This window comes from Ochotona princeps, chromosome 5 (genome assembly GCF_030435755.1).
Source record: "Ochotona princeps isolate mOchPri1 chromosome 5, mOchPri1.hap1, whole genome shotgun sequence".
NCBI lineage: Eukaryota > Metazoa > Chordata > Mammalia > Lagomorpha > Ochotonidae > Ochotona > Ochotona princeps.
In genome coordinates, this window is record NC_080836.1 from 65,604,217 (window position 1) to 65,892,574 (window position 288,358).

Genomic DNA, 288,358 nt, shown 5'->3' on the forward strand with positions numbered 1-288,358 from the left:
TGGTGCCAGATAGACCTTGGCGGGCAAAACCATCTCAGTAGAGAATTACGATTTAGTAGCATTTCTGAACTCACATTTTTTTTCTGAAATATTTTGTCAGGAATAATTAGTTATGCTTGAACATTCCAAAAAGTGTTTTGCAGAATAATTGAAATTGATACAAATGTAACATTATGAAGTTTTCACTCATATATGTAATTGAGTTGTATAGAACAAAAACAAGAAAATACTTAATGATGAAAAAGTCTTTTCCAAATTAGAAGGCATAAGCATCAGTAATCTGAAATCAATTTTTCTTGTGTCTTGACAAAAGTTGTTCAACGGATTTTTTTTTTCTTGGAATTAAAAAAAAAAATACTTTGGGACCAATGCAGTGCAATTCAACATGTAAGCCTGTTTTCTGAGAAATGTATGTATTTTGCTGAAAACACAAAACTCCCAGAGCAAATACTGCATTAGAAAGTCTAATGATGTCCTGTTTCCAGACAACATGCATCAACATGCATGTTTTCATGTGTATGTGAGTAAATTTTAAGCTAAATGGAAATAACAAACTAAAATTGTAGCAATTTGGCCAAAATGTTTTAATAATAAAAAATTGTATCCTCTGTACTATCTAGGAAATGTTTTCACACATATTTGTGTTTGAGATTTAAACTTTTTTTTGCTATCCTCTTAAAGAAAGTACCACGAACTATTAAAAGCTGTCACAATGAAACTTACAATGCTGCTGTATTTTTAGACTTAATAATCTAATTTTTGCCTTTGGTATGTATTCATTTTTAATGGATTTCCTGTTGACTTAAAAAGACATTTCTATTATAAGCTATTTAAAAAGAATTATCTACTTCATGCATTCACCAACATGTAGTTAAATCACTTCCTTCCCCATAGCAGCATAAAATTTTAGGAAGTAAAAATTTGAATGTGAAATTCAAGCACTATATTTTAATGTCTCAACTTATTTTATGCTTCTAAAATTACTAATCTTTTAATCTTTGATTTTTGACTATGCCCTTAAAATTTGTTTTTAACTACACAAGGATATTTGGAAAGATTGTATAATGATAAGTCTAAGAAGTGGAGTGTTTGCTTTCATATTAATGTAAGGCACAATCTAGATATCAGTATTCTCTAATGTTAACATTGGTTCTAATCACGGATGTAGATCTGATTCTGCATTGGCTGGAGATCAAGCAAAAATCCATACAAACTAATATTCTGATAAAAAAATCTATGTCACTAAACTAAGTGAATGTTAAAACTGCGCAGTGTTCTACTAAAATTCTTTTTCATACTGAAGTCTTCATTGCGTGACTAGTAACATCTCACTTTTACAGATTTTAGAATTGTTGAGAAAGTTATACTTATTTGGTTTCATTTGTTTCAAAAAATAGATATAGAAGTGCAGACAGAGGGTATTGTTTCATCCTCTGTGTCACTCCCCAAATGCCTGCAGAAGCATGGCCGGGGACAACTCAGTCCAGGTCTCCCACCCTGGAAATTGGCCCGAGTGCTGGAGCCAGGATTTCAACTAGCGGGAATCTAGCTGCGTTGGAAGTGGAGGAGCTGGGATTCCATCAGGCACTCTGCTCTGGGATGTGAACATCCTAAGCAGCACCCTCACTGCTGCACCAGATAAATCTTAGTATTCTTTATTCAAGTCAACATTTTAAAAGCTTAGCTCAATTTAAAGGAATATCCTAGTTTTCTGGGTGATTTTCACTACTCATTGAAATTTGTTGCAAAAAAAAGCATTTTATACTTAAAAAGATAAGTTTCACGGGCCCCGCGGCGTGGCCTAGCTGCTAAAGTCCTCACCTTGAAAGCCCCGGGATCCCATATGGGCGCCGGTTCTAATCCCGGCAGCTCCACTTCCCATCCAGCTCCCTGCTTGTGGCCTGGGAAAGCAGTCGAGGACGGCCCAAAGCCTTGGGACCCTGCACCCGCGTGGGAGGCCTGGAAGAGGTTCCTGGTTCCAGGCATCGGATTGGCGTGCACCGGCCCGTTGCGGCTCACTTGGGGAGTGAAACATCGGATGGAAGATCTTCCTCTCTGTCTCTCCTCCTCTCTGTATATCCGGCTTTCCAATAATAATAAATAAATCTTAAAAAAAAAAAGAAAGGTAAGTTTCACTTCAAAGCTGCTTATGATGTATCCCCTACCCTTGAGTTAAGGGAGAAATTTGTGCATTGTAGGACATGCTCCTGTGATTTGCAGAAGCTTTAGGTATTGGTGGAATCATCCACACGTGATCAATGATTCTCCATTGCTTTGAGATTTCATATAGTGTGATCTCTAGGTAATAGTACTAATTCTAGGCTATCTGTCTTGTATATCTCTATATCCTAGCAGTAATTCTAGAATATATATCAATAAAGTATGCTTAGAACTTACAAACTCATTTTGACATTCTGGATGGAAGTAGACATTTCCTATTGGGATTGTACAAGGACTGACAGTGTAACTTCATTTTGTTACTTTCTGCCTGCATACACTGTAGGAATGTCTTCAAGAGGAGAGTGAAGCTGATATCAGATTGTTTAATTCTATACCTCAGAAATTACATAAAATTTTTATAAGCTCTGACTAGATTTAATATTACTAATGGCCTATTATAATCTGAACTTGAAGCTATTTTGCCAGTTATTTCCATAGCTGTGTCTGAGTATTTCACAAAACTGAAAGTCTTCATTACCTTTATTAATTCAGTTGTTTTATGGAGGTTATTCTGGAATTTTACATTGACTAAATGCTCTTATGATACCTTTACTTAGTTCCCTGTAGTAAAGGTCACATTTATTGAAAACTGTAAGCTTTCTGGCTGAGAGGTACATTAGACCCAGCCAATTTCCATTCCCACTACTTCTTCCTTGACTCTATTTCTTGGCTTTTAGCGCTTCTTGTCTGATTGCTTGCAATTCTCTCAGCTCTTCTCTTAGCCTTTGGTATTTTCTCACACTTGTCCATTGCCGCTCTGGTCATGTTTCATCATGGCCAAAAGCCTCCTTAATCCTGTCTTTTGTCAAAGGCCTTTTTGTCTCTGTTCTCTATTGCGTGCACCATCTTCCCTGTCTTTACATGTTCTCATTACTTTCATACTGGATTCAAGTTGCCAATCATTGCACCCTTAGGAGATTCTGCCTTTGCTGTGCTTTCTTCTAAATTATCCTGAGACCAATATAGATTCATTTATGTGTAAATATGGACAATCCTTTCCAAACTCTCCTCACATTTCAAGTGTCGCCTTCAACTTCTCAGATTATCTTTTAATCTTTCGCAACAGGGTGTAATAGTTCTCTTTTCCCTGAATTGCAGCTGTATTGCTTGTGATTTTATTTTATTTCATGGCATTTTACCTTTTATGATTAGATTGAAATCTCAGCCAGGAGGAAAGGCCTGGAGTTTAGAGTCAGAGATACTTGATAATTCCCTTTTCCCTGTAAACTCCCTGAGCAGGGCAAGTGCTCTGCTGTGGATTCTTTCTCCTTCTAGGGACTTCATTCCTTTCCCAGAGTTGCAGGTGGCGTAAGTTATGTGTTTGGAGGATGACTCATTAGTTATTTTTGAAGGAATGTGATTTTAATATTTTTCATACTGTATCCTGAAGAATCTCAATGTTTTTGCCACCCACAGAGAAATCACTTTATTCTCCCCTCCAATCCAGAAAGTATGTGGTTTGTGTGTGGGAACTTAATAAATATATAGCAGGGAGATACCTGAAGGGGTGTGTGAGTGTGTATGTGTGTGTATGCTTGTGTGTGTAAAGATGAGGAGAGAGAAGACTATTATTATTATCTATTATCTATTACTATTATTATCTATTACTATTATTATCACTGCTTTCCCATTTCCTTCAACTTTGTATATGCTCACTAACCATGGCCGTTAAACTCAGCTCTGGTCACTCGTGAGTCTTAATGCTGCTCCCCAGGTTTTAGCTGGTAGATTGCTCTGGCATGGCATGAGGAGATGTAGTATAGAAGTCTCTTACTCTTCCATGATCTATTTTCTGGGCAGAAAATTGCCAGACAAAATATCCCCAACATGGGCAGCTTGAATATGCGAACATTTCAATTATTAATTCAAATAATTGAATCATGGATGTAGGCTCCTGAACTAAATGGCTTGCTTTTTAGCTTTTTTTTGAAGTTTCAGCGGAACATTGCAATATGCATGGGATAGCAAAATACTGTCCCAGGTATACTTGTCTTCAGCTTAGTCTAGAGGACTAGTGATAACAACAGGAAAACAAGGATTTCATTGTAAAGCATGCTGATGCTCAAGAAGCCTTTCCATGTGGACCTTTGCACTGTTCAGGCATAGAGAAGTCTGTGTTTACTTGGAGTCTGTTTCTATAAACATACTCAGGACTAAATGACTAAGTGATAGTACCATGGATTAAATTTGTTTGAGGAGGCTTTGATGCTCTAGAATTGTTTTCCTAGGAACAATTCTAACTAAGCCTTTAGCTACCATTGCTCAGTGAACATGTAAAACACGAATAAACTTGTGATTTCTCTTAAAGAAGAGTGATATTCGGAGGAGTCTCCTTTTAAATGACATATAAGGACTTTTCCCTCCATCATTAGGTGCCTGTTTAAGTGGAACTTTGAAAATATTGAAGCGACTTAGGAACCTTTAACTTTGTACCTCAGCTTAATTATCTAAGCACTTTAAACAACTTTAATTGATTAATTGAACAGATTAAATTCATTCCAGCAATTTAAGTAAGTTAATTGATTAAATAAGTTTAATTCATTTTCAAGTATTAGGTCATTTCTAATATGTGAAATCAATAGCAAGTGCATTGATGCCAAACTAAGCTATCATGTGCTCAAACTCGTATTAAAGTGTATTATAACTGGGTTTGGCACAGTGGCATGGTAGGTGAAGCTTCTGACTGTGGTGTTGGCCACCTATATGGGCACCAGTTCTAGTCCTAGCTGTTCCGCTTACAGACCAACTCTCTGCTTATGGCATGGGAAGGATGGCTTACGGCCTTGGATCCTTGGACCCATATGGGAGACCCAGAGGAGGCTTCGGCTCTTGCTTTGGATCAGCTCAGCCCTAGCCATTGTACCCATTTGGGGAATGAACCAGCAGATGGAAGATCTCTTTCTCTTTTTTCTCTCTGTCTTCCAAATAAAAATAAAATAAATCTTTAAGAAATGTTATACAAAGATCAGTGCAGCTATCTGAATATCCTTCAAGTGTATTATACCAAATCATTTGAATGATCTCTAGCATGGGAGAATGGAGAACATCTAAATATGCCAGAAATGCATGAAATAGTGTGTGATAGTGGAGTCTAGAGAGAATGCACTGTAATTACTGATCACATTTCAGACCAGTGATATTGAATGTAACAGAGTTACTAAAAGGAAGGCAAATACAATTTGGCTGTTGTTGCTTCATATCCTGTTCAGTCTTATGTCTCTCCAACTACAATTATTTTGAGGTTCTTTGTTGTTTCTGTCAGTGATTCATTGTTATACAAGAAGGATCACGTTTGGAAACCTCAGTTATCTGATATATGATAGTAATTCCTGATGATTTTCTCAAATCATATGAGGAAGAAATATTTGAAATTTCCTTTGCAGTTTGCTTTATTTTATGTTTAAATATTTTTGGCAGATTTCCTTTTAAAACTATTTGGAAATAGCTTCAAACCTAATGTGAATTTGTAAAAATAGTAGAAAGCATACCAGTTGCCTATATTAAATATTGTTAATATTTGATCTCATTTTTTGTCATTTGTTTTAAGTCAGTTTGTATTTGAATTTATATGTACATGCATTTTATGTATATATTATTGAGAATAAGATTTTTCTTCTTGGGTCAACTTTCTTCTTTGTCCCTGGATACTATGTTCATTATTTAAGCCAGACATATTATTCTGTTAGGTAGTAATAATAATATAGTATAGAACTGAATTTCATTTTTTTAATACTAATTATGTGCAGGTATAGTTTTTCAAAGAGGTTTATTTATTTGAAACGAAGAGAGAGGGAGAGAGAGAGAGAGAATGAATCAACCTGCTATTCAGTTACTCAAATTCCTGACTTGGGACTGAATCTGAACCAAGAATCTAGACTTGCATCTGGTACCTGGTTTGGGAGGCAGGGACTCAGATGCCTGATCTGTCTTCTGTCATGCACTGCTTCCCAGGCACGTTAACAGGGAGCTGAGTCAGGAGTGATGTAGCTGAGTCTCCATCAAGGACTGCATCAGCAGCAAAGCAGCAGCTTCGCCTATTGTATCACAATACCCACCCACGAGCTATATTTTTTATGTTTAGTTTGTAGGGTCATTATGGAAATTTGTAGCGTGGTGAAGCCAGCATCTTCTAATGTCTCTCTTGTCTCTCTGTCTTGTCTGCCTTTGAGTTATTTTGACAAGCAAGGTAGAGGGTAAAGGGAAGGGGGTGGGAAGGATAGGGTAGATTGGGATAGGATTAGTAGGTTACCTTGTTTTCTGGCACATAGATATCGTGTTTATGTGAGAATAAATTTCAGTCTTATAGCTTCATATTGGCCATATGTGTTTCTCCACATCTACTCTGCAGATCTTTGATTACTGAGTGTCTGAATAATGCTGCTCATTTCGCAAGTTACACTGGTGTGCGTTGTTCCAAATGAAAAAAAAATCATGTAATAACTGAATCTGTTCTATATCCTGAAAATACACACTTTAGTACTTTGGATTTTCCTGTGTTATGGGAGTGGGTTCTTAACACATACTGATAGATTGAAATGATGATATACTCCACTCAGCTGTTCTGGTTGCTTCATTTTTTAGCTTCTTCCTTAACTTTGAGGAATCTGCATGGTGTTTTTCTGACTCACCAGAAGGGATGTTTCAGGTTGTCTGTAAGTCAGTTTGTACTTTTTGAGAGTAGATCTCATATATTATTAAGTATACAGTCTGTATTCATTTTGAAAATTTAATGTTTTAGTACATGGTATTATACTACACAGCTGCCATCTATAAAATCTATATTTTTACTTCAACCTTGCAAAAAAAGTGATATTATCTTTGTATGGATCTGAAACTAATGGGGTTTATGAGGTTAAAAATATTGGCCTTTTTGATCATAGTACTTCCCTTAGGCGTTAATGTGAGGCTTAATCTGGAAGACTGCTGAGGCTCTTAGTGAGCGAGGAGTGTAGTAGCCCTTCAATAAATGACAGTTTTATTACTGTTGTTGTTGTTACTCTTATAGGTGCTAGTGTTCTCAGCGAGTGGAACAGCTGAGGTTTTATTTGCATCTAAAATCCATGTTAGCTATATTTGATATCTTTCAAAATTTAAGTAGGGTGGACAATTGATAGTTTTACTTATTTACCTCTTATGGCAAATTTTTCAATTTTTGTAAAGAATTCCAGTGCTAATGACTTTCTGGAATAAGTTTCCATTATTGACTTTCGTTTCAAAAGTCTCCCTGTAATTATTAAGGCTGACACCAAGCGTGATGCCGATGACACAGTCCTAGAAGCTGTGCAACAGATGGTGGCCATTGTGTGGACTCAGCACAGTTCCCCTGGACTGTACAGCCGAGTCAGCAGTATTCAGCAGATTAACTGTTGGCCTACATAAGGCATCAGTCTGTGGGGGAGAGACTTATCTGGAAAGCAGAAGAAAAAGATTCTTATTAAAATGGGGTGAGAGCTCTAGCTGAAGGCTGTTCACTGTGTGATGTGTGGGGTTAGATTTAAAATCGTATGGCTTAGAAAACTATTTCACTGCTGGGGCTAGTTAGCAAACAGCCTGGTGTCAGATTCTAGATAGAGTGCGAGTTTACGTTTTACATTGAGAGCATTTGTGTCAGCGGGTGCCGTGTTTTACAGTACCCACGTGTGTACAAGATGCCTTGTGTGCAGAACGGGTAACTGGTCAGTGCCCCAGAGAATAATGAAAGGGAGACGAGATTCCTGTATCCACAAAGGACTCTTTGTTTCACAGAAATCTTCATCGTTTCGGACAGGATTGTTTGAATTTGGCAACAAACGGGCAAGGCTATGTTCTGATTGTGCTGCTAAGTTGGAACATATATCTTTGTACCATGTGGGCCCTATTGATGGTAGGGAAGAGAAGTGTGTTTGCTTTTTGTGATGCTTCTTATGTATTTCCTCAAATCTGTTCAAATGACAAAACTTTCAGTGGTGGGAGTGGCACTGAACAGGCCATTTTAACATTCAGGGCCTGTTGTTTTCCCAGGCTGTGTGTGACACTCTGAGCCTTATTCACACGATTATATGTAAAATTTACAGTAATCTATCTTTCCAATTTTAGTATATGTACTGCTTACATGAGCACAGTAGAGTATCTTAAACTTAATCAGGTTAACAATGTGGTCTTCTGTCACTGTCTCGTGTTTCGACTAGTATCACATGATGGTAAAGAGCAGCTTGGGGGGTTGGAATCCAGCTAAGGAGTGCTGGGGAGCAAGTATTTTGAACTTAGTGGGGTGTGTTAGTATGAGCCGTATGAAACAGTCACTTTTGGATGTCAGAAATGATTGAGCATTAGTCATCTTAAGAAGTTTAAGTAAATGCATATAAAATCAATTTTATTTCTTTTGCCTTTACAAAGGACTTTCTTCCAGGAATCTTTTTACTGTTCCTCTTGCTTTCTAGTGATCCTGTGAACCAAGTGTGATGTGTAAATGACCATTGGTCGTTTTGTGATTTGTTTGTATTTGAGAATACTGGACATGAGAAAACCGTCAACAGCAAAACCTTGATGAATTGTGATAAAACAAGTTTGAATTATCCTTCTAATCTCTCCATAGAAAATCATGTAATCCTTGTAATATGAAAGGAGAACCAACATATATGAACCAAACAAATCACCAAAAAGAGAATATATATGGAAACTTATGTAGTATTTACTTGACAATGTTTGTAATTTTATTGGATTTTGTGATTTTTGTGATGTCTGTCAAATTATTTTAGTTTATAATATTTTGAAATTCATTTGCTCAAAGGGTTTCTTCATTCATAGTACCTGGACCTGCCCCTGAATGAGAGCATGTGGAATGAGGTCCCAAGGGTAGTTTTCCATCTGCAGTCCAAACAATTTTGGGGGGACTATTTTTTTAACTTTTGAAAGTTGAGGGCAATCATAGTAACGTGTTTGATTTCCTTCCGAAGGAACACGTTTGAAATAGGATTAAAATGTAAGACTGCTATTATAGATTATGAAAGTTACAGTGCCATGTTTGATTAGAGTGCATTTGGAAACTCAGTCTATTTCCATTTTTTCCTATCTTCTCTGCCTTGCTTTTCCCATCTTCCATTTCATGAAGTCAGAACATGAGGGATATCAGTGAACAGACACTTTTTTTTAAGATTTATTTATTATTATTGGAAAGCCGGATATACAGAGAGAAGGAGAGACAGAGAGGAAGATCTTCCATCCGATGATTCACTCCCCAAGTGAGCCGCAACGACCGGTGCTGTGCCGATCTGAAGCCGGGAACCAGGAACCTCTTCCAGGTCTCCCACACAGGTACAGGGTCCCAAAGCTTTGGGCCGTCCTCGACTGCTTTCCTAGGCCACAAGCAGGGAGCTGGATGGGAAGTGGAGCTGCTGGGATTAGAACCGGCGCCCATATGGGATCCCGGGGCATTCAAGGCGAGGACTTTAGCCGCTAGGCCACGCCACCGGGCCCAGTGAACAGACACTTTTAATGAAAGAGAGTGTGAGAGATATTTTCTATAGTTTTTGTTTACTATTTTCCACTTCTGTTTCTGCTGACGCTGTTACCCGGGCTGCTAGTGTGCCTTTCCTACTGGGGTGGCCTGGGAGCTGTTCCTGGAATCAGAAGATAGTGTTACTTGCAGAAGATGCAAGATGGTATTGCTTGCTAAGAAATTCTCCACCAACATAAATTTTTCAGCCTGCAAAAGTAAAACAGATGTTTATTCTTCTGCCCCATTGCTTAATCTTTTCCTTTAATTGTACCAACTTTTGGGAGTCTGGAATGTCATAAGAAAAAAAGTAATACTTTTCTGATTGCTGCACACAGTCTCCAAATGTCTCAGATCATTTAGAAAGCTGAGGAATCAGATGTTCTCTTGATTTCTGTTCCTCAAAGAGCTGTTTTTGTTTTGTTTTTCAGTGAACTCTCGCCAAGGGGGATCAAGCATTTTATGAGAAGCTTTACTTGATTTATTCCTGGTGAATGTGGGTGTATGGAATGTATATATACGCATGGAATACTTCATATTTTGGAGCAGGATAAAGTGTATTTTGCAATTAAAATTTGAAATTTGTGATATACAACAAATATCATGAATCAACTTATAGATCACCTTCAAAGAAGCAGATCAGGGATTTGGAATCCTTAGGACCCTGCTGCAACTCCTGCTGTGCTGTTACCTTTTTCCATAATAATGGAATTTTTGTTTGTACATTTGAGTTCCTGATAGGTGCCAGGTATTGTGTGAGTTACTAGGAAGATCACAGTACATAAGCAGATGAAATTCCATGTTCTCAGCATGCTGATATTCTAGTGAAGGAGGCAAACAAACACACGAAGGATCATGTGACATAATGATAGGTGTTACTGAACAGAAATAAATCAAGTGAGGGGGGACTAGAGAAATGGAGGGAGGGTGGTGGGTTGAGTGTCTCCGTCACCTCCAAATCCATTCTCTACACTTCTTCCTTATGCTGTCTGCAAACTAACTTGTGTTACATTAATGGACACCTTGGGATGAGATCAGAGGGATGAAAAATATTGATTCAAGGTGTTCGTTCTGTAGGCTGCCATTCCAATATGTGCCTCTGGATGTCTTTGATTATCTGTCAGGGTGTTTTAGATATTTTCCGGTATCCTGCCTCCCTGGTACTAAAAGTGAGAGTGGCAATGACCTTAACACTGGTCTCCTGGATGATATTTATTTTTCTTTTGGTTGTGCTGCATTCTTCTTAATCATCGTTTTATGAAACCCTTCACCAGTAATCTCAGTTTTAGCTTGGCAACCATTGCCTAGGGTTCTGAACATTAAGATGCTTGTGTAAGGGTCCCTCTGTGATCATTTGATATTATTAGTGAAATGTGAAGTAGGTATGGATGGACATATAATGTGAGAATGTGGGCGAAGTACTTCTTTCGTAGGATATAAGAAACTCTTTTTAAAGAATCTTTTGGGGGACACCAAGGTAGATGGTTTGCTGGAAGGATGAAAGTAGCAGGAGGGTTGGAAAAAAGTTCTGCCCCAGAGGCAGATAGAATCAGAATGTAATAGAGTTTATACTAACTGTGGGATTATGAGTCACTGAAGTTGATGACAGTTCTGCCTACAGTTGGGAAAAGTGCATATCCATTAAAATATTGTCATATGTATATACACCCATACTTGCACACACAAAGTGTATGTAACACAAGGTTTAAAATACAATTTTTCAATTTTTGAAAGCCTTTATATTTAAATTTCAGGAAATAAGAATTATCGCTGATTTTCTAATATAATCAAAAATTAGATTATAACACTCAGAAAAGAACACAAGGAGCATGAATGTAATGTTATTGCAGTTGTCCTTGAAATGTCAATCTAATTGTAAAATCCAACTATTATTCTGCCACTGACTTTCAATATGACATCTTTATATGTATAAAATTTCAAATGATTGCATTGTGATTCATTTCTGACTGTTTAGTATTTTGAATAGAAATCAATGTATAATAGCAATGAAGTCTGTTACTGAGAACACTAGGAGTCAAAAATATGAGTTTTTAGGATAGATATTTTGTCACTGTCTACCCATATGAATTTATAACACTTAATTTCTTTTTGCCTGAAAAAGGTTCTTTATTTGAAAAAGGTTTGTTAGAATACTGCTGTTTCCACAGTTCCATTATAGTTGGTCACAGTGGGCCACATACACCAAAGATGTCATTCTGTTTCTGCCAAGATGTCAGGTGCTACTTGCTTTTCTTTTATGTAACAGAAATGGGATTACTATTGAAAATTCCTACAAAGTTCTTTTGAAAAAACACTGGTGCTGCTTCGATCTGAAGCTAGGAACCAGGAACTTCCTCCAGGTCTCCCACGCAGGTACAGGGTCCCAAAGCTTTGGGCTCTCCTCAACTGCTTTTCCAGACTGCAAGCAGGGAGCTGGAAGTGGAGCTGCCTGGATTAGAGCCTGCGCCCATGTGGGATCCCAGCGCATTCAAGGCAAGGACTTCAACCACTAGGCCACCGTGCTGGGCCCGGGTCCAAGTTTTTGTTTCCAACACAAGAAAGACTTTGAGGATAAATTCTAGGTAAAGATTAGCAGAGGAACAATATGTATTTGCATACAAAACCAAAGTGCACACTCAAGGAGTACAGGCTTGAGGTTGCCTCCGTGAGGTTTGGACCCATCCTTATATTTGATCTGAAAGCATAAGGGGAGAAGTTTGCAGTGGGAATTAACTGGATATTCACAAGGAGTGGAATTTGGTGTGGGACTTGAGTATAACTCTCTTTTTCCTTTAATTTTTATTTTTAAAAATGTATTTGATCTAAATACATGCTTACACACACACACACACACACACACACACACAGAGTGAAATTTTCCATGTACTTGTTCACTCTCCAGATGGCTGTAACAGCCAGGACTGGGTCAAGATGAAGCTAAGAATCTCATCCGTTCTCCCACGTGGATGCAGGATCCCAAATGCTTGATCATTTTTCACTGCTTTCCCCAGGTCATTAGCAGGGGGCTGAATCAGAAGTGGAGTAGCTGGGACTTGATTTGGTGCTCATAGGATATGCTAACATTCAGGCTGTGGCTTTACCTGCTACACAGCTCCAGCCAGACTCCTTTACCCTTTTATGGAATCTCAGAAGTATCAGGGTGTTACAGGTGTAAGTGTCGCTCATGATAACTGAATTGTAATGACTTTGTAATATGTGGAATGTTATCATGAGAATGTAGCTGGTGGCCATATTTGTTATTTTTGACTGGTCCCAGATCTATGAAGCAGTTTTGCAGCAACTATTTTTTGTTTGTATGTTGTTTTGTTTCACTATGTGGAAGGGTAGGTTGATTGAGCAGTGCCAGTGGGGCTGCACAGAGAGGCTGGTGATCCCAGCTTTTCCTTGCAACCTGTCTCCTTACATCACATTGAGAACTGTTTTATCATTGGACAACTGTCTCCAAGATATATCCAGAGAATTCCATAACTGACTGTCCAGGTAGCTTTTTTTTGTCTCTGAAATACCATTTAGCCATAAGATTCTTTAATTGTAGAGTTTTTGACTCTTACAGTTGAGACCAACCTTAGAAATTGTCTCTTTCAAACTCTTCCCTGATAGAGTGATTACTATATTGCAGAGACTAGTTATTCAAAATCTATTTGCAGAATGCCAGAGTTTCATCAACTGGTTCAGAAGTCTAACCCACTTTTGTAGTAGCTTTGCTTTCTCTAGTGAAGCCAAAATAAATATTTCTCAAACCACCATTTTTCAATTTTTTTTAACCAACTTGAAAACCCTGTGATTAGTGGCTCTCAAAGTTTGCTACAGAAAAGAATCACTTAGAAGGTTAAGATGTGCATCCCAGTACTCTCTATGCAAGAGTTGCTTCAATAGAGTAGATAGAGTCCATCACTTTTACATTTTTGCCTAACATTTCATGTGATTGTAAATATAGATTGTTCTTGCAACTCACCACAAAACATTGTAAAATGGAAAGTTCAGTTACAACATAGTTTACATAATATGATTTGATCTTGGCATGTTCCAATTTTGGATGATTTTATACACTACTGTAAGGAATTTGCACATTGAAATATGCAGCTTGTTCATCATCTTGTGAGGAGTTTTCAGAGTACACAGTGTTGGGGTGGAGGTGGGTGTTTGGTGCAATATTTAAATCATTACATGGGATGCCCACAGCCTGTATCTGAGTCCTTGGGTTTGAGTCCCAGTTCCACTTCTGGTCCAGCATCTTGATAAAACACATGATGGGAGTCAGTAGGTGCTGGTTCAAGTAATTTGAGTCTCTGCCTTCACTATTAATGTTAGGTGTGTGGCTTCTGCCTGGCCTGTACCTGAATGTAATGGGCATTTGGGGGGTGAAGCAGTGGATGGAGTATTCTTTCTCTGTCTGTAGTTTTTATTTAAAAAGTGCAGGGGAAGTACAAATTATGAAAAAACGATATTTTGTAGCAAAATAAACTTTTTTTTCAAGAAATTTCTGAATATCCTAGTTTTTTTGTTTTTGTTTTTTTTTTTGGCATTGTGACTTACAGATTGGAGGAGGTACCTGAAGGTGGAGGCACCAGTTATCAAGTTGGTTTGATATTAAGAAATGGCAGAGGACCTGCCATTCTGATGCAGTGGGCTAAGGCCCCATGTGTGACCTCAGAATGTTGTATCGGAGTGCAAGCTTGACTTCTGGCTGTATTGTTTGTGATTCAGTGATTCAGCTTCATGCCAGTACATCTGGAGAAGCTGAGGAAGTTGGTCCAAATATTGCACCCCTGCTACCCATGGAAAATGCTCCTAGTTCCTGTATTGGGCTTGACCTAGACATGGCTGTTGTGGCCGTTAAGGAAGTAAACACACAAAAGATCTGCACCCCTGCTTTTTTGTTTTTCTGTTTCTCTGTCCCTCTCCCTTTTTTTTTTTTCTGCTTTCCTTTCAAACACATCTTTTTCTTTAAAAAAAAATGTTGGGCAAGAATTGTTAAAGGATCAGAAATAGTAGTATAGTTGTTGAAGTAGGCAGCAATATTTTGGACAAATACACTTAGTTGTTACTAAATAATTAGTGATTGATTTGTAATAATCCAAGGCTAGTTCTCTTTGTATATTCTGTTTCCTAACTCAAATGTTATAATAATTATGTTATATTTTTGTTTAAAATTGTTTATTATTTTTGTCTATTTGAAAGACAGAAAGGAGCTACCTTCCATTTGCTAGTTTACGTCCCTAAATATCTGCATCAGCTAGTGTTGTGTAGGCTGAAGCCTAGAAATAAGAACTCCATTCAGTTCCTGAATGGCATGAACCCAAGCACTTAAGCCATCCTCTACTGCCTCACAAGCTGCATTAGCAAAAAGCTGGATTAGAAGCTGAATAGCTAGACATTGAACTTGCATTCTGATATAGTAAGTGAATGTCCCAAGTGGCAGCTTAAGCTGCATTCCAATACTCACCCCCAAATATATAATTTTTTTTAACAGGCTAACTCTACCTTCTTTGTCCTAATCAAGGACCTGCTAACTTTGGTTAAGGGAAAAGAGATAGGTTTTAGCTTTCAGTCTTACTAAAATGAGTAGCTTATACTTAAAAGGGTTGGAGAAGGGGTTCTATGTTGGAAGAATCGAATTTAGAACACATGGTGCTTTGTAATTGCTGTCCCCTCCTGCTTGAATTTTAGTCACAATACTACCACTCTTCAGATTTTGTTAGGAGCTGTGCCCTCAAGTCTATGAAGAGCAGTTTAAACCAGATGATTTGCAGAGATAGCTTCTTAAGACCAGCTGCTGTTCAGATGTGGTCACTCATTGTTCCATAATAAGCAGCTCAGACTTAACTAGCCACGCTTTAGACTGTCCCCAAACAAAGCAGTTTCTGTCCCACACAAGCTGGGACTCCCTGTTCTCCAGGCTCAGCAGCACAAGGCCTGTTGAATAAATCAAAGCATGCTTAGACCATGTTCCCCTTAAGAGTAGGGAATTTCTATAGTGACTCCATCCTAATGCTCAACTCCTTGCCCTTTTCAAATATTCTTTTGACAGCTGGGGTTCTGGGAATAGTTTAACCCTGGAAAGAGTGTAGGAAGAATGCCCCCAAAGATTTTATTGGTGAGAAATTTGGGTTTGTATACCCTGTTGAACTTCCTAATAGTCTAGAATGGCATGCTAAATGTAGTGCTTCATTTTACTATGCCAGTTCATCCCAGTAAGATCTTCTCGGATAGCTGAAGTTATCTTTGTTGTGTAAAGAAACAAATGGAGAGCTGCGCTGGTGTAAGTGATTGTCAACCCCTGCCTCACATTTGAATCACTTGGACAAACGTTTTGGAAAACATGCCTGAAGCTTTAGGACTGTGCTGAGAAATTATATTAGAATCTCAAGGGTTGGATCTCAGGCATCAGGGTTTAGAAACAAAACAAATGAGTCCTTCTTAGATGATTGCGCTCCTTTGCTCCAGTGCACCTAACCAAGTGCCTCATCAAAACTGTCTTAGAACCATGCTGTCTGGGCAGCTGGCACTGGTGTCCTGTAGAAGCCGCTCAGGAAGCTGACCTATTGTGATACAATCAAATTTTAAAAAGATCCCCAGGGTACTGTTTGAACTGCCTTTGCAGCTTTTCTGTAATCCGAAAGCTATTCTAAAATTAAGAATGTTTATTGGGGAAACTAGATCATGTTTGCTATACAGAGATCAAAACCTTCCCCCCAGAAGCTCAGTCTAGCAAGAAAGAAACTTATTAAAAGGCAGTTTGCTAAGAGCTATTATAAAAGTGACATAGGATTTGCTGTCACTGCATAGGCAGAAATGAATAATGCTGCTTGGAGAAGAGAAAATTGCCAAAGGAAGGTGACTGGAAGGCATTCCAGGTGCAGAGAAAGTCATACGGGATACTTTCTTTAAGAAGTGCTGCTAATGTTAGAACTTAACAAGGAACAGGATTCCGAGCAGTGATATCTAACAACAAAAATATGATGCTTATAATACATGTGTGTTTTAAAAATATCATAAATCATAACCCAAAACGGAACATTACTGCCAGACTAGAAATGTAATTTAATAATGGATGAACCTCTTTGTCCTGTCTAGGGTAAATAGACTGATTAAGGAAAATTAATCATTTATAACATTAGCACTAATGGGAGGGTTAGTGACTGGGTCTTTTTTGAATATCTCTCTTCTTGGGGCTGCTGTGACTCTCATTCTTATCCTTCTGGTAAGATTTCGTTCATCATCATTTCTTTTAAAAAGCTCTTTTGAAAAATTAGTTTTAGTTGAAAGGCAGATTTTACAGAGAGAAGGAGAGGCACGGAAAGAGGTCTTCCATTCACTGGTTCACTTTTCAAATAGTTGTGACAGCCAGAATTGGGGTGGCTGAGCTGAGCTTCTCCAGGTCTCTTGCACGGTTACAGGACCCCGAGGTCTTGAGCATACTCCAGTGCTTTCCTTTGCCAGGACATTAGCAGGGACCTGCGCTGGGAGCAGAGCCGCTGGGACTTGAACCAGCACACCCACGAGATGCCAGCGCCACAGGTGTGTGATCAGTGTGTTATTGTCATTGCGTCTGTCCCCTAAAAAGCTCTTTTTAAATTATGCAATCTAGTTTAGGTTAGGTATCATTTTTTTTTTCAGAGTCTCCATAGCTCTAATGTATGTGAATGTGACAGTGCTGCTAATTCTCTCTCTCTCTCTCTCTCTCTCTCTCTCTCTCTCTCTCTTTTTTGTCAGTTTTCACTTCAGTGTCCTGAAGCAGGTGTTATTTTCAGTGCCTTCTGTGTCTCCAGTACTTTGCACCATGTGTGACTTTATCACTGCTTTGAAATAATTGAAAGAAGTGACCCTTTGACTGTAGTTTACAGTGATAAGGTAATCTTTGGAAATGGCAACAAGAGATTGACATGCTCTAGTGTTAATAACCAGGAAGACATCTTGAGACTTCTACCTGTATATAACATGTGCCAGGCATAGAGGAGAATCACAGTCTACTTTAGCTTTGTAAGTCAAAACACTTCCATTTTATACATAAGAACTCTCCGATTTAGATTTTATGAAAGCTGTGTCTCCGTTAGCAAATTGTAAAGATTGTGAACCTAGACATGGGTATCATTGTTAATAGATAAATGATAATTTTTATAGCTTCCAATTATGAATCACCTGTATTTGTTATATTTCACGAAGCTCCTTATATGTATAGTAATGTTTAATTTTCTTATGAATTATTTGAGACCTAACACGTTAGAGGCACAAATTTGAACACAAAAAATATAGAGTTTATGCTGTAATTCCTAGGTGATGTCCTCTCTGTGCTGCTGCTGCTTTTTTTAAAAAGTAGCTGGAGTTTCTCATATCATTCTTTTCCTGGAAAATGAGTGTTTGCTGTTTGAGTACCCCTCTTCTGTATTGATCATGTACAAATCACTAAGCCTCTCTTCTTCAATCTGTACAATTATAAAATGGAGTTATTCATTCATTAAGAAACATATACTAGAAATCCAGTGTTAGACACAGTTCTCGGTGCTGAAGACACAGTGTAAAAAAGAAAGGTGGAATGCATATTTCCATGTAGCTTACATTCTAATAGGTTAGGACAAACACAAACCAAAGTTGACTGTTGTCAGCACTGCGAAGCAAACACAACAATGCAACCGGGGTATGGCGGTGACCACCAAGGATGGAGTCGTTTTGCGTATGAGACCTGAGACAAGTGAAATTCAGCCAAGAATAAATTTGGGAGTGTAAAGTTCATAGCAGAGGGAATCTCAAGAGCAGAACCTCGTAGCTGCAAAAACCTATTATACCTGGCAAGAGCTTTGCAGATGATCAAAGAGGGTGATGGGAGACGAGGTGAGTTCTGATTCAGGTATGCACTTAGAATCAGTAGCAGAAACTGTGAAACACCAGCGTGCCAATGCTGCAGGGAAATCCCTGACACTGTTCTTACAACCTTGATACTTTTGACACCATACTTACTCTCAACATCTATGATACCTTTCATGTGTTTGAGAGGATCTATCTTTATGAGCACTTTCCCAGAATAAAAGGAGGAATTTTCTTCCCCAGGTTGTTCTGCACATAAATTGGGTGTCAATCAAATATACATTGGGAAAAGTTTGAATTGGAAATCAGTGATAAGAATTAGGTCTCATGGAATGAATTCTTACATGTACGGTGGCAGATGCATTTTGCTGACAGAACAGCCACAGTAGTTTCTGCTAAAATACCCGATGTCCAATATTGCCAAGGCAACTTTGGGGAATGTGTGTAGTTAGGGTAGTGGTGTTGATCCCAAAGTCAGTGCTATGGTGTTATTTCAGTACTGTTCCTAATTTGATAGCCTGGATCTCTGACCACCTGGGGACTCTATGAGTTTCAGATATCCTCCTATAAATTTCATTTTACTCAAATTAACAAACACCCTTATGTTATTTACAGAGGAGAAGTCAGTGTCAATGCCGTGAAAATATTATGTGTGTCTAAATAGCTTCAAACACCTGAGATTGATTTCAGCCGCTAATATGTGGCCTAATTAGAGACCAAAATGACCTGGCGATACAAACATTGCTTCTTTCAAAACCTTGTTTTCTCTAATAATCACATTTAATATTTGCACATTTCTCTTGTGGCCTAGGCTTGTTTCATCCACTGCATTCTTCTGAAAGCAGACTAGATGCTTATTTGTATTTTTTCTGGAAGCATATTTGGTTCTGCTTTACTTAAAGAGCAGGATGTTGTACAATAGTGCTACCTTCCTATATTGAAGATGTGTGTAGACTCCCTGGACAACTCCTTTCTCATTAAGATCCTCATCATTAGTAAAGCTGAAAGCTTCATTTATTTATTTTAATTTCTTTAAAAATTATTTTAAAGATTTATTTATATATTGGAAAGTCAAGTATAGAAATAGAAGGAAAGACAGAGGGGGAGATCTTCCATCCACTGATTCAATCCCCAAGTGGTCACAATGGCCGAAGCTGAACCGCTGTGAAGCAAGGAGCCAGGATCTTCTAGGTCTTCCATGAAGGTGCAGGGCCCAAAAATTTGGGCCATTCTCTACTGCCTTCCCAAGCCACAAACAGGGAGCTGGATGAGAAGTGGGGCCGCTGGAACACGAAATGGCACCCATATGGTATTGTAGCACGTGCAAGATGAGGACTTTAGCAGCTAGGCTACCACTCTGGGCTGTGAAGTCTTCATTTATTAATTAAAACCCAAAGCATATATTCATTTTGATAGGTGTTTATGATGCATAGTTAATACTTTTAATAAAACATGTAGCCATATTTTACGAGTCTAATGTAGTGCATCCGAAAAGTCTTCTGAAATGTAATTGCTTCATAATAGCTGTACAAAGTAAGTTGAAAATATGTTTGTAATTATCGCTATCCCTAATTGTCTAGTGTAGGATGGCTTCAGAAGAGTTATTTAAAAATGTAGCTTTTCTCTGAAGTGTTTTCCATGATTCCCATCTTTTCATTTTAAATTGAAATTCTAAATTTTCTTAATTCCTGCTAACTTTACTCTCTAAAGATTATTCTTACATTTTAGCTGATTTGTTTTCTTTTTTCACTGATGTACCTAGTGAGCGTGATCTTAATTGTGACCTTCTAGTGAAGAAAACTTCTCTTTTTACTTGTGTGGGTATAAATGGAGGTTGATTGTTGGTAATATTTAGCTTATTATTTATCTTAATGAACACTACAGTTCGTTACTAATAGGAGAAAAGCAGCACGTTCCATTTTCCTACTTCAAGGCCTTATCTGTTGTGATTTTGCTGTACACTTTCTTTTAAAGATTTATTTTATCTTCATTTAGAGAGCAGATTTGAAGAGAGAGGAGAGAAAGAGAGAGGGATCTTCATCTGCTGGTTTACTCCCCAAATGGCCACAACGGCCAGATCTAAACCAGTCTGAAGCCAGCAGCCAGGAGTTTCCTCCATGTCTTCCACAAAGGTGCAGGGACCAAAGGACCTGGGTCATCCTCAGCTGCTTTTCCAGGCCTTAAGCAGGGCAATGGATGGAAAGTGTGACAGCCAGGACATGATCTGGTGCCACAGGCGAAATCTTGCCCTAGTGTGCACTGGTTCTGCCAATACAGTCTTTTAAGAGCAATTTACTTTGTCAGTTTAAGAGCAGATACTTAAAGTGTCTTTAAATGAAATGTAGTCTTTCAAATTATGCAAATTTAGGCTTACCTTTTCCAGTGGATTTTCAGGCACTTGCTGTTTAGATTATGCCTTATCAGTAAGTATTTGGTGACATATTTATTCATTCGTTCTCATTGTGTTTATGGGTTTAGAGACAGAATGAATTGAATGTAAAACACTGTTCTACTCATTTCCTGGCTTTCCCCTTTCACCTTTTTGTTGTAAGAGATTATGCATATTTTAAATTCTACTTTACTCTAAATTAAGGCTGGAAATGTGCATTTGTTGTCTCATTTTGAAATCTGTGGAAATTAAAATTAAATCACAATATCTACTCTGGGCATATTATTATTTATTATGTGTTTTTGTTCTCTGTACATATGTGCGATTTTGTGCATGATAAAGACTTAAGAAATTTTATGTAGGTGAATTAATATCAACCTGAAACAGGCATTTATTTGACTTGGGTTTCCCTAAGCTTTAGTTTCCATATTATAAAATAGCAGTGAGCATTTTGTTTATAGGATAGGGTTTTTATTAGGAGAAGGATGTTCTAGTGTTCCAGTGTGGACTCTAAAATACTGTTCTCATGATAAATATTAGTGTAAATGGAACTTTATGCAGGTGCATAAGAAGATCTGCATGGAGATTTGCATATTTTTCTTAGTATATCAGAATGATGGAGTCATGGGGGTCAAGAGAGGTAATGGGTGGCTTTTATATGATAGCTTTTTAAAAATTTTAGATGATGTTACATAGTCAATCAGGGAAGGAAGGATCTAGGGTTAGGGAGAAGTGGGTGTAATCATTGTTTCCAAGCTTTCTATTTCTTCTTCCTATTTTGGGGGGTAGGAGGGAGGTAAGGGGATATGCCATACCCAGCCTCACAACCATCCCAGTACCTGAGGGTGGGAGAAGGCCACTCGATATCAACCTAGGGTCACAATGCTGCGCATCCTCTGAAGGTTCTGCCCAGGTGGATACGATAGTTCCAAAAATGCTGTCTATCTCGCTGATCTATGGATGAGGAATCCAATGTCCATTGGCTGACACAGTTGACCTTACAGTCTCCTTCACCCAAATATTTGCTGTCATCATTTGGCTGGGGTAGTTGTTCATATGTTCTGTTATCCGTTCTCTGCCATGGTACCAGGTGTCTCCTGCAGGGCCCAGTGAGCTACCATGTCCTCCAAGTGTACCATGGTCTACCATCCGGCACTCCATTCTCTACACTGAGGAGGACCAGTTCTCCTAGATGGGCTCATGGACCTGAGCCTGGCAACCATGGCGAAGCCGGACCCCCCACCCCTGGGGCTCAGGGACCCAGGCCCTACCATGCAGGTGGGCTCAGTGACCTGGGCCAGGAAACCCAGGCCTCTCCAGACCCCCACACCTGGACTTACAGATTCAGCACGTACTGTGCAGGCAGGCTCAAGGACCTGGGCCAGGAGGCACCTGGGCCAGGGGCTAACAGACCTGACACTCACTATTAGAAATCACACACACACACAAAGTCACTTGGAAAATGGTAGAATAAAATGAAACAGCTTAGAACAAGAAGCCTTTCATATTCTATATTAGTCGAGTGAGTATTGCATTTAATTAATATAGAAGATAACTATCTCCTACTTGAGGAATATTCTTCGCAATATCTTACTCATTTTCTCTTCTGTGAGTGAGATTCTTTAAAATTAGATCAACTTTCCTTGGGGAAAAGAGATTAGGCTAGCTTCTCAGAAAGTTTTGTGAGCATTTATGTCTGATATAAAGGGTCAGTTTTTAGATAATCAATTCTGAAAACTTAAATCTAACAGTTTTGTTTGTTATATGCTAGTAAATGCATATCATTTTTAAGATAGCAAAAATGCTAGGCTGGAAACAGATTGTGTATTAAATTAAAATTTTTTTCTCACACTCATAATTAAGGAACACTGTTGTAAAATGATGTGAATGGGATACTGAATTGCAGCTCACAGAGTTTAATTATACCTTTTCCAAGTTCAAGTAACTAAAAAAAGCAAGAGGAATAAGAATAGAAATTGCCAAGTCTGACTTTTGCACATGCGGTTTTTACTGTACTGGTCTTACAACAATTATTTTGGTCTAGACTCTTTTTTGAGTGCGATAGTCTTCATCTCTTGCTACATGCTCCTTTGTTCTGCTGTACAAGCAGCGATAAAGATACTTCACAAAACTCATGGAAGAATGCTATTCAGTTGTAATTTTATTTTGATGCAAAGAAATTTTGGAGTCATGAAGAGTTTTTTTTCATGAATTCTTTCGTGCATGGAGCATACACCAAAGTAAATGTATGTTTGACTTACATTGCCATAAACCTTTTGAATTACTCTCATTCATGAAATTTTTATTATAGTCACCAAATAAGTTCAATTTTGGTCTTTATGGGATATAAATGAAAATGTACAATTACATTGAAGCAATATTGTGCTACCTTCTTAGAACAGTAATGACAAGTAACAAAAAATGGTGACTCATAGCAATAGAATTTATTCTATCACAGTTTTGGAGTCAAGAAGTCCAGTGTTTGATAGTGTTAGTTTTCTCTGTAAATTCAGAGAAAAAAAATATTACTTGTCCCCCTCCTGGATTCTAAAGGGGGTGAGCTATCGTAAGCTTCTGAGCTTACAACTGCATTATTTCAACTTTTGCCCACATATTCACATAGCTTCCCCTTCATGTCTCCAATCTCCCTCACCTTGCGTTAATGAGAATGCAGTGTGATTTAAGGTACACACTAAATTCAGTATAATATCATCTTACGTCTTTAACAAAAACCCTATTTCCAACAAAAGTCATATTCACAAGTATCTTTCTGTGTCCACAATTCAAACCACTATGTAGTTTGAACATTTGTGCTAATGAAACCAGTGACGTATTGCAATACAAACTGTGGTTTTAGATCATTTCAATGCACTGATTATTTGCTTTTAAGTGTGTCATATAAGAATATTAATTCATGTATTCTAATACTGGAGTTATTACCCAAAGATTTTGTAACTAAATATCATTTTGTTTTTGCTATTTCTCAAGAAAAATATATGCTAATCACTATCTTTCTGTTATTCCCAGGATATACTATTATGTATGCACATTTAGTTCCTCATAACTTTGCAACTTTGATATTTAAATTACTTTTAAGAGAGTATAAGTGATAAAAAGGTAATCCATATTTCAATGAGGTCTCCTGAGTCTCATCCCAAGCACGCACTTAGCCATTGGTTAGCCGTTGGTTTTGTGAAAAGATAATGGATTCAAAAGCTGGAAACTGTGAAGAGGATGTAATAATATCTGCTGATTGATTAGAATTGAGGTCACTGAAGAAAGGAAAGCCAACGATGCACAAGCTGGACATCAACAAACCTGGTTTTCCTTCTTAGCAGGTTATAGGTTTTGGTCCTCTGCAGACCAGAACGTAGGAAAAAATAGGGAGAATCAAATATTTCATGGGGCTACCACAGCACATATCGTGAAGAACATGAACATCAAATTTTAAACACACTTTTAGAAATAACGAAGGTGATGGGTGATCTGTATACACTTAAACAAAGTATGTTTTTTTTTCTGCCTAAAAATGATTTTAAGCAGTTTAGAGACATATTAGTAATGAGATACAAAATGAATAAGTTAGTAAAAGTTAAAGTCAGAGTCCTCCTATCTTAGTGAAATAGACATATACTTGATAAGGAAATGGAAAAAAATGAGTGTGAGGGATGCATAACTATCCTATGTTAATGAAAATTGAGCTTATTTATTTGTTTGCCAAACTTGTTATGTAAATTAAGGCCTTTCTTTGAGTTTGTTGATTGGAATTCTGTAAAGACTTTCATTACCAACCATTGCAATGTTTACTTCTTTCAATGGGAAAAAGAATTTAGTGACACCTATGTGTTGTCTGGATGCAAATTTATTCTAAATTTTCATGATTTCCTCTAAGCTCTTTATAGGTCTCTTGCTAGTACGTAAGTTCACGTCACAGTGAGAAATGTATGTTTGACCAAATAGTGACTTGATTTAGAAAAGAGGAATAAGAAATGTATGCTTGTTTTAGGCAGCTAGCAGTTTTCTTTACAGCAAACATGCAGAAGTAATGATGGGGCAGAACTTCTTAAATATATACCAGGAGAAGTCTGATAGCTAAGGGAGTTCAGACAGTATCCACTGGTAATCAGCAGGAATGGTTGATCCTTTAATCGACAGAGTCAATCTGCTGCGCAATGGTCCGGAAAAATGTGTTTCTGTTTTGAGGACATGGCTCCTCTGTGCTTTTAAAGTGCTACAAAAACCTTGAAGGGTTAATAAAAAATATTAGATTGGAGTCAAATTTAAGAATAGAATAGTAGAGGGATTCATGCATCATAAAAAGGTGAATGCTGTAAGCTTTTTTTTTTTTTTTAAGATATAATTGATTCCTGGCATTTGTATCATGTCAGAGACATTTCCAGAATTGACTGCAGATTGTGAGAGAGCATTTCCATGACTACTGGGTCATCCAGTTATGTAGCTCTTCTTGGGTGGTCTATTCCTGTGTGGTCATCCGCATCTCACTTGAGCATAGTAGGTCAGAGAATGAATACAGCGATTACATTATTGGACTCTTTGAAGCCGTGCTTACTGTAAATGCATATATGTATATAAGATACATATAAATACATCTATATACACATTTAGTTAAAGATCACTTTCTTTAAACAAATTACATCTTACAAAGTAAAATACACATTCTGGAACATTGCTTTTAAAATAGCCCTCTCATATATGCTGTAGAAACAAATAGGATTTTACTTTTATGAATAATAAACTTTATGCCAAACTCTGAATACATCTTACAAATATTTGTCTTCTTTAAAATTGCAGAGTATGTATGTTAGGTCCTGCCAAAGATGCACTTTTTGCTTACTAAGTATGGTTTTGAAACATTGTCTCTTACTGGTTTCTTAACCAGTTTGTTGAGCTGGCTGTGAAGCCAACTGAACTGCTCCTCTCCAAGCAGCCACAAAAGTCCGTTTTCCTAAATCATTAGCATCACACCATTCTCTTAAGCATTTTGCACCATTTTGCTGTGCTCCTACTGTCTGTCACAGCAGAACACTTGAAAATGATATTCAAGAGCCTTTTTACTTCACTGAATTTTTCGAATCTTGGATAAACAGTTTTAATAGGGGAGAAATAATTATCATGGTCAAAATCTGAACGATATTACATAAAGCAGTGATCAGATATGATCATTAGAGTTTAGAGCTTTGGGATTATTGTTGTCCATTGAAAATGATTTTAGCCAGGCGGTAAATATAAATTGCTATGTGTTCAACATTATGTGAGCAGAGGACATGCAGACCTGTCTTCCAAGAATGCCAGCCATAAATGATCAGTAAAAAGTAAAAGCTACAAATGAGAAAAAAGAAATGAATGCAGTTTGTATTCTTTCTTCTTGATAACTGATTCTCAATTTTTCAAACTCTTGTTTAAATAAAAGATTTATTTATTTTTATTAAAAAAAACATATTTGCAGAAATCAGAGAGAGAAAGAGAGAGAAATATTTTCCATTTTTCCATTTACTGTTTCATTCCCCCGATGATTGTAATGGCTGAAGTTGAGCCGATTTGGAGCCAGGAGCTTCTTCTAGATCTCTCTTCTGTGTGCAGGGGTTTGGACTGTCCTCCATTGCTTTCCCAGGCCACAAGCAGGGAGCTGGATGGGAAGTGGAGCTGCTGGGACATGAATTGGCACCCATATGGGATGTTGCTGCTGGCAGATGAAACATTAGCCATTGGATCCATTGTGCTGGCTCCAGTTCTTACTAGCCTGTGTTGGCTTTTAAATTAGTTGGAAAGTGAGCTAAAGGATGGAAGAAATGTCTTATTCTCTCTGCCTTTTAGGAAAATAAATGCATCTTCAAAACCTAAACTTGTATCTTATAGGCTGTAATTCTAGCAGTGTTTATCAGGCTTCTGCATTTAAGATAAACATGAATTTCTTTTGGGACTATAACTTAAAGTAGGATTACTGGGTGATATGATACTGTATCTATATTTACTATTTTGAAGATTTGTCAGGCTGTTTCCCAAATGGCTACACTATTTATATTTCCATCATCAGTGCATTAATGTTCCAATGTTTCTTTTCATGCTTGCCAACACCTATTAATGTTTGTCTTGTTCATAACTTTAGCCATACTAGTGAATACGTAATGGTATGGTTTTGATTTTCATTTCTCTGATGACTAATAATATTCAGCATCTTTTAAATTTAGATCCTTTGTTTAACTTTTAATTGGATTGCCTTTTTATTATTTAATTTTGATGAACGTTTTTTGGTAATTATATGTTTTTGCCTTATTACTTTTCCTTTTGGTGTCATATCTGAAAAAATTATGCAAGGCAAAATCATGAAAATGATTACTGTGTTTTCTTCTAAGAATTTTTTTGTTTTATCTGTATTCTTAAAAATCTATAAACTGCTGTGATTAAAATCTGTATATAGTATGACATGGGATCTACCTTCATTCTTTTGCGTATAGGTATCCAGTTATGCCAGCACCATTTGTTGAAAGGACTACTATTTTCTGTTTGATTTGTCTTGGCATTTCTGTGGAAAATCAATTGGCTAGCAACGTGAGGCTTTAGTTCTGAACTCTCAGTTCTACCTCATCCATCTATGTGTCTAGCTTTATGACAGTGCCACACTGGCTTAATTAGTGTACATATTTTAAAAATAGGAATTGTCAGTTTTCCAATGTGTTTCTTATTTTTGAGATTGTTTCACCCATTATGGGTTCTTTCACATTTTTGTTTCTTTTGAAAATTCATTTATTTATTTGAAAGATAGAGTTGCAGACAGAGGGAGAGATAGAGAGACAGGTCTTTTGTCTGCTGGCTCACTCTCCAAATGACCACATTGGCTGGAGCTGGACCAGTCCAAAGCCAAGAGATTGGAGCTTCTTCTAGGTCTTCCACAATGGTACAGGTGCCCAAGGATTTGGGCCATCTTCTGCTACTTTCCCAGACACATTACCAGGGAGCTGGATCCCATGTGAAGCTGCCAGAACTCAAACTGGTGCTCATATGGGATATGGGTGCCACTAGCGGCAGCTTTATGTACTAAACACAATGCTGGCCCCTCTTTTCCCGTTTTCATATCAGTCTTTTGGTTAGCTTTTCAGTTCTTAATGATAGGGAACTGAGGTGCTGGTGCAGTGGCATTTGCATGCTCATATTCTGCTGCGTAGGCATCCCATGTGGGTTCCAGTTGTGTCCCTGGCTGCTCCACTTCCAATCCAGCTCCCCACTAAAGTGCCTGAGAAATCAGCAGAGGATGGCTCAGGTCCTTGGGCCTCTGCATACATGTGGGAGGCCTGGAAGAAGCCACTGACTCCCACTTTCAGACTGGTCCATCTCTGGCAGTTGCAGTCATTTGAGGAATGAGCCAGCAAATAGAAGATCTCTCTTTCTCTTTGTCTTTCTCCCCTGTCCTCTTTACTCTGTCTTTGAAACACAAATAAACATATATTTTTTTAAGATAGGTAACTGAAATTTTACAGAGATTAAGTTATGTCTGTGGATGAATTTGGAGGATTTTGCCATTTTAACAAAAATAAATATTGAGTATGTTGGTATTGGGAATAATTCCATTAGTTAGAACTTTAATTTCTTTTGATGATATAGTTTTATTTTTCAGCTTACATATCCTTTACTTTTAAAAATTAAATTTACTGTTTTATTCTTTTGATGTCATTATAAATGGAATTGTTTCTCTACTTTTGTTTTCAAATTACAAATGTATAGACGGAGAATTAGTTTTTGTATATTCATCTTACTCAACTCGTTTATTAGTTCTCATGTTTTTCATTTTTACTGGATTTTGTATGTATGTATGATCTTGTCATCTGTGAATAGAGATAATTACAGTATTCCCCTTGCACTGTGATTACTTTTTCTTGAGAAATTGATCAAAATTTGAGTTTTATAGTATGAGAAATTTAATACTATTTATTCAGAACAGGTTTTCTAAAATCATGGTAATATTAGTTTGGACAACTGTTTCAGTATAGCAATAAAACTGGAAAGCATACCATGCTAATTTTGTAATAAATTGTTTAGTAAATATTTATTAGATGAATCATTACTTTCAGGAATGTTCTGGGCATTGTGAAAAAGTGAGCTTTGTCTACAAGCTTAATGTCAAAGGGAAGCCAAGTTGCAGCATGTTTAAAATAACTCCTCCAAGGAAAATTAGATCTGAATGAAAAGTCACTGCATACTGGGACAACTAAACCATATTGCCTACTGAAGTAAACAGTAAGAATATGAGAAAGGAGGAACATTCCTCATTTTTTAAAAGGAAGATGGAATTTGAATAAACTTTTGAGAAATTTTGTGCAAATTGGAATTTGCTTCAGTAAGGAAGAACTTGAAAGTGGAGGTAAGGCTGATATAAAACCTAGAGGTGCGTTTTAATTAGAGTACAAAGGAAGAATGGCTAGAAGATAATTTCAGACAGAGGAAAAGAAGTGAGATGTTTTTGAAAATTTTTTTTTTTTTTTTTAAAGATTTATTTTATTTTCATTACAAAGTCAGATATACTGAGAGGAGGAGAGATAGAGAGGAAGTGGAGCTGCCGGGATTAGAACCAGCGGCCATATGGGAGCAAGGCAAGGACCTTAGCCACTAGGCCACACTGCCAAGCCCGAAATTTTTTTTATGGTCAGAATGAAGGGGAGTGAAGGATAAAAATGGTAGATACTTGCCAAGCTAAAAGCGTGAAAAGAGGTGCTCTGACACGCTCAGGGTCCTAAAGCTGTGTGTAAGAGGAGCTCATGCTTAAAACACAACATTCTGGGCCCAGCACAGCAGCCTAGCTGCTAAAGTCCTTGCCTTGAACCTGCCGGGACACCATATGGATGCCGATTCTAATCCCAGTGGCCCTGCTTCCCATCCAGCTCCTTGCTTGAAGCCTGGGAAAGCAGAAAAGCAACCGAGGATGCCCCAAAGCCTTGAGACCCTGCACTCGTGTGGGAGACCCGGAAGAGGCTCCAGGCTCCTGGCTTCATGTCGGAGCAGCACTGGCTGTTGTGGCTGCTTGGGGAGTGAATCAGTGGACAGAAGTTCTTCCTCCTTGTCTCTCCTCCTCTTTATATATATCTGACTTTTCAATAAAAATAAAACAAATCTTTAAAGAAAAAACACAACATTCTGACTTTAGAACCCATGTTCTTCAGTATCGTGTTGCATTTCAGGAGGAGAATGGAGCAGTTTAAAATATTATGCAGATCAGAATTATCATTTATTTTACCTGTGTTCCTATCCATGAAAATATATCTCCATTGCCTCTCTTGTGTCCAAGACTTTTTGAAACTGTATTATGAGCTCTACTGGGAATTCAGCTTGTTGTTTCGAGATCAGGAATGGGGAAACTTACTTTTTTTGCCAAGGGCCATTTGGATATTTTTAATATCATTTATGATCCATAGAAATGATCTGCTTAAAATTTAGTCTGTTACATATTTATGGAATCTTGACTGCAACCTGTGTATGCCTTGGCAATGCCAGACCAAATGATCTTAGGACTTTACTTTTGTTTACAAAACTCCATATATTTTAAAGGGAGAGTAAGTGTGTGCGTGTGTGTGTGTGTGCGTGTGTGTGTGCGTGTGAGAGAGAGAGAGAGAGAGAGAGAGAGAGAGAGAGAGAGAGAGATTGACATATCTTCTACCTTCTGGCTTACTTTCCAAGTCCCACAAAGATCCAGATGGGTCATGGCCAAAGTCAGAAGCCTGAAACTCAACCTGTTTCTCCTACATAGAGGACAGGATCCAGTTACTTGAGCCATCCCTGTGGCCTCCCACAGTGCACATTAGCAGAAAGGTGGACACTGGAAGCAAGTGCTGAACACAAACACTTTGATATGAGACTTAGATATCTTGAGTGAGACTCCAAACAAGATCTAGGGACTTTATCCACTCATGTGTACATGAACACATTTCATATAATTATTAATTAGTCAACTCACTTTCCTTGTCTGCACACACACACACATTTAAAATGTGTAATTATTTTGGGCCAAAATTTGTGCAACTGTGCATTTGGAAAGTAGTGGAGCAAAGATTGGCTCAAACTCAGTTCTTTGTAGCCTCTGAGTAGAAATTGTCATCATCTTGGATCTTAGTAAGGCTCCTTTTTGGTGACATAAAAATGGAAAACAAGATGTTCATTTGTTTTCCTTTTATATATTTAGACATTTTACCTACTAAGGTGACTCATTAATCTTTTGTGCTGATACAATAAACATTTCAAATTAGAACGATTGCTTATTTCAATTTCTGTTCTGTGAAATGGTAGTAATACTTACTCAGGTATCTGTTGTCAGAAATAGAGTAATGAATACATTTGTAAAGGACACAAAGCGATGTTTATACTGCATTTTTATCTAATGGTATTTGTTATTTTTTGGCGCAGGTAAGTCCTTATGCACAGCTAACTTCCTGCATCCAAGTCCTCTTTTTGTGATAAGTTTACTGTTTGCCAAAATACCGGAGTAGGAACAGGACAGGGGTGGGCAGAGAGAGAGAGAATATGCAGGGAAGTGTCTCTTGTTATGGTGACAGGATGGGGACTGCCAGGACAGGGGAAGGGGCAAGTCACAGAACTGCAGGAAGGGCCAGGAAAAAAAAATAGGGGGTTGAGAGCCAGGCGAAGGGAAAGGAGGCACGCTGGCAGGGGCAGCCTCAGTTCATACAAGCAGGTGGGCCTGGAAGGTGTGCGGAGCACTGGGAATTGGTAGGGAGGAGTTACGGGGTTAAGGGTGGGTCCCAGGAACTGGTGAGTGAGATTATCACAGGTGATTGGTCGGTGAGTGAGATTGGGGGGGGGCTGTGAGAGACTGGTGGGTGAGGTTTTCCCATAAGACGCCGTGAGGTTACATCTCATTGGTGGGTAACCAGAAATGGCACTGATTTTGCCAGCAATGGGATGGGCAAGCAGGATGCGGCGCTGGGTCCAAAACGGGATGTTTGAATCACTCCTCAGAGTATTAATAGGTTCTGGGCTTTAAAAATGTGGATTTACCTACCACTAGTACCCAGTAGCCATAATATACAGAAAATAAGGCATTTTTTTTTGGTCATATTTATGAATGCATGCTGTCACTAGCCAACAAATATTTATTTTTTTAATTTATTTTTTTTATTTAGCCAACAAATATTTTGACTTGGCTTTTATGCATACAACACTTTGAAGAACAAGTAAAATCAATGTTAAATTACACTGTGATGAATTTTATACTACCAGAATTTTTCATTTTACTGTTTTGAATAACAATGTGTTACTAACTACTGATAAGAGAGTAGGATGGATTGTATATAAATTTTAGTATTTAATATTAACCTTAACTTTTCTGAAGAGAACATAAGTGATAATCACAAAATAGTTCATTCCTCCTTTTCATAATTTTAGAAGGAAAAGTGTTTGGTTTTCGCAGTACCATAAGCAACACTATTGGGTCTGGAAAACTGAACTCAGTTTGAGATGTTGTTATGCATCTCCAGAATTGTACAAGAGATATAGCAGTTACCATCCCAGAAAGGCAGGAATTGCATGGAAATTGATTTTTAAAAAGTCTTGAGAGTAGCTAAAAGTAAAGACCTTTCGCGTTTGTTCTATGATTGTTCTGTATTGTACAGCTACAGCTGCAGTGAAGTAATTTTGCTTCCCAAGACTCATTGACATTTTGTTACAGGATGTGCACTTCCTTGTGTCAGAGAATTTTCTTTCCCCATTGGCGATGTACTCTGCTGCCTCTTGATCTCCAATTCTCTTTGATTGACATCCTGGAGTTAGTCCTTTAGTGATATACTTTGATGATTCTTCCTAGCTCAATATCAGATTCTCTGGTTATGTTTTTCTTTTTAAAATGATTTGTTTATTTTTATTGGAAAGTCAGATATATGGAGAGGAGGAAAGTCAGAGAGGAAGATACGCCATCTACTGATTCAATCCCTACGTGGCTTCAATGGCTGGAGTTGCGCAGACCCAAAACCGGGAGTCAGAAGCTTGTTCCGGGTCTCCCATGAAGGTGTAGCGTCCCGAGGCTTTGGGCCATCCTTGACTGCTTTCCTAGGCCGCAAACAGGGAGCTGGATGGAACTGAAGCAGCTGGGACACAAATCGGTGCCTATATGGGATCCTGTGTCAGTGAGAACTGTCACCCTGTGAAAATTTTATTCCTATTTCTTAAATGGCACACTAATTTAATTATTTGTGTGAACTAAGTTGTGGTGAACATTTGGGGGTTATATCAGAGTGTGTACAATGTTCAGTTCTGTGTGTTTGACAGCGTTTGTGTTTGGTGAGATGCTGGGAGAGGAGATTATACAGAAGCAATTTGATGTTTATGGAAAGATAGGAAGGTATTGCATACTTACATGAATATGGAGTCGTGAAATTTAATTTTATTATCTGATCTAAAAAAATTGAAAGCTAAGTAGACCAAATAAGGATTTTTATTTTAATACATCATGACTACTTTAGTTACTCTGTACAATTATAGGTTATGATTATTTAACACAGCCAGGGACTACAATTCCTTTTTTATCCTAGCATAATCCTGAAAACTTAATTATTTTCCTTAGTAGTTGAGCAATTTTAAGTTCTTTGCCTTCCTAAAATGTCACTGCACTGATAATATTGAGTGAATGAGAATTGCAGATATTTTGACCGTCATATAAATAATGCTAAATATTAGCTACAACATTTAAAATACATTCTGCCTGCTAAGTGTCTTTAATAAGAAGTGTCTTCCTGTATGACGATAGTTTATTCAGTTGTTCTAAGCTAGAATCTTTGACTTGTTTTAAAGAAACTATTGATGTCTGCTTCTGACCTCAGAGTATTTAAATTAAAATCTTTTGGCTTGGCTTGTGTTGGGTAAAAATCTTGGAAAAAGCCTCATGCAACGACCCTGGTTTGTTTGAAGCCCATAAGAAAATGTCCATGGCTGGAAGAAGAGGAGGCTCATGGCCCAAATAGGGCTTGAAAGTTTGTGTGTGTTAATCCACAGTGGATTTTCTGCATGTAAAGAACATGATTTTGTTTTCATAAAAAGATCATTTGACTTTAGCGTCATTGCAGAAAAACATCGGAACTGTTCTTAGACACTACATATTTGGTATTTGTTATGACTTATCAGATATTCACACCTAAAGCCAACCAAAGTAATTTTTTTCACAGATTAATAATGTAAAAAGAAATGTATTGGGAGGAAAACTGTCACTTATTTATCGAACCTTTAATCACCTGGTTTGCAAAACAACTTAGAGCTCACCATGCCTTTGATGTCTATGGTGATAATTATCTTGATCTAATGGGGGAGGAAATAATTTGCTTTTAGGAAATATGCATGTCATTTATGTTCAGTACATTTTTTTTTTAAACTCAAAGGGGACTTTGAACAAAATTCAGATTGTTTATCTTTCTAAATTTAATTCTGTTTCCTTTCTAATGACAAAATACCTTTTGAAAGTACTGGTATGTATTGCCTCCTCACCTATGAACATTTTGTTTCATGACATCCATGTGAATCTAATTTCATATGGTCATGTCATGCTCTTCTTGCTTTTCAGAAGTGAGTCCATTGTGGTAATTAGCTCATTTTATGGAAATAAAATTGCTAATGGTGAAGCCACTTATTGCTCATCATTTCTGTGAGCTCATGAACAAAGCTTTAGAGACATCTCCATGAAAATAAAATAAGGAATCATGCTAATATTATACTTTTAGAACTTCACCATCCACATGAACATATTGGAATATGAAATGTACTAACATAATCAGGCTCAAATGCACTTATTCCAATGTTTTCTGTACATATTTGTCTATAGTGCTATTTTGAATTTACGTGTGTGTGTAAAATGTTTCCTATATTTTATAGAACTAAAGTTGTTTCAGTAGTGTTGGTGGATGTATCTGACCATTATTTCTCCAGGTGACATTATTGGTATTATCTGACTTACCTGCACATGTTTATAAACAAAGGAAAATGTGCATTGCTTATAAGTCATCTTGACACTAAGCAAGTGTGTAGTTTATTACTTTTTAGTGCTGTAGGACTTGTGGACCTGGTAGTACTTTGTACCTTCTTCTTCTAAAGTCTTAAATTTAAATTTGTGGGTGACTCAAGGCCTTTCACAAAAAAAGAGTAAAAGCAACTTTTGTGGCACTGTGTTAGATGATCTTCTCTATTTCAAAGGGCTATGGGCACTAAGATTTCCTTTCTTTTGTCTGTCTTTGTTATCTGAAGAAGGCTGGTAGTACTGACCAAGACAGCAGAAAATCCTTTGAACTTTTTTAGAGTACATAGTGTGTTTTCCCCTTTGAATATGTAACAAGACATTTGGAAAATTATCACCTCTTACTTTCCATTATGAAGGATAACAGAATACTGAAAAAGAGACATGCTTGATAGGAAGTGGGCTCTGTCTAATTTCAAAATATAAAACAACAAGCAAACAAACAAAAAGGGACCTATAAAGACAGGAGCATGAAATATCTCCCAGACTGACTTGAAAGTCCTTTCTAGTTTTAATGAGAAATACTGACTTTGGGAAAACTATCCGGTTTTCAATTTTCAATATATGTTCTGTGAACATCATTGCCTACTTTTTTCTTCTAGAAAGCATTGTGTTTATCAGTTATCTTTCTAAGGGTGTGGAATTATTATTGAATTGTTCTTTATGTCTTTAAGGGCTCATTTTTGTGCCTGTGAACAATTATACTATATGTGTCACACTTGTAGTTTACGGATGATCACTCAGCGTGTGTGTGGATTTGCCGATGCTTTGTGCCCCTGGAGTCCAGTGGATGGGAATGGTTGAATCAAATGGATAGGCGCAGAGTAGTAGTTGTCTGGGGTTGTGTTGAATGTACATGCAGGGATGCAATTAAGGGGGGTGTACAATTTATCCTGAAAAAAAAAACACAAAGAAGGATGGCTAATGGGTGGGTGGCAGAAACAAGATTTGGTTTTATGATTTATCATTGCTAGAGAAAGAACAAGTACTGGGGGAGAACATAAATACGGAGAGCTAGTCCAGTTTTCAAGGCAGATGGTTGCGAGTGTCTGCAAGTGGGAATTCAGAAAGAATGTATTCTAGGACTGTTTTGGAAGCAAAATACTCACATTGTGATGACAGGATGTAGGGAGCTGAGTGAAAGGATGAATGTAGTATAACTTGAACAGTTAACGACATTTACAAGGTGAGGAATTTGAAAGAGGAGCAGCATTGGCTGCCAAGAAGACAAGGGCTCATTTGAATTGGTGCAACTTGTGACAGCCTTGAGAGCTGCTCAGAGGCAGGATCTTCTACTAACCAGGCTTCATGTGTTTGTGCTATATTGGATTTTAGAGATTGTATTCTAATATTGCAGTTTTTAAGGGATATATTTAAAATCTTCTATAATTATGCTGTGAGCCCTATGAATGGTATTGGTACTTTCACTGTATGTATATATACTTATAACCAGCCCTGTATACTCCTCAATAAAATAATTTCATGTAGTTGATGATACTTAACCAGTACATCAACAGTACTGGAGAAACGGCCAATTTGCAAATCTGCCTGCAAATCCTAGGGCAATCACATTGGTTTTCCAGTTTGGACTATTTATTTATTTATTTATTGGAAAGTCGGACTTATAGAGAAGAGGGACAGAGATAAAGATCTTCTTCTGCTGGTTCATTCCCCAAGTGGCTGCAAGGGCCGGAGCTGAGCTGATCTGTAGAATCCGTGGAATCTTCTATTATCAGGACAAATATATAGAGAGGATATAAGGTGCACTGTGATGCTGAAGAAGACCTTTGGTGGAGCATTGTCACCTTGTCACTTCACTTCCTTCTCTTTTCCTTTCTCTCGTGAGGTCAAAACTGGATATGTATCCCATGAAGTGTGTGGTTTTTTATAAGGAGGAATCATTCTGAATACAGTCTATAATTTATGTATTACTGTACTGGAGTACAGGCCACTAGTTTTATCCTCCTCTATTGAGATGGATAATGTTTGAATGGCTACAGTCAGTGATTTAAGTTACAGAGGTAACTGATGCAAGTTTTAAATATTGTTCTTTACATTGGTACCGGTGGGAAAGTTAGCATAAATATCCTTTTCCTGTGTTGAAACAAATGTGTTCATTGAGTGCATCTGGCTAGAAATAACACCTAGGAACCTCCGCCATGTCAGTTGTGTGCTAGTCTGAAAAGCCAGGTGGTCATACACTTTTCTTTTGCTTTTCTTTGTTGCTATTTTTAGATTCATTTGAAAGGGAGAGATGAAAAGTGAACTAGTTCCTTTGTCAGGTCTTCTGCCCAATTGTACGCCTTGCAATAGCAGAAGCTAGTTGGTTCTAACAAAAACCGGAAACCACAAACTAAATCCAAGTCTCTAATGTGGGTGGTGACTACCCAAATCCTTGAGCCATCACCTGGTCTCACCCAGGTTTGCATTGACAGGGAGCATGGAATCCAATCCAGATACTCTGATATGGAGCCTGAGAATCCAATCCATTATCTTAACTGCTTGGCCAGAAGATGGTCCCTTTCTTTTCCTAATTCGTGATTTATTCTAGAATCTTTTACCAGATCCATTGGGAAGGTTAGTTAGTTTTCATGTATTTTTTAGGTATTCCTCCTCTCAAGGAGCTTTTGTAGTGTGTGAGAACACAGACAGATCAGGGATTTCACAGGCTTTCTTGGAACACTACATACCTACATACATACATAAATACACAAATACATCCATAGGACATTTTTGTGCTTGGTAACTAATTAACATTTTCTCATGTGATAGAATTTTACTTTTGCATGTTTTGTGGTAAAATATACCAGAAAGTTAGATTACTTGTGAGGAGTAAAACATTATTGGTAGCTACCAATATTTACTGAAAGGAACCTGATAGTGTTTGAATGAACATTGATTTAGGTGTTGCCACAATTTCTTGGGAAGAAATATCTATAGAATTTTCCAGTGGTTCCTTGACATAAGCAGGAGTGAGTTAGGAGAAGGTATGGCGTCTTATATGGCATGGTATAGATGCATTAGCTTCATCAGGCCTCAAAATGAAGTGGAGCAGGAAGCTACTTCACCTACCACTGTATCTGCATGTTGACTTACAAGACCTGTACAGGGTATCTGCTAAAGGTGGGGCAAACAAAGCAACACCACTCCTAGAGTCTCTGATGTCAGAAGAACATGAGAGAGTGACGTGTAGACATGTGGTGACCACTAGTGGGCTGCAGAGAAGAGCCAAGATGCTGATTCTTGGACATTAGCAGATGAGCTGCCCTAATGCCAGCGCCTGAACAAATGATGGTGGCAATAGTAAACTCCAGAGTGAAGAAACTGATCATGGTCCACTACTCATTATCCATGTTCAACTGAGGAATGGGCACCAGGTTAGCTGAGTTTCTCCTTTGTTTCCAGCAGCCAGAGCAGATTAAATTAGAAAAAAGAGGTGAGAGATGGTGGAGGAGGAGGGTGGCGCAGAGGAGAGTTTGGAATGGAGTAAGGAAACTAAGGCAGAAATTTTACATGGAACAGTAACTTCAATTCAAAAGCAAGAAAAAAATAAAACCAATAATGACCTACAAGAGCATGTGTGCACACGTGCGCACACACACACATCCAAGAAAAATATACACAGTGATATCACCGAACCAGGAATACTAAAACTGTAGAATGTTTTTCCCTAGAAATGTTGAGATTAGAAGTTCATTATACCAAGTGCAAATTCAAGGGAGAAACAAACTACATGTTTACAAATACTTGAATATTAACTGTATGTTTTTCTGAGGTATTTGCCCTAGTATTCATAGTGCATGTGAACAAATTCTCTTTCCTTTTTCTACTACCTTTTGATCCACTGGCTTCTTTGAGTACCTCCATTTCCAATTTAATGGACTATTGTTAGTCTTTTTTTTTTTTTAAAGATTTATTCATGTTATTACAGCCAGATATACACAGAGGAGGAGAGACAGAGAGGAAGATCCTCCGTCTGATGATTCGCTCCCCTAGTGAGCTGCAACGGGCCGATGCTACGCCAATCCAAAGCCGGGAACCTGGAACCTCTTCCGGGTCTCCCACGCGGGTGCAGGGTCCCAATGCATTGGGCCGTCCTCGACTGCTTTCCCAAGCCACAAGCAGGGAGCTGGATGGGAAGTGGAGCTGCCGGGATTAGAACTGGCGACCATATGGGAACCTGGGGCCTTCAAGGTGAGGACTTTAGCCGCTAGGCCACGGCGCCGGGCCCTCTGTTAGTCTTTTAGCTTCATCTTCTTAATAAGGCAGGGGTCTTAAAGCCCTTACTGCTTCCATGCAAGAAAATGTGCTATATGTTCCTTAGGTTTTAATTGGACATAATAATCTAGCCACTTCCTCTGCATTAGCTAATAGACACCAGGCCATGTATTTTGATTTCTTGTAGTTATACCTGGAAAATGTTGTCTGTATGTGAAGTCAATTTTTCCAATTTAATTTTTTACTTACATAAGGTGAACAAGTTTCATGTACTTCATATATATGTGTTTAAGAGCATGATGATGCTTCCCACTCCAGCCTCCCTTCTGTCCCTGCTCCCACACTCCATTCTCTGTCCTTTCTTAATTTTTCTTTTAAGTTTTACAGTGACATACTTTCACTTTATTTTACAGTCACATACTTAACCAGTTAAATTTCTAGTTTATGTATGCAGATCTTACAGGTAGAGAAATACTACTCAAAAATGAACACTAGTGTTCAACCTTGTGTTACTACTGATATAATAAATAAGATAGACTTATCTCTGAAACTTATATATATTGGTTAACCCAATTCATTTTAGTTACTGGAATGATACTCTACTGTTTCCATTTCTAGTTTTTCTTTTATCTTTGTCTAGTTATATGTGGGTTGTCCAGCATGGACAGAATAGGAGGTCAGGTGCTTGGGTTGTTGTATTAACTTCAGGGCAAGCAGTTGAGTTCCTGGGGCTGGGTAGAACTTCATGTTCAGGTTACCTTAGACTACCTACCTTTAGGCACTTCAGAGGAAATTGATGAGCTCTAGGAGTTCAGTCTGAAGTAACAGGGAACTGAAGCCCAGGATTATGACACAAGCAGTGGAGAGTGAGGTGGCGTTTAACACACTGACACCCAGGATCAGAACAGGTGTTCTTTTTACAATCTGTGCTTGCCTATGCCAGTTCAATTTCTGGTTTAAGGCTGTGCAAAAAAGTGTGAAGTCATATCAGGAAATGAGAAACAGAAGATAGTAAGTTAAATATTGAAGCCAAGGAGGGATACACAGTGAGGAGCATGGATGCCTATAATACCTTAACAGAATGGGAAAATTCAGCAGGGCAGCAGGACCCAGGCTTAGGACCCAGGCTTCAGTACTTCCAATCAGCCAGTGAGAGGAATGTCTAGTGCAATGAATGAGGACTGGAAAAGCTTAGATTCTGTTTCTTGCTAGAGCATGTTGACTATAATGTCGGCCGTTGGAGAGGAAGTTTTGAATGTGTGTAACAAGTATGTACGTGGTGATCGGCACACTGTATCTCTTTCGTTTTCTTTTCCTCATTTAAAACCTTTTTATCTTCTGTTATTTCTTCTTTCCAACATTTCCCCCCCCCCCTTTTTATCCTCCTTTCCTTTTAGCAAGGGAATATGACTGTACAGTAAATGTTAGTAGCATTATAAAACACAGAAAAATGATATCTAAAATGATCCAGAAAAATGTTTGGGGTATCTTTACATTAAAGGATTCATAAAATTGATAAATAAAATGCTTAATCTAGCCTTTGAGTTAAATAAAACAACCACACAGGACTGGTGCGATAGCTCAACTGGTTAATCCTCCTTGCGACCCTGGTATCTCATAGGGCACTGATTCGTGTCCCACCTGTTCCACTTCTGATCCAGCTTTTTGCTTATGGCCTGAGAAAACAGTGGAGAGTGGCTCAGAACTTTGGGACTCTGCGTCTATATCAAAGACTTGGAGGAAGCCCCTGGCTCCTGACTCACCTGGCTTCAGAGTGGCTCAGCTCAGACCATTACAGACATTTGGGGGGTGAACTAGCAGATGGAAGATCTTTGTGTCTCCTCCAGCAAAAACAAATAAATTTTTTAAAAATCCAAAAAAAATCTGCACATATGCTACTTTCAGTAGAGAAAAAGCAGCAGTGATATGCTTGGTTTATTGGTCTTATAAGAAGGAAAATCAAAGCACAGTTTTTTTCTTTTAAATTTTGAATTAGCTACAAAGGGAAATGAAGGACATTTTCATGTAGAATATATCTTTTCAATGATCTGAGGTATATAATGATTTGAGTATCTTTTTCCCTTTTAAATATTTTTTATCTGAAAGGCAGATTTACAGCAGGAAGGAGAGACAGACAGAGATCTTGCTTTGACTGGTTCACTCCCCATATGGCCACAGCGGCCAGAGTTGAGCTGATCCCAAGTCAGGAAAGAGGAGTTCATTTGGAGTCTCTCATGTGAGTGTGGGGATTCAAGGGCTTTAGCCACCCTCCACTGCTTTCTCAGGTCATAAGCAGGGAGCTGGATTGGAAATGGAGCAGCTGGGACACAAACCTGCACCCCTATGGGATGTCAGCGCTTCAATGAGAGGATTAGTTTGCTGTGCCACTGTACTGATCCTTGAGTGTCCTTCCTCTACCCTTCTTTGGATTATAATGATTCCTTGAGAGCATATTGATTTTGATGGAAGAAGAAAATGACTCATGCAGGTAATCTCATTCAGGAAGCTTAGATATGAAGACTGCAGGTACCTGAACCATACGTCCAGGAGAGTGGACCGAGGCTGAAAAGTCTGTGGTAACCTCAGCTGCTCTCCTTAGTAGCTTTGTTCTCTGCCCCCTAGTGGCAAGGTTGATTTTCTACCTTTGGAAGCTTGTGGCTTCCACTTTCAGCCTGTAACCTGATGGCGTTTCATTTCTTTCTTCTGACTCAGTTTCAGTTAAGTTACTATTCCTTGTGACTTCTACTGCCTCGCAGTATATGAGTATCATCGTCCTGTGCTTTGGCTATAGGCTTTGATTTTCTTATCCCATCACTACTATTTAGTATCTACAGCATATTAGCCTTTTTTTTTTTTTTTTTTAGATAGTTTGTTGGTTTGCTCAGGAGGAGCTTTTGCAGCTAGTCCCCACGTGAGGCCGAGATGATTCGGTGTTGACTCAGGTGCCGACCTTGGCCTTTTCAGAGAGGAAGGTCTGTCTTTCCAGCAGATGAGTGAGGGCAGGACACTCCTGTCTGAGGTTTATAGGCATAGCAGACATTTATAAGAGCACACAGTTTGTCTATAGTGTGAAATAACTTTGGAACAAGAAATACAGTGAATACAGAACTTACAGTGCTTACTTAGTGGAGGGGCCTTCTCAGCCTTGCTTTAGTGGTGTTGGTTTTTTAGGTAAAGCAATCAGCAAGTGAGAAATAGCTACTACTCAGGTTTTGAGAATTTCTTTTGCTCTTGCTGCATATTTTACTTATCACGCTTCTCTTAATTTATTAAAATTTACTTCCCTTTTAATTTTCATTCACTACTCTGAAGGTTATTTCCACTAGGAGGTGGAACATAAAATTCTATAAATGACTTCTACTGGGAGTTAAAGTTACCTGAAATGTTGAAATCTGTAAGTATGCATGCTGTTTCCGTTTAGGAACTGTGATCATGATTTCATCACAGAGTGTTGTGTCTTTGTTGAACAAGAGGCTTTTCTGTAATATCCCTGAGCAAGTATTCAGAGATTACACAGACTGGCTTAATGCGGTTAGAGCTGTGTGCTTGGCATAGTGATTAAGATGCTAATGAGAATACCCACATCCCATTTTGGAGTGCCTGGACTGGAGTCCATGCCCTACTTCTGACCCAGCTGTCTGCTGGTGCGCAAGTTGGAAGGGCGGGGGTTTCTGGCTCAAGTATTTGGGTGTCCTGGCTTTGGCTTGGCCCATTCATGTTTGTTGCAAGCGTTTGGGGAGTGCATCTCTATGTGGGAGATCACTCTCTTTGTCTTTCTTTCTTTCCTCTTCTCCTCTGCCTTTTAACTAAAGAAAAATAAGTAAAAATTAAAAAGATTATTTTTAATAGGAAAGCTTTCCTTTATTTGTGTTACTTCTCTCTGTGTGTGTATGTGCATGAGTCTCATTGTTACTTGATACTTGAGAGTGGAGGCTGGTGATCTGTTCATAAGTCTTCCTACTTGTAATATTCTTCTTAATCAAAAACATCCTCAATGTATATTATGCACATGCCATCTACCAGACACAAAGCAAATGACCCAGTTTTTAAAATCTGTTTCATCTATACAGTAAAGCCTGTGATTGCTGTACTTATAATTCAGCTGGCAAGATGTAAGTAGCTTGAATACTACAGTTTCCATGATTAGGCTGTGATTTCCATTCATTTGTGTGAGCATCTGTTACAGTCTTTCAGATTTCATGCTTTGCCTGTTTTCTTCTGTAAGTGGATTTTCTTGGTAGATATTAATAGAAAGAAATAAACTTCATGATTAATTCATCTGGTTATATTAAATTCATAGCTTAGAATAATTTTTCTCATAGAGAAAAATTCAACAAAAGGGATCAATTTTTTTCTTTTTCAGTACTATTGCTGAAAACCTATAGCCTCTCCCAGCTTATGCCCCACGAAATAAAACAACAAAAAGTATGATACTTTTTTTAAGTTTTATTTATGTTTATGGGAAAGTTAGATTCGCAGAGAGAAGGAGAGACAGAAATATCTTTCGTCTGCTGATTCACTGTACAAGTGGCTGTTAAGGCCAGAACTGAGCGAGTCTGAAGCCAGCAGCCTGGAGCTTTTTCCTGTATCCCACACGGGTGCAGGGTCTCAAGATTTTGGGCCATCATCTACTGCTTTTGCAGGCCACAAGCGGAGAGCCAATGGGAAGCATCTGGTATTCAAGCCAGTGCCTATATGGAATGCCAGCACATGCAAGGTGAGGATTTAGCCACTAGGCTGTGGACTGGTCTCACAGTACACTAAATTTTAACATACTTGCTAGACCGTTATTTTCCAGTTATGAGAAGGAAATAAAATATTTGGGATTCCTGAGTTGTGATCTAGGGCCTGATGATTCTAAGTCATCTCTCATTGTTGATTTTCTATTTGGCAAGAGGAAAACACAACTCTTCTTATGGGACAGGATTATTTTTAAAATAAGGTGGCATTACATCAGTGGAAGTAGTTTTACAATTTGGAAGAAGAAACAATCAAATATATTATCAGGGGGACCTAAATTGTATAGATGATTATTTAGAAACTAAGAATTAAGTTATATGCAAATTATTAATACTCTAAGATCTATACTTATTGTATAAGAACAGGTCATTATACTCTATTTACATCTCTTTCTCCTCTGCTAGTTTAGGAGTGTTTTTTTTCTTTTACATGTTACCAATTTTGAGCAGCTGTTTAACACACGTTCATGGGCTGAATAAAATTTGGGAGGAAATGAGGAAGGATCAGTCTTTATAATAATCTGATTATCACAAGTGATTGACCTCTTTCTGTCATATTTCAGAGAGACAGAAGAAGAGAGCGAGCGAGAGAGCGAGCCATCAAAGGGGCAGCTAGTTCATTGATTCTCTTGTGCCTCAAATTATGAGATCATAATATTTTTCTTTCATTATACATTTTGATTTAGCTGCAACTAGTTACTAGAAAACAGAGAGAAAGGCAACTCCTAGCAGTGTTACCTTCCTTAGCTGTATTAGGTGATGTCTTTATTATCTGGAAGGTTTGATTTTCAGTATTTTAATGCGTTGCAAAGAGATGAAGTCTGATTTGTACTGTTTTATCCAGGGAATTTACTTCCAATGGCTTAACACTAGTACTTGCTCCTTAATTAGAGATTGAAGGCATTTGGAAGAATGCTCTTTGATCAGTTACTTCTTTCAGCTGCTAGTAGATTGAAAGTTAGATAGTCATGATATTATATGTTAATCCATTTCATTTGGCTCTGTAATGAAAAAATCTTTGTGAAAGTTTGCAAGTGCTGTCTCTGTACTCTCAGAGGAAGAGGAAATTTCGCTTGAAAATTTAACTTTTTAGCGCAACTCACAATTCCTCTTGGAAGCGTCTTTTCGGTTGGTAACATAATCTCATGTTTGTACAGTACTCACACTTTGGAAAGTGCTTTCAGGGGCTGGCACGGTGGCTCACAGGCTGGTTCTCCACCTGCAGTGACATCATTCCATTTGGGCAGTGGTTTGTGTCCCAGAAGTTCCACTTCTGACCCAACTCTCTGATTATGGACTGGGAAAGTAGTGGAGGATTACTCACGTCCTTGGGTTGCTGGAACGGTGTGAGAGACCCGGAAGAAATTTTTGGCCTCAGATTGGCTAAAAACTCTAGCCATTGCAGCCATTTGGGGAGTGAAGCAGCAGATGGAATATCTTTTTCTGTGTGTCTCTCCTTCTCTTTGGTTATTTACCTTTTAAATAAAATAAATATTCAAGAAGAAAAGGAAAATGCTTTCATGCATGAATTCTCTTTGGAAATATCCTCAGTAAAGAAAATATGTGTTGCTAATATTATGCTACAAGTTCTATGCAAGTTATTCTGATTCTAATTCCATGTAATGGACTTAATTGTTCAATGAAATTAGACTTGATCCAAGTATGTCGATATTTTCATCAGCAATCTGCAATCTCTATTCACAGGTAGGGTCTTCATGCCTCACAGAATAACTTGAGAAAGAGATATTTTTAGCATTTGCTATGTGTGGCAGGAGATTGAAAAGACATGTTCATAGCTTGTGTAAACATAGGAGTTGTTTGTTACAGCTGTTTGAAGTATTCATTTCATAGCATCGATTTTTTCTTACAAGGCTCAAGGGAAGGAATGACTTAAATATTTATTTATAATTTATGCATTACATAAGAGCCTATTTCTGCAACAGTTATAGTTTACTGCTGTTGTGTTTTGGGGGATGCAGCAGATGACAGTTCCAGTGTTTGGGTCTCTGCTTCTTACATGGGAGACTTAAATGGAGTTCCTGGATTCTGGCTCCAGCCTGGGCCAGCCTTGGCTATTGCGTGCATTTGGGGAGTGGCCCAATGAATGAATGGATGGAAAATATTTCTCTGACTCTTGTATCTTTTTTGTCTCTCTGCCTTTCAAATACAATGAAATTATAAATATTTAAAAAATTACAGGATTTATTAAACTAGGTTTATATATACTTTAACTTATACTCTATTATGGTAAAATCATAATTTCTGATAAAGATGAGTTAGTGAAGCTCTTGACTTTTCCCTAGTGTAGGATGTGAGAGGCTGAATGGCAACTAAGTGAAGATTGCCTCTAAATATGTTAGCTACTTTATGCATATTAAATGAGTAGTATTAAAATACATCACACTGTAAAAAGCAATGACTTTCCATGTAATCCAAGCTAATGAATAGATTCTATCTCCATAATCTATTGAAGAACTTAACCAGTTTCTTGATTCCCTTCATTTGATTAGATTCCATCATATGACAATCTACAACATTGCTTAGTAAGTCTTTATTGATTAGATACTTCATTTTTATAGATACTTAAATAGGTTTACATAGATTTAAAAATATTTACCTGTTGCAATGCAGAGTGATATCAGGAAGATGGAGGTAGAGAAACAGGGAGAAAAATTGATCTGCCTGCTGGCTCACTCGTCAAATGCTCACAGAACCTGGTGTTGGCCATTCTGAAACCAGGAGGCAGCAAATCCATTCTGTGTGGGTGGCAGTGTGCCAAGAACGTGAGCCGTCATCTGCTCCTCCCAGGCACGTTGGCCTGAAGTTGGAACAGCACCCTAGTATGAAATGCAAGTGTCCAGGTAGCCGCTTAACCTGCTACAACACAACTCCTGCTGATATATATTTGCGATTTCATAGCTGTGTATTTGCATATTTATAAAAATTAGAGGTAGTTTTTTTGTGCATATATTTATTGCATAGATATTTTTCCTTGACTCCTTGAATATTTTTAATATTTTAAAATACGCTGAATTTTTATCTTCTGAATAAAGCGAGGAAAGAAGAGGAAGAAAGGAAGGCAGAGGAGATGGGAAGGAAGGACTTAGTTGCCATAATGTTTTTGTACCAATCCATTGATTAGATCTTAAATTGAAGTTTAAGTCAGGAAAAAAGTGATCAAAACATGTGAGCTCTAATGTTTTTACCAAAATCTCATCAGGATAGAAAAGTAAAAACTACAAAAGGAGGAGACTAATAAGACATGAAATCTGTTTTAAATAAAATAAACATAAAATTATATAACATTTGTTGAGTTATGTATTTTAGAAGTGAAAACTTTGTCAAAAGATGACAAAAATTAATGTTAGGTGGTTTAATTTAGCATTGCTATTAGTCTTTGTTGTACAATGCTTTGTAGAAAATAACTTAGTGATATGCATCAGCATTCTTCAATCACACTTTTTGACAATGATTTCAATCCTAGGATGCCGTAATAAAATAATAATTTCAGATCAACCGAAAATGTATGAACTAGGGTATTTTTTATAGTTTTACTTAAAATAAAATGAATACATTGAAAAACAATCCAGCAAAAATTATAATAATTATTATATACTGCTATGTCCTTTAGCTGTCGGACACTAGGATTAGTGGTATATATACATTATCTTAATTTTAAAGTGACATGATGTATATAGTGTTTTTTCACTGCAAAGTTTTCCTTGGGAATACTCATCTTTCTTGTGTAGTAGCTATGTGATTTAGGAAAATTGCCCATATCTGTGTTTTCAGGAATGTATCCTGATTTATTAGCGATGTTCCAGTTAATTTATTGGCCCAGACAGGAATAACTTGAAGGGTTTTTGATCACTGATCCACAGAGAAATTCTTTTTCCTGTATTCTTTCTTGCTCTTTCTCACTCTCTTGACTTCCTTGCTCTTTCCTTTTAGTCTCTCCTTGTTTCACTCTGACCCTTCCCTGAACATTTGCCAAAGAAAGCATGCATTTTTGGGAGCCAGTTTACAATTTAGATGAGAGCCAACCACTAAATGAACTATCACCTTAGGACAGAAGACAGAGCAGGGCTAGAAAGAAACAGATTATTGGCTTCTAACTGAAATTTAAAGTCTGCCAGTGAATTCATAATACTTACTTTGCTGTATTCCTTCTCGTTTAAGTCAGTTTACATTGCCCTCTATGTTACATGAGTAGTAAACAGTTCTAACAAATATGAAAGGGTGTTTCTTAATTATTATCCCCTTCATATAGTTGATAAAACAAGCTCGGATAATTTAACTAACTTGTACAACGTTACCTTCTGCTGTGGGATCAGGATTGAAATCTCTGTTAACTTCAAAAGCTGAGATTTCAAATAATGAGTTGTTTTTTTTTTTTAACCATTAGGTTTTGCTGTTAATTGTAATTATGTAAGAATATACCACGAAAGATTTCATGATTACTAAAAATAACGATTTAAAAATACATTTAATGTGTGTAGTAATTCATATTCTCTCTACAGTAAACAGTCACCAGATTTTGTATGAATGAAATGATCTTGTGTGAGTATGTAAATTGAAATAAAACACGATTAATAGTTTTCTCTTGTAGGATCACTGAATGTTTCCTTTTAAGTTTTTATTTGTAGATACTGAATGTTAAACACTATAGTATAGGTGTAGAAATACAACTTTTAGAAAAACTGTTAACAATGTTTACTAATTTGCTTATTTTTTTTTAAATTCATATTCTGGGAAATGATGTTTTAGCCCTAAGGAATAAGACAAAAACATCGAAAAAGGAGATGAACAACAACAACAACAAAATTTACTCTAACTCTACATGTTTTACTAGGTGAAAAACACAATAAAAAATTGAGGAAGACCTTCATAATAAACTGGGTTAAAAAGCTGCTATTATGAAAATGAAGTAAATGCAAATGAAAAGCAATATTGTGAGTTGGTATCTTATTCTTCAGCTATCCCATTGAATCAATACAAATTTACAAATTTTTAAAAATTGGTAGACTCCAAACTAGGAACATATGAGTGAAATTTGCACACTTTTCTACTCCGAGAGTTTATTTTACCCAATTTCCAAGGAAAAACCATCTTAATAATGTATAGACTTTGATACAGTAACTTTTATCCTGTTTTGTGTAATAACCAGGAGAGATTTTTTTAAAAAGATTTATTTTTATTACAAAGTCAGATCTACAGAGAGGAGGAGAGACAGAGAGGAAGATCCTCCATCTGACTATTCACTCCCCAAGTGAGCCGCAACGGGCTGATGCGCGCCGGTCCAGTGCCGGGAACCAGGAACCTCCTCCGGGTCTCCCACACAGGTGCAGTGTCCCAATGCATTGGGCCGTCCTCGACTGCTTTCCCAGGCCACAAGCAGGGAGCTGGATGGGAAGTGGAGCTGCCGGGATTAGAACCGGCGTGCATATGGGATCCCGGGGCATTCAAAGTGAGGACTTTAGCCGCTAGGCCACGGCGCTGGGCCTACCAGAAGGGATTTTTAGCCCTTTCTCTGTTTGCATTTGTTTTCATTTTTGAATTACATTACATTAAATAGATTCTTCTACTCTGCTGATAATTTCACTCTGCTATATACCGTTCATAAACTCAAGTAAATGTTTTAAGCTGAAGACTAATGTCATACATTTTGGTTCATCTCAGTGCTTACACTGTGTTTTCTGTATAAGACTCAATAAATGATTGGTTGGCACTGTAAAAAGTTAAACAAGAATAAAATTTTGTCATAACTTATGTAGGCAAAGAATATAGTAACCTAAATTTTCATAGTTAGTGGTTTAAATTTTCCACTGATCTCAAACAAAGCAAAACAAAACAAAGAGTGAATGAATTGGGGCCAAAACTGGGCTGCTCCTTGCTTGCAGACTGGGAAAGCAGAAGATGACCCAAGTACTTGGGACCTTGTACTCACGTAAGAGGCCTAGAAGAAGCTCCTGGCTCCTGACTTCAAGTCAGCTCAACTTCAGCACTTGCAGCTGTTTGGGGAGTAAAGTAGTGGATGGAAGATCTTTCTCCCACTATCTCTCCTTCTGTGTAAATCTGCCTTTCAATACAAATAAATAAATCTTTTTTCTTGAAGAGTAAGTGAATCGATAATTGATCTACTTCTCATGAAAAAATATCGTGCCATTAACAGCTTCAACAAACACAGCTAAAATTTTTATGCTGTCTCTAGAGGAAGCTAGATAGAATTTGTTTTTGAATTGGTAAACTTAAAATTTATCTTCTGTTTTTATTTTTGATTTTATGGTACAATTCCATATGGCCTGGGATCCACCCCGAAACGTCCACCCCCTGACTGATTTTACCTATATTATTATGATAGTATAGTCCTTCATGAGCAATCATAAGTCCATTAGTTTTATTTAAGTGTGCTCTGACATTGCTGGTATAGACAGTGTCAGACAATATAGCCTTCCATTGTCTAGATATGTTTCACTGGGAGTCCATCTTTGATTTGGAAGTAGGGATGCATATTGCATTGTATCTTCACATCTGAATATGGTAATCTCTATTATATCATCACTGTATCTTCCCTTAAATGAGAAGCCACAAAACAAAGTCAGCAACAGGTATGAAGTTAAAACAAAAAAATTTACAGCACCATGGAGTTGATAAAACACACCACTGAGTAGCCAACACATGGGTGAAGGAAAGAAAACATAGAAGCCTCTTGGATAAAATAATGCCTCTGCGATCCATGACAAAGCGATGAATTTGACAAGAGAAAATAAAATATTTGGAAGAAATGAAAATGAAAGTAAAAACATCAAAACACATGGGATGCAGCAAAAATAATATGGAAAGGATTGTTGATCTTTAAATTTGCATGATAACTTCCTTTTATCAGAAAGAACATATGGTATTTGCCTTTGGGGATTGACCTAATTCACTGAGCATAGAAACATGGAAACAATTCAAATGCCCATCCAAAGAGGAGTGGTTAAAGAAACTGGTACATCTACTCCATGGAATATTACTCATCCATTAAAAAGAATGAAATTATACCATTTGCAACTAGATGGTCCCAACTAGAGACCATTATGCTCAGTGAAATCAAATTTATCTTCTAATAGAATTTGTCATGTCTTAGTCACTGCCACTTTTTTTTTTGTCACACTGAAAGCATAGGGATAAATAACACAGGCTGCATATGGAACCAAAACAGGCTGTGTGAATTCTTGCATGACTGACATCTGTGGGAGTAGAAAACCTAGGATCAGCATTGCCTTTTGTGTTCTAGCCCTATACATAATTAACTTCCAGGGAGCCGTCCAGCTTTATATCTCACAAATAAGAATGCCACAAGTCTATTTTGTATGAGTGTCTAATAAATCCATACAAGTTTCTAAATCTGTTCTTCCCATCCTGTTCCTTGTGTGTGTCCTCAGAGCCATGTTAGTGACATGAACATGTATCATGTCACATGCTCTTCCTATTTGTTACATTTATATCACCTTTGGTGCAAAACAAATGTTACAGCATGGTATCTTTCGGAGGCAGCCTCACTTTATCACTAAAGTTTATAAGAAAATAGGGTCCTTTAAGTATTCTGTTTTCAAATTACATGTATTATTTTTCTGTGCGTGATGTTGCCAGGCTCTTTCTTACAGCTTTACAATGCTGATAATGTTGTCTCTGTGAACTGAGGTGTCTTCCAATTCCTCACTGCAGTGTTTGAACAGAAGGTTCATTGTCCCATCTCTTGAAGGAAGTTTCTCCTGAACCTTTCTGTCTTTCTGCCTTACCTGACCTTGCTGTTAACATAACCCTTGTTACATTGACAAATGCAAAAGAGGTTATGGAATTATTTTGTTACACAAATAAATCATTGAGTCTTCATTAGATGTGTAGTGAGTTTGCTTTCTGTATGAAGGTATTGGTATAACCCAATGTAGAAGACTTCCTTAGTGAGAGAATGAGAATGCCCAGATTATTGCTCCAAGTCTCTTAAGGCAATGATAAGTTACCATGTTTGAACGATTTGTAAAGAATATTAGAATGAAAACTCCTGAGAATACATCCTAAAGCTATGCAAGGGATTTATACTTTGTCCAGAGAATGATAAAGCAAGGATACTTGTTAGAGAAAAAGGTGGCTTGCTAGGATTTTGGGGATGTAAGCCAACAGCAAATCAAATGGATGCTGATATATTAATTGCTATTGAATTTATTCTGATTTAAATGCGTGCGGGTGGCAAGGGAAATAACAGGAAGTAAAATGTCAGGTTTCTGACCTGAGCAATTAAAGATTGTGCTGTTGCTTAATTAAAGTAATCACACAAATCACTACCACTACCAACAAAAAGGAGCAAGAAAGAAAATTAGAGCCAAAACTCTGATTCTTGTATTTGAATTTAGAAGCCTGTAGAAGATAAGAAATGAATATCCAAGCAACAAATTTCTGCAACATTTTGCAAATCAGATTGTGATATTGTGAAATTCTGGGATAAAAACCCGTAAATTAAAACATTTTTTAAGGTCATTATAATAGTGGTTGTAGTTCATTTGATGACAAACATTATCCTTTTGGCTTTCTTTGTTCATTTAATTTTGTTTTGTGTGAAATATTTAAAGATATAAGTGTATTTTTATATAAACAGAAACTCTGTATTTTCACTCCTCTATTTTTATTTGGTTTGAAAGACAGAGAGCTCCATGCTCATTAGCATGGAATTGTATCCCAAGGAGAGAAGGCACTCTGACAGGGGAGGTGGGCATTCCAGGTAATGTCCAGACCTCCTACCAAGTTTGGCTCTGTCAGTGTTTAGTTTCATTAACAAATTAGGTCGGTAATGTTGTTGTAATGTTAATAATGTTTTTCTTAAAATGGTACCACTGGGAGAAGATAAGGTTTTGGGTAAAAAAAGGTTTTGAGCTTCATTTAATTATATATATCTTTGATTTGAATGAAAATGTGTAATACGTGGTGGCTAATGAGTATCAGATTGTGTGTTTAATGTTTATACATTAAAAAACACTTGAATTGGAGTTGAGAATTTTACATCCTAAAATAAAAATATGTCTAAAATAACAGTTTATAAGCCAATCTCATTTTTTTGGAAGTTATTGAAAATGCTGTATGAATAAATCTAATCATATCAGACATGAAATAATAGATCCAATTCAAGGAATTTGTCATTTTCTGCAAGCAGAAAGACAGAAGTAGGCACAAGTTCATTCTTGTTTTTGATGTGGGTATTTTTGAGCTCTTCTTTCTTCTGTCACATTGCATAAAATGTTCTAGTTGGAAAAGTATTTCCTGCAGTAAGATTGGATTTCAGTCAATCTGAGAGAGAAATAAAAGCTGTGGAATATTAACTCGACTTGATCATTTTAAGAAAAGTTTTTTTTTTTTAATTCATTGGGATGGGATTTATTGAATAGACTAACCAATAGTTACTTATGTTATTACGGACCATTTCTTTTAAATTATTTTTTCTAACATTGACTTATAGGACAAGAAGTTATCCTTAAGAAAGAATAATTTTGTGTCCTCATTTCTTTCCTCTCAGCTTGAACTAATAAAGTGAAAATACAAACTGACAAATGATTACAAAATTTAGGATACAAAATTTAGGATACAATTTTGGCTGTGTAGGGTGTTTGAAATTTACTCTTCAGAGTGAATAGACTGAGGGTATAATAAAGTTGCCTTTATTCTTTAAAAATATTTATTTAACTTGAAAATGTTGCAGAGAGAAACCGGGGGGGTGGGTAGAGAGAGAGAGAGAAAGAGAGATATTTTTCCATCTACTGGCTCACCCTCGAAATGGCTGTAACAGCCAGAGCTGACCTTATCTGAAGGCAGGAATCAGGAGCCTCCCACGGGATTGAGGGTCCCAAGAACTTGAGCGATCCTCTGCTGCTTTCCCAAGCCATAAGCAGGTGGCTGTATCAGGAAGTGCAAGAGCTAAGAATCAGTACTGTATGTGATGGCAGTTACACCACGATGCTGTCCCCTGCCTTTATATTTTGCAGAAAGATGAAGTGATTTGATAATTCATAAATGCTAAGACTCAAATGCAAATTTCAAGAAAATAACATGAGTAAAGAAATCCATCCAGATGTCCTATGTGAGTTTCAGGAGACCAGGAACTTGGGTTATCATTTGCTGCCGTTCAAGATGCATTAGCAGGAAGCAAGATCAGAAGAAGAGCAGCAAGGTCTCAAACTGGCACTCTGGCATGGAATGTTGATGTCACACGAAATAGCTTGAGCATTGCACCACAACACTGGTCCCTGGAATTGGTTTTTACAACAAAATAGAATTATCATTTAATTCCATTTTTCATGAATTCTTGCACATACCCTCTTATACTGAGGTACATATTTGTTGGATATTGGATTTTCTTAAACCAGAGAAGTTCAAAGAAAAATCAGTGTAGGGGAAATGTTAGTATCAGTCCAACTGCTTTGTCAGTGTAGTATAATCAGTAAAAAAAAAAAATGCATTTGAAGCTGGAGAAAAAACGAAATCAGGTATATAGGTGATCTAAAGTTGTAGCTAATGCCATTTTTGTTATTTTTGATCTATTTTTTATCACAAGTCTTAAAAAAAAAAGCAGAAAATTGGTAAGCTCTGAATGGACATAACAAATATGTAGTGACATTGAAAGTTAAGAGTCAAAGAAAAATACCTTCAATGTTTCAAAAGATGCCTAGATAACTTGGATGGAGCCCAACTGTTTTTTTAAAATTTTTTAATCATTATTTTTAGTTCATTAATTACATTGTATTATGTGACACAGTTTCATAGGTACTTGGATTCTCCCCTCCCCTCCCTAAACCCTCCCACCATGGTGGATTCCTCCACCTTGTTGCATAACCACAGTTCAAGTTCAGTTGAGGTTCCCCCATTGCAAGCATATACCAAACATAGAGTCCAGCATCTTATTGTCCAGTCAAGTTCAACGGTTTCTTAGGTATACCCTTTCTGGTCTGAAGACAGAGCCAGCAGAGTATCATCCCAGTCAATTGGAAGCTCCGACATACCATCAGCAAAAATTTACATCATTATGGAATTAATTGACATAGTAATGAGTAACCAATATGTTAAAAGTAAATGCGAGTTCCTAGCCACCTTCTGTGACCACCTCACTTACATTTCAATTTTAGTTTATACACAACATGTTAGCGGTACTGTTGAGATGAATGACTTAAGGGAGTATTTAAATTATGCAGTTGTCTCTCAGCAGACTTTTCTATCTTGTCATTAGGCTAAAAATGTAAATTTTAAAGCAAGTGATATGTATTTTTAGTTAAAGCATAACCAGTAACGAAAGAATAAACAATCCCAATGCCTTTCCATACCAGTTGGAGTGAATTGAAAATGAAAATGGAGTGTTTCTGAAATTCTGTTTCGTCTTAATCATCATGAACAGGAAATGCAACTGGTTAGTCTAATTAGCATTCTGTGGAAGAAGTAACTGAGGTTAGTTGTACAGCTCGAGAGAGAAAGATATTGTCACCAACCATCATTGTGTTGTTTTAAGCTTTATTTATTTGAAACCCTGAACACACAAAGGGGGAGACAAGCGATCTTCCACCTACTGCTTCACTCTGCTGATGCTCACAAGAGCTGGAATTGGGTCAGGCAAAAGCCAGGATCCTGAAATTCTGTACAGGTTTCCCCCCTGGTTGGCAGGGGCCTAATTACTTGAGCCAGTATTTTGTATCTCCCAAATGCATAGCAGGAAGTTGGTTAAGAAGTGGTGGTGAAATTTGATTCCGGGCACTGTGAGATGGAATATGGCCATGTCTAGTAGCACTGTGCCGCAATACCCATACCAGCATTTTGTTTTAATGATACTACACATGTATATATGAGGTGAAACATTTAGCTTATGCTTTATTTTTTTTTATTTGCCACCATTAGCAATGTATAACATGATCTTCTCAAGAAATAGTTTGTATTTTGTCCATAACCTCTGGCATTTCTCTTGTGCTTTTACACCCTATATAACATTAAAAGATGTTTGTCTTGTGGTATTTTTACTTGTTGAATATTATGATTATTACCAAATTAAGTCTGTGAATACAGAGTGGATCAAAATTTTGTCTGTGCAGTACAGTTGAAGAGATAGAAGGTAGGGGCTTTTAGGGGGCAGGGGAGCAAGAAAAACGGGATTTTCTGTTTGAAACTTTACTTATGGAGTGCATAATTTGTTTTCATATTCATATTTTTACAAAGATGAAAAATAGATTTTAATTTAAACATATGAAAATATAATTATGGATTTTAAATCTGATTTAATTTTTATTTTTAGTTATATGTGATAGCATCTGATAAACAGAGGAAAGTGATAGAAAAGTTCTGATGGCAACTGCATGACTAAAGCTATACAGAGCCAAGTATTCTTTCAACTGCATTTAAACAAACAGGTAAGAAAGAATGTTTATCTACTTTTCAGCATCATCAGCAACATTTGAAACTATAAAAAGCCTTTTGTGTAGAATATTTAAACCATAGTTTTATTGTAGAAAATGGTAAAATACACAAAAGTAAAAGTAAAATCACCAAGCAATATGTTTTAAATACCTTTTATCGTTTTGTTCTTTATTGTATTTCCTTTGTTTTTTTCCTTTAAATAAAGTTGTGATGTTGTTAATATATTTTTGTTGAATTATGATTATTTTCATAACACATCTGTTATATCCTACTTTTTGGCAATATGAATTAAGTGTTCATATTTTTCATTTCACCTATAAATGATATTATAACATCTTTTAAAGCATTTTAGATTATATATTTTTATTCAGCGAGTGACCATTGCTCTATGTCTCACACACTTTCTACTTATAGGATTACTTAGATAAGTGTTACTGTTTCGGTGAACCTGTTTTAGAGACTTTATTTTTATTGCTGAGTTTTCCTTCACTGGTGGTAATGAACAACATTTTCATTTGGCAGTTGCAGTAATATCCTCTTATCCAAAGATTTGCTGTAATATAAACTGATTTGGGCTGCAGGAAAAAATTCAAATAAAGATCTAAATTTTGATTATAAACAATAATTTTCTTTTTTGATGTATATTCAGCTATTTTATTCCTTTATGTAACTAAGCCTGTAAGAAAAGTGAATGTTGTATAGAAAATTGTTTAAAAATGTATCATTTATGAGTGATAGCAAATATATATTTATCCAGCTAATATTTATTAAAGACCTGCTGCTGCTTTGAGCCTAGTCATTGTAAAAATTAGTTCCTTGTCTTCTCAAACTTCCAAAAAATGCAATAAGGTAAGAAACACATTTCAGGGTTAGACATTTGGCGTCATGGTTAAGAGCACTATTTAGGGTGCTCATATTACGTATCAAATTGCCTGTGGTTGAGTCCTAGCTCTACTAGCAACCCTTCTACTAAAGTGTACGCTGAGAGACATCAAGTGAGGGCTTAACAATTTGGGTTTCTCCTACCCATGTGGGAGATATGAGTTTCTAATCCTAGCTTTGGTTTGATCCAGGCATGACTGTTGCAGCCATGTGTGGGTGGGACCCAGCATTTAGTAGCTCTCTTTGTTTTGTCTTATTTTGGTCTGGTCTTACTGTCTATATCTTTTCGTTTCACTGTCTTTCCGTCTTCCAAATGAATAAAAGTAAAAACACATAAATAAAATTTTTAAAAAGAAACACATTTCAACTCCTTACATGTAGGCCAGAGCTGAATCAATTGAAAGAAGAAGCCTGGGGCCCGGCGGCGTGGCATAGCGGCTAAAGTCCTCGCCTTGAAAGCCCCGGGATCCCATATGGGCGCCGGTTCTAATCCCGGCAGCTCCACTTCCCATCCAGCTCCCTGCTTGTGGCCTGGGAAAGCAGTCGAGGACTGCCCAATGCATTGGGACCCTGCACCCGCGTGGGAGACCCGGAAGAGGTTCCAGGTTCCCGGCATTGGATCGGCGTAGCACCGGCCCGTTGCGGCTCACTTGGGGAGTGAATCATCGGACGGAAGATCTTCCTCTCTGTCTCTCCTCCTCTGTGTATATCTGGCTGTAATAAAATGAATAAATCTTTAAAAAAAAAAAAAAAAAAAAGAAAGAAAGAAGAAGCCTGGAGCTTCAAATAGCTCTGTCGCGTGGCTGCAGGGGCCCAAAGACGTGAGGCATGTGGCTTTCCCAGGCCACAAGCAGGGAGCTGGATGGGTAGTGGAGCAGCTAGGAAACAAATAGCCTACAGGTGGAGGATTAGTCTGTTGAGTCATTGAACTGGCCCCCGTAGATGAATATTTGAATGTAGGCTCACCTTGGAGCAAAGCAGTGGGGGTGAGAAAGCAAAGGAGATGTTTAAGGCATTGGATCCAGCAGAGTACTGGGATATATATTCTGTGACTTGAATTCCTGTGTTTGGAAATTTATATTTATGGGGGAGGCAAATAGCCCCATGGCTGGGTCCTCGCCTTGTGTGTGCCCAGATCCCATGTTTGTGCTGGTTCGTATTCCAGCTGCTATACTTCTTTTTATGTTGAATAAAACGTGAAAGAGAGCAGTGGAGGAGATCCAGTGCCTTGGGACCCTGCACCCAAATGGGAGACCCAGAGGAAGCTCCTGGCTCCTGGCTTTGGATCGGCTCAGCTTCGGCCCTGTGGTCCCTTTGTGATGAGCCAGTGAAAGGAGGATTTTTCTCTCTTCTCTCTCTCTGTAAATTTGCCTTTCCAATAAAAACTAAATAAATCTTGAGAAAAGCAAATGCACATTTATCATTATTTAGAATTTTAAAAACTTATGGGGGAATATAATGATCCATGCTGTGCTTCAAGCAGTTTAATGAAGAATTAACAGGTGTTTTAGGTGAATGAAATGCAGCCCCAAAGAAGGCAGAAAAATTTATAGACTCTTCATTTAATTGTAATTATATTTCACGGAAATTTTGCTATTTGTCATGCACTTAGCTAGGAATGGTAAGGAGGAAAAAAGATGAAAAGACACAATTCCCACTACTGAAAATTTACAGTATAGTGATGGAAATATGTATGATAAATGTATATAGTATTCCAGAGCAAGTGCAACAATCATATTCAATTAAAGGATAGTGGATTGTTCCCTTATGTTAGGTTTTAGTTGTTCAACTATCAATCAGGAATTTCCCAGAGATGTCAGATCTGATAAAGGTTACCAAACAGGCTTTTATTCTTGGTAGGTATTAAAAACAAACACACAACTGGAGCTTTATCTGGAGTAAGAGAAGTGTAAATAAAAATGCAAGATGTAGGTAAATGAGATTCGGCTATCATAGAGACAGGGGGAGGTTAAGAGTCTTTTTGCTTAAGCAAGCAGGGTGTGTTAATACCACTAGTAGAAATGGTGAAAATACAACAAAAATAGGGTTTTTGTGCTAGTGAAATTTTGTGCTAGTAAAATCTTAAAAATAGTACCTGTGAATTGTAATATTATTTCTACCTCAAACAGCCTGTAACACATGCAATAAGATATTGTGATGTAATCAGTGAACGAACAATCAATGAGTCAGACTACTCATGATGTACATCAAAGAACTGTAAAACCTAATGCACTTTTACTATGCTTCTCGGTAATAGGGCGGGAGAACAGAGAAATCTTCCATCTCCCTAGAATGTGTGAGGAAGATGTGAAGTATAACTTATCAAGAACATATAACAGGTAACTTATACACAACAGACTCGAATCAGCATTAGACAATAGTAAAACTACAATGATATACAGGGGGAATCAAGATCAATCTTGACAACCTCTTAACAGGAGGATATGTGCACAGAGCAGGGGGATATCCCAGAGTGGAGCAAGTGGACAGGAGGAGGCTTGTATCCCAACCCTGGAGACTCCCAGATCCTCACCAAGGACTATCAGTACGGGCACCAAGGACTACATCCCAACTGCCAAGGAGACAACAGGAAATTGGAGTACCTTCAGAGGCCGAGAACTCTGAGGTCATCCTCTCCCATTTGAATCTCCCACATGGAATGTAAGAAGTCCAAATCCTTCCTCACAGGGCCCAGTGTCATCGGAACAACAACCAGGAGCCCTGAGCGGTCTGCAGAAACGGAACAGTAAACTCTTCGGGACTAGGGAGAGGAGCTTTCTCTGGTCCTTGCTTAGTTCCAACTTTGGATCCCCATCCTCTTCTGCAATGACCATCAAGGTCTCCCTGGAGCCCCCCCAAAACAAAACAAAACAAAATAAAACAAACAAACAACAAACAAAATTAGAATAGATAGACAGAGAACAACAAGGGAAGCTTAGAACCAGGCAGGAAATGGTCAGCAGGGTTTCACATATACCTTACTAGGTAGGACACCAAAGTAAGTTATTCCTCACTGGAGTACTGAAGATTTCTCAGAACACCCCTCCTAAAACTGTTCTACACCTCAGTTGTTGACATATGCCTTGTTAAAGTTATAAGCCAGTTTGGACTATCCTAAAATCTGCCAAGTTCAGTAAAAATTATGCTTCAATACAATAGACAGCTAAATACTAAAATGAGGATAAACAAGAGACAGCTGAATAGTACCCTATAGCTATTTGAAGGTGGATAGAAGCCGGTTGTATATAATCTAAAATTGAAATGTCAATGAGGAAGTCACAGGATGTGGTTAAGAACTTGCATATCAGGGCCCAGCAACGTGGCCTAGCAGCTAAAGTCCTCACCTTGAACGCCCCGGATCCCATGTGGGCGCCGGTTCTGGTCCCGGCAGCTCCACTTCCCATCCAGCTCCCTGCTTGTGGCTTGGGAAGGCAGTCGAGGATGGCCCAAAGCTTTGGGACCCTGCACCTGCGTGGGAGACCTGGAAGAGGTTCCTGGTTCCCGGCTTCGGATCGGCGTAGCACCGGCCGTTGCGGCTCACTTGGGGAGTGAAACATCGGATGGAAGATCTTCCTCTCTGTCTCTCCTCCTCTCTGTATATCCGGCTTTCCAATAATAATAAATCTTTAAAAAAATGGTTTAAGTTGCTTTTATAACATGATATATATTGAAAAATATTACAGTAGAAAATAAAATATTTGAAAATGCTTGTTTATAAATGTACGTAATAATATAAAAAAGTAGGCTTGATTTTAATATGTGCAGTGCAAGACAAAGTGAAAGTGGCAGTCTTAAAGAATGAAAATGGCAAACCATGAATTTTAAATTGCATTATTTACCAGTTAGATGGTCTGAGAATCTAAAATAGAAACTTCTGATCAGATGACCATCTGGGAAACACACCTATTTATATAAGCAATCTGTGCTATGTGCAAATCAAATCTACATTTGAACAGTATAATTACTGTTCCTCCATTGCAAGTAGCAGAAATTAGCTCTGGGTATTTAAACAAAAAAGGATTTTGGTTGAAAAGATGTGGGTTAGCTCATAGCATGAGAGGGTAATCAAATGAAACAGTCCTCTTAAGATTCGGGAGCCAGACTGTTCCAGGGATGTGGAGTGGGAAGTGCAAAGATAGAGGAGAATTTGGCCATGGACCTAAATCTAGACCAATAGTGTTTAAATGTTATTCCTGCCACATTCACTTCTTGAGGATCTGAATGACTGTGGCTTGAGGTGTTAATTCTCTTTCAGAAATCATAGCACTTGATTAACTCTTCCCCTTGTATAAAGTATAAAAGTGTAAAGTATACATGTATAAAGTAGGTTCCCAGAAGGAACTTCAGAGTTCTGGGACCAGAATAAGGAGTCACTGTGGAGAAGGTGCAGATAGATGGTATATGCTGAAATCCTTCCTCAGAAGTCACTCAGAAGCAGTAAAACTGTGATAGAAGTAAATGCTTGAAATAATACAAGTTTGGCAACAAAATGAACGTGGATCCAAAAATAACATTGCTCATATCACAAGTTGTTTTACTACCATGGGAAATTTATCTTTTCCTTTTTATATCTATATTCATTAATTGCCTATGATAGGCAAGTTGGCATAGTTAAACAATAGAATCTTTCTTTGGAGCTTATAATCTAGTGAGAATTGAAAAATATTCATGCAGTATAATATATCTAGTTTGGGAAATGTATTAACTTCTAAGGACTGCTATTACAAAGAAGTATAGACTGTGTAAAACAATACAAACTCATTTTCTAACAATTAAAGAGGTTCTAAAGTTAAAGTGTCATCAGGGTCACAGCGTTGCAAGGTTGTAGGGGATGATTTTTATTTCAATTTCTAATGGCTCCTGGCATTCTTGACTTCAGGCAGCATAATTCTATAAATCTAATCTTGGACTCTTACCTTTACATATCCTCACTGTTTTTCTGCATATCTCTGTATTGTCTCCTCTTCTACTAAATATAACAATCAGTGTACCTTAGGCTCATCCTAAAGTGCTCAGTGGTTTTACGTGATAATACCGATACACTCACAGTTGCAAAGAGGAAGACTTTGCTTCCAAATCAGGGAACATTTTGAGATTCTGATCGGGGATGAAGTTTGAGACTGCACTGTTAACTCATTGTAGTGTGATATTCAATGCTTTTGGCATTCATGGAGTGTCGGGGAATCTCCAAACCCGTGGAAGAAAACCCGACCCTGAGTGAATGTGTAGGAACTCTTTATTCCACCAGGCAGCATGCGAACAGGAAAGCCGTCTACTCCTTCTTTCTCTCCCGCTTTTCTCCTCCCCCTCTCCAGGACCCAATCTGTTTAAATAAAACACCTAGCCAATCTGTTAAAAGGTCACCCCTGCACGTGGGAAGCGACCAATCAGCTAAAAGGTCACTCCTGCAGGCAGGACACGCAGCCGCGCCCCAAGGGGAAGACACTTCCTGAACTTGTTTACCACTGCCCTCCTCAGGGCGTTCGTCTGCAAGCTGTCCTAGACAGCCCCATAGATCCTTAGGCGCTCTCAACAATGGAGTTGCCTGGGGCAGAGGTGGAGAGCAAAGGGTTAATGGGACAGATGATAAGAAATTATATAAGCAGGTTGACATTTATTGAATATAAAGGAATGAATCAAGAGAATGATGTAAGTCAATTTGTTCTTATAAAAAGTGATCCTGGATGCAATGTGGAAATAAGGAGAATTTTTGCAGGACTGAAAAAAGGAAATACTATGGGAGTTTGTCATATACAAGCTTGAAATGATGGAGACTTGTAGACTGTAATACTGAACATGATCATGAAGGAAATTCTGGTGTGTGAATTGGAAACAAAGGGTGATAATAGGAATAGAAGAATTTTGTGGCTTCAGAGACTGACAGTTGTGGGCTCTAAGAACAGAGGATGTGTGTATCTGGGTGTGTGTATGTTCTTGGTTTTGGGTGTTGTTAGAATTATAGGTTAGTAAATTTAAAGGGCAGTTGTCTTGTTGTCTATGAAAGGGTGATGTTGAATATTGTGCTATTAGTTCCTATAAAGGAATATTAGGAAGGATTAGATCATGACATTTGAAACAGTTTTTAGTGCCCTAGGAAATAATCATTGAGAAATGGTATGTGAAAAAGCACTTGCGTCGTGGATGAATATATCATAAAGTCTATCCGTTTACTTTTAGCTGTAAATACTGTAAATAAAGGATTAGCTGTAGTTTTTTGAGTGATTTGAGTTTTTAAACGAAAAATTTTCTTTTTACCTCATTTTTTTTTTTAGATTTTTTTTAATTTTTATTACAAAGTCAGATATACAGAGAGGAGGAGAGACAGAGAGGAAGATCTTCCGTCCGATGATTCACTCCCCAAGTGAGCCGCAACGGGCCGGTGCTACGCCAATCCGATGCCGGGAACCAGGAACCTCTTCCGGGCCTCCCACGCGGGTGCAGTGTCCCAGTGCATTGGGCCATCCTCCACTGCTTTCCCAGGCCACAAGCAGGGAGCTGGATGGGAAGTGGAGCTGCCGGGATTAGAACCGGTGCCCATATGGGATCCCGGGGCACTCAAGGTGAGGACTTTAGCCGCTAGGCCACAGTGCCAGGCCCTTACCTCATTCTTATAATGCAGTGCTTTTAATGAACATATACCAGTTTTATAGTGAATAAAAATGCTTTTGAGGGATGGATTTTAGTAAAGAAAATGTCTGAATTAATATTTTCATAATTTAAAAAATGTCATTGATTTAAAAAACTGATTATTTTGTTGTGGGAGAAAAGAGTCATGGAACAAAATATTTTCTACCCTCTGAATCAGAAACTTATATCTTGTAAGTGCATGGGAAACAGATTGTATATCCTTAGTTAAGTTTAAGTTGCTATTTGGTAAATCAGAGGATTTACTTAATAAATTGAATGCAAATGCTATTTTTAAACAAAAAATAGAAAACAAAATTAGATTAAAGCATTTTTCTCTTGATTGTGAAAACCGTATCAATCACTGGATTGAATAAAACATTGAGAAATAGATTATTTTTTGTAAATTGCCATCAGTGATGCCAGATTACCTTATGCAAGGTGATTACACTTAACATTCCTATGTAGATTTTAATAATTTCTGTAAAACTTAAATCGTGCTTGAGTTTCTGGAATGCAAAGTTACAGCTTTAATATTTAATCTGTTTTGCATATGCATTAGTTGTTTTATGAGAACATAACATATTTGCTGGTTCTATCATTCTCCTGATACCAACCTCACCTTATCTCCAGTCTCAGAATATTAAGAAACTACAAATCGTGATGGAAGATGAGCAATTCAAAGTTTGAAATCATCTTTAGACATTTTTAAAAAAATTTTGAAGTTACCCAGAGAAAGCATGGGGTATTTAGTGCCTTACAATAGCTTTAATAAATGGCCCAATATAGCCTACTGTTCTCAGGAAAATTGTTTTACTAATATGAGAGAGTCTTTACTTTTTTTGGTAATTTTTAAAAGAACATCTCTTACTTTGACATGAATAAAATTATTTTCTAATATTCACCTGCAGGTAGGAAATGTTTCTGTTTAAATAAATGACAAACCCAAATATAATGATATATGAAATATAATGAAATATAAAATAAGCCTATCTACTTTTTTTAAAGTATAATGTTGAATAGATTCTAGCAACAAAAGTAGAACATAAGCTTAGATTATTGTGGGAATAAATTTTCAAAGTCAATTTACATCCCTTACATACATTAGTTAAAATATGTGAAAATATTTAATTATTCTGTTAACATTAACCTTGCAGTTCTATCTAAAAGTCTATCTGCTTGGAGTTTTCTCCACTACAATTCTTCATTAAAAATTTTCTAGGGCCTGGCGGCGTGGCCTAGCGGCTAACGTCCTCACCTTGAACGCCCCGGGATCTCATATGGGCACCGGTTCTAATCCTGGCAGCTCCAATTCCCATCCAGCTCCCTGCTTGTGGCCTGAGAAGGCAGTGGAGGACGGCCCAAAGTTTGGGACCCTGCACCCGCGTGGGAGACCTGGAAGAGGTTCCTGGTTCCCGGCTTCGGATCGGCGTAGCACCGGCCGTTGCGGCTCACTTGGGGAGTGAAACATCGGATGGAAGATCTTCCTCTCTGTCTCTCCTCCTCTCTGTATATCCGGCTTTCCAATAATAATAAATAAATCTTAAAAAAAAATTTCTAAGGTGAATTTCCAAATATTTGCCCGTAGAATCCTTAGTGATATTGTGATGTTATTGATGAGGATGTTAGAAATGTCCCAATGTTTGTGTATTGTATAGGATGCGCCATACATTGTTTTACGATATCCATATGATGAACACACATGTGAGCTAACTGAATTATAGGTGAGAGAGCTTAGGCATGGCAAGTTAAAGTGATTTGCCTAAGGTCAATTAGCAGAGATTGGATCAGAACTCAAGTGTAGCTTTTCTTCTGTTTTACTCTATTTTGTGAAGAAGGCTTATATCACACAGAAAAAGTATTTTCGTCAAACTGGGGTTTAATTTATGGGCTCTAATAACTATGCAAACATAAGTATTAATAGTAGAAGATCCTGGATTTAGGTATGTTGGAATTCTTTGTACTGCTTTATATTTTGTATTTTGTAAATTTAAAACTCATTAAGGTAAGGGCCCAGTGCAATAAACTAGCAGCTAAAGTCCTTGCCTTGAAAGTCCTTGGATCCCATATGGGTGCTGATTCTAATCCCAGTGGCCCTACTTCCCATCTAGCTGCCTGCTTGTGGCCTGGGAAAGGAGTGGAGGACGGCCCAAAGCCTTGGGACCCTGCACCCATGAGGGAGACCCAGAAGAGGCTCCTGACTTCTGTCTTCGGATTGGCTCAGCTCCAGACATTGTGGCTACTAGGGGAGTGAACCATAGGACGGAAGCTCTTCCTCTCTTTCTCTCCTCTCCTCTGTATATCTGACTTCCCAATAAATAAATAAATAAATGCATCTTTCAAACAAGCAAACAAAAACTCATTAAGGTACATTTTTACAAAGCCACATGCCTATCGGCTTTCTCTTGTCTCTCCCTATAAGAAGCTCTGATCTTCAGCTCTATGTTACACTTTATACATCTCATGTCTCCCACACACTAATATTTCCCCTCCCAATATTTTATTCATTTAAGATAAGTGCTTTCCACTTTCATCTAATCTTCAGTTTCTTAATTACACATACACATTTCCTCTTACATATTGTCATAAAGAGTTTCCAGCATAAATTCATGTTTAGCCTGAAAATAGCACTCTGAAAAACATGTATGCATCAGTTCTGTGACCTAGTTAACCTTCCACAGAAAGTTTTCAGAAAAATGAATTTGTTAAAAGAAGGTTAACATTCCCTTTTATAAGCCAGATTCATACTTGATAGTAAATATTTTTTTTTGAGAATAAGGTTATAAGCTTTTGCTCCTTGCGATAATTCAAACATGCATGGTGATCTTGTACCACACCTCAGTCACCGGATAGAAAGTAAATATATATTACTCAGTTCAGAAATGTGTTAGAAAATAAACCTAAGCCAAAAAATATGAGAAATCTAGAAGGGAAAAAATTTTTAAAATGCCACAACTCAGTATTTGTTCTCCAGGAGACTTTTATTTGACCTTTTATGTGGCATCAAATCCAATACTGCTCCCTACTCAGGAATGGTAGGCTCCAGGCTCCTGGGAAAGCTGGGAAACTCGGGATTAGTGTTTCTTTGGAAAGTAGCAAAAGAACAGACAAGGATGAAACCCGCAGGTTCACACAGATCTTCACACTCCAGATGGTGAGGATATTAATTTGGAATAGACAAAAAAGCAGAGGCATGAGGCCCAGCCCAGTGGCTCCGTGGCCAATCCTCACCATGCATGCACCAGGATTCCATATGGGTGCCAGTTCCTGTCCTGGCTGCTCCACTTCTCATACAGCTTGTGGCCTGGGAAAGCAGTAGAGGATGACCCAAAACCTTGGGACTCTGAACCCAGGCGGGAGACCTGGAAGAAGCTCCTGGCTCCTGGCTTCATACCGGCTCAGCTTCAGCTGTTGTGACCACTTGTGGAGTCAATCAGTGGATGGAGAATCTTTCTCTCTGAATCTGCTTTGCTCTATAGATCTGCCTTTCCAATAAAAATCAATAAATATAAAAACAAATAAAACCCCAAACAGAGGCATGATCAGGAACTAACAATCAGAGAACTGTATAAGTGGGTTTGTTTCTTTTTGATGCTTCACGAGCCTATATCTATTGAAGCCTAAAGGTGCTACCAAAGATGTTTGGAACTTAATAGATGAATTCAGTAAGATTAGAGTGTGCAGCATGGCTGTATACTAGTCACCCTCTGTCCAAGAAAGGATCACAACAGCAATCCAATTAGAACTGGCTATAAAAAAATAATATTTAGGATTAAATTAAACTAAAGAGGTAAAAGGATCTATATCCTGAAAACTATAAAATATTGATTTAACAAAAAGGAAAAATTGAATATCCAGAAGTTGGAAAAATTTATTATTAAGATGGATATACTACTTAAAGTAATCAATACTTTCAAGATGGTGCTTTTCAAAATTCCTGTATAATTTTTCACAGAAATAAAAGAAATGGAATTCTGGAATATAAATAGAACAACAAAAGGCCTTCAAATGCTGAAGACTTTGTAGTCCAAAAGAGCCAAAGTGAAGATAGGACTCTATCTGATTGAAAAATTTGCTGCAAAGTGGTAGTAGCAAAACAGTAGAGATGTGGTAGCAGACACACTTAACTGGTGGTACGAAAAAGATACCTCTGAAGGAATCTCCACATTTATGGAAAATTGATTCAACAATTCAACAAAGATGCCAAGAATACATGCTAATGAATTAGCAACAGCTTCTTTATGGTGCTGGGAAAATGAATGCTCACATAAAGACTGAATTTTATTTTAATTATTTTTTACTAAGAGAAAATAGAAAGGAAAGCTCCATGACATTGGTCTGTGTGACAGTTTTTGCATAAATCAACGAAGATAACAGAAGTTCTTTAAAATTAGAACACTCCTTTTCAGGTTTTGCTCTATTTAAAATGCAAGTTTAAAATGCAATGAAATAATTACACGGTCACTGATGAAAAGAGAAATTATAAGAAATTGTTGATTTTTCAGAGTATCATTTTGTAGATTTAAAATCATCCATTCATGTACCTAACAATATATTCAGAAGAGAAAAGAACAAGAGAGATGTTTATGGATAATGCAAAGTAGTTAGGTTAATCGTGTCAATAAATTCCAGCTGTGACTTTAGTTGTACTTTTCATTATACAGCATGCCTACTCTTAGAAAAAAGGTGGGTTGTTTCCTCCACAGGTTACTGTTCAGTTCCATCCCTTCTTGAAGTGACAGGTTACTTCCCTACATGCCCGAAAGTTCATTCATGTCTATTCCTATTCGTGTTAAATCGACCTCTACATTTTGTTAGAACACTTATGTTAAGGAAATGGTTGGGGAGCTCTCTGAATGTTCACCTTGGCATCAGTGTCATAATAGTCCAGTATCCCAAGAAGCTCAGTTGGTTACACTTTTAGAATTGTATCTGTTATTTTTACATGTGATTAGTTTTACCAAATATGGGAAGCAACAAATATGGCGTTACTTTGCTAGTTTTAGTGCTGGATGATGCTTTTGATCAGTGGGTCTGCAGCTATGTATAAGAATATTTTCTTATGAATTCTCTGCAGTAAAACAAGTTGACTTTTTAGAATTTTGGAGTTTAAAACAAAACTCACTTTATGCACAGGTGTCAACCTGCATGACTCAAATTATCCTCTTCTGAGAAGAGTCTTGTTTCTATTTTTGCCTCATAATAACATGCACTCTTCTCAGTCGCTTATCAGAGACGACCTAGAGTTCACAGCCACTTGCTGCTCACTGTTTCTTTTGGTGACAAGTCTTGCAGCAAAAGTTCCAGTCATCTTCCAAATGAATCGTGCCTGTTTTCTCTTTTTAGTCCCTCCTGGAATTCACCTTGTTAATCATTTATCTTCCCTTTTGATGTGATTCCGTATTGTTAAAACGAATTATTTAATCTGGTCTTTATAGAAGTGTGATAACAAATTGGCAAAATGCAGTTCAATAGTACAATGCTCTTTTTCTGCTTTCAACTCTGTTCTACATTGAAGAACCAAATAGGGGGTAAAGAAGATGAGGGAAGGAAAAACCCGGTACCTACAAAAATGTATCAGGGTAAATAAATGTAAAAAAATGTCACAACATTGCAGCTTTTACTCTTCACTTTGAATTCTTTAGTGCACTGCCAATCATCTTTCAGTTCTTACACTAGACTTCAGCTATAACAGTAAATTTGATTACAATTAATTAAAAGTAAAAATGAAGAACCTTTTTCATTGACTGGAAGACCTGTGTCCTAGAATTCCTTCCATTCTGCCAGATCAACTTGTCTTCACATGGGCACTGACGCTGTATTTCTGGAATTGCTTTGGCTTCCAGACCCATTGCTTGCAGACATGAAAATCTATCCCAATAAACGTTCTAAATATGATACATTGACTTATTTAGCTCATGTTTATTATCATCTGTTTCCTGAGCTGCAATAATAGTTTTTGAAGTATTCTCCTTCTATCCACTTGCCAGCCAATGTCAGTTAGTTCTCATTGCAAGGCTTCATGTGCCAAGAGGTGTCATCTCATTTCTTCTTTGACTGTATGTGCTATTCCTCATTTTTCCTTTTCTCCGCTCTTCAAGATCATTGGTTTACTACCAGATCTTGGAACTGCTAGAGTTCCCCACCTTTCAATCATTGCATATCATACTGCTTCTGCATGGTAAATTTCTTTGTTTAGAAAAACTCTGGAGCAAAGCTTCCTTTGGTTTCTACAGCAGTTAAGGCTTTTTTACGATGTGTTCCCACATCACCCTGCAGTAGTTTGAAACACAGCATTATGAAGAAACCAGAAACAGGAGTTGCATCCTGTTTTCCTGTGCGAGTGTGAAGTACTCAAGTAGCTGGGCTGTTATCAAAAACTTCAAGCACAGTGGCAGGACCGAAAGTGGATTTGCTGGGACTTGAACAGATCCACACAGGGAATACAAGCATCACAAGCAGTCACTTAGCCTGCTGCTTCCATAGCAGCCTGATTGCTACCTTTAAAGTTGGGTTATTTGGGTCTGGCAAAGTAGCCTAGCGGCTAACGTAAAGTGGCCTTACACATGCTGGAAATCCAAGTGGGTGACAATTCTAATCCCAGCGGCCGCACTTCCCATCCAGCTCCCTGTTTATGTCCTGGGAAAGCAGTCGAGAACGGCCCAAAGCTTTGGGACCCTGCACGTGGGAGATCAGGAAGAGGCTGCTGGCTTCAGATGGCACATCTCTTGCCACTGCGGCCTCTCTGTATATCTGACTTTCCAATCAAAATAAAATAAACCTATAAAAATTAAGTTTCATTATTTATGGGTGAATTTAAGCTTACAAATTTCATATTTATTTCAGATTTTAATGTCTGACACTATTTCTAACTAAATTAAATGTAAAATTAAGAAAATACCTTTACCCATGTACTAATTGTTATTAAATGTTAAAATGACTGATGTTCAGGACAACTGATAATGACATCTGAATACATTCTGTATCCAGAAATGAATCTATTTTAATGTTTGGCAACAATTAAAATTTTAAAGGTTTGAAATAAATTGGTGTTGTATTACAGGGAAAGGGTGTTTAGAATGATTAATTTGCTGATCTTTGTGTATATATATATATATACATATATATACTTTTACTATGTTATTAGCTTGTTATGTAGCTACTGAAATATTTGTTATATTCACAAAGAAGCTGAGTAAGTATATTTTTAATTTGAGTATTGACTGCAGCTGTGTAACCATTTGATAAATCATTTTTGTGACTTATTAGTGTGATTCAAGTCAGCAGGCACTTATCCTACATGATAGCACTTCAATAATCTACAGTGAAAAAAATAATTTGTGTGATTTTTAGAGCTTAATTTAGCAAAAACTAAGCAAAGAAGCAAAGGATTTGAGAGTTCATTTTCCTTCCAGAGCATTCAATACCACACTGAAGCAGGAAAGACCAGTGTGGCTGTGGCTTGACACTTCCCCTGAGAACTTTGTACTGTTTATTATTAAGAAAATGTTCTGTATGATGTCAGGAGATTTAGATTTTGCCCTATTTTTAAAAGAACTGTGACAGAAAGCTTTCAATTTCTGTATTATATGCATTTTTAAAGTTAATATTGTAGCTAACAGTTAATGAGCAAGTATGATAGTGTATTATTCTACATCATCTTAATCATATGAACTAATTAAGCTGAAAGTGCTTTGAAATAATGGATGCACAGTGATACCAACAAAGAAAATGGAATATAAATAATTGATAATATAAAGCTGTCAGAGGATATTTAATTGTAAGTATTTTCCTATTGTCTCTAAGAAGATAAGCTAAACCAACATTGGAAAAGCAAAATTCTTAGTTACTAGTATATAATCATGCATTGCTTTTCTACATTTCTACTTTGTTGTTCTTATCTTTAACATTGTATACTGTATTTTTAACAATCTATACCTGCCAAGAAATTGACAAAAGTATAAAGTTTTTGTCTTCTGATCACTTATAACCAATACCTACATTAAGAATGAAGCATTCCTGTTACACAAAAGCTAGAACTATTCCCCCTTCTCCATTTTTTTTGTACATATGAGAAGAGGCTATTGCCATTTATTTGGTATGATTTAGTGATGTGAAATCAATAACCATATACCAAATTATCTGACATCCTCGTAATTTTCATCTTCTCTGTTAATTGCCACTAATAAATGAGCATGTGGTGGGAATGTGAACTTTTTTCTTTTTTTTGAAATTGTTTATTTCATTTAACATAATAATCTCGAATTATTTACATCCCTTTTGTTGCAGATGCCAGGATGAATAATATTCCTTTGTTTTTAAATGCTCCATTTTCTTTATTCAGTTATCAGTTAAAGATTATTTATCTTGATTTCTTTCTTCTTTTTTAAAGATTTATTTCTTTTTATTGGAAAGGCAGATATACAGAAAGGAGGAGAGACAGAGAGATAGGTCTTCCATCTAATGATTCACTCCCCAAGAGGTTGCAATGGCTGGAGCTGAGCCAATCTGAAGCCAGTAGCCAGGAGCTTCTTGTGGGTCTCCCAAGCGGGTGCAGGGTCCCAAGGCTTTGGGCCGTCCTCGACTGCTTTCCCAGGCCACAGACAGGGAACTGGATGGGAAGCAGGGCTGCCGGGATTAAAACCGGTGCCCATATAGGATCCTCGCGGCACGTGCAAGGCGAGGACTTTAACCACTACACTATCATGCCGGGCCCAATTATGTTGATTTCTTAACTACTATAAATTGAGTTGCTGTGGACAATGGAGTTCAGGTTAACTTATATGCTGATTTCATTTCTTTTGTGTCTATTCACAACAATGGGATAGCTCGGTATGTGGTAGGTCCATTTTTAGATCTATTTGTGGAGACTTGTTTTCTAGATTGCCTATTTTTTCTTCCTTACTAAGTCCCCAGTTAAAGCTTTATATTATATCTTTTATTTGGCATATTGAATAATTTATTTACAATATTTCTTGTTTGGTTTTTGTCCAGTCTGCAGAATTTCTCATTCTTGTCATGTACAGATTTCCTTATATCATTTAACTTTTTCTCTTATACTTGAATAACCTTAAAACCATTTTTGGAAATCTTTTTCAGGCAGTTTGGCAGTTGTCCTTACTTTAGTCTTAAGATTAGTGTATCTTTGTGTTTCTTTTCGAGGAGTCTTATCACCTTTCTTGCTCATGTCTCCTGCATGCCTTCACTGGTAATTCTGCCTCTGGGGGGTCATTTATAAGTATTTTTTCATATAGCTAATTTCTGGATTATTAAAGGCTTAATTTTTGGGAATATATCTTTGTGGTTTCATGGAGTGGCTGAGCCTCACACTAGAGTTGCAATGGTGTGTACTTGGTGGGAATAGGAACTCTGATCTCTGCTGGTGGATAAGCAAGAATGCAGAAGGACACACCCAAGAAAGGGAGGGTAGAGCACCTCTGATTAGTCAGTAGGGGAGGCTGTTGGAACTGGCTACTGTGTTGATACTCTCAGCTCTTCCTTGTGCCAAGGTGAACGAGCTGAATCACAGTCTAGATTGTGTCTGTACCCACCCCAACCCAGATAGGCAAGTGTGTGGTAGAAAGTAGCAACCCAGGCTATATTGTGTCATCCTAGCCTCTGACATATCTGTCCGCAAAGCATAAGGGGGCTCTGAGTTTCTGCACTCAGACTGTGTGCATGGAATTCCAGCTGCCACCCACATCCCTCTCTGCTCCATAGCCTGGGTGCAGAACTCAGTCACAGGATACAAGACACCTACTCTGCTCTGTATGAGCAACCTATATAGTGGGAGCTAGTTCCCTGAGTCAGGACAGATTTGGCTGCAGCTTTAACTCAGTAAACTGCATCTGGCATTTTAATGCAGGTGAGAGGGAGGAGGGGCAGACAAGGAAAGGAAACAGTACAGCCTGAGCACAACAGTACAGTCACTGAGCACAATAGTGACACAGCCCCACTGCCAGGTTGTCTGGCTAGACTCAAAGCCAGGAGGGACTCGGCCAAAGCCACCAGTGACAGAAGCCATGCAGGAGCAATCTCCTTTCATCTTATCCCAAGAAAATGACACTTGCCAGCCAGAGGAGCTGGCTAGGCATGTGCAAGAACAGCACGTCCATGTTGAAACTGTGTAATAGCAGAAATGCTTCTACTCTCTTTAGAAAACAAACTTTTAGTCAAATCAGCTCTAATTTATTAAATGGAGTTAGTCTGCACCGCTATTTCATAATCATGAAATGGGATTGTAACAGTGAATAGTTGATGTCTGAGGACCACTTGGAACTGTTGTTATTAAGCTTAATTTACGTTGTGTAGAATAAAGATATATCAAGATGCTACCATGTGGGCTAAGTGTTAGGTTGTTAGAATCCAGTGTTCTAAAAATGATTTATAGAATTTTTAAAGAATTTAGTTTGTTCTACTTGTTTATGAATAATAAAAGTTGCTAAATATACTGGTATGGTCTTGATAATTTTTTTTTTCCATGGAGTCTCTTGGAGTCTGATTAGAGTAAGGAGTAAGTATAATGAAATTTCACTGGTAAGAATAAAGGGAGCATCTCGGGGACTGTTAAAAGAGACTTTAGAATGAAGGTTAGAATAGTTTCCATCTCTCAGGGCTGGGTAGAATGATCTCTGATTAAATCCTCTTTCATCTGGGCAATAAAGCAACCTTATCTCAGAAGACGTCAAGGTTGTGTATGTCTGTCTCTGATACAGCCCAAGATATTGAAAAGTTCAGTGGTAATTCCTGAGGGGGTAAGTTTTTGATTTAGAGAATGTGACACTTTGCTGGCCTAGAGAAGTTCAAAGAAAAATCAGTGTAGGGGAAATGTTAGTATCAGTCCAACTGCTTTGTCAGTGTAGTATAATCAGTAAAAAAAAAAAAATGCATTTGAAGCTGGAGAAAAAACGAAATCAGGTATATAGGTGATCTAAAGTTGTAGCTAATGCCATTTTTGTTATTTTTGATCTATTTTTTATCACAAGTCTTAAAAAAAAAGGCAGAAAATTGGTAAGCTCTGAATGGACATAACAAATATGTACTGACATTGAAAGTTAAGAGTCAAAAAGAAAGACAAATACCTTCAATGTTTCAAAAGATGCCTAGATAACTTGGATGGAGCCCAACTGTTTTTTTTTTAAATTTTTTTAATCATTATTTTTAATTCATTAATTACATTGTATTATGTGACACAGTTTCATAGCTACTTGGATTCTCCCCTCCCCTCCCTAAACCCTCCCACCATGGTGGATTCCTCCACCTTGTTGCATAACCACAGTTCAAGTTCAGCTGAGATTCCCCCATTGCAAGCATATACCAAACATAGAGTCCAGCATCTTATTGTCCAGTCAAGTTCAACGGCTTCTTAGGTATACCCTCTCTGGTCTGAAGACAGAGCCAGCAGAGTATAGTGAATTCCATGATTTGCAGAGTGCTAAGAGAAACAAAGATGCCCCAGTTATCTATTAGGGCAGAATTGTTGATTTACAAAGCCCTTTGCTGGAATATTTTTGCCTGTTATATAACTAATTAGTAAAAGGATTTTTTTTAGCAGGTGCAGAAGAAGTCAAGAATACAACAGAATTTGGACAAATACTTTCAAATTTCTTCTGTCCACCTTTGATAACTTTAGCTGTAATTGTCACTAATCAAATTGAAATTCTTCCTTTTTCCCTTTCTTTTCCTCATTATTCCTCACTCTCACCCTCTCTTTCATGTTCTTTTCCTCTCTTGTTCTGTTCCTTTCTTCAGGTTTTCCTTTGGATTGAGTAATGCCATCCTCTTGGGGTAATAAAAGTGTTCTGCAATTAAATATGATGATGACCAAATTTTGTAAATATTTTAAAAATCATTATATTATGTGTTTTAAAAGAATGAAATCTATGGTATTTAATTTATATATTAAACAAACCTTTTTTTTTTTTTAAGAGAAGTGCCTGCCAGAGGTTACTGAACTGACAGGAATAACTAAAGCACATGATGGCAGGGTGTTGTCTCAGGTTGATTAGAACAGAGCACAAGGCTAGACAGTTTCAAAATCCCATTGCCTGCCTTTTCAGATCCACCAGCACTGCACTTTCCAGTATTGTGATTCTGCTATCTTGAACTGACAATCAGAAAGTTGGCACCAGTCACACGTTAATTCATCTGTATCAGTTCGTGTCCTACATGCTGGAGAGGAAAACTGATAATTCAGACAGTATTTCCCCTTTATTAAGGAAAGCAACAGGACAGTAAGCTCTTGAATGTGTGTGTAGTATACACTTGAAAGTGGAGCACAAGGCCCAAAAGCATTCATTGCTTTTTGTTTTTATTCAGTTTTAATTAGCTAAGCATCGTGTGAACATTTGTTTCTGAAGTCCAGTAGGCATTCTTCATTCTGTGGTAAATGCCAATGATGAAGATTGAGTTTTTGGAAAAAATGTTCTGTTTTTGAAAATGTTTTGGATGCCTAGAAGATACTTTTTCAATATCAGATATACAATATTTAATATTGAATGTGTAATATGCAATCTTTCAGAATGTATACAAGTTAAAGGACATTGCAAAACTGGAAATCCATGCAACCAAAATGCAAAGTTGTTTTGTTTTTATATGCTGTCAGAATAGTGCCAACTGAGTTGCTTTTGTTGCTACACCTCAGTATGACAAGGAATTTCATTTTTCATGATCTCTTATCATATGATGTGGTGGAATTCTAACTTAGTTTGAGGTTTTTGGTGGACTCTCTGGAGTGTCTGAAGTGTAGCTCACAGCATTAGGAAGGATTGAGTTGCTTCATGTTTGTTCAAGTTGGTGCTGTTTACTTGCATTACCCATCAGGTAGTCCCTAATTCTTGTGCCAGGATTTTTCTACCTTCCTAGATTTGCTAACGTAAGCTTCATCAGCAGTAAGGAAAATGCTTTTAACATTTTTTTCCAGGCTAAATTAAGCTAGGTGCCGTAATATATTCAAATTAATTGAAGCCAGAATATCACTTATCACTGTAGAATGTCTGGAGAATTAATTCATATTTATTCAACTATGCTATCATTTTTCAAAAATTTTTGTTTTATTTAAAAACTCTATTCACATGTAAAAGACGAGCGTTTCCAGTCCTAATGAAAATTGTGCTTAATGAGAGTGAAATTTAACAAAAAGAACCATTTAAAATGAGACTCAGTGACGGGTTTGGTTTGGTGGCTAGGATAACAGCTTGGGTTACCATCATTTTATATCACAGTGCCCGAGTTGAGTTCCAGTTCTGCTTCTGACTCTGGCTGTTTTGCAGTGTGAACGCTAGGAAAGGCAGTTTTATCTTTGCCTCTTCCATGGGACTGTTGGCTTTGACCTAGCCGTACAATAACTGTTTCAGGCATTTGGGAAGTGAGGTAGTATACAAGAGAGCTCCGTCTTTCTCTGTGTTTCTTTCTGTCTGTGTTTCTTTCCATTCAAATACAATGAAAATGATTTTTAAAAAATGGAATTCAAATACTTATTGATGAATATTTAGCCTTCCACTCTGATGAAGAGTTGATTTTTTTAAGGGAGGAATTTTTATTTCTCCAGTTAAAAATCATTTATTTAATTTATTTGAAAGGCAGAGTTATAGAGAATGGACAGGGAATGGCGAAAGAAAGGAAGGGGAGGAAGGAGGGAAAAAGATCTTTTTTACTAGCAAAATGCTCATAGTGGTTATGGCTCACCTAGGCTGGCCAGGCTGGAGTCAGGAGCCTGGGCCTTCATCGAGGTCTCCCACGTGGGTGACAGGGCTCATCTTTTCAGACACACGAGCAGGGAACTGGAGCACAAGTGTAGCAGCTGGAACTCACACTCATGCTCATTTGGGATGCAAGTATTATAGGTGACAGCCTAACCCAGTGTGCCACATGACCAGCCCCACTTAATATTGATTCTTAAGTTATTTTAAGTGGAGGAATATAAGTTTTATTCAGGAATAAAAGCTAATTTTAAGATTATATATATATATATATATATATATATATATATATATATATATATATATATATGAAGGAGTTTACAAACATGTTTAGAGTATTTCTCTCTGGCTGGTTAGAGTATTGCTTAACTTTATTATTTTATGCATTTTCTTCTGTACCCCGGATGTTTCACAATGAACACATTATTTCCACAGCACTAAAATATTAACTTTTAAGTTCATACTAGTTATATAAATTTCTGAACAATCATACCAAGATTTCTCATATACCCCACACCCAGCTTCCCCTGTTGTTAAATATCTTATGTTAATATATTTGTCACAATGAATTAATTGATAAACCCAGATTGGCTTATTATTAATATCCAACACTAATATAGCTTAGTTGTCACCATTAAACAGCCGTACTCATCTTTTTCTACTTTTCAAAATCTAAATTCCTTCTGTTCTTTCCAAATCCCACAGCTTTAACAGTCAACAATATATGCTCAAATGTTTTACATTGTGTATTTCTTCAAGGGTACATATAAAGTAGATTTTTAGCTTTAATAGTGTTTTGTGATTCTCTGATTCTAGAGAGCTTTTTTTAAAATTTAGAACAACTTTTAACATGATACTTACTCTCTAAACAAATGTTTACGTGAACAAAATATTAATGCTGAGAATAGGCACAGTATTAAATACATTATTGCTTGAGCTTGTTCGTCGTATTTGCCTGCAACTTTACTCCTGTCGATTAAGTCTGCAGTTCCTTCTGCCAGCTCCTGGGAATCATTAGTCTACTCTTCGAGTCTATGAATTTGATTATTTTAGATACCTTACATTAGTAGAATCATGCAGTATTTTTGGTTCTGTGACGTGCTTACTTCCCTTCCACATGGTTGCAAGACCCACACACTTGAGCCATGTGCTGCTGCTTTCCCAGGCCACAGGCAGGGAGCTGCATCAGAAGTGCAACAGCCGGGACGTGAACGAGGACCTGTATAGGATGCATGAGCTGCAGGAAGCTTAGCATACTATGCCACAGCACCCGCGTCAGGAGTTCTTTTATCTTTTATGGATTGTCTCTAATTGGGCAGGGAGTTTGTAAATATTTTCTCTTGTTCCTTAGGTTGTTCTTTCTGCTCAATGTCAAATATATCCTTTGTTGTTTAAAAGCGTTTTAGTTTTCTGAATGTAATTCTATTTATTTTGTTTTCACTATCTATGCTTTTGCAATTGTTTCCGTGAAACTGTTTTGAAAGCAAGGATGATGATGTTTTCACTTTCTTTTCTTCCAGAAGTTTTATATTTTGAAATATTAAATTTAAGTCTTTAATCCTATCCTTTCCTCATTCTGCATACTTAGCATCTTTTTAAGCACAGCTGACCTCACAGGACATGAATTTATTTCTGAGTTCTTTATTATAATTATCTATATGCTTATCTCCAAGCCATTACCGTAATATTTTAAAAAATTTATTTATTTTTATTGGAAAAGCAGATTTACAGAGAGGAGGAAAGATGAAAAGATCTGTCTATGGGTTCACTCTCCAAATGACCACAAGGTCTGGAACTGAGTCAATCCGAAGCCAGGAGCCAAGAGCTTCTTCTGGGACTCGTACATGGGTACAAAGTCCCAAGGCTTTGGACCATCCTCTTCTGCTTTCCCAGGCCATAAGCAGGGGTCTGGGTGGAAGCTGGAGCAGCTGGGATGTGAGTCGATGCCCACAGGGATGCTGGTGCTTCCAGGCAAAGGATTAGCCAGAGAGTTCATGCTGACTCCTGCTGTATTATTTTTATTAGTCTAGTTTTGTAATATATTTTGATAGAAACCCATATTGCTTCCAACTCGGTTGTTTCTCAAAGTTGTTTGGCCATTTTGTGATTCAGTATAAGTCACACCTAGACATAAACTGTTTTCTAATTCTGAAAAAGAAGCCTTTTATTGAAATTTCAATAGAAATTGCATCACACCTATGTTCTTTGGAGATATGGAATATTTCCAATGAACATAGGGAATTTTGCCATTTGTTTGTGAAAAAGACTAAAAGCAGTAGAAGAGGCCAATCATATCCGTATAGTAGAAATATACTAACCTCTTCCAGCTTCCAGGAGGAAACCACACACACACTCACACACACACACACACACACACATGCACACATGCACGCACACACACAAAACAACACTTCAGCAGAGCTGTTCTTAAATCAAAAACAAACCCTCATTCTTTTTTTCATATATTTTTTATTGCATTTCATTTTATAACAACGTTTCATAGGCTCTGATGTTCCCCCATCCCCTCCCCCTACCCTCCCCCCATGGTGGATTGCTCCACCTTATTGCAGTATTACAGTTCAAATCTAGTCTTGTTTGTTTCAGTGGAAGCATGTGCCATGCGTGGAGTCCAGCATCTTATTGTCCAGATCAATTCAACAGTTTCTTGGGGAGACCAACTCTGGTCTGAAGACATAGCTTGCAGAATATCATTCCGACCAATTAAATGCCATAACATAACATCAACAACAGTTTCCAACATTATGGGGTTAATTGACATGGTATTGAATGACTGATATGTTAGACAATGCGAGTTATTAACCACATCCTGAGACTACTTCCTTAACATTTCAATTATTGTTTGTATGCAACTGGCTTCTATCTACCTTAAATTGCCTATAGGATAACATTCAGCTATCTCATGTCTATTTTCATTTTAGTATTTAGCAGTTTATTGTGTTGAGTCATAATTTTTACTGAACTTGGCAGATTTTAGGATAGTCTAAACTGGCTTATACCTTTCGCAAGGCATGTGACACCAGTTGAGGCATAGAACACTGTTGGGAGGGGTGTGCAGAGAAATCCTCCATACCCTAGTTAGGAGTAGTTTATTTTCGTGTCCTACCTGGTAAGGTATGTGTGAGTCCCCACTGATCGTTTCCTGTCTAGTTCTAAGCTTTCCTAATTGTTCTCTGTCTATTCTAATTTTTTTGTTGTTTGTTTTGTTTTTTTTGTGTGGGGGCGGGCTCCAAGGCGAGCCCTGATGCTCATTGCAAGAGAGGATGGGGATCCAGTACTGGAACTAAGCAAGGACCAGAGAAAACTCCTCTCCCTGGTCTTGGAGGGAATTTATTTTTCTTCTGTTTCTGTAGACCGCTCAGGGCTCCTGGCTGTTGTTCCGGTGACATTGGGCTCTGCGAGGAGGGATTTGGACTTCTTCTATCCCATGTGGAAGATTCAAGTGGGAGCGGATGGCGTCAGAGTACTTAGCCTCCGAAGGCACTCCAATTCCCCGTGGTCTCTTTGGCCAAACCCTTATTCTTTATATTCTCTTGTATTTCTTTGTTTCATGGTTGTTATAATTGTAAAAATGTTTGAGAAAAAATTCACAATATAGGTTATAATTTGGTCCTGTATCCAATCTTTCTTGGTCTAATACAATATTGTTAATACTTTTTTTTGGTAAATTGTGTTCTACATCCTATAAATATTCTGTTTCTCTGTGTCCAGACTTTCCTATTCTTTTAATATTTTAGTCCAGAACCTCTCAGTTTTCTTTTCAAGCTTTAGTTTATCTGTTGAGCCAATCAGTATCATTATGAAACTTAAAAAATTTAGATGATCTGTTAATCTTAATGAACAAATTCGGTTACTATCAAACTTTTCGTGTGTGTGTGTGTGTATGAGTATCCATAAACATGAATATTTTTCAAACAGTTCATAGAAGGGCTTGTGTTGTGGGATTCAGGTAAAACCGCTCTCTGAAATGAAAAACCCGTGCAGGACTGGGTTAAGTTCCAGCTACTGCACTTCTTATCCTTTTTCTAATGGCCTGGGAAAAACAAAGTTGAGTGGCACGACTGCTTGGGCACTGACCCCATCTGTGGGAGACTAGGAAAAAGCTTTTGGTCCCTGGCTCCAGCTTGCTCCATTGCTGTTTTTCTGGGGAAAATAGCGGTTTTCTGGGGAATGAACCAGCAGATGGAAACTCTTTCTGTCTCTCTCATTTTGTAGCTCTAACTTTAAAAATAAGCAAACTTTTTTTTTTAAGTTCATGGAAGATAGTCTTAAAATATGACTCTATTTTTCTGTAAACTTCTTCATGTATCTTCATATGTGCACACGCACATATTACAAACGTCTACCTCTCTTTCTGCTCATCCATCTATTTGCATAAATAAGTGCACCTCTGAAAAAAAATGATAGGCTTTTCCCTGAAATCTTTCACATTTAAATGGCCTTAAACGATATAATATTTGATTTGCTGTCTGGTAACTAATAATATTGATTAATTTCAGACATGTGTTTCATTTTAAATTATGAAATTCTGATAATTTCATTTGCTTGAGATATTTTATTTAAAACAAATAAAGTGAAATATTCCAATTTAATTGAAAATTTTAAGAAAATGTTTTAATCAAATGGAGGTTTTAACTTTTCAAATTCTCTGCTATATCTTAAAAAGACATTTCCTAATGATTATTGAAAGTATCATTAGCTTTTCAAAGGCTTCTACAGATCGCACAGTTACAGATATAATCAAATTCTGTTTGTTACTTGTTCTCACACAGAAGGACCAGGGAGATCCATGTGCCGGTGCCAATCAGCTTTTCTTGATTTTCAAGTTTCTGGACTTGTGAACTTCTCAGATAGCTTTTGACCACAATTGTGAGACCTGCTTCCTAAAAAATGGACTTTTCAAAGTGTAGTCTCTTTTTCAAAATTTGCTAAGTGTGGCTTCTTGTCCTTTTTCAGTTCATTCAGTGTTTCTAAGGGTAAGAGGGAGATGAGATTCACCAGATGAGAGTGAAACTTGGAGAAATTCTTAAATACTTGCACCCTGCTTTTCCTAATCTCTAGTTTAAATAACCCAGTAACGTGTTAATATTGTTATAATCATCCCTTTTAAAAGATAATGAAGATTTGTTTGCTTAAAATGGTTGAATGGGTCCATTAAAAACATTTATTCTCACTTTACAGTGCTAATGAAAGAAATTACGTTTGTGATAATACATCATTTCTTCTGGATTATATAGGTTATGATACTGATGTTATATCCTGTTTTTTCTCTATTACTGTGATAGTATATTTTGTGATATACAATATTGCTTCACATAAATGCCTCCATGATTATTTTGAAAAACGTAATTGAACGTATAGTTATAATTAAACTCTTATTCCAAAGAGAATATCTTTATGACATAATTGCTTTGAAAATTATTTTAGAATTCGTTACAAAAAATATTATTTTAAATAAAAAATGTAGCATAAAAAGAACATTTCAGGTCCAGTACAATGGCTTAGTGGTTAAATTGCATGCCTCAAATTGTGTCCTAGCTGCTCCACTTCCCATCTAGCTCCCTACTTGTGTCCTGACCTCGAGCCTTGGTACCCTGAACCCATGTGGGAGACCTGGAAGAAGTTCCCTGCACCTGGATTTGGATGATTGGCTTAGCTCTGGCCTTTGCAACCACTTGGGGAGTGGACTACCAGCCAAAGATCTTTTTGTCTGCCTCCCCTTCTCTCTGTAAATCTGTCTGTCCAATCAAAATTTAAAAAATCTAAAAAGTAAAAGAAAATTTCAATGCTAACCTTAAATGTGTTTGTTGCTCTTTACAATTTTAGTTACCCAAAAGGTTTAAAGCATTTGTTATGTGATATCTACCATGCTGATATTATTTTTATACGCATTAGTAGGAATGTAATAGTAATCATTATTTAACAGTTTCATATGGTTAGTTGAAAGTGGCACTTCAAAATTTTTTTACATTCTTTTCAAATTTTCATGTATTTGTTTTCTTTTGTTTTAAGCACAAAGATATTAACTAATATTTAAGTTTCCTATTAAGTAAATGTTTATTAAAACTAAGTCACTTGTATCATTTTAAGCAAATACTCTGGTATTTAATTTACTAAAAATAATTGATCTTAACATGTTTTTTTTTTTTGTAAGAGATCATTCTTTGGGCTGGTGATGCCAATATTTCAGTTAAATTATAATGTTAAATTTATAATAGAGTATCTGAAAATGTTATCAAATTGATGTTAAGTGGTAGCAAATGTACTGTGTCTACTAAAAATCGCAACTCTCAAAGTTTTAGGTCTGTACATTTTATGATATAAAATCTTATCAAAATTACTAATGAGTTGAATTTAATTCTTTGTAATATTTGCAAATTGCTTTTATTTTTGGTTATGAAGAATGCCAAAGAGGTGCAAAGGTTTTCACAGTAGTGTAATCACCATAATCCATCCAACATTCAGTGTATGGCCATTCTGTTCTTCCATCTGCTCATTCTTTATTATCTGTTTTCTTGCTGATTATGATTTTATTAACTTAAAATCTGTTAGAGCATTTGGTTTGAAACCTTTAGCATGTTAGTATTATTTTTGGGTAAGTTAGCAGAAATAAAATATTCATACAATATGATATGTTATTACATTGATATACAAATTCTAAATATCATTCCACGTATAAATATTTCTATGTGAATATGTGGAAAAGAAAATAGTTTGTGATTGCTATGCCATTAAAATGCCAAAGTAATGAAGAATTCTTTTATGGGAAAAGTTGCTAGCCAGTGATTTTGTTATGTTTAAATGTAACTCATATTCTCTAACATACATATAACTTGCAACTTTCATGTTTTTTACTATTAAACAGTATGCTTTTTCTTTTATTATTATTCTCGTTCTTTCCTTGTGTATCAAATGTTGAAGAAGCCAGATCGTCTGTGCCATAACATTCTCAATAGTCCAGGTTCTCATGGTGGCAGCCCTCAGGAGTACTTTAACATGTCTATACTTCTGAGAGTTTCCTGTCAAAGGTTAGCTGTGTGTACAAATTGGAGTGGAATCAGATCTGATTTGCTTTTGGAAGTCTGTTTCAGACGTTTGTATACTTTCTTGGAAGTTTTGCAACATTCTTGTTTTTCTTGTATAGTCTAAATAACAATTGATGCTCAATGATTCCACTAATTTATTGAGACTTGAATGTGAATTTTCTAATTCTGTTGTATTTATATGCAGGATTTTAAAAAGTATTTATTTATTTTTATTGGAAAGGCAGATTTGCAGACAGAAAGAGAGATAGAAAGATATTCCATCTGATGGTTCACTCCCCAAGTGGCAGCAAAGGCCAGAGCTAAGCCAATCTGAAGCTGGGAGTCAAGAACTCCCTCCAGGTTTCCCACTATATGCAGAATATTTTTATTACTGAAATAGTTTATATGGAGAAGGCAAATATAAGAATTGTTTTTTCTGCATGTGCTTGTCTGCAACAAATCCATGTTAGTGAAGCTTTCACTGGTGCATGATGAGTTGTAGTTACCATAAACCAGTGAACATGTACACATAGTCACACGCTTAAGTCATTGCAGCTAATTATTCTAATCCATGTGAATTTTCAGATTTTAATCATTGATGACTCGTTCATGTAACCATTCATAGAGATTGTATAATTCCTGCCTTGAATCTGTAGATAGACACTTGTCCTGGGAATTGGATTTCTCTAGTGCAATAGTGTTTTCCCCTTTTCTTTTAATTTTTGCGTTTATATAAGGTGACCAAATTTTATATAATTCATGTATACAGATTTACAAGGACAAAGAAACTTCTCATTGTATCCTCCTTCTGACCCCTGCTCTAACCATCCCTCTACCTTTTTTCTTATTCTTTCTTTTAGCTTTCACATTGACATATTTTCCATTTATTTTATAATCATAAGCTTAACGACCCACTAAGTAAAGAGTTCAGTTAGTTGGTAGGTAGGAAAAACACTGTTCATTGTTCATCAAGAATGTATACAAGGGCTGTTAAAAATTAGAAATAGAATATTAAAGACGCAAAACCTGGTGCTATTGCCATTGGCGTTTGTAGTTTTTAGCATTTTTTAAAGTTTTATTTATTTTTATTGGAAAACCAGATATACAGAGAAAGGAAATAGAGTAAAATCTTCCATCTGCTGGCCCACTCCCCAGGTGGCCGCAACAACAGAGCTGAGCTGATCCGACTCTACAAGTGAAGACCCTCCTTGTGGTCTCCCACATGGGTACAGGGTCCCAAGTCATCGAGCCATTGTCTACTGCCTTCCCAGGAAACTGGAAGTGTAGCATCCAGAATATGAACTGGTGCCCACCTTGGATTCTGGCACATACAAGGTGAGGATTTAGCCATTAGGCCACTGTGCCTGGTCCTGTTGCTTCTAGCTTTTAAAAATCAACACATTTTAGATAAAAAAGTGTCTTGAATATGCAATGACAATCTCAATAAAAAATCACGACTGTGGGTTTTTTACTAAAAAAAAAGAAAGAAAAGAAAAGGAATTATGCTGTATATATCTTTACACGTGGGTTAGGAGACCAAGAACGTGGGCCTTTTCCACTGCTTTGGTAGGCACCTGAATTGGAAGTGGAACAGCTGGGACATGAACTGTTAGGAACGCTGATGTCGCAGGCACTGGCTTTATGGGCTAGGCCACAGCACTGTCCCCAGTAACATTTAATTTTCATATTCTGTTTATTTTCTAGTGAGGATTCATTATAAATGCGCTATTTTATTTTTCTGTCTTCCGCATTTACTTTGCAAATTATTTTGTCTCTTCTTTCTTTTTACCTAAAATATTTCTTGTTTTTATCTTATAGTCTATTGTATTATCATTGTGATTCATTTTTCTGACTTATTTTTAAAGTTTTATTTACTTATTGTTTTTAAAGAGGGAGGGAGATACAGAAAGATCAATCTTCGATCCACAGATTCATTTCCCAAATTCCTACAAAACTAGGGTAGAGGCAGGTCTAAATCGGAACTCAACTCAGTTTGGGTCTCTCATAGGTGGCAGTGGCTGAATTTCTAGAGCCAAGGATCTGCCTTAGCAGAACACTGGAGTAAGAAGAGTCTGACATTTAATACTATCACTCCAAGATGGGATGGAAATGTCCTGAGCCATGTTCAACTGCTATGCCGCACACTCTCCCCTCTGACTTTTTTTTCCCAAATAAATTGCGTTCTTCATTTCTGAATTTTCTGATTTTTTTTTCATGTAACTTATACGTTTTAGGATGGTTTTTTGGTAACATTTCTTCACATCTATTAGTTTTCAAATTTTGTTTTGCTCGTTTTGAGAAATTATATTACAGTTTAAATCTGATTTATTGACTTTTGGCACTTTCAGGTTTATAGGGTGTTATTGTGACTTCATTTCCTTTTATATTCTTATTACAATTTTATATAAGTTGGACACAGTCCTATTTTCTATTTTTAAATTTTGGCATTACATAACACTTCTCTGAAATTCTGAATGAGGATAATGCATGAAAGCGTTTCTTCTTCGTAACTAAACTCTGTTATCTGATTTTCCTAAAGGAATAAAACTTCAGCTTTGTCCTGGCAGGTTCATCCTGGCCCTGTCTACCTCTCTACTCCCCTAGTTTCTCTGGAGATTTTTTTTCCCCTCAGTGTCCTAGTTCATTTTACTTTTTACACCAAGCATTTATCTTCAGTATGAGATTTATTCCTGGAAAGTTCCTTTTGGAAAGTCATGATGCCAAGACTGCCCCCATCCTTTTGGATTAGAATGCAAAAGCTTTGCCTTCACCAGTGGGTTGGCATAGAAATGCTGTCTGAATTGTTGTGGATCCTTAGAGTGACTGCTTGCTTCATTGCTGTGTGTTAAATGACTTTTTAGTTTCCTTTTGTATTTTGTTTGCCAGTGGTTTTCTGTCACTCAGTTTATTGCAATGTAAGAAACTTGGAGATATGTTGTATATTAGCTTTGTATTCCCTGTGATCAATTCTGTACCATGAAGTACATGCAGCTGTTTCAAACTACAGCCATTTAAGATCACTCAATGTATGTGTGTGTCAGACATTCTACAGATATATCTTCCTGGTGTGCTCTGCTTTCTCTCTACTTATGCTGACTCATGGCTGATGGAAGTAAAAGAAAGAGAGAAAGAGAGAGACATAGGGAGAGAGAGAGAGAGAGAGAGAGAGTGAGCCAGAGAGAGAGTGATGTTTCTTCCACTGCTTCACTGTTCAAATGTCACAGTGGCCAGGGCTGCGGCCAAGGTGAGGCCAGGAATGAGAAGATTCTTGCAGGTATCACACGTGAGTGCAGGGCCCCAAGCCCACGGGCCGGCTTCTGCTTTTCCCAGACACGCTAGCTGAGAAATGCATTGCAAGTGGAGCAGCTCGGACCCCAAGCATTGTCCCCATGAGTTGCAGTGTTAAAGGTAACAGCTTAACCTGCTTTACTAAGATGTCAGACCCAATCTTGGGGATCAGTGTAAAATTCTGCTTATCACATTCTTTCACCGTGAGTTGCTGCAGATATTGTTAGTTGATTGTTTCATTTTGCTGTCCTGATTGTATAGTTTCCTTCAGTGGAGGATTTTATGAATTATGTCATCATCATTACATTTTCTTAGAATCACATCATTTGAAGTTTTTACATAGAGATTCCACAGGAAAGTAATATAATAATAAGAAAAGGCACTATAGCATTATAAAGGTGATTTTCCTCTTCTGTCAAAGTTTAGGCCCTCTTCACTGTGTTTTGAAGTTATTTTCTTCATTAAATGCTCCTGAAGTTTTTATAATGGAAGTGTGTTCCTACTTCTGCCTCAACCACTAGTTCATTTCGTTGCACTTTTTCTTTGACCATCAGTTTCCAAAAGGGACACATTAATCTTTATGAGAATCCATAGGGAAAAGGAGCATTAGAATTCCCTTAAAATTAACTTTCATATTACAAGTTTTGATTTATAGTTTAGGTATACTTCGTATTATGTGCACTAATAGTAAAAAAGTGATATGTGCATATAATTTTAAATTTATATAGTGCATGCGTAAATTTGTAAACATTTTGCAACACATGTCCAAACTTTTTGATATGAAGTTATGAAGAAATAATTTCAAAACCACGTTTTAGATAGTGGATTACGCTGAGAGTGATTTTGCACTCCATCTCTGTGCATGCCCTCTCTCTGTGTATATCCTCAGCATCTGCACATATGTAACAGTGTTGTAATTTGGATCTTCTTTAGAAAACTAGAATGTTCTGTTTCCTAGCTGACCCACAACATTATTCATCTTCATTTTATTCTTTATCAACTTTATTCTATCAATTCTGTTATGGTCCTTTTAAAATGTGATTTAAGTGTGTGAAATTACCAAATTTTATTTTGATATTGTTCATAAATATCTATTAATTAATAAGATGAATGTTATGGTGAAATGTTGTTCCTGAGCCTTTTTTACTGAGTTGTGGCACTTATGCTATCCAGGTCACATTTTGTTCCCAGAAATTAGAAATAAATTTACTGATCCTTCACAAATGCTCCTTAGGGCCCTTGAAGTTCAGAGTTGGCACGATTTCATTAGCAGTTGGACATTCCAATCTTAAGTTGGAATTAATGATATATTAGTGTCATCTCTTGCTGCATTTAGAGGAGGAGAGGCATTTCTTTGTCTTAATTGGCCTATGTGTTTGGCAATCAAAATACTTGGATTTCTAGATTATAGCAAACCTAAACAAATAAAAAATAAAAAACAAAGACTTTAAGAACAAAATTCATCTTCAAAATATTCTAGCAGTTCTGAGCTCAAAAAGGTCAGTTGCTAGTATGCTGCATCTTTTAATAAAAAAGCAGACTTGATTTGCCCATCTTGTGCTTCACTTGCTAGATGATTGTAACAACTGGAGTTAGACAGGGCTAAGGTGGAGACTCTGAAGCTTCCTCCATGTCTCCCATGTGTGTGGCTGGGGTCCGTGGACTTGGCTATCTGTGCTACTTTTCCATGCTCTTTATCAGTGAGCTGTATCCAAAATTGAGCATTCAGCCCCAGGAAGTTAAGTATTTACATGTTGTCTATTTGTATTATCAACTTATGCATGCAAACAAAAAGTAAGCCCAAAAAATTGAAAACTACTAAAATGTAGAAAGCTTGTTTTAGATCACCAATAAGTTAGATCTTTTCAGTGCAAATACGGGTGACTATGTAGATGATGTGTCTCGAATGTATGCTAACCTATCTATATTCAGTGATACAATTTTTAAGCATTAATATTTGTGTGTGTGTGGAGAGTGAAAATAGCACTAAAATAGAACATGTCACGAATGGATTAAACAGTAAGCAAAACTGTCCTGTAGCTGCCAAAAAGTGCGGTCTGAGCTGGATTGCCACCAAAGTTCTTACTTGGTCCTACCCAGACCCAGCTCTCAAATGTGAAGGAAAGGGCAGGTGTATGAGTTTTTGATTTTTTAAAAAGATTCATTTTTTTTATTGGAAAAGCAGATTTATAGAGAGAAAGCTTCTGTTCACTGGTTCATTTGCCAAATGACCACAATGATCAGAGCTGAGGCAGTCCGAAGCCAGGAACCAGGAGCTTCTTCCTAGTCTCTCATGTGGGTGCAGGGTGCTAAGGCTCTGGGCTGCCCTCTACTGCTTTCCCAGGCCACAAGCAGGGAGCTGGAAAGGAAGTGGAGCAGCCGGGATATGAACCAGAGCACATATGGGATCCTGGCTTTTACAAAGCAAGATTTAGCCAGTAGGCTACCACGCTGGGCCCATGTGAGTTTTTGCTTTAAGATTTTCTTTTAAAACAAAAATTTTTCTTTGAATGAAGAGTAGTATTTTAGTACAAATCTATCCAATATAATTGCTTTAAAAGTTTCAAAAGGGGGACGCCAGTGCAGTAGACTAGTTGCTAAAGACATTGCCTTGCATATGCCGGGATCCCTTATGGGCAATGGTTCTAATCGTGGCTGCCCTGCTTCCCATCCAGCTCCCTGATTGTGGCCTGGGAAAGCAGTCGAGGATGATACAGAGCCTTGGCATGCTGCACCAGCGTGGGAGACTAGGAACAGCCTCCTAGCTTCAATTAGGCTCAGTTCCGACCGTTGCGGCCGCTTGGGGAGTTAACCAGCAGATGGAGGATCTCCCTCTCTGTCTCTCCCCTCTCTGTATATCTGACTTTCCAATTAAAAATAATGTTTTAAAAGATTCAAAAGGGACACATTAATTTGCAGGATACACTTGCTTCTTATTCGTTATCCCTTTAATGCTCAGGGCCCATTACCAGTTTCTCACTCTCTCTCACATCACCTCTCCCCTGAAATCCATCTCTTATTGAGACTTACTGGTTCTATCTTCAAAATATACAAAAATTAGCCAATGCTTTTACAGTCAATACTCTATAGTAAACCTCTTATGATTCTCTTTTTTTCTCCAGGCCTGCTAGTGGGCCTACCTGCTTCTGCCCTTACTGCGCATCTATCTCCTCTCTGATGATCTACTTTCTAGATAGTTGCCATAAGGATGCTTTCACATAAACTATTGAACTGTATAGCCGTAGTGTTCGAATCTCTCTCATGTTGCCCTATTTGGCAAATAATTAGACTAATCTAATGTGCAGTCACCCATCCTTCTATTTCAGATATTAATACCTGTTAGATACTTGAAAAAAAGTTAAAGTTCATGGGCAAATCAAAAGAAAATCTTAAACTGATGTGGAAAATAAAGCCTTGGGCTAGATTCAAGCAGAGTAATTGACAATCCATCTGCATGCATAAAACCCAAGTGCTGCTATGAAATGAAGAGGGCATTAAAAAAAAACCCTCCCACTGTGAAAGCACATCTAATGACCCAAGCAAACATCTGGGTAATAAAATTTTGCATCTGTCCAAGATTTTAAAAACTAAATCATATCTACTGACCCAAGAAAGTAGTTTGGAAACTTCGGGCTGTCTTGGATTCAAAAAAATCCCCAAACTAAAATATGTCTATTGAACCAGCGAAATAGTTTAGAAGCTTGTGTCTGCTCAGGATTTTAACAAAATGAAAACATGTTTCTCAACTAAGGAAAAGGGTTTGGAAATTTGGGCCAGCCCAGGATCTTAGATGGGAGAAAATTCAGGAAATTCTAATTCCAAGGGTTGTAATATATCCCACTTCTATACTTCTGGAAACTCTTTGTTAATGTAATATCCTGCTCACAAACCAGTAAAACAAGTGTGACAATCTTTTCAAGTCTTTATTTGGTGTTTACCTATTTCATCTTTAACATCTCATTGGCCAGCGCGAGTCATGTGCTCAAGTTCAAAGCCTTCTACTGTGAGATAATAAAAGGAAGGAGAGAGATAGGAAGTAGTGTGTGTGCGTCTGTGTGTGTGCGTGCGCACATGCACTTGCATGCAGTACTGCGGCAGCAGAGTGAAAAAATTGGGACTAGCTCCATCAAATGCAGTGATAGTATAGCAAGTTAGAAAGAACAGAATGAGGGAAAATATTGTTAAAGAGCTCACAAAATAAGGTGATATGAATGAATCTACATCCATCATTAGTCAAAATAAATGTAAATAGATTAAACTGCCTTTTACAAAGAAGTCTTTGTAAATTATTTCTTCAAATCAGGAATTTGATGAGATGGTCATTTTAAAATCACTACATGCTTTCATTAACAAACATCCATTTGCATATTTCCAAGAGAGCATATTTCTCACCAGCTTCTGTTTTTTAACAGCTTGGAATTGATGGTGAGCAGAGAATCTCCATTCCAGAGAAGTAAATTCACAAAATATGCTAGCTTTTAGGATTGGGAAGTATTGGATTTCTGGAAGATTAAAATTGAAAATACATGGATTTTACTATTGAAGAATCCTTCAGCTCATCAAATCACATTTTTTTCATTTTATAAAATATTCTAAGAATTTTGATTCTTTAAATTCCTATTTGGTATTAAATTAGAACCATTAAATAAATAAATTAAATAATCTGTCCTTCAGAAATGCATAAGCAAAAAAACACATATCCAGAAATTCCCTTTACAGCATTTATTCTATAGCTTTAGAGCAGAAAATATCTATGTTTGTTTAAATAAGCTGTAATATGTTCAATACAATAAAATGGTCATTGGTCCTTAGAGATGTTGCAAATAAAAGGGAAGGCTGACAAGCACACATGATATACACATTTATATACATACCCAACCTAAATGTGTGCTTGTCTTCTCTGATGATACACACTAGATTGCTGTAAGTCGGTAGTGTGCTTTGCAGGTGGTGGTTCTAGAGTTGAGGCAACAGGGAGAAGGGAGGAAGGAGAGGAAAGGAGATTGTAATTTTCTCTTTGTATATCTCTCCAATGGGAAAAAAATGTTGTAAATGTAGTCTTAGGTCATGAATAAAAGCAAAATTCAAAGCAAACTATTAGAGACTGCATTGATAGACTTTTGTGAATAAAGTTATACAGGAGAAAAATAATTCCAAAAAACTACTTCGCAGCTTGCAGTATCACAGGATAATATAGGAAGTCTTTTGTGAATGAACTGGCTTATGCATATCCTATAGTAGTGTAAAATGAGTATAACTGAAACATCTAAGATAGTTCAGAAGTGAAACAGTCATCAGGAATTAGATGAACAGAACAACAAACAGTGAACTAAGCTTAGCTCACTCATGAATGTACATCCTGGAAATCTATACTTGGCTATTCTTATGTGAAATATTTTGCTTGCACTACTTTTACCTCTCATTTTCATAGATATCAAAATTGGTACTGAAATAAGCATATATTTTATTTGGTATCCATGACCAAGTACCCTTTTACTAGGCCATTAATTTATTTTGATAATGTAGTACTTCAGCACTGAAATGATTCATGTTTTTAATTTAGCACCTGGGTTATTTATATGTCATGACTGTGCATTTGATGAAGTGTAGTGTCCACCAGCCATTAACATGATAAGTTTTTTTTTTTTGCAAGAAATGGGAGATATCCAAAACATTCCTATGTTTTCACCTTGAAAGTAGAATCATGGCAATTATGTGCATTATTGCTTAATATTGGTATGAATTAATTTTGCTAGGTAAAAAGGTTCTGATTACACCATGTGGAGTATTCACTTCTCTCATTGACAAGACAGATGAATAGATCTCAAATTTTAAAATAAATCTTACCTGGCGGTGAACCTTGTTCTGGTTTGGTTTGTTTACATAGAAGACAAAGGCTTTGTGTCAGCATCCTGAGTTATTCTGGGTCAGGTGGAAAGCTCAGACCCAGTGGGTGATGAGGAAACGTCACAAATCAAAGTTTGTAAATAAACACAATATAGCTGGCATCTGCATAGTGCTTGAATGTTTATGAATTCTTGTTTCATCATCCCAGAATCCATATTTAGAGAAAACTAAAGTTTCCTCTTTCAAAACACCAGGACATGCGGTAAATGATAACTATGTGTAACCTTTAAAGCTCAGGGAGTTGAGATTGAAGAGGTTTTCTATAACCTTATTCATGCACTACATGTTGCAGTTGTATGTACATCAAGTTTTGCACTCTTCCAGATCCAGTGAACTTTGTAGCCAATGTTCCTTGGTGTTGGCCTTCTATGAATTACACTGCCCTGGAGGTTTGAGCTTTGGGACCTGGTGTCTGAGAACCTCTGTAAGGGAGGTTTGCGTTGAACTCAAATGTGTATGCATGGTGAATCTGATAGAAGACTATTTTAAGGAGAAACGTAAACCCTTTTATCTTTGTAGAATAATGTTTAGCCAAAGAATGAATAGCAGAGAGGCCCAATGCTTTTCTAGTACGTGTTGGCCTGGGCCCAGTACCTAGAGTTGAGTATCACAGAACTTTGCATCCACTGTGTTTTGATTAAATGAATGAGTAAGGTCACTTTTTTGCTTATATTCTTTATATAAATCAGAATGAACTCTATCCAGTAGAGCTTTTTTGTGATCTAATAATATGATAGACCTAAAATGGCTTCTTTTTACTGAACATTTTCAGTTACACTTTACACTGCTGAGTGCGCAATATAAAGCCAGTGGTTTCTGAACAAATTTAAACATCCTTTTAAAGTACCTGGGTAGAATATATCAAATGTCAGCAAGTGGAAATGTTCTCTTATTTTTGAGTACCAGGGAAATTTTTCCTCTAGTGACAATTACAGAGGTTAAATTTTTTTGATGTTTGTAAAGTAAAATAACGGACACATTTGGAATTGAAACAGTGGTTGGTAGCATTTTAAATTTATTGTAAAGCTCAAAATTAATTTTTTTCACATAATGTTAAAAGATGTGGAGTACTGTCACACAAATGTGGGGTTTTTTTTTGTTCATAAAATAATGTGGTTTCTTTTCATTGTTAGTTTTGTATTTTCTTATAACTTTTATTCACTAAGTATCTGTACCTAGAGCATTGGAGCCTTGGAGTCAATAGAATTTCATCCACAGAACTAGCATTGTTCTGGGCATTTCACGAAAGGAAGAAGAATGAAATTAATAAGGTTGTGATGATAGAAAGCTAGTTTACTATCTTCAAAAAATGTTGTATTTGTGAGAGTAATAAAAAATACTCTCTAAGAAGCATTTTAGAAATTCAGAGTAAATGGAAGTTGTTTTCTAATCTTAACTTTTATTTTTGGAGAATAATGAGATGTCCTCTAGAAAACAGGAAAACTCAGAACCTGGGTCTGCATCTGCTACTAACGACTTCAGGGACAGTAAATAGGTTTCTCCACCTCCCTGTTTCCTCATCTGAGTTACGGGATAGTAAGGGTACTCAACTGGGAGCATTTGTGAGAATTGAGTTAGTACTTATAAAGGGAAAGAAAAATGTTTGACTTTGTAAACATTAACAGCTCTGAACTTTTCCTATGTTTTGACAAAAGCTGATTCAGAGGTTTTATGTGTTTTACTGATTACTAGTGAAATTTTGCATGTTACTAGTATTACTTGAGGATTCTATTTTGCTTGAATAGAATCAGTCCTCCCCTCAACACTGAGAAGTTTTTCTCTTTCTTTTTTTTTTTTTTTCTGAAAAGCAGCCCATCTTTCAGTTTTGTGCCAGGGAGGAGTTATCAAGTTACCCAGATTTATGGGTAGGGACCAGTCTTAGAGGACTGAAAGCCAAGGTGCCTGATAAAACAGAGGTGACAACAAAACCCCCTAAATTATTCACATTTTTAGTGACTGAATCTATTCATGTTTTATCCCTTGTGGATTTATATAATGCCCCAGGAGAGCATATGCACAAAGTAAGTAAGAATTAGCAACTGTCCATGGAGATTTAGCACCCTTAGCTAAAGCAGAGGGCCCCACCCTGCCCTGCTGTCCTTGCTGAGGACAGGGTTAGTTAAATGCCGTGGAAATGGACGTGTACTTCTTCCTCTATGGCCTTACGACCCCTATTGTGTTGCAGCTGGCGTGGTCCACATGTTTATTTTACCTCCTGATTCTTGAAGGCTTCCACATGTTCAAAATTGGATCCAAACCTATATCCATCATGATGTGGACATGAAACGGGAACTCTGTGAATGTAATTTGTTCGCCAAATACAATGACTACTGTTTAGCCATGAGAAAACGAAATGATTACAGATCGAGAACCTGAGGAATAAAGGAAATACAAAGTTTCGTTTTCCTGTTTGGAAGCATATTTTTCAGCTCACTTTATTAGAACGTTGGGGTACAAACTGTGTATAGTTATCTAAAAATCTCTACTGCTTTAAAAATTTTTTTAAAAAGATACATTTCTTTGAAAGGCAGAGTGACAGGCAAGGAAGAGAAACAATGAGAGCAATACACACACACACACACACACACACACACACAAACACACACACACAGAGGGAGAGACAGACAGAGAGAGAGAGAGAGAGAGAGAGAGGCAGACAGAAGAGAGACAAAAAGAAAAATCAACTTTTCATGTACTTCCTTAGTTTCCAGAGGACTGCAATAGCCAACCAGAGTTGGGCCAAGCTGTAACCATGTGCCAGGAATTCCAACCAGGTCCCTCCAACCCTCCCATCATGGGTAGCAGAGGCCCAATTACTTGGACTGTCTTTATATGTTAGTAGGGGAGCTAGATCAGAAATAGAGTGGCAGGGTCTCAAACCAGCGTTTCAGTATGAAATTCTGCCCTTGCAACTGATGGTAAAACCTGCAGTATTACTTGGTACTAGTAGATAATTTTGTAAAGTAACAAGTAGATTAGATGAAAAGATACATGGATTTATAATAGTAGTTGAAAATGGAATTGTGAATATCGATTAGAGAATAATTAATTCTGGTCATACTTGTTTTTTTCTCTAAAAGAAAAAATTTATACTTTTGTACTTTTTTTTCTACCCCTCCCCCCACCAAAAAAACTTTGTAAGGATTTTTTTTTTTTGTAAGTTCACTATGGCATCCTCTTTTCTAGTGGCCAGTTTTCAACATCTTTCCTTCATTTCTGTTTCAACTTAAGGTCTTTGTATTTCCAGTGTGGTCATTGCATTACACACTTAGCTGATGTTCAAGTCTATATTCTTTCCTCACTCTGCTGTTCTCAAAGGATTAAGTTAAGGAGATCAATGTGTGGACACTACTTAATAGTACATGTTCTGAAGCAGTGTCAAGCCAGTGTATACAAAGTGCTCTGACGATGCCCATGATAACGAAGTGAGCATGTGTTAAGCAGCTAGATTTAGTCATTATATAGTATAGAAGAATGCTTTTTGTAAATTTAGTTCAAAAAAGAGTTTGAAAAGTAGAACAGAGATACACGGTTATGTTGACAAAATTTGGTTTTGAATTCTATGTGTAGTTTTTTCATAGCATTTTCCATGGATTTCTTGGAGATTTCTTAACTGTATACTTCAAGTCATTGTGTTGTATGCAGCAGTTATGCACCTGGGCTGCTGTCAGGTGTACATTATTGTTTAAAAACATTATTTCCTGTGACTAATATCTAAAATCAATGGCTACCAAAGTGTTTTCCTGCCCTCAGATGGCTTCTCTCTAAGATAGCAGGAGGCACTTCTGCCTAGCCTGATCTTCTGGATCCCTTCCTTCTCTCACAGCCACATGGCCATGGTACCTGACGACATGGTGTAGTAGCAACTTGTGCATATAGTATAAGCATTCCTCACATAGTACATTACTACATCACATTGCTGGAAAGTACCCAATTCATTGCTGAATAGATTTTAGGTAGTCTATAAATTCTTAACAGAATTCTGAGATTGTACACTTCACCACAGCAAATATTCTACATGCTTCCTGCTAGGGTAATGTTATACTACTAAGAATATTCCATATGTTCCTACCTAACTGTAATGCAATCTTGGCAAAATGGTTAAGAATTTGTGTAAAAACTAGTGGATCTTGAATGGTGCAATTGTTACGAATGTGATAGGATAGCAAAGTGGATTTAAAGTAAATCAACTGCTGTTTTCTAATGTTGACACTCATTTTTGGGCGTTAAGTTTTAACAGCTACATCTTTCCAACTGTCAGGGTAAAAAATTCTCATTGCATGCAGAAACAGAATTTCGACTCCTTTATGTGCTTGGCTGTTAGTTTTAAGACCAGTGATGTCTCTGCTGTCTTTGAGGCGTAAACCTTAAACTATGTGGCTGACTTAATCTTAGGTTTCTTTCTTAGCTTCCTAACTCTGTCCTGCCTTCTCTGTGGGTCCTTCAAAAAAAAAAAAAAAAAAGCCTATGCACGTGCGCACACACACACACACACATGCATAGATAATATTACATGGATGTTTTAAAAAGAACAAGAAACAAAACATTGAGAAGAACCAAGGTAGATTTGGGCTCAGAGCATGTTTTGTGGAGAGTTATTCAGAGATGAGTAGTAAATAGGAGGAGACTTGAGAGACCTAGTTGTGATCGGCTGGCTAACTCAAGGACTGTTTTCATTTACTCTACTGCATTGTATCTTTTTGTGAAATATTTATTTTTTACTTGATATGCATGTTTTATATAGAAAGAAGGAGATAAGTGCATCCCGGCTAACCGCTTCCTGTCTGTTTCTAAGCTTTCCTAGTTGTTCTCTGTCTATCTATTCTAGTTTGTTTGTTCATATATTTGTTTGTTATGAGGGGTTTCTGGAGCAATCCTGATGGTCCTTACAAAAGAGGGTGGGGACCCAAAGTTGGAAGCAGGCAAGGGCCAGAGAAAGCTCCTCTCCCTAGTGTGGGATGGGCTGGGTTTGGTTGCGACAAAACCAGTACACATTATGGAATGCCAGGGCGTGGTTGCCTGTACTGGATGTGAATGCAGCACCCATCCAGCACACGTGAGATCCAGGAAGGAAGGGGCAGAGCTGGCGGGGGGATTAAGGGGCTGGTCCCCTCGCCGGTCAGCTACTCCCACTGGAGAGTTTTGGCTGGGACAGAGACAGACCCGACTAAGCAAGGCTATAACACCTGTGCGCTGCATGTGGACTAGATCAGGGCCACAGCATCAGCTGGCAGAAGCTGGCACTGGGGACTAATTCTGTCGAGTCAAATCTCAGGACCACCTAAAGAGTGCATAAACCGGGACAGAGAGACCTGGGAGGGAAAAGTGGGTTCCCCCTTCTTGGGTCACTATTCCCGTGGGGGGGCATGAAAACTAGGACGGGGGCTGGGATGGCTAGACAGAGGCACTCAACAACATCTGTGAGGGCTGGATGGTTGAGTTGGTTAGATAGAACTAAGCTTTAATACCCATTGACAAGTACCAGAGCCAAATGGGATGGGGGACAGACTGGTCTTCTGCTACACATACTGGCAAACCAGGGTAGGGGGCGGGTTTGGTGGGGGTTATTGTGGGTCGCCCCAACTAGTCTGCAGCTCCCACTGGTTGATGTAAGGGCCGAACCAGACTGGACTGCAACACCCATTGGTTCCAGTGCAAGTCGGGACTGAAAACAGAACCAACTCAGCAATTGCAACCACCAGCTGATCGGGGTGATGGACTGTGCCGGGCCTTGTGCTTGCTAGAACATATAAGAATCTAGTTTGGGAATACCTCAAAGTATCTTTGGAGATCTCCCCAATCGAACTGCTGGACTCAGAACTCTAACCAAGAAAAGACAGAAGACAGAACAGGACAATCATTCATCTCAGCTATATGTTGGCAGCAAATTATGGGACAAACGGAGACTTTATGATGGACCATATCAATCGGTGGACGACCTCATCGAGCGAAACTGGCAGCGATTCATAACTGGAGAACTATCAACACCACTCGAGCACATATCTCAGAGCATGCCCCACATCCGAGACTTGGGGTGGGCGGGAAACCGGGTGGGGCTTCTCCCTCAATATCCCCCTTTACCTCAGATACATGATGGAAACAATATGGACATAATAGCATTACCCACTTTCCTATCCCCCTGAACCTTTTTTTTTCTTCTTTTTCCTTTAACTGTAATTAACTATGTAAAAATTGTCAACAACAATACAATAAAAAGAAAAAAAAAAGTTTACTGTTCTTCTGTTTCTGCGGACTGCTCAGGGATCCTGGTTGTCGTTCCGATGACCCTGGATCCTGCAAGGCAGGAATTGGTCTTCTTCCATCCCACATTGTAGGTCCAAATGGGGATGGGTGACCTCAGAGTTCTTGGCCTCTGAAGGCACTCCTTTTCCCCCGTGGTCTCCTTGGCAGTAGGGATGTAGTCCTTGGTGGTCGTACTGAAAGTCCTTGGTGAGGCTCCGGGAGTCTTCAGGGTTGGGATACAAGCCTCCTCCTGTCCCCCTGCTCCACTCTGGGGTCCCCCCCTGCTCTATGCGTATGACCTCCTGTTAAGAGGTTGTTAGGATTGCTCCTGATTCCCCCCGCATGTCTTTGTAGTTTTGCTATTGTCTAATGCTGACTCGAGTCTGCTGTCTATGAGTTACCAGTTATGATCCTGATGGGTTATACTTCTCCCGTCTTCCTCACACCTACTGGGATGATGTAAGATTTCTCTGCTCTCCCTCCCCATTTCCAAGTATCTGGGACACAAAGATCAGTTACTCCTCTCTGGGGTGTTGAAGATTTCTCTGCACACCCCTCCCAAAAACGTTCACCTAAACTGTTGACATTTGTCCTGTTAAAGTTATAGAGTTAGAATACCCAAAAAACAACCAGGTTTAGCAAAATCGTGCTTCAATGCTATAAAATGCTAAATACTAACATTGAAATAGACAAGAGACAGCTGAATAGCAATCTATAGCCATTTTAAGGTATATAGAACATGGTTGAATATAAACCAAAATTGAAATGTCTATGAGGAAATCACAGGTTGTGGTCGAGAACATGCATTTCCCTAGTAACATATTGGTTAATCAATACCATGTCAATTAATGCCATAATGTTGTATATGGCTGTAAATATTATGTTGAGTTTTTTACTTGATTGGGATGATACTCTGCTGGTTCTACCTTCAGACCAGAGATGGTCTCACCAAGAAGCCATTGAACTTACCAGGACAATAAGATGCTGGACTTTATGATAGGTCAAAACCACCAATGAAAGAATGTCAACTGAATTTGAACTATGGAAATGCAACAAGGTGGAGCAATCCGCCGTAGGGGGGTGGAGGGTTTGGGGAGAGGCGGGGGGAATTCCAGTGCATAAAAAAAAATGTGTCACATAATGCAATGAAATTAATAAATAAATTAATTTTTTAAAAAAGAAAGAGATAAAGAGGGCCTTCCACTTGTTAGTTTACTCCCCAGATGACCACAACAACCAGTGCTGAGCTGATCCAAACCCAGGAGCCAGGAGCTTCTTCTAGGTCTTCTGCATCAGCACAGATGCCCAAGAACTTGAAGCACCCTCTGCTGCTTTCCCAGGCCATAAGCAGCTGTGTCAGAAGCAGAGAAACTGGGACACAAACAGCACCCATATGAGAGGCTTGAACCTTAGGACAGAGGATTTGTCTTCAGCACCACTGTGCTGCCTCCTAAATTGTATCTTTGAAATTAATAACATATGTTCTTTTTATATTAAAAATAAAATAAATTGAAATGTAATTTAATACTAGATGTTTTAGCAATCATGAGTTTTCATAAAAAACAAGTGTAATATTTTTGAAATATAGTGGATTAGCAATGGGAAGGGGGTATTTCAGGCCTCACCAGGTTTCTTAAAACATGTACTGAATCCACATTTGCAAGCTTGACTACTATTACATGGCAGTGTAAAATTATTCATGGAACACAGCACAACTATCTTCCTAGACTTTAGTTGTACTTTGCGTATTGGATTTTTCTGTTTTGAATCTGCCCTAGGTTTCTAGTCTGAACGCTGTGACAAATGGCTTGTCTGATGTACATCACTACAGTACTAGTGTATTATTTGACAAATAGGATTCTCTCATCCATTTGTTTATCAGGAAATATTTTAAAACATTTCATTTGCCTATACATAAACTTAGCATGTTGCTTTGCATGAATTGAAGCATATTCCCACTTAATAATGTATTGTTAATTGTTATTTCTTACTAGATATTTGACAGGTTTGGAAGCAATGGTTGCCATAGTCAATGTCGTTCTAAATAGTAATATTTTAGAAAATAATAGTTGTATCACAAATGAATCTAACATGAAAATCACCTTGATACATGGAAGTATGTTCATAGATAACTACTAGAATCATGCCAACTTAACAATAAAATTCTGAATTCACACTTTGTCATATGAATTTGGGCAAATCATCTTGCTGTATTAGTTCAGATGCAATTGTATTGAATAGCTGCCATTCTACAAATCTTATTTTGAGAAATAAATGAAAGCTGTGTTTTTAAAAGCAGTGGTTAATTGCCAGGCACATAGTAGATACCAGAGATGTGGTTCATGAAATCATCAAAGTTCTTTGAAAGGGAGATTGAGATATAAAATTTAACTATTCATGAACCAGCTGGCTAAATTTATGCTGTATTCTTAGACACATGACCCACTTTGTGTGTCTTGTTCTCTTGCCAGCGATCACAGGAAGTCCTATGGGAGAAAAAGTTTAAATTCATTCCTTTCAGGATTAAAATATAACATAAAATATGCTATTCCAGGAATATAGATTTCATGCTGGTGAAAGCAAAATTTAGAAACAGGTTGAAGACAAAATTTGAACCATAAGACCACATAAACTGTGCTACATTCATATACAAAAGGAAAGTTCAAAGACGTTTGCTTTTATTTCTGAGATAATGGAATTTCTGCAATGTTTTATTCCTCATGTGTCTACAACAGCAAACTTGGAGCCTTACAAAAATACAAAGTTCATGTAGATAACTAACAGCAAGTATACACGTAGCACTGTCAATTACAAGTGATCTAGTTTGACAATATTCATGTAATTTTTTTTGTTCTGTACTATTATGTTCACTGTCTTCTCTTTTACCACTGAAAGCTGTTTACTATGTTTTTCACTAGGTGAGTCATGTTGGAAATAACCTACATGAGTCTCTCCACCTTCATCTGCATTATTTTCATTAGCGAATGACTGTATTGGACAAAAACATTTATGAAGAGTTTGTATGTAGATACCCTGAAGACATAGTTTTGTCATGCCTGGGTATATTGCTTTTAGTAGTGTTTTTCTTCTCTTGTCCCATTGTCCTTACCTTTACAGAGAATCAAAATATTTGTCTTGTGAAATGTTAGGTTTATAAAACCTATTATCTAAGTATCAAATATGAGTAGGAAGTATGTTTAAATGACTTCTGTCTTAATGTTTTTATTTTTCTTACCTTTTCAGTGTATTTCTTTCCCCTGTCTTTGATTTTCCTATCTATATTGCTCTCAAATGAAATTGAGTATAAGGAATGATAATTAGGTAATACATACACTTCTATTATCAGCATTATGGAATTCAATACATAAAAATGTCAGAGTACAGATCGCATGAACAGGTGAGGTATCATTACTTTCATGGCTTACTACATGCAGGACATGGTATGCAACGTATTGATAAAGCTAGAAAATTAAAATGAACATTTCTGCTATAGGTTTTCCAAATGAGAATGTATTTCTGCCAATGTGAAGGATTGCAAAGCAATTCCCTTAGCTGCTTTAGGAATTGGAGTTTTGGAATCATGCCTGGAAATAATGTATCAGAAGAACTGTATGAAATTATGGCCAAAATGAATTATTGATGTATTATCGGAGAATTCAGTAAGAAATTGGTTTTATTTTAACATTTTAAAAAGTGAGTTTTACCAGTAATTTAAATGGACTTTAGTGTGTGTTCACTTTTAATTTTTTTTTAAATATTTAGAAAATTTTTCTTCTTGTCTCTTTCTTTTTCCCTCCTTTCCTCTCCTTCCCTTTTCTGTAGGCTGTATTTAAATTTCATTTGATTCTGTCTTTTTCTCTCTCTTGCTCTCTTCCTCCCCCTCGCTTCCTAACATTCTGCATGCCTCTGGTTTCTTCAAAAATCGATGGTTACCCAGATTTTAACTAAAAATGCACATGTTATGAGAAACTGCCCAAAATATACTTCGCAATATCATCAAAACAAGATTAAGAAAAATGCTTTGGTGTTTATGCACTACACCTCTGGCATAACTGTTATTCAGGATGTGCTTGATGTGACCAAAATACTTGTTTTAGCTTTTTCTTAAGATTTGTTCAATCTAATTGAAAAAGCTACACAAAGAGATGGGTAGGGAGAGAGGAAGATGGAGAAGGGAAGTGTGGTAGAGAATGAATCTGCCTTCTGAATGGTGTCTAGGCACGTTAAAAGGTGTCTGGACTCCTAAACTAAATGCCACCCATATGGTGAATCTTTTGAACTATTTCTAGCAAGTATTCTATAGTAAAGGGATAATGATGACCTGGAATATCAAGAAGTAGGAATCAAGTTAGAAAATGTGATTATGTAATTGCTATATAGATATACACATTATTTGTATGTATTTATATAGATACGGATATGCATTTTTCCTGGAGAGAAAGTTACTGCAGTTAGTGGGCCAAGATGAATTATTACCACATTTTAACTTTCTTTCAGTAATGCTGTGTAATGTAATGAAATATAATGTAAATGAATAGTATCAATATGAGAATATGGGACATGTTTTTAAAGCCAAAGAAGGATTTCTATTGAGTAGGTCATTTGCAATAACAGATTTCTAGAAGGAATTATGCTTCAGTAGTCCAAACAGGGAAGACAACAGAAGTAGGGTAAGATTATTTGATGTTTCAGGAGTCGGGGCTTTTCAATTCAGTAAGGTTTACAGTTCAAGCACCATCTGTCTCACAGCTGAAAAGCATTATGCCTCAGCAACAACACTGCCATCTCTCAGTTCCTCACTTGTGCTGAGCAAATAAGTTGTACCTTCCCCTCTTAGCAAATTACTGAATTAGTGAATGAGTTTATGTTCTCATTCATACCGCAAAATGAATTGACTCCCTTTTTAGTGTAAAACAAACCACTATTGGCATCCAAGCTATTAGCATATCATTTTGACCGATGATTTCTAGATTTTTTATTAAAGGAAATAGTTTTCTACTCAAGTTTTCTAACAATTTATAATCTAAAACACATGCTCTATTCCAGAGAAAAGGCACATTGTTTTATTTTAACTGGTCAAAGACCAGTTGGCATGGAAATGATCAAAGACATTCGCAGCAATTCAGTCTCTTTTGTTGCACTGCTGAGTGAGCACATTTGTGTGATGGTAAAGGAATGAGCTTGTGTTGCACATTGTCACATATGGGTTGTATTGTAAGAACAGAATGCTAATGGGAAAAAGGACACAAAGCACTGCAAACATGAGAGGACCTAGATCTGTTTGACTTTAAAAGAAAGTTGATTTTATCTCTACCAGCACAAGACTTACTTTATACTACACATATAGGCATATATTGCATTTTTATTATTAAATAATAATTATCTGCTTGTGATTATACTAGATAAGTTAAATGAATAGATCCCAATACCTAAAAACCCTTTACATGTTGCTAGTATTCTGTAGTTTTAAGGATGCTTATTTTAATTCAGGCTTCTTATGGTGATTATCCTTAATATTAACATGATCATTGAAATGCAGTGTTTAAAGGTTTGCCTTGCTTTGAATTTTGTAAAGAAGGTCACTGGTAAATTTATTTATTTTTTGTGGTTGATTCTTTTCTGTATTTGTGTACTCTTTTTTCAACATATAGAAAATATATCAGCAACATGTAATAAAGTTTTAACACTGAGAAGAACTTACATGGGTCAAAAATTGTGGCATAATGAGTTAAGCCACCACCTGTGTTGCTGACATCCCATCGAATCATAGCTGCTCCACTTCTAATCCAGCTCACTGCTAACATTCCGGGGAGGGTAGCAGAAGATGACCCAAATCCACGAGCCCCTGCCACCATGTGGGAAACCTGGAAAAAGATCCTGGTCTTGGCTTCATTTGGCCATGGTGGCCATTTGGGGAGTACACTTACCTCTGTTCCTCCTCTTTTCTCTCTGTAACTCATGTGAAATACACATTAAATATAAGGTGAATATACAGACATATTTGTGCTACTATGTTTAATACTCCTTTAGTGCAAGAAATACCTTCATAAAATAAGGATTATGTGATAAAGACGAATTATTTATCATAATTTGAATGTTCTAGCAATATTTTCATTATTAAAAATAGCCACATAGAACTCCCAGTTGAATAGTTTCCCATATGTACACTTAGCTTCTAAAATAGAAGAAGGTTAGGGACTCAAATAGTTTTGTTCTTTTCAGAGTTTTCCTTTTCTGCCTAATTGTCACTCTGTCTGAAAATCATGTTTTCCTGACTCTTTTTATATGTTAAGAACAGTTGAAGGAAAGAAAGCAGAATTTGCTGCTGTGTTTCACACAGATGACCAACAGAATGAGTTTTTTCTCCTCAAGCATACTGGCCTGAAAACTGAGCAGGCCTACAAGGACTCTGCCTGACAGCAGGTTCATGCAATACAGAGAGGAGGATGCGGCTCACAGAGGACAAGTCTCCTTGGCAGACACCAAGGAGTATGAGACTAACTGTGTTTTGTGCCACATACTTATGCACTCTACAGATTTTTATTATTGAAGAGAATTTTCTCACTTGTATCTTTTTCAGTTTGCACCAGCCCAAACTCTATTGTATCTGTATTTACTTTCTATTCTGAACATAATTAATATATTGTTTATAGGCTTTTCAAACCAGCAAATGCTATATCCCTTGCCCCGCTCCCTCTGCTAATATCATGATGTAAGTGCCTCTCTATCTTGAGTAATAAAGATAAATTATTTGAGAATATACTTGAGAATTTTAATTTTAATACTTAAGAGTATGAATACACATTATTCTTCATTTTCTTGTTACTATTGCTTAAATATTAATGTTTTGCTAAAATGTACATGATATTTTAGCAAAAAAATACTAAGTAGGGTTTTCAAAACTTATCACAATAGTAAGTATGTGATATCACAACATAATATGTAGATACGCTTTGGTGGAAGATTTTGTGTACAGTTGTCAAGTTGAGTGTTCACATCTCTCAAAATGTTTGCTTGCTATTTTCATAATGAAATTACTCATTCCTGTCTTCCATTTATTTGTCCGTATTAAATATTTGTGTTACAATTAGTCAAATCACAACATTTATTGATAACAAATATTTTTAATGATTTAATTTGTTTATTTAAAAGGTGAAGATACAGAGAGAGGGAAAAAAGGAGTGGCAGAGAAAGACAGCTTTTCTATTCCTTGGTCGATTCATAAATGTCATTATGGTTGGACTTGGCTGGTTCAAAGCCAGGACCAGAAATTTCTTTGGTCTCCCATGTGGGTGCAGGTGTTAAAACATTTGGGCCATTCTCTATTGCTTTCCCAGACACATTAGTAGGGAGCTAGATCTGAAGTGGAGCAGCTGGAACTGTACCTGGCATCCTTATGGATGCTGGAGCCACAGATAACAGCTTTACCTGTTTTGCCACAGTGTCAGTCCTGACAACTGTTTTAACCTTGCATGATTTCACACATACAAAACAATGATAAAATTGGGAGAACTCTAGAATACTGATATTTAAAACAAATGTTTTTTAAAAACTGATTTTATATTTAAACAATTTTTATTTTATTTATTTCTTTTTATTATCATCATTGTCTGATACAGTTCCATAGGCCCTCGGGTTTTGCTGATCCCCTCCCCAAACTCCCTTCCCCTCCACTGAGTTCCCCTGTATTATTACAATAGTCTAATTCTACATAAATGGTCATACGTCTATCATTGCAGGCATGGACAACGGCAGAATGTCCAGCATCCTACTGTGAAGATATAATGAACAGTTTCATTGGGAGTTCGTCTTTAGTCTGGAAGTAGAGATGCATATTGCATTGTATCCTCACATCTGGATATGACAGTCTCCATTACACAGTTACTATACATCCCCTTACATAATGTATGATCATTTAATTATACATCAACAACAGGAGAAAAAATAGAAATTTACAACACCATGAAATTAAATAACATTCTAGTGAATATGTTAGTCTCCATTACATAGTTACTGTTCATCCTCTTAAATGAAAAGCCACAAAACAAAATCAACAACAGGAAGAAAAAAAGAAATTAAAAATGGCATGAAGTTAAATATTTAAATTATAAATAAAGCATTTGAGAAAAAAATTAGAAAAATTGTATCATATATCATGTAATTTCTATTCAGATTAGCAAGTTAAATATCTGGCAATATAAACAATATAACTTTTCAAAAGTTGAAAGATTAGTAATTGACATTCCTATGCTATAGGACATAATAAAGATAAATTCTAAATATGAAATAGGAATGTTAACATTATTACTGAACTATATTTTTACCCCAGTTATTTATTGTTCTAGGTATTTTGCCATGTTTAGGCCTTCACAGAACATTAATATGAAGATTGTATAATAATTCAGTGTAGCAGCCTTGTTAGAGGACTTACATAGGTTGACCTACATGATTCTGTATCTCGTTTTCTTTAAGACTTCTCATAGTCAAGCCTGACTTAAGTAAAGGTATAAAAAAACTATGAGCACTTGTGGGCTTTCAGTGTTCCCTTGGCCTTTCAGGAAGTAAAAGTGTAAATGATAACAATTGTTGATATGGTCAAACATAGCAAAAAGGACCTTAGTTGTAATTTGAATTATGCTCTTTATTTCTTTGAATAACGTTCTGAAAAGAAGACATTTGTATTAGCCTGATATTACTTCATTTTGCTATCATCCTACCAAAAAAAATCACTCTTAGTGGAATGGATGCCAAGAATATGAGAAGAGACAAGTCATGGCTTTATGCATTTCAGTGGGAATAGATATTCCAAGTTAGACATGTGGGGATTTTTAATTATACACACAGTTTGTACAGGTGGCCTTGACTTTTCTCTTTCCGCTCTGTAGCCACAGATGATACTGCACTCTTGGCTGCCCACTGAGATCTGCTTGTCCATCTGGAAGATCAGGATTCAGCTGTCTTACTCATACTGGGGATATGGACAACAAAATCCAAATCCTAAAGTTCATATTAGTGCATGAAGGAATTAAGAGAGTGACTGGTCCTTATTTGTGCTGAAATCCGCTTTAATCCTGGGGACACTAAAATACATCTTCTACTTCTCACCTTTGTTATCTTGTTAGGGGAAATTGTGAGAAAACTTTCATAGGTATAGTCATGTTAGTAGGGCCAAATGTGTAAGTATAAATATGTGAGTCTTCCTATCTGGTAATTATTTTTTCAAAAGCATTTTTAAAAATTTTATTTATTACTTTTACCGGAAAGACAAATATATAGAGAGAGGAGGAGAGACAGAGGAAGATCATCCAACCAGTGGTTTACTCCCCAAGGCGGCCTCAACGGCTGGAGCTGAGCCAACCCGAAGCCAGGAGCCAAAAGCTTCTTCTGGGTCTTCCACATGGGTTCAGGGTCCCAAGGCTTTGGGCCATACTTGAGTGCATTCCTAGGCAATAAGCAGGGAGCTGGATGGGAAGCAGGGCTGCCCGGATTAGACCCTGCACCAGTATGAGATCCTGGAATGTACAAGGCGAGGACTTTAGCTACTATGCTATCGTGCCTGGCCGGAAAAACATTTTTAAAATATGATTATTTTAAAAAATATTTTTAAAACACTGAATTGTAAATGAAAACCAATATTAATTACAGTTAAAGGATATGTTTAAGATGATGAAACATAAGTGATCAATGTTTATTTTGCACTCCAAGTGCCTTAAAATATTGCATAATTGTCTTTTCTTCATATTTGTAACTTTTATGAAATGTATTGTTATTGAAATTTTTAGACTTCTTTTTTTCTGCCTATGAATATATTTTCTCTTTTACTTTAAGTGTCTTAATTTTACTACAACAAACCTAAATCTGAAACTTTTAATTGGAAATCTTTCATAATGACTTTAAATTCAGTGGCTGTTCTCTCTGTAGTTTCCCCAATTGTTATCCTTCTCTATTTTTATTTTTGTTATGATATTCCTGAGTACCTATATATTGATGGGTTTAGTTCTATTATTTGCATGTATCAGTGTTTATATCTTATTAGTTTTAATTTTTGTGGTCATTTGAAAGAATTCCTCTACTTAGTGCTCCATTTAAGCTTGAACAGTCATTTATAAGGTACATCCATTCTACAGCTTAGTCCATCTTTGGACTATGCTTTTAAAAATTTCAGCCATATCTCGTTTTCGCACTAATATCTGCAATTTGCCTAACGTGAGGCATGACACGTGTGGTTGCTGGGCTCAGGGCAGTGAAAGTTTGCTTGGGGCAAAGAAGAAGCATAACTGAAATCTGGCCAAGTCAAGGGAGCAGTTCTTTTGTCCAGACTGGTCAGTGAGCACCAGCTGTCCAGGTAATCACTTACGAAGAAAATAATGGGGCTTTGGAGATGTATGCCTGGCCTTGGCAGACGCATGTGCATATAGATGGGGATCCTGAATCCTCAACTTGCCTGTCTGCTTGATCTGACGTCACAGCGGAGGGAGACTATATTTCACCGTCATTTTTCTCCAGCTCACTGAGCCAGGAGAGGGTTTGACATCATCAAGAAGGCGATTAAGACAAAGGAATTGCTGAGTAGAAACTTATTAGCTGTGCGGAGAAGGCTACTAGAAAGTCCAGAAGAAGGCTAGTGAATGTTAAAACGACTGTACTCCTACAGAAGACACACAAAAAACTGGGTGATTGTAGTGAAAGAAACAAAAAGCATGAACTATTGTCAGAGGGGACTGCTTGTGAGCGAGTACAGTGGCAATACCCAGTGTTGTCACTCACATATGGAGAGCATGATGCTCCAGTGTGAGTGTGTGAAGGCTCTGTGCTCAGAGATTATGTTTCCTTCTTCCTGAAGTCCAATCTCCTCCCAGTCAAACCTCCTATTATAGTCAGATGCTCTGGTCACCCAGGGGAAAGATGTAAGACGTATGACGAGTTTCTTCTATGTGCTGCCTGAAAGTAAATAAAGAAGAGTAATATAAAAGGAGTAATATTCTCTCTCTTTCCGTCTCTTTCATGTTCTCTCCCCTAAATAGCTTCATCTCTCTCCCTAGCAAAGCGCCTTTAAAATAAAATGATAAAAAATAGTTTAAATAGTACATGTGTACATATTAAAAGATTCTGGTTATCAGAATTTACTGAAAGCTAAGAACCTTGGGCTTACTATGCAAATATTGGTACAGTTCACTTTAAAATGAAAGATTTAAGTGAAAGATGTCCCCTCAAATGAAATTTCCCAGTAACTGGTAGAAAGCTTGAAAATGAAATAGGGATTTCTATATTGAGGCTTGTATGTGGAAATTACTGAATTTCAATAGTATGTGTTTTATATATTCCAGTTTTAAAATCCATAAAAAACATGAGTCCTGGACTCCAGTTGCAATAATTTTTTAGTCAAACTCTCTATTCTGGTCTTTCAAAGGAATTCATACAATGCTACCAAAGATATAACTTTGTTAATTGGATCCCACGAGCTGTTGTGCTCACAGTGAAAATATGTGTATGGGGAAATGACCTTATCAGCTGGTCTAAAAATATAGATTTCCAATGTTATACAATCAAAATAAAAAGTAAAGAGAGTACATTGTTAAGGTATAATAGACAAGACTAAAAACAAAACATAAAGAAATATTTCTAGGATTTCCACGAGGAACTTCAGATCCTGTGCTACAAAATCAAACTAAATTTATGTAACTTCTAAGTTCTATGGTTAATAAATTCAACAGTGTTTTGCAATATATAAAATGATTTTTTTTTCTTCAAGAGTATTTTCCTAACACAATTATTTACTGAAAGCCAATGTCATTTTAGAGAAAGGTAGTTGATTTCCGATTAAGGATACAGGTAATGAAGAGAACCATGGGTAGGGAAATGAGTAATATGTCATTGTGTTAGTATTTAATTATTGAAACCGACTGCAACAAGCCTGTTGAAGTTTACCTCAGAGTCTTAGAAATTTTAGAAGTTTTGAAAGTTTGCTAGGACGGTCTTCATGTTTAATGGAAAGGAATTGCTCGATCCGTTTGAGAATTTTCTAATGCATCCTTTCCCTGGAATGTTTATTTCTTTGGTCATAGAGACACAAAGATGTTTGGACATCCTCATCTTGAGGCTGCTAGATTCTGTATCGTGTAGTCTCTGCATAGAATTCTTTAATATTCCAACATGCTGTTGTTATTGCTCACAGACATACTGCACAATATTAAAAGTATTTGGAGTTAAGGAAGTGATTTTTGAGTAAACCTCATCCCAACCTTTTTGTAACTGAAAGTGAGTGTTAGGATCAGAATAAATTGGACTGCATTTCATAGATTTAAATATTAAAAGAGCTGATTATGTCTATGCTGACCTGATTTTGACATCAGTCTTAGCAACAGAGATGTATGCATAGTTTTCATTTTTTCCCCACATATCTGGTACTTCTGGACATTTGTGTTTCAAGATTTTGTTACATGCAAGCCATTCTGAAAAGTTAAATTCCTTTCCAAGTACATAACCTGCTCTGCTCCCAGCTTCCTTTGCTGCCTTTAGGGACTAACCAGAGTCAGCTAAATATGGATCGATTGCCACTAGCCATGAAACTAGGAGCCGTGTCCCACCTAATCAACAGTGGCTCCACGCATTTGGCCTTTTGCATAAGTATATTTCCCTTTTATTAGTATTAACTTTTGGCCATTTGGGGAATTACTCCACTGCTCTCTAAAGTTTTTTCCCTTGAATGAAATAGTCATTCTGTGCTCCATCTGTTCGTGTTCAATGCTGTCTACTATCCTTAGAGCCCTGGACTTGTTCTCCTTGGCTTCCAAATATGGTAAATGTCCTGAAAACAGAGATCAGGTCTTATTTATCTTTTATCTTCTCATTCCCAGTGTAATGCTTTTCACACAGTATTGTCTCAAATGTACTTACAGAAAGAAAAGGCTTTTTAAATGAATGTGATGCAGTATATGTCAGTGCTTTTAAAAGGAAAATAATGATAAACATATTAATATATACTTTTTTCTCTTTTTTCTAAGATCTGTCCATTGATTCACTCCTCAAAGACCAAATAGCCAGAGTTGAGCAGATCTAAAGCCAGGAGCCAGGAACTTCAGACACATCTCCCACCTGGGTACAGAGTCCCAGTGCTTTGGGCTGTCCTTTGTTGCTTTCTCAGGCCACGTGCAGGAGGGTAGATGGAAGTGGAGCAGCTGGAACACAACCCAGCACCTATATGGGATGATGGTGCTTGGAGGTGGATTAGCCAGTTGTGCCATCAACCAGCTCCAAGCATATATATTCTAAACAAAGAATCTCAGAATAAAAGAAAAACCACTTTTATTGTATTCTTTTAGCTAATTGAGTATATCTTTGCTTTACCACCTGTCTTGCGAGTTGTACAACAATGTGAAATTTCTTACATTTGTACTGGTTATGTTTCATTGGCATGCTTAGTAATTGATCTACAATGCAAAGGCTCTTCCAATGTACGATTGTATAATCAACAAAGAATATTGTTAAGTGTCTTGCATTTGGGAAATTTAAGCAGGGAACCTTTATAAGAGAAACTATTCAACTGAAAAGGATGTGAAAATGAACTGTGATCTCACAGTAGGAATTTGGAAACTTCATTAACTGTTGCAAGCTACAAAGTTCAGATGCTTATTCTCTACAGCGTTCATGGAAGGAGTTAATAGAGGACCTAAAATTATCTCACGTCCTTTACCAATTACCTTACAATAAGTTATGCATTTGAAAAATTTAATAAAAAGCACGCCTTCCGGGGATATTTAAACTACTGCTTTGAATGCCCATATGGCTTGGCTAGTTCAAGTCCCAGTTACTCTACTCTTGATGAGTAAGGGGAGCAATGGGAGACAGTGGGTAATAGCCCAGGCTCTCGCATTTTGCCACCATTGTGAGACCCACATGGAGTTTCTGGCTTCTCACTAGCCAGATCCAAAGAGGTGCAGGAAGTTGCAGGTGTTTGATGAATGAAAAAGCAGAGAAAAGATCTCCTTTCTCTCTTTTTCTCTTTCCCCTCTCTCCCTCTCTTACAAGTAAATGAAAATGAATAAATACACATTTTAAAATGTCTTGCAGCCCATTTCAAGAATATTTTTAAATTTAGCTAGCTTGCCTTCCTATGCAGAACTAAACTTTATGATTGCACTTCATTATTCTAAGATCATCTCTGATCTCCAAGTGAGTAGAATTTTAAAATGGTTTGTGATTTATATTAAGGTGAACTGTGTTATGATCAGTTATCAGAGTTTTTTTTATTATTCCATTGAACCTTGAAAGTGTTCCAGGAAATTTTGACTTTAAATGTACTTGTAAGGATGAAAAGGAAATCCAGAACTATTTTACTGTCCTTAGTAGATATTTTTAAAATCTTAATGATATGAATTTTTTTCTGTTTTTGTAAAAGGTCACAAATTGCAGGAAAGCGCTATTTGTCATAAAGCCAATCTGAATTTCTGAACTGCCTTATAATTATCAGTGGATTTCTTTTGATTAATCAATTGCAAACCTGAATTTGCTTAAGTAAATGTTTGTTGGTTTTAACAGTTAATGTTAGACCTATTCAGTGTTGCGATTATTCAGCAAACTATCATCAGATGACCTCACAGTGGCTTTTTCTATATTGTTTTTGATTTTTATGTCAAACTCACAATAAAGTAATTCATGTAACATTTGTTTTTAATGTACGTAGTGCATTTTCAAAATTTTATCTGGAGAATTAGAATTCCTTATTTGCTTAAACTTGAAGATGTTGCATTTTAATAAGTTACTAATTTTTAATCAATCACATTTAAGTATTTCATTCTGAATTTTGAACATAACCAGGCTTATTTTAGACCTTAAATGAATTTATGTTTACTTAAAGATATTTGCAACCTATACAAATATTTTATAGAGGATCTTGACTCGGGATCATTATAAAAGGTACAATCAATATGTAATGTGGTGTTTTATAGAGAAGTTCAAAATAAGACTTAAGTAAATTGGTTGTACCTTTCCCCATATGTATAATCAGGTTATCTGTTTTCTCCTTGATGAAGCTTTGATGTTTTCAGGATATTGCTTTCCTGTTGGCTAGTTTGTATTATGGAAGAATGCAAACGAATGTCATCCTAATCTTAATCTATAAGGAACATATATATTTGGTATCCTATTAAGAATTTTTATTTATTATTTTTAGTATTACTTTTAGTTTATATAAAAAGAGGTGTCTCATTTTCATTATTCAGAGTTAGAAGCATAGGAGTACTACCCTCCTCCATCCCCCTCTGTCCTCCCTCTTATCTCTCTTTAATGTTTCTCCCAAATTATTACAACAGCATATTCATTCTTGTTGAAATGCTTGATTTTCCAATATTTAAAGGTATCAGGACTTAACAAGTACAGAAAGCAAGAAAAAATGATTATATATGATAAAAGTAAGCTAAAATGAAAATGGAAGTGTAGAGTGTAGACTGTTACTGTACACAGCAGTTAATTCTCAGTATGCATATCTCTCTTTTTAAATCGTTAAATATAATCAATTTGATTATGTTGTGTCACACACATTTTTCTTGATTTTTATATTTTTGGTGATTGTTTACTTTTTGGATCTTGGATTTCTATCTTCCAATTTCTAAAGTATTCAGCTTTTATCTTTTCAAATTTCTTTTAAAGTATCACTTGTTTATTTAAAAGGGCTAGTTATGATAGAAAGGGAGTCAGAAAGAGAGATATTCTGTTGGCTGGTTCACTCCCCAGATGGCCACAGCAGCCGAAGCTACGCTAGATAAAGCCAGGAGCCAGGAGCTCCATGCAGGTGTCATATAATTGCAAGGCAGGCATGGAACAGAGCCATTTTCTGCTGCTTTTCCCAAGTGCCTTGGCGGGGAGTTTGATCTCAAGTGGAGCAGCCAAGGCTTGAATCACTGCCCATAAGAGATACTTGTACTGTATTTGGTGTTTTAAACTCCTACCCTATTATGCCAGCACCTATTTCTTCAAATATTTTGAATCCTCTTCCTTTATCTCTCTTCTATTTTAGGGACTGTATGACCACTTGAATGATCTTTCTCTTCCTCTCCCTCCCCCTCATTTATGTGTTGTGAATTAAGAAATGTCCCCACTGTGCTGTTGTCTGTTGTGTGCAGTACAGGCAATCCCTGCCTTAGACTCTGAGTGTGGCTCTTTCTTCAGTCTGGGGTAATTGATCACTTCTAAATTCAAGTGTGACAGGGCTCTTTAGATTCTTGTAGCTCACTCTTCCCCAGTGATCAGGATGGTTCCCATCAGACATCTTGTATCACTATGTTCTCACCTTTGTCTCAACAAATAGGCACATCATTACATACTAAGTCAGTTCCACCTCCCCAGACCCTGGTCTCAACAAGGAGCTAAACCACATAAAATCCCTTTTTATTGACTGGAACACTTCATTAATTAAATTCACCTAATTTGCTTCTTGTCTCTCATGCAGCATTATCCATTGCTGCCTAATATCCAATGCTTTAAATGTCCTTGTTTCAGACAATTTTTCTCTTGTTTGTTAGACATTTTCAGTGATAAAATCAATCTATCCTGTTGCTTGATCTCAACCAGAAGAGGTATCTGCATAAGTCTATATACCTGTAATAAGGCTTACGTGTAGGTAGAAACATAAAGATTATATTTTTGAAAAGTATTTTAAAAAAATGAAGTACACAGACATGCGAAAATAAGCATTTTCATTATTCAGTCTTCCAAAATCTAAAGTTAAGTATTTTCACATGTAACAAGTAGCTATATGTGAAATAATAATACAATCATTTTCTATTTAATTAAAATAGAAAACTCAAAATAGCAATTATTTAGACCCAGTTAATATTACTCTGGGATTTTAGTTTAGGGAACATATTAACACACATTTTAAGAAAATCATTTTCTGTACCACACACGCAGAGATGCACATGAGAAGGTTGTCAACATGTTCATGGAAAATACACATTATGAATCCATTTTGTTTTGATTTCTTCTGTTTGTTTAATTGAAATTTTATTGTTTTAATTGAAATAACATTTGATAATATGCACCCATTTGTGTGTAGTCACTAAAACAATGTTTATGGAAAGTTTATCTAAAGGGAAAAGTTTTGTTAAGCTACAAATTGGAATGAAGTATGTCTATAGAATCTATATATAGACATAATTCACTGCTTTTTCAAGTATATTAGCAGGGAGCTGGATTGGAAGTGGATCAGACGCTTTGTAACAGTCATGAAAACCTTCTCTGTTGTAATTAACAAACAAAAAATCAGTGTGTTTATATGTTTGAGTGAATTTGTATTTTTAAAAGATTATGTATGTATGTATGTATGTATGCATGTATGTATTCCATGATACAGTTCCATAGGCTTCAGGATTTCCGTTCCCCCCACCCCAAGTCCCCGCCCTCCACCTCCCAACTAATTTCTCTCATGTCATTACAATAGTATCATCCTTCACAATCAATCATAAGTCTGTCATTCTGCTATTTATGTGTATCCCGACATTGTAGACATGGACAATGGCGGAGAGTCCAGTATCCTATTTTCAAGATACATTCAGCAGTTCCCTACACAAATGACCTAAATGGCCACAGTGCCAGAGCTGAGCAGATCCAAAGCCAGGAGCCAGCAGTTTCTTTTGGGTGTGTCCCATATGAGTACAGGTGCCCAAGGGCTCGGCCATCCTGTGCTGCATTCCCAGGACTTAGGCAGGGAGCTGGATTGGAAGTGGAGCAACCAGAAATAGAACTGATGCCCAAATGTAATGCTGGTGCTATAGTCAGAGGATTAGTGTGCTAATCTACTGTGGCAACCCTTAAGTTATTCAGTCCTAAAGATAAGATTGAAGACTTGTTTATGTGTTATTACTGTTAATAATATCCCAAACCTGACCATATTGCTGAACAACAAGCTCAGGGAAGAATGCTCATCTTCTCCACAAATTTGCAGACACATATAATTAGTGATGGATTATAATCAAACCTTAATCATAAAAAAGACCAAATTAGAAAACATCAGAGAAATTTTGTTTAAACTATCATTTTTATCTGCTTGTGCCATCATGGTATTGATTTCTTTTAATTATTCTACTCAGCATTTTTTCGGGCATTTTATAATGTTGATTGTAAAATTTTTAAAAGTCTATAACTAAAGCTACAATAGTACAAAAGAGGCTAGTAAGCAGTACTTCAGTTATGTTTGATATCTTGTAATTTTTTTATAGGTTACAGAGTGTGATTGAATCGATCATCTATTTGGGCGATCCTCATCATGAACCGTGCTTTTAGCAGAAAGAAAGGTAAATATTGTCGATGTTTAAAGACATAGGAGCAAATTGATACTAGTGTGAAAATAAAGCAAGGTTACAAAGATATAGGTGTTTCTCATTAACAAATGACATGGCTTTGCCTGCAGTTATACGAGAGCAACACAAATCCACAATACTACTTATTCATCGTTGGTTTTCATCCTAATAAAGACAAAAATCATAAACTATACTCAGTTTGTAGTACCTATGTGGTAATATGTCAGCTGGGCATATTGTAAAATTAAAAAGAGTAAAATTATCTGAAAACTAGTTCTAACTTTGCATTATGCAGATGTAAAATACTCCGATGTGATGTTCTCTGACAGTGATGCAAGTGAATTAATGAGTATGTGAGTTGGTGTCAGTGCACACGTTTGTTTGTCTATGGTGTTGTTCTACAATATGTGAGGATTGATGATGGTTGTATTGATAATGAGGACCAAAGTTGTCATTTCATTTTTAGCTAGGAATTTATATTAATGCCTTAATTTGTAATAGATTAAATTTAGGAAACCAAAACTTTGCAGTGGTACCTGTTTTACCATGTAATCTACACCAAACACCCTCTAATTTTAACATCTCAAGTATAATAAACTTGTTACAGTTAATGAATAATATTCAGCATCCTCTCTTTTGTAATTCAGTGTTCAGAGGGATCTGTTTTCCCCATTTGTTCCCACCTATGCGGACCAACAAGAGGTATCTGTTTTTCCATGTCTGAAATTTCAGTAAACATGATGTACTTCAGTTCCAACCATTTGGTGTAAATGACAATTTTCAGCATTTTTTTTCCTATGGTTGAATAGCTTTCTTTGTATGAAAATGCAACGTGTTTCTTTTCCATTTATCTGATCATGGATACCCTGGTGGATTCCATATTTTGGCGACTGTGTTTAGTGCTTTGGTAAACATCGTGGATCAGATAATCTTGATTCAATTATTCCATGTTTATTGGATTGCTAATTTATACAACACTTCTATTTCTACGTTTTAAAGCAGTTTTCATACTGTTTCCCATAGTGTCTGAACTAATTTATCCTCAGTAGTAGAATACACAAGTTTCTCTTTATCCATATCCTCTCCAGAATTTGTTACTGTATGTTATCTTGAGAACAACCATCCTGACCGGGATGAGGTGATATCTCATTGTGGTTTAGATTTGTGTTTTTGTGATGTCTACTGGTATTAAGCATTTTTTTGTCACAGATTTGATCACTATTTGTGCTTGTTCTTTTGATAACTATATTCAAGTCCATTTCTCATTTGCAATGGTATCGATTCTTTCTTGTTGATGTTAATTTTTTTCTTTAGTATATGTTGGAAATAAATCTTTTTCAGATACAGAGCTTCAAAATATTTTATCCCATTCTGTTGGAGTTAACTATACTGATTTTTTTCCTTGTGCAAAAGCTTTTGCATTTGAGATAATCTCATTTTTTTTTTTTGGTTTTGTTTTCATTGCCTGCACTTGTGTGGCTTTATCCAAAAATCCTTGCCTACATGGATGCTGTAGTGTTTGTATTATGTGTTCCATGAACACATTATCTGTGATGAACACAAATGGCAAACTTCTCAACAACATAAGGAAACTGCATCCCTGTATATGATGTCAGGTACAAACACAGATATGTATATTTCCTCCTTTTCATATGTGATCCCTTTGTTTGTTTCTTTGTTTGTTTCTCCTTTGTAAGTACTCTCACTGTTACTTTCAATAATATATTGAATACTCATGGTGAAAATGGCCATTCTTGTTTTGTTAAAGTTCTTAGGGGAAATGTTTTCACTGTTTCCCATTCAGTATTATACTGGAATCTCAAAGACTTCAGTTTGTTTTCTAATGTATGGATAATAAACGGTGCAGAATCAGTTATGGACTGGAGTATTCTGTTTCATGTGATCAGGTACAGTGTGTCCTCTCTCCAACGGGTATAACAGGATATTGATAAACTTTAAAATGTTTAGATGAGAAAAACTAGTATAAAATAAGTTTGTGCAATGCAGGGAACATTGAGAATCTTATTTGGCAATGGAAACTCCTTATTCCTTGGGAATAAGTTTATAAACAACAAATAGAAGTAAATTACCGGGCCATTGATTTAATATGGGAAACAAATGTTAAGAAAAAATTTAAAGATTATAATAGAGTTACTTAAATTATTAACTATTCAAACCCCTGGATGTGGTATGGAAGATTAATATGTTTTAGTAGAAATTTAGGCAATGTCATCTTTAACAAGAAGTATCCTAATTAAAGCAATGGCTATCTGTAAGAAACAATAAAAGAGTCAGTTACTTAGTTATCACATATATAAAATCTTAGTAAATAATTTCTGCCTCAAAAATACAAAAAGAGGGCCAACTTAAAACTGACATGTCATCTTTTGCTGAAACTCTGAAGTAGTAATATGGTTTTCAGTTGAATTAGCTGGATGTTTCATTGACTTTTTCCAAATATTCTAATTATATTAGAGTTGAGTAAGTACTCTGAAAAATATAAAATATACATCATTTTAGCTGCATTGGAAAGCTTTTAATAAGTCTGCTAAAATCATAGATTAATTTTTAAAATGTTTTAAAAATTTATTTTGAAGGTCAGTTACTGAGAAAGTGGGGGAGACACAGAGAGGCATGCAACCACTGGTTCATTCCCCAGATGGCCACAATGGCTAGTGCTGGGCGGTGCTAAAACCAGGAGCCAGAAACTGGATGCTGCTTCTGGGTCTGCCACATGAATGGCAGGGGTCTAAATTCTTTGGCCAGTTTCTGTTGCTTTCCTCAGTAGAACAGATAGGACATGAGTGGAGTCGTGCTCACTTCGGCAGCACATATACTAAAAATAGGTCGTGAGTGGGGATCCATATGTGATGCTAGTGTTGTAGGCGTCAGATTGACACATTTCTAGATTCTTTCATATGCTGGTTTTCTGCTTGGTGTTAAATATTTTTAAATATTAATGTGTGTGTGTGTGTGTGAGAGAGAGAGCAGACAGAGAGACACACACACGGAGGGGGAGAGAAAGAGGGGAAGAGAGAAAGAGAAAAAAGACATCTTTTATCTGTTGGTTCACTCCCCAAATATCTATAATGGCTGGGAAGATTCCAGAATTAAGTCAGTAGACAGGAGTTTCATCCAGGTCTCCCATGTAGCAGAGAGCGAAGCAGTGGGCCCATCACTGGGACCATCTTCTGCTTCTTTCTTGGACACATTAGCAGGGAGCTGGATAGGAAGTGTTGTAGTCAGATCTTGAACCAGGGATGATATGGGATGCTGATGCCCCAGGGAGCAGCTTAACTTGCTATACCACAGCACTAGTCCATAATTTTTAAAATGCTGTATTCTATTTAGCTTGTCAAAATAAATCTTTTATTAAATTGCATAAGACATAGCATGTTAAAATACGATTGAATCGTTATTAATTGTACATTTGTTTACTTATCAGTTTGCATTCCAATAAAATGATTTAATCCTGTTATAAAGCATTTAAAATTTAATATGTAAATATTGTTTCTTTCAATGAACATTTTGTTCAGTTACGTATATTCATCCCATAGCATGTAATGTACTCATAACAGGTACTTTCACTAGGTTAAGCTCTGATGATGAGAAAATTTAGTGAAGTTACTGCATTCTTTTGGATGAAAATTCATTTAAATGCATTTTGAGAACTTGAACTTGTTGATAGAACTGTCAATGTGGTTTGACAGCTGTCAAGCACTTCCTTTCATGTGGGTGTTTAATGCTGGGATAGTGGTTTCAGTTTAATTTCAAGTACAGTAATGCACTTGGGAATGTACATATTCCCACATCTTGAATTAGTTCCATTTATCTGATTGTTTCTGTACCATAGGTAGTTCTGAGGACCTTGTTCTGGATACCCTACTTGAGGTTCAACCATGTGACTTTACTTTAACAAATGAATAAAGTAAAAACGTTGCTCTGTAATTCTTTTCCTTTTGTCTAAAATAAACTATAGTGATAGTTAGGACTCATTAGGGAAATGCTTCATAAATAAACTACTTATATCGTGGTTATGAAATGATCAATCACCAGACATTAATATTTGTTTTTGAGTCAATACAGTATTTTGTCACTGTGGAAATTGTAGTTTATTCACTGATAATTTAATATTGTTACTATTTTCTATCTATCAGAAACATCTGTGCATACATATGTAGATCATAGCAATACCAGACAATAGTAAAGGCGGTATTATTTTTAAAAATAATAGTAAGTAACAGGAAAAAGTAATACTCCCTCTGTTTCTAGATTGGTATGTAACAACCTACTCAGATTTTATTCAAAATTTACATCCTTTTCAGCAGTGTTATGTTTTAGAAATAAGACTTGAGAGGAAATGAGTGAAAGGAATAGAAGATAATCTGGAGATCTTTTTCCAAAATCAGGTGGTTGGTGTCTTGTTGCTTGGGTAAATTATTATGGTGTCTTTCTTGTATTACTTTTATAACACCTATGATCTAAGCACAAATTATTCTTTAATTAATGATATTGATATGTATTAGCAGTCATAAAGACATAATTAAAGCAAAATCTATACAAGAAATAAAAATTTCACACATCAAATGTCAATATCAGTACTGCATTTGAATTCTGTGGTATGCTGCTTTTCAAAATGTTTCATTCACTGATATGTTTCTTTTGTCTTAGAAATTCTTGTATATTTGCATTGTGCAGCATAAATATTTTAGTATAAACACAGTGCATTATCCTTAAAATATAATACTTGATAGTCTAAGAACATTGTTCATTTCTCTATTTCTACACATTCCTTAAGTTTGATAAACATATTAATGATCTATATTGTTTGATAATACTATGTAATATATTCTAAATTAAACATTATAAATAAATAATTAGCTAGTAACCCAATATTTCTTTTCAGTGTGTATGCATTTAATGTTTTTCGTAGTAAGCTGATTTACCCTTTGTACAATATTAATTAATGAATTTTAAATTACACGGGGAAATAAATACACCCAAAACTGTACTATTGGAGATAAAATGCAGTTTTAAAAGAGCAAATTATTTTGTGTAATTTTAATATTTTTTGTCTTCTTTATTCAGTCCAGAAGGTACTTGAGAAGATTTTTCAAAGGAAAATATAAATAATTTCAATATGAAAATAAAATGTAGCAACCATATGGTACAAGTTAGTTACAATATGTTCTATACTTTGACATACTTTTATTTGTAAAGTTTATTGCCAATCCTAAGAAGAATTTAAAATGAATGCATCTAATAATATACATATGCAAAACTCCTAATACTAGACTTTCATTCAGTGTTTATATTTAAAATAATGATTATCTCATTATCATAGTGATATCTTAATAAACATACTATTTTGATATATTTCAGCCTTATACAAATGCATTTCTTAGTTTAGAGTTAAACTTTTAATTTAGAATTTTTTTTCTGCTAAAAAATAATCAGAGGAGAGAACTAAACTTCTTCAATGCATTACACTGATCTCACAGAGAAAATAGTACCAACCAGGCATCTTTTGGGTTTCCACCAAAATAGTTTCAAGAAGCCCGAGATCTAACAGCCAGCAAGTTCTGGTAAGAGAAGAACCACTAACACTGCGATGATTTAAAATAGCTGGTGTTTCCTGAATCCTGGGAATTGCTGGAACCTGGAGTGGGAGAAAGGATGTGCAGGCAACATTGTGATCATGGAACAGGATCATAGCGGCTTGAGAGTGGCGAGCTAGTAACTGGGGCTGTGGAGACCAAAGTGGAAGCCTAGCACAGGGGCCCAGGACTGTACCTGACTAAAGAGAGTGATACAAGTGAATGCGAATGAAGAACTAGGTACCTAACGCAATCAGTAAAATCGAACTGTAAACCAGTGGACAATACAGCTTAGAAACTGGTCTAAAAGAAAGGAATTTGCTAACCAGAATAGCAGTGACAAAGAGCAAAAGAAGAGACAGATGCACAATAAATATTATTGATGCTTGCCCTGCAAAGGAGCAGAAACATTTTTTAACCTCAGGGTTAACTGAGAAAGATACTGAGGAACTGGGGTTTAAAGAATTTAAGAAACCTATTATAAAGCTTCTTAATCATAATGAGAAGCACACACAGGAGTCCAAGGAATTTAAGGAATATGCTATAGAGGAAATAACAGCAATGAATCAAATGAAAGGTGATACACATGATAATCAAACTCTCTTCAGTTGAACACAAGGAAAAGATCCTTAAATACGCACATGAAATGTTTCTTTAGCATATAGAGGAACGTCAGACTCACTGCTGACTCCTCAGAGGAAACTGCAGATCAAAAGAGAATGGAGTGACATATTCCAGATTCTACAAGATAAAATCTTCAACTCAGAATAACTTATCCAGAAACACTTTCCTTTGTCTTCAAAAGTGGAATTAAATTCTTCCACAGAAAAGAAAAGTTCAAGGAGTTTGTCTCTTCCAAACCTTCCCTACAAATGATACTTAAAGATGTTCTCTAAACAGAAGAAATGAATAGCACCTAACAAAACCAAAGGCAAATATGGAGAATGTCCCAATGAAACAGCAAAAGAAAACTAAATCAAACAATGAACAACCCATTGCTAAAATGACAGGACCAAATTACTACCTATGGACGTTAATCCTGAACGTAAATGGCTTATATTCATCAATCAATTGCCATTGATGAACAGACTGGATCAAAAAGCAAAACCCATCTTTCTGTGGCCTACAGGAGACACAGCTCACCAACAAAAATATGTGAAAACTGAAAGTGAGAGGATGGAGAAAGATATCCCAGGCTAAAGGAAAGGAAAAATGATCTTGCATAGCCATTCTTATATCAGACATGGATCATAATAAAAGAGATAAAAAAGAATACAACATGTTGGTCAAAGGATCCATTCAGCAAGAAGAGATCACCTGACTCATTTTTCATAATTTTTTTAATCTCTAATTTTACGTGGCTTTTCTCCCTTGCTTTTCTTTGTTAGTCTGGCTAAAGTTTGTTTGCTTATCTTCTTAAAAAATGGCTCTCTCTTGTTGCAATTTGTAGTCTTCTACTTTTGATTTCACTTATTTTTGCTGTGATATTTATCATTTCTTGCTTCCTATTCATTTTTCTCTTTTACTAACTCCTTGAAATGTATTTTTAGATATTTGAGATATTAGTATTTTTTGAGCACTTGATGTTATAAATGTCCCATTTAATAATGTTTCTGCTATATCTTGTGGGTATGATACTTTGTTTTTATTTTAATTTTTTCAATTTTTCCTTATTAATTTCTTCAGTTACATATATGTCATACAGTAGCATTTTCTTCAAGGCTTTTGATTTTTCATTTCTTCAGCAACACATTGATCGTTCAGCAGCATGTTTTCAACTTCATGTTATATATTTTCTGTTTTTTTTTCCAGTTGTTGATTTTGTATTATGAGTTTTTATTTAAGGAGGTGTATAGTAATTATGTAGTTAGAGAGTGTCAAATCCAGATATGAAAATATAATGCAGTATGCGTCTCTACTTCCAAATCAAAGATTGACCCTCAATGAAACATTAAATATATCTTGATGATAGAATGCTGGAATTTCTGTCATTGTCCATGCCTATGATGTCAGGATACACTTAAATAGCAGAATGATGGACATATGACTGGTTACGAAGGACTACATTATAGTAATAAAACGGGAAACTAGTAGGGAGAGGATAGTTGGGAGGGGTGAGGGGAAACGTAGCTTGTGGAACTGTATCATAAAATAGTTATAATAAAAGAATTGTGAAAAACACAAGCTTTGCCAGTATGAAATAGTGAAACATTATTGCATTAATGGTAATGGATTTCTGGCTTAATAAAAATAAAGGATTTTCTTTAGTTGGACATGAAGCTTGTAATCTAGTAAGGTTTGACAGCTGTTTAAGTATTTAATGTTAAATTAAATCAGGGTTTACAAAAGTAAAGCTTGTAAACTCAATGTTCTCTCATTTAATTTTTAAAAAAGAAAATAAATCTGACTGTACAAGGTGAAAAAATTGAATGTATCTAAGATTATATCTATGCAAAACGGATGATAGTAGGCTTTAGTTTAGTGTTTACATTTAGAATCATGATAATCTCTGCAGTATAGTGATATCTAAATAAACATAGTAACCTTATAGAAATGCATTTCTTAGTTTAATGCTAAACTGTTCATTTAGAAATTTTTTTTCCTAAAAAATAATCACAATGAGGATAGAGCAGATTATTTTCTTTTGTCCTGCAAGTTAAGAAATATACCTTGTAATGAAAGCATTAAATAAAAGAACAAAGATGATGATTTTAATAGCATAATTTATGTAATTCTTCATGGTCTATTCATGTTGTTATTTTATGAATTTTTTCAAAATTGTGCAACGTTAGTATGCTTTGCATAAACAAAAAACGGTGTTTTATAGGGAAAATCCTCTAATCACTCCCCTTTACTGCCTTGTTCATACATTTTGTAATTCATTTTCAGTTTAGGTATACAATCTCAAAACTATAAATGTTGACACCCATGTGAAAGCAGTATAGATGCTAATGCATAAACATGACACCATGGGGACCTGTAATTTAATTCAATGCCTTGTTTTTCATTGCAGACAAAACATGGATGCATACTCCTGAAGCTTTATCAAAGCATTACATTCCCTATAATGCGAAGGTAAAAATAGCACCTATGATGTCTTCATTTTATTTTATTTTTTATTTCTGATCGGTCTCACATCGATTGCTTATGCATCGACATGAAAATTACAAAAATGGCTTTGTAGTGTTAAGAAGCGATTTTGTTTCTCTGTTCAAGTAAATTAGTTTTTTTTTCAAAGAAGAAAATTTTGGATTTTGACATGAGTGGTATGATTTGCAAACAGGTTGTTTTCCTTCTTTCACATTTTCTTCTTTGGTTGTGATTATTGTTATTTGTTGTGTCATGAGTTGTAGGGAATCAAGCCACTGACAAATTAGCTTCCTTTAAAAACATTTTAAATTTGTATTATGCAGTCTGATTTATAAATCTATGCTGGATATGAGAAAAATGAGAAAAGTTGTTAATGGATAAATCTTACAAGAACACAGAGAAGGTGTTAAGAAATAAAATGTGCAGTGTTCCATCTGTTCCATAGGTTATTAAATTCTAGAATTTTTAAAATTATTAAAGTGACAATTCGTATTTCATAGGTAGAATGCTAATTTTATAGTGATATTTCCCTTCCTCTGTCAATGGTAAAGCAGCAGAAACAGTATTTATTTCACATCTTTAATGATTAAATCTTTTATTTTTAGGAAACTAGGGAAACAGATGAATGTCATTTATGAAAAGAATTTCTTGAAAATTTTACTTTGCATTAAGTTGTCATCAAAGCTGAAGTTTTTGTTTTTCTTTTGAGAAATCTGTGCTTTCATTGGAAAAGTGGAAAAATCTATTAAAAATTTGAGATTGTGACTGTGAGCCAAACGTAGGCATCTGAACTTTGGTACAAAATGTGGAAAACTCAATATATATATTTGTAGTTACGTATAGTTATATATGTGTATACACATATATACTTATGACTGCATGAAGTGTATATATATATAGTTAAAACAACATAGTCTCTCTCTCTATATATATATATATAATAAACACAAAACGTATTAATAAACTATACCTTGGAATTATTTCAGGAAAAATTTAAAAAATATTGCATACACAAGTCAAAGGTGTTTAACTAGGACACCTCTGCAGTGCTGGTCTGTGTCTGAATCAGCAGGCAGAAGCATTTAAAGGCCATCTAGAAGCTCTTCTATAGTTACTGCTCAGCAGCAAGTTTTTTAGAGTACAGAAACTATGCCTTTTCTTTCTGACTTTGCATGAAGAAAATTATTTGAAATGCTTTCTGTGTTAAACCAGCATTCTTGAAATCACTACATTGCTAACAAATTTCCTTTGAAGTCAGCATGAATGTGATTATGTAGAGTGAAGTGTCAACAATTGAATAAAAATAATTTACTATCACTTCCCCAGTCTTCCTATTAACAACTATATAAAATCGGCATAGTAGAATTGTTAATCTAGAAACCTGCTATTTTTAAGTGTGCTCAGTTTATTTACTGTCAATTACAATAGAATTATATATATTTTTAAAGATATGTTTATTTTTATTGGAAAGGCAGATATATAGAGAGGAGAGACAGAGGAAGATCCTCTGACCGATGGTTCACTCCCCAAGCAGCCGCAACGGCCGGAGCTGAACCAACCCGAAGCCAGGAGCCAGGAGCCAGGAGCCAGGAGCCAGGAGCCTCTTCCAGGTCTCCCACGCAGGTGCAGGGGCCCAAGTCCTTGGGCCGTCCTTGACTGTTTTCCCAGGCCACAAGCAGGGAGCTGGATGGGAAATGGAGCTGCCGGGATTAGAACTGGTGCCCATATGGGATCCCAGCACTTATAAAGGCGAGGACTTTAACCACTATGCTATTGCACCAGGCCCGAATTATATTTTTAATGAAGTAGTTTTTAGTAATACTCATGTTAATGTGATATTGACACTGAGAAAGCAGATACAATGCCGTTGATAGGTACAGTACTAAGAGGGTGATCATGTTTCCATAATGTTTTAATTCCTTCCTTCCTATATTACCTCCTTAGGCTTCTTCTCTTCCCCTCCTTCTCTTCCCAATCTTCCTTCCTTACTTACTCAATTCCTCCAGTATGCCTTTGAATATGTAGAATGTTTTAGTAATATTAATTATTTTAATTCATGAGCAAGGGATAGCTTTCCATTTTTTGGTGTGTCTTTGACGATTACATTCATCGATCTTTGATTATTTTCCTTGTTGAGATCTTTCACTTATTTGGTTAAATTTGTTCCTAAATATCTTATTGTTTGGTAATTACTGTGAGTGGGATCTCTTGCTTGATTCCTTTTTCAGAATGATCATCTTTTGTAAACTGTGTCTTTACTGAATTGGTTTATGGTTTTAACTGCTTTTTGGTGGAATGTTTAGGTCTTTCCTAACCATGTTTAATATGATATCATCTGCAAACATGGCTATTTTGACCTCTTGCTTTCTGATTTTGATGCTCTTTATTTGTCTGTTATTAATTGCCCTCACTAATCTAATACTAGATTGAATGCAAGTGGTGAAGGTGGACAACTTTGTCTTGTTTCCGATCTGAGGGGAAATGCTGTCAGATTTTCCCCATTCAGTATATTAGCTGCTGGTTTGTCAATACAGCCTTTATAATTTTTAGGTATGCCCCTTCTATACCTGTTTTGTTGAATGTTTTATTCATAAAGGATGTTAAATCTTTTTTTTAAAGATTTATTTATTTATTTTTATTGGAAAGTCAGATTTACAGAGAGCAGAGAAAGAGAAATCTTCTCTTTGTTGGTTCACTGCACAAGTGGCTGCAATGGCTGGGGCAGAATCTGTCTCATGCCAGAAACCAGTAGCTTCTTCCAGATTTCCCATGTGGGTGCAGGGTCCCAAGGCTTTGGGCCATTCTCTATTGCTTTCCCAGGCCACAAGCAGGGTGCTGAAAGGGAAGTGGAGAAGCTGGGACATAAACAGGCACCCATATTGGATCCTGGTGCATGCAAGGCAAGGATTTAACCAGCGAGGCTGCCATGCTGGGTCAGAGATGCTGAATCTGATCAGATGCTTCTTCTACGTATATTGAGATGTTCATATGCTTTTTCTTCATCTGTTGATGTATTTTATAACATTTACTGACTTTTGAATGTTGATCCACCTTTGCATCTCTAGAAGGAACCCGTTTGATGTTGATGTTTGGTGTTTTAATGTATTTTTGGATTTGGTGGGTATTATTTTGTTGAGTAAAAAAATATGAGTATAGCAGAGTTGCATCCATTTTAATAATTGTTCAATAGTTTGAAAAGCATCTTAGTTATTTTTAAAATCTTTTATAGAATGCAGTTGCAAAGTTGCTTATTTATCACAAAGATACTAAGATAGAGCCAATTAAAAAACTGAAGTGTGTCTGATTTTGAAACATTATTTCTAGTTATGTATGGCTTAGTACTCGGCAGTTCATTCATTGCTATATTAAATGGCTGCTGTGTGTAAGATAACATTGCTGATGTTTTAATGAGTGCTAGTAATGTTTCAGAGCTTTATGGCATAGGCTTCATATGCTTGTAGAGTTCATCATCATAGGGAAAAATTACACATGAATAACTACCTCGAAAGGGGTTATGTTCTTTGTAATTCACATAACACAAAAATATAGACACCTAAAATAGTAACTCTTGATCAATGAAGGAGGTGACGTAGGATTTCCAAAAGTCAAAGCAAGGACACAGTGACTGTTTCAATAGGAGCAGTCTAGGATTATCAGAACATAAAGAAGCACCAGGCATTTTGAGGAAATAGTTGAGGTGATATATCAGTAGTTTGCATGTGGAGACCAAGAGAAATCCCTATTTTAGCCTGGCTAATATGCAAAATGTTTGAATCATAAAAAATTCTCATCTCTTACTTTTGGCATCTCCTGCGTATAAATTATGGAGGTAAATTTAGTAGAACTGTTTAGGAATCGGTAGTCTCATGGGGAAAGTACATAATAACATTTATGTTGAGATATCTTCAGTTTAAAACAGTAGCTTTTTGCCTTAATAACTCTTCAAAATTTATTTTTTAGAATCATTTTTGTTTCTACATTCTTTCATTTTGTTGACCACTGATTTCAAAATGTATGTCTAATATTTTCAGTGTGAGCATTGCAGATCTATTTGGATATAAATGACCAGTAGTTTTAAATGAGAATCTTCTATTTAAGATTCATATGTTCTTTTGCTGTTGTTGTTTGTACAATGCTAGTATTACTATTAGTCCATTAAGTCTTTCATGTTATCCTGTGTAGACTTAGGGATGTTTCCAAACTGTAGATTATAGTGGTGGGAAAAAATGGAATTATGAGATATAAATAGGGCTCAAGAAATGGAATTGTTTAAATACAAGTGAAAAAGCATAAAAAATTTCAGAATGCATTTGGGGAACATCAATTTGTTCCAAAAAATTGTGGCTCAGTTGTAAGACTTTGAAAGCTCTGGTCTTTAAATGCAAACCTTCCTTTAAACAGCAGCAAAGCCTTTTCCAGATTTAACTAATTTAAATCATAAAATAATAAAGAGATTCCTTGAAAAACCAATTCATATAGAAAAGAAGAATAACACATAAGTTTATCCTTATGACCTCATTGAATTTAATATCTTGAAAGGTTGTCAAAATATTCATATAAATATGTTTGAAATAACAGAAATGTAATAACAAGTAGATATAGCTTTATTTATTTATTTATGAAAGTATTTGTTCTTTTAACTTGAGATGTTATTTTATGAGTATACTCACCTAGGCAGGAAGAATTTATTAGGAAATCAGAAAAGATTTCCTAACATGCCTTCTGGAAGCATATTCAATAAGGCAAATCTTCTTTGAAAACTTTTAATAAGAAAATAATCAGCATATTTTTATTAAAACAAGGTGAATTAGTTTTATTTTCATAGTACACACTATATAACATTGATATTATTATATAGGCTATAATATCAAGCCAATATTTATGTATGAATATGATATTCCGAATTATATCACAAATAATTCCTGTGGAGAAAAACCAAAGAATCTTTTAGGGATAAGTGAAACAGACAACATTGTTTTATACAAAGTGGTCAGAGAAGGCCTCAGAAGAGAGCAGAGGCCTTACTTAGGAATGAGACATCTGTGTATGGGAAAAAATGCTCTAGACACGGCCGGTATGGTCTAGATAAGTCTATTCAAGGGCTAGACAGGAAGCTAGGGTAGTAAGCTAGGAAGTAAGTGCAATCAGAATGCCCATGTACAGGAGAGCAAGAAAATTGGTGCTTAACTTGTGGTTTTTAGAAGGACCGTGAGGTCACTGAAGAAGTTAATAAATTGTAGACTTAATGTTGAAAGAGTGTTAGACTTGTGAATGTTGCTGTAAGGTTATGCTATTGTAATAATATGGGGGATACAAGCCTCCTCCTGTCCACCTGCTCCACTCTGGGGTCCTCCCCCTGCTCCCTGCATATGACCTCCTGTTAAGAGATTGTCAGGATCGCTCTTGATTCCCCCTATATGTCTTTGTAGTTTTACTCTTGTTCAATACTGATTTGAGTCTGTTGTCTGTGAGTTACTTGTTATGTTCCGGACAGGTTACACTTCATGTGTTCCTCACACCTTCTAAGGAGATGAAAGATTTCTCTGCTCTCCCACCCCCTTTCTGAGCAGCTTAGGGTCTTAAAAGTATATTAGGTTTTACAATTCTTAGATGTAGATCATAAGCAGTCTGACTCACATTGATTGTTGGTTCATTGATTACATCACATTATCTTATTGCATTAGATACAGCCTGTTTGAGGTTGAAATAATATTACCATATACAGGTACTATTTTCCGGATTGACATCATTTCATCTTAAACTAAGGCAAACATGTGGTATTTAACCTTTTGGGATTGACTCATTTCTCTTAGCATAATGGATTCCAGTTGGGCCCATTTGGCCACAAAGAATACATTTCGTTTTTGTTTTTTTTGTTTTTTTGTTTTTTTCTAATAGCTGAGTAGTATTCCAGGGAGTAAATGAACCATAGCTTTCTTATCCAGTCTTCTGTTGATGGACATTTCGGTTGCTACCAAGTTTTTGCAATTATTGATTGTGCTGCTATGAACATAGGGGTGCATGCTGGTTTCTTGTATAACAGGTGTTTTGGATGTATTCCTAGGAGTGCTGTTGCTGGATCACATGGTATGCAGATTTTCAGTTGTTTGAGTGTTCTCCATACTAATTTCCATAGAGGCTGTATAAGTCTGCAGTCCCACCAGCAGTGGAGTAGGGTTCCCTTTTCCCCACATCCTCACCAGCAAGTGTTGTTGGTGTTCTTTTGTACGTGTGCCATCCTTACTGGCATTAGGTGGTACCTCATTGTTGTCTCGGATCCTCACCAAGGACTATCAGTACGGGTACCAAGGACTACATCCCAACAGCCAAGGAGAACACGGGGAATCAGATTGCCTTCGGAGGCCAAGAACTCTGAGGTCACCCAGCCCCATTTGGATCTACCACTTGGTATGCAAGAAGCCCAAATCCTTCCTCACAGGATCCAAGGTCCTCGGAACAACAGCCAGGAGCCCTGAGCAGTCTGTAGAAACAGAAGAACAGTCAACTTCCTTCGGGACTAGGGAGAGGAGCTTTTTCTGGTCCTTACTTAGTTCCAACTTTGGATCCCCACCCTCTCTGGCAATGACCATCAGGGTCGCTCCGGAGCCTCCCGCCCTTACAGTAGATAGAGAGCAACAAGGAAAGCTTAGAACCAGACAGGAAACAGTCAGCATGGATCCACATATACCTTACTAGGTAGGACACAAAGATTAGTTATTCCTCATTAAGGTACTGAAGATTTCACTGCACAACCCTCCTAAAACTCTTCTGCACCTCAATTGTTGACAAATGCCTTGTTAGATTTATAAGCCAGTTTAGACTATCCTAAAATCTGCCAAGTTCAGCAAAATTATGTTTCAACACTATAAACTGCTAAATACTAAGATGAAAATAGACACAAGGCAGCTGAATAGTACCCTATAGACATTTTAAGGTGTATAGCAGCCGGTTCTGTGTATAAACTAAAATTGAAATGTCAATTAAGTCACAGGATGTGGTTAAGAACTTGTATGGTTTTAACATATTGGTTACTCAATACCATGTCAATTAATTCCATAACGTTGTAAAATTGTTGTTGATATTGTGCTGGGGCCTTTAATTGATCGGGATAATATTCTGCCAGCTCTGCCTTCAGACCAGAGATGGTCTCCCCAAGAAACTGTTGAATTTATCTGGACAATAAGATGCTGTACTCTATGCTTGGTATATGTTTGCAAAGAAAGAATCTTGACTTAATTTGATCTGTAATACTACAACAAGTTGGAGGAATCCACAATGGGGGGAGGGCACGGGGAGAGGTTGGGGAAATCCCAGAGCCTATAAAACTGTGTCACATAATGAAACATAATTAGTAAAAAAAAATTAATAATATGGGGGAAATATTAGTAGGTGGGAGAATAGAAAGGAAGGAAGGGGTAAATGGGGGGAATCTATACAGACAAAACTGTGTGCTGGAAAATGATAATAATAAAAACTAAATAAATTTACTTTAGTAAAAAATAAAGTGACAAGAAGACACTACTAGATGAAAATCAGAAAAAATTTCAAGACATCAGTGTGACTTGTGTTTTCCTGGGTAACACCCCCCAAAGCACAGGCAGCAAATGCCAGAGTCGACAAATGTGGCTGGTATCAAACTAAGAATCTTTGAAGAAAAATCTGACAGAATGGGAAAAAAAAAGTTTGCTAGCTGATACAATTTTTAACAGAAATTTGTAGAAAGGAAGCGATGATGGAAATAGTGAATCCAGAAAATGAAAAAAAGGTTGTATCCTGAAGGAGAATAACAGCTGGAGGAGAAAAGTCAGGGGAGTCTGGCTCTGTTTTGAAAATAAAGCTGGCAGAATTTTTAGGTAGTTTGCATAAGCTTTAGTGTGAACATCAAGGCCAGATGTTTTAAAACAAAGTTGATGACTCCAAGAATGGCTGTAGTACTTTCCATTCCTTCCATTTTTGCTGAGTTGTCTGAATTTTTGTTTTTATGAAGGTGAAATATCATCATACTTATTCTATAGTTGTGAGATAATTCTTTTCTAGATGAATAATGACAAATGTTTCCTTAAAAAGCATTTATGTAAAGTTTTATGCTAAAATGCTTAACTATCCTCCAAAGATGAATAATATTATCCTTTAATAAGATATATGGCTTTAAAGTGTAAGAAAGCATTTCTAAAGAGATGATCACACTGCCTTGCACCAGGCAGCCATAAAGACAGTCTGCAGTCAGCATTCACATTCCTTGACTTTCTGTGTACTGAGATGCAGGCTTTTCAAAGCGAGTATCTCCAAAACAAATGTGAACATAGACTATGATGTCGAAACCTTATGACTTTTCTGAGGAGAGAAAGCAGGCACAGGAAAGGAATTATGTCATTATGAAGGAGACTACTGTGTAAGTACTGACTAACAAAATAAAATCTGAATGCCAAAGAAAAGTTTGAAAAGAAAGGCTATGTTATACTTCATTTCTGGGTGAGCCAAGCGTTGTTTGCCATAAAGGTGTGCTTGGTAAAAGAGAACCTTGATGACTGCGTAAGTTGTGTCCTTTCCAGCCAAGTTTTCTCAATCACTGCAACTAAATCTATTCTCAGTATTTGAAGTTCCTTTGCAGAAGCACACCAAACGAAAATCACTATATCAGGTGTAACAATAAGAGATCACAGCTTGAGAATTCTAACCTGAAGTAGTTTCAAAATCCTACCTTGACCATTACAACTGAAAATTTTCAGTACACTTGTTTAATACTGATTACAGTAAGGATATAAGAATCTAGATGGTTGGCATGCTCGAATGTATCCCACAAGACCAAGCTGTACGCCACCAGCTTCACTGATGCTATTAGAATTTTGTAGCTATAGAGTTGCTGTGTTCTGTTAGTTTTTTGTGTTTCATTTGCGCTTTCTTATTTGAATCAATTTATATTCAATCTTTATTAATTATATAACTTGAATTATATAACTGTTCAATCCTTGCATTTGCTCGCTTACAAAATAAGGTTTCATAGTGTTGTCATAATTTTAAATGATTAACATATAAATCCTTTATGTAAGTGTCTGCTCTGTAAAAAACACTTTGCTGTTCATATCTTTACACTTCAGTATTCATTCAGCTCTGGACGAGGTACAAGTTATCCATTCACGAAAGTAAGTTAGTGTCTACACCATCATCCAAAAGCTAGACAATAAAACTGCTTAGCATATATTAAAAGTGTTTGCACTTATTTGTCTATATTAGAACAATGACATCATCCAAGGTGCTTGCAGTGACAGTAGAGAAGGAATGGCTTTTCTGATAGACACATCAGATGACTCAGTACTTCAAATCTTCTGTATTTATACACACACAGGAAAATTGGAGTGTTAAAGAAAATGACTTGAGTTATCAAATCATTGCAAGGTGTTAATGCAAAAATGTCCTGGTCTTAGAATTAAACATAGACATATAAGGAGTTAATGAAGAGAGAAAATGACACTTTGCAGCCTAATGAGTCATGGTAAAGAGTGTTTTCGTATAACTAAATAATTTTACTAATACTCTTTAAATAATTTCTGCAGACTATATTATCATTTACCCTTCACTGAAATGTTAATGACCTAATTGAAGAAAAGTGAATTGAAGAATACAAGCAAATGACATTTCCTACTGTGTCCAAAAAAAAAAAAAAGGAAGTTGACATCAAGTGTTGGGCCTAGTGTTATGACTCGTTTTAGACAGCTCTGTCCTGTGTTGGGTTAGTCTGATTCAGTATATAGCTCTCACTGACTTGTGACTTCGGCTTGCTGCTAATGTGGACCCTTGGAGATAGGCCTGAATGCTACCTGCAAGTTGCTTCCTGGACCACATGAGAGAGACAGTAATTAAATTGCTGGCTCCCAGCTTTGTCTTGACCAAGACTCTGTGCTCTCAGGACAATGGGACAGTGGACCAATGCAAGGAAGCTCTGCCTCCTATCAAATTTAAAAAAAAAAAAAACAGGAATCAGGCGAGAAAACCTCAAGGTTTAACTCTGGAAGCATAGACAGTTGTGTAAAAGACACATCTCTTTAATCAGTAAGATATATTACTGAAATATCCGAAATTATTTAGATTGTCAAGTTTGTAAAGAGTCTTTACAACAACTCTACAAAAGGAATCATAAGTATTTACCAGTTTTGCTATTTGTGGGCTCTACCAAAAGGAGCAGGAATGTAAAGTATGAAGAGTTCACATATTATCCATATTTTCAATCCATTTATTCAGAAGAATTTTTAGTTAATTTCAAAGCATCAAAACTGTTAAAATGGATTTGTATCAAGCTTTAAAGATCTTTTTTCTTATATTTTAGATCTAGTCTAATGATTCTAACATGTCCAATTTGTATTCAATGCAATTCATTCATTTTATAAATGGAAAGCTAAACATACAAATTACATTGTACAAAACAATGTCCTTGAATTAATAGGTCTTTAATACAAGTTGATTGTAACTCTGTATTTGTAATGATTTATAAATAGTCTTTTATGTGTCAAAACAAACCTGGTAGATAATGAAAAAGAAAATAGAAATATATAAAATGTTATTTGTTCCTTATCTTGTTTAGAGTGGTAAAACTAGGGTCTTGAGCAGTAGCCTAGTGGCTAAAGTCCTTGCCTTGCACACACTGGGATCCCATAGGGCACCGGTTCTAATGCTGGTGGCCCCGTTTCCCACCCAGCTCCCTGCTTGTGATCTGGGAAAGCAGTTGAGGATGGTCCAAAGCCTTGGGACCCTACACCCAACTGTGGAAGACCTGGAAGAGGCTCCAGACTCCTGGTTTTGGATCGGCACATCTCCAGCTGTAGCACCTGCTTGGGGAGTGAATTACTGGACGGAAGATTTTCGTCTGTCTCTCCTCCTCTCTGTATATCTGAGTTTCCAATAAAAATTAAAATAAATAAATAAATAAATAAATAAATAAATAAAAGATTTATAGTGGTAAACTTGCAGTCTCGTGCCTGTGAAAAAAGCTGAAGAGTCATCAACTAGAAGTTGTTGAACTGTGGTTTCATAGTTGGTGTGCACTTATAAACAGAAGTAAAAGTAGGAAATTAAAAATCTAATGATAACTATATTATGTGACTTATCAAATCTTGAGATGAACTTACAAAACCAGAAGTTTCCTGAAAAACGTATGACTGTTAATGCATCTTTAAGATATGTTTCATTAGGGCCCGGTGCGATAGTGTAGTGGTTGAAGTCCTCGCCTTTAAAGTGCCAGGATCCCACATGGGTGTTGGTTCTAATCCCGGCAGCTCCACTTCCCATCCAGCTCCCTGCTTGTGGCCTAGGAAAGCAGTCGAGGACGGCCCAAGGCCTTGGGACCTGTACCTGCATGGGAGACCTGGAGGAGGTTCCTGGCTCCTGGCTTCAGATTGACACAGCACCGGCCTTTGCAGTCACTTGGGGAGTGAATCATCGGACAGAGATCTTTCCTCTCTGTCTCTCCTCCTCTCTGTATATCTGCCTTTCCAATAAAAATAAAATGAATCTTTTTAAAAAAAGATATTGAGGCTGCTGAAATCATTATTGAGTGTATTTAGATGATTATTATCACTTTAAACTCTGGTTTCCTGTAGAAGAAATACCCTAAAATACGTAAGACAGCTATTGGAATTACTGAATAGATACTACAAACTCCACATTATGTTTTGTACATCATTCACTAAGGGCTACAGGGCTTTGTTTTTCCCAAGACATTTCATGTGTAACATATTTGAGCTTTTAATTTCCGTGGACGTGGGAACTTACTGCTTCATTTCAGTTGTGTGCATGATAAATTAAGTTGAGGCCTAAGAGGTTAAGTGTTTTGTTCTAGCTTGTAAAGGAAGATAGTATCAAAATTACACAAGTAAATTGAGCCTTTACTTAAATTTGGTTTTCGTTTTTACTGCAATATATCATTCCCAAGTTAGACGAGAAAGACCCCACTCAACCAGTAGATGAGTGTTACCTGAAAATAAACTTTACACCCATGTCTGCAATTTGTATGTATTATGTAGAATTATTTTGTTCATGATATTTTGTGCATTAAATTATAATTTTGATATTTAAAAACATCCAGGATTTAATATATATGTGAATGAGTGAAGCAGAAAAAATGAAGTCTATGTATTTGCCTATAAATACCACTCTATGTTGCTTTTATAACGCATTTTATTTATTCTACTTTGTTTAATGATATTACCATTAACATAATCCTTGTGTAAAAATATCTTGGTGTTGTCACTGTCCTTAAATGCTTATTCAGCTGCTTTTTTAACAAAGTTTTTTTTTGCTTTTGCTTTTTAATTGGAAAGTCAGATTTCCAAAAAAAAAAAAAAAAAAGGTGGGGGGGGAGAAAAGGAGAGACAAAGAAGATCCTGCATCTGCTGGTTCACTTCCCAAGCAGATCCAGGAGCTTCTTCCAGGTCTCCCACACAGGTGCAGAGTCCCAAGGCCTTGAGCCAGCCTCGACTGCTTTCCCAGGCCACAAGCAGGGAGCTGGAAAGGAAGTAGAGCAGCCAGGTTATGAACCAGAGCCCACAGGGGATTCTGGTGTGTGCAGGGCGAGGACTTCAGCCACTCAGCCACCGCGCTGGGCCCTATTTAGCTGCTTTTAAGTGGAGAATTTCCATGTGTTGGAGATAATTATATTGAACTTGTATTTTTATGTAGTTCTGTTTGGCCCTCTGTAGAATGACAAGGAAGCTTGTTCTTAGCAAGGAATGTTTGTAAAAAGGGGAAAATCTGATTTGGTTTCATTGGCATCAAGCATCCTGAAACCTGGAGTGAGGAGCTTAGTGATTTGAATAGAAAGAAAAAGTGGGAAATATTGTAGTTTGGGTATAATAGGCAACTGTAATTTTAAAAATTGAAGTTTTTAATCAAGATCAGTTTAGAAGCTGTTTGGTGAGTGACTAAAATCAATATATGTTAAATATAGGAAAACTAAACAAGAATAAAAATCTTAATTTTTAAAAAAATTGAGAATGAAAGCTCCAATAGTGTGATATGCTGGGTTAATCCACCACCTGCAACACTGGCTTCCTATTTGGATACCAGATTCTGTCCTGGATGTTATGCTTGTGATTCTGCTCCCTGATAACAGACTAAGGAAAAACACCAAAAGATGACTCAAGTGTTTGTGCTGCTCCTACCCATGTTAGAGACCTGAATGTAACCCCTTTCTCCTCACTTACGCTCTGCTCTGTGCTGGCCATTGTGGTTGACTAGGGAGTGAAGCAGCAGGTAGAAAATTTCTCTCTCTCTCTATCTGTCTCTGTCTCTCTCTCTCTCTCTCGTGTGTGTGTGTGTGTGTGTGTGTGTGTGCATGTTCCTCTCTCTAGCTCTGACTTTCAGTTAAATAAATCTTTTCAAAAAAATCCAAAAGGGGGATAAGGAGGGGAGAGAGAGAGAGATTGGACTTACCCACTTACCTACTATCGAAATCTGTAACAGCTAGAGCTGAGCCAGGCTCAACATTATTGATGGATTCTTTGGTTGCATTGAATATGCACCTGACCATTTATTTCTGTGGGTTCCACATCTGGGTACTTAACCAACATAGATTGAAGCTGTTCAGAAGAGAGGTTGCATTTGTTCTGAAAATGTTTATCGTCCTCTCCCACTTTGCCACCACTACCTTTATTCCCCAGACAGTACAGTTTAAGAGTACTTCAAAATGTTAGTAAAAAAAAAAATGGGTTTAGAGATAAATTGATTTCCATGCATGAAGACAAAGGCATTAATTTAATGATGGAATATGATATCTTGAACATTTGAGTACCTATTTTGGGGATTGTATAGAAGGAAAATTGACTTGTTAATATTTATTTACATAGCACTAGGTATTGTAAAGTACTCTAGAAATTACTTAAAGTATGTAAGTTCTCTCTGAATTCTGTAATATTCTAAGTGACTTGAATATCCTAAAATCTTGAAATCCATATGGAGTCACAAAATGCTGAAACCGGTTCTTTGCGAATGTGGAGACACATAGGGACAGCTGTATAAATGAAAAAATGTTAAGTGTTGGCAAATGGCCTCCAGGTGGTGTATTAAACAGGTGGTCCGCTTACTATAGAGATGTGAATTTTTCTGAAGATACATTAAGCATTTAAAGAGATGTCTTAGACTAAGTCATCTTTTATTCCTTAGGAAATATCTTCGTGAATACATGGAGTTTAAATGAAATGCAAGCTATTTTTGCCTTTCTTCTAACATTATTAACCATGGGAAACTACATCTCCAGAGCAGCCATGCATATTTTTACATTCAGTAGCAGTTTCCTGTGGTGTGCCAATGTCTTAAGTTTCTGGGATTGTTTATCATCTTATATCTTATTTTTGCTGGAACTAAAATGTTTTTCCCCAGCACTTTAAAAGTCATATTCAAAAGAGTGAAAGTAAAAGATTCCAGTGTCAATCTTTATGACCATCAGATGATAGCAGAACATCTCCCATGCACAGTTGTGAAAGCGAAACAGTAAAAGGAAAGATCATTGGGGAGTTAAAATTCTGATGTAATTTATGCAGTATGCATTCTGATCTGAGGAAAGAAGTATGCCAAAATATAAAGAATACAAGAGAAAGCATTGAAAGAAGTTACTTGTTGTACTATGTGAGCAATGTATTTTTCTTCAAGGTGCATCTATTTATTAAAAAAAGTGCAGCGACACAGGAGAGACATACATGCACGTGCATACATGGAGATTATCTGTGTATTAATTCACTGTTCAAATGAGTGTAGCAAGCCATGGCCTCCATCTGGGTCTGGCTTTCCCACATAGGTAGCAGGAGCACAAGCACTTAGCCATCATCCATTGCTTTCCCAGGTACATAAGTGAGAAGCTGGGTTTGAAGCACCTCAACAGAGACTCCACTTATTGCTTCTTTAGGGATGTCAGCATTGCAAGTGACGGCTTAACCCACTGACTATATGGTCTGCATTCCTTTTTTTTTTATTTTGAGAATAATATCTTTAATCAAAAAATATGACACATATCAATCACCAGAATTAAAGCAGTATGTAAAAGTAGAGAGTTACAGAAATTAACACAATCTTCAAAATCCTACAGGAAGAAATAAGTCATTGCTAACTCTTTGTTAACAATGGGATAAAGATAACATTCAACACTATTAAAAACTCTCTAGCAATGATTTAATCCTGCCAAAATCCCAATGATTTTCGAACTATTGATAGTTCCTGTTGAATAGCTACACTTAACAGTAAATAATAGGATTTCAGAAAGTGAGACTGAAGATGAGTGAATAGACATGAAGAGTTAACTATAGGAGGAAATTATAGAGAGGGAATGGGGAGATGAATGGATTTGGACTAAAAAGAATTCAGGAAGTTGGGAGTGTTTTATAGATTGTGAAAAATACATAAGAAGATGTTAATAACAGGGGAAGCTGGGTAATTCTTTGTACAACTCCGTAATTCCTGTCTGGCAGCTAGAGATAAAAAGGTACATAAGTCAAAAATGGAAATTATAGCATGTATAGCATCTATTTTAAAACAAAAGGCATTGAACTTTAATGTAACAAAAAATATGGAAGTCAACCAAAGGAATCACTAAATTTCAGAAATGCATCTTTTTGCCAAAATAGATTTTAGTTCCTAAAAGATTGCTGTAAGGATAAAGGAATATGATTGTGAAAGTCATCAAGTATTTGGCGTCCTTATGTGTTTCCTTAATAGCACATTTTGGGTTTTGACAATGTGCTTACATGAGTGAAGAGGTGAACAGCCTATTTCCATTTCCCCCTGCTTGCATGTTCTGTTTCCAGTTTTTGTTGCTTATTTCAATACCACTTGCCAGTACTTAACAACAATTCTATTTTTCTGAATTTTTATTCCATGGTAGTCTACTATTAATTTCATGTTGAAATGAATTCAGATCACCCACATTCTGTTTATTATTTCTCTTCTATTTCTGAAACTTTCATTTAATTTTGATGTTCCTTCTCAAGATATTTTTCCAAAAAAAAAAAATACCCCTGATTCTAAACTCTCATGGAATATTTCACATTAAAAAAATCTCTGCCTTCATCTTTCTGCTTTAATCTTTTTTTTCCCTCTTAGAACAGTAGTCATTGTTATATAGTCCTCCCTCACTGTTGTGTGGAGAAAATAAATGAATCTACTCTAATTTTCTCCCATGAAAGGTTATTTCCCTTTCTGTTGAGAAACTTGAGATTCCCTTCTTTTTAAAATTCACTTGCAAAGCATAGAGACATAGAAAGGAGACCAAGAAAAAGACATTTTGACAGAGATCTAATTGCTGGTTCATGTCCCAGATTTGGAATGCCCACATCCCATATCCATGTGTCTGAGTCCTAGCTTTTCCTTACTTCTGGTGCAGTATCCTGTTGATGGAACTGCAAGGCTCACATGTCTGAGCCTTGACACCCACATGGGAAACCCAGATGAGGTTCTAGGCTTCTAGCTTCTGCTACCTAGTATCAAACCTGCTGCTCTATGCACTTTGGAAATGAACAAGAAGATGAAAAAATATCTACCTGTCTTCCTGTCTATTTAACTCAATCTACCTACCTACCTATCTATCATGTATGTATCTACCTCCCTCATATACCCCAACTCTCTGTTTTACGTAAATAAATAATTATTTTAAAATAATTAAATGGAACAACTCAGTAACATTCTTCAGTAACCTGTTCTCCTGCAGTAATCTCCATTTTAGCCAGTGAGGCCTTTGCGAACTCTTGGTTTCAAGTAATAAAAGTGACTCAAGCTGGTTTAAGCAAAAAACGGCATGTTTCTAGGCAAGGAACCCACACAGGGAGAGCTGTTTCTAGGACAGTTTGGTCCGGGGCTCATTTGTTGTCCTCCTTGGATCAGGATGAACTCTTCAGTTTTCTCTGAGTTATCTCCCTTCTCAGACTCCACTGATATTGCTAGTATCAGAAGTAAATGGTCTTAAATTTCAAATCTGCTGTAATTACCCTGTCACACTTTCTGGTAGAGTTCCAGTATATCTACTTGAGATTGACAAATCGCGTGTCCTTCCTAGACTACTTTCTGTGGAAGGAGGACTTAGCTCACGTATCATGGGTGGCATATGCCCAGATCATGTGCACTAATTGTGATAAAATAGGTCCCAGTAGAACACCTAGCCATTTCGTGGAAGAAGGAAGAAAGTACATTACAGACACAGTTATCGCAAACAACATTTGTAGCATCAGCGCAAGTTCTTTTCATGGTTTCCCATCACCACTGTCCACAGTGAACTAGTGAAGATTCATTCTCAGAAAGTCTCTGCAAAGCTTTTACCACCCATCTGGGAGACTTCTCCAAATCTCTTTGCAGTGACTACTGATTTTTTCCACTGATTTCTCAGCATTACATTTCTCAAAAAACTTACAGACACACATTCTTCTTCACCACAGTGCCTTATAGATTTACGAATGCTCCCTTTTGATGTTATGTATGTCTTGCATACAGCGTGATGTGATTTCCCGGAGTGCCGACAATAGCCCCGGACTGGTGTTGGCCACTCTTAGCTGCCTATCCACAGACGCTTCAGTAATGTCCACAGCCCTCACACGTATGCGCTCCTTCCCCCGTCTGGCCATGCTCCAAGACAGGACGGATCATTTTTATATGAAAATGTGGTTGGTTCACTTCCTTACCTAAACTTTTTTTAACTAGCTTCACTTCATTCCCATAACCTTTGCCTGATTGCTTAAAGTGAGTTTTTATTTTCCTCTTTTCTTTCTCAGCCTCACTTCTCTTATATGCTCTCCGTGCCCCCAAGATGGGCTATTTTGTGTTGTTGTTGTTGTTGTTTTTCAGAATCTTATTGTCTCTGCAAGGGCTTTGTATTTTTCTAAAACATGTACACTTTCCATCATGTTTTCTAGCTAAATCTTAGAGTCCTGTAAGTCAGCTTAATGCTTTTGATATCATTCTCTGCCTCACTAAATCTCTGACATTTTATTTTTAAAATATTCTTAGTGTAATCCTTTTTTCTTACATTTTCTTATTCTAATGTGTAAACTACCTGTTTGCCAGTGTGTACACTTCCTTTATTGTATTGAAGATTTATTTTTATTTATTTGGAGGGTCAGAATTAGAGCGAGAAAGAAAGAGAATCGATCTTCCATTTCCATGTTGCAACTGTTGGTTCATTACCTAGAAGGCTTAAATGGCCAGTGCTGGACCAGGCCAAAGCCAATATCCAGAAACCTCACAACTTGACCCTGGTCTCCACTTGAGTGCATTGGTCCAAGCACACAGATTCTTTTCTGATGCTTTTTTCATACCGGTATCAGAGATATGAATTGGAAGTAGGACTGCCAGGACAAAAACTAGGGCCAATAAGGGGTTCCAGTGTCACAGGAGGCAACTTGACCAGCTATGTGACAGCTTTCACTGGGTCATAGAACACTGGAGATTAAGGCCAGTTTTGTTTATCTGTCTCAGACCCCAAAATCATGAATAAAAACTTTACTTCGAATACTTAGTCATTGTTGGGGCTGTCTGTGGAACTGCAATGTGAGAACTCAAGAGTCAGCTGTGAATTTACTGTATCTCTATTCAGTGCCCATTGGAGTGTACGTAATTAGCATCTTCTGGTAACAGGACTTTAGTCCAGTTCCTTCTGACTAAAACTCTCTGATGCCTTGAGATCACCAAATGAAATCCTCAGCTCTACTTTGAAGTCTCCCCAGGAGGCAAAGGGAATGGAATCTCAGGCCTGTGTTCTGTAAAATATAATAGCACATTCACATGCCCAATGTCATATGAGATATTGTTCAAGCAGTACAAAGAAACCACTGGTTTAACATTTGAGAAGGCTTTGTGCTACAATCTTGAAGATGAATTCAACTGGACTTACTTAATGACAAATCAACTGTCACTGAAGTGACAAACCTAAGGCAAGCAAATGTGAGTATTTTTATAAAGCTGCCAGGGAAAATAGACAATATAATATCCAGAAAATACCTAGAACATAGTTGGTACTCACTAAATGTTGGTTTTCTTCTCTTTCAAGCATACTTAGATCTAACAAAAGATTGATATGAAATTGTTACTATGGAAAATAACTTCCACAGTTTCAAGAATAACTTTCAAATGGGATTACTTTTAAGGAAACAGCACATTCACTAAGAGACTAGTTTCTGCTTTGAATATTTTAATAACCTGATCATTCAGGATTCAACATTATGAAACAGAACTAAGCTGGATAGACTTACAGAATCTCCCCACCCCCACCCTGGCCTGTCTCACAGGCAGATTTTATCTGTCACAGAATTACTGCTAATGATGATAGGCATGGCAGCGATGGCTAATTACTTCCTAGGAGATTTAGGTTCAGAGCAGCGTAAATCATCTCACCCCGGAATCTGCAGGTTCAGATAAAAAATGGTATCCTGGGCAGCATAGCTAGTAGTGAAGGGGTTTGATCCAGTTGTAATCCAAAATAATTAAAATTATGTCTCTGGCACCCTCAGAGTTTGCATTTATTTTCTAGGATTGCCCCAGTGCTCTCCTGGTTACAAATCTGTTTTTATTGCTCGTTAGAATGGTATTGCTCCAGGCTTGCTCACACAAACATTTGCCCAGATGATGGAATAAAAACAACACAAGTCTCACCAACAAAGAAAATAATTCCATTTGCAAATGTTCAAACAAAACAAAAATGCTTCAGGAACTGCTGGGGGAAGATGAGTGAGATTAAATACGCTTAAACATTGCAAGAAGAATTCTCAATAAATTCTTCGTTTTTCAGTGTATTTAGAAAGAAAGAGGGAAGAACAAAATAATTTAAAGTGTGAGCTGAGGATTCTACAGATGATTTTTTTCTGTTTGTGTGTGAGTGTAGCCGTAGCAAGTTAAAAGAACAAATTAGATATTATATGAATTTTCTGTCCTTTTTTAAAAAACATAGATGACTTGAAAAAAAAAGTTATAACAGAAGTGTGATAGAGAGTACAGTGCCATGGAGTGCTTAGCCATGATGCTTGCACAACTTTAGCTTGGACTTTGGTCGTGAATTAATACATTAATATTAATTTATCATTTATTCATCACATTTTCTAAGGATTGCCTTTATGTTTTCTAGTGTATTAAAAAATTAAAGAATGTTAATACACAAATCACTGTAGGTAAATAATTTAAGGAAACATTGGTTGACCGAGTTCTGTGTCTCAGTAATTACTGCTCTAAAATGGAAATATTTATAGTTGCATACAAAGGGAGTGGACTGTTGCAAAGGCAGGTGATGTAGTTGTTTGTCTCACCGTTAGCAACTTCCCAGTATAGAAACATTTAATTGTGTCTTTAGTGAGTTCATTTGATTTTCTTCTTTGGAGTATAAATTAACAGTCTCTTCACCTGGACAAAAGAAAGTAGTTTATAATTCCAGAATAACTTATCAAGAAAAAGTGTGATGTTTCACTGTTTTCAGTGTGTGATGGTTGCCACTCCAGATGTGTTAATTGCCTGAATTATAGTCTCATGGCAGAGACCCACTATAAGAGGGGCACAACATTGGATGTTTGAAAATACATATGCTACCCTCTCAAGCTCATGTAATGCCTTAGTACAGGCCTAATAAATGTCACAGTGACAGAAAACACACACACACACAGAGCCAGCCATTCTTGAGAAGTTTCCAGGTGTAAATCTCTGGAGTCCTTTATTAGTCACACAAGATTTGTCTCCAAATTATGAATGACAAGCATATGGAGGAGTAATTTTGGTTTCAGAACACCTTGTTCTTATCTTGTTCAAACATTATGATATCAGATTTACACATACCCTAGAGACATGCACATTGATTTATGACTATTTGTTCACTTTGGTACCTTGGTTTATATTGAGACATACACACAAGACAGGTAAAGAAAGATTTACTCTTATCTATATAGAACCAGTCTAGACTATCATAGTGATTGTGGAGGCAGCCATTATAATCAAAGGCAACAACATACATGGCATTCCAGAAACTTCCTAGAACGTGGCACATTTTGATAAGTCTAAGTAAGGATTCTGTGTGGCTAGAGTTTAGAGATTGAACAGAGTTAGAGGTTAAACAGCTGTTACCCCAGTTGGCCTCTATGAGTGACTGGATGCTAAGAATAAGTTTGAATTTGAGATTGGGAGTAATGTGGTTCTGGGTCAAAAATAATCTCATATTTCTAGACATTGCAATTAAGTTGAAATATTAAAGAAATCCATAAAATCCCACACTGTAGTGCATAATCTCTTATGACTGCTCAATACATGCCAAACAACTAAGACATACTTGAAGAAGTCTGGTAGCTCTTATCAGAACTGTCATAAACAAGAAAACAAGCAGAAGTTTTGAAATCACTTTCATGCTTTGCATTTATGTTAGCACCAAGTATTATTTTTCTGCTTCACAATCCTCAAAGGACAGAATGTTTTCTCAATTAAGAAAATCACTTGCACAAGATCAGGTGAAACCTTGGCTTCCTGCAGAGAAGGAGCTTGCAGTGGAAATTTCATTATAACGTCTTTCTCCATTACGGAATCAAATGAGACATTTTGGGCTCTCCGTTTCAGTTTATTTTTTTTCAAGAACATTAATCAGTGGCTGAAGTTGGAATTTATTGAAATTAAGTCCACATGCATGTTTATGCACAGAAGCCTGTTTTATATAATATGTATATTATAAGCTATATGCATTGTATATATTCTATATACACATATATACATATACTTACTACATACACACACACACACACACAGAAATAAATGCGCATCTGTATCAGAATTCTCAACTAATGGTATTGTTCAGTACTGCAAGCAACTGGCCCTACCTTTGAATCAGCCTTTACATTAGCAAAGCCTCTCTGACTTGAGCAGTTCTCTTACAAACTGAAAAACAACATAAAATCAGATATGTTTTTTCTCAGTGATAAGCCATTTCCTTTCAAATTCTAAATAGCAAGGATTATCACCATTATACTATGTGAGTACCTTATTCTACATCATATAAAATGTCCAAAAATTAATCGTAAAAAGCACAATGGCATATCCTGTGAAATACAAAATTGTGTGTCATTTAGACAGTGGCCTTAAACCCTTGCAAACTGCCACATATCTGCTGAATATTACTACTTTACACTTATTTTATATCCCAGTGAGATAGTCAAAACTTACATTATTATGTTTCATATGTAGGTATATATTTTTTTCAAGTGCATAAATTATATGTCTAAGGTCACATCACTTAAAAAGTGAAACCCAGTCTGTAATGCACGTAGTGTTCTTGTAAATTATAGTCATTTGAAATAAATGCTTTTCCTTTTCACTCTGGATACTCTAGTTTCAGAAAGGTAAGACTCTAGGAATATATAGTTTAGCTACTTTGGTATATGTTTAGATATATAGAGATTAATTTTATTTTTATGTGCAGTTTTATTTTGGCTTCCACACTAAAGCAACCTTCTGTACAATAATATATGAAAAGAGTAAGCTGTTTAGGGCAGTGGTGAGCATTTAATCCATAGCGTTGCTGTTTAGTATCTTCTTGTCACATAGGTTTTTTCTTTTTTTTAATGTTAAAAAAATTGTTGGAAAGTCAGATAGAGGATGAGAAACATAAAGGAAGGTCTTCCATCCGTTGGTTCACTCCCCAAGTGACCACAAGGGCCAGAGCTGTGCCGATCTGAACCCAGGAGCCAGGAGCTTCTTCCGGGTCTCCCAAGCAGGTGTAGGGTCCCAAAACTTTGAACCATATTCGACTGCTTTCCTAGGCCACAAGCAGGAAGCTGGATGGGAAGCGGGGCTGCCAGATTCAGAACTGACACCCATATGGGATCCTTGCATATGCAAAGCAAGGGCTTTAGCTACTGGGTTACTACACTGGGCCCTGCCCCATAGTTTTTTTAAAAAAAAATGTATACTCCATTTTAGTCCTATTCTAATACACAAAATTGTTTTAACAACTGTGGGATACATGTCCTTGGATACATTAATTCATATCCACCACAGTAGTTCATGACACATTCTCATTGAAACATTCTTATTGAAAATACACAATTTAGGATGGTCTGTGTTTCCTAATTGCTTTGCTGTTTAAAATGTTCTTTTCCAGTAAGCATTTGACCTAGGGGTCCAGACACTGATTGTGCCACCTGTCAGCCAAATCGCAATGCCTAATATTGAGTCCACCTCTGCCCCCAAGTCAGGCTTCCTTCCAGTGTTTTCCTGGAAACAGCAAGTGGTGCATGGCTCAGGTTGTTAGGGTCTCTCAATGCATATGGAGAACAAGGTTTGAGTTCCCTGCTCCGTGTTTGGCCTAATCCAAGCCCAGTTGCTGCAGGCATTTAGGGAGTGAAGCAGTGATGCATAAAAAATAGGCTGGCTGATTATCTAAAATAGTTTTCCTGTACATTCATTCTGATTTACTGTATCAATGACTATAGTGTACTGCATGTGAGAAGCACTGAGAAAGATAAGGTTATGTGTCTTACACTGGAGCATACAATTGGCAGCAATATAAAATACACAAATGAAGCCTCTATGAATCCAGAGTGTCTACCATATTCCCTACCAATTTTTATAGAAATCTGTAATAAGCAGCAACATTGAATGGCTGAGTTTCACCTCATTCTGCGCTTGCCCTCCAGTGGAGGCACTGTTAATAAGCATCAAAATTGTCCAAAGGTGATGGTTGGGTCAATAAAAAGATAACTGAAACATCTAGACAATCTGTGTCACTGGTGACAGCAATATAAATAATTTTTTGAGAACAGATGTCTCAAAATAAATTTAACTCTTCTAAAATAAGGAGAAATAGCCAGTGCAGAGTTTCTCTTAAGCTGTTTCTGGGTGTGTTTTCATGGGACAGATTTCCTAAGTCATGATTTTCTAGCTGTCCTTCTATGATTTAAAAGAGTTGTTGCACCAAAAATTGTATGTGGTGCTTTTGCGCATCATCCCCAGCTTTTTTTCTGTTTGCTCTTCCATACCCCCTCAGCGAGGACCCTTGTTTTTCCCAATTTTTCTTCATCTATGTTTGTATCTTCTAATTCCTTCCTGTGTTCTGTCAAAACGGTTCGAGTTAGAGATTGGCATGTTGTTGCCTACTCATCAACTTTTTCTACTTTAGCATTGCTGATAATCCTACCAGTATTTTTGACTTTATTTTTGACAGGTATACACTACCTTATTACTTTTATCACAGCCTGGTGAGACAGGCCCTGCATTAATATCAACTTGGAAACTACCATAGCTCTCATTACACAAACAAGAATTTGAATTTTAGAGAAATTAAATGCTTTGTCTAAAGTTATACACTTAGTAATCAACACCATATTTAAGTACTGACAGCATGGCTTTAGAACAAGGACTTCTAACCACTAGAATCTGCACTAGACATGAAGCATCTTAGTCCTTTTCCTAATATATATTAGAAATATATATGTAATTAGGAAAAATATATATATTATTTTTTCTATTTGAAAGATCCATTGACCAGAAAGGGATCCACAGACACACAGATTAATAATCTGTGCATTTTTAAAGCATTTGTTTTCTGATTTATCAGAATGCATTCTTGATCCTACACTCAGTTTTTATGTAGATACAATTGCACATTTATTATTATTTCTGTAAGAATATGCTAAGATAATTTCTCTCTAAAGAAATGTCTATAATTTTAATTTGTGTATAATTGTAAATTATTTATGTTAATAAAGTTGAAATCTGCCTGCTTCCAGTCTGCTAAGTTATGGGGTAGTTTTGACATTTCTATTTCCCTTAAATGAGAAATTATGTTTGAAAAGAGGATCCAGTGAATTGCACATAGAAGGTAGCTCATAAACATTAGACATTGACGCTTGGTACTTTCCATACTATTTATGAAATTATGCAATGAGTTTATTTGATGTCAGTATACTAAAATTCTAGTGGACCATATGTGTTAAAGAATTTTTGCAGGGTGTACTAATGCAATTTTTGTGGAGTGTCTCTGCTTACTCTATTAGTATTACTAAAATGAAAATAAGTTGGAATAATTTGTAAGAACAGAAATATGTTTTTTGTAGTCTTGAGCTGGGAATTTCAAGATCAAAGTGTCAATAGTTTTGGTGTGTCTAGAGGGTCTGATCTCTGCTCCATGGTGGTGCCTTGAGCACTACAAACTACAAAAGGACAAGGCGAGGGAATGTAAGACAGTAGGGAATGCAAGGATGTAAACCCACTTCCTTACAGTCTAGTAAACCCTATTATAAAGGCAGGACAGAGCTCCATCTTCTGATACTGTCACATTACGCTGTTAATTTTCAATGTGAATTTTGGAGGCAAGAAGTCGTCTAACTATTGGAGTCTCCTTTTACTGTCAACATAATTTGGCATGAAGAAAACTTCCAGGGACTGCACATGTAATGCCATTCACCATATCTTTTTTTAAATTTATTTATTATTTTTAATTCATTAATTACATTGTATTATGTGACACAGTTTCATAGGTACTTGGATTCTCCCCACCCCTCCCTAAACCCTCCCACCATAGTGGATTCCTCCACCTTGTTGCATAACCACAGTTCAAGTTCAGTTGAGGTTCCCCCATTGCAAGCATATACCAAACATAGAGCCCAGCATCTTATTGTCCAGTCAAGTTCAACGGCTTCTTAGGTATACCCTCTCTGGTCTGAAGACAGAGCCAGCAGAGTATCATCCTGATCAATTAAAAGCTCCAACATACCATCAGCAAAAATTTACATCATTATGGAATTAATTGACATAGTAATGAGTAACCAATATGGTAAAAGTAAATGTGAGTTCTTAACCACCTTCTGTGACCACCTCATTGACATTTCAATTTTAGTTTATACACAACGTATAACAAACCTAACATAACATGTTATACATAACATCGTGTCATCTTAAATTAAGGCAAACATGTGGTATTTAACCTTTTGGGATTGGCTCATTTCCCTTAGCATTATGGCACTACGTAGGTGATAGAGGGCTAATCTCCAGAATATACAAAGAACTACGAATCAGCCAAAACACCAAAACAAACAAGCCACTCAAGAAATGGGCACGGGAAATGGGCAGACACTTCACAAAGGAACAATCCCAAATGGCAAATAAACTTATGAAAAAATGCTCAAGTTCCCTGGCAATAAGGGAAATCCAAATTAAAACATCAATGAGGTACCACCTAACGCCAGTAAGACTGGCCCACATGAATAAAAGCACCACCAACACTTGTTGGCGAGGTTGTGGGGAAAAGGGAACCCTACTCCACTGCTGGTGGGGCTGCAGGCTGGTACAGCCTCTATGGAAATCAGTATGGAGAACATTCAAACAACTCAAATTCAACATACCGTATGATCCGGCAATAGCACTCCTAGGAATATATCCAGATCACTTGTTTTATGAGAAACCAACATGCACTCCTATGTTCATAGCAGCACACTCAGTAATTGCAAAAACATGGAAGCAGCCAAAATGCCCATCAGCAGAGAATTGGATAAGAAAGCTATGGTTCATCTACTCTATGGAATACTACTCAGCTATTAAAAAAAACAAAATGCAGTTCTTTGTGGCCAAATGGGCCAAACTGGAAATCACCATATCTTTTTAAAAATAGACTGAAGGCATTCTTACCCTGCTAATTTATATGCATTCTTGAATTAATACTGATTCTTTTACATTTATTTTGGTAACACAAAGCAATAAAAGTAATGTTTGTACATTTAAACTAATTCACAGGCATCCATGCTTACCTTTATCCTACTATTCTGCGGGTGTAATTTTGTAATTTTGTATTTGTGTGTATAAAATAAAACCGTAAGTTGGGTGTTGTGGTGCTTGGGATACCCGCATTCCTGTATCAGAAGGCTAGATATTGAATGACCTGGGAGGCAGCAGGTGATGGCTCCAGTGCTTGGTTCTCTATCACCTATGTGGGTGGTAGATGGAGTTCCTGCCTTTTGGCTTCATCTTGGTTCAGCTCGGACTATTCCAGGCTTTTGGGGAGTGACACAGTAGATGAAGATTCCCTCTTCTTCTCCCTGTTTCTCTCTCTCTCTCTCTCTCCTTCTCTTCTTTCTTTTTTCTCTTCCCATTTTTTCTGTCTTTGAAATACATGAAAATAGATAAAAACAATTCAAGTATTACTTCTAAAAATGTTCATCTTAATCTAACCAATGAATTTTTTATCTTAATGATTCTCAAAGGTAATGCTAACAGTGGCACTTGGGAGAGCTAAGTAGCAAAAGTAATTCAGCTGTTCCTACTACACGTATTGTAGAAGGAAATGTCTGACTTCTAACTTCCAACATCAATTAAATTGAGATAGGAAAGCTCTTAAAAAATGTATTGTCTGAGAAATAAACCTGACAAGATGTCATGGTTCATATATTTTCAATTTGCAAAACTTGACTCAAAATTTATCAGGACTTTTAAAAGCTTGGCAGCTTACTGAAGGTGGAAACTATATGAAAGAAAAGGCATTTTAAAAGCAGGATTTGAGTTGCCTATATAGCATACACGCACGCACATACACACACACAAGTGTATATTATCATACCTTCCCATTACAATACCTTGATATACACTTTATATCCAAGAATTATTTAATGACTCAATAAGTTGAGTGTTGACGTGACAATTATAAGGAATGATATTTTGGCAGAAAACTGTCTGGAATATATTGTAAAGGCTGAAGTAGTAAGAGTCTTACCGTATTTAATTGCAAATGATAGATACGTTTTGAAAACACTTTAAAATAGCAGAGAAAGTGATGGATTGAAATAAAATCAATAATAACTGGGAAGCTGTTTTCCATATTAGTAGCTATTATAAAAATAAAGCAAGTTTAAGGGAAGTATTTGAAACTCAGTGAATAATCTAATACTTATGCTGGTGGTGTCAGATAGTAATGTAGTCTCTTCGTATATTTGAAATAGTTTTTATTTTTCTTTTACATCCTCAGCAGTGAATCAGAGACTTAACTGATGACATTTCTTCATGCTGCAGCTGGGTAAAGTCATACCTGCTATCTGACCTCTAGCAAATTGATCGGATTATGTGCCTTTTGCCTATAATCTGTTTCCACTTTGCATTTTTCTTTTGCATTGTCTTTCTACTTTATTTTACTCTATGTCTCAAGAACTGCATTCCACACATTTTGGGAACATAGATTTTTTTTGTTTCATTTTATGACACAGTTTCATAGACTCTGGGATTCCCCCAACCCTTCCCCATGCCCTCCCCCCATGTTGGATTCCTCCACATTGTTGTAATAGTATAGTTCATATCCAGTCATGATTCCTTCATTGTGAGCATGTACCATGTATAGAGTCCAGCCTCTTATTATCCAGATAAATTCAACAGTTTCCTTGGTAGATCATCCGTGGTCTGAAAGTGGATTTGGCAGAATATCATCCCCTCCAATGAAAAGCCACGACATAACGATTTACAACATCATGGAGTTAATTGACAAAACATAGAATTTTTGATCAGGGAAATAATTTTAAATGATTATATTCTCTGAAGTATGCCAGGACCCCTAGGAAGTCATGGAGAGTTGGCAGCAAAATCCCTTTTGGCTTCAGCATGCTCTGAACGTTGCTGCTGCCCCTTGCTTCCACTGTGAACTGATTCTGCTCTAAGAACAAACTCCTTCTTGCTACAGTTCTTCCTGTCATACATGAAATGACTGGTGAATTGACTCTGCTGTCTTTTCTCCCTTACTCACCCAATTATGACTCCAAGCTCGTCAAACTGTCATCCTTCTTTTCTTTATTGAAGCCATCAACAATTCTCAAGACAGTCCAACATTTTAACTCTCGATTCATCATCATTTCTCATAATACTGCCAATACTGGGTAGCATACTATGCTATGGAGCATATTATTTGTTATGATATCCTGTATAAATGAATGCTTATTGTGGGACTCACAGTATCTTATATAAATATGAACTCATTCCCTTTCAACAAATATGCCTAAGGAAATAGTGAAAAATATGCCACATCCTCAGATATGGCCCAAATTATGTTCATCCAGTAGATAAAGTTGTGCTAGCGGTGGAATTCTCAGAGTACAATTTTATTCATATGAGCAGCCATTACCAAGGGAGTGAATGATTTGCCACAATATCAGAAAGTCTATGTGTCCACTGAAACGGAGACATACGGATTAGATACATTGAAATCATTTGCTATGATATAGTTCTTGAATGCTGTCCCTTCAGTATCATCAAATACAACAAAGGGCAAGTTTCAGCTTTAACCAATTTATGCTAGAATAACTACTGTTGTCTTTTACAATCAACCACATCTCATTTATGAGTTCACGACAGTCTAATAGTTAATATTTCCTACTGAATTTAGCAGAGATTTTACATAGTAACCTATCTAATTAATACTTTACTATATTCAAAAGGGAGATTTGGAGTTGGCGGGGGGAAGCAAATGTAATTTAAAACTCCTAATAATGTATTGTTTCCTAGAAATCTTGATTTTCAGTATTTGATATGTAGTACTTCGTTTATTTATTTTTCATTTTTTCTTTCAATTTCCATTAGTGTTTATGAGTACAGTTGTTTCCTAAATAAACTTGGAAATGAAGTTAATCTAGCCATTTTCTAAAAATTTCCAGAATTATATAGTGTGGAAATTTTTAATTTTGGAGAAATCCTTTTTACTTTTTATCTACAAAATAATTTTAGCTCTGCCATTGAATAAATGATACAAATCTATTAAATATTAGCACTGCACTGAGTTGTACTGTAACGTAGGAAATCTCCTACAGAATTTCTTAGCAGTATCTTATCTTTTAAGAAATATAACAGGCTTGGAAATTCAAAGTATATTCAGCCAGAACAATTTACTAAAGTAGAGCCAAAATTCAAATCTTGGGCCCGGCGGCATGGCATAGCGGCTAAAGTCCTCGCCTTGAAAGCTCCGGGATCACATATGGGCGCCGGTTCTAATCCCGGCAGCTCCACTTTCCATCCAGCTCCCTGCTTGTGGTCTGGGAAAGCAGTCGAGGACGGCCCAAAGCTTTGGGACCCTGCACCCGCGTGGGAGACCCGGAAGAGGCTCCTGGTTCCCGGCATCGGATTGGAGCGTACTGGCCCGTTGCGGCTCACTTGGGGAGTGAATCATCGGGTGGAAGATCTTCCTCTCTGTCTCTCCTCCTCTCTATATATCCGGCTTTCCAATAGTAATAAAATCCTTAAAAAAAAATTCAAATCTTGTCTCCATAATCAATAGATTCCTTTTAACTTCATATCAGCATATAGAATAAATTTGGACTCTGTCATTCCAGAAATAGTGAATCTTTGAGTACAGTAAAAATCAGCTAATGTAAATGCCATTTACTTCAGGCTTTACATGAAAATTTGTGCTTTGCACGTGGTTTTCATGGTAAATTGGTAAATGGCTTACACATAAGAAGAGTATGACGTGATAGTAGAAGCACAGAGTTGCTCACTTTTACAAACAGGGATAACAGAACTGGGCTATTGGTATCTGAATAAAACAGTGCATCTGACTTTAGAGCAGATCTATTAAGGTGAATGGATACAACTGATCATGCAGAGAAAGTGATCTGTTCCTCTCTCTGCCCCTCTGGAGGAATTGCTAGGACGCCCACCAAGTTTGGTAGGTCGATACTTAATGACCCAGAGTTATAACTTAATGACCCAGAGTTATAACTTCCCACCAGATTTATGAATTCCCTTGAGTTCTATTAACAGAATTATGTTCACTCTATAAAATAATGAAAACACTAACTCTTGATTAAAAAAATAAAAGCCACAAACACTGTTATCCCAGCATCACTGTAGGATCCAGAACCAGAGGGGCACATATGTGGGCCCATCGTTTGGAACCATTTGGTTTGGGAAGCAAGTATTTATGGGTGCTTTCTATCTCTAGGCACTTTTGTCCATACATATGTGTTCACAACACACTTTTTAAGTCCCGAATATCTACTTAGTTTGCAAAAGAGTAAGCCATGACTCACAGTTGCCAAGATTTGACAACCTAGCAAGCAGTAGGAACACAATTCAAATCTCAAGTATGTGTGATTATCAGCCTAAATGCAATTTACACAGCGCCACAAAATCCCATGATCCATAGGAATCATTGCTATGTTTGTTACTGTATCTATGTACCTGGAACAATGCCTGAGACATAGTGGATAATTAGTAAGTCATTAAATTTAAGAAGGCTTGCATTGGACAGAACCTGCCCTCACTGTTAGCGGCATTGGAGGATGAGGATGGAAGTCAGTGCTGTTAAGTAAATCCTAGTTGGTTCCAATTTTGAGCGATTTCTCTTTTCCTTGCTTTTCCTTTGATGAGACTGACTCTAAACTTGGAAGCTGAAGCTCAGGCAGTGTTTATAGCTGGATCATCATGGCACAGTAATGAGAGTTCTGCATATGGAAATACTTTACCTTATCTGCCTTATAAATCATTGACAGAAAGTCTGGTCAGAGAAATTAGTTAAACTGCTTTTCAGCAGTGTCTTTGGCCGATGCTCATTTTTCAACCAAAGAACTCTGCACAGATCATCAAGATCCTTTAGGTAGATTTCCTTCCTTTTCTAAGGAAAGGAAACAGCAGTTTGAATAGTTTATATGATCAGTCATTTTCTGTGATATGTAATTGTAAAGGAGTACAATTTGGAGCTTAGAATGAATTTATCCCCAAAATGGCTATGAATTCGAAGTGATCACTTGTAGCCAGTTAACTCCCCTGTGACAATTATTGTATATTGGGGAGCTTGCCTGTTGCAATCTTCTTGGAAAAATGAGACTGTCAAATGGAGTGAAAGAACCTGTAAGAAGGGTCACTTTCTCTGGTCATTGGTAAAGACAGCAGCGTTAGTAGATCAGAGATTTTGGTCCATTTTTTCCTGCTGTGTCCCAGTCAGCATTTAAAGCAGCACCTAACACATTGATGATGTACAATAAATATTTTAGCAGGTGTTAGACTACAGAAAGATTTCTAATGAAGATAATGACGATCACAGGGCAGTGTTTTAACAAGGAGATGCTGAGAGTTCTTTGCCTGGAATAAGGCAAGTGATAAAAAGCAGGCAAAGATTGCTTCTTTGTAAAGAGGACCAAGTTGGCACAGGAGAAGCAGATTTGGAAGGATTGGTGGAAGTTTGAACATGGGGCAGAACAATATCTGTGAAGTCAAAAGCTTAAGTTCTAGGGTTTAAGACTGACCTATGAATACATGTATCGCTGTTACGCAACAGTACTGTATCAATGAAAATTTTATAACTGGTAACATAATTGGATATGAGAAGGAAATGCTTGTACTGATAATTGCACACCAGCATACATAAAAATAAATAAGCAGCGAGGTTTCAGAGGTTTTGACAAGCTGAATGGATATACATTAAATATTCCTACAGTAACGATGGCCTTTTAAAATAAGAATTATTACTTTTCAAAACTATCTTACTTGCGAGAATATATTTGGCAAAAAAGTATCCAGCACCTCTGAAAAACAAATTATGCACTTTTTGAAAGACATGCATAGATACATGCATAATAGATACAAATATCCTAAATATCTTGCTTGTCTCATGTCATATAGTTTTGATTGAACTATAGTAGCAAATGCAGATAAAATAAATTGTGATGGGGATGGAAAAGAATGAATATTTGAAAGTAGCCAATGTACTTTGGACAATAAACATTTGTTTTTATATTGGAAAGAATTCTCACCAGCTGAAGAGCCCAAATCTAAGTCCTAATGGGCTAAAAAGATTGTTTATTCTTACAAATGTCTTAGTTTATGGTGGATGGGTTGTTGTTCATTGTGACTGTTGTTTCTCATTATTTCTTTCTAATTTCTAATCTTAAAGTCATTGAGTATTCAGTTTGTATCAGTTACTTATGGCACAATCAGTTACTTATTTGCACAAAATTTAATGGGTGAAACAGACTTTGTGATGTTTGTTAAATAAATGGTGAAATTGACGTTTGTGAACTCAGACCATCAGACTGCATAGTTGACCAAATACTCATATGACTTTCTTGTATAAGAAGTATATCTAATAACAGCAAGCATTAATGACATAAATATCAGTTGATGGATGCGATGTAGATGAGTGACCTAATTCCAATCTAGTTGTTCCATACTCAGTATAGTTTATTCATTCTATTCTGCTTTATCTAAGGTAGCTCAATATAAAGCATGTGTTTCAGAATTAGGAAAAGTGGAATTCTAACCCTTTTAAGACACTTTTTGGCTTTGAGAAGTCATTCGTCTCAATGAACCGCAGTGGCACATGCGTAATAAAATGGGACCTGAATGAGAAGGTCTGCAGAGCACATGCCATTCCACCGTCCTGTATCTACAATGAGAAAATGGGTTTGGAGCTCTGTCTGATTCCAAAATGTGGTTTTCTCTACAAGTGGGTACTTATTTATTTTTATAACATTTTGTTCATAGCAATGCAATGGAATGTCTTATCCTTCACTCGGATTCAAACATCAGATGTAGCCTCTGTATCTGGAGTGCCCTCCAGAGACAAGATTAAAGCTCGCTGTTTCTCCCTGTGACCGTGTGATCAAACTTGGTTTGGGAGTCTCTTGTGCAGAGAAATTTTAACAAGTTAGTGTGTTTGAGCTTAAACCTAGAAATCTTATTTTAAAGGAAGAAAAATGCTAAAATAAAAAATCCTACATCCATGTAAAATAATAATGTGTGTAATATTGCAGTAAAATGAAAACTTACCATCAAATATAAGACATAGTGATTTTTTTTTCTTTTTAGATTTTTCTTTTTTATTTTTCATGGCAATTACATAGGTGATCAGGATGGAAAGGATCAAGGGTTAGGGATAAGTGGGTGAAATCATTGTTTCCAAATTTGCCATTTCTTCTCCTTGCTTCTGGGGGAAGGAGAGAGAATAAAGGGGGAAGCCACACCTAACTTGCAACCTGGATTAATGGAGACTTGAGGTTGACCATGTCAGCTGATGGACATTGGGAGGGCTGTGTCATCCCATAGTCAGTGGAACTGACATCATTTCAGAACTATCCAAACCACTTGGGCAGAACCCTTGCAACATGCACACACCAGAACCCTGGGTGGATATCGGGCGATGTAGGGGCGATGTAGTGAATATTTAAAATACCGACTCCCACATTGTTCAAATTCTCTGTCCAAACTTCCTAATCCTCCTTTAAAGAATCATCCTGAGAATGTTTAAAGGATAGCCTCTGTTTATGGTAAACGTATTTCTTCTTCTTTCAGAATTATGGCTTTATAATTGAATAGTAGTTTTTAAATCTGATTGATTTTGACACCACTTTCTCGATTGATTGCTTTAATGTGCTTTTTAAAAATAGTTTTTCCTGTGTTACTTGGCACCATGACATGGCAAATTAGCTGAATAAAGATGACAAAATTAAATTGGCTATTACTCCATGGCTTATCTACCAGGCACAGTTTAATAGCTAAAAGGTTTAAATAGTATCTGGTTTTTTAAATATGAGTAGGATCAAGTTGACGCAAAAATTCTGTCCCATCCTTTTTGAGGTTCTGCTATGCTGGTTACAAAGATACATACTAATTTATATATCCCATAATTAGAATATCCATTGGTTATTGCTGGATAAAGTTATTACTTATTATTCTTAATTTTAGGCAAAACTTATATGCTGCAAATATAATTATTTTACTTTTGCTTTTTAAAATAATTGTATAGAGAGCATTACATAGATCAAATGACATACATTGAATTTTATAAGAACAAACTATGGCTTTCATAGGTTTCTGCTATAAATTAGCACCTTCCTGTGTTAAGTACTACTAAACTTCAGAATATTTAACCTTTATACATCTCTGGCTGCATATTTGAATTGGTGTTTTTCTGCTGTGCTTTGAAACCTGCGTATTTCATCAACTGTGAAACATTTGAGGAACAAGCAAAGCAGACGTTAGAAACAGATCCATATGATGTCCAACACTGCTCTCTACTGGCAAAGCAGCCAGTCGTAAAACAGGGCATTCAGCCTTCCAAGTGGAACAAAGTCCTTTCACAGTAATATGTGAAAATGTGAGTGCAATACTCAGATTTTGACATGTTTCTGTGAAATGATTGGAAGAGGCATAATGGGATTTAAGGGAAGAATGAAACAAATGAGCACAGACATTATGGAGGTTAGCTCAAAGGGAAGTCTGTGTTGTTTTAATTAATCAGGAAAATAGTTGCAGAATTTTGGAAAGTATTAAATAAACGCCACATATGTTAATAGGATTTTAAGTTATGTAAAGGAGATATTTTGTATCTCATAAGAAATTTACTGGCATTTCATTTCACACTTGAAAAAACTTCATGCTGTAAAAATGCCTGTTTTTATTACATCACTCTATAAAACAAGTATTCAAATGTCTTCATCAGAAAGATGCACAGGTTGTAAGATTTGCATGAAATATAAAGTTGGATCTGTAAAATCAGAAAGGTGTTTAAAGGACATTCCATAACCTTTAAAATCTGGTGAAACTCTAGCATGTCATACCATTTGGTATGGAGCACGGGAAACAATATTTTAGATCAATAGTTACTGCTGTCTTTCTTTTAACAGTCTAATATTCTACATGTACTTTCTGTGTTTTAAGTTTTTTTTACTCAACCATGGTGCCTGGAGTTATATTCAGTGTTTTAGCCAAGCATGCTTAGGTACACACATATATTGTGGCAATACATACACTTATATGTTGACAACAATGCCTAATAATAAATGCATCATACTAGTATTTGAAGTGTTTTGTTTTCATTTTTGCCCAATACTATTACTGATTGATGAATTTTATTTTAACGTGAGTTCAAAGGTAATATAATCTTATAATGTGCTTTTACAGTTCTTAATACCTGACCATGAAGTAAAAATTGATGTTTGTATTCATCAATGTATTTTTCTTTAGTTTCTTTTTTTATTTATTTCTATTGAAAAGGCATATTTACAGAAAGGAGAGACAGAAGGATGCTCTCTACATTGGTTCGCTACTCAAATGGCTGCAATTGCTGGAGCTGAATCTATCCATGGCCAAAGCCAGGAGCTTCTTCCAGATCCTCCACATGGATGTAAAATTCCAAGGCTTTGCCCATTCTCCATTGCTTTTCCAGGTGGTTAGCAGGGAGCTGGGTGGGAAATGAAGCAACTGGGAAATGGAAAGGCACATACAGGGATCCAGGCCCTTGCAAGAGGAAGATTCGCCAATTGAGCCATTGTGTTGGGCCCATGTTCTAGAGTTTCTAAATTTCCTAGTTAACAGACATCACTATTATGGTAAAAAATGTTTATTCATTTGCAAACTAAATGTTGTTGCAGCATCAAACCATGACCACAGAACTGTCTAAGACACACGTACTTATGTAAGGTCTAAATACCTTACAAAAACATTTATCAGAATAAAATTTTAATTTGATATAGCATATAAAAAATAATACAGTGAAATGTCTTATTTTTTTAAAAAAGTAATAAATGATCAACAAGTAAAGAACACGACTTCTTTTTTCCCCCTTTTGCCAAATGTAAAATAACACCTGTACCTAAACCTATGAAGCAAATAATCGGATACATTATTTCATCTGCCTCTCAGTGTCTTTCTTTTTTCACATGCAGGATCTCAGACATAAAGTTACGGAGCAGGCTTTTGGCACAGCAGTTATTGCTACTTGAGACTCGCATCACCCATTTCAGAGTGTCTGGATTCACTTCTGACGCTACGAGCAGTAGCAGCTTCATGCTAGGGTGTATCTGAGAGGCAGCATGAGGTGTCCTCCTCTTTGCATTCCCCCCCTCCATGGACTGAGATCCAGGTTCCTGGCTCTGATCTGGCCCAGCACCAACTGTTTTGGGAATTTGGAGGTTGAACCTGCAGATGTCTGACGTGTTCTACCTCTCTGTTTGTGTTTCTCTTCCTTTCAAATAAATGAAAACAAATATTTTGAAAAAGATAAAATTTGCTCTGACATTACATGTATTATTTTAACTCAGCTTTAAATACACCAATATTTCACTTTCTAAAACGTTGTACATGTGTTTTGTATGATTCTGTTAAGTAAATAGTTATAGAAAAGAAACATTGTGAGGTTAGCCTTTTCATGTTGTTGTGTGCATTCACAGTTCAGTGATTTTATGGCTGAGTATCTTCCACGGTTTAGATGTGCTACATTTTGTTAATTAAGGCATTTAAGTTGTTTCTAAATCTTAAACAGTCTAATCCTCCATTCTTAGATATTTGGATGAATATGTCTTTGTATTTTTCTGGATCATGCGTTTGCTGGACCCATAATGTCCATGTTCATCTTTTAGAAATGCTATACAATATTTTCAGAGTAGCTGCACCATTTTTTCTTTATTGCCAAGGGTAGCAGGAATCTGGAATTTTCTTTGCTAGTTCTGGCAACCATAAAATTAGTAGTGTCAATGATGATCTTATTATCTTATTCCCTTTGCCCTTTTTAGAACAATCATCTGATTTCCCCTTGCAGCATTATTTTCATATATTTTTCTCTGAAATGTGGTACTTACGCAGGACCCTATAAAATGGGCACTCTTATATCTCACTGAAACCGCAGTTCCTAATCCACATATGCTTTCAGAATTCTTCTCCACAACTTCCCACTTTATATCAAATTGTTGAATCTGCCAACTATTAACACCCTAAAGGCTTTTTAAACATCAGATGTCTTGAGTGCACGATTCATTTTCATGTCTCATTTAGATCTCAATTAAATGTCACCTTTTTGGAGAGACTTTGCTTATGGACCTCTCAACTACTGCTCTTACACTAGCCTCTCTCGCCCATGCTCTGATTTTAATTTGACCATTCTAATCTGTAATACACCTGTGATCTAGAGATATGAGGGTACAAATTAAAGCTTACCTAACAATAAAATGAAAAGACAAATTCATCTTTGCATACAAAAAGTTTGTCCTGCGTACTTCTCTTACAATATGCATTTTCATTAAAGATTTGCAGAACTTTATAGATTTGCACATAATCTCTCCTCCTCCTTTCCTACTTCCGTTGCACATGTGAATTCCAAGAATTATACCTTTCCTGTGCTCCAGGACCTTGGAAATTCTTTTTCATTTTTATTTTTCATATGGTCAGACATTTTCACTTCCACCCTTCCTCTGTATCCTCCTCACTGCTTTACTCTGCATTATTACAATAGTGTATAATCTTTCAGCTACAGTCACAACTCCATTATTCTTCTATTTAAGTGCATCATGACATTGTAGCTATAGAAAATGGTGGAAAGTCCAACATCCTTTGTCAGGTTATTCTTGATTGACAGAACATATCTGTAAGAAAATGTTTCATGATGGATTTTCCAGTTTTTAAAATTTATTATCTTTTCACTTCCCTTTAAAATGTTTACTTGTTTATTTTCATTTTGTTTTAAAGACAGAGAGATTTAGACTAAGAGAAAGGCAAAGAAACAGAGAGCTTCCATCTATGGGTTCACTCCACAATTGCCCTCAACAGCCGTGCTCAACCCTTGTGCCCTAGTGCTGAAGCTGGGTTTTATGATGATTTATGTAATTCTATAAAACAGAGGAACTGCCATATGGAAAAAACTTTTTTAGTTTTTGAAATTATTTGTTGACAGATCATTTAATATTAAGAAATGTAAGAAAAAATGAATGAAGTGGAAATCTCCCTATGAAGATGTATTTTGTCTTAATTCATATCAACATTTCAAGACTTCTTCCAGTGTTTCGTAACTCAGATGGTTTAATTAAAGATAATGTGAAAGAAACATATTGAGTGGTTCCTGCAGCATTTCTAGAGCTTGTTTTATTTAGAATATTCTTGGAAATCTATAACATCTCCAAAAGGGCTTATTTGGATATAATTCTTATGACTCATGACTTTTCTGCCAAAGTAGGAATATTCTTCCAAAAATATTGCCAAGAACGCTTGCATTGTGTTATTAATACATCAGATTCCTCCTTAATGTGGTTCACTTAACAGAATCTGACTGTGCCTTCCTGCTCCCACCAACGCAAGACCACCCACTAAGGAACAATCACCCAGTAATATGATAAACTCAGAAAAGTTGAAAATAATTTACGCCCTGGATTTATTCCAAATGTAATAGCTCATATTTGTGCTGGGTCTCCTTCTGTATCTTGAACCCTGTCTCCTTTTTGGATGTTCTGAAAAAAGAAATTATGCAAACCTGATGGTGAATTAAAATCACTTTGGGAGCTTTAAAATCATACGGATGTCCTGGCTTTGGCCCAGACCAATTAAATCAGACTCATGGGCACAGGTAAGAAGTTTAAATCTTCCCATGTGATTTTATTATGCAGCTGAGGTTTAAAATACGGATCTAAAGCAGAGGAAATATTGCAGACACACTGGTGCCAGTAGAATTGGCTCTCTCCCATATCTTGGTAACAGACTTGAACTTTATTCTATGTTCAGAATTTCTCAGTTACTTTGGTCTTCTACCTGGTCCACAGCATCTTGAGTCTCCCTGGATGTAGGCTGAATCTCTGATGGTCTCTTCACTAGGTTCATGTGCAGCTCTTGCCTGTAATTTAAAGACAGTTTACAAAGGAACTATTACCTTAGAGAGTGTGAGAGGTGCACCTTCTCTTTGCTTCAGTGTGACTGAGCTTTGCTTTCCTCCATGAGCTCATCAGAAAGAGTATATAAATTGTCTCTAGGATTTTCATTTCTATTCTATGTACCTACTTGTGTCTTCAGCAACTGTCTACTAACTCTATTCTGTAGGCTTCAATACAGTAAATCACCCAGGCTTTAGAAATACAATGCTTTGTTGCTAAACCTACGAACTCTGATTCACTTGATCAAGAAAGCTGCACTTGTACACCTTTACCTCTTTTCTGGATAATTCATGTGCCAACATGGCATACTTTTAAAAAAAGGCTCTCAACTTACTTTGTCAGTGTTGTTTTCAAGAATGAATAAAAGGCAGTAGTTCAGTTGGCTAATCCTCACCTTGCAAGAGCCATGATCCCATATGGGCCTCATTTTGTGTCCAGGATGTTCCACTTCCCATCCAATCCCTGCTTATGCCCTGAGAAAGCAGTGGAGGATGGGCCAAAAGCCTTGAGACCCTGCACCTGCATGGAAGAACAGGAAGAGGCTCCTGGCTTTTGATGGGTTCAGCTCCATTTGAGGAGTGAACCAGTAAATAGATGTTTTTCTCTGTCTCCCCTTCTCTCTTTAAATCTGTCTTTCCAATAAAAAGTTAACAAATAAAAGAATAAAGGAAGAAAAAAATGCTTTGACTTTATTATTTTATCCCCTTCCATTCTGTAATTTAACACATTAAATACTCCTATTATAATCATTTGATGTGAAGTATACACAAACGCGTCAGAATGTCCAGCTCATGCATAGAGAAGCGATGAAGTTATGACTCTCTCTAGTGTTACATTCGATAGTGTATGACATAAACAAAGGAAGTCATTGCAATGTTGCTTGTAATTTTTATCCTCATTATTTAAGTTCTATTTGATTTGAACATTTTATGATGTTAGATTGTATTGGAGAGTGTTATACATCTCTCTCCAGGATAGAGATTCATTACATTGTGGTAATAACTATTATGAAATTTTTTCCCCATCAGTCAAATTTTAATGGAATACACTTTTGTGTATTTTCCTAATTATTTTAAAACCTAATACGTTCATAGGTCATGCTGATTTTTAAATTTTAATTTAATTATTCTTTTACTGAATGATACACATTGGGTAATAAATGAAATTTGGTGCCGTAGTTCTACATGTTATATGATTTTCAAAAAAACAGTTGAAGTATAAACTTAAATATGCTATTGAAATGTAAAATAGTAATATGTATATATATATATGTTGTGTTTATGCAAAATCAGTCAGTAATTAGAAAATATTTACTGAACCTCAGTTGTTACAATTAGTTTCCTTTTTTAAGACATACAGAAATAATTTTTGGTTTCTTTCCCATAAAAACCTACAAAGAAATATTTGAGAACATTGAGTTTTCTTTAAAAAAATCACTGAATAATAAGAATTGTAATGATCAAGTGATACAGTCTTATAGATTATCAGGTAAAATAATATTTCTGTTGAATAGGATCTGGGTTGATATTGAGCTACTTGATTTTATGATATTATAGATCAATAAGATTGCATTATGTATGACACAGTAAGGATTGCATCTCACAAATGATGGTTTTCAGTTTCTTGGCAGTACAGAAGTGGAACAGCCAAAAGGAACAGAAGTTGTGAGGGATGCTGTAAGGAAACTAAAGGTAAGGACAGCCTTTCAAGTAAGAGTCCAGAATGTTGGTCTTGCCATGTTGTCAGCAGTTCCAAGGAAATCAACATCATTTGCATTGTGGCAGATTAAACTGTATCCTATTAAAAATTGTCTACTGAATAAATATCATAGATAAAGCAAATACTATAATAGCAGGCACATATATACACTAATCATTTTCTTCACTCAACACATTAATTGTACACTAATAAGGTGTAATTTCTAATATTGAAGGCAACTTTTAATAACCATCTGTTCTAAGTGTCGACATTCAGCAACTTGTGTACTTTCTTCATCGTTGCTGGCAAGTGTCTTCACTCAAAAGTTATCAACAGTGTAGCAATACCTGTCTAGAAGAGTATGATATCTACCAACAAAAGATGTAGATTTAGAGTCAATTCTAAGGGAGAATCTTGCAGTGTTACTACATGTTAAAGCTGTTCTCGTGGATAGACTCAAGAGGATCTGGCTACACCCATGAGTGGCCATGGGGGAACCAGAGAAGCACATTGAACATGCTAACTCACATACCTTTAATTAAAAGTTTCCTTTAAAATACAACGAAACACACATATCCATAATCAGCAAATTTCCTGAAAAAATTCTTACATAAGTTCCTATACATCTTATTTTTCCAATTATTCTAAATCTCAAATGATGGTCCTTCTGAACTACGGAAGAAGATCTTCAAAATAATTTTTTGTAGTATACATATATGGCTCTGGGTCAGGCATTTTAGCACATAACTTTATGCCACCACTCTAGAGATGCCCATATCAAGAGTTCTTGGCCCCAGTCCCAGCTACTCTTCCTCCAATCCAACTTCCTGCTAATATGCCTGGCAGGTGGAAAATCAAGTCCCAAGTCATTATGTTTTTGACACCCATGCTACTGTCATCACTTATGGCAGACATTTGGTTAGTGAAGCGGCAGAGGGAAGCTCTCTATCTTTTCTCTGTGTTACCTTATTTCTTCTTCTCTCCGCCTTTCAAAGAAATAAACACGTAACTTAAAAAAAAATCTACATAACACTGCTTTCATTACACAATTTTTTGCATTCTGTGTGGCTGTTCTGACACTTTTGGAGGAACAACCGTTCTTCAACTTGAATTGAGATGAACACTGACAGAGAAGTTAGGTTCTGATTGTGAGAAGAAAGATATAAGCATTAAAATATTTCATTACTCTTTTACAAAGTTACTTCTTAAGGTAATTTGCTTGAGAATCTAAGAGAGAGGGTTCCTGTGTTGTGGTTCAACCCTCAAATGCCTTCATGACTGGGTTAGGCTGTGGTCAACGCTGGAGGCTGGAGTGCAATGTAGGTTCTCCAGGGTGAGTAGTTAAGAACCCGTCACCATTGGTGTCAGCATCTGCATTCTCAGGAAGCTAGAATCAGGAACCAGGATCAGGAATCAAAACAGGTGCACCAATGTGAGATGACAGGGTCTTAACTACTAAGTCAAATGTCTGCGCTATTTTCTAGGAGAATATTACATCAGACAGAATCAGCACCATTTTTTAATACTTTGTATTCTGGGCGAAAAAATAAGAGTAGATAATATTTTATTCAGCCATTTAATATGTATTGTATATAATTGTCTAAAGTCTAATTGTCTAAAGTCTACAAGTTTTTCATAATATCAATTCCATTAAATAGAAGTTCTGGCCACTTATTTCTTGCTGGTATTCATTGGGACATAATTTGTATTTGCCCTTTGCTCTTGCTTGGCCAGCAAGAAATGCAAGGAGACATTTGAAATAAAATACTTTTTAAACAATGGTTGGTGTACATACATTTTTATGGGATATTATGGTTCTCTTCTGTTGAGATTTTTTTTTTAGAAATGCATTCTGTTAATAAAGGAAAATGGCCTAAAACAAGACAAAATTATTCACTATGGTTTCCAGAAGAATACTTGGTTTATAGTAGCTTTTGTTTTTCAAGTGTATTAAATTATATTTAAGAACCAATTTTTAGTCAGTTGATTACAAAGGAGTTGTGTTTCAGGAAACTATTGATGCATTCACCAGTTAAAATGAGTAAATGAAACATTTTTGCATATTTTACTTTTAAAAGTTTTCCTTATGCCAGAGATCCGAAACTACAATTTAAAGTAGGCTAATAATATTTACATTTTAAAAATACCAACTGATTCTTTTTAATTTTTGTTGTTAACTACAAATAGCCAGTAGGTGGTGCTGTGGCTCTATTAAAGAAAGAGATTTACTTTATCCACACGTTATTAATTTCCTGTTTTTTCCTAAACACATTTGACTGCTCTTTCATGATTAGTGTGCAATTTTATCTGACACAGAAGGTCGCATTTTATTTAAATTAGCTTTGTTTTCTGCAGTTTGTAACATTGGTTTCTTAGCTAAAGCAGATAATATTCAAAATATAAGAATAAAAAGAAATGGAAAACTTACAGATTTTTTTCAGTGTGTCTAGCTTTATATTTCCTTATGCCTGCTTACTTTTAAGGGAAACAAATTCATTTGGATTTTAAGGTAGATTTTGTCACTTTATGCATATTTATAGTTTATAAATTTTGATTAAAGGAATACTTTGCTAAAGTGTTGTTTTTAATTTTAGGTTATGTATTTGTCAAAGCAACAACTTTTCTATTTTTTTATTATACTGAACGATTTCTGTTTCTGTTCCATGTTTTAGCCTTGAGAATTAGGAACGCAACAAATTTCGCAAAAATAGTAACTTGAAAATCCCTCAAGTTCTGTGTATTCATTAGCATTAGTACTATTAGGATGACGTTTTCCCACAGTGATCTGGTTATTTTCATTAATACAACTAGTACAAATGTCAGAGTGCTCAAGGTATTTCATTAAAAATCTGTGTTGGCTTATGAATCAGTATTGGTAAATACACTCAGAATTCACCAGTTTCCCTGGGAGATTACTAGGGGAAGTTCCCTTGAGAAAATGTGACTTTGAAAATTACTGTCAAGGGGGCAGTTGGATCTTCCTCTGTAGCATAACACTCCATTTTATCTTTGTGTCCAGTGATTTAATTAATAAAATGCCTGCAGTTTAATGTGACTATATTTAAGCAGTACCGATTTTCCCACAGATTATGAATACTTTGACAAAGTAAAAACAGAAAGAATAGTTGCTCAGAAAAATAAGCAGAAAATAGCAAAGAAGCTTTCTTGCCAGCAAGCACATTTTTCCTTTAGTAGTGTTAGATTTCACTTTTTAAAACGTCTTCCGATGGATCAGCGGGGCTTTTGCAACGACGCAGTCCGGTAGTGCTCCCTCTACACTTTCTTTGAGAAAGTCCACTCCCAGGTGATACTTACGTGCTTCACTCTTTTGAACAGTGCCTCATGCTTTCCTTTTTGTTGTACAGAAGGCTTTGTTGTTGTTGTTTCTTTAATCTGAGGCATTTTCCATAATGTTTTTGTTTCGCCTGGTTTGAAAATTTTTCATTGCAGTATCATATTCATGTTAATGGTAGATCACTGTCCATCCTCTCCTGTCAATATGTGAATCTCCAGAAATAAAAAAATGAAAGGAGTTTGAGAAGGGCTCTTCAAATGTTAGCATGATAATAATTCAGTAGAGAAAGGAATCTATGGAAGATAAATTAATCCTTATGTCTTCCAAATCTGTCAGTGGAATATGGGGACAAAACTAAAGTCTTCAAGCTGGAAAACATCTTTGAGTGATTGGGAAACCTGCCAGCTATAGAATGCAATAAGCTTGAACAGTGGCGTAGCTTGATCTTGAATCATTACCCATATGGGATGGTAGCACTGCAGAAAGCAGCTTAACCCACTGCACAACATGCCAGGCTGTCAGAAATAAACTTTTTTAAAAAAAATTTAACTTAATTTTATTTTTAAAATTTTATGATACAATTGCATAGAGTCTGGGATTTCTCCACCCTCTCCAAGTTTCCACCCCCCGACTGATTCTCCCCTCCCGCATTCTCATAGTCATTAAAACTACATTAGTCACGGGGCCCGGCGGCGTGGCCTAGCGGCTGGGGTCCTCACCTTGAACGCACCGGGATCCCATATGGGCACCGGTTCTAGTCCCGGCAGCTCCACTTCCCATCCAGCTCCCTGCTTGTGACCTGGGAAGGCAGTCGAGGACAGCCCAAAGCCTTGGGTTCCTGCACCCGTGTGGGAGACCTGGAAGAGGTTCCTGGTTCCTGGCTTCGGATTGGCGCAGCACTGGCCGTTGCGGCTCACTTGGGGAGTGAATCATCGGATGGAGGATCTTCCTCTCTGTCTCTCCTCCTCTCTGTACATCTGCCTTTCCAATAAAAATAAATAAGTTTTTAAAAAAAAAAAAACCTACATTAGTCACTTCATTTTCAAATTTAGCTGGGTGAGGCAGAGAAGAAATTAATTAGCTCCTTACAATACAGACTGAACGAATGAATATAACCTTCAGTGAGAGTTTGCAACATATGTTCATCAGTCAAGGCCAGTAGAAATGTTGCTGTGAAACAAGATCTTGGATTTTTTTCCTTTTTTGACATGAAATACATGCTGAGTAGAGTAAAATGTTTATTACATATCTGCAACACTAATTTGAAGCTGGGTTGCTGCAAGAGCATTTTATGATTTAGGTTAACAATTTCTCTGGGACACATTTCTTTCATCTGTGAAGTGGGAAATTGGATTGGGTTATCTCTGACGGGCCTGTGTGCCAAATTATTTTGTCTTGATAGAAAGCAGATGAGTCCACATTAGGTGAAATACTGTATATTCATTTTCTTTCTCTCCCTGTGCTAATTTCCTCTCCCTTCCTTCTCACCCTTTCTTTGTTTTCTCTGCCTCCAGTCCTACTTCCTTTCTTTCTTTTTTCCCTTTTTTTTCCTTCTCAGCAAGTAAGTTATTAGTGACTTGTTGGTGGATTTCTTGGAAACAGGAAGGTTGTGCAATTGTTGTCAGAGGTCACAGGGATGGCTGTGTCCAGATGTGGGACCTCAGGAGCCAAAGCTCATTGTTTCTGGAAAAGAGCAGGATCAGGGAAGCAAGCTTAGAAAGCTTCTGCAGCCCAACCAGGGAGTCGCTCAGCCCAGAAACGTTCGCATACGTGTCAAACAGCTAATTTATTTAAGCCTTTGTATGTGAAAGCCTCCTAATTACTTAATTTCACTGAACCAACAAGGAGATGATGAAGGACAATAAAACAAACATAATGTACATTCTTTGGAAAAGAAGACTGATAATTTTTATGGGCCTGCACTGAAGGAAAACATGTTTCTTAAAGAAAAAAAAAAACAGTCTTAGATCACATGCAGAATGTAAGTCTGTGAGACACAAAAAAGAACAGGGAAAAAAGTTAGCAGCCCTTATTGACAGAGAGCAGACAGCAAGTTGCACACTTCTACCACCCACAATTCTATAAAGCAAATGGTGCTTCCTGAGAGCAGAAGAAAAGGAGAAGAAACACTCTTCAGGATAGCTCATGCATGTTTTAATGACATGGTCCTCTATGGCAGTGCAGAGCCCACAAAGGACAAGACGGCTTTTAACCGCTCCCAGCAGCAGGGCTGAGCTATCCCACTTGAACTCACATCTGCCTTAGATTAGAGTGTAATGCACAATGCAAATAAATGTGACGCACAAGAGCGCTGGACCCGCGCTGCCTTGCACGGCATCTATTCTAAGCCAAGTGAGGAAGACCCATAGGCTGCGAAAACATTATGCTAGGAAATAACGTTCTGACGCTTGAGAGAGTGAAAAATCCTATTTATTTCCCCTGTTAGTTTTCTTCAAAGGAAGCTGTAAGAGGAAAAAATGAAGGGAAGTAGTGAGAGAAGGTAGGGATGCTGGATAATTTCAAGATTTTCAGTTACTTTGAATTTCGGGTAAACACTGGATAATTTTTAAATGTAACTATGTCTCAAATATTGCAGGGGACCCTCTCTTCATTCATAGCATACACATGTCATCTGTGAGTAGTATTTGTGTGTATATATATTCTAAAAAGTTTTGTTTTGTTTTAAAGATTTATTTATTTGAAAAGCAGACTTATAGAGACAGAAAAGAGATAGAGACAAACAGAAATATCTTCCGTCTGCTGATCCACTTCCTGAATGGCTACAACAACTGGGATTGGACCTGGCCAACACCAGGAGCCCAGAGCTTCTTCTGGGTCACCCACTTAGGTGCAGGGGTGCAAGCACTTGTATTGTCTTCTGCTGCTTTCGCAGGCACATTAGCAGGGAACTGGATCTTAAGTGGAATAGTTTGATCTTGATCTTGATCCATTACCTGTATGGGATGCTGGCACTGCACAAGGCAGCTTAACTCTCTGCACAACATGCTGGCTTGTCTGAAATAAGCTTTTAAAACTACATTAATCGTTTAATTTCAAATTTAGCTGGGTGTGGCTGAAACAATGGTTCATTGGGTAAACCTCTGCTTGTAAACACCAGCATATCCTTTATGGGCTCTGGTTCGTGCCCTGGCTGCTCCACTTCCCATCCTGCTTCCTACTTATGTCCTGAGAACACAGCAGAGGATGACCAAAACCTTGGGACCTGCACCTCTGTGGCAGATCCGGAAGAAGCTCCTGGCTCCTGGCTTCAGATTGACTCAGCTGCAGCTGTTGTGGCCATTTAGGGAATGAACCAGAAAATGGATGACCTTTCTTCTGTCTTTCCTACTCTCTGTAAGTGTGCCTTTTTAAAATAAATAAACAAATAAATAAATATTTTTGAAAAGTTAGTTTGGCTCCTCCTACCATTCCCCCAGCACTGAATCTGCTCATATCAAGAGAGAGGCTAGAACTTCACTTAAATGCATGAGTACTTTGATTTTCATTTCTACTTTGTAATACAACCTAATAAATTGCATTTTTAAGGCAACCTAGTAACACACACACATATCCTTCCCTCTGTAATGTATGTATATTTAATAATTCAATGAGACTGCAATAATTACTATTATAAAATAACAGAGAATTCTTCATGTTTTCAATATGCAGCATCTTTATTTTTTTTCCACTTTTTATTCATTGATGTAAGAGGTAGAGAGACGCATGGACAGACAGAGATCTGGACGACTGGTTCACTCCCTAAATGCCCTCCAGAGACGGGGTTGAGCCATCACACTGTCTCCCAAAGTTGATATCGACAGCAATGGAGTCAGGGCCATCATCAGTGTGGGGTGCGAGCATCCTGACCAGTATCTCAACCTCAAGACCGTGTGCATACCATACCCATGTATTTGAATCTTTGAGTTGGAATAATTATGTTAATTCTTGCATTTGATTTGGATTCTGTAGTCTGTCTCTATTCACTGAAATGGTTACCAATACAGTGTCCAAGCTGGGTAAACATCTAGAAACTGCAAAGATAGCTTATCCAGCAGGTGGTAAATGCAGAGTGTCACAGGGAAGACAGAGGTGAATATCTGCCCAGCTTTCCAAAAGTGTTTCTAGTTGTGTAAGTGTCTCGTATCAATACCATTACTAAATATCATGAAAGAATTGCACTGTATATCATGTTTTTACAAGATTATTAAAAATAGATTTGCTTATATTAATAGATTGCTATCGTTTACTATTATTCATTTATACTATTTATTACTATCATTTCTATACTATTATATTTTATCCTATTTTTATAAAATTCTTAATAAAGATCTAGAATTGACTGAATGAAGATGACACTGATATGAAGACCAGATGTTTGTGTTCATTCTCCATGGAAACAGAATTATAGTTTTGTAAATAACATTTCTGTTGTAGTTTGCAAGACATATCAAGAAATCTGAAGGCCAGAAAATTCCTAAAGTTGAACTGCAAATATCTATTTATGGAGTCAAAATTCTAGAGCCCAAGACAAAGGTAAGGCTCATTTTTGAGTGCCAAAAGCATTCCTTTTGTTTCATTAATTATAATTATCTCCCTATTTGATGAGTCTTTTACATATGTTACCAACTTAAACTGTTTATTTCTGAATTAATGACATTTTAAAATGCCATGGCATTTTAACAGGGAAAAACTTTGAAATTCATTTCCAAGTAGTCTGTCCTTTATTGTGTGTTTAGAATGTAATAACTTATATTAAGTGTACTGAACATTGTTTGGAATACATAAGGGAATTTTTCCTCATGTTATATGAAAACGATGTGCAGTATGTGGTTCAGTACAGTACAACAAGGTAAACTGCTATGTTGTTATTAAAATGTCCTGCATTGACTTTAACTTCTTGTAGATATCATCATTGTGTATTAGTTTTCTGAAACTGCCATGAAATCTGAGTGGTTTAGGCAATACAGGTTTATATTTGCACCCTTCTCGAGGCTGGAAGGCCAAGGCCCAGGTGTCATTAGGTTTGGGTTTTTTCGTTTTGTTTTGTTTGTTCCCTGAGGCCTCTCTTCTTAGTTATGCTCTTGCTATTAGATGTTCTTCTTTAATGGTTAGATGTTCTTCTTTAATGCATAGGCAGGTCTGGTAACTCTGTTTCCACTTTTCCTATAAAAGGATACTTGTCAGATTGGATTAGGGACCCCATTAATGGCCTCATTTTATCTTAATTACTTTCCTAGAGGTTTTATCTCCTGTTGAAAGCTCTTTAGATAGGTTAGATTTAACAGAATAGAGATGAAGGAGCAAGAGTTCATGACTCAGAAGCAATCAGAACTAAAGGAAATTTCTGGAGTACTACCTAGGCTGGCGGCAGGCTTCTGCAGATTGAGTGCAGGGAAAATGGTGAAATCACCAGATGGGCTACTGCCTTATCTGGGTGTGGTGTGATAAGTCGTCTGCCTGTGATTGGCTGAAATAAACTATTTGTTATGCAACTATGTTATGTATTGATTAGTTAAAAACAAAATTAGGTTGCAGTTTACAGAATATGAAGAGTAGAGATAACCTCAGGGATTTGATTATCAGTGTTTTAAATCTAACATTCCAAGTATGGTCACAGTCTCATGGACACAGTTATAGGGCTTCAACACAGGAAATTTATTGGAATGTGACTCAGTCCATAACAATGTAAAAGTAGTGTTCCTTGTTTCCCCTCCCCTACAATTGCAATAAAAAATATTTACAAATAGATTAGATATTTTAGACTCCAAATCGTTGAATATATTTTTGTGGACTAATTGTTTTGAGAATTCCTGTGTTGTACTCTTAACGCCCCATGTGATTACTATTCGGAGACTGGACCTACAAAGAGTTTATTAAGGCTGAGTGGGACCTTTAGAGTGGCATCTAACTGGTGACCATGTAAAAAGGGCAAGAAACATCAGGATGCTCACACACAGAGGGAAGATCAAATGAAAACAGAGACTCAGGCTTTTACTAACCAGGGAGAAAGCCCCAGGGAACCCACGCTGACCAGCTCTTTGATCTTGTCCTTCTAACCTCAAGAACCATGAGTAAACAGATTCCTAACCCAGTCTGTGCTTTTTGTTATGGAAGTCCTGGTACATTAATTTAATAAGACTTAATTCCCAATGCCTCAGAACTGTAGTTCAACACTCTTAGTAAGACAACGATAGCTGTGAAAAATTGGTTGAGACTCAATTCCAATTATTTTGGAAATATATGTTATATTTTTTGTCTAAGAATTTAACATGCATGCTTATTTGTAACATTCATTTAATTAAAAACGATCACCAGAAAACCGGATTCATAAACAGAGAATGAAAATATTTTCCCCTGTTCTGTAACTTTTCATTAATAGAGTAAGTACCATCTTGCTGTTTAAGTGTGGTCTGTGGAGTAACAGCATTAGGATCTACTGGTGCTCACTCAGTAGGATCTTGGGTCTTATTCCAGAACTGCTAAATCTCTGTCTACGTTTTCAAAGGAAACTCAGTTATTCATTTACACATTAAACCTTGAGGAGATGTGGTATGATGCGTAGTTGGGGCTACATGTAATAGGCCTCATTGTCAAAAATTTGTCAATCAATTTGTTGCACAGAAAGTTGTGATTTAAGGAAAAATGAAATACAAAACTCCTAAATAAATTTATGAAGAGTTACATATTCATATGTGAGGTATAATTTTTTAAGATATATTATTAATCTACCAGGAACCTTATAGAAAATAGGACTGTTATCTTCCTTTCTCACTTGGGTGAGTGACAATGGAGGAGAAACTCCCTCAGCAAGTCTTGCAGAAGTGTTTTGACATCAGTTATTCTCCTCATGATGACTCTGCAGTGCTGGACATTGATGCTGCAGATGAACTGGAGATAAAAGTAACTTGTGACGTTCGTCACAACTCCCATAAAATATCATTAATGTTAGAGGGCTTGTGTTTCCTCACTACGGTTTGCCGTCATTCAGAAGTCTCTATTGTGTCTCATCAAATGTTGTTTAAGATCAAAAGGATCTATCACAATAACAATTAACACAACCCTCACAAAAATAATCTGATTGCAGCATCCGTTCCTCATTTTTTAGCGGGTGTTGATAGTTAGATAGCTATACTAATCTGATGCAATATTAGGATGATTCCCAGGTGTTTATAACCAACGGCTTGCTATGCTTGTACTGATTGGTGAGTGAAAAAAGATAAATGTAGATTCCACAAAACATAAATGGTACGTTTGGTGTGTTTCCTATAAGCAGAAAAAAGAACTATTTTATACACACACACACATATATAGATACATATATATATGTTTGTATATATACACACAAACACATACACATAATTGTATACATATCAACAATCAATAAACTAATTGTTGACCTTCTATCACTATTTAGAAATTACAGTGTGGTTCAGGGTTATTGTTTGGTTGACCATGTTGACGTTAAAACAAACAAAATTGTCAGTTTCAGAGTTAGTCACATTGGAAAAGTATAGGACCGAATAATTTGAGACCAAATTGGTAGTTGCCTAAGTAGTGAGTAAAGGAACATGACTTTATAAGAAACTTAAAGTGAGTCAATCTCTTTGTACCGTTTCTCTGTTTTATTGAAATAGAAGGCAAGCTGCCACCCATAGCATGACAAAATAGCGGTCTGGGAGTAGCAGATCAGGTGATTGATGCTAGAGCCCTAGGCAGGTCACACCTGCAGCATCCCTGGAGTCTTGTTGGGCAGGGGGAGAAGCCCACTGATAGCCTTTGGCAGGCTAGGTACCTGAGGGTTCCTTGGCAGTCCACAGGTACTGAATGACAATGTTTTCATTGGGGAAAAGCAGAGCAGGGAGCTGATGACTTCTAGGCGATTGTAGCCACACTAGGCTGGGGCCTGAGGACAGGGTCTTTGGGTGTGGAGGGAGAGGACTTGCACTAAAGACTTTTTTTTTTCACTGATGACTTTTAACATCATGAGAAACCTGGGGTGTTAATGCCTAGTCAGTCCCAGATGCAATAGCTCTTCCAGTCTCAGAAACCAGAAACTGGGGTGGGTGTCCCAGCATCAGAACACACAGTGCAACCTCCTAATGTTGATTCCTATGCAGGGAAGAGGATCATGCCCAGGTGCACAGTCGATCTGCCTCTGAACACAAGTTGAGGCCCTTGGATGCCAGTTCAAAAGGCAGAAAAAGGCCAATGACCAAGGAACAGGCATTGACTCCAGCTACACTTTCTATGGCTTGTGAAATGGATCCATTAGAAGAGATAGAGGGAGAAATTTCTAAGCCCACGACATGGAAGGCCTATCTCCCTAAGCAGCAGGAAGTAACTTAAGGTGAAATGAAACTAACATCCTCAGTAACGCTTAAAAACAGGGCTGAGAAATTTCAGGAGGGAATAAAATGGGACAGGCAAGTAGCAAACAAAGCCTCATGAATTGGAAACCATAACTCCTCCACCCTATGTAAAGTAGTCTGCCTACTTGTCAACCACATGGCTGTTTCCCGCAATTGTACTCGTTACCTGGTACTGGCACATGGTATTGGCTAACCACTCCAGTTGTCAGTCTCATGAGAAGCTAAGCAAAAGGGAGGGTGTCTTTCACCATCAACACATTATGAATGTTGAAACATCTCTCCCATATATGTGTGTATACACACATATACATATATATGTATACATACGTAGCATCTTTGGCCTTATTCCAGAGCTAGTGATATATGTATGTATATTTGTATGAGTGTGTCTATGTTTCTGTGTATGGTTGCAATATTTGCAATATTTACCTTTCTATCAGTTAACAGATTTGTGTCTGTAATAGCAGCCTGGATATGGAGACATTTCACTGTTCAATTAAAGATGCTACAGAAGTCCTAAGATGACCTTCCTAGACAGAAAAAGTTCAAGAGTATCAATAGTCCGGAAGACACTAAAATGAAAATCAGTAAAAACAAAACAAAACTATGACATAACGACTGTTATCACATCAAATTGTGTGTAGATGAGGCCACGTTGTTAACATCATGTTGTGGGTAACAGTGAAATAAAATGCAAAGATTTGTGGCTAAAACAGTTCTAACTCTCTTCTTGTTGGTGTTATGATCTCTGTTGGACTCATTCTCCTGTTTAAAATTATGACATGTTAAAACTGTTTGTGGCCCCAGCGCAGTAGCCTAGTGGCTAAAGTCCTTACCTTTCATGTGCTGGGATCCCATATGGGTGCCGGTTTGTGTCCCAGTGGCCCCACTTCCCATTTAGTCCGAACTTGTGGCCTGGGAAAGCAGTAGAGGACAGCCCAAGGCCTTGGGTCCCTGCACTCACGTGGGAGACCTAGAGGAGGCTCCTGTATCCTGACTGCGGATGGTTTCAACTCTGGACATTGTGGCCACTTTGGAGCGGGGGACAGGGGTTAACCAATGGATCGAAGATCTTCCTCTCTGACTCTCTGTATATCTGACTTTACAATAAATACATAAAAATAAATACATCTTTTAAAAATCTGTTTGTAGCTCAGAGTCTGTGAAACTTTGATCCTTTTCTTATGGTTTTCTAAGTACTCTTGAAAATGAGTATTTTCGCTTAATCCTGAATCAGGAGGCCCATATCCGGTACGAACGTGTTTAAGTTTGGGGTGCATATACATATAAAGCCAAAAGTTGCCAGTGGATTCTCACACTTTTCAGGCATGAGTTTATACATCATCAATGCAAGTTGGTACTCAGAAAATGGAAAAAGATCACACCATCTGTGTTTATTTCCATCTGTGTTCACAGGAAGTCCAACACAATTGCCAGCTTCATAGAATATCATTTTGTGCAGATGATAAAACTGACAAGAGGATATTCACTTTCATATGCAAAGATTCTGAGTCAAATAAACACTTGTGCTATGTATTTGACAGCGAAAAGTGTGTAAGTATCCCAGATGTTTTAGGGTGGTATGTTCTGTTTTATGAGTCAGGAATTGTCTTGTTTCTGGCATTAATAAAGTATTTGGAGATGAATATGGTCCGCAAATACTTGACTGCAGTAATAGATTCATCCTGTCATGAGAATATTCAGATTTCACTTTCAACTAAATTCTCATGTTCATAAGCTTGCATGCAAATTTCTTTTGTTAGAATGTCTTGACTGATTATGTTATGCATGCATTTCCTTCATAATCACTTTACTGGGAATTTTCCTCTGTAGTATGATTTAGGAAGATGCACATAATGAAAGCAGTAGTGGTGGGCACATGGGTCCCTTCCTTTTTGAATGTTACAGATTTGATGAAAACTAATATTCTCTACTCCAGGAAATAAAATCTTTGTGACTCCTTAAAAATTTCTCGAAGGCTTTGAAATGTGGGTGCTTGATGTTTTTGTGAGCTATGTATGTGTAAGTAAGAAAGAGTGTTTGCTTTAAAAGTACAATTTTTACCAAGTGAGAACCATTAGGACATTTTAAAGTTACATTTTACAATCATTCTGTCATCTAGAACCGTAGGAAATCCTGGTGACTTCAGTAAAAGAGTATGCTAATTCTAATCATAACCTATTTTGAGTTCCTATTATAAAACATAAAATGTGAATTCTAAGCACATACTGCTACCATAGAGGACTTCAATAAAGGAAGAATATCTAACTGCAACACCATATTGGTTCAGGCAATTGTTAAAAATTAATTATTTTATTTGGTCTTTCTTTTTGCTGTCATAAATAGCAGAAGACAACTATTATTATCACCGTTGCATAATGTTTTCCTTCTGGTTTCCATATGTGTACTTTTGTGAAACAAATATGAAGTTACTTTTTATTTGTCTCTGTGATTCTTGGGTTAGGTAGGTAATAGCTGTCCAATGAATTTTTGCCTAAAGAGAAAAAATCATGTTGCAAGTTAAGCACGATAACAGCATCTTTTAAGAATTAAGAACATTAACTCTAAAAGGCAATGTGGTATACTAGACCACTTGGTGTCATAATACATTTAGAATTTAGTGGATAGTGTGTAACAGCTTGTTAGGAAAAATATTTTACCCAAGTAAGACTGTGTCATGTTTATAATGAAACATTTTATATGAAGTTTATTTCTAAAGTGTATCTTATTAAGTGAGTGCCTTATCTTTGTATATTTCAAATACTTCTTGACCACAATTATTTACAGATGCTTTTCTTAAAGTCATTGAGAAAACTGAAGTCTGTATTTGGTGAAGGTGTTTTAGGTGCATTATGTAATGATCTTTTACTTTACTAAGCACTAATTTCTGTTGTTTTTTCTTTGCCTTATATGTGCGTGTTCTTGGAACTCACGCTTTTGAAAGTCCTCAGGAATTAATTAAAATGTAAAGAATAGTTACTTGGAATAATCCTATTAGGCATTATGTCAGCATTTTGAAGAGAGAGAGAGAGGGGTGGTAGGGAGAGCGCGCAATTGTAGTGCGTTTTGGGTGCTGTAATTGTGCTGATATATGAAATTCCCACATCCCATGTGAAACTGCCTGCCCGACTCCTTTGCTGCCATTCAGGATTCTTGATGGTAAACTCTGAGAAGCAGTAGATAACACTGCAGATATTTGGGTCACTGGTGCTCATGTAGAAATTGATTCAATTCTGGATTTCTGACTTAAGCCTAGCCCAACCCTGGCTATTGTTGACATTTGTAGATTCATTCTGTGGATGAAAGATCTCTCAGTCTCTGTGTCTTTCTGTCTATCTTTCAAATAAAATCAAATAGGTAGAAATTACTTTTTAAAATGGCAGTAACAGGAAAAAATGAAATGTCAGTCATATTAATAAATTACAGTAAATGTAAATAGTAAAAACGGCTCACATACATTTTCTCAAGCAAATCTCTGTGCTGTGCAATGAGGAAAAATGTATCAGTAATGCAACAATTGCACATATAAAATTGAAAAGTAAATATTGTTTTGCTAATGGATTTAAATCTGTAATTATATATTGACTATATAAAATTGCTGCAGATATAATGATGTAGCTAAGTGTAAGAAGAATTGGATGATATGAAACTTGCAAATATTCAAAGAATGCAGAATAAACTTATTAATATTAGATAAAATCTAATTAATGTGGAAAAATTTATCAGAACGAAGAGTTTTATCATTAATAAATGGGAGGTGCCACCAAGAAGACAGAACATTCCAAAATATGTGTCACCAATGAATAGAACTAAGAAAATACTGGTAGAATGGAAAGGATATACATAGAAAAATATGGAAGTGTATTTGCAAACCTGATTGTTCTTTTTTTCCTATGAATTGATAGAATTTGGCAAAAAATCATTAGGGATGTAGACTAATCCAGCAACATATGAACCAGCAGGAGCTAATCAAAGAGAATTTCATTCAACAACAGCAGAATATATGTTGCTTTTCAGGGACAAAGAAATCCTAGTAAAGCAGATTATACCATTAAGAAAGAATAATGTCTCAATTCAATAATATAAGCTTTAATCTGAAGGACATAAAAACAACATATAAAAATAAACTCAGGATAAGCATATGGGAGTTAAATCTGATAAGAGAAAAAACATTAAGTAAATTAAAACATAAAATCAATAGAGAAAGTGAATTGCAAACATGGTTCTTTGAAAGATCGTGAATCCAATAAAATACTGTTGAGATTAACAAATAAAAAATTAAGATGCTCATAACAATAGCTGGATTGAGACTTTGCCCAAGTCATTATGCTAAATTATGATCCAATCAGAAAAGCAGATTTCTGTTTACTTTGAATTTTGAAAGAATATACACCATTCATTTAACTCACAACTTTCAGTCATCTCATTGATTTGAAAATAAAATTCAAATATACAATTCATGTAAATGAGGTTGATCTGCTTTCTTTATTTTAAATCAAATATGATCATTATCAACAGTTTAGCCATTATTTCCATATCCTTTGTTTTAGACATCCTTGTGTGCAAATGTTCATAAATACACTTTTTTCACCTGATGTTGCTTTATATGTGATTTAAATATAAACTCCACCTAAGCAGATACAATCTATACCATCTATCCAAAATATTTGCTTCTTTTTAATAATGTGAGGTTGAAGTAAAATAAGACAGGACTTAAAAGCTGTTTCTTCTTGAAACTTCCTTTTCATCTTGTTAAAAAAAAGTTCATTGTGCAAAGAATCACATATTACTATTAGAATGAATCATTGCATATCATTTTTGTAGTGTTTGTTGTATCAGGAACCTATTGTATATTTTTAAGGACATGGACTTTAACATTTAAGAGGCATTAACTCAAGTTTGTATTATAATATACAATTTAACATATATACTTGTATTCATGTATATGCTAATTCAAAGCACAGTTTTTAGTATTTGAGTATTTTATAAATTGTAAACTGCATCATTTTACAAAATTGTTGAAAGTATTAAATCAATTGAGACTACACATGTGAAGTGTAGTATAATTACATGTACTTAACACAATTTAAGATAATTATCTAAGGTTAATGTCATTAATAATATTAGAGATATGAATGCAATTGATGTAATGAAATTGATAACAAATGAGGTGTTTTAGACTAGCTGATCTCATAAAGCAAACTTCAGAATTTTAGCATTATTGGAATGGCTGTCTTATTGGGTAACCCACCAGTTGGGACACCTTCATCTTATGTTGGAGTTCAACTGCTGGCTGTACTACTCTTAATTCTGGTTCATGTTGGTGTGCACACTGGGAGGCAGAGTTAATGGTTCATATAATTGAGTACCTGATGCCCAACTATGTTGAGTTCCTGGTTCCCAGCTTCTTAGCCTGGACCATCGCAGGCGTTCAGAGACTTGATCAGTAGGTAGAAGTATTGTCTGTGTATGTCTGTGCTTCCCTCTGAGTCTCAAATGAATAATTTAATTTAAGATACTCTTAAAGTATGTGCACATAAATACATAAAGGTAAATATAGGCAAATACATAAATTCCTTTTACAGACTGGTTGGAAATCAAGAATAACAGTCAAATTAAACTTTTTCATAAAGAGTTGCCTAATTATTTATGGGGAAAAATGAGAGAGAAAGAGAGATCTTCTATGTATTGATTTATTCTTCAAATGCCTACAATGTCTATGGCTGGGCCAGACCAAACCTAAGAGCCTAGAACTCTTATATAAGACTCTAGTTAAGTGCCTAATAGGAATTCAAACACTTGTGTTATCATCTGCAGTCTCCCAGGTGCATTAACATGTGACTGGATCAGCAGCAGAGGCTAGACTTGATCCTGGGCACTTTGATCTGGGATGTGGGCATCTCATGGGAGGACTTACTCCACTATGCCACAATGCCCAAAGGAAACTTTTAAGTTTATTTATAATGCTGAAAACTGTTGTGCAACTTTACAAATATATTCAGAAAATGAAACTAAACATATTAACAAGTAAACAGACAACAATTTCAACATGGAAATATAAAAAAGAATTGAATGCTACACAATATATGAAGTGAAAAAAATCAGTACTGCACTTGATCTTAGCCAAAAGGTTGAGAAAAATAAGTTTTACATTATGCTTTGGATGGCAAAAAAGTAATTATCTTAAAGATATATGAGAAATGTTAACTGACCAAATGAACTGAAGCAAATAATTGGTGGTGGTGGTGATGGTGATGATGGTGATGAACACTCCTTGCACAATATAGAATTTTCTAACATATGTAAAACTACAGTCATAAATAGGGTGAAAAATAGGTTGGAAAAAGATTCTGGCTGTAGAGTTCCCAGAAATGATAAAATCTGTCCAATATCAAATTTGAGAAGTTGGGCAATATTCAAGCTGAATAAATAACACAAGAAACAATCACCATTTATGAATATTGTATGGTGAGAAAGGACAGGAAGAGAGAATAAGAAAAAAAAGCCTGTTAAATGCTGAAAGAGAAAAACAGACACATTATATCACTATACTCTCTCTATATATCTATTATTGTATCTATATCTGTATATAGATATAGCAACTGGCTTTAAATCAATATTAATGGTGACCAGAAGGGAATATAATGTTGTCTTTAACAGGTTTAGATTCAAGAGATATCATAACAGACTAGCACATCTGTTGTATACGTCTGTCAAAACTGAAGTCAAAATAAAATAAATAAAATATTTATGGGATAAATACATCTGGAGAAAATTATTACTAGCAGAACTGCATTATAAGAATGTTTAAAAGCTTCTATTTTAAAAGACAAAAAGGAAACTAAAATATACAGAAAGGAAAAAAGATTAAAATGTTGCTAAAATGATGAAAATATAACTATATAAAAAATCCTTTAAAGCTAGTTTGAAGTAAGGTTATCATTGTGTCTCGATGGGTTACTTAGGCCAGTCAGTGTTATTATTTACCAAAAACTTACTATGGTAGTTCTGAATAGATTATGATACATTCAGAAACACCTTCTGAACTCTAGAATAATCATTGAAATGCAGTGTGATATTAAAATATCGATATTAAAAACATATAACAGAACAACATGTGGTTCTTTTATTTTTATTTTGTTTTATTTTATTTTTTATTTTAATATTAAAATTAGTGAAAAGTTATTAAGTAGTTTGCCCCTGAGATTGGAAATAAATGTGTTCATTCTCTCTACTTCTATATAACATAGCATTGGATAATTTAGCTAGTTACTGAGCACGTGGAAAATGGAATAAAGATTCAAAAGAAAAATGTATATTTGTTTTATTTACAGATATATCATTTTTAATAAAAAAAATACTGAAGATACACAAAATAATACAAGAATTTTGAAAAACAGCTAGCAAGTATTTAGGATACAAAGTCAATACCCTCCCTCTGCCTGCAAAAATACAATGAGTTTATAAAAAATGAAAACTTTCTCGGGTGGGCACATGCTCAAACCTCTAACAGAACAATAGAGAAACTCATATTCGTAATGAGTGCCTGAATTTGATCCCTGCCTCTGATCCCTGGCTGTCACTTCCTCTAGGGGGTAGGAATGGCCCAAGTGACTGGACCCTTGTGGTCCGCTTGGGAGGCCTGGATGGACTTCAGCTTACACATGATAGGTGTTTGTAGAGTGCATCAGAAGTTCGAAATGATTCTCTCCCCTTCACAAAAAGTAAATAAAAATAAACATTGTGATAGTATGTAAACAAAGCATAGCTTGAAATGGCAAGGCAAAGTCTATGCTACTATATTCTCAGCATGTGTGTAAAAAGATTTATATTGAGATTATGTAAAAATACTCCTTAAACAAATAGAAAAGACAAAACATCTAATAAAAATGGGTGAGAGCCTTAACACGAAGTTAGTCCACTGAAGACCAACATCATGAAACAGGAAAACACAAATCAAAACTACATTGATATAGCCTTACTCAGTAGTACAATGACTACAATAAAAGGCAATATCTGACTTTAGTGATAAGGTGGAGTAACTTGAATGTTCTTCCTACTCATCAGAATGCAAAAGGGCCCAATTACTTTGGAAATCAATTTGGCATTTTCCTGTAATGTTTTTTTAAATCAATACTTGAATGTATTTTATGCATATTTTTCAATTCAGATGAATTTCACAACAATCAGGTGAGGTTAAATAAGGATTCTTCCCTTTTCAACTCTCCAAGTGGCCCTCTCTTCTTTTTTTACATTATATATATAGATATATATATAATTATTATTATTAATATCATTTTATGATGCAGTTCCATAGGCTGCTGGTATTTTCCCTTAGCCCAGCCCCAATACCCTCCCCCATCGAGTTACTCTATATCATTACTAAAGTATAGTTCTTCATACACAGTCATATGCCCATCATTGCGGGCATGGACAATGGCAGAGAGTCCAGCATCCTATGTCAAGATACAGTAAACAGTTTCATTGTAAGTCCATCTTTGTCTGGAAGTAGAAATGCATACTACATTGTATCCTCATTGTATCTGGATATGTTAATCTCCATTTCACAGCTACTGTACATCCCCTCAAATGAAAAGTCATAACAAAGTCAACAATAGAAAGAAAAATAGAAATTTACAATGCCATGAAGTTAAATAACATGTTACTAGATATGACAGTCTCCATTATACAGTTACTATACATCCCCTTAAATGAAGAGCCACAAAACAAAATCAACAACAGGAAGAAAAAATAAATTAACAACACCATGAAGTTAAAGAACATGCTACTAAATGACTAACATGTAGCTGAAGAAATGAAAATTAAGAACCTTCTTGCAGAAAATGATGCTACTGTATGACATATGAGTCATTGAAGAATTTAATCAGAAGAGAATGTTTTGAAGAGATGAAACTAATAGAAAATATCAAAACCCATGCGATATAGTTTCCGCTGATCTTTGTTGGTGAAATGTGTCTCTTCTAGACAACAAATAGATGGGTTTTGTTTTGTTTTTTTTAATCCAGTCTACTAATCTATGACGTTTGATTGACCTTAAGCCGTTTACATTCAGGGTTAATATGTATGGGTGATACTTTGGTTCTGTCATTTTAGGAATGGGTTGTTCATTGGTTTAGTCTTCTGTTGTCATTTTCTGGGATGTTCTTCCCATTTGCCTTTGGTTTTGTTGGATGCTATTCCTTTTCTCTATCAAGAGAACATCTTGGAGTATCATTTGTAGGGCAGGTTTGGAAGAGGCAAATTCTTTTAACTTTACTGTGGAAGAATTTTATTTCATTTTCAAAGACAAAAGAAAGCTTTGCTGGATATGTTATCCTAGGCTGACAACTTTTTTCTTTAAGAATCTGGAATATGTCACTCCATTCTCTTCTTGCCTGTAGAGTTTCCTGTGAGAGATCTCCTGTGAGTTTAATTGGCATTCCTTTGTATGTCAGTAGATTTTTTTCATGTGCACATTTAAGGATCTTTTCCTTATGTTCAATTGAAGAGAACTTGAAGATCATGTGTCTTGGTGAAGATTGCTTTTGATCAGGCCTGTTGGGAGTTTTGTGCCCCTCCTGGATTTTGTTTCACAATTCGTTCTCCAGATTAGGGAAATTTTTCTTTATTATTTCATTAAATATATTTGCAAAACCAGTTTCTCTTTCTGCACCTTCTGGGACTCCCATAACTCTTATATTTGGCCTTTTAATAGTGTCTTTCAATGCTTGAATACCTTTTTTGGCCTGATCCAGCTCTGCTTCCAACTTTTTGTTTGCTTCCCCTGATGACAGAAAATATCTTCCAATTTTGAGTTTCTTCCTTCTGCTTGCTTCATTCTATTTTGGAGACTCTCCACTGTACTTTTAATTTGCTCTACTGTGTTCTTAATTTCTGATATATCAGCCTTGATTTGCTTTATTGCTGCTATTGCTTGTGTAAAATATTCCTTAAATTCTTTGAACTCTTGTATGTGCTTCTCATTGTTGATCAGAAGCTTTATAATGAGTTTTCTGAATTCTGTGTCCCCCATATTATCAATGTCTTCCTCAGTTAACTGTGAGGTTAGCATAGGGTTTTGATCCCTTGCAGGGGAGTTTACAGTAATATTCATTGTGCCTTTGTCTCTTCTTTTGCTCTTGGTCATTGTACTTCTGGTTAGCAGAGTCTTCTCCTTGGGGCAGGTTTCTAAGCTGTGTCACCCACAGGTCTACAGTTTGATTTTACTTATTGCAGCTGGTACACAAATCTTTGCTTGCAGCCAATTGTGCCACAATCTCCAGCGAGTTCCTGGTCTGGGTTCTTAGGTTAGATTTCCACAAAGAACTCCGTAGCCCCAACTCCTGGCTCACCACTCTCCACCTCCTGTGATACTGTGCTGAGGCTACACCGTTGTCTGTACGACCTTTCTCCCACTTCCGGTTGGAGTAGGTCCCAGGATTAGGGAGACTCCAGGTGCCCTATATAGCTAGGTTGTTGGTGGTGCTGATCTTATCCGAACCTGCTGGTCACTAGGTCTGGGTGTCACACTGACCTATTTTGACCCATACGATGCCACAGTCGGTATTATTTTCCTGCAGGAGCAGTGCAATCCACGGAACTCAGTGAGTTCTCACGAGCTCAGCACATGTGCAGTTCACTGTTGTCCCCCTCAGTCCTAAAGCTATTGCCACAGTGTACAAAATGGTGCCTGATGTACCACTGCTAGAGTTCTCGATCTGCTGGCCGTGGGTGGAACCTGTAGAATGCCACATTGCTGCAGTTCACTGAGTCAGAAATGAGTTCACTCCCAGCTCAGCGTATGCTTAGTCATTTCCCTTGCTTTTGTCTCCTTAAGCAAAATGGCACCCAGTTCAGCTCTATGGGGCTGACTGGGCCGTGAAATGCACTCTGTTCTCTCACTGCCCATCTAGGATCTTCTGCTCTGTCTCTGCTCCTAGTTAAATCAAATGGACCAGCAGGACAGACAGTTCTTTGTCTGGATTCACCTCCCAAGCTTGCAGTCAAAGTCCCTTCCCACCTGGTTGCTGGTGGAGTTCAGATCACTGTTAGCTGAATGCCGCTGGAGTATCAGTCACTGCCACACCACACCATTGTGTTTGCTGCTTTTCTGTCTGTCAATCTCCAGGTACCCCTCTGTTGTTGTTCTGTCCTCTCCTATTTCCTGGAATGTGTCCTCTCTGCTTCATCCTAATTAAATGTTTCTCTGTCCCTTTAAACGTGTCCTTATCTTATTCTGCCATCTTGATTCTCCTTTCCTGTCATGTTAAACATGGGTGCATTCTGTTATTTAGTAGTTATATTCTGGGACTTTGCCCACGAAATATGAAAACATATTATCTACAAAAAGGTTTTGGTCATGTATGTAACTGTTTTATTCATAACAAAGGTCTGAAAGGCACAGTGAACATCCACTAAGAAGCAAATGAACCGTGGTATATTCATAACATAGAATGCTGGTCAGCAGTAAATGCATGGACTCCTGATGTAGACAGTTTGTGTAAAACTGAAAACATTACATTGGCAAAAAAAAAAGTGAGGCAAAAGTATACAAATGTTATGATCCATTTTATTTATTTTTTTAAGGTTTATTAAGGAGTCTTTATTAACCAAGCTTGGTAATAATAGAGCACACTAGAAATAGCAAATCACACGTCCATACGGCAATCCAACCAATCATAATCCAACCAAACATAACCCCAAGAGGAACAAATGGTCATTATCCTTAAGTCCATCCGTTAAGCTGAAGACCTATGTCCCAGCTCCCCCAACAATATAAGTTATCCTAAGAGACATGCTATGAAAAACCTGGACACACTTACAAAGCTACAGACATTCACCTTTCCCTGGCTTCTTTGCCCCTATTCCACTACTGCTAGGCCTCACCTCTCCTAGAACCTCTGATACTACACAATCCAGAAACAATGTTAATATATCCATGGTCCCATCTAAGCAGTACATGGGGACCATGCTCAGGGAATTACCTGTCCTGGGTCAGCCAAGAGTCAAGGTGCCAGAGTAACGGAAGCACCTGACCAGAAAGAGTTATGATCCATTTTAAGGATCTGTAATAATAAGATAATACAGTGGTGGTTTACAGCCAATGTGATTATAGAGTAGGCATTAGAGACCTTCTAGGGGTATATAAATATATCTTTAGTGAGATGACTCTATCAGTATATAACAATTCAAATTGTATCATTTTTGTGTTTCATTTATATGCACATTTCAATATATAGGGTTTTTTAATCCTTATTTTCCATTTTAAATTTTTGTAGACATAAAGCTTCCTCCCTTTCCCTGATCCCATCCCTTTCTCTTTGCCCCCACGCCCCATAGTCCCTTATGTTTTATAGTAAAATATTAAATCAGATGTAGTCTTAACTCCAACTTTCTTCTCTTTACATGGGTCATGACATTGTTGGTATACACAGTGGCAGAAAGTTTAATGTTTTGTTGTTTAGGTATAGTTAGAAGTTTCATGGGAGCCTACTTTTATTCGGTAGTACAGACTAATTCTGTTGATTTCCTTTGATTCCTGGTACTCTGGTCTCCATTACGTCCTTAGTGAGATCACAAGTGTGCTTGTTTACCTTTATTTTTTGTTTTATATTTTGGATAGAGGTAACAATGTCATGATATTTCCACCCTGTCCTTCTCTTCCACATTACCACCCTTCTTTCTCATTCTTTTAATGACTTCAGATCACAATCTTAAACCTCCACTAATTACAGAATTTAACATGTAGTAAGTAGGAAAAAAATTCTATTCTTCAAGAGTATAGACATGACCATAAAAAATAATATGCATGTTCCTCACGCCCTCCCCAATTTGGAGGATGGTAGAGTCAAAATGTCTATGTTTGAATGCTAGACATTCCATTCACTACCAGACCTTAGACCACTCATAGAACCTTCCAGAGTTGCAGTTTTGCAATGTGCATTGTAGGGATAATGATGATTCTGACCTACTAGGTGTATTATGAGAGTAAGTAGGGTAATATATTTAAAAATATTTACTGGACAGCTAAATTTTTCATAAATGTTTCTTATAAAAGAGATTATGAAGTACACATTTGGTACATTGGCTTAAGTATGTCTCAAGATACTTGCATGCTATATCGCAATGTCTGGTTTTCAGTTCTGCACTGTTTCTGATTCCAGTTTTCTACAGTTGCACAATCTACAAGGAAGCAAGTGAGGATTCAAGTACACTGGTTCCTGCAACCACGTGGGAGGGCTGGGTTGAGTTCCATCAGCTTCATCCTGGTCCAGCTGCAGTAGTGTGGGCATATGGGAGAATTAGCAAATGGAAGATCCCTTTCTCATCTCTGTATGTGTCTTTCAAATAAATAAAATCTATTTTGAAAAATATTTATGTTATAATTGATATGAATTCAGCTGTTGAGTGATGAATCAATAATATTATCAATCAGTTCTCTATAAGTTTATAAATTTCATATTGGAGAATACCATAGTTTTAATAAATTGACAAATTGAACCCATAATTTAAGTTAGAAAACAGTTTCTATATTTATAAAATAAAAACAAGTGTTTCTCATTGTTTTAAAATTGGGAACAATAATTCACAAATGTCAATCTTAATGCTACTTTTTAAAATAAGATTTATTATTTTTATTGCAAAGTCAGATATACAGTGAGGAGGAAAGACAGAGAGGAAGATCTTCCATCTCATGATTCACTCCCCAAGTGACCGCAATGGCCATAGCTATGCTGATCTGAAGCCAGGAGCCAGGAGCCTCCTCCAGGTCTCCCAGGCAGGTGCAGGGTACCAAGGGTTTGGGCCATCCTCAACTTCTTTCCCAGACCACAAGCAGGGAGCTGGATGGGAAACAGCACTGCCAGGATTAGAATTGGCACCCATATGGGATCCCAGCGTGTTCAAGGCGAGGACTTTAGCTGCTAGGCCACCACGCCAGGCCCACTGCTACTTTTAATGTTGTATTTTTTCTCAGGTTTTAAAATATCAAACTCATATTTATGTTTTAGTAGTTGAATCATTGAACATTTGTTGTTTGGTATGTGATATTTATTGATTTAGTATGTGATTTGTTGCTTATTGCAGTCTGTTGTCATTTTCCTTTGATCAACTGGTCGTCTAAATAATTTTAGAGATGTATTTGTGTTTACCTAGCTTAAGCACTATTTTTTGGATAAAGACTTCCCTAAACATGTAGTGAAGTACAAAACTGGAAGTCAATGAGCTATTCTAAGCTTTACCAATAAAGCATATTTTTAATGCTTGTCATTATTGAAAATTGGCAGCTCTTATACTTAATTTCAGATTTCTGACTTCACCATTTATGTTTAAATCTGAAATTTCTGGGAATCTTTGCTTTCCACCAGGCCAAATTAACTTGGAATTTAGTTGCAGTTGTTCCATTTGAAGAGAACATACCTCAAGTTTTCCACAGACACTTCTTAGTCAGCTTTATTCTTTGTACCTGCCCAGGGCTTAACCAAACCTCCTCATTAGGAAAAGGAATTAAGTAGCAGAGTTGCAAGAGGATCTGCACTTGGCACTGTGCTATCATGGAATAGGCACTAAATATTCAAGGACAAGGGTAAAACAACTATGAAAGGAAATACTTCAATAAAAAAGGTTGAGCAGAAAGAATTTGTACTTTGAACTTTAACAGCTATTCATTAATAGTCTCTTGTTTTTTATTAAAAATAAATAAATAAACACCATCACCGCCACCAACAACAAAAACCACCATTTCCCAGTGGATTCTGAATATCCTGTTAGTGTAGATTACTTTGCTGCTTTACACAATCTCTGTCCTTAGTCCTTGCCCTTTTGAAGTGTCTCATGTGAATGCTTTTTTTCTTAATTTAAAGGAAAGTTTGGCATATAACAATTTAAAAAAAAAACAATCTTTGTTTGGTTTTTTACAAAGGCTGAAGAGATAACGTTAACAATTGGCCAAGCATTTGACCTGGCATACAGGAAATTTCTAGAATCTGGAGGAAAAGATGTTGAAACCAGAAAGCAGATTGCAGGGTTACAGAAAAGAGTGAGTAAACAGAGCTTGTTATTTCACATGTGTGTGATGTAAATACAGGGAAACTTGCAAATCATCAAACAAATTTAAAAGGCCTGCCATTAAATTTCCCCACACTGATTAGAACTGCTTGCACCGTGTTCCCATAATTTTTCATTGCTGATCCCCTGCACAGTTTTTAACTATTTTATATTGAATTCCCACAAGAAGTTAGTGTTCTCATGTGATTTTGCTTCACTTCCTGATGCTTCTCATGGGGATCAGAGCAGCAGAAGCAGCAGATGCTGGGTAAGTGGTTTCCCATGCAGATCAGATTCCTTTATAATTAAATTACACTCCTTCTCCACTATGCAAATCATCATAAGCAAGTTTCACTGTCTTGTGGTTATCCTAAAAGATTGTGGGTATGGATTGCAGAGTGCAGCAAGAAAACACATAGAAGCAGCATTGGAAACATCAAAAATTGTCATACTCATAAAATGTTTTAAATTTCATATGTTTTTCCAGTGACTTAATGTCCTCCAGTATTCTCCAAGCGTTATTCAATAATTTCCTTGTGCCAAAGGAGCGCATCAATATTTTAAATAATATTAATTCTTTTGATTAATGTAGTCAATATAATAGCCACTAATTCTCAAGTAAAAATTTTCTGAAAGTTGTTCTATAATGATTTCTTTTTAGATCCAAGACTTAGAAACAGAAAATATGGAATTGAAAAACAAAGTACAAGATTTGGAAAATCAGTTAAGAATAACTCAAGTATCAACATCTACAGTAAGTATATTGATTGTGTAGTTTCTTTAGACACAATATTTTCTAATGACAAGCCATTTCTAGATTATTATTTCTATAATATTTCCAATACTGCTTTGTGATCAGCAATTTTAAAGTAAATATAGATAGAGATGAAGGCTTGTGAATGAAGTAAATTTGAAAATTGAAATTATTCTTATAATTCAGATGGTAATTATTTTCCATGTTTCTCTTTCCTCCATGCTTTCTAAAAGAATACAACTCTCGTTCTGGCCTTCGGATTTCATATAATTTTGCTTTATAGGGGAATGTTTTGCCCTCATGCCTATTGATTGCTGTTATTCAGGATAAACTTAAGGAGTGATGCAGCTCCACCTCTGGAGTGTGCACTTTATTTTTTGGGGAATGGGTTAGCAGTCTGAATATGACTTCCCATATTACAAAGCAACGATTCCCACTGGGAGTGAGACAATTGCATTTACAACACTGAAATGAACAGTAGTCTCGGCCAACAACGTTTAAATACTTGTACAAAGTTAGGTATTTCCAATCTGTCACTGTTTTGAATTACTTTTCTCAATACTATGTCCATTACTAGATACTTTATGTGAAGGAATATTTTGGAGAGAGGTGAAATGTAAAAAAAACTTTTTTTTTAAAGGGAAAATGTAACTTGGATAAAATAGCTTTGTTTAGATTATGGGTTCTACTCAGTATTGCATTTAGTCTTGTTTTCTTAAGACGTATTTATTTTTATTAACAAAGCAGACATACCGAGAGAGGAGAAACAGAGAAAAAGAACTTCCATCAGCTGGTTTACTCTGTAAGTGGCTGCAACAGCTGGAACTGAGCTGATCCGAAGCCAGGAGCCCAGAGTTTCTTCCAGGTCTCTCTCGCGGGTGCAGGCTCCCAAGGCTTTGGGCCATCCTCTAAAGCCTTTTTTTTTTTAAACAGACCACAAATAGGGAGCTAAATGGGAAGTGGATCAGCCTGGATTAGAACCGGCACTAATATGGGATCCTGGCAAGTGCAAGGCAAGGACTTTAGCCATGAGGTTACCTCTCCAGGTCCTGCATTTAGTTTTAATTTTAAAAATCTAAAAATCTGTACTGGTGGCATGATAATTTGAACTAAAGCATAATTACTGTGTTTGAAGACTTTTGAAAAGATGTTGCAAACTTTCATTTGGAAACTCTTTCTGGTTGATTTCTTAAGATACACTCATTAAAAACTTTCATATATATAATTTTTTATGTTTAATTCTAGAATATTTTACCAGTTAATCAATATAAATAAAAATGCTTCCAAGAAGTTATATTAGGGTCTCAAACTTGTTATGCCTCAGAACTCAGTCAAAAATGTCTTCTGTGTTCATTCCTTTTTTCATCTCCCATACTGAAATAGTTATGATTTACATTGTATAACATATGGTTCATAACAGGGGCAGTTATGACTGAAGTAAGAGAGGCTGAGAGGGAGTTTTAGGTACTAGTGATATGTGCAGTGAAGAATTGGAGATCCTCTATAGGTCCTTTTTTATACTTTTTTTTTAAATCTTCTTTTCTGTTTGCTCCTTACCAGAACTATGATCTTTTTCTCCATTCCTTCACCCAAGGGGCAGGACAGTGGCTCAAACTCCTTTCACTTTTGCTTCCCAAGGGAATACCCATACTATGGGGTCTTTTTAAAAGTCATGCAGTGGGGGCTCGGCAGCGTGGCCTAGTGGCTAAGGTCCTCGCCTTGATCCCATATGGCCGCTGGTTCTAATCCCGGCAGTTCCACTTCCTCTCTGTCTCTCCTCCTCTCAGTATATCTGACTTTGTAATAAAAATAAAATAAATCTTTAAAAAAAATAAATAAATAAAAATAAAAAAATAAAAAAAAAATAAAAGTCATGCAGTGAAGAAAATTAGGAGTATGAACCCAAATAAAGAGGAAGTTATTTTTACTAGGAATCAGGAGTTTCTAAAATTTATCATATTCATAGGTATCTTTGAGTCATCCTGTGCTTGACCAAGGAATACAACCAGATGCATTGCTATTTGGATACAAACAAAAATCAATCATGTTCATTGCGCCTCTTCTTGCTTAGCAGAAGCAGAGCTAAAACTATCATGTTCAGGTGCAAGGTATAGTTAGCAGGAGCTAAGAGTTTGGCAAATGTTGATGAAACATGTACCTGCTCCTTGTTAATTTATCCAAGTACATTAAGTCAAGCACTTGTGTAGCTGAGGAGAGTCAGGCTTGAGGTTACAAATGTGTTTTGGTGATCTCACACAGTTCGTTACTAGGTGAATTTCAGAAGTGATGCGGGGCAAGGGGAATATGGAGGTTGCTTTTTCTTATGTTTCTTTGACCACAGGCTGAGATAACCATTGTGTGCTGTAAGTAGGAAAGTTAATTTGTGAAGGAGACATAGACTCTGTGAATGAAATCTTTTATTTAGCAATTCTCATGGTAGATTCAGTTATATAAATATAGTACAAGTATTTTTTTCTTTTTAAAATCTTTTTAATGCATGTATTTTATTTATTTTTTGTTTTTTAAATATATTTTTATTTTGAATTTTGAATTCTGTGGTACAATTTTGTGTAGGCTAGGATTTCCCCCCCAAATTCCCACCCCCATCAGATTTTTCCCATTTTGTTACAATAGTGTAGTCCTTCATAAGGAATCATAATCCTATCAGTCTCTTATTTAAGTACAGGTATTTAAATAACCACTTACCAGAATGGATTAGCTCTCCCAGAACTGGGAGTTTGGGGGCCTCAAGTATATATCTGTATAAATCTCTGAATCAGGCTGTGAATCTGCTTCAGGATCCAGATCAGAGGAAGGAGCTTCAGGTAAGGATGTGATGTTAGTCAAGAATACAAAATTTCTGCTAGGCAGGAGGAAAAATTTAAAAAGATAACAAATGTCCAACATCATGACTATCATTTACTGTCATATTCTGAAAGTCTGCAAATAGATTTTATTGTTCCTACAAACCTATAGAAAAAGAAAACTATTGATTATTACAAGAAAATTTCTAAATTGTGAAAATATAAATGTAAGATTAATATAAATGTAAGATTAAATGTAAGATTAATTGCTTTGGTGTCTGGTCAGCCTGAAAGAATTTGAAATTACTGTTTCAGGCATATATTAAGGAAATCTTTTGTTTTAAAGACATTAATAAGCATTTTTCCCATTCATTTTTAATTTTAGTATGTAGCTGTGATATAAATCATTATATCATCTATGGCAGCTCTATTAATTCACATTTATTAAAAAGTTCCAAATTTCTTAATTTAAAGGCAAGTTGATTATTTATTACAAATATTGTCATTTGAGATTTGTTAATGATCTGAACTATTGAAATTGAATTTGATAAACAACCAAAATTGTAAAGAATTTTAAAATATAAGTATCTTTTGTTAAAATAGATTGCTATGAATCTGAAGTAATACAAACCTCTGATGCTAGAAAAATTTTCCATCAGTTCTTATGAAATTGGAATAGTATTTTCACAGGACACATAGTAAGAACACAAAACACCTTGCAAACTGTGCCCCGTGGCTGGCAAAGTAAATTCTTATTGCATTTATAACTCTGAAATAAGATTACGCATTTCATTTGTTTGTATTGAGCTTAGAAGACTGAAGGATAGAATGCTTCAAGATTACTAAAATTGCCATCATCTTGTTTTAAAAAAAAAATGAGGCGCACTGTAGATGTTATTTAAAGAAGCATTGCAATGAATTATGAATCCCATTAAGCACACTAAAATTAGAATGTGAGTGGCCTTGATGGATCTAATTAATTGTGCATCAGATTCTCAATGAGTTTTCAATGTGTTATGATGAGAGGAGTGCCTAAGCTATGACTGTTCATAACTGACTAGCCCAGGACAGAATGCTTTTAAGTTTGGTTAGTTCAGTCATGGTTTTCATCCCTACCAAATGGAACAGTGTTTAATAGTCTTCATGTAAGGATCCCTGTGTCACACTGAGATTATGGAAATCTTTTCACTGATTTTAGCAATTGGTTCCTTATTTTTCACCGTCATTTAAATATACTGAGAAATTTCCATTACTCGACTGTACTGTTTGCTTTTTGCTGTGTTCTAGTGGTTTGGCAATAGATTAGAGGTTGGATTTTCCAAGCATTTGGTACTAATTATCTAGGAGAGCAATCTGATTTCCATTTATTACATTCACATGGCACTGTTGCCTGTTTCTCTATTAGAAACAGGGTTTAGTCTGCCCTCTTAGCCTCACGAACACTCTTAGAAAATCGTTCCATTATAAGATGTGGGCAAAAAGTTAAATCAGGTTGTTCCTGCTGATTCTTACATCTGAGTGTTCAATTTTCACTTTTCTGACTATAGCAGAGAATCAGGCTATTGCCCAGGAAGTTAAATGAATAAAATTGTAGTCCTGAGGCACACAGGACTTTCTCTTGGTGAGTAAAACAAATGTCTCTCTTTCAGTTTAATCCAGTGTTCAATAAAGTTCTACATTTACATAATCAACTGTGTGACCACTGATTACATTTGAGAGGACAGTTATAACCTAAAATGTGTACTTCATTGTGGGTAAACAGTCCTGCTGACTTACCTCCCTCTCAAGCTTTCTCAACTACAACTGAAGTCAGGATGGGCAAGAGCATATTGTGAAAACTCTCAGTTACACAAGCTGAATGTGAATCTTTAAACAAAAGCTTGGATTTTAAACATGAACATCATAGCAAGAACATGTGGTGCCCACAAAAGAATGATTACTAGCCCACAACTTCATTTTTGTAATTGTTAGTTGCACAAAAAGGTTTTTCTGAAAAGTAATAGGAAGAAAACACTGTGCACTTTCCAGTGCTGACTGTGAGTACCTAAGTCTTTCAGCTACCCTTTCTTTCAGACATGGGAATCACCATTGCCATTCAACTTTCAAAATTCTAAACCTACTGTCAGCCAGAAGATCTGAAGCAATACGTAACTGCTGATACAAATTCTGAACTAGAAAAATTGCTGCTTTTCAAGCTTTTCATAATGAGAAAAAAACAATTATAAATTTTATATGGGATCACTAAATACCCAGAAGAGCCAACAACCAAAAACACTCTATCTGACGTATCAGTAATAATTAACAGTACCTTACTTCAAACCATACTACAAAGCTATAGTAACCACAAAAGCATGGTATTGACAATGAAAACCAACACTCTGATCAATGGAATGGGATAAAGAGCTCAGGAATTAACCAAAACACATACAGCCAATTTTGGCAGAAATGCTCAGTGTATACACTGGAAAAAAATAATAGATAGTGCTGGCCAGATTGGATTCATGTATGTAGAAGGATCTTGCCATATACAAAAATCAACTCAAGATGTATCAAAGGCCTGAATTTATCATCTGAGACTATGAAGTTCCTGAAAGAAGATGTGTGGAAAACTCAGCAGGACCTTGGTGTAGGGGATGACTTTGAGGGTAAGACTCTCCAAGCACATGCAATAAGGCAAAACTAAACAAATGGGATTATATCAAACGTAAAGTCTCCTGCACAGCAGAAGATCGGTAAAGTGAAGAGTTGTCCAACAGAATAGAAAAAATATTTGTGTGACTCTTATCTGAATTAGGATTAATATCCTGACTATGTAGCATTCTAGTTAAGAAATGAGTAAAGGGCCTTAACAGATAGTCTTTTGAAAAAAGAAGTACAAAGAGCTGACAAATATATGACAAAATGAACAACATTAATTGTCATGAGATGAAAATCAAAGTCACAATGAAATATTCACTCACCCCTTTCTGAATGGCTAAAATTCAAATGCCTGGGCCAGTGCCGTGGCATAGTAGGCTAAGTTTCCATGTATGATGTTGGTGTCCCATATGGAGGCTACTTTAAGTCTTGGATGTTCCACTTCCAGTCAGCTCCCTGCTATGGCCTGGAAAAGCAGCAAAGGGTGTCTCATGTCCTTGGGCCCCTGCATCCATGTTGAAGATGCAGAAAACGCTCCTGGCTCCTGGCTTTATATCAGTTCAGCTCTGACCAAGGCAGCCATTTGAACAAGCTGATTGAAGAGCTCTCTCTTTCTGTCTCTGCTTCTCTCTGTAACTTGACCTTTCAAATTAACAACAACAATAACAACAACAATAATCTTCAGAGGCCTCAGCGTGGTGGCCTAATGGCTAAAGTCCTCACCTTGCACATGCCAGGATCCGATATGGGTGCCAGTTTGTGTATCAGTAGCCCTGATTCCCATCCAGTTCCCTGCTTTTGGCCTGGGAAAGCAGTTGAGGACGGCCCAAAGCCTTGAGACCCTGCACCTGCGTGCCCTGAAGAAGCTCCTGGCTCCTGGCTTTGGATTGGTGCAGCTCCAGCCATTGCAGTCACTTGGGGAGTGAATCATGAGACAGATTTTCCTCTCTGTCTCTCCTCCTCTCTGCATATCTGACATTGCAATAAAAACAATAAATCTTTTTTAAAAAAAATCTTCAAAAGATAAAAGACATAAAGGAACAGATGTTGATCAACAGTGTTCATGTATTTTAAATACGCAGATCTAGGAACATGATGATACTTTCTACCTTACCCTCCTTTCCGTCTGCAGTCCTACCTTCCCTCCTACTTTTACCTTGTTGGTGGAATTGAAAATTCGTGCAGCTACTGTGAAAAAACAATATGGAGATTTCTTCAAGAAGTAGAAATAGATTTACCATATGACATATCAGTTCCACTTCTGAGTATATACACAAAAGATATGAGCATGTTTTATCAAAGAGATACCTGCACCAGCCTGTTTATAGCAACACTGTTCAAAAAGGCCAAAATAGGGAATCAGCCAAAGTGTCGAAACTCGGCAAATAGATCAAGAATTTGTGCCATCTATACACTGGAATATTACTCAGCTGTAAAACCATTGAAATTCTACTATTTGGAGAAGTTGAATACAACTGGAGGACATCATGTTGAGTGAAATAAGCTACACAGGAAGACAATTACTGCACGTCCTCCCATATATTGGGGACTTAAATTTAAAAGTAGAAAACAAGTAAAAACAAAAATGAAAAAATTGATGCATCTATCTGTATTTCTGAAAGAACAGTTTTATCAAACTTTGGTTTATATTTTTGTCAAACCTATTTTTAATATTGTTATACTACTATAAGTTTAATATATGTGATTGCATTAAAATTTAGCTCATGTGAGCAAAATGGCCATGTTTCCATTTAATTATTATTTCTAAATTTTTTTTATATTTTTGCTAAACTAGGGCCTTTTTGCTTTTTTTCTTATTGGGTTCTTAAGTGGAATGTTAAATCATTGACTGTAGTGTAAGTTAAAAATATTTTAATTAAAAAATGAAAGGAGGAAGTAATGGAGAGATAGGAATGAATGAGGGAGAGATGGAAAGGGGGTGATTCGAGTCTTAAACGTGTGTCTGTAAGCTGAATTAAATTAGATACTAAAAACAAAAACTTGATAAAATGGAATAAAATGATGATCTTACCTCATGAAGACTTTGGAACATGTGCTATACCAATAAAACATATTTTAATCATAAATGTGTATAATTCAAAAAGAGTGTTTGGATACTTATCTTGCCAATGTAATTAACAGTAAAAAATAGAATTGCAGTGTCATCTTGATATTTCTAAAGCTCAGTGTGACACACTGTTTAATTTTAATGCAGTTTCTTGTTTTTGTTTAAATGTACCCAATATTTAATGATAAAATTTTAATAATTTTATATCATTTTACCTCATAACATTTATACAAAATTAAAGCTTGTAAGTTTTCATGAGGCCTAAATGCAGTGAGACACTGCTTCTAGAAAGAGTGACAAACTGCTAAAGCAAATCTTAAATATGGTCATGATATATATTTTAAAATCCTAACAACTGCTGCATAATTAATTTATAATTACTTCAGATAGACTCCCCCTTAATATAATAATTCAGGTTCTGTGTATGTTTCTAATGACCAAAACACTTGAAGTTATAAGCATAAAGAAATTAGTTAAATAATGTTGCCTTGTACTTCTGTGAGATAGTTCAAAATGTTGATTTCCAGACATCTGTCAGAATGCTGACACAAGGCCCAAAATAAAGTTACGAAAGTGGTTTTCATTTAAACAGTATACTAAATTTAATTTATAAAGAATAAGCACATTTAACAATTTAAAAATATCAGCTCAAAAAGACCAGTTTCAGCACTCTAGGCCTTACTAATACTATTCATAATATCTGTGTTTCTGAAAATAGACTGCCATTTTGTTTTACATCCACATGTTCATATCAATTCATAATTTAATGCAGAATCAGACACTATTGAAATATTCTAGATTATATAAATGCACTGTACTGAGATTTTATCCTTCTAAGCATTCAGATAGAACATTGACATGAATTGATTTGATATTAGGAATCTCAAGTTCAAAGATCTTCAGAGTCTGTGCTGTGTCATAATTGCACATATGAAATGACCATAGTGGTAACTTTGCATATTCAAAACAAGTTCACAATATTCATGCAAATTTGTTGGCCTGTGTTCTAGACTTTCTAATTCCAGCAAGCTCTGGATTTTCATGTTCAGTCTCAATATTTACCTACAAGCAATAAATCCAAAATTTTTTTTTGGCTAGTTAACATCCTTTATTAGCTCCTTCTGCACAAATACTCGCCTCCTGCTTTGTTGAAGTCTTAAGTCAGACAACACTTGTCGTGTCTTTCAAAGTCTCACCACATCCATGCAAAGGGCAGTCACAATACAAGCAACTGATTTTGCCATTTTTGTCCACTTTCTACAGGTTCAGAACAGCCACTGTAACCTGCTTTTATGCTTATTTTCTTAGGAGTAGTGTAATGTCTGTTTTTGCTTTTCCTGTCACCACACAGAGTCTTAATACAAGCTGGACAATGGTGTGTTCAGGCAATGTCCATCCATCCTCCAGTTGCTGGCCAAAGACCAGTCTTTGCTGATCAGGAGGACTTCCTTTTTCATCCTGACTTCGACATCTACATTATCAGTTGTATCGGAGGAGTCAACTTTGAGTGTGATGTTCTTCCTCATTAGGGTTTTTACAAAGAGCTGTATCTTTGAGAAAGGACGTCTGCAGATGGCAGATCAAAGTGCTGAATTCAATATTTTAGGAGACCTGGGTAACCTAAACCAAAAGTTCCGGCTTAGCAGTGACCCAGAGGTCTTTGAGTTAGTGTTGACACTGCTTGCTTTACTACGTTGAAGGTGAAAATATTACTTTTGTGGTGTGTTTCAATATTTATTTTCATATTGTACACATTTTATAAGGATATAATTTCAGAGTAACTAATATGCATAATGCAACTATTGGAGTACTTTTAAGTTAGATCCTTTGGAACTCCAGTTTATTTTGAGGCAAACATTTAAAATATCATGGACATTATTGATCATAAAATACCATAGAGTACGTTCATTCACATTTTAAGACAGATGTTATCTAAGACAACTTCCACAATAATTGTGCTTTACTCAGTATAATAATTGATTTTGTGCAAGTATGAGTTAGGAGATAAATATTCATTAAGTTAATTTTAATATATAATCATACTCCATGTGTTATATAGGGTGTTTGGTCACATGTGGCTTACAGTTTTAACCTATAATAAGGAAAGGGGGTCACCAAAATTCCAATTATATCTTCAGCTATGTGAACCAAAACAGTTTTCTAAGTACATATAAACATACCCTTAGCTTGTTAAATGTGGGAATCAATAGGGAAATCAATATTTGGGCAACTATGCATATCAACAGAGTGATATCAAACCAGCTATCAGAGATTTTGCTCCGACACTGACCCCTTCTTCAACCTAAATATTTCATTTAACAACTGTCCCTTTTCTCCTCTCCTTCCACAAACAGAAAGGGAGGATCTAAGCTAAAGGATATCCTTCAAACCTCTCCTTGTAAATCTGATATACACACTGCTTTCTGCAATGAGGTTTATTTAAAGTCAGGTTGATTTTGGCTTCTTGAGAGTGTTACTAGTGTTGATAAATCTCTGAAGTGGGACTTGCAGGTGTGAAGTCCGGCTCCAGGCCAAAATACTGTATGTAGTATTTCTGGTTCAGTCATCGTCAATGGCAAACTTGTAGCCTGGCAAGCCTCATGGCAGAAAACTTCCCTCTTGACATGGTTTACAGCTTGGGGGAACTGAGGGAAGAATTCAGGTTCTGCTAACTGTCCATTCTCTTCAGTTTGTTTGTTTTTGTTTTTTCATTTCTGGTCTCTACTCAGAGACCTCTGTTTGGAAGCTCCTGGTCATGTGTTGTTTTTGATGCCTTGGCTGAGCCTCTCTCTCTTCAGATGGCTCCTGAGACCTGATTCCCATGTTGACTCAGGATTCAGTACTGTTACCTCCCGACCCTTCCTCAGTGCCTCTCTATGACCCCTCATCCAGAAAACAAGAACAAAAGTAAACAAAAGCAAATAAGAAAACAAAAAAGAAAGCTTTTTTTTCAGCCATGAGATAATGTCTATGTCTGCCCTGATGTGATGTGTGTGACTGTTGCTCAGTGCCATGGCACTGGGGGAAGCAGTTCACTGATAGAGACACTTCCCGGGTGCCTCTTGCTCGTACTCTCACAGTGAGTACAAGCTTGACTACTAATGTCATTTGAGCTGGTTGTTTGCATCGACCACTCTGACAGGTGATAGCTCAGCTCTTTAAACTTAGCTTTGTTTGAAGCTTTCCATGCTTTCCAAGGTGTCCATGGGAAACCACGTCTTTCAGACCCAATACAGTACACTACTTACTATTTGTTACATCTCTGAAGTCTTAAAGAAGTTATTATTTGTTACCTCTCTGAAGTATTACAGAACTCCTGATTCCTACTTCGAAATATCTTACCATTGGAAACTCCTGGGTACCTATAGGAAGGGCATAGTGACTAGAATCATCCTGTTTTCAATTTTTACTCTGCTTGTAGCTTCAAGGAGGAGTAAGTCACAAAGAACCCATCGGCCTTAATTTCCATGAGTTTGTTATAATGACGACATCATATTGCTATTCTTGCTAAAGTTTCGAAAGAATTTCTAGAGAGCTAAAGCTAAAATGGATGTTGCAAGTTGCAATGTTTGAGGAGGTGGCAAAAAATAACTTTATTTGCACTTGATTATTTCTATTTCTGTAGCTGTTCTTCTCTTATACTACCCTTTCTTTACCAATCTTATTACACAGAGGCCTTCTCCCTCATTTTCCTTTTCATTTCTATTTCCCTCTAATTCTGATGAATACAGTATTTTGTACAAAATATCTAAAATGTCCTATTTCAGCAAAAAAAACCACATGAGTAATGTTAGTGATCTGTAATCTGATGACTATCACAGTAAGAAAATTAACTTCAAACTTCTTTTAAAAAAACATATTCACCTTTATTGGAAAAGCAGATTTATGGAGAAAAGGAGAGACTGAGAGAGGTATCTTCTATCCACTGGTTCACTCCCTAAATAGCCACAATGGCTGGAGCTAGGTTGATCCAAAGCCAGGAGCCAGGAACCCCTTCTGGGTCTCTGATGCAGATTCAGAGTCCCAAAGCTTTGAGCTATCCTCCACTGCAGTCCCAGGCCATAGCAGGGAGCTGGATGGGAAGTGGAGCAGCAGAGACATGAACCATGCTCATAATTGATGCTGGCTCTTGCAGGTAGAGGATTACAGTCAAGCCATCATGCCAGCCCCCTCAGCTATATTCATACTATTGTGGCAATACCCTGCAAATTTAGTAAAGCACTTGATAATTTTTCCTTTCCTCCCACAGTTTCTTTCTTCTAGTGCATTTCTTTTTCTGTCATTCCTTTACAGCTGTTGCACAGAATGTCTGATTCTAGTGGCCTGGGCTTTAGACACACTTGTCCTCTTTGTGGCATAGGAGTGATGATTCATCTCCCAGTCTAAACATTTCTTCCATTTTCTGTCACTCCTGTCAACTCTTCTGAATCCAGACTGAGACTGGACATGTTAATTTCACCACCTTCTAAATGTGCCCTTCCCTATCCAGTCAGTGAGAGCAGAATCCCAAGACCCCGTGTAACTGACTAAGCACAAAGCAGTTTATAATCCTACATGCTGTTTTTTCTAAACCCTACCAATACTTACCATTTACAAGGTAATGGAAAAGTCAGCTATGTCTTGAATCAGTCTGCTGTCATTTGGAGACTTACTGTGTCCATTTTGTTTCCTTTGGTTAGCTGCTAATTTTAGGTAATAAGTGGTGATAGAACAAGGTCAAATAGAAAGGATATTTTAAAGTGTCTTTCAGGTATGGCAGTTAGGAATTGAGGCAATTCCCTATGTAGATGTAAGGGAAAGCAATGCAAAAAGAGTAGATTCTGAATTCAAATTGGTTAAGGTTGAATGAAGTGCAAGCTGCAACAGGAAGCTTAGAATCTAAAGGAGCTTAGGAAGGAGGGGAAGAGACAGATGAAAAGAAAAGTTTGATTGTTTTTTGAATGGCATTCAAGATTTGAATTTTCTTCATTCTTAAGTAGAAGTAGAAGATTTTTAAGTAGAGAGGTGCAAGCCATGTAAAATAGAGGAGCAAGAGGCAAACATTCCTGAAAAAGAAAAAGGCTGAGAGGTGTACAAGTAAATTGTTAACGGAAGATGACAACTTACTGATGTGAACAAGTACAGAAATGCTTGTTTCCACTGCGTGTAAGCCAGTTGCACAAGCAGTCTGCTCTTCATCACCTGTACCGTGTTTGAAACAGAAAATATATTGGTTTTCAGAATTCTAATTTTAATACTAAACACTATAAGTACTCTCAGTCCATTTCTTCTTCTGCATATGCTAACTGGGTTAGTTTTCTTTCTTAATATGTCAGTCTTAACCCAGACTTTAGCAGATAAGTCAAAGATTTGTTTTGGTACATTAGTGGAAATTAATTTATCTCACTGGTAGTTATTTAATATAGTTAAATATAGTTATTTAATATAGAAATCTCAAGAAAGTTTTTCAGGAATTTAAGATCCTACAATGAAGAATACCAAGTGACCATTAATTATTTAAAATTAAAAATTAAAAAAACCCTTTTCTTTTAAAAACCTAGGAAAAAGTTTATCATTGTATTGAATATTTTTGTGTGTAAGGAAGTGTATCATATTGTATTCAATTATGTGCTTAAATTTTATAATCTTATACAAATCATTAATAAATCATATTTCTGTATAGACACTCTCTAACATGTTTTTTAATTCTATGATGCAAGCAAATTTTTCCAGAGACACAAAATTTTACTGTTTGCTAAATATCCATCAAGAGTAGGGTTATCACCATTTTTGCCTTCAACTTTGAAGATATTTAAAAAGGTTTTTTAATCATTCATAAATGTTGATGTAATACAATAACACATGAGATTGTCAGCACTCAAGTATTTTTGGTTTAAAAATGCCAAGTTCCTTCCAATTGAACTGAATTGTTGTTATATATGTGAATTTGTAGCATTATACTGTGTCTGTGGGAGCTACCACCTTAACCCCCGTTGTCTTCATTGCAGGCAGGCAATGTGATGACCAGTTCACCCTCTACTGACATCTTTGATATGATTCCATTTTCTCCTGTATCACACCAGTCCTCCATGCCTACACGGAATGGCACACAGCCACCTCCTGTACCCAGCAGATCTTCTGAGATTAGTAAGTTTTCTAAGCAAATGAGTATCTTTATTCTGTTTGTACACATTTTGAATATACAGTGATATTATGTGGGGAATTATATGCCTTGAAAATCTCACTAACAATTTTAGATATTAAAATATTAGGTTTTCATATGTATGCTAATTTCAGTTACCTCCATTTTGTAATTCTATGTACTCTATTAAAGACATCTTCATTTGCAGTTTGAACCTGTTGTGACATCAATATTTTGCTGAAGGTTTATTTACATAATAATACAATGTATAATATTGTATTTGTTATTTGGGATTATATCTTAGTACCTTAGTTTATCATCTCCTAATTGTTGTAATTGTCTCTTTTCTGGGTATTTTTTTTAAGATTTATTCATTTTATTACAGCCAGATATACACAGAGGAGGAGAGACAGAGAGGAAGATCTTCCATCCGATGATTCACTCCCCAAGTGAGCCGCAACGGGCCGGTGCGCGCCAATCCGAAGCCGGGAACCTGGAACCTCTTCCGGGTCTCCCACGCAGCTACAGGGTCCCAATGCATTGGGCCGTCCTCGACTGCCTTCCCAGGCCACAAGCAGGGAGCTGGATGGGAAGTGGAGCTGCCGGGATTAGAACCGGCGCCCATATGGGATCCCGGGGCTTTCAAGGCAAGGACTTTAGCCGCTAGGCCACGCCACTGGGCCCTTTTCTGGGTATTTTAAAATTTTTTTTTAATTTTCAATTTATTTTTAATATTGTCCTCACATTTGAGAGGGATGCACACTCATGTGGGTCTCCAGCCGGGTGGGAAGGGGCAGCACAGAAGGTAGGTGAGATACGTGCGTCAATCTTTTTCCTCTTCTTTCCTGCTGCATCTGTAGGGGAGGAGGGATAGTGGGCCACTCATTGCTGTCAAACTATATGAGCACCCAGGGTTGGGAGATGCTCCTTTGATGATGCTCAGAGGTCCCAATGCAGGGAAAAGTGATGTGAGAATGTTACTTCGGTGGCCTTGGTAGCTAAGATATTGTTGCTTTTGTTGCTCCAGGGTTGAGAAAGTGTTTCTGAGGTCTACTGGTTGACAAAGTCCTCTTTAGTGTATACACAGACCCAGGAACATTCTGCAAAGTTTGGTGAGGATAACTGTCCAACCTGCTCTACCCTCCATTCTCTGAAATGGCAGTTAACGTCCCCTGCTCACCTGGTTGAGCTGTCTGTCGTGTCTTCTGAGTGCAACTGAACATGCTATCCGCTATGCAAGGATCGGCAACCAAGGAGGCCCAGACCGAATATAGGCACTCCAAAATTGGGCTACACATCCTGTGATTCTCCCTGTGCCCAGCATTAGTCCAGCAGTCTAGTTGGGGAGTCCCCCAAGAAGCCCCGCCTGGGGTGATGCCAGGTCTGACTTGTGTGTGCCAGAAAGTGCAGGGTCAGGTTTGATGCATCACCTGCACCAGCCAGTGCACATGCTGCTGGATGCAGCTGCTCAGTCAGTTCTGCCATGGGACCATATCTCACGTGAACTGATTGGTGCTATGGCCCACCCCAGCTAGCCTACCACAGACCTAGTTCTCAGTCAGACGAGTGGGTATTGCATCCCAGTTGGGGTAATGCCTACTAACCCCTGCAAGACCTGCACCCAGACCCAGTTTTTGTTCATGCCAGCCTCTGTTGCAGCTGACCCTGGCCCAGCCTACATCCCATTTGGGTCTTGTGCACTCCTGTGGGTGCTGTGGCCCAGCTCAACCTGACCCGCACCTCAGACCTGCCTTCATGCATGCCAACAGATACCAACATCTTGTCCAACCAGGCCTGGATTCAGTCCTGGTTCTTGTGCTCACCAGTGTTAGGTACAGCCTAGTAGGGTAGTGCCTGTAGCTTCTCTGCCAGACATGTTCCCAACCCCAGGTCTTGTACCTGCCAGGGGGTACTGATGTCAAGCCTGACATGACTCACACTTACTCCAGGTGCTTATCTTAGCTTGACTGGCCAGCACCCATTCTGGCTTTCTTGTATGCCAGTGGGTTCAACAGCCTAACCCAGCTTGGGCCACATCCAGTCCCAGCTTTAATGCTGACTAGTAAAAACAGTCTAGCAAGGCCCAGAATTTCCCTACTAGGTCCACTCCCAACTGCAGGTCTTGCATGTGCTGTAAGGTGCTCCAGCCCAGTCTGAGATAACCCATGGCCCATTTTTGGTTTTTGCCAGCAGGTGCTGTAGCTTGCCTTAGCCCAGCCCAACCCCAGTCCTAGCTCTCTTTGGTGGGTGCAGCAGCCTAGTCCAGCCTGGTCCACCCCAGCCCTCTCATGAACTAGCAGGTATTGTTGTCCAACTCAGCCTGGCCTGCATCCAGCACCCTCCTGCCAGTATGTGCTGTGAACTAAGCCTACCTAGCCCACCACCAGAAGCACCTTACAGATGTATCAACAAGTGGTACAACCCAGCCTGGCCTAGTCTGCTACTTTTCCTACCTGTTGTGCTTACCAGTACTACACTTACAAGGGGAGTTCCCTAAGTCCCCCTACCAGGCCTGCTGCCAGCCCCAAATCCTGCTTGTGCTGTCAGGTGCTGCTGCCCAGACTGACATGGCTGGTCCCCAGTCTAGGCACTCATCAGTGAGTACTCCAGCATAGTCTGACTGTAATGCACCCATTCGGGCTCTCACCAATGATCAGTACAGCCTTGCCAAGTCTGGCCCACCACCAGACCTGGCTGTCATGTGAACCAGAAGGTGCAAGGCCCAGCCTGGCCTTTCCCACATTTACTCTGGCACTCTTGGACACCAGTGGTTGTTGGAGCCCTGTCCACTTTGGTCTGCACCCAGACCCAACCCATAAATGTGCCAGTGGATGCTACACCCAAACTCAGCCTGGTCTGCCCTCAAACCTGGATCATACACTTACCAGTGGGAGCTGCAGCTCAGCAGGAGAGTCCTCAGAGTTCACCTACTAGGCCCATTACCAGACTGGGCCTTATGTGTGTCAGTGGGTGCTTCAACTCGGTTGGCATGATCCACCCTCAGTCTCAGCTCTTGCTGGAGGGTGTTATAGCCCAGCCTGGCCCAGCCAGGCATAGCCCACACTCTATCCTAGCTCTTAAGCTTGCCAGCAGATGCTAAGGTCTGGCCCAGCCTGGCTTTCCCCAGAGTCAGCCCAAACAAATGTTGACAAGAATTGCAATGTTGCATGACCTGGCACACCTCTAATCCCAACTCTTGTGTTTCCCAGAGGGAGCTGTAGAGTAGCAGGAGAATCCCCCAAGTTCCCCTACCAGGCCTGCTCCCAGCCCTCACATAAGCCGTCTAGGCCAGAGACCCTGTTTGCCACAGTCTGCCCTCATTCTTGACCCTTGCAGGTGCTGCAGTCTAGCCCCACCTGGCTTTCTCCCCGCCCCAACCCCTGTGATTGTCAGAAGGGTTTCTCTCAGGTGAGTTTTGTGGTCCAGCCTGGTTCGACCCATCACTGCCCACAGCTTTCTATGTGAACTGTCAGATGTAGCAGTCCCACAGAGGTGAGCCCCCAAGTCCTCTACAGATTCTGTCCCAAATCCATTTTTCTCATATTCTGGTGGGTGCTGTGGCCCAGCCTGACATGGACTACCCCATGCTCCCACACTCTAAACTACTCCATCTCAGTTTCTCTACTCACCTGCAAGTGAAGTGGTCCAATTTGCTTGCTGAATACCCCAGAAATGCCCTCAGCTTCTCCCACTCCAATACATCAATCATGGCCAAATCCCTTCCCCGGCCAATCTGCAGCCATCCCTACCACTCCCCCACCCCCCAGTGTGGAGGCCAGGGTGGTATGTCCTGGTCCTGGCCTGGAGATCTCTGTCTTCTTCTTTCACATTTATCAGAGAGAGAGAGAGAGGGAGAGAGAGAGAGAGAGAGAGAGAGAGGGAGAGAGAGAGAAAGAGAGAGAGAGAGAGAGGAAGGAAGGAAGGAAGGAAGGAAGGAAGGAAGGAAGGAAGGAAGGAAGGAAGAAAGCAAGCAGCTGTGCTGACATACTGATACAGTTGACACAAATTTGGAGCCACCAGCTGTTGGCTGCTTTTCTACTAGCAGTGTGACGCTTGCCTAGGTACAAGACAGTCTAGGCAGTAGCTACAGCAGGCCATTTTCCAGATTTCAATATAACTTGGTCTAGGTTTTTGTATCAGAAAATATGAATGTTTTTACTTGAAGGAATATAGATTATATTAGTTATAGATTTATTTATTAACTCAATGTAAGAGTTCTTTCTTTGATGTCTAAAATAATGGGAAAAAGGCATTTTCTGCTTTTTCTTGTAATGTCTGGAAGGAACATTAAAGTCTCTTTTTCATAAATGAGGAAACATCCAGCAGATGCTCTTTTTCTGAATGTATTTTGAGCTTCTCCCTTCATAGAAATGGAAAGAAGAGTTTCAGTGGCTATAAATTAATCACGTTGCCCAAAGAGAAACTGAAAAAAGAAAAACTTAGTTTTATATATTATGGCTTTTGGGGTGTTCTGTAGTTCACATTAAGACATTTTCGCTGCAAATCAAGAACCACAGCTTCAAGCTTAAATAATGGCAGCACCTAGAGTTTGTTTGATTCCCCTGGGAAACTTGACAAAGAAAATAGCCTGTTATACAAACTTGAAGCATTTTGGAGAACTAATTTGTAAACACAAAGTAAGAACTTTAGAGACTTCAGCAATTAGTCAATAAAATTATTTCAGTTATTTTTGTACCTTGAGTATATTTCAGGGTCTCTGAATATATTTTTGTGCCAATGAAAAAATATTTTTGTCAAGGAAATAATCTATAATTATAAGGCAATCATGATCATGTGAAGGGGCATTTTGTGTCCTTACATATTTTCCGGGAGCTCTTCCTGGATTCCTAGCTTTCACTTTCTTGGACCTTATTGACTCATTCTCTTATTTATTCAATAAGTTTGCATTGTTTACTTTCAATGTACTTGCCTTACATGCTAGAGTTTTTTTCTACAGAAAAATGTTTTGTTGATACATCTTGGAATTATATACAAAAGAATGCGCTTGTTCAAGTCATCTGAATCTTCACTGCAACCCAAAGTTAACTCTCTTTGTCTAGAGTTATGGTGATCATGTTACTGCTCATGCCTTCAGCAATTTGTTTCATGAACAATATTATAGATAAACATTTAGAAAGCATTCTTTATGTTTCACAGTTTCAGTATATATAATATGGATGCATTGTGAAATTGTTACATCAAGTTAAAAAAATACATTACCTCACTCATGTGATATTATTTTGTGATAAGAATAATTAAAACCTGTTTTTTCAGTAATTTTATAACATTCACGATAGTAAAAGATGTTAATATTTGTAGTTACCATGATATACATTAGAGTTCTGACATGCTGAATTTTAAGTACAGTTATTCACAAAGTGTATGACTTAGCAGTGTTATAAATTAAGTGAAAATATAAATTGCAAAGAGTGAACAAATTTGAAAGTATTTCAAAGGAATAATGTATCAGGACGTTGATTATGATTTCAAAATTTAAATTATCCTTCAGGAATGTAGACCAAATTTTTAAAAATCCAACCATCACTGGAAAAATAAAGGAAACACAAATTTTGTTTACACATTGGTAAATTAGAAATAACTTTGGAAAGTCCAGCTAGAGAGTTGGGTGATTTTCAGGAAAAATTTTTTGAGATTTATGTATTCAAAATGCAGGCATGAATGAAAGGGAAAGATACTCCATCCACTGTTTCACTCCCCAACAGGGAGCAAGAACCCAGCCTGGGCGAGGATCAAGGAATTCATCCAGGTCTCCCATGTGAGCAGCAGGGTCACAAGCACTTGTGCCATTCAGCTGCTCTTTGGCGCATTATACTCTGGTGGAGTTGTGGTACTCCTCCTTTCTACATGCTCAATGCTATTGTTAATGATGAATCACACCTGTGAATGTAGAATGGCTTGTCTGCAAAAACTGTTGAAGAGAGGTTAGATACCTTCTTGGGACTATAACTATGGAATGTATAAAGTCTGTTCTCTTTTTATAAATAAAAAATATTTTTAAAGAAAACAGAACAGCTGGAGTTCAAACCTACTGAGCCACATTTCCAACACTTGAGTACACTAATAGTAAAATTAAATGACAACCTTAAAATACCAGTATATACTTGAGTGTCTATGTATCTATGTATATATAGATGCATATGTATATACATGTATATCTATATATGCAATAACAATTAATTCTCATTTATTTAGCATAGTTCCATCTAGAAGTTTTCCTTTTGAAAACATCCTTATTTGGATAATTAAATATATAACCCTCATTTCTGTGCTTATTTCTGTACATTTTTAATTTCTAAAATTATTTAATGCTGAGATGTGAGACTATAAGAACAAAAATCCTTCAAAATGGCAGTCATGGAGTGATTTTAGAGGATGTAATTGGATTCAAGTAGCCTAAATATTATTTAAATAATTGAATTTAGAATGCAAAATTTCTTGCAAACTGAAAGTATAAATATGTTATAAATATCTGTTGTTACATAAAAAAATTGATAATTACTGAAGTTAAATAATAAATAATTTTTTAAAAAATTGATTTTTCTCAGTGGAGGTTACATTTCAGTTGATTCAGAGGAAAGTAGTTTTCTAAGGTTTTATATCCTATGATAGGCCCTAAGACTGTCACGAACAAACACCAATTGTGACTACTACTTATTTAGTGATTAACAGGTAATTCAGAGTTCAGAATATAATGTACAGAGGCCAGTTTTTTTAATACTCTATTCCTATTATTTTAGAAGTAAGTCTTTTGGAAGGATATTAGTGGGTTTATAAAAATTATTTATTTTTATTAGAAATGTGGATTTTTACAGAACAGAGGGGTCTTCCAAAATTTGATTCACCCCCCAAATAGCCATGATGTCCATAGCTGAACTGATCTGAAGCCAGGAGCCAGGAGACTCTTCCTTACCTCCCAGATAGTTGTAGGGTGCCAAGGACTAGGGCTACCTTCCTTTGTTCTCCCAGGCCGTAAGCAGAGAGCTGGATGAGAATTGGAGCAGCCAAGATAGGAACTGGGGCCCGTATGGGGGATGCCAGTATTTGCAGGAAAAGGATTAGTTTGGTACACCACCAAGGCACCTTATTTTCAAAGAACCATCTCAGTGTGGTTTATCTAGGAAGGGAAAATGGTTTCATACTACAGGACATGATGTGCCTCAAGTTTTTTTTTCTGAATAGCAGGAGAGGTAAAAGTACATGAAATATAATAAAACCATTGACTGATCCACTGGGTATTCCATATTTCTCCGTTGCTGTGTTGTAAGGCATTATTAGTTAGAGTGAGGAAGCTCTCAGCAGTAGTTTTTTTTCTTCTTTGTGAAGTTAAATTGTTACAGTAAAATGTAGGTATTATATTAGTTATCAGTCATTTTTAATTTGATATTAGTCTTCACTGAAGACCAAGAAATCATTTTGGATTTATAATCATATAATTTTTAACAATATATAATGGGTTTGCTTTATTTTGGCATTTAGTCTAAGCTTAAGGAAATCCAACATGAAGTGTGAATGCAGAATAGTGACTTATTTGATCATGTCTATTTTGTGTTTATTTGTATAATCTTGCCTTTGAAATTAACTTACTCTATTACGCTGCTTGTCACGTCATTCACTTTTTTTCTTCTTCTTTTTAGAACGGGACTTGTTTGGGGCAGAACCTTTTGATCCATTTAACTGTGGAGCAGGGGATTTTCCTCCAGATATTCAATCAAAATTAGATGAGATGCAGGTAAATGTGTTAGCAAGTTAGTATATATGTGTTTTTGAAATTTAGGGCAAAGAGAATCTTATATTACAAAAATACTCTTTCCTTGAATTGTCTTACTCATATAAAAGAATTATATTAAATTATAAAATAATTACATAAAATATTACCTTGATGTTTAATCTAAGAGACAAGCCAGTTATACTAAGAATGAAATTCTTTTTTAAGCAACTTAATTTGTAATGACTTTGTTTGGTTTTATGCAAATTTCTGTGGACTCCAAAGTTTATTATTTTGAAATACAGAAACAGTGATTTTATTAGATTTTTAGTAGTTGACTGTAGTCTTAATGATGACAGATTTCAGTGAGTAGATGAGGGAAAATCTTCATAACAGTAAAATTATTTTCTTTGAAAAGAAGCATTGTCACTAAAGTTCATAACTTCTGGGCTGTTCCTGAAAAAGCAGACACCCAGTGACATGTTCTTTAGGAATGCAGTGCCGTTGAGTTCTCTTTTATACTCTCCCTCTTACTTTTGAATTCTGAACTGTTTCAGAAGTTTGGAGAAATTAGGTTTAAAGGAATTATGCAATGGACTCTAGTTAATAAATAGTCTTATAAACAGTGCAATAAAAACCTACTTCTATATGTTCCCTGTACATTTTGATGAACCTGTTGTATCATATTTCTCGTGAAAAAGGTTTCCATATGGCAGAATCCAGATAAATATCAATTATTTAAAACTGAAGAGACAGTGAAGATACTAAAGCAAAATAGATTTTTCTGATTGTTAGCCATAGATTAATACATTCACTGTCTGTGCTTAAGTTCCTAGAGAAACAATGAGTGAATGAGCGCTGATCTAATACTTGCAGACACACGCCCTGTCTGGAAAGATGGTCTGATGCCCTTCCACTTCTTTTGAACTGCAGCAATTGAGGCATCATTTTTTCTTTTTGTTTTTTAAGATTTCCTTTGTGATTTTGTTTGTTCATTATTTTAGATATGAGTTCTGAATTAAAAATTGAGTTGTTTAGAATAGGCTCTGAAGTTTTTGAAGAATAAATTCAGACACTAATTCTCAAGTTGATTGTTTCATAATTGACTTTTATTTGAAAAAATATTGTTATAAAATTTTCTAAATTTCCTAAAGTATGATATAATTTTTGAGTCTTAACAGTTAAAATGAAAGGTCAATTGATTAGCAAAATGCAAACCAAGTACACATGTATTACAGAAGTGTATATAAATCAAGAATGACAAGACCTATATGAATGGTCCAAGGTTCCCAACACATTTAATGTGAGCTAATTAGCTGAGACTAGCAGATCATAATTAAATGCTCCCATGTACTGCAGTACATATTTTAAAAGCAGATTAGCGCAGCAACTAATTGAAACTACAATTTTCAGTTTCATAAAGACCTGGCATAGAAATAAGTGTACAGAGAAGTGGAAAATGCAAGAACATAATGTAGAAAAGATACTTGAATGGACAGAAAGCATTGCATTTCACACACTAAAATCTCTTCTAGTAATTTTGTATGCTTACTGTTAAGTTGCCATAACATATTTACTAAAATGCTATCAAATGTATCTTTATATTGTTATACAATTGTTAATTCAAAAATTATCAATTAAATAAAAGCACTACTAATTAAGAAGTGTCACATAACAGAATAGATGATGCCGCTTGGTTGAAACTACATCAAATTCCTATGGATCAGATAACACAATCTTCCCACCTCTTTCCTATGTTTCAAATACTATGGACTATTCATTTCTGTGATACATGATTAGGAAAATGTTGTGTTTCATATTATATTTGATTTTTTATAGATATTGTTAATTAAGGTTTTACTACTTGGGACTAATGGGTACTGATGTGATAGATGTTGCTCTTAAAGTCATGTGAAATTTTTTAGGTCATCAAAAAATTGAAAGATGTTCTATCAATGAAAAATCATGTTCAATACAGGAATGAAGTTTGGAAAGTGCTGTATTGCAGTGAGTTAGTGTTGTGGTAGTCAAATGCTAAACTGCAGGGCTTTTTCTGCCATTTCTAATACTGTCTTAATGTCTCTTTTCATTCTTCTCTGCTTTCATGGTGGGTAGCGCCAGAGATGGTTGGTATATTATTTTCACAATAATTTTATAATGGACAAATCTTAACGTTTGCATGCTTTGATAAATATTTAAATGAAGTTTCAAATGCATGGGTCTGATTACCAGTTGTGTTTTGGGGTTTCATAGCTCATATTTTTAGTGTTATTCTTCAGGGATTTAGTCACTGTTGCATTGTTTTCTTTATTGCCTGTCTGTTTCTTTTAATCTAACTTACTTTCAAGGTAACTGTGGCTTGTTTATCTAAAGCCTGTGACAATTTTTGTTATTAATCTTCCTGGCATAATTAACCCAATACTCTTATTTGGCTACTATTTTGTCTTTGTATATTACATAAGAACTTAATATAGTGTAATGGGTATGAACATTGAGTATGGGTATGAATATTGAGTTACTGAGCCTGGTGGAATCTTCAGTTTTCCTCTTTTGAAGACAGAGAATTATGACTTAGTAACTCCTAAGGTAATTGAATTATGAAATTTGAATTACAGCTATATTGCTCTTGCATGTATGAAGAAGAAACATTAAGCCAATTTATTAAAGCTTAAGAATTGGTTATTTATTTGAAATCAATAAAGCAATTATTTGATTAGACATTGTTTAAACTACCAGCTATGTCACTGGCAGGCAGATCAATGGAATAATATTGCTATCCCAGAATATTGACAGCCAGCAAAAGTAAAAGAATAAACGGTATTGTCATTATTAATAATTTAGAATAAGTTCAAAGTATGCCTGAAACTTATTCATAAGATTTCTTAATTGGAGATATTTTTATAAAAAATTATGGATATGTTTTCTTTATACTTTGTTTGAAATTCTCTCCTCAAAAATGTAAATGTATCCCATAAACGTAAAGGGAAAACAGGTATACAAAGATTGTAAAACTAAATGATCAGCAGACATAAAACATAGCTTACAAAGGAAGATAGCAGAAGTAGCCCTGCTCTGGCCAACAGAAGTAGACAGAAACATCACATAAAGGACTGTAAATGCAATGTTCATATGGACAGGTAGCTTGTTTTCTTTCTAATATGAATGCAAAGGAAAAGCTGATGAAATCTTTGCTAGGTCAAGGTCAGTTCATGAAGTTACAATGGAGAATAATTTTATACAAATCCTTGCATTTCTATTTGATGTCAAAAAATGTAAAGCCATCTATTCTGAGGAGAAACTATATATGGTTGTGTTAAATTTTTGCACAATATCTAATCAGCCTTCTTGACATAAAATTCTGCAAAATTCATGTAAAAGACCTGAAGCAAATTACTGCAAAAATTAATGACATGATCATGATGCATTGCTGTTTGGAAATTCACAATATTGTGTTCAAAGCCAGAAAGTAAATACTATGTAGTATATTCAATATAACTTAGATATGTAATAAACATAGTTATTTATATTATCATCTAATAATTGAAAAATCTGTAGCCTGGAAAAAGGAATATTTTAAAGGATAAACCTCAACATACTAACAGTTTTTGCATATGAGTGTTTTTCCTTCTTTGATAACATTTTCTATTACAAAATTAGAATGACCAAAATATTTCATATAAAACATGCAGTTAATATTTTAATTAACTTTAAAGTCATTTTGCTTGATATTACTGTATACTAAGATGTGGATACTTTAATGAATTTTGACTTCATTTAAGCATGATTTTCCAACTGTCACTGAGCAGAAAAGGTCACAAAGTTTGCTATAAGTTTGTTTTATGTGCAAAGAAAAGCATTGAACCTTGTAATTATATTTATGGTATACTAAATGATTAGGTTCACTTAAGAATATCCTTTAAAAATCACCACAGAGAATTTGTTGCAAGTGGTAACAATAATTTATTAAAATAGTGATTCATCCCTCTTTGATTGACATTGAACACAATTCTAAGAGTGATTGAAATGATACTTGTTTGATTTCAGATGGTACTGATAAAACCTTCCAAGATGTAATTATCTCTAAATTACTGTAACCATCATTTATGTCACCTCATAATGTATCAGAAGAAGATAGTACTCAATTTTTCATGTAAACTATTTTAAGAGATGAGTATTTGAATAATATTTTAAAGTATTTACTTTTACTTAAGTGTTTGGTAGCTGTTTGCAGGCAATGCATAGATATGGAAAAAGTTTCTTTTTGTGATGAGAATAGGTGTTTGAAAGCAGTGGTACACAATGTAATTAATGAATAAATTTAATAAAAAAAAGAACTAAAAAAAAAGGAAGCAATGGTAAGTACTCTGACCTTCACAAACTGAAGATAATTTCTACTTTCTGTACTAGAAAAATGTTTTAAAAATCATTTCCTGTGATGACATTGGTAGGCAGTCTGTCTTCCCTATCAACATAAAACAGTACTCAGTGAATATTAGTAACAAAGTGCTTTAGGTTTTATAACTACATATTTCTCTGTGAGCATAATATAATGCTTGCATTGTATCTGTATGAAAATAAATACTTTGGGATACTCATTTCTAGTAAAAGTCATTTTGGCTGCTGGCACAGGGCTCCTACAGGGAAACCTAAAATAGGACCTCCTGCTTTAGGACCAGCATCTTCATGCTTCATCTTCATCTCTTTGTAGGTCAGTGTGCACTGGTTTACTGGTAAGGTGGGTCTGTTGTGGGAGAGGAATGGTAGACCCGAGGTAGCTATACATAAAATAAGAGCAGGAAGTGGAAATTTGTTACAACTTTTTTTTAACTTAAATTTCTTAGGGGGAAAGCACAAAATTTTCACAAGTATGTGCTTATTCTCAGTAAGTCGAAGATAGCTTAGCTTCTAAAATGCATTACGCTTAGAGTTGAAGTAGAGGCAGTTCGCTAAGGGTGATAGCAGAACTAGTAAGGGATGTATTCTCCAGGCCACACAGTCTAGAGTGTGTGTCCAGCGGAGGGTGGCAATGGATGCATAAAAAGTGCTTTACTCAGTGTTTGAACACTTGTGACCAGCAAGCAAGAAAAAAAAATCATCAGGCTATCTTGAACTTTTCATTAATTTGAGGTCTAGCTATCCTAAATAGTTAAATTAATAATTATTTTAAGCCAATAATTTTTCTACTCTGGAATGTCATAAAATATTAGCTTTACCAAAATATAAATGTTGAAATCTTAAATCTTCAAACCCATAGTGCTTTTTTCTTCTGTCTCACACATGCGCTAACCTCATATATACTTAAAACATTAAAAAGTTTTAAACAAGCTGCTGGAACTCTATACCAGAACTGTAAAATCTAGTAAACCAGTATTTGATGTATGATGGTCTCTTAGTTGGTCAGGAGAAGAAACTTTGAACTTTTGTTCATAACCTATTTTACATATTGATTTCACTTTAGTTTGGCATAGTATTTCTTATTTTATTTTATTATGTTTTACAGGAGGGGTTCAAAATGGGACTAACTCTTGAAGGAACAGTGTTTTGTCTGGACCCATTAGACAGTAGGTGCTGATGCCAAGAACAAGAGATCCTGACTCGTGTTAAATTTGTTTATATACACATATATATCATTCATTATTATCTAAAACAGGTATTATACATGTGCCAATATATTTTTGAATAGTATTTTGACAAGTATTTCAGTAAAATTTGCCACATTTACTGTTGATCTGTAATTTTTGTTTTCAAAGTAAGATTCTGTAATGTATATCATACCTCTTTGTTCCTGTCTGTTTCTGTTGTAGATGGATTTAAAATTGATGACTGCAAGTACACAACTTTGCATCTGAGTTCTAATCAGTTAGCACCTTGAAATGTGTGTTGATTCTGTAGTCTGCTAGCTTATTATTGAGTTCCCAAAAGCCATACACTAATGATAGCTTTTAAAATTCAGAGGAGTCATGATATCCAAATAAATATATTCTATTTTCAAGGCATGTGACCATTCTTCACAGACATATAATTTTATATACAAAATATTGTTTACATGTTGAAAAATGTAAACTTTGAAATAATACCACCACATCTTTAGCCAGTAAAGTAACAGGACTATACATTCCCATAATAATTAAACCAAATATATTTAGGTTATTTATTAATAATACAAGGTAATAATACTAATTATTATCAATTATGGTCTGAAGAATTTGTTTGATGAATAACAACTGGAAAATGAAAATTTGCTATTTATACAAATATTAGTTTCACATATATAGAGAAAGGTAACATTACTATAACCCCTAAACATCATCTGAACTGATATTTCTTAAAAGAAAAAACAAAAAAGAACGTGAAGTATGTGCTGCCTTTCCATGCAGTGTATATTATCCATATTCACTTACCTAAATATATTTCAGCTCATTAAAAAGGCCTGTCCTTATATTTTTATGCTCCAGTAAAGATATTTTTCACCAAAGTTTGTTCTCTGATACCCATTGGTTTTGACGTTTAAAATTCTATATGACAACTATTCTATATAAATTATGAGTTATTTAGCAAATTTAATTTGTTTAATTCTACTGAAATCAGAATTTTGTCTTTCACGAAAATCTAGTTGTTTTAAAATTTAGCCTTGGATATGAGCAATATAATTCTACAGCATCTTCTAGGTGTGCTGTTGAATGCTACCTTCTAAATATTTACTCATTATGTAACCAAGTAAGCTTTACTTATTGCAAGAAACCTTATGGGAGAAATGTTTAATTTTATTAGCCATAAAGTAAGGAAAAAGTAAATAAATGAAAATGTGGAGTTTGGATCGGGAGTGTCCCTGAAAAATCAGTTTATCTTTGTGGGGAATTTTCTTTAAGTGGTAAAATTACATTTTCAGTAGGAACAGAAACCATACATGTTATGCAATATTACTTTTGTATGTATGCTCATGATGTCCTATGGTATGAAGGAGCCTTTGATTTTCTGTTACCTGTTATGTTGTACCTTAATATAGGGTAGTGTATGTTTCAAAAAGGAAAATCTGCATAGTTTTGTTTGTCATATAGTATTTTGGAATTTGTATAATGAGGATGTTTAGAAGCCATATGAATGGCTTTTTTTAACAGATAGAATTTGTATTTTTATTGTACTTTAAAAACTTTATGTAATAGGTATAAATGTAGAGGTCATTTATTATCAATGGTAACACAATAGAATACTAAGATGATATTTGCACATTTAAGGGATGCTACTTTACCAATTTTTAATGGTAATCAGTTATGCTACTGGCATGATTCAATAGTAATTGATCCTTAATGATGAACATTTATTCCACCAGTGGATTTTTATGAAGATCTGATTTAAAAACTGTATTTCTTTGTAAACTCAATGATACGTTTGATTTTACTGAGAATAAATGATTTTAAATAATTAGATTGTATAATCTAATCATTAAATAGTCTCTGATTTAGGTGCATTCTAAAGCTTATTTTGTGGCAAATTTTTCTTTTTAAATGGCATTGAAAAGAGAAGGTGTTGGGGGAAGCTGAGGGGAATAAAAACCAGGATGAAGAGCAGGACAAAGCAGGAGAGAGAAAAGCTGGTCATTACACCTCATTTCTAATAGCCCCACACGTCCACTTGATCAGTGGATAGAATTTAGTGGTGACAGTTGTGGACTTGATCCCACTGAAGAGGTCAGAATTTGGTTCCTTTCCACAGAGCACTGATCTGAACAGCTGTCTAAGATGAATGTCATTTTTCAAAATGGGTGACATTTTTATCCTGGGAATAACATAGAGGAGGTCTTGGTTGATAGTCTTAAAAAGGTGGACTTGATACTTGGATGTGAGCTGGAGCTAATTGTGCCATCATGTCAAAGGTTTGAACCTGTTCAAAAAGTGATGTGAAGTATATTAGAAACACAGGGTCCTACATGCACAGCCTTTGCACAACAATGCACGATCCATTGATTGTTTAAGTTATAGGTTGCTTTTGTGAATGACATATTGGATGAGAAAACATCTAGTATGTTTACTTGTTAACAAATGTTTGTTACTGTTTCTGTCTTCACTTAGCTTGCTGTGGTAGAGGAAAAGTAAGGCAAATGTGTGAGGTGTTACTGAAAACCAGTATGTATTCAAGTATTACGTGAACAAAGAATTCTCTGGGAACATTTACATTTAACTATTTGAACACTTCTTCCTCAGTAGTGTCTGTCATGTCACTTATCCAATGGCAAAGATTTTTTGTTTGTAATTCTCTCTTATATTTTAGACTTGAATATTTTTCAAGATCTGTCATATTATGAAAATTGAATTTCAGGTGGAATTTGACATTTTGAGACATAGCACCTTGAAACTTTAAAAAAAAAGCACTATTTTTTATTTCCCTTCATATATCCAAGAATACATTTTTTCAATTTGAGTATTTCCTCATGCAATGCCAAATTCAATATTTACTCATGGGTTTCAGCCTCTGTTAAATTTCTGAAAACCTTGTCAGTTTTGAGAACTAAGCCTTCAATTTGCAGAAACCATGCTGTTTTAGGAAGCTCAGAATCCTCATCCTCTTAGATGGACTTGTTCCCTTTTGTCTCACACAGGAAGTGTTATCAACTTCTTGCATAGTCTCCGAGGAATCTTTGAAGAACGTCTCCCTCTGATACTCAGATCATAAATTTGACACAACCTTTTTTATGCACACTTGTTTTATGTTGATCTTATATGCTAAGATCCAATGTAATCCATTTCTGGCATTCCTTCTTCTGGTGACCTATGTTCTCTAGAATTTATCCAAATGAAATTCCCTATTTGTGCAAGTACACCACTTCCTACAATGATCTAGGGTCTCCTGTCTCCTTTCTTCCACATGAATGTTAATGAAATATGATGCTACTTAAGCAACAGTCATCATTGCCTTGCTCTGGATTTGTTCTTTCCACACTTTTCCAGTCTTTTCATAGATTCTCAGAAGTACTATTTTCAAAATCATAGTTAAATAATACAGAAAACGTGAAATACTTAAAAAGTAATTTATAAGCTCATTTTCCTGACATTACATGAGAGAATGAAATAGCTTCATTCTTTTTTCTGCATCACAAACATTGCATTTTGTATCAGTTAACAATATGAAACCAACTCTAATAACATTTAAGACCATACCTGATCTTATCTACTTTGCACATAATTTATACATTCATTCATGAGCATCCTCAAAATTTATTGAGTTGGGCAACTGGATGCTTGGAAACATACATTGAGGGTTTTTTTTTTTTTAATGCTGATTTGCATCTACTTTAAAGGCAACCGTGTGTTGGCTGGGGCAGGCAAGGTTTGGGTTTGGGAGGCTGATAGATCTTTCATGCACTGATTTACTCCCCAAATGGGCAAAATCACCTTGGTTGGCTGTATTCAGACCTTCCACCATATGGAAGGTAAGAGTCCACATATTTGTGTCATCATGTGCTGTCTCCCAGGAATATTAGCAGGGAGGTAGATCAGAAATGAAGTAGCTGGGACTTGTAGTAGCAGTCTGACAGGGGGAATGAGTGTGCCCTGTTGCAGGTTATCCGCTGAGCTGCAACACACTGACCCATGTATAAAAATGTTTAGCCTGGCTTAAAAAGATGCCCGCATCTGACATTGCAGTACTTAGGTTTAATTTCAAGTTCTGCCTCCTAACCCCAGTTTCCTGCTAATGCAGTTACTGAGACACCAGTGATGATTCAAGTAATTAAGGTAAAGAAGCTATTTATTTCTGTCACCCACATTGAGTATCTATATTCAACTTCCGGCTCCCAACTTTGATGTCAGCTTAGCCCTGGACATTGAGAGCAAGTGGAAAATGAACCTGTAGATAGGGTATTTCTCTCTCTCTCTCTCTCTTTTTCTCTCTCTCACTCCCTCTGTCTGTGTGAGAGTGTTTCTGTTTCTCAAACAGATAACTAAATATCTTTTTATAAAGAATTATTCTATTTGAAAGGCAAAGTACACAGAGAGGTGGGGGGCTCCCATTTGTTAGTTAACTCCCCAAAAAGCCGTGAAGATCAGGGCTAGGGCAGGCTGAAGCCAAGAGCCTGGAGCTTCTTGCAGGTCATGCTCTTGGTTGCAGTATCCGAAGTGTTTGGGACATTATCTATTGCTTTCTCAGGCACATTAGCAGGGAGTGAGACTTGAATTGGAACATCTTAGTCTTGAACTGGAACCCATAATGTGATACTGGTGTAGCAGGCATTGTCTTTACCCACTATGCCACCAAACACCAGCCCCATAAATGAATATTTTAAAGGACTTTTAAATGTTTCTGTTTTCATTAAATAAGACCTGACAAGAAGCTGTGGAGCTTATCATCTTACTAGAATTCTCTAGCACACACTGCATTTAAATTTTCTATTAAAAAACATTCTGAGGGCCTGGTGCGGTAGCCTAGCAGCTAAAAACCCTCATTTTGAATGCCCCCTGGATCCCATATGGGTGCCAGTTCTAATCCTGGCAGTGCCGCTTCCCATCCAATACCCTGCTTGTGGCATGGAAAGGCAGTCAAGGTTTTGGACCCAAAGTCTTGGGATCCTGCAACAACGTGGGAGACCTGGAAAAAGCTCTAGGCTCCTGACTTTGGATCGACACAGCTCTGGCCATTGCAGCCACTTGGGGAGAGAAACAGCAGATGGAAGGTCTTCCTCTCTGTCTCTCTGTATATCTTCAATTAAAAAAAAAAAAAAAGAACAGTCTAAAACCCCATAGTGTTATCTTGGAACCTTGGACCTAATCAACTTAACATCATTAATAATATATTTATAAAAATCAGCACCGTGCTATCCTGCACACATCCTTTTTTGTATTTTCATAACCAAAAATACGATTTTTAAAAATTTTCAATCATCCAAATGAAAGGCTTGCAGTAACATGTTTGTATTCTCTTGGTGCCAAGCACAGCACTTCATCCACAGGTATTCAGTAAAAGGTTGGATAATTATCATACTTCCTGATAACAATTTGAACTGAAACTTCTCATGTTCTTAAAAAAAAAAAATGTTCTCTAAATACCTCTTGGGAGAAAAACGACTTCTTTCCAGGGAAATTTTTACCATTTTCTTAACATTTACAGCAGCATTGCCATTCTCAGTAAAGCTTCTTAGACTTGAGCAGCTAACCACCACAATACAGTCCCACACTCAGAAAACGTGAGGATGAATGTGCAGATTTAAGGAAGTGGTGTTTTAGCAACGACTGTTACATAAGTAAGAAGCATTCTGCACTCAAGCAGGTAGAGAATGGCATTTGGTGAGCAAGTATGTGAAAGAATGACAGCTAAAACTCAAAACTGCTTTTCTTTTTATCCTATATTGTGGTTAACATAGTTTCACTTGGTTTCAAATAGCTTCAGTATGTTTATCTGCTCCAAACTTTATATTGGCCTCTTTCTTCAACTGAGGTTTCACAAGAGTTTGTTGGGGTCCTTCCCAGTTGACTACTCCCTCCTCTGTCTGGCCAGGCTGCTATGTTCTAGTCTGTTCCAAAGGTCACTTGTTGCAGTTGAAATAGCTGTCTGGATGGCCTGGAAGAAATCCAAACATTGGTTTTTTTTTCCTGCAAAGAAAGCAAAGAGCTAATATCGATATTTTTTCCTTGCTACATTTTGAAGGGAAAATAATGAAATAACTTTATATATGATTCTATTAATACTTGAAAATTACATAATGCTGAAACTCTTTAAAAATATTATTTTGGATATGTTGTGTCTACTTTGCCTTTCTCTATGCCTTTCAAAATCATTTTTATTATTGATATCATTGCCTGAGTATATAGTTGTATGTCCAGTACATCAAAGAAATTTGGATTAATATTCAGCAATTACCAATATTCTCTCTCTTTTTCTCTCTTCCATTTATCCATTTGGTTCTTCATTTATTTTATTCTTAGTAGCTGCTTTAATTAAGGAAAAATAAGCTTGAGTTGTTTTAGACACGCAGGGGAATGGGAGGAAACAGCCTGGAGGGGATAGTCATAAATCTTCAGTGCTATCAACTTTCCATTCCAAGAAAAGCATTGAAAATTGGTACTTGACCTGTTCATTTTTCAGGCAAATTGAACCACTTGGGGGCCAAAATTGAATAAGAGTGATGCGATTATGAATTAAAGAGGGAGGGAGAGAATTGCAGTAATCTTCCTAGAACTGTTCTGTGAAATGCATGACAAAAATCCTATTTTTTAAAAAAAGTTATTTCTATAGTGAAAAAGTTATTTCTACTCTTTAATTTCTCCCAGCTCTGATTATTCCTGTGATTTTCTTATTTACTACAGACAAGGAATTAAATAGATAAATACCCCAAAATCTAATGGTCACTATTTCATGGCTACCTGCTCTCAGTGGGGATTAGAAGAACAAATATTATTAGATCCTTAGAATCACTTAAGTTTAAAAATGTCCTTAACCAGAACTCACTTGCATGTCTAGGTAATTTGAAATGATTATACTGAAATAAATAGATTTTAGAACAATTTAGTATGATTTTTAGGGAACAACTGAAATAAACTTTAAACTCTGTGCTATGGTAATACATACTTGTTTGCAGTTTCATTCTGATTTTTGATTTGGAGAAAATAATGTAAGGGATCCTGTCTCCCAAAGTACACGTAACATTTGAAATAAAATACCACTGGAATATCAAAAACGAGTCTCCAGCCATGTGCTCACATAGATGAATTAAAAAGATTCATAAAGATTCTGAATATTATAGTAACCTGCTTGTGTGTGATCAAGTTAACTGATACTTCATTTGTTTTGGGTAAATGAGAATATTAGGATAATTTCATAAAGTGGATTACATAAAAAAAACTTGCTTTTACTGCATTATATCTAAAGTAACCCCTCTTAACGTTACCTTTTCAATAAAGTTGGAGTTCAACGTTTTAATTCTAAAAGAACAGACTTTTTAGAAAATAAATGCGCCTGACATATGACAGAGGCCACCATCGCATGGTATGTTTCTCATCACTTTGGAGTCACTGAGCTAAAGCTGGAGAACACAACTGGCCCTGAAAACCACTGGGGCTCAGGATTTATTTGTGCCACACCAATTGGCCAAATTTCCAGGTATCTTTAGAAAAAAAATTTTCAATGAAAACCTAAATCAGTATACTTAGTTTTTAACAACGTTTTAAACAGAAAACTGGAAGGGTCCATTTGATCAAGTGAGATTAATTAAACAGTTTCTAGACAAAACCTAAGTCAATGAGACCATGGAAAGTGTAGAGTCATATGACCTAGTTGAGTTTATTTAGAACACACACACTCAAAAAAAAAAAAAAAAAAAGAAAGAAAAGAAAACCTGGGATTCCATTAAAACCAGATTTTTTTTCTCATACTCTTTCCCAACTAGAAATTAGAAGGTCACAGTGCACATTTCTTTTAAAGCTATGTATGAACACTGTCAAATAAAATGAATTTATAAAAGGAGGATGGTATTTTGCAACTTTGATTTTATTTATTAAAATCTGTCCAATAGCTTATTATTCATAATGTTTCATTTTAGTCTGTATTTAGCGCTAGTGGCATTTTTTTAAACAATTTTCAAGAAAATTGCAACTGTGAGTTCAGTTTTTGGATGTTTCAAGGAATAGAGTCATTTTGCAATGTGTTTTTTTTTTCTCAAAAAGGCCAAGAAATTTAAAAATAAATGTGTTAATTCATAATTGTTCTTTTTGAGAATGAGCAATTTAAAGCAGACAGAAACTTCAGTCTGTTTTAAAAGGTCAGCTATGCTGGTATTTGAAAGGAAAACTGAAGTCATATTTTAAGATTTGAGACAGATGCTTTATGTTAAAAGATTTCTCTGATGGGGTCCTTTGGTTCAGACAAGAGTCTGTTCTTCAGAATGAGTCGAGAGGGGATGAAAACCAAGTATTTCCTTCCTTGGCCTTTTATGTGCTTCAACTGTAATATTCTAAGGGGCAGTGTGAGAATTCTGCCTTTCTTTGCTGCCTGCTTCTCCACTCTCAGTGTGATCCTTTTTCAGGGAGACAGGCTAATAGATATGTGATGCATATGTACAGAAATGAAGTTTCTGGTAATATGATTCTGAGTTTTGTCTAAGGTAAATATTAGGTAGCTGCAGTATTCATTTTGAAAATACTTAGACACACATTAAAAATTCAATTTCCAGAGATAAAAACTTCAAAGGAAAATGGTATAAATAATGAATATATATTGGCAAGGATAATGTTTATTTATGACTGCCAAACTTTCAAGACTACTGTCAGAATTGTGACTGTGGCTAAAGACTTTCGTGACACGAACAATCTTTTCCACTCATAACTCATCATTGAATACTTCTTTATATGTATGAAACCACAAAGACATCACTGGGAACTTATTGCAATAAGTTGGAAATACTGTAGTCAAACCACTAATCATGGCAGCCAGATTTCCCAGAATAAAGCCATTTCTGTCAAAATTATGCCAACTACGTGGGTTGGCTTTAGAAGTAGCAAACCAGCATAATTTACAAGGGTTATTATTAAACTTCAGAAACATGGTTTTGAAGTAGACAATTTGAACATTTTATGATATTTATTTTCCTTGAATGTAGGTTTCAAATGAAAGACAGTTATGAGCACCATTAGTTATATGCTCAGTCAAGCTGGGGACTGGTCATCTCCTTTACCCCAATGGATATTACTCATGAAATATCTAGTGTCTTCCAATCACTTTATCAAGACATTTCACCAAAATTGTAATGTAACAACAACAAGGACTTAAACCCTAGACACTGATACAGCATGCAGGAGTCCCAGGCAGACCACAGTGTCTGTCCTTGTACACCTATGTGCTAATACTAATACAACACTTTTCAACTTATGTTACTCACAAATGATGCAGTGTTGGATTACCTACTAATTTAACTTTAGACATACTTCTATTAATAGTAAAATCCTTACCAGCTATAGCTCACTGAATTGATTTTGAACAACAGAAATGATGTGTTGGGGTGGCATTCGGCCTAGCAATTGAGATGCCCAGGCACTGTGCCCTGGTTTCTGGGCTGCATGCCTCGCTCCAGTTCCTGACTGCAGCCTCCTGCTGAGTGCGGACTGTGTGAAGCAGTGGTGACAGTTCGAGTGATTGTGTTCCCTCAACCCACATAAGGGCCCCATGTTGGGTTTTAACCTTTTAGGCATCAATCTAGACCTGGCTGCTACAATGTGTGTGTGTGTGTGTGTGTGTGTGTGTGTGTGTGTGTGTGTGTTGTCTGAGTTTCTAATAAATGTTTGTTTCTGTGAGGTCTATGCCTGAGTCTGACAGAATATTCTTGTTTATATCAGTCTATTCTTAAATAGACTGTCCAGGCTACATATTTCTATGTTTATTAAATCTAAAATACTGATAATTGCTCCTGATGATGTAAAGCTGCCAAAGCTCTGGCCCTTGTGATGGAACTGTAAAAGAATATAATAACATTGGAAGCAAATTTGATAGTTTCTTCCACAATTCAGTGGACTATTATCACTTTATTCAGCAATTACACTCTTAGATATTTGCTAGAGTGATTTGAAAACTTTTACATACATCTATACCAATTTTACTCATCCCAAGTGGATGACAATCAAAATACCTTTAAATTTATGAGTGCATAAACAAATTTAGTGTGGTCTTAAACATTCAATGATACCGTTTTATTCACAGCAAAGGAAACAAGGAGCAGCGTGATAGACTGGTGGCTAAATCCACACCTTACAACCACCAGAATCCCATATGGGTGCTGATTCATGTCCCAGCTGCTCCACTTCCCAGCCAGCTCCCAGCTTGCAACCTGGGAAGGCAATAAAGGATAGCCCAAAGCCTTGGGATCCTGCACCCACTTGGGAGACCCAGAAGGAGCTCCTGATTCTTGGCTTCAGATCAGCTAAGCTCCAACTATTACAGCCACTTGGGGAATGAGCCAGCATATCTCTGTAGATATGCTTTTACAATAAAAAAATAAATCTTTAAAACAGCCTATCAAGCTATAAAAATATTTAATAAAAGGTGGCATCTGTAATAAGGCACTGTGAAAAACATTACATGTGACCTGATTCCAAGAACATTTCAGTATGGATATGGTAAAGCTACATACAAGGTAAAAAAAAAAATCAGTACTTAACAAGCATTCATGGGAACTGAAGTAGATATAAAACATCTATATGACATTTCAAGTATTCTGTACATGGTAATAGTTAATACACGACACTATACTTGCTACAACCTAAAGAAATACAGTGCAAAAGTGAACCTTAATGTAGGAAAATGTTGCAAAGCATCATTCAGAGTATGGGTGATCTCAGGATAAAGTGTAGTCTGTGACATGTCACTCTTTTTTTTTTAATTTTTAATATTCATTTATTCATTAATTACATTGCATTACATGACACAATTTCATAGGTACTGGGATTCCCCCCTTCACCCCAAACCCTTCCCCCATCATGAATTCCTTCACAGCTCATGAGCTGTGGTTATGCATCAAGGTGAAGGAATTCATGATGGGGGAAGGGTTTGGGGTGAAGGGGGGGAATCCCAGTACCTATGAAATTGTGTCATGTAATGCAATGTAATTAATGAATAAATGAATATTAAAAAAAAAAAAACACTGAGTCTACAAATAAACACAAGAAGCATGGAGGTAAATAACCCAGAAGAAGCTTTGGAATGTGACCCACTGGAATACACTTGGCTCGGGTTGGGGCAGACCAGGCTGAGTCGGTTCATGTCATCCACTGGCAAGCCCAAGTGCTGAAACTGTGTGGGGGTCTGGCCGGGTTTGGTTGCGATAAAAAAAAAAAAGTACAAAACACAAAATGCCAAGGTGAAATGGCCTGTGCTAGCAGGGAATGCAACACCCGACCAGCACTCCTCCCACTGGTTTAGGTGAGGGACGAGAGTGTGATGGGCAGAGCCGGGGAGAGATGCGATACTCATTGGTTCCAATAGAGGTCGGGGCTCAGAAGAGAACCAACCCAGGGATTAAAACCATCAGCTGATCTGAGTGATGGACGGTGGCGGGCACTGTGCTTACTAGTAGGACATGTCACTCTTTATTGCAAATGTGTGAAGCAACCTCACAGCAAGTGGGGAAAACAGAAGCTGGCTTAATAAATGCATAATTTGTTAGACTAAAGGCAAGAATACCTGTGTATAATCAACTTTGTACTGTGATAAAGTTGTTCCCACATTGTATGGCTTAAAAATTCTGCCATTTTATAGTGTAAAGTGGAATTGAATACTTAAGAACTCAAATGGCATATGTGGCAACAACATTTCTCATCATTGGAGTGTAAGTTTGCAGATCAGGTAAAGAACATTAAAATTAATTATATGGAAATGGTTTTGCTTTGGGGCATATGTGGAAACTAAATTTAACTTAATGTGTTTATTTATAGTTTACACATGCATTACCTCCTTTTTAGCTAAGAGGACCTCAAAAATAAATAAATCTTAAAAATAAATTTTTATGAATTTGTATAAACATAGGGGTGTGATTTACACAATCATGAGGAAGAAAAATTTTCTCACACTGAAAACTTCTAAATAATTCGTACAGACATTTTGTTATAAGAAGGCAAAGCAAAATGCAGTCCAGTAGAAAGTGCATTTTGACTACTGTTATATTGGAGAACTCCAATAAGCACAATCAATCATATTGATAATACATGCTCATTTCAAAGGTGTTATTTTATATGTTTGAACAGCAGAGTAACAGAGGGAGTGAGAGACACAGAGATTTCTGATATCTACTGTCTCATTCCCCAAAGGGCCACAGCAGCCAGGTCTGAGCCATGCTGAAGCTAGGAGCTGGCACATTCTGAGCGATTGTCACTGCAAACAAGTGAAAAGAGGCATTACTACAGCACAGAACGTGGTATACTGCATAAGCATCTAAGAACAGAGAAAGGAAACTAGACCACTCAAATTCAGGAATTTAAAATTTATGAACTCTGGCTAATTCTACTAATAACTGCATCAATAACACTCCTTTAACTGTATAAAGATATGCAATCAAAATCTAAAGTATTAATAATGGGAATCAGTGGAGTGTGTCTGAATTCTCTCTACTAACTTTGTGATTTTTCTGTATATCTAAAACCAAAATTTGCTTTTAAAAATATTACCTTTGGGCCCGGCGGTGTGGCCTAGCGGCTTAAGTCCTCGCCTTGAACGCACCGGGATCCCATATGGGCGCCGGTTCTAATCCCGGCAGCTCCACTTCCCATCCAGCTCCATGCTTGTGGCCTGGGAAAGCAGTCGAGGACGGCCCAATGCTTTGGGACCCTGCACCCACGTGGGAGACCGGAAGAGGTTCCAGGTTCCCGGCTTCGGATTGGTGCAGCACCGGCCCGTTGCGGCTCACTTGGGGAGTGAAACACCGGATGGAAGATCTTCCTCTCTGTCTCTCCTCCTCTTTGTGTATCCAGCTTTCCAATAATAATAAAAATCTTTAAAAGAAATATTACCTTCTATTTGGGATAAACAGTTTGCTGATTCTATTAACATGACAACCAACAATATTTATAGCACGAAAGTACAGACACAGGAATAAGCAAACCAACTGTGGAAATGCCCATTATTTCCTGGGCCTCGTCACTAGAAGATAGACCTGTTGAACATGAGAAACACAGCAGAGCTATGGATTCAGAAATAGTGATAAACCAGAATCTAAACAACAAAGTTTCCTTCTCATACTCACTACACCTCCCACTATAGATGCTGTTCCTCTGCTCTGAGGACGTTCTGCCCCAAACAACAGGAATGCTTTCTACCTGGAACACTACTGAACTTGTGGCAAAGATTCAAATCATGGCAAACCAGGTGCTGACTCAGCAATCCTTTTTGGCAGGGCTGTGTTTCACTCCTTCTCCTAACTGAAGACATGCATGTTATTTCATTGACCATGTGTGTATTCTGGAGTTCAAAAGGAGAAGGAGACAAAGTGAGACACTTCACAGATGATAGTAAAAATTTAGCAAACAGTAATAGAATCCCTCATACTTATTAAATGTTTTCAATAGCGATTGGATTTGTAGCCTTGGAAAAGCTACTTAATATTTGTAACCTTGAGTCTCTTACCCATAAAATATGAGTGGTGTTTAATTACACAATTAAGAATAACATGAAAATGAGTATGTGAAGCATCTGCAATTAGATACTAATAAATGGCAGCTATTATTCTAAAGGCTAAATGAATACAGAGATAGTGTTACACCAATGGCAGTCTGAATGACTCATCTAAGATTTAAGTAATAATAAAAATAAAGCATCAAGGGAATTAATATAAAAGGACTTAGCCTTGTATTTCTCTAATTCTTTTGTGTATCACCAAGTAACTTAATAATAATTAATTGTTGTTTTGGTGTATTTTTTCAGATTAATTTTATTTCCCATAAAATATTATGCAGTTTTTGACTGCCTTCTTTCTCCATATGATATCTTTAATGAAAGCAAGATTTAATCTTTCCAGAACTGGATACACAGAACTGAACAAGTTGTAACACGACCTACATAATTGAAAACAGGAATGCTGGTCTCTGGAAGGTTTTACCTCTGCCACAAGGGCCATCAGCATGACTTTGGAAATGGCTCTGTGTCTGCCAGAAGGCTTTGTGCTGAGTGTGGTTAGAGCACCAAAAGTCCCACAAAGTATAATCCAGGTTGCCTTACTGGTAAGCCCAAAACTCTGTGATTTTTCTATGGTTTGAAATGCATCTCAAAGAAGAATTCAGCCCCAAACCAACATTGGCTGAAATTCTTAGAAAATATGAGTACTTTGGGGAAACTCAGATATGCTGACCTGAAAATGACTGCTGACAGAGTATCTGTTCGATTTTGTTTCCCTAAGCATGGTAGGCCCACAGCAGAAAGCTGTTGTATTCATTTTAATTATTGTCCTTTACTTTTTTTTTTCTAGTTAAAATCTGAGTGCTTTATTTCCATGGCTCTTAAATTCTTTCAGGGCACAATCTTCTCTTTGTAAATGCGATTATTTTCCTCTTTCACTGAAAAATCAATTGCATTCTTATGCTTTTTTGGCCTTTTTATGCAGATGCTATTGACTTTTTAAATGTATTATTATTTTCTATGGAGAAACAGAAGATACTGTACACATATTAGCTGTTCACTATTGGCATCGACAAAATATATTTTTGCGTCATTCTTAGTGTGTAACAAATTGTTGCTTTGACTAGAAGGTTATTAATTAGCATCAGGACTGTTTAGGAACTCTATCACCTGATAGAAAAACCCTTCTTCTGCCTGCACATCATTTCTTCTTTGCTTTCTTGCTGTCCAATTTGAAAATTCTGTTTTTTCCCAAACTTACTTATAGTCTGAGATCTGACCTACTGGAAATTGGATTCATTTTATTAGAGGGAACAGCTATAATTAAGAATATTATGTCAATTGATGTGAGATCTAGCCAATAAAGGTGCAACTTAAATTTGAATTTGATGTAAAAAGAACAAGGTACTTACCTTAGCAAAGTCAAAATTAGAGATATTTCTAGAAAACTGTAGAAGAAAGAAAAAAATGAGAATCATTAATGGATTGATTAGATTTCACAGTCTGGAGCAAATAAATCAAATATGAGCTTCAGTTCAGATAAATAAATGATGAATAGAGGAGAGGGTGCTTGATTTCAGCCATTAGAGCCAAAATTTAATAAGGTTTCATGAATATTGATTTCCAGAGAATATGGAAAGCAGTGAATTGAAGCCACTTTTCACGTGTGGCTACATCTAAGAAGATGTACCCCATTTGGGCCAGAATCATAGGACAAAGTATAGTGTAAGGGCTGAAAGGAGGCCTGCAATTCAGAAAATGGAGTGTTTGGGGGGGACAGTAGGATGGAATCAAGAAAATGATGCTTTGCATTTTACGTATATGCCAGGAGAGTTGGCCGGATACGTTTCCCAGGAAGCATTCTGATACGTGTACTTAACATACAGGTGACTTACTAGGGATTATTCATGGTCATGATACTCATCCAGGAGTGAGAGAAACTTGCACAGAGAAAGATGTTGTACTGTAGTGAAAGAATGTAATCTCCCTTCCAACCAATAGCTCTGAAAGTTAAGACTGTGCTTCTGCGGTAATTCTGAACTCAGCGAAGGAGTTTAAACTTCTGTGCTATCTCCTGGGTTGGTTATTTGCAATTTTTTTCTGCATAATCAAAGTTAACTTTGGGTAAGGGAATTCTCTTCTGTTTCAAGCAATTGCTAGGAAAGGACCTTACCAAGAGCCAAAAGAAAATAGCTATTGTGAAAAGGATCACAACGGTGCCTTGGGAATGTCCTTGGGGAGGGATGAGGGATCTGATAACTTTATTCCATTTGGCAGAAATTCCATGGTTCTTGTTCGTCTTCTCTTAAGAAATGTGTGGAAGAAAAATTAGTGAATAATGTAGAGTTCTCACCAGTACAGCTGGTATTTGGGAAAGAATGTCTTTCATTATCTTTTACTAAGTCCCATTCTAGATAAATGTCTTATATAGCATCAGTTCCTATCAAAATGGTAACGCTGGTGGGGTGCACCAGATTTTTATTTTGAGAGGACTGAGATTTGAGACCCATACCTGTTTTAGCATGCAGTTGAAATGTTTGGGTACTTACCATCAAAAATGTGGCAAGGAATTTCTAAGCAATGCCTCAGCAAGTCTCCAGTCCATAGTGGTAACAGTGGTCTCACCTCCCCTAGAGAATCCAGGACAGTTATGATTGCAACATAATGATGCTCTTCTGGCTGGAAATCTCTTGGATCCTAAAGTAAGTTATAGCATTGATAGTTTAAAATTTAATAGTTGTTTTGTTTTGTTTTACTGGTGTGAACACGAGGAATCAAGGTTTGTGAAATCAAGTAATGACATGGACTGTAATTACTCTGTAAAAAAATTCATTGGGATTAGTGGTAGCTGGGATCCCTCTTTTTCATCATTTGGCTTTAATAGCATTTATTCTTCCTCTCAGTGATTCCATACTGATAATTGTAATTGATTTAATGTGTGTGGTGCATCCTGGAGGATGACTTTCCATGTTCACAGGAAATCAGCTTCAAATCAATACCTTCATTACATTGTAAAATGGCATATGTGCAGTATTCATGTGTGACTGGACTCCCAGTTGTAGTGGGAATATAACTATTGTATCTTCTATACTATAATGTAGGACCCAAAGTCTTATGACACCGTTCAGGAATTCATTGTTAAGAACCAAATCCTTTTATGTTCTGTGATCTTGTTGACAGGAAAGATAAACCAATATCCCTAGTATTTGTTGGTTTTAATCACAACAAATTGCCATTTCTTCTAGGGTAAAAGTGGTCGTACTACATAATTAGTATGCTATTAGATGCTGTTTTTACTTTTCCACTTCATGGATTGATGCCTCTTCAGGAAATTTGAAATGTTCTTTTTTCCTGGAATATTGGATATTTGGTAGTTGCAGTAGTTAGTTTTGTTTTTGTTTTGTAAGTGAAAGTCCAGTCCCCTGGGCCTGTGCATACCCTCATTCATCGTCATCCTGCATCTCCATTCTTATATCCATTGTGCTAAACTCCCAAGCTGATGAACATCAACTGGCCAAGCCATTTATAATCAATTGTATAGCTCTTCTATTGTGGTTGATAACAGGCACTGCAGAGCACCTTCACATTTTGTGCTCAATTCGTATTTCCATTAGATTCCTTAAACACAGATTTTTGGCCTGGGACTCTTCCAGGATTGTTCTGGCTCCCTGACCAGTGAACCAAGCAAATCTATTAGTCTGGATAAATTATGATCAGAAGTCATCGACTATTCTCAATAATGTAGATATCCCATCAAGCTCTGATCATTTAGAGGACTTGCCATCATAACCATTTTGCCAGATAGTGGAATGGAAAATGTATCTGTTTTCCAGATCCAAAGACATGCAGCTTACCCTAAGACTCAGTTAATTTGCTTTGGCTTGGGAGCTTCACTTGAGACTATTTCCTTGGCTGAATTTGTATAGAGGATTAAACTCTATCTGGTAAAGGAAAGCATGTTTAGTCAAGTGTGACCATCAATCCTTCATCTTTTGGGGCCATAAGAATGAAGCTATTTGCTTTGATAGCTACTCTCTATTCACCAGTTATCCAAACTCCATTTTTAAAAATTTGCTCTGCTAACTGATGGTGTGTATATTCCATGGATTCTATTTTATTTTACATGACTGTCATATCTCTATCTTTATGTGCCAAAGAGCCACCTTAGATGTTTTGAGTAATAATTAATTATAGTTTGTACACCAGGAAATGCCAAGATCAAACTACAAATCCTATGATCCTCTCTGTCACCAGAGTTTTGAATCCAGTGTCTAGTTTGAGAGTCTAAAGAAACCTCACCTGGCATGACCTCATACCTGATTATTGCCAGCCAGTACAGAATCCAGTTTAGTCTAAAACCTGCATCAGACCTTGCACACATTGGTGATTGTAATTGCCTAGTCAGTTCTATTACTAGCCCCATGTCTCGTGCAAATGTATGGATGCTGCTGCCCAGCCCAACCCAGTCTGCTACAGATATGGTCCTTATACACACCAGTAGTAACTGTGGCCTGATCGGAATGATCCCCAGTAAATCCTACCAGGCATGCCCTCAGCCCTGCTTCCTGCATATGCCAGTATATGCAGCCAAGTAATCTGGTCCAATCAGGCTCTCACATACATGTAGGGATGCTGCAGCTTAGCTCAGTCCACCCTACCTTATCCCATGACTCAGTCCATACGTATGTATGCTGATGGATGCTTAATTTATTTCTTTAAAGGGCAGAGCATCCTAGATGTCCAGTCATCCTTAAAATAATTGGTTATTGGGGACAAACTTTGAAGCACAACAAGTTAAGCCACTATTTGTGATGTTAAAATTGCATTTCAGGGTGCTGGTTCAAGCCCTGGCTGCTTCAATTCCAATCTAGTTTTCTGCTGATATTTGTTGAATAGCAGTGGCAGATAAATTAAGTAGTTGGGCCCTTACCACCCAGGTGGGAGACCAGAATTGAGTTCATGGCTCCTGGTTTCATTTAGGTTAAGCTTACTTATGTCTATGGTTATAAATTTAGTAGTATTTATAATGACCACCAACTGAATTGACCATGTGAATGCATCTTTTAATCTCTATAATTTTAGACTTACTATTTATTTGAAGATCAGAGTTTCAAAAGGGAGGGAGAGACATACAGAGAGAGAAATTAAGAGAGAGGGATTGAGAGATTTCTGCTGCTGTTTCACTCTCCACATGGCCACAAATGCTAGATCTGGGTCAGAATGAAATTGAGTCAGGGGCGTCATCTTGGTTTCTGAGGGTCTGAGCACTGGAATCAGTTTCTGCTTCCAAGCCACTAGCCACAGGTATATTAGAAGTAGAGCAAATTGAACAGGACCCCACAATCATAAGGGATGCCAGCATCATAGGCAGTGGTTTTTACCTGATAACTACAATGCTGGGTCCTATTGCTACAATTTTTACTATCTAAGAAGCTGTGCCTGTTAGGCCAATATATTTCTCACTGTGATCGTTGTAGTACTCCCTGCACATGAGCTCTATTTGGTGATCTTCCATCCTTACTGTTATCTGTAATCTTATTTCTGTATCGGTACCATGTACCATCCACCCAAAGGTGATAGTTACCATTAATGTTGCCAACACTGATAGTACCCTCGCACACACATATCCCCTGTCACTTTGATAAGTGAAATGATTGCTGTTACTCTGAGGGACATAGCTGGTGAGTTTGCTGGAGTTCCAGATTTTATTCACAGCAACAGTACTTCTCAACACCTTTTTGTATTTGCTTTCACCAACTGCCACAGCAATTCTGTCAAGTCTGTTTTGCTGGAATGAGGCACATTTTTCAAGATTCCAAAAACCATCTCATCAGCATTTTAGCATAGTGTTTTCAGTTAGTAAAATCATGGATCTCAGAAAAGTTATCCCTTACAAAATACTACCATTTGTATAAACCATCCAGTTATTTATTTCCATACCCAAATATTCTTCCAGTTCCTGTCCATATATAGTTTTAGCAGCATCTCTGAGATAGTGGATTTCCTCTTTTAGCAGGCTCAGCACTTCCTTTGTCAGGTTACATTGGACTTTTATCTATTTTTCTGTGGACCCAGATAATAGCTGGGCAGAGATTCCTAAAGGAATATATACTGTTTGCATGCTGATGACTCAATCAGCATTTAAAAGTAGATATGGAGTGCAAACCTTTAACAGAAGAATTTAAACTTAGGTCTGTATGTTTAAAAGATTCAAAGTAAACAAATACTCATGGTTTTGATTTAATACAATCACGCGTTCTAGTCTATGGCTCAGGTCTTTATGACCTTCCAATAAAGTCTTAATGTTGGCATAACTGACTGCCATGTTTATTGATTCAACCTTTCTTGGCTATAGCTCCCTTTTAAAATATGAAACTCACCCTCAATTCTTTTTGCCTTCGCCAAATTCTCGGATGTATAGCAAAAATTCTGCCTTTAATTGGTGAATAATTGCGTTTAGTAGGCATTGTTTCCCCCCCACAAAATCCAATAGCTCATGGCATACCTAGTATGCAATCACATAGCCTTGATAACTATTTGCTCCTAACCCTTTAAACACTGAAGTAGTTTTACTTGCTAGTCGTGACACCTTCCTATAGATATACCATTTTATGTTCTCATTTTTATTCCCAGAAGTACTATTCGTTTCAGATTCTATCAATAGTCTATCACTTGTGACTGGTCCTTTTTCTGAATTCCATTCTAGAGTCTGCCAAGATCACTCCCTCTATTAACTTTCATGTACAAACTTCCTATGAAAACAATGTATGTAGGAAATTAGAAGCAACAATATCTGTAAAGCCAAAAGAGAGGACAACTAGGGCCTGACATGGTAGCCTAGTGGCTAAAGTCTTCATCTTTCACATACTGGGATCCCATATGGGCACCGGTTCTAATCCAAGTGGCCATGCTTCCCATCTGGCTTCCTGCTTGTGGCCTGGGAAAGCAGTGGAGGACGGCCCAAAGCCTGGGGACCCTGCACCAACGTGGGAAACCCAGAAGAGGCTCTTGGCTCCTGCCTTCAGATCAGCACAGCTCTGGCCTTTGCAGCCACTTGGGGAGTGAATCAATGGACAGAAGATCCTGTCTGTCTCTCCTCTTCTCTGTATATCTGACCCTCCAATAAAAAGAAAATAAATTATTGAAAAAAAAGGGGAGGACAACCAGGCAGAAAGAGAGGGGTTGCAGTGCATTGCCATTGCAACAGAGAATTCAGATGATTGCATAGGGGTATTTGCAATTGGAATGTTTTTTTAATGCCCTAAATTTAGACATTTACTTCTTCTTTAGACTATAATTCTATGAAATCTGTCCTGAGAGTGGGGTATAATCTCGGATGGGAAATCTCCATTTGGCAGAAGGCGATTCCTGGAGAGGGACTTAGCTCTGATTATCAGAGGGCAATACCACCAGCATCTGACAGCCTAAGAGAGCCATCCAAGTGCAGAGAAAAGACATACAACATGCAGCCGAATTATGTATAGTAATATGACTCTCCATGCTTTATTTATGTTGCAGAATTCTTTCTCACAGAAATAACTAATGATAATCTATTAAAATAAAGAGTTTTCTCTGTCCAGCTATGGTACGTGACATTTTCAGATGGCCCCAACCTTACTATTTTGTAGTATACAGGCCCTATAATCCCCTTCCCTTAATTGTGCAGACCAATTAATAGTATCTGATATCACTCCCATCACTGATCTATTGATTTTGAATTAATCAAGAGACTATTTTAGGTGAACCTAGCATAATCAAGTGAATAAAAGGAATAATAAAATAAAAGGAATAATAATAGATGATAATAATAAAAGGAAATAACAAATTATTATTTATAATAAATAATAATAATAAATAATAATAATAAAAGGAAATGAAGTGTCAAACAGACTGGATTGTGCAATAGTGAATTCCCATGTTTTCAGGGGACCTGTAAGTGGAAGGCCTCTAGTTGCTGAGAGACTCCTAGCTGATAGCTAACAAGAAAATGGGGGTGGGCATGAGATAATCTCAAGGTGGTAAATCCTGCCTACTACCTGAATAATCTTGAGTAAGACTCAGTGTCTTAGATACGATAACAATTACAAAGAAGAATTTAATTGCAGCTCTGTGATACTTGAACAGAGACCCCAGCTAAGCCATGTATGAACTTCTGACTTCGAAAAGCTAACATAATTAATGGATCTTGCTTTAAGCCATTACGTTTGTGGTGCTTTGTTAAGAAGTGATCACTAATCACCAGCATTTAGGAAAATCTACAACTCAACCTTAACTTATCTATCCCATTTCTCAAGATAAGTGAAAGGAAGAAGCCCATGTAAGCATTTTCCATCGCCTTTCATTTACCCCAAGCATATGGTTCTCATTCCTGCCTCTGTGCCTGCTCCCATGACTTGTCCTCCATGTGGAATCCTCTGAATCCCCTTTACTTAGCTAAATCTTCCAAATTCTTTCAAGATCCAAGACCCACATTTTCTATACAGCATTTTATTTGTTTTCCTTTTTCTTCTCTGATGACACATATATACTAGAGAATTACATATGTGGCAAACGGATTAATGAAGAGCTCAGCCTGCCAGACTTTACAGAATTAAGCGGAATAATCTATCACCAAACATCTGCAAAAATCATAGTGACTCAGTTTCACAGCTAAATCGAATCAATAGCTCATGTATATGCTATTTCCCAATCTAATGAATTAATAACCAGAAAAACAATTAGGCTCTTAAAATATGAGAACTAGATATGTGTTTACTTAATCTAATGGTAATGTTAGCCTGATTTATTATGAGCAACAGTATAACACAGCAGTTATACAACAGTGACTTTGGGTCTCTAAATCCTTTCTGTGAATCCTGTACCTATTTTTGAAGAGTTAAATGGCATAAGCAACTTGCTTAACCTCTCTAAGCCTCAATTTTAGATGCAATATTTCCTTATTAAAATGTACCACTAGTGTATTTGTTGTGGAAAAAAAATAGGTTCAGTTACCTTTCACTATCACTAGTTTTCACTATTTATTTTATCACCAAAATCTCTAAACAAAAGCACTACAAAAGCAACAATAAGAAAACCTCACTATTAATTCACTAAAAACTGTCCTGAAATATTTTGGGTATATTGGGGCATATTTTTACGTGTGAGAGTAAAGCTCTGTTCCTTATATTCACAGAACAGAAGGAGTAATTAACTCTTTAGGTAACTAACGTCATTCTGCCCTTTATACAAGAGGAACAAGTTTGAGTAACTGACAGTCCTGGTGGACACAGTGAATGCCTCATTCTGTGAAGTGTGGCTGAATGCCTGAAGAGGGGACAACTGTGACGGCATGAAGTGATTCCTGCTGAAGATGCACCAAACAATTTAACCTTGTGGACACCCCAAAGACTTTAGTCCATCTCCTAAGTTTAGAAAGCCTAATATATTTTTGGTCTTCAATAGCTCTTTGATATTGTACTTATCCAATACTACCCTAGGATTTTGATATACAAATTTGAAGAGTATCGAAAACACCTCTGAAAGAGAGTGAGCGAGCAAGAGGGATATTTCCTTCCACCTTGAACAGTGTTACAATATTTTCTGCATTAATTTTAGAATTTTTTTCCCTTAGTTGAGAACATATAGACTCTAATGTATACATATATTTTTTTACAATAGCATGATAGCTAATGCACTCCATTGTCCTTCAGATAAAAATTCAAATTATAGTATGATAAAACACAAGTGTTGAAGATAAGATGTTACATTAAATGTATTTTTTAATGACTTTTTATTCTTAAAAGCAAGGCAGGATTGCCTTCAGGAAAAAACAAATCTTTTCATATGGCAGTTGTGTAGTTCAATTTCTAGGTGTGTAGTTTAAATTTTTTTCTCAGTCTTTATGTTCAAATAATGAAATGGAGCTTTGTTAGGCTGGTACTGACTCTGGTTTTAGCTTCGTGTGTTATCTAAGTAGTATTATTTAACCTGCCTTCCTTATCATTAAAGGATAGCTATTTGGCTTAGTGGGTAAGAAGCAACTTTAGACATCTCCATACCATATTAGCATGCCTGGGTTTGAATCCTGGCTCTGTTCCTGATTCGAGACTGTTGCTAGTATGCACTCTGGGAGGAAAAAGCAGGAGACTGAGTCCCTGCCATTCACCTGAGAAAATCAGGTTGAATTCCTAGCTACTGGCTGGTTCCGGCCCAGCTCTGGCCGTTAAGGACTTTGAGGGTCAGCCAGCAGATGAAAGTTTCCTCTCCTCTCCCCTTCCCTCCCCTCCCCTCCTTTCCTCTCCCCTCGTCTTCTGTTTTCTTCTCTTCTCTTCTCTCTCTTAGTCTTCATGAAATAGATAAACTGAAAATGTGGAAACAAACCGCTGATCTATCTCTGCTTACTCAATTAAGAAAGACATTCTAAGGATTAAGTAGAGTGATGGTTCTCCAAACTCTATAATGCAGATAGAATTGCAGGCCCCACATACTCTTTTTTAAAAAGACTATTTAAAACTTTTTTTTTTTTTCATTTTAAAACCGCGTTGCAAAGAGGGATAGTCAGAGAGAGGTTTTTTATCCTCTGGCCCACTCCCCAAATGGCTGCAACAGTCAGAGCTGAACAAATTTGAGCCAGGAGCTTCTTCCAAGTCTTCCAAATGGATTCAGGGGCTCAAGGACTTGGGCTATGTTCCTCTGCCTTGCTAGGCCATAGCAGAGAGATGGATCAGAAGTGGAACAGTGAGGATAGGAACTGCCACTGGTGTGAATGCTTATGCCACAGACAGGAGCTTAACTTGCTATGCTACTACACTGCCCCTTGACTTATTTTAATGGCAAAGAAATCAAGAAGTCTGAAATATGAGGTTTCATTAATAAATGCGAACCTTATCATGAACAAACACCAATGTTACTTAGGTTAAATTTAATGTCTGTAGACGATTTTACAAAAATAAAAAAAAATTTCCATGATTCAATTTGATAGGTGTTGGGGTTTTCTTTCCCCCTCCTCTCCCTGCCTCCCCATTCTCCTCTCTGCCATTTCTTCCCATATTATGGTAGTATAGTCCTGTGGTAACAGTTACAATTTTCGCTTTCTGGTATTTTAAGTATCACAACATGGTAGGCATAGAGCAAAGTCTGTCTAAGATTTTTTTAATGAAAAAACTATGTGATTGTCATTCCCTGGAAGCAGAAATGATTTTTCCTTTCCTTTGGGAGAGACAGAATGTGCTTGTGATCAGAACAGTCCATTATGCTTCCATATATTTATCTGGAAGAACTGGATATAGCATTACTTTCCTTCCAGAAGGTTTTGTACTTTTAATCAAGACCATGGCATGCTGGCCTGATGCGAAAGCTGAAGCTCTCATATCAAAAGAAAAGACTTTGCCAGGAAGGAGAAAAGAAAAATCTTTCAAATAAATCATTTCAAATTATGCATTCAGTAACCATGTTTTCTTATTCAGGTAGAGTCTCACTGAATTTATGGTTCACAATTTGATGATTTTTTTGTTGTTAAAGATACAGTTTTGCAGAACAATTGATATTTCCCCCTTCATTTTCTTGCGTGACCTGACCACATACTGAACCCTGCACTACCATGGTGCTGTTTTCACTTTGGTTTATTCCCTGATGTGAAGTGATATCATGTTTCCGTTGTTTCTGGAGAAACTCAAGCACAGGCTAAACCCCAACATGTCCTGTGGCTTTGATCTAAGCCTCTGTGTATGGTTCGTAAGCCTTAGACAGTACTAGTATAAAATTTCTGAAAACTGTCTAATTCATACAAAACTATCAGTTTTTGTTGAAGTGAATCTGGTGAGCTTCACGCCTCGATCAGACTCTGCTTCCAAAAGCCTGACATGAAAGGCAGATAGCACGTCTGTCGCATAAATAAAAATACTTTAATTAAGAAGTATACATTTCTGTTCCAAGCTCTGATCTTGCATTCTATTCCTTAGAAGTAATCATGAACTAATTTTTTTTTGTTATTTTAATTTTCTCTTCTTATGTTACAATATCACTTTTTCAGATAGTTTAATAACTAATAGTTTAATTTTAACATATAATTGATCAAAAGACTCAGTCACTGCAGCAAGCAAACAATAACAAGAAACAAATGCTGTCTAGTTAACCGAGGACATGGAAGGCCCAATCACACAACTTCTGTTGTGTTTCTGTTGATACAAACGAATGATATTCCAAATTCCTGTAATGCACAAAATGTCATGTTCTGAATTATAACTAAGTGATTATTTGATTTGCCTTATTTAAGATATTAAGTCCATATTATCCCTTAAGGACCATGATGTAAAAGAAACGAGGAGGAGGGGCCATTCTTAGGAAATTTTTGAGTCCTTATCTCCCATCTCTGGTCTTGTTTTATAGTCACCTGAAGCTAGGGAAGATCTGAGGGGGAAAGGGAATCATTACCACAGATCATGCAGTGTTTCCTTAGTGGTTGCCACCGTAGAGCACCAGGAGTAAGACACACAGCACAACCACTTTTGCAGAGCATTCTCCATTCCTTGTCTCTGTGGAATTTTGGATTTAAACAACTGCCATCCCTCAAGGTTCCACTGTGCAATCCCTGCTACTGGACCACAGAAACTGGTGGATGTTTCCCTTCTGTTTACAGATTAGTTGTCCTGTCCCTGGCTTCAGTGATATGAGCAATATAAAGTCACTGCTTGTGGATGTTTCAATTCAAGCTTAAGATGCTCACAGCAAGGGAACAGCAGAAAAAACAGGCTCCAAAAGTCTAGGGTAGAGGAATCCAAGAGATCTCAGCCTTAATTCTCTGGAGCAACACAAGGTAACAAAATTAGGAAGCAGCTCATGGGAGCTGAGCGCTCCAAGTGAGTCACTGGTATGCCTCCCTCCATGGCATATGGCATTGAGGTTTAGGGAAGTAGGATATGGATAGGAAATACTAGAGAAGATGCAGGATGTTCCTTTCTATTGAACACTTTGGATATGTTGGCTAAGCCATAGTGTAAAAAGCAAAGAGGCCAGTGAGCTGGAGAAGAAAATTTGTTGTTCCTTAATTCGTTTTATCTGTGGTCCTCTTGCAGTCTGGAATGGATTCTGTTCTGTAGTGTCTTGCCTTGTCCAGGGAATGTGGCTGTAAGTAAGGAGGTTATAGGGAATTAGGAATGCTTATTAGGTGGAAATTCCTTTCAAAATTTCATTTTTAACTCCTCAAATTTCCTGTCAGAGAGGCAGGGATCCAAAAGTAATGGGCTTTCCAGAGAACCCACTGTACAGCTGTTTATTTGTTGGTTATTTCTTTGTTACTTTCTGCTGCCAGCAACTTGCCTGGAGGTCCAGGAAGAGAAATGCTCTCATGATGTTTATTTCTTCTAAATTATCTTCATGAGCAAATGAAAAAAAAAACCCTTACATTCGTATTGTGAAATATAGTGCTCACTTCCAACTGGGGAATAGTGAAGAAGGTTAAAAGCTAACATGAATTCCTTTTCAAACATCTTTACACTTTGCCCGAGAGCAAGCAGAAATAGACCTTGAAGACCTTAAACATTTACAGGAAGCCAATTTGATAGCTTCACAGATGGTTCATTGTCAAGATTCATGCACAGGTTCATCAGACACCCTTACAGAGCAGGACGAGGCTCGGAGTCTTAACCTGCTCTATACTTCCAGTTTTATACCTGCTCGGGGTCCAGATCTGTAGAACTACAGGAGAGGTGGGGGAGGGGCCTCTGTGACAGAACATTATATTCCATAGGATTTCTTTTTTTCTTTTCCTTTTTTATTATATTTTTGACAATATTTACATAGTTAATTAGGGTAAAAGGGTTCAAGGGCCACAGGAAAGTGGGTAAGACTATTATTGCCATATTGTTTCCTTCATGCTAAAAGGAGGATATTAAGGGAGAAGGCCCACCCAGCTTCCCACCCACCCCAGGTCCCGGATGTGGGGCATGCTCTGAGGTTCTTGCTCAAGTGGTTTTGATGGTTCACCAGTTATGAATCGCTGCCAGTCTTGCCACTCCAAGCACGATGAGGGCTTTGAAGAATACACTAATTGACATAGTCCATCATGGAGTCTCCATTTGCCCCATATTTCGCTGCCAACATACAGCTGAGGTGGTTGATTGACCTGTTCTGTCTTCTGTCTTTTCTTGGTTAGGGTTCTGTCTTCAGCCCCAACTTCCACTGGAACAAATGGGTGTTGCAGTCCAGCCTGGTTCTGTCTAGCACATGCTCGGCCCTCACATAAACCAGTGGGAGTTGCAGCCTAGTCGGGGTGACCCACAATAACCCCCACCAAGCCCGCCCCCTACCCTGGTTTGCCAGTATGTGTAGAAGTAGTCCAGTCTGTCCCACATCCCATTCAGCTCTCGTACATGTCAATGGGTATTAAAGCTTAGTTCCATCTAACCAGCTCCACTATGAAGCCCACACAGATGCTGTTGGGTGTCTGTCTAGCCACCCCAGCCCCTCTCCTAGTTTTCATGCCCTCCCATGGGAGCGGTAACCCAAGAGGGAGGAGCCCACTATTTCCCTCCCAGGCCTCTCCCACTCCCAGATTATGCACTCTCCAGGTAGTTCTATGGTTTGACTTGACAGAATTAGACCCCAGTGCCAGCTTCTGCCAGCTGATGTTGTGGCTAAGCCCAACCAACCCTCACCCAATCTAATATTTGTTTGCACCAGTAGGATTAATCAGCCCAGCCTGGCTTTTCCCTGATCTAGTCCACATGAGGCACACAAGTGTTATAGCCCTGCTTAGTCTTGCCTGCCCCCATCCCAACTCATGCTGTCCAGGTGGAGTAGCTATCCAGCAAGGGAACCCCCCCTTATTCCTCCTGCCGGCTTCGCCCCCTCCATTCCTGGTTCTCACGCATGCTGGTTGGGCACTGCGGTCACATCCGATACAGGCAACCTCACCTTGGCATTCCGTATTGTGCACTGGTTTTTGTCACGACCGAACCTGGCTCGACCCACACTGTTCTGGTGCTCGGATTTGCCAGTGGATGATGTGAACTGATTCAGCCTGGTCTGCCCCCGACCTGTGCCAAATGTATGCCAGTGGGTAACTTTCCATGGCCTGTTCTGGGCTGTTTCCTCTCATGCTTCTTGCACTTACCTGCCAGGTCTGTGTTGTGCCAGAGGAGTTGCCCAGACTCCTCCATCATAACCTCTCCCAATGCCAGATTTTGCGCATACCAGGGGGTCCATAAGCCAGCTCTACTCAGTTCACCTCCTATCCTAGTAGGAACAGTGGCTTGTCCTGACTGGCCTTTAACCCAATCTGGTTCTTGCTGTTGGATGTTTCAGCCCAGCCACGGCTCGTCCATACCCACATATGGCTCACACATGGCTCAGAAGGGGTTGAAACCCAGCCTAGTCCATCCCACATCTACCCTGGTTCTCCATGACACCAGATGTTGTTGGAGTCTGAGCCGGCTTGGTGCCTCCAATCCCAGTCCACACTTGTGCCAAGGGAGACTACAACCGTATCCTGATCAGAACGCAGCCCCCATTCCAGGCCACGTGCCCCTTGGTGGGAACCTCAATCCAGCTAGGGTTGTCCCCTTAGCTCCCCAACCGGGCCTGTTCCCAGCCATAGATCATGCACATGCTAGTGGTTGTTCTGACTCAGCTTGGCTCAGTCCCTCACCTGTCCCGACCTCTGCCTTAGACACTGTGACTTAGCGTTCCTGGCTCATGCGTACCAGTAGGTGCAAGAGCCTAGCTCTGCATGACCTGTGCTCCATCCTGGTCTCTAGTTTCATTTGTGGGCTAAGGTTTGCTCAATCCTGTCTGGTCCACCCTGTTCCATTACCAAGTAACACATTAGCCAGCTGTTGGAGCTACTTTGCCCAGCTTGTCCGACTCCCAGGTCTGGACCACATGTTCACCAGCGGGAGCTATGACTCGCCAAGGGAGTTTCCCAAGTTCCTCCACTTAATTCACTCCCAGACCCAGTTCTCATACATGCCATTGGGTTTTAGGCCAGGTTCCGGCGAAGTCTGGCCTTCCATTTGGCCATATATGAGCTGGTGAATGTTGCACATTCGGGTGCTGCTGCCTTGACCAGTCTAGATTGTTGTGGGTTCCTTTACCTGTGATTGATGGCAGGCTCCTTGGTCATACCTAGCTTAGTCCATCACTACCCCAACTCTTGAGCTGACCAGTGGGGCTAGAATTTCCATGGGGTTTGGCTCACACATCCCCCACAGAATCTACCCCCAGATAGGGTTCTCTAGGGCTAGTTAATGTGATGGCCCTGCATAGTTTGACCCTTCTCCTGATCCATCATTATGTCAGGTAACAGGATATGAGTTTGCTGGACAAGCCCCGAGCCATAGCTTTTGCATGGACTGGTGTTTGGTGGTCAGCATTGTTCAGTGATTACAAGTTCTTCAAGGAAAGAGTTACTGTCATTGGGAATCTTTAGGACTGATTCACATTCCAGAAGCACAATGGGTTCAACCTGGAGCTACCTAAGCAGTGATTCAGAGAACCAAAACCCCAGAGGTTCCAGCTGGGCAGCCAGCAGGAGCCTGGCACCAAATGGCACACTGATCACTCAGGGAGAGCTCACCACATGCACGTGGTGGCTGGCATGTGGGATCCAGGCATGAAACACCCGGTCCTGAGACCCACCAGCGGCCGGGAGGCTGCTGGAAGTTTAAACCCCCAGGCCCAAGGTCGCGCCCCTCCCCAATCCCATTCACTGCCCAATGAGGGCAGCGGGTGGGCCACGGACCTGCCCAGTCATGGAGACTTCCCCCCTCGGTGTACTCACCCCTAAGGAAGCAGCCGCTGGAGCCCAGGCAGGCCCAGGCCAGCTCACCACATGCACGTGGTGGTTGACGTCTGGGATCCAGGCATGAGACGCCCCGTCCTGAGACCCTATATTCCATAGGATTTCCATACAATGTAGCGGCATACAATATAGAAGTAAAACAGGGGCCAGCAGAATGGCTCAATCGGGTAATCTTCTTCCTGCAAGTGATGACATCCCATATGGGCATTGGTTCTTGTCCTGGCTACTTCACTTCCTATTCAGCTTTCTGCTTGCAGCCTGGGAAAGCAGCAGAAGATGGCCTAAAATCATCACATCCTGAACCACTGTGGGAGACAGGGAAGAAGCCCCTGACTCCTCACTTCAGAATTGCTCAGTTCTGGCCAATGCAGACATTTTGGCAGTGAGACGACATAAGGGAGCACTTTCTGTCTCTTCTGTCTGTAAATCTGTCTTTCCAACAAAAAAGAAATAAATCTTTTTAAAAAGCAATAAAACAGAAAGTTCACAGAAAAGCAATCAACTTTTCTAAGATCCAGTCTTCGAAAAAGTCTAAGACTAAAAATTGAATAATAAAATGAAATCAGTTTTACCCAGGTCTTGTTGAAGTCTGCTATTTCTTTGTTCTCCTTATTTCTTGTCAGAAAAGACAGCCATGCTTTCATTTTTATTTTTCCATCTGTTTATGGAACGTGAACACTTTTACCAGTCTCAGAAAATAAGTATTTATCCATTTGTGTAAAAAGAAAAAATTGGCTGTGCTAATCATTGATTTAAGCAAAGATATTTGATAAAAATTTGGACCAGAGAAATCTGCTATGAGAGATGTTGGGAAATACTTCCATAGTCTTAAAAAGTGATATTTTCCTTTAATTATGAGTTAACACATGGTGGAGGCCTCTGAAGCCACCTTGCGCCTAAGGAGAAAGTAGGGAGAATGGTGAACAAGACCCAGATTTTTGCTATCTATGAGCAGCAGACCCAAAACCTGATGGCTCAAAGACTTGGGACCCTGCACCCATGTGGGAGACCCAGAAGAAGCTCCTGGCTCCTGGCTTCGGATCAGTTCAGCTCTGGCAATTGTGGTTGCTTGGGGAGTGAATCAATTGACAGAAGATCTTCCTCTCTGTCTCTCCTCCTCTCTGTATATCTGCCTTTCCAAGAAAAATCAATACATCTTAAAGAAAAAGAAGTATGTGTTAAAGAGAAAATCTCAACAATACAGTGAAGTGCATGCCTGAATATAAATTAAAGTACAACACTTCTAAAATTTCATGGCATAGCTACAAGAATAATGAGAGGGAAATTTATATCCCCATGTGCATACCTTGAAAATAGGGAGTGTCTCAAAAGAAAGACTGTATTAAGGATTTTTAAAATAGCCAAATATATCCAAATAAATAGAAATGATGAAATGAGCTGCATAAGAGATACCAGCTGAAATAAAAATAGAAACAATTAGTGAAGTGATAGAAAAAATAATCCAGCAAACTAAGATAAAACCAAGAAGATGAGCAGGTATTAGGGCTCTTAGAATAAAGTAATAGGGCTGTGCTTGATGGCCCAGCAGCTAAAGTCCTCGCCTTGCACACACTGAGATCCCATAAGGATGCCGGTTCTAATCCCGGCAGCCCCGTTTCTCATCCAGCTCCCTGATAGTGACCTGGGAAGGCAATCGAGAATGGCCCAAAGCCTTGAGACCCTGTATCTACGTGGGAAACCCAGAAGAAGTTCCTGGCTCCTGGATTCAGATCCGCTCAACACCGGCTGTTGCGGCTGCCTGGGGAGCAAATCAGTGAACAGAAGATCTTCCTCTCTATTTCTTCTCCTCTCTGTATATCTGCTTTTCCAATAAAAATGAAATAAATCTTTAAAAATAAAGTAATAATAGAAAGGGAAAGAGTAATAAATGTGATTTGAGCATTACACCTTGTGTATCTGTACCCCATAAATATGAACAGTTACTATTGGTCTTATTTTTAATAACTAATCTAACTTGATGGCATACATTGTGCATGTCTATGCAATTATCGCAATATTCCCCAAATATGTGCAATTAGACTGATAAACAAAAACCTTTTAAAAGGAAAAAAATCAATAGAATTTGTGTGAATCCAACTAGATTGACAAAATAAGAACAGGCATAAAGTATAAAAAAAAAATCTAACAACATAGAACAACACTGCCAGTTCCTTAATATAGCAGAATGTATAATATTGAAACGACCCCCACCCCAAGTGAAATCTCCAGAACCAGGTCATATCATCTGAGGATTCTGCCCGAGGTTAACTCTAATGTAGAATTCGATAAAGCTCTTCCAGAAAATAATATAGGATCCTTCTCATCTATATTATGAAACGTATGGCAAACTGAAACCAACATCAAATAGACTATGACAAACAAAGGGAAAAGGGGAATTACAGGCTAATACTTCTCATCAATATAAATACAAAATATTAGTACATATGATTCCATAATATATAAGATTAATTACATACTAAATGTGTTTTTATTCCAGTTATACAATTCTGAATTCATAATTTGTAAATCAATGCCATATACCTCTAATAGTTTAAGAATAAGTACATTTTGGAGCTGACACGAGGGTTCCATTGGGTAGTCTCTGCTTGAAAGGACTGATTTCCCAAGGACGCTGGTTCATGTCCCAGCTGCTTTACTGCCTATCCAGTGCCTTTCTACCTAGGCCTTGGGACCCTGTACCACTGTGGGAGATCCAAAATAAGCTCCTGACTCCTGGCTGCAGATCAGCTCAGCTCTGACATTGCAGTCATTTGGGGAGCAAACCAGCAGAGGGAAGGTCTTTTTTTCCTCTCTCCTTTTCTCTGTAAATCTGCTGTTCCAAAAATATAAGTAAATCTTAAAAAAAAAGAAAAATCACATTTTTGTGTGAGTAAATAAAAAGCATTTGGCACAAATTTCATTCATTGTTAGGAATAATGTTGAACCATTTTAAAATTTATTCAAAACCTCTCTCTCTCTCTCTCTCTCTCTCTCTCTCTCTCTCTCTCTCTCTCTCTCTCACACACACACACACACACACACACACACACACACACACACACACAACCTACAAGTCATTTCACTAAGCAGTGAGACTTTCCTGTTAATATTGATTACTAAACAAAGACATTCTCTTTCCCCAGTCTTATATACATACTGTTAGCGGTTCTAGCCACTGTTAGAAGTCATCAAAACAAAATAAAAGCATGCAGATAAAAAAGGAAAGCAGTGAATCTGTCCCGACTTCTGTATAGCACATTGGTACTCCGTTCCAGTCTTCCCACCTTCTCCCTTTCCTCCTACATACCTGATTCCACTTTGCTTTATTTGTGTTTCCATTCTTCTCTCCAGGTATTTTCCGATTACCTCTAACACTATTTGATGGCACTTTAGCAGCAAAGCATTCAATAACAATAGAAACTAAGTGAAACAATAAAATTAGATTTTATGTATGACTTCTTTAAAACTGAAACATATGATATTAAGTAAGAATGCCTGTCAAGTTTCTGGGTAGCTAAGAAGTTGGAGACTTGTCCTCATCATGTAACAAATGTAGATCAGTATGCTGTTCATCAGTTTGAAGTGTAGAATAATAACTCAATACTGCAACATTCTGTCTTATTTAAAGGCAGTGATAATAAAATGTCATTAACCAGTGCTATAAAATGTATACTCCTTTTCAGGATATGTGTTTTCCAGCATGATTTAGAAAGAAGGCTGCACACAGGGTAATAAGGTACTGTTTAATATCATTTATCTGCTGTGTAGGTGAAGAACTCTAAGTTAACTTTGATTATTTTATTTTGTTTCTTCATTCTCCAAATGAGATAATTATTAACAGTGAACTAAATGAGAAAATTCTATAGAAATAAAACATAGATTAGGAAAGTATTTCAAGTAGTAAGTATCACCAGCTTATTTAGAAAACCAAGATGTCATGGTGCTTTTATTTTTTATCCAATGATATGTAATTGGAGGTAATCAAAAGTTACAAAACAAATTCTTGATTACTTCTTTAAAAGCCTTGTATCCAAAGTATAAAAATTATTTGCTGATATTTCCTCTCATGGACTCTTGTGGTTCCGTCTGTCAGGTTATGATTTTGTGGCTGTGCTGATTGAGATAACTTTGGACTAACTCTTGAGAAAAAATATTGCTGCCAAGAAAACTATCTGCTGTATTTTAAGTTTCATTAAATTTTCTTCTGTTGACTTTCTCAGATTGCAGTAATAATGCCACATTTTTCATTGCACCACATATTACGAAGAATAAAACTGCAAAGCTGAAGAATCTTCAAGAGAAGGTAGTTGCTTCCCTGTGTTTCAACATCAGTGGGTCTCAGTCCAAGTGGACAGATTAGACAGTGTAAGCAAAGGCTGAAGAGAGCTTTGGAGATTAGCCTTTTATAAAATTGCCAAGTGAGCTGAACTGAACCAGAGCAGATGGTTAGCATTATCTTCGGACAGGAACGCACTACAGCTGACCTCAACACTCATTTCCTTACTGGATTTTATTCACTTCTGACTTGAAAAGATGCTTTCTGAGACAACACAGCTGATATAGATAGGGACTGTGGACTCATCAAAAGGGTAATGACATACCATATTGGCAACACAAGGAGGATCCTCCAGTTCCTGGGAGATAAAAGTTCTTAGATTTTAGATTCTCAGAATCTTAGAAGGATGATTTGCTGGTACAAAAAGATCAAAAGTAAGCAGGTCTTCCTGGAGCTTTGGTCAGATTCAGATGATCTTGAGATAAAGAAATTACGACCTTTCAAAAAAGATCATTTTATTTGGGTAATACTCAGTTCAGCAGTGGCCAATATGGCTACAAAGGAAGAAAATCCTAAATCAAAATTTTCAGTTTCTTGGATCACATCAGTCTGAAGTAACTTTTCCTTCTTTCTCAAGTAACGAATTGCACTGGATATCTGGAATGGAAAAGTAAGTCAAAATGTAATCTATAAAAATAAATTAAAAGTCTACTTCATAGAGTAAGCACCACTAAGCTTTGACATAATTTATTACACAGAAATATATTTCCAATTAAAAATGTTATGTGAAATGAAAGGATGTGTAGAAGAATTACTTTCTCCTAAGGAAGAGTTACTTGTGTATTATCAAGTTTGCTCTGTTCTACTTACACAAATAAATGTCCTCCACAAACTGAGAAAAGTCAAATTAATTTAGGAAAGCATCTGTATGATAAATTCAAGAAGTAAACAAGGCCTGGCACTGTGGCACAGAGGGTTAAGTTGCTGTTTGAGATAGTGGTATCCCATACCAGAATGTTATTGCATGTCCCAGCTGCTCCACTTCTCATCCAGCTTCCTGTTAATTTGCTGGGAAAGGCAGTGTAAAATAGTCCAGCAAATAATTTGTGCATCTCTCTCTCTTTCTCACTCTCTCTTCTCTTAAAATATGCCTTCCAAACACAAAAATAAATAAATATTTTTGAAAATGCATTTGTAAGAGGAAAGTTTAGTATCCAAAGCAATGAAAAATGGAAAATTGGCAAATGGCTCTTTGGAAAAACCATGAAGATGTATAAATGTATCAATAAGTTAATAATTTACAGCACAAGAAATATATCTTAAGGAGAAATTACTTCATGCCATTTAGTATTATTGATTAGAAAATGAGTTTGGATTATAATAAAGTAAATCCAAATCAGTTTTTAAAATTATTATTATTATTTTAAGATTTCTTTTAATTTCTTTATGGGAAAGGCATATATACAGAGAGGAGGAGAGACAGAGGAATATCTTCCGTTCCGATGATTCACTCCCCAAGTGACCGCAACAGCTGATGCTGTGCTGATCTTAATCCAGGAGCCAAGAACCTCCTCCAAGTCTCCCACATGGGTGCAGGGTCCCAAGGCTTTGGGCCGTCCTCGACTGCTTTCCCAGGCCACAAGCAGAGAGCTTGATGGGAAGTGGAGCTGCTGAGATTGGGTACATTCAAGGTGAGGACTTTAGCCACTAGTTTACTGTGCTGGGCTCCTTTATTGACATACTGATTGCTAGTTTAAATGTACGCTTGCAATGGGGGAATCTCAACTGAACTTGAACTGTGGTTATGCAACAAGGTGGAGGAATCCACCATGGTGGGAGGGTTTGGGGAGGGGTGGGGAGAATCCCAGTACCTATGAAACTGTGTCACATAATACAATGTAATTAATGAATTTAAAATAAAATTTAAAAATAAATAAATAAATAAATGTACACTCCCCACACTGTATTTTAATGTTGGCAGAATAAAAAATTATATTCCACAAATTAATCTTATCTTAAATCTTAAGAGAAAAAACAGATTTTAAGGCAATTGAAATTTGCGTAATGAAAACTAATTAACACTAGGTTTCACAGTAGAAACCTGAAAGTTAGACTAAGAAAAACTTTGCATTTTTCTTTTTATCTTATGTTTCTATTCATTTCTGTGCATCCTACTTCAGTGATGCCTATGTTTCACTTGTCTCATATGTGCAATTCATGATGTGCACAATTCATTGATTATTTCATGGATTCTTCTTTCTGTGAGTAGAAGAGATTAGTACATTAAAGAAGCTAATATATGTATTACCTTGCTGCTATAATCTGAGTTTTGGGACCCACCCACAGTACACTATACACAAATATGTAAAGTAATCCCGTATGTGTGTTTTAAAGAATTTAATCCTTTCCAGCTTTGCTTCATGGGAGATTCTGAGACATTTGGGCATTTTTAAGTGTAGTTTAGTTTACAAATCTTTAAAGCCCTTTTAGGCAGCGATGTCATCACATGTACTCCAATACAGTCTTCTGTTTCTGGTTTCCTCACAGCACTAATATCAGCTTGTTGCCTCTTTTTCAAATTTAATATGCTCAGCTAGCATCATTTTACAGAACTTGAAGAAAATGGGATATGATCTTTTGTTTTGTAAAGAGAACTCTGATCACTAGAATTCTGAAAAGGGGCTAATGCACAGAAACACCTAATGTGAGAGGTATTGTTAATACCTCCTGTTCAAAAACCAGCTCAATACCTTGTGACACATCAGGCTTTCTGTTCACAGCTTTTCTGAAGACAAGACTGCATCACAGGAGAAAGGACAAATGCCACTTTATTGTCAAATTCATATTTGTATACTTTGAGATAGATGGTATTGTGTCTATGGCCATGGCATTTCGGCATTTCTTTATCTGGGTCATCGTATTTTGTCTTTTCATGAGACCTCTACTTCCTTGGAAGGGGAGAATAGGACAAGGGAAATTTTAGATGTTTTGTAATACAGTGAGAACCAGGATGCTTGTTTTGAACTCTTACTCCTGGAAACAATATGCTGTCTTTTCTCCACCCACCACCATTTGTAGTGATTTTGCAGGAGAGGTTTGCATAGGGCTCTACAGCTTCCTGAAAACCATTTGAAAATTACACACACAGTGTATCTAGAGGAACAGTATAATGGGGATTAGTATATCAGTAAGTGAAGTACATTGCAGTATGCTCTCTACTCCTGAATCAAAGATGGACTCCCAATGAAACTGTTATATATAGCTTGACAATACAAGGCTGGACTTTTTGCCATTGTCTACACCTATAGTATCATAACACATGTGCATAGCAGATGGATGGGCTTATGATTGTTTTGTGAAGGACTGTACATTTGTAATAACATAGGAGAACTCGGGGATGGGGAAGGAATTGGGGAGGGAGGAAGGGGAATCTTTGAGCCTATGGAACTGTTTCATAAAATAAATAAATAAATGAAACGCCCAGCTCAGATTTCAGTGACAGTAGACCCCACTCAGTCCATTTTTATGCCATTGCAAGAGAGTAGATGTGCAATAATAGTACAGAGAGATAAAAATTAGTACTAATAGGTTAAATTGTCACAGACAGGCAAAAAATAAAACTACACTTAAGTATCAGTGTCTGATTTTATCAGGATATCATTTTATATTAAACTTATTAATTTTATTATTTTATGATACATTCTATAAGCTCTGGGATTTCCCTTCCCCTTCCTCAGTCTCCCCCACACTGATTTCCCCTATGTCAGTACAGTAGTATTGTCCTTCATAATCAGTCATAAATCCATCATTCTGCTATTTAAGTGTATCCTGAGATTATAAGTATGGACAGTGGCAAAGTCCAGCATCATATTTTCAAACTATGTTTACCAGTTTCACTGGGAGTCCATCTTTGACTGGAAAGTAGAGACGAACGCTGTATCTTCACATCTGGATGTAATAGTGTCGATTACACTGAATATTTTTTTTCTCCTTCTTCCTTTATTCTAGAGTAGCAGAAACCCATGTTTAGTCTGAACAGAGAGAATAATGCCTGAATAAGAAAAGATATCTCAAAATACAATTCACTAAAGTTATAAACACATAAATGCAGTCTTAATTTTACATTTGAGTGTTTGTTTTTACCTTGGAGCTCTCTTCCTTTCATATATTTGTTGTATTTATGAATGGATATTGTGCAATTTCCCCCTTTCTTCCAAGCATGGAGAATTCCTAAAGGTCTAAAGAAGGTCTCAAAAAGAAGCCTAATTCACGAAAGACATCCAGTGTAAGACAGGAGAGAAGAGTGCGGAGGGGAGGGACCTTGGGCAAGTGGCAGGGAGACCCGAGACCCCAGTGCTTATTAAACAGTGACATAAAACAGAAGCAAAAAAGAAAAAGAAAAAGAAAAGAAGGATCCAGGCAAGGAAGAATAGAAAGGAATAACATTCCCTGGCAAAAGTTCTGAAAGACAGCTTTGCTCTGAGCGTAAGTGCACAGGAGCACAGGAACTAGGTTGGAAATGTGGACCTCCTGGTGAGGAGCTTGTAGGTCTAGGTAATATCTGACAGCTTAATCTATGAGAGATTTGTGAGCTGTTTTTCCTGGATATGAATGATAAGGATTGTCTCATCAATTGTCTACTGTTGAGTGTAGGCGTTGAACAGAGATTTTGAGAGTTCCAAGTCTGCCTGGGTATGTGGGCCTTGTTTCTTACAGATTCCCTTTGATTGTAAAGAGATGCCAGGAATAGCAGATGGAAAGTGGCAACCTGGGTAATTCGAATTGCTAAGCACAGTGTTTCATCAGGAAGGAGCTGCTTTGAGGTTTTATATTAACTTTACTTCAAAACAAGATTTCAGAGAAAGTACTACAGCTAAGATGAAAGAATACTCTTGTCATTGAGGTTGCTGTTACGTATGTCTTGGAAATCCAAGCAGAGCAGTTACTTGGGGGCACACATCTGATCGGTGATATGAAACCTCAAGATCTAGGTAGTACCTATAAAACTCAATCTTAGTCTCTAAGATGGCAAATATTTAAAGACGCAAAGCCAACACTGATGAGATACCAGCTCATACTATTCTCACAGCATGTCACAGTGCCCATGAATGCATCCTCCACGGTTGGGCTTGTTCCTCTCTCTGCAGCATTCTCTTATGATTTACTGCTGTCTCTGCTTCTCACACATGTATGAGGAAAAATCATTTATGGTCTCTTAAAATGCACTCATTCTTTTGTATTTTCCTGATTTCTTTTACCCCTTTTCCTTTATGTTAATTAAAATATATCATTGTACTTACTAATACAAAAAGATACTTACACAATTGGAGGAATATGTCAAGCTGTCCTATTTATGGACAACTGAGCCTAGTTAAGAGATAAGGGTACTGGGACTTACTTAAGAAAACCTGTTTCTAGCATCTGGCACCTTCGTGTAGTAGGCTAACCTTTTGCCTGTGGCACAAGCATCCATAGGGTGTCCCAGCTGCTCCCTTTCGGATCCAGCTCTCTATTTATGGCCTGAGAAAGCAGCAGAGGATGGCTCAACGACTTGGGAGCCCGCACCCACATAGCAGTGCCTAAGGAAGCTCCAGGCTCCTGTCTTCAGATCATCTCAGCTCAGGACCTTGTAGTCATTTGGTGAGTAAACCAGTAGATGGAAGATCTCTCTCTCTTTCTCTGTATCTTGTCTCTATAAATGTACCTTTTAATTAATTAATTTTTTAAAAAGAAAGAAAACCCATTTCCAGGGCCCAGTGTGGTAGCCTGGTAGCTAAAATCCTTGCCTTGCATGCACTGAGATTCTGTATGGGTGCCAGTTCCTACCGAGGCTGCTTCATTATCCTTCCAGCTCCCTGCTTGTGGTCTGGGAAAGCAGTCAAGGTCGGCCCAAAGCCTTGGGATCCTGCATCCATTTGGGAGACCTGAAAGAAGCTCCTGGCTCCTGGCTTTGAATTGGCTGAGCTCTCGTTGTGGCCACATGGGGATTGAACCAGCAGACCGAAGATCTTCCTCTCCATCTATCCTTCACTCTGTAACTCTGGCTTTCAAATAAAAATAAATAAATCTTTAAAAGAAGATAAAATAAACCCCATTCCAGTATCCTGCTATAGATGGTACTTACCTATACAATGCTGAACAAAGAAAAGCAGTTATTTTTCCCCTATTTTTGAGGGTATGGCTACTCATACACTTTCTAGAGCTAATCCAGCAACACTGATGATGTATCATACATTCAGAGATCCAATGCATCACTTGAACTGGATGATAAATTTTGCGGTGGCTAATCTCACCAAACGAACCATTGTCTTCATCTCATTGTGAGGTAGGATGGCACAAACATCATAAAAAAGAACATACAAATTGCTTATCCAAACAATAACACCGGAATGCTTTATGCATTTGTTCTGCTGCAAAAGACATTATCCCTATCAATAATAATAATAATAATAATGATAATAATAATAATAATGCGTTTCTTATGCCAGGCCCTGAGGCATTTCCCACTCAGTCCCAGCTTCAGTTAGGTTGACAGAACAATATTTTGATTTCTTATAGTATACACCAATAGCCAGATGACTTCATAAGAGTATCAGAATGAACAGTATGAACACTGGGAACATCAGGGACAGGGGATTCCCTCTGCTCCCGGCACTCTGAAAAAAAACACGTGAAAGACCCAAGACCTTTCATCATCTAAGCAATTGTTTGGTGTAAAATATGTGGTGAAGACCTTAGAAAGCTCATTTGATCAGAAAGTCCCACTTGTTCCCTTTTTTCCTGTGATGTAAAAGCCATGACATGTTAACTACAGACGTATAGATCGATACTGTGATTGGTATCTGAAAAGACATCTCATTTAGATATCTAAATAACAGCTTTAAAATCAGCATTTTGGGCCCAGTGTGGCAGCCTAGTGGCTAAAGTCCTTGCCTTGCATGCGTCAGGATCCCATATGGGCGCCGGCTCTAACCCTGGCAGCCCCACTTCCCATCCAGCTCCCTGCTTGTGGCCTGGGAAAGCAGTGGAGCATGGCCCAATGCCTTGGTTCCCTGCACCCGCGTGGGAGACCTGGAAGAATCCCCTGGCTCTTGGCTTTGGATCGGCTCAGTTCCAGCCATTGTGGCCACTTGGGGAGTGAATCATCGATGGAACATCTTCCTCTCGTCTCTCCTCCTCTCTGTATATTTGACTTTCAAATACAAATTTAAAAAATTGTTTAAAAATTAGCTTTGTTTGATATATTCAGATACTATGACTGGAAGATTACTAAAGTTTAGAATTTAATTTGATCTATATTAAAAGGAGAGAGAGAGAGAGAGAGAGAGAGAGAAAGAAAAAGAAAGAAAGACAGATAGATAGATAGATCTTGCATTATGGTTCACTTTCCCAAGTGCCCATGATAGCTGGGCCTGGGCCAGGCTAAAAACAGAAGCTGAAACTCAATCCACATATGCCCACATATGTAGCAAAACCCCAAACATTAGAACCATTATTTATTTATTTATTTATTTTTTATTTTTTCTTGTCTCCTAGGTATGTAGAGTCCTGGAATCAGAAGAGCCAAGATTTGAATCCAGGTACTCTGCTGGGGTAAACACATATCCCACGGTGGCATTTTACTACTATGCCAAACACATGCCTCCAGATGACCAATTCTGATGTCAGAGTAATAATAACTATTTTAGATTCTGGGCTTCTATGGTTTTAGACTCATAAACTTTGCATCCTTTAACAGGTAAATTAACCCTAGATGGGGTGTATAATGTGCAGTAGGTAAAGCTTTCAAATGGGATTCCCACATCCCACATCAGAGCTCTGGATTTGAGTTCTGGTTATGTTACTCATGATGCTGCTCCCCTCTAGTGCACCCGGGAAGCATCAGGTGATAGCCCCAATATTGAGTTCTTGTCATCTAAGAGGAAGACCTTCTGCAAGTCTTGGCCCCTACTTTGCTTAGCTGCACCCTGGCTATTGCGGCCATTATGCCAAGTGAGCAAGTGAATGGAGGACCTTCATCTCCCACCTGTCTCAAAGAAACAAATACATATTTTTTTCAAATTAAGGAATTTCTTTAAATGACAAATCATTGGATATGCAATCCCAATAAAACACCCATGAAACATCCTTATTAAAACAAGAATAATACCTTTAAATTTTGGGAAAGATCAGAGACACATATGTAGAAATTTGGAAATGGTATTGCTTTTGTGTGAGTAGAAATAATGGGAATTGTATAAGAATTAACGTAAAAGCAAGTCTTACGGGCAGCACTGTGAGTCCTTACATCAGTAGGTTAGGACTTTGCCTGCAACAGAAGCGTTCATGTAGGCACCAGTTTGTATCTGGCTGCTGCACTTCTGATCCAGCTCTCTGCTTATGGCTTGGGAAGGCATCAAAGGAGGGCTCAGGTCCTTGAGTCCCTGCACTGGCCTGGGACACCACAAATAAGCTTCTGGCTTAGGATCCACCCAACTCTGGTCATGGCGGTCATTTGGGGAGTGAATCAGCATATGGAAGATGTCTCTCCGTCTCCTCTCTTTCTCTCTGTAAATAAGTTTCAATAAAAAAATCGAATCAATCTTAAAAAAAAAATAGAAACCAGTCTTTTATAATACCTGAATGTTAGACAACTACTTCCTCAAATGAAATTTCAAAACCAAATGCCAGCAGAGGATTTCAACACTGCTTTTTTTCATTCCTTTACCATTTAAAAAATTGCTATAAATGAATGAAGCTAAGCAGAGTTATGGTGTTTGTATAATAGAGAAGATGAGTGACAAGCTGGATACACTTTGGTCTTCACAGAGCCTGGTGCTGCCTTATCCACCATGCTCTATAGCAACATCATGAAAGTGAAACACTTTCCCATTTATAGAAAACAATATATATGTGTGTTGCTTTGAAACTGACTGGACCCCCTATTTGGATTTGAAGATTCAGTTGATTTACTGTCAGTAACAGATAGTAACTGAGAAGTTGTAAGCAAGACTCCAACACATATCGCTTTTAGAAAATCATTTCATCAGGTCTTTGTTTTTTTTTTTTTTAAGATTTATTCATTTTATTACAGCCAGATATACACAGAGGAGGAGAGACAGAGAGGAAGATCTTCCATCCGATGATTCACTCCCCAAGTGAGTCGCAACGGGCCGGTGCGCGCCAATCCGATGCCGGGAACCTGGAACCTCTTCCGGGTCTCCCACGAGGGTGCAGAGTCCCAATGCATTGGGCCATCCTCAACTGCTTTCCCAGGCCACAAGCAGGGAGCTGGATGGGAAGTGGAGCTGCCGGGATTAGAACCGGCGCCCATATGGGATCCTGGGGCTTTCAAGGCGAGGACTTTAGCCGCTAGGCCACGCCGCCGGGCCCTTCATCAGGTCTTTGTAAGTTTTAGTGGGAAAATATGATTTTGAGGCCTCTGCATCCATGTGGGAAATCCAAACGAAGTTCCTGGATACTGGATACTGGATCCTGGCTTGGACGTGGCCGAGCTGCTGGCCTTTGTGGCCATTTGGCGAGTGAATCAACTGTTGGAAGATCTCTACCTCCTTCCCTCTCCTCCCGCTTTGTAACTCTGCCTTTCAAATAAATAAATAAACAGATTTAAAAAAAAACCCACAAAGCTGAAGAATTTTTTAACAAGTAAAATTTTAATTTTATTTTTCTTTCCAAAATGATAGTAAATATAACATCTATACATATTTGTTTCATATGTATTTTTAAATATATTTACAGACATTGCAGAAATAAGCATTTAGTTTAGGAGTTACGATGCCCAATTTGGTTCCAGTTGCTGACCCTAACTTCTTTTCCAAAATACATGTTAGGAGGTGGCTATGATGGCTCTGGTAATCAGGCTCCTCCACCCATGTTGAATGCTGGATTACATCTCAACTCCTGGGTTAGACTCAGCCTTGGATGTTGCACAAATATGGGGATTGAGCCAGAGGGTAAGACTTTTGTCTGTCTCTCTGCCTCCTAAAAAAATAATTAAAAATTTAAAAAACACAATGGATAGCAACTAGAAAGCTAAAACTAAAGGTCATTAATACCCTTGGGGAATTTCTATTTCATTATCTTATTTCAGCATATGACACTAGGTTTTCCACTCATAAGGCTAAACAATGGATGCTAGACATATGATTTGAAGAGATTACATTTGAAATTATAATCTAAATGCTAATTTTGTATAACCTAAACTATTAAGCAGATTTAATCATTGAGTAGGGTACAAAACACAAGCAAATGGTATGTACCTGAGATTGAGCTATACACTGAAAGAATAAAGTGAGACTAAATCAGAACCAAATTTAATGCAAGAGAACCTTGCCCACCTAATTGTGCTGCCCACGGAAAACACTGTTCCCAGTGTTTCTGATGTAAAGGATTGGATAATAGGGCCTCCTAGTTCATGCTAGAGCTTCCCTCTATTTTTGTCCCATTTCCCTACCTCCACGTTACCACTCAGCCCTGGGCTGAAAATTCAGTAGCCTCTTCACTCCTTGAACTTGTACATTTAAATTTAGTAATACACAGCTTTTCGTTCTTTGTCCACCACTTCATGATTCACTGTAGCACTAGCAAGATGCAATTGTTTTTGTAATTGCATAAAACAATATGTCATTTACGAATTTCAAAAATCCAGGGTTGTTCATGTGATTACAGTTTACTGATATATTCCTTTTAATGATCACACAACAACTGCTCTAAAGAATTCAAACAGACATAGTTAAAATAGCAAAACTGTTTACATTCCAGGACCCCTATGCTCCTTTTCTTCACACACTTTCTAGATGTGGCTAAAGTTTTAACATTGTAGGCTAAAGGGACCTTTATCTAAGTTGGCATAGATTCTTTCCTGCTTCCAAGACCAAATAAATAAATAAATAAATAAATAAATAAATAAATAAAATCCTAGAACACAGTGGCAATTGAGGGCAGGGCAAATCTAATAATTTCAAGGACAACCTAGTCATTTAAGGGAAGAAAGACTGATGTATAGATGATGCTTGCTGCACAGTCATGAAAACAGTGTTTACAGGATAAATTTCCTCATAAAAGACTGTGGAAAGTCCAAAGATAATATTGTACTCTGAAATTTTTGGTGGCCCTCATTCTTAGATACTTGCTTTAATAATTAATAGTAATAAACACATAATCTGGAGACATCTTTTCAGCAAATATCATCACTAACACTTGAGATAATTACGGCATTACTCAAAGTTAACTTAGGGAATAGAGTATGTTAGCAATAGACCCCTCACTGATTATTCTGTCCCAAACCTCAAATTTTGTTTGCTTGAAAATTCAAGAACAGACTCTGGGCCATGAACACACCATAGAGCAGTGCTTATCCTAGTTTTCTAAGCATTGCCAACAATTATAACTTCCTGAATTATTTAACTCTTGAAATTTTTTCATGGATGTTTTCTGACCATTTGTAAATCCATTTATGAACTGTAATTTTAGAATTGCGTGAACAATCAGAAATGCTCATACTTTTCATTTTTCATTTAAAAGTTCCATATATTCATTAAACACATGAACATATTTTTAAGTAAAACAATGCTCAGTCCACAAAATATTTTTTAAAAATTCTTATGTAACATATATAACCTACATTTCTGCTATTCTTCTATCTTTTTCTTTTTGAAATGTGGTTTCATTTTATTTAAAAGGCAGCAAGAGAAAGAGACAGGCACAAAATCCAGCAGTAATTCTATTGAGAGCCGAGAAACCATTGGAGTCTCCCAAAAGAGTGGGAGAGACCCAGTTATTTCAGACATCAGCACCTGATCCCTCCCAGGGGTCCAGAGCTGAGAGCAAATCCAAGACTTCAAGCTAACTACTTTGATACCTGATGTGTGCATCCCAAGCAACAACTTAAACATATCACAGATTGCCTGCTCCATATTTTAACTATTTTAAAGTAAGTAATTCAGTGAATTTTAGTACATTTACAGTATTATGAGCCCATTGTCACTATCTAGTTTCAAACCATTTTTGATCATCTCGAAAGCAAACCCTATCGCTGTTTAGCAGTTGTACATGTTCCTCACCACCTATTCCTCTCCAGCCTGATGAAAGTTATTTTGCTTTCTGTGTTAACTATTCTTAATTTGGATTTTGTATATAAATAGAATGATACTGCATGGAACATTTTGTGCCTGAAGTTTTGCACTCATTATAGTTACATATTTATCATTTTAGAGTTGATGGACATTTGGGAATTTTTTTCTTATCTTTTAATTATTAAAAATAGTATTACTGTTAAAACACATGTGGAACTCTTTGTTTCGTTATTCTGGGTTCTTTTTGAGTATATTCCTATGGGTTGAACTACTAAGTCATAGTAATTTCATGATTAACTTATCAGAAAACAAATAAACCACTCCAGTGGCTACACTATTTTATCTTCCTACAAGAAAGTTTGAGGGCTCTGATTTCTCTATATTTTTCCATTTTACATGTTTTAATTTTATCCTTTCTGGTGATTATGAGTTGGTTTTGTTTTGAAAAAGAATTAACATTGCATTTATGTATTTGGGGTAGAAAATGAGATAAGATATAACAGATCAAATTTGAATTTCTTCATAATATATGAATTTATTACATGAAAGTTGAAAACAGCTCAAAAATAAGTGTGTAGAAGAACTTATTAAATTTAAAAACTTATTTTGAAGCTACCTGTTTATAATTTCAATTTAGAAATCTATTTGAATTTAGAATATAGTTGGTTATAACAGATTATAAATTGATGGTCATAATTTTAACTGGACCAACTTTAGCCTGGACATATACTACATGTGCACATTCTCTGGCTGTTGTTCATTATAGAAATAATAATGTTCTGGGCATTATTATTGAGAAATTTGTTTATGTAAAAGTAAAATTTTATGTAAAATTGAGATTTTAAAAACATATTTATGTAAAAGTGAGATTTTAAAACCTTTTAAATAGCTTCTCTCATTTCTGACTTACTTAAGAAATGGTCAAATATTCTTCAAATGTTCACTAATACTTTAAAGTTCATATCTGCTTTGCCTTGTATTTTGGCAATGAATTACAGAGTTTTGAAAACTCAGACAATAATTTACATTTTTCCCTAAGAGACCTAAGACTAATCTTTTCAATGAGACATAAGAGTATTCTTATATAGCAGAAGAAATTACTAACACAGAGAGACACATTCTTACTATTAAATCATGGATATTGTTAAACAAATTTATTTTTCAAACTCAGACCCTGTTTACACTGAGTGAAAATGGGTTGCGTACAAATCACTGCATGTGACGACAGAGCTTAAACTTCACACTGTGGCATTCCTGGCACTCAGGGGCTGTCCAGTAAGGTTTAGACGGATGCTTTTGGAGAGAACAGGGCAGCTTTGCTGTCAGTGAGCTTCTTGTTTGTGAAGTCTTAACTTTAAAACAGAGCCCAAGTATGAGCATCTGTCCTGATGGTTTTAAGTTTCAGAAAGACTTTATCTTCTATAATGTGAGGTCAAGTATTGCTCTACCTGATAACGGCAGAAATAAATGGATAGCTCTAGAGATGGCTTTTCATGTGATGAGGCATCTGGACCCCATAAAGATAACTTAATTCCTGGTTGGCTTAGGAAGAAGAGACCAGTAAAAAATGCTGTGGGACCAAGTTATCCAGCATGAACTAATTTTAACTGGACCCTTTTCTACTATACATTTTTTGCCTGGTTACTCTATTCCACACATGGATGGATGATACATCTAGAAAGAATGAATTTTGACTAATCTTTGATTTCACAATATTTTTAAAAAGATTACAGAACAGAAAAGCAAATCAGAATGGTATGTGATAAATGGGACTTGGCAAAATTGAAAACAAAAATGTGAGTGCATTAAATTGATAATATGTGCATACATATATTATTTCCTAGATGATATATATTTAAATAACATTATGTAGTTTGATGCTTATTTAATTTTATAAAAAAGAATGAGAAACCATATGCTGCTTTTTCATTGCTTTCCTCATGAATGATTCAGTAGATACTGTTTTGTGTATGCTTTTCATGTAAAAAATTGCTTTAAATTGCTTTGAAAATAAAGGATAATAAATCATTAAAACTCTTTAGGAGATGCGGACCTTTAGGAAGACACGATAAAGATTTCACAGCACTTACATTAATTAGCAATTGTACGGTCACTTAGAAATTCTCTTCACAGAATTAAGGACTCGGGGCTACTCTCCTAACACGCGTGGCCTTCATTCATTTTCACTGTCACCCTTTCTGCTGACCTTTTCATTTTGGAATGCCTATGTCATATACAGTAATCATTTTCTTTTGGTCTCTTCCAGACACAAAAAACTTGAACCATTTTCAATGATTTCAGCATTTAATTAGGTGTCAACTTGACATGTGTCCATGCCAACAACATAGTAACTAAATGCAGCTGCCTCTTTGGGAATTATGACATATTCTTGTTGTAGAGAGCCAAGGGGAGTGGCTGCAAATAGCCAAGTGGCTTAGGAGGAATACATGAAAGACAGAATCGTTCCTCTGAAGACAGGAGAAGGATGCAAATCTTGCTGTCACACTTGTTTGAGCCAACTTGCCACATCACCAATATCCACTTCACAAATGCTGTGCAAGAATAAACAGTAAAAATTAGTTCTTTTCAAAAAGTGAAAGTGTTCTCATAGTTTTCCAAATTGTTATCAAAATATTAAAATCAACATTTACCATCAAGGGCAATATCAACTGTAAAGAAAACACTCTTTTATTTACTATTCACTTATATTTACTAGGACTACAAAGAATCATAAACCAGAAAGACCACTCCTGTTTTCTTGCTGTCTTTGGGACAGGTGCTATCCTCTACAAACAGATCTTTCCAAGAAACAAAATGCACTCTGTAAGCTACAAAAGATTTTGTTGTTTTAAAATAGTTCAGATACTTTATAGCTTTCTGAAATGCATTGTTTCATTTTATTAAACTGAATGGAAGATAACAAAAATATATTTCACTATAGTGTTTTTAATCACATTTACCAATACAGTAATCATAAAAATGTGATTATTGAATAAGGCCTACTGTGTAAGAGGGACTCTGCTAGATATTTTGCCCAGATTATGTCTCCAAAGTTTTACTGTATGCCCAGGGGTGGAGGAGAGCTTGCCTAGGATAATACTATCAGGAGGCACTGGAATGTGAGCTCAGTTCAAGCAGGGTGTGGCAGACTCCACAGCACGATTTGCTGATTGCTAACGACTGCACATTTTTGCTGAGATTTTCTTCCCTTTCCTTCCTTGACTGTCACTGATTGTTCTCTCTCTCCAAAACTAGCTCGACTATTGTAATACAAAATATATATCTGCACTTGTTACTAATTTCCGCAATCCAATAATTTTATGAGACAGTTTCTTTTCCGCTAGGGAAATGAAATCAGTAATAAATAAGATTTGCTCATTTTATATATATTTCATTTGTAGTATAAGCTCAGTTGAATAAAAAGGTAAACATCTTTTCTCATTGAGTTTGAAGTCTATTGTATAGAAAAACACTAACAAGTGTACATTTATTTCAGGCTTATTTATTAATATGTACAGAATGTATTTCACTTTGTATGAAATAATTCCTTCCTTCTCTTTCTAGCTTCCTGTCTACCTCTTTCCTATCCTTTGTTTTGGGTCTTAAAAGAGAAAATATTAACATTTTCATAACCATAGTAATGGCAATGGATACCATTTACTGAACACTCAATTTGTTCTAAGCACTGTTTTAAGCACTTTAATACGTTTAATGTATTTCAATTAAATTCTGTCAACTCTGTGAGATCGCAGTATTTCCACAAATGAATAGAATAATACTGAAAAACTGTTGAACAAATTTTCCAAGGTCCCAGAATGACAAAGTTGTGTCAGTCATATCTAGATCTTTGAAGTATCAGTGTATTACTAACTGGATTCCTATACAAATCCTAAACAAATCTGGTGGGAATGTAGAAAGACTTACTTGTTTTGAGAAATAGTTTGACAGTTTCATGAACGATTACACTTGGAGTTCCCACTGAATCCAGAAATTTCATTTCTTGGTGTATATTCATTCCAAGGCAATGAAAATTATCTATCTGCAAAATACTGGCTGTGCAGGAAGGCCTAAGCAGCAAGATTCATGAAAGACAAAAGAAGAACACATTGCCAATGTCCATCCATCGATGAATGCACACTGTTAACCATGGAAAAAGGAAGGACTAATGCAGGCCGTGTTATAGATGAACCTTTCTTCTCTGTGACACGAACCACTCACAAACATGCATGTTGTGTGATTCTGTTACACCGAGTGTCAAGAATTGACAAATCTAGAGAGAAAGAAAGTTGACTTGTTGTGGAGAGCGGGGCTTTGCCCCAAGATGGCGCTTGTTATTGTCTTCTCAAGGCACAAAGGCAGTAAACAAGTTTTAGGAAGTTGCAGAGGATTGGTTCAAGGTCTCATGCAGTCTGCATGGTGTGCGCGTGATCAGATTTGTGATTGGTGTGTGTGTGCGTGATCAAGGCTGTGATTGGTGTGTTTGATGCATGGCCAAGCAGCCCTGTTGCAATTGGCTGTTGATAGGGTTTTAACCTAAGTTTGAGAGAGAACAAAGAAGAAGAAGAACAAAGAGGAGTAGTGGTAGAGTAGTAGTAGTAGTAGTAGAAGAGGAAGCCTGTAAATATGCTGTAGTTACTGCCCTTCTGTATTATACTTGGATTTCTTGTTATGTTATGTTATGTAATTAGTTTGTCCTTCAATAAATCCTCATAAGAGCAAGCACCTGTGTCGGAGCTTCACTCGCTGGACGAGGGACCCTGTTATCTGGTGCCGTGGCTCGGATGATAAAAGTCAGCCGGTGAGTACCAAGAAGTTAATTAGCTGAGCAAATTGCTCAGGGAGTTGCTTACAGCTGCAATTAGTTTTCAACTGAGCCTTTGCTCAGGGAGTTTGCAACTGAGCAGATAGCTCAGGAAGCCGCTAAAGGGAAAAAATAATAATAATAAAATAAGTGACTGAGCGAAAAGCTCAGGGAGCTGCCTATCGGCAGGGGTGTGCACACCAATGATCGCGGTGAAAGCGACAATTTTTTTGAAATTTGCGGCAAAAACAAAAATTCTTTTGAAGCTCGCGGTGAAGCGACGATCCTTTCAAGGTCCTTTCAAGGTCGCAATAAGCGACGGAATGGGGAACTTGCAGTCTTCTGTAAAAATGCAGAATCTTTTGCAGAGGTTGCTGAAGAAAAATGGCACGCCGGTAAAGGCAAAAACAGTGCTTTCATTTTTACAAACAGTGCAGCAGCATGCCCCTTGGTTTTTAGAAGAGGGTATGCTAAATGTGCCACAGTGGGAACATCTCGGAAGGGATTTATCTAAAGCTGATCAACTTAAACCTCTCCCTCCGGGTACTGTGGGATTCTGGTCTCTGATTAAGTCTTGTCTAGTAGATAAGACAGATAAATTCAAGGAATTGTTACAAGAAGGTGAAGCAGCTCTCCGCGAGCTTCAGGAGGAAGCTTCTCAGCCAAGTAGTGTTGGTGAGAGAGCAGAACCTGAAAGTAGTCAGGATAGTGAGGAAGAACATTCGGGTGAGGAGCTGGATGCTGTGACCAAGGGCACCGAGAAGCTAGCCTTAAAGCCGCCTAGAAAGGCCCGACGGACTCCTGTGCCACCCCCTCGGGAGCCTCTGGTGGCACCCAGTGCACCGCCTTGGCCACACTCCGATCCTCCCAGGGGGGCTGCGCCCAGTGAGGCAGTGAGGCCGCAGCCCAGGGAGGTTCAGTCATGGCATGATATTGTTGGAGTCAAACAGGTTTTTCCTGTTAGAGAGGACCGGACCCAGAACCCTGCAGTTCGTTTGCATGACCCCTTAAATTTTAAGCTAATAAAAGATTTGAAGATTGCTGTGGATTCTTATGGGGTTCATGCGCCTTACACTATGGCTGTTTTGGATCAGTTGACTGCTGATGTTTTGACTCCTGAGGACTGGAGGAATGTAGCCAAGGCCACTCTCACCCCAGGCCAATACTTGCTTTGGAGAGCTGCTTGCCGAGAGCTAGCAATAGATATTGCCCGCCGTAATGCTCAGGCTGGGAACCCCACATGGAATGAGGAGGCATTATTAGGGGAAGGTGCTCATGCTGGCCAACAACAGCAGATTCAGTACCCTGAGCCATTGTATTTACAGGTTGCTAACGTAGCCACTGGAGCTTGGAAGGCAATAAGGGTGATGTGCGTTATTCCATTGCAAAGGTGACTCAGGGACCTAATGAGCCTTATGCAGACTTTGTGAGCCGTCTCATGGAAGTGGCAGGGAAATTATTCCCGGATGTAGAACAAGCCATGCCTCTGGTAAAGCAACTTGCCTATGAGAATGCAAATAGATGGTGCCGTGAGGCTATACGCCCATGGAAGCATAAGCCACTAGATACTTGGATAAAACTCTGTAGGGATGTGCATGACCAAGTTACTGCAGGAGTAATTCAGGCTAAAGAGCAGGCTAAAGTCATCATGAATGCTATGCGACAGGAAAGACAGGCTGAGAGTCGTACTCACATTTGTTTTAAATGTGGGAAGTTGGGACATTTTAGAAGGGATTGTCGCCAGAGAGGGCCGGCTCGACCGACTTCGCGACCTAGGCTTTGCCAACGTTGTGGCAAGGGAAATCATTGGGCACATGAATGTAGGTCGATGTCCGATATGATTGGCCGCCCCCTGGTCAGAAGTTATAGGCCAAAAAACGGGCAGTGGGGCCCAGCATCCCGGGGCCCCTACAGAGCTTACGGGGTGCATCAGGACCCACAGGCACAGAAGGAGGAGTCATTCGCCGAGCCACACCTGGCAGCGCGGGACTGGACCTCTGTGCCACCTCCCACTTGGTACTGACTCCAGAGATGGGCCCACAAGCCCTGGAGACAGATTTCCAAGGGCCTCTCCCTGATGGTACAGTAGGAATAGTGTTTGGACGGAGCTCAAAAACTATGCGAGGTCTAGTTGTTCACCCAGGAGTAATAGATTCAGACTTCACAGGCATTGTCAAAGTTATGCTTTCTTCACCTAGAGGTATTACAGTTATTACTCCAGGGGAGCGCATTGCCCAGTTGTTAGTTCTTCCTAGTTGCCATGCACGTTGGAGAAGTCGCGGTGCAAGTCGAGGTGATGGAGGTTTTGGGTCTTCAGGTGACGCTTTAGTCAACCTGTCTGTCTCCCTTAAGGATCGACCTTTGGCAACACTCATGCTGCGGGGGATCCCCTTTGAAGGGTTGCTGGACACTGGAGCCGATGTCAGCATTATCCGGCAGGCTGATTGGCCTAAAGATTGGCCCTTACGGCAATCTAGTCAGACCCTCCGTGGGCTGGGAATAGCTGACCAGCCACAGCAGAGTGCTTCCATCATTCCTTGGACTGACCGTGAAGGTCATAAGGGCTCTTTTCAGCCTTATGTCTGCACCATTCCCGTGACCCTATGGGGTCGAGAGGTCTTAAGTGCTATGGGCCTTCGCCTTAGCAATGAGTTCTATCAAGCCGGGAGCAAGCAGGCATGGAATATCATGGAGAATATGGGCTATTCAGGAAAAGGTCTAGGCAAAAGTGAACAAGGGAGAATAGAGCCAATTCCAATTAAACAGCATCCAGAAAGGACAGGATTGGGTTTTCAGCCGGGGCCACTGCGCAACGACAACGACAGCCACTAAAAATCACATGGGTATCAGATGATCCCGTATGGGTGTCGCAGTGGCCCCTGACCTCTGAAAAGTTAATGGCTGCCCAATCATTAGTATCAGAGCAATTGTCACTAGGACATATAGTGCCTTCAGTATCCCCTTGGAATACACCTATTTTTGTCATTAAAAAGAAGTCAGGGAAGTGGCGATTTTTACATGATCTTCGTGCTATAAATGCAACTATGCAGCCTATGGGTGCAGTACAGCCTGGAGTGCCTCTTGCCACCGCAGTGCCTAGAGATTGGTATCTTGTTGTGATTGATATTAAAGATTGTTTTTTCTCTATACCTTTACACCCCCAGGATTCTGAACGCTTTGCTTTCACTTTGCCCTCTATTAATCATCAGGGTCCTGATCAGAGGTATCAATGGGTTGTGCTTCCGCAAGGTATGATGAATAGTCCTACTATGTGCCAGTTGTATGTAGCTCAAGCACTGTGCCCAGTACGAAAGAAGTTCTCGCAGCTCTGCATATACCATTATATGGATGATATCCTTGTAGCAGGAAAGCAGAGCAGTGAAGTACAAGCCGCTCTAGTGTGTTTGAAACAAGAACTGGCGCAGTGGGGACTATATATTGCTCCTGAAAAGATTCAGGAGGGCACTAGTGTGAAATATCTGGGGCTGCAAATGACAGCCCGACAGGTTGCCCCATTACAGGTTAATATCAGAGTGGATGGTTTGAAGACTCTTAATGATTTTCAGCAGGTATTGGGACATATTAACTGGATACGTCCCTATCTGCGTTTGACTCCCAAAGACTTGGAGCCTCTGTTTCAGATTCTTCATGGGGATCCTGCTTTAACTTCCCCTCGCACGTTAACTCCTGAAGGGCGTGCTGCTCTTGATTTGGTTCAGCGGCGGCTTCAGGAAGCTCAGGTGGAACGTTGCGATCCTTCACAACCTCTTTCAGTTTTATTGATTCCAGAGAGCATCCCAGCTGCTTTGTTATGGCAAGGAGGACCATTGGTGTGGATTTATCTCCCTATACAACCCACTAAGGTCCTTGCTATTTTTCCAGAGCTTATGGGTCAAATAATTCTTAAAGCTGTAGAGAAAGCTCGAGAAGCTTTTGGTATGTATCCTACTTTGTGTGTCACTCCTTATTCCAAAGAAATTATTGCCAATTTATCTCAAACAATAGATGTTTGGGCCATTTTGGTGTCCTGTTTTTCCTTACATTTTGATACACATTATCCAGCCCATCCTTGGGTACAATTTTGTAAAGAAGTTCCTTTATGTTTTCCTAGAGTGGTAAGAAAGCGGCCTATTGAGAAAGCACGACTTGTCTTTACAGATGGGGCTAAAGGTGGTACTGGAGCAGTTCTTTTAGATACCCAAGTTTTCCCTGTTGCGGTTGCTTCTTCTTCTCCTCAAGCAGCGGAGTTGGCTGCTGTTGCCCTAGCCCTTCGGCTGGTGCCTGAGCCCCTAAATCTTCTTTCCGATAGCTTATATGTGGTGAATGCTGTTAGAAGTCTTGAGATGGTGGAGTATATTTTGCCTCGATCCACAGTGCATGAAGCTCTGTTTTTAGTCCGTCAACTATTGTTGTCCCGGACTAATCCCCTCTATGTGGGCTTCATTCGGGCACATTCCAATTTGCCCGGGCCCCTGGCTGATGGCAATGCCAGAGCTGATTTTGCTTCTAGATTTCTTCTGGCATTCTCCGTGGAGGAAGAGGCAGAGCGTTTTCACCAGCGGTGGCATGTCAGTGCCAAGACCCTGGTGAAACGTTTTCCCATTTCTCGAGATGCGGCCCGTAGTATTATTAAACATTGCCAACATTGTGTCCCTTTTCTTTCTCAGCCTCATTCTGGGGTTAATCCCCGTGGTCTTATGCCCAATCATGTATGGCAGATGGATGTTACCCATGTTCCTAGTTTTGGTCGTCTTTCTTTTGTCCATGTTTCTATTGATACTTGCTCTGGGGTTCTTTTTGCCTCAGCTCATACAGGAGAGAAAGTTCAAGATGTCATTTCTCATTGTCTCCAGGCCTTTGCAGCCTGGGGCGTTCCACGGTGTTATAAAACTGATAATGGTCCTGCCTACACAGCTAAAGCATTTAGCACATTTTGCTCTGAATTTGGAATTAAGCATTCTACTGGCATCCCATATAATCCTACAGGTCAAGCCGTGGTGGAACGAGCTCATGCGGTAATTAAGGCCCTGTTAATAAAACAGAAAGGGGGAGTTGGAGCCTCCCTATACCCAAAAAGCCCTAAACATCAATTGGCTCTAGTAACATACATTTTTAATTTTTTGAATTTGGATTTGGATGGTCGTTCTGCTGCTGAGCGTCATGCAGCAGGCCCAGGTTTTAGTAAGGATTGGGTGATGTGGAAGGATGTATTAACAAAACAATGGAAGGGCCCGCATCCTGTCCTATGACGGATGCGAGGTGCAGTTTGTGTTTTTCCGCAGGACTCGGACGGACCAGTGTGGGTGCCAGAACGTTTAACGCGAACAATAAGAAAATCAGAGCAAGATGAACCTGTGGATGTGGTGGATGCTGACCGGACTGATGTTTCTTCAGACAATGGAGGCATGGACCCCAGGATTCCCGCTGACTAATTCTGCCACCGCCAAGCCTGTACCCTGACGTGGTGTTATGGAATGGCAGTTTATTATTTTCCTCAAGTTACCAAAGTGCTTGCTATGTTCCTTTCATGTATTACCTGTGTTGGTTGATTCCACTTTTCTAAGGCCTCAAATTGATGGAACTCATATTGATGAACATAATGTTACATTTCAATTGCAAGATTGTGTTCCTACAGATGGAGGTCCAGTGTGTAATGGTCTTGTTCGATCTGTAGAGCCTTGTTTGTTAACACATGCTATTAATGTATGTCATTTTACTGTGTTTCCGGCAGCTAATTATTCTGTGTTGTATGAAGTTAAGCCTCAGTATATTTGCTTAGCTAATGCTAGGTCTGATGAATTGGCATTTATGGGATTACCCTCTCCATTTGTTGGGTGCATTGAGCACCTTGAGGTTCTTTATTGGTTTGGTGATATTTTTTATCTGTTGCCTGATCTGGTGGAGGATGTTCAAGTTTCTTGGACGCCTCGTGTGTTGCCTCTGCCATCAATTACTGTTTCTTTGCCCATCGCACAAATCATTCAAAATTCTGAACAGTTGAAAAATCATTTGAAGCGTAATGAAAAACAGTTGGAAGAGTATCAAGTAGCCACCATTATAACTAGTGGCAAGTTACTTCAAGTGCAGACTGCTATAGAGCATGATTCCAATAGTAGATGGTGGGATTTTCTCTTCTCTAGCCCTACCGCCACGCATCATTTTTCTGGAGTGTTTATTTTTCTGAGCTGTGTGTTTGGTGGTTTAGTGTTTTTGTGTGTTTGCAACTGTGGAATGTATGTGTATACCAAGAATCAATCGCGTAAGAACCTCCTGCAACAGCAGATCCTGGCTCAAGCCGTTCTCGCTCTCCAAAAGAATGATTCCCCTAAAGTATGGCTTAACATGCTGGATCGGTAGTCAATGACGGGTAAGTATCCAATAAGGCTTTACCAACCTAAGACAGGCGCCACGAGCCAGGTGGTTAGCCGATGACGGGTAAGGGAAGCTGAATTTGGAACACCTAAGACAGGCACGATCCCTTAGTTAATAAAACAAAAAGGGGGAATTATGGAGAGCGGGGCTTTGCCCCAAGATGGCGCTTGTTATTGTCTTCTCAAGGCACAAAGGCAGTAAACAAGTTTTAGGAAGTTGCAGAGGATTGGTTCAAGGTCTCATGCAGTCTGCATGGTGTGCGCGTGATCAGATTTATGATTGGTGTGTGTGTGCGTGATCAAGGCTGTGATTGGTGTGTTTGATGCATGGCCAAGCAGCCCTGTTGCAATTGGCTGTTGATAGGGTTTTAACCTAAGTTTGAGAGAGAACAAAGAAGAAGAAGAACAAAGAGGAGTAGTGGTAGAGTAGTAGTAGTAGTAGTAGAAGAGGAAGCCTGTAAATATGCTGTAGTTACTGCCCTTCTGTATTATACTTGGATTTCTTGTTATGTTATGTTATGTAATTAGTTTGTCCTTCAATAAATCCTCATAAGAGCAAGCACCTGTGTCGGAGCTTCACTCGCTGGACAAGGGACCCCGTTAACTTGTGGTTTTCTTGGGGCCAGTGGAGAGGGTAATGTTGGAAGTAAATGGATAGAGAGTAACTTCTAGTGAGTATTTTTAGATTTATTTTATGAGTGATAAGAATGTTGTACAACTTACTGTGATGATCATTGTATTATACCAATTTAAATTGGTGATTTCTGTGATAACTATTTGAATAGGTGAATTATGTTTCAGTAAAGTGTTTAATGAGAATTTTAGTGCACAGGTAGTATCATGAATCATATTGTAGACTGCGAGTTTTATGACTGAGATTATTTATGGATTCAAATTCTTTAGCAGTATACCATCTAAATTTTTAGAAGAATAAAAGAATCACATTCTCACGCATGAAAAAAAAAAGATTTCCTGTAGGAGCCAGTTTTGTGTCATAGAGGGGTACTCCATCATCCGCTATGATGCCAGTGTGTGCCCCAGATGTTTCATTTCTGACCAGCTTGTTGCTCATAACTTAGGAAATACAATGGAAGATGGGCCAAGTATTTGGGCCACTATCACTCATTTTGCAGACCCAGATGAAACTCCTGGCTTTGGACCTTGGCCCAGTACTGGTGACTATGGCCATCTGAGAAGTGAACCAGCATTTTAAAATTTCTCTCTTTTTCTTCCTCTCTTTTTATTTTATGTCTGACTTTGGAAATAAATAAATATTTTAAAAAACAATTCTCTTTGGTAATGTCTATACTCATTAAAACAATTCCTTCTGCTTTCTTTTTAAAAATGATTTATTTATTTTTATTGGAAAGGAAGCTAGATATACAGAGAGGAGGAGAAACAGAGAGGAAGATGTTCCGTCCCATGGTTCACTCCCCAAGGGGCCACGATGGCTGGAGCTGAGCCAATCTGAAGCCAGCAGCCTCCTCCATATCTCCCACATGGGTGCAGAGTCCCAAGGCTTTGGGTTGTCCTCTGTCCTCGACTGCTTTCCCAGGCCACAAGCCCGGGGGGGGGGGGTGGCTGGAATTGGAACCAGCTTCCATATGAGATCCTGCGCATTGAAGGCGAGTACTTTAACTGCTACGCTATCGCGCTGGGCCCCTGTGTTCTATCAGCGTAACAAGTTGATTTGTACATGTATACTGAAATTCACTTAATTAAACCTAACAAATGACAGCACTGTGTAGCAGAATACTATGTGCTATTAATTCAGGAAGAGAACCGTAAAATAATGACCATGATTGTTGTCAGGCAAATCTTATTTACAGATATGCTAAATTGTGTGAACACAGACATACTACAATTGATGAAAAACCACAAGATGGAAACGAAACAAAGAGGACAAAATTGAACATGTCCATCATGGTTACATACACTGAGTGAACGCTGATATGACTGAGGTGTCTGCTGGAGATCTGTTTGATGATTTCTAGGCAATAAATAAAATTCTCAGTACACACTAAAAATCCGAGATGTCTTACTTATTTAGTTATCATATACATAACTAGTAAATCATATGTACTGTGTGTATGTGTGTGTGTAAAATATGCTTCTCAGAGAAACTGAATTCTTGTTCTAGCAAGTGTTTAACCTCCTGGATAGCGATCATGGTTTCACACGGTTTGTGCGTGGCCATCTAGGGGGCACATACTCCACATATACATCTGAATATTGGATCTGACGTTTACTGCCAGACTGTGCTTGTTTTGCTTCAAGTGAGTGCCCAAGATGATCACCTGACCTGCTCACTCTTGTTACCCCATCTTTTCTCATGACAAGCTAACACTGTATGATCTTCGAAATCACTGCTCAAGCAGTCTCTTAGTATAGTTTGAAATTGTGAATTTTCAGATTGGGAATTGAGTAGGAATGCTAAACTAATGTTTACAAAGGCTTTGTGATTCTTTCTTTGTGGATATCTCATCTCTTACTCAGCCTTCCAAGCCTCAGATACAAAGAAGGTCTCTCCCTGCTTGGACTTCCTTGCTTGCACTTGTGGTTTATAAATTACAAAGATTTTCTGTGACATGATTTTCTCTGATTAATAAATTAGATCTTGAAATTAGTATTTTATGTTGATACAAAGTAGACAAATAACATAAAGTGTTGAGAATACTAAGCATTGTAAGTAACATAAGCAGTCAGGTTTTAGGGATGATATTTAATTAAAATATTGAAGTGTTTAATCACTGTTAGAAAATTTAGCAGGTTTGCTTATTCTGAGCCTTGACTGTTTACCCATGATAAGCAAAAAGTAAGCAAAAGTTAAAAAAAATATGGTTATTCAGGTTTTAAATTGCAAAAATGCACAAGATTAAATTCAAATGCTTGGATTCAGGCATACTTCATCAATTGTTGAGAATACCTTGTGTGAATAGTTTTTAAAATTGACACAGAACAGGATCATTAACATAATTTGGATCCAGTCTTTGTGGCATGTACCTCTTACTGATAGTCTGGGCCATGATCTTGATTTCTTGACATTAAGAGTGTTTTTGTGCGGCAAGTGATTTGCAAAAATATTAGGATTATCTGGATGATACATTAATGTAGTATAGCACATTAGTAATAGGCTCTATGTATTTCAAATTGCTAATTAACAAATTTTTATGTGAGTATAAATTAATGTGCTAATTCATATTAAATTTTTAATATTTATTTTAATATACAACATAGATAGTTTTTACTCATGGAGTTGTGGCAGCCATATAGATATAATTATATGATGATTTTTTTACTCTAAAACTAAAAATTAATCTTTTCTTTTGCTAACAATAGATGTCACGAGATTTTTGTTTCTTTGGCTTTTTTTTTAAGATTTGATTTATTTTATTTTAAAAGGCAGACTTAGAGACAGAGATAGCAATCTTCCATGCATTCGTTCACTCCCAAATGGCCACAAGGGCTGGAGTTGGGCTAGCCTGGAGCCAGGAGCTAAGAGCTTATTCCAGGTCTCCTACATCGGTGCAGGAGCACAAGGACTTTGATCAGCTTTTGCTGCTTTTTAGGCACATTAGCAGGGAACTGGATTGGAAATGGAACAGCTGGGACTCAGAACCCCACTCATATGGTATTACAATATCTCAGACAGAGGCCTCACATACTACCCCATGGCACTGTCCCTGCTTCTTTGTGTTTAGTATTCAATGTAGTTCCTTGGCTGCAATCTCACTTATATTGAACATACATTCACAGCCATGAACAAATTACTTTGCCTTCGTTTTTATTTCCAATTTGTTTACTTTCATCACTTGAGAAACTACAACAATGGTTTTAAGATTAATGAAGTATGCCTCCAATCTCAGTTCTGGTTAAAAATAAACTGGAGAATTTTTGTGTAGTTGTGAATTAGAAACAAGTTTTTAGTACATTCCACTATACACTTGAATAAAAATCCACTATAGTTCTTGATGTGTTTCACAAATACGAAGTCAGTGGGCTCGTTTGTAATGCAATATTTTGAAGTCCATTTGATGAGCTCAACAGCAAACAACTGTAAAATGCAAGCTTTTGCTTCTAAGGCTTTACATGGAAACTATTACAGAGTAGGGAGGACAACATTTCAAAGGACTGGAGACCCTCCAAGGTGTCTGAAAATGTTCCAGTCCCACATACCTATGGCTTACACTTGCAACAGACTCACAGGAAAAAAAATAAGGTTCAGTAAAAACCACACGAAGAGAAAAGCTATCCTAACATGCACAACCAGGAGGATAATGGGCCACAGATTTATTCTTCATGTTGAAGCAACCAGTAAAAGGAGAGAGGATCAAGAAATGCCTATTTCTTACCAATCTTAAATGTCCTAAGATTTCAAATCATGTTGGTTGGAACCTCATTAGCATTTTTGAAATTGCTGTAATTGCTGGTTTTTGTCGAAGAAAGCTGATGACTGACTATAGTCTTGGCCATTGCAGAATTCTGTTGTTTTCTAAATGAATACAAGATTCTCCAAAAATTCCTGAAAGAAAATGAAGTTAAAACATATTTTGAAGCCCGTTTGTGTATAAATTGATCTTTATTTGCAATAATTTTTGAGCAAAAGAAATGTAACTTTTAAAAAATTGATCTATTTTTATTGGAAATGCAGATTTTTAAAAAAAAGATTTATTTATTTATTTTTATTGGAAAGGCAGATATACAGAGAAGAGGAGAGACAGAGGAATGTTTTCTGTCCGATGATTCATTCCCCAGGTGACAGCAACCGCCAGTGCTACACCGATCGGAAGCCAGGAGCCAGGAACTTCCTCCAAGTTTCCCTCGAGGCTTTGGGCCATCCTCGACTGCCTTCCCAGGCCACAAGCAGGGAGCTGGATAGGAAGTGGAGCTGCCGGAATTAGAACCAGCGCCCAGATGGGATCCCGGGTGTGCAAGGCAAGGGCTTTAATCATTACACTACTGCGCCAGGCCTGGAAAGGCAGATTTTATAGAGAGGTCTTCCACCTGCTGCTTGACTCCCCAAATGGCCATAACCGTCAAAGTTGAGCTAATCCGATTCTGGGAGCCTGAAATAATTTCCAGGTCTCCTGTGCGGGCACAGAGGCTCAAAGCCTTGGGCCACCTTCTGCTGCCTCCCCGAGCCATAAGGAGGGAGCTAGATTGGAAAGAAAGTAGCTGGGGCATAAACTGGAACCTTTATGGGATGCCAGCACCAGATTTAGCCTACTGTGAAATTGTGCTAGCCCCAGAAATGTCCATTTTTATTAGGGCAGATGGCATGATTCTTTTGGTTTCAGATGTGTTCCTTTAGTATGGTCTCCACATGTAGTGTCAATTAATATTACTATTAATATTAATCCAGCTTGGTATAAGTTTTACCATCCTAAATCAAATATATGGTTTCTGTTCAATGTCAAGATAATAACAATCAATATAAATTGCATGTCAGTTTTTGCTGCATAAAAATAATTCCAAAACATAGCTTGAATCAGCTTTTACATCGCTCTTGAGTCTATATGCCACCAATTTTAGCTGAGCTGGCCAATAGTGCTGCCAGAAACAGCCTTTGCCAATCTTGGCCAACATTTCTCATGTTTGTGATCAGTTTCTGGGAAAATTGGGAGCTGGATGGTAAAAATCAAAAGAAACTACAGTGTCTTGGGAGGGCAATAATTTATAGCAATTTTTGCATACCAACCATAAAAAATATTTTTAAGTAATAAATTTAACCAAAGCTTTCTTACAATCACCAGCCTGTTGCAGGAGTGGTAATACTGGCTGACCATTATGTGGACAGCTCAAGTCTGGCCTACCACCTGCTTCTGCTGATAAGGTTTTGTTGAACACAAACACATTTCCCGGTTCCTCATTACCTCTTCCTGCTTTCTCAATATAATGGCAGAGTTGAATTATTTTTTATAGAAAACTGGCTTTTCACAAAGACTACGCATTTACTATCTCCCCATTATTCTGCTTGGTTTCTCACTTGTATGATAGCTATTGGCATATGTTTTGAAGCTAGTGTTATTTTAGTATTACAAACAAGAAGAATGATAGAGTAACTTCTTTGTAGTAAGCGGGGCTCTAAGTTTATTTATCCCAACTTATTTAATCTTCATGAAAGCTTTATGATGTAAAACTGTTGTCATCATTTTATAAATGAAGAAACTGGAGCATAGGAAGTTCAGCTTTTATCTCCCTGAAATTTAATTAACTGCATTCTTTGTCTTCTAAGTTAGTTTTATGTGATATCAATTATTTTTTAACAGTTTATTTGTTTAGTTGACAGACAATTATACAGAGAGAAGAGTCTTGGAAGAAAGAGAGAGAGAGAGAAAGCAGGAGACACCTGCTGCTCCCCTCCAGTCTTTCGGGTAGGTGACAGAGATCCAAGCGTCTGGGCCATTTTCTGCTGCTTTCTCAGGCAAATTAGAAGGGAGCTGAATCAGAAGTGGAGCAGCTGATGTATCAACTTGTCCCATGGGAAATGCTCCTGATGCAAAGCTTAACTTTCAGTGACACAAAACCTGCAAACGATTTTCAGAGACAACTAGGCAATCTTTTACTGTCTCAAATAATATACTTTTTCTTTATGATCTTTTACCTATGGAATTTGTGTTATTCATAGTGTTATAAATGATTTCTCATTATTAATATCACAGATAAATACAATCTTACCAAATAACTCATCCAAAGAATCATCTTTTTCTCATCTTGCTATCCCCCCTCATAACATACCACTTTGCATAAAACACTTATCAAATGAGATTTTACATTTATTTTTGTAGCAACTGCTTATCAACTGTGTCTTTCAATATAACCTCATGAAAGCAGAAATAATGCCTATCTTACCAACCACTTCTTCCAAAATGGCCAGCACATGGTAAATGTCTGATCAAAGATATTCAGTAATGAAGAAAAATTTAAAGATGAAATTTAAAATTAACATTGATGCATGGTACATGCTTGCAATGAAGGAATCATGACTGGATTTGAACTGTAATACTGCAACAATGTGGAGGAATCCAACATGTGGAGAGGGTTTGGGGAGGGGTTGGGGGAATCCCAGACCGTATGAAACTGTGTCATAAAAAGAAATTAAATTTAAAAACTTAAAAAATATATTGATAAATAAATAGCATTAAAGAACTTAAGCTATATTAAGGTGTCTCAAATTTATCAAATTACCTTAAGCATTTATATGAATGTTTAATTTTTATACTATTTCTATTCATTTGTGAACATATTTTTGCCCTCTTACCAGCTATCCAACCATGCAAACTCACTTATTAGCTCTTTTTTTAAAAAAATTATTATTTTATTTTGATAATCTTTACATAGTTGATTAAGGCACAAAGGGTCAAGGGCTACAAGAAAGTGGGTAAGACCATTGTTCCCACATTTTTTTCTAGATCTGGGGTAAAGGGAGAATAAAGGGAGAAGCCCCACCCAGCCTCCCACCCATCCCAGGTCCCCAATGTGGGGCATGCTCTTAGGGTCCTGCTCAAGCAGTTTTGATAGTCCAACAGTTCTGAATTGCTGCCAATCTTGACATTCCAATCACGATGAAATTACTCCAGAATTCACTGGCTGACACAGTCTACCTTAGAATCTCTATTAGCCCAGATTTTCACTGTCAACACATGGCTGGGGTAGATACCGATTTGTTCTGTCCTCCGTCCTCTGTTATGGTACCCAGTGTCCTCTGCAGATTCCAATAGACTGCCATATCCTCCACGTGCACTTGGATCTGCTGTGCACTGTTCTATCTTAGCCTCTGTAGAGGCTCAGCTTCAACACCTGCATTCCATGGTCAGACCATGGAACTTGTACTTCTGTTCATGTTTGGGGTTCTGAGATTAGCAGTTCAGTTGGAGGGATCTCCAAAGAAACTTTGTC

At 37.1% G+C, this 288,358-nt stretch overlaps 1 protein-coding gene across 1 annotated transcript; it reads left to right on the top strand.

Annotated features, from left to right (window-relative positions):
• The first annotated feature begins 56,279 nt into the window (after positions 1-56,279).
• Positions 56,280-222,894, top strand: GULP1 (GULP PTB domain containing engulfment adaptor 1). The gene is made up of 11 exons (XM_004576984.3): positions 56,280-56,302; positions 118,212-118,286; positions 126,903-126,964; positions 168,183-168,254; positions 175,991-176,089; positions 181,342-181,479; positions 194,846-194,962; positions 195,632-195,724; positions 209,221-209,359; positions 217,010-217,104; positions 222,581-222,894. Exons 2-11 carry the CDS (start codon positions 118,259-118,261, stop codon positions 222,650-222,652), a joined length of 915 nt encoding a protein of 304 aa, XP_004577041.2. The 5' UTR covers positions 56,280-56,302; positions 118,212-118,258; the 3' UTR covers positions 222,653-222,894.
• Positions 222,895-288,358: the final 65,464 nt, after the last annotated feature.

Coding starts and splice junctions, on each gene's coding strand:
- GULP1 (XM_004576984.3), top strand. CDS start 118,259: ATGAACCGTGCTTTTAGCAGAAAGAAAG. Junction 168,255..175,990: donor ATGCTGTAAGGAAACTAAAG/GTAAGGACAGCC, acceptor TTTCTGTTGTAG/TTTGCAAGACATATCAAGAA. Junction 209,360..217,009: donor CAGCAGATCTTCTGAGATTA/GTAAGTTTTCTA, acceptor TCTTCTTTTTAG/AACGGGACTTGTTTGGGGCA.